This window comes from Phyllostomus hastatus, unplaced genomic scaffold (genome assembly GCF_019186645.2).
Source record: "Phyllostomus hastatus isolate PE091 unplaced genomic scaffold, TTU_PhHast_1.1 phas_scaffold_501, whole genome shotgun sequence".
Lineage (NCBI taxonomy): Eukaryota > Metazoa > Chordata > Mammalia > Chiroptera > Phyllostomidae > Phyllostomus > Phyllostomus hastatus.
The window spans coordinates 38,256,650-38,545,007 of record NW_025334033.1 but is presented as its reverse complement, the minus strand read 5'-3'; the positions used below and the strand labels follow the sequence as shown (position 1 = coordinate 38,545,007).

Genomic DNA, 288,358 nt, shown 5'->3' with positions numbered 1-288,358 from the left:
GGCCAGGTCGACAAAACCTGGCTGGAAATTGATTTGAGCTTTAACATATCTGGAGGGAAACTGTCCTTCAGGAGGGAAGGTTGGCCACGGGAGCAGGGAAAGGAGCGTTCTCGGAGGCCAGTGTTGGGAGTGCCATGCAAGCTCCATGTGGTGCAGCAATCTTCAGCCTTTCCCATCGCATGGTGCTCTTAAACTAATTACTAGAATTCTGCGGCACACCAAAAAATACAGTATATATTTTTGCTGATCTCACAAGAAATAGGTATAAATTGGATTCATTCATACCATATGGCTATTGTTGTGTTGGCTGTTGTCATTTTTTTTGTTTGATCATCGAAGGCAGTGGTTCCCAAACTGTTTGGCACCAGGAACTGGTTTCGTGGAAGACAATTTTTCCACAGATGGGGAGGGGGCGGTGGAGGGGGTAGGTAGGTTGGAGGGAAGGTTACAGGATGATTGGTGCAGGCAAGAACAGTGAGCTATCCACAGCCATGTCATTGTGTAGTGGTTACGAGTGTCAAGAATCAGATCGCCTGTTTGAAAGCAGCTCTTCAACTTTGAAGAAGATGGAGAATCTACACTTTGACTGTTTAATATGTTAGAACCATTTATTTACTTGTAAAGTAATGTTTTAAAAGGAAGAATGCCTTTACCTATGCTCCTAATTTGAAGTGGGTCTGCACTTGCTGAGTCCATTACAACAGCTGAGTGAAGCCTGAGTCTGTGAGCGAATCATCATGAGGACAAGGGAGACAGTTTCCACAACTGATATTCTGACAAACGTCTATGTATTTATTTTTAACAAGTGTTCATAATCTCAAGGTTATAAATCAGTCCTTGGCTTCATTGAAGGTATTTGTCTTTCACAACAAACTGATTAACAATTTAAAATGCACGCCATCAAGATGTAAAATAATTGCAGATTTATTTGACTTGAATGATAACTGGGATTTAAATATTGGCTAACTTCCCCTTTACCTATCAAGACAAAGGCTAATTGTTATTTCATTGCATTGCATTTGGAAAGGACTTGCATCTGAAGACCCCTGCTATTGAAGCTGATGACTTCTTGTCTCAACATAATTTTGGTCAAGGGTAATTTAAAATATTTGGGGCTATAATTTTTAACTCTACATCAACTACAAGCTGTGGGACTGTGGGTGTATGTTTCTTTCCCTCTGTTTGTGCTTCAGCTTCTTCATTTGTGGAAATGATGATCATGGTACCCACTGTAAAGAGTTGCAGTGAGGGTTAAATTAGATAATATATGTCAGACTTCGGATCAATATTTGGGTCACAGCTGCTGCTTTTAAACATGGCCAGAGTTTTCTAAGGCATAGTGGGTGAAAACATCAAGTTGTAGAAGTTTGTGTACTCAAAACAATTCTGAATGCTTTTCATGGGTACATGTACATACACGTAAACACCAAGAACAAGATCTGGAAGAATATTTTGCAAACTGATATTCCTGCTTACCTGTGGAGAGAGGAGGAAGAAATTGTATTAACTGGGGACACGGTCAAATGGGACTGTAGCTTTATCAGTAATGTTATTTTCATTTTGACATTTATTTGGTGATATTTGTGCAACCAAAAATCACTAAGACACCTATTTGTCTTCTCAGAGAAAGTCACCTAGTAAGTTGACTGAGGATGACAAAAATCATTAACATTTTGAAGTCAAAAATGAAAAGAGTAAAAGATTATTACTTATAAAATATTCTTACTAAAAAAACAGAAGTTTGTTCCTTTTTTTCTGGGTAATAATTCAGACTGCTGTGAACATTTAATTGTTTATTTTAATTGTTAATGAAAAATTATATTAAATATGATCTTAAATTTGTTTTCAGACTTCTGCCTCTTTTTCTGTTTAAAACTGTTTTTAATTTTTCATTAATAGTTTTGCAGAACTGATGAACCATTATTGTCCCTTTGTATTGCATTTATTCACGGGCGGGACCAATCTACATAAATCAACAGTGTCTTTTTAATAATTATTTAATAGTTTATGTCAATTTGTTAAATTATGAAAGGCACTTTTGGCCTGCTAGCTCCACTAATGAATTATGCATTAGTCAGTTTTCATTTTGTTGCTTAATATTTAAGACATATTGGGGAATTCTCAGTTGCTCTTCTTTTCTCTCCAGGCATGAGAACAAACTAGTGAAAATATATGTCTGAGAATCACAGTAATGATAAAACATTGATTAGGCAAATAGTTTGTGGGAGCTGCTGAAAGCTGAGAGGCTATACATAGATTATGGAATTTTAAAATAGTGGCTGCCAAGCTTTAGTTTGCATCAGAATTAGCAAGGACCTCCTTAAAATGCAGATTCCTCAATCCCATTTCCAGACAAAAGAGGTCAGGAGGTTCTGATGCAGGTGGATTGTGGGCTAACCATTGAGAATCGTTGCTGGGGCCCCTTTGGTGGTTATCTGCTGCTGCCAAATGCTGGCTGCTAGAGCTGCCTGGTCCAAAGTGTGTCCTTTTCCTTCTTCATCTGCCCAGAGATTAGGAAACCAAAGGAGACCATGCTAGGGAAATGCAATCGGGCTTTCTGCCTGGGAATGGAGAGCATTTGGAATGGGTAGTTCAAATATCTCCAGGTGAAGAATCTCTATGCCTTCTTGAAAAATGAAATAACGAATAGCTCAAGTAGGTCTCAAGATTGACTTTTTGTTTCCTTTCTCACATTCTCATGGTAAGCACTGGGTCCCCATTAGAACTTGCAGCCTTTTGTATACTCAATGAGATCATCATTTTCATCAAATGTGCCTGACCTGATCTTCAGGAGCTCAAGTTCATGTATTCTTTTGGGTTACAGCTAATTTATTTGATAATATATGATTACCTGTCCTAGGTAATAAATCTGCATGCTAGGTGTGATTGTAAGAATAATGATCACCCCCACCAACCCCTGCCACCAAGACCCTTGTCCTAATCTCTAGAACCTGTGAATATGTTATTTTATATGGCAAACTGAAATTAAGGTTGCAGAAGAAATTAATGTTGCTAATCAACCAACCTTAAAATAGAGAGATTACCGTGGATTATCCTTGTGGGCCCAATGTAATCACAAGAGTCCTTTAAAGTAGAGAGAGGCAGAAGAGATCACAGTGATGTAATACAAGGACTAACCTACCATTTTTTACTTTGAAGGTGGAGGAAGGGGGCTACTAGCCATGAAGTGTGGGAAGCTTCTAGAAGATAGAAGAAACAAGGAAATGGATTCTCTCCTAGAGTGCCCAGAAGGGAATGCAACCCTGCTGGCATCTTGATTTTGACCTAGAAAGACCCTTGTCAAACTCCTGACTCACAGGACTATAAGCTAAGATATTTGCATTGGTTTAAGCCACTCAGTTTGTGGTAAGTTGTTACAGCAGCAATAGAAAACTAATACACAAGGTGAGGCCCCTTGGAGTCATAGCACCCTACGCTAAAACAATGCTTTTTTTTCCATGGGAACATTAGTCATGGAAGGCAAGTCTGGGAGATACCTGGATGCACATAGAAGCCTGGTGATGGCCCTCAAATCCCAACACATGTGCTAAGAATGTCTATATAAAGACCCCTCTCCAAAGACAGTGACCCTGACCTGCTCCTTGGGCTGTTATTTTCCTCCCTGCGGTCAAGCTCTCCCTCATGCATTCCACCCTTCACTTTCATGGTTGACTATGATTCTGAACCCCCTAAGCCTTCCCCACCAGCAGCCTTGTACCTGCACCCAGTGCAATGTTTCTGCACCAACCTGAGGAATCCAGCATGGCCCCTTCCCTCCACAGGCACCAGAGAAGACTCCTTCCTTCCCCACTAAGAAAAATGGTAAGTTAGGTCCGGTGAGGTCAGACAGAGGGAGAATGTGAGAATCACCATTTTAGCTTTCTTGGTTCCCATAGTAAACTTCCAGGTTTCATGGTTTTGCTTGATTAGGCTTAGAAAAGTACGTTCCATATTTGTAGATGTATTGGTTCTAGTTTTTTTCTGCAAAAGCTTTGACATTTAAAACATTCTAGAATCTTGCTTTCTGGCAGGGAGATTCAAGTCACAATTAGGATATATCGTTCTCTGCCCTCCGCCCCACTCTGCTTTCTCCTCCTGCTCTGTTACTTCTGCAGAGAAGCTGGGCCCACTGGTGGAGATGGGAGGTTGGTGGCCTGTTACAAGTGGGTTACTCTTCACCCCTGAAGCCGTCACTCACCATCTAAGCTAGCTGCCTCTCTCTCCTTCCCAGGCTGCATCTCCTGAGACTGCTGAGATCAAAATCACATTTACCAAGAAGGTGATTTATCTCTCCCAAGTGAGGAGAACAGAATCTCCCCAAAGTCTGCCTGTTTCATAAATGCTCAAGTCCAATAGCCCCTGAACGGTGGTGATTCTGTCTATTAACTAGGAGCTAGATTGAAAAATCTGGGGGTTGGGTGTGTGGGCAGCCCCCCTCCCTCAAAGATGGGCCGTGGGTCACCTGTTTTGTTCCCAGCACCCAGGCGCTCGTGTGTCTGCTGTGAGCTCTTTGTGAACGCTGATTGCTGACAGGCTGACTCCCTCTGCAGAAGTCAGAAGCTCATTTAAGTTTTGAGACAGCTTGGGTTTTTCTGCCCTTTAGGAAACAGCACTGAGGGAACTGCTACTGAGCCTGTGTCCCTTCATTCCTTTTCTCCATGAGTCTCCAGCATCAGGGGAAGCTGTGAGGACAGCACTGCTAGGCTGTGGAGCTGAGTTGTCATAAGCAAAGAGCTTCAGACAGGAGGATGCACCCTGCCCTGAACCGGCCTCAAAGATCCACCTGTGCTTTACCTGTGCTGGCCAGTCTCACCCCAGACAATCGCTTCAGAGGCCAGCAAGCCACCTGTCGAGCACATGAGAAGAGCGGAGCCCCTGACCATCTGTAGGCTGGACTGGCTCCCTTGTCCAGCAGCCTCCATCCCATGGAGGGTCTGGAAGAATCCATGCGGCCCAAAGAAAACAAGGCTAGGAGTTTATCCTGTTGTAACCTGGGAAGAGGGCAGGGCTTCTATGAAAAATTGGTCAAGCAGGTGAGAAGCTCCAGATGAAGAAATGCCCTGGGTGCATCTCCCTCCCGCTCCCCTTTGGGGTGCTTGAATCTGGGTTACCCTGGCAGCCCACAGCACTGCGCAGCACCATGCTTTCTTTTCCCATTGTGCCCTGCTCAGACAAGAGAAAGACTGCCCTGTGCATTTCTGCCCCGACCGCCTCCAGCACACAGCCTGTTGCAGGGTTGGTGCATGACAAACGTTTAAGGAACAGAAGAACAAAGGGACCTGAGGCTCTGTGCAGGGTGCCACCAGAGGCTGCAGCAGCCTGGTGGAAGTAGGGAGAGTGTGTCCACAAGAGGTGGGAGAAGCTCTTTCTAAAATTTCTCCTAGGAGACAGACCAGAATATAAGTTTTCTTTTTACAAAGAGCATTGTAATTCCTGTTTCTTCATGTAGTCCATCGGGGTTGCTGCATGTAATTGGACACGTTTTGCTTGGCATGGTTCCAGCCAAGCAAACACGGATGCCCTGTACATATATAAGCATCCAGGTGTTGTATAGGATTAGATAGTTTTCAGCGGGTGGCAGGGATATCTGGAGGAAGGGACTCCTTTTCCTAATCTAGCCAGGAGCAGGGTTGAGAGTGGGTTCCCAGCCACTCCAGTCTGCCCAGAGCCTCTCACAGGGATTAACCTGGGCTGCGACCCCCTCCCCCAGAGCAGTCTGTCAGGGTCAAGACACAGCCTGTGGCAGTGATGCCCATGAGGTGCTTGTCCTTTCCCTGTCATCCCAACAGGCCACCCAGACCTCTAGTGTCTGGTAACCCTGGTCTCTTTAGCACTCGATGCTTTTAGCCTAGCAGTGTAAATATAATTTTCTTCTTTCTGGAGAATATTGAAATGCAAGGACAAACCCATGCATTCAAAGAATTTTTAAACTGCAAGTAAAAATGTAATTGTTTAGAGCATGGACTTTGGCTTAAGCAGACTTGACTTTGGACTCCAGCTGTACAACCTTGAGCAAGTCCTGCAATATCTTTTTAATGGATCGATCAGCCCAGTCATGCCTTCATTCAGCTTTCTCCTCAAAAGTACTTATTGAGCATGTGCCCCGTTTGAGGCACCGGGTCAGTCAGGTCTCTGCCCTCACGGAACTCACAAGTCTCTGGAGGAAGGCAGGTGCTACACAGATACCCTCCCTGATGATTCAGTTCCCTGCTGGTAAGTGCTGTGAAGGAAACCTACAGAAAGCGATGGGTTTTAACAGGAAAACTTGAACTCGTCTGGTGAGGCAAGGAGGGCTCAGACTTTGAAAAATGGAAAGGAATTAACCTGGCAAATATGGAGAAGCATTCCAGGTGGAGAGAGCAGCAGGAGCCAAGATCCTGGGGCGGGGAATTCTGTGAGAGGCCAGTGTGGCCGGACGTGAAGTAAAGGGCAGGAGGAGCATGTCCGGAGACCAGGCTGGGAGGCCGGAGGCCGAACACGCCTGGATTTATAGGCACAGTGAGAATCTTGCTCTCTAACCCAAGGGCATGGAAAGGCTTTAAGCAGGTAAGAAACATGATCAAATCTAATTTTAGTGTTTGAAGCCACGACTCTGTCTGACAGGAGGAGGCCGGACTGGAATGGAGACAAGAATCCACGGAGAGAGGGAAAGACTGCAGGAGTGTTAATTGTCCTGTGTTTTTACAGAACACCCAGTTAATTTCAGAATTCCCATCTCTCTCCTTTGGATCTGTTTACTCTATGACTCTGTTCTGTTCTCTGCAATGCATGCAGCCTGCCAGGAATTTTCTCTTTTCTCTTCTGGATGTCTTTGGTGCTCTACTGGGACTCTAGGCCCACTAGGAAGCCAATGAATTATTAAAAAGAAATAGTTTTCCAAGAGATGGTATTTGGTCTGGTCTTGATGCAGATTTTTGTGGGAAGTAAGGAAGCCAGACTGGTGCCCACAGCTCATGATGGGTCCCAGGACCCAGCCCACATGATAGCAGCCTAAAAGGTGAACGGGAGGCAGAGGCAGCTGACTCACCTGCCCAGTGCATCATCACCGGGCCCACTGCCAGCACCATGTCTGTATTCTGGCCTCAGCGACAGCTGCCAGGGAAGCCCCACTCTTCATACTTGCTCAGGATCAAGTGGAAAGGCCAGTAGTGTTTTCCCTGGGACCAAGTTCATTTACACATTTAAAGGCGAGTGACTAGAAGTGCTGAGGAGACACTGAGCTCACATCAGGAGCTGAGGGGTCACCGGGCCACCTCCTTGGTGGTCACCCTAATTTCCTCCCACTACTCTCTGTTCCCACTCCAATGACTTATTGATTTCTTATTCTCTGCCTACCGACTAGGAGAACTGCTCATGAAATTTAGAAAAGATTAATCTTCCAGTTCCCTCTAGGCATCAAGGTCACCCGAAATAAAGTTACATCCCCTGCCAGTATCATTGTCTTCTCTTACTTCCTGTTTAGGGTTGCTGGCCAGACTACCTGGGGCTATTGATTCTGTTTATTTTCATTGTTCCTCGTACTTGAGTCTTCTTTAGTGTCCCTGAATAGAGATCAGCAGAACAGTAGGGAAAAGGAGAAACTTGGGGAAATTAAGAAATGTTCAGGGTCCAGTGTTTTTCTGGAAGTGGGGGGGTGGGTCTCCTGAAAGGAGGAGGGAACCAAAGAGGACATTAGAAATGTCCTGCTGGATGTGAGGGCTGGATGAAGAGCCTTTGGTTGGGCAGCCTCAGTGTGAGCCCAGGGCTGCTGCTCCTGCTCAGGGCAGGGCGCTTACGGCAGAGGCCTTGGTCCTGGGCCAGGGGATTTGGCACAGACACTACTGCCACAACCACCAGCTTCCTCAGAAAGAAAAGAAGATCTAGTAAAAATCGCTAACACTTATATAACCCTTACCATGTGTCATATATTAACTTCCAGTTACTATATGTAGTCTCATGAAGTAATGTTGTCATTACTCACATTTCACAGATTGTCCCCAGAGCCCTGCCCACACTCTCCTGCCCCAGAGTAGCACCTGAAGCATCCCTGGTCAGGTCCTGCTTTCCCCAACCGCAGCCAGCAGGAGTCCCCCAGGCCCGCTTCCAAGATGGAGTCTGAGCCCAGCTCATTTCCCAGGCCTGGCCTGACCAGGGGTGTTCACGGCTTCAGTCTAAAAGCCTGGAACAGTCTTATTATATTGGTATTAGTAACAGCAGCCGTTGTAATGGGCACCTATGGAGCACTTTGTATGTGCCAATCCTCATCACAAATGTACAGGTAGGTGTTGTTATCCTCATTTCCAGATGAGGAAAATGAGGCTTAGAATTCATCCAAGGTCATGGCACACACAGGTGGTGGGAGCCTGACTCGGAAGCTGATGTGTTGAATGTTCATGTAGTGCTGCTGACAGCTTTCTCCTGCAAGGGTGGTCACCTCTGCGTGGTGCAGAGGGGTCTTGGGCAGTGGGGTCTCCTGAGTAAGGCCATACATTTTGGAGTCACACAGACCTGAGATTGAGCTCTGACTGTATCAGCAGTTGTGTGACTTGAGAGCATAACTTAGCCTCTTGGGACCTCAGTTTTCTCTTTTGAAACCTGAGTCTAATTCCACCTTTCTCACCCTCGGTTATTTTGAGATGAAAAGAGATAATACTGGACTAAATTTTAGGTATTCATATACCACCTTCATGATTTTTGTCATAAGTATTCTTATTTATATTTATAAAGATTTTCCATAAATTTGTTAATTTATGGGGATAAATGTAGTGATCAAATGTAGCCAAATATTCTTTTTGGCTGGTCAGCAAATTCTAAATTTTGAGAAAAGCCATAAGAAAGCCCTGGTGAGCCTGCAATTGGGGCAAAGCAACTTGGCTGGCTATCCTGGCACGTTGGCATAATGGCTGTGTCCGAAGCCTGGTCTGAGATCCAGCTCTGCCATTTATCAGCCATGGACACCTGGGCAATGCATTTCACTCACCTGAACCCAAGTCTTCTCAATCAGTAAAGGGCAGTGATGATAGCAGCTGCTTCTTAATCATTGTTTTGTATCACAACGGGAATTCATTTTCACTTGGGCGGCAGCTTCATTTGTTGCAGAAATAGTAGCTTTAGGGTTCTGGGCTCTGGGCTGTCTGATAATTCACGGATTCATGGTCTATTTGCAGATGCGTGGCTTTTAGCAAATGGCCACCTTACCAGGGTGACATGTCATGAGGGCCCGAGAAAGCACAATTCTGAAGAGCCAATAATTAATATAGGTGAGAAGATGGGCAGCCCTGAATCAGAGAGGGATGAGGAAAATGAGGCGGTGGTAGGGTGGGTGCTGGGGGTGCGGAGGAGTGGGAAAAGGGTATTCTTTTTTATTTAATTTTTAGTATTTAGTCACAGTTTGCATTCAACACTATTTTGTATTAGTTTCAGGTGTACAGCATCGTGGTTAGACAGTCACGTACTTTACACAGTGACTCCCCTCTGTATTTCAGGTACTCACCTCACATCATACACAGTTATTACACTATTATTGACTACATTCCCTGTGCTATACGTTATACCTGACACTATTTTTTAACTACCAATTAATGCTTCTTAATCGAAGGGTGAATATTCTTACTTAGGAAACAAGAATATATGAAAGATTGTTTTAGTTGGGAAGAGCTTGGTAGGACTATTCAGGAGGAAAGCTATGTTTTCATTGTGAGGGAAATCATTGGGTCAACTCAATTGTGGATGAAGGGCCACTTATGAGAAGTTTAGTTTGTGGTTATGGACTTTGGGAATATTTGTACATATGCTTTCTTGGTAGCAATAGAATGAACTGGATCAGTAGAAGTAGAAGAACCCGGTTTGGTCAGCCTGGTACTTGACGATGCAGGGATGACTCAGGAATAACAAGAACAGTGTTGACTTTTCTGCAGACACAGAGGGAGACAGAAACTGGTATGGATCTTGGAGGTCATTTGTGCAAACACAAAGACAGTATCTGAGCACATCCCGGAGGGGCCGAGGTGTGTTTAAAGGGAAACATGTGCAGGCCGAGTGCTGGCGACTTGGTGGGCATGGTGGCTGCCTGCCGTCTTCTCCTGTTGGCATGGTGCAGGAGGGCAGAAACAAGCGTTTGTGAACCTGTTCACTCTCCCATCCTGTTGACATGCACCCGGCAGCAAAGGAAGGCCCACAGGGAAAAAAGTAAGAAGTTGATACCAAGTGACTGTGTGAAAAGATTAACCTCTGGGGATGCTCAGCAAATATCTCTAATGTCCTTTGCCAAACATAGCACTCTCAGCAGTTTTTAGACTGAGAACTGGATTGGCAGTTACCCGGAGCAAGCAGTGCTAGGGAAGGAGTTCAGCTGGGTCCATGTGTGGTCCATACCGACATCAGGGCTGGGAGTCCACCTCGGGGATGCGCAGAGGCGGTAGGGAAGCATGGGGGGCAGAGGTGGTATTCAGGTGAGGACGTGCCCTGTGACAGCAAGGCGGTCTGCAGTAACCCAGGGCTGGGTGAGAGAGGGGAAAGTCGCTGGAATACACGCTGCACCTTGCCAGGAGAAAGTACCGTGTAGGGAAACGATTAACTATGGGAGAGAAATAAAGGAAATCCAGGAGCTAGAAAAATCACAGCTATCCCAGCAAACAAGCTATCACAGCCATCAAGCTTCTCTGCCTTTGGAAAGTGTGTAAACATGTGCAGGGGAGGGATGCACTTAATGAAAAGAGATTGAGGAATAGCAGGAAATTACAAATCACATCAGGAAGAGGATAAGAATCCCACTGTTCTTTGCCAGCACCTTCAGTAAACAGCAGCTGTATAGATGATAGATGGATAACTTGAAAAAGGAACTTAGTTCCAACCCCTGTGCCTTTAATATTGCCAATTCCATGCAAAAACTGTTGGGGGCTGCAGCTAGAACCCAGGTCATCGTAACTCTCTGTGCAAGACAAAAAAGAAGCAATATAGGCCAGATTGCTTCTGCAAAACTCTGAATTATTTCGGTGGCTTAATGGTGTTCGTAGGGGACAGGGATTAGAAGCATTGGTACAGAAGAGAGAGACCACAGTTCTGGCTTTTAATAAGCAGGACTCAGCCTTCACTGCGCTTTTTCTAAATATGTGACCTTGGGCCAATTCCTAAAACTCTTAAATCTCAGTTTCTGAATTTTTAAAATAGAAACAACAATATGTAACTGTCCCACCCATCTCATTGATAGGTGGGAATATCAAATTAGGTAAGGTATGCGAAATTGCTTAGCAGACTGAAAAAAAGTCCTTGTCTGCATTTTTTATTATGAGGGCAACAACCTTGGTTATCAAGAGCAAGTGAAAGCTGTGGCTTCCCAGAACAGTGACAGTTCTTGAGTATATTTCTCATTAAAATTCTCCTTCCAATAGCATATCTGGCTTTTGGAAACCAAGTTGTATTAGTTGGTTGATAAATTCATACTGAAATTCTGAAAATGCCACACCATTGAAACAAAAGACGAAAAGCTTATTGGATCTGGAAACAGTTTTAGCCTTACTAAATGCCGAATTCTACGCTCTTTCTCCCCCAGGGAACCAGACAAAGGGAATTCAGCTACAAGCCTCATTACAAAGGGATTACATTTGGAAGGCCCGGGGTGCATGGAGCAATGTGGGGGCCAGGTGCTGCCCGCCTTCCGGTGGAGGGGTCTCGGTCAGGAGCTCTCTCGTTTGCTGCAGCACCTCCTCTGGCGTAAAGGTGTCCAGGTTTGGGTGAGACAGACTGGGGGTTCCATTTCCTGTCGTTTCATTGGGACCACCCCGCTTTTCAGTCAGGCAGCTACGTGGTTGGTGGGACATGGCAGCAGTTCCTACGGAAAAGTAACAAACTGAAGAAGTGCTGTCCTCTGCAAGGGGCCCCCATGAGATCCCCAAACCCATTGGCAATCACTAACAGGTGTTCCAAGAGTTACCTACTTTCTCTCCAATTGTATTTGAACATTTGTGATTCTTTCTTTTAAACAAAAAGGGTATATTCTAGCTTCAGTGTGTGTGTGTGCACGTGCATGTCTGTGTGGGGATGTGCAGAGGGGTGCAGTGAGAAGTCGGGATACGGTGGAAGAAGAGAGGGCATGATTCACAATGGTCAGGAATCTCGACACAAGTCATGCAGGAGGGTTTCCATGTATGTATTTGCAGACATAGGTGAAGTATTATTAAATTGATTTCCCCATGCAAATCTTTGAACTCAAATCTCCACATTTTGGGTGATTGTATGGTGTATTACAATTGTATGGTAATTGTATTGGGGTGAAATTACATCTCAATGCAGCTGCTCATAATCCCTCCCCCGAAAAAAGAACTCGCTGGAGCCTGTTTTAACCCCATATTTGGCTTGGGGATGATGCTTACCCTTATTATAAAATATATAAAACAAAAAGTATTTTTAAGTTATAGTCAGGTTGGGCAATGAAGAAAGCAACAGGGCTGTCAAAGACACACTAGGACTTGAGAAACGGAATGAGTTAAAAGAGAAAGTCAGTCCAGAATCAGGGCCTGGAAATAGGATTCAATGTATTTCAGGAAACTTGACTGTTCCATGGTTTGAATGACTTAGCTGCCTTGTACTGCAACAGCATCATTTCTCCCTCACAATCGGTTATAGGCCTGCATTTAAGGGGCCTAACATTAAACTGGAACATTCTCAAAAGGAACATGAAAGCTTTGCAGTGAGGAAAATTTTGATAATGAGATGCTGACATCACCCAGTCTTGAGACCAGATATTTCAGTCAGTGGCATCTCTCTAGTGAGGATAGCAAAATGTGCAGTTTTCAGTTGGGAAAAAGAACAGCACAGATTCCTTACTAAGTTTCAAAGTACTGAGGCCCAGGAAAGCATTTTCCAGCTCACAGATGCCTTACAACTCCTCTACAGACTCGACACCCGGTGAGGTGCCAAGCTGGCAGCTTCCCTTGGGGGTGGACGCAGGGCTGGCAACTGCCCGCCACAAGATACTGTATACAGTACTGGAAATGCATTCACCTGTCCATTAATTCTACAGATATTTATTAGGTGTCTCCATAGCAGCCACTTTGCCAGACTCTATAAGGGACATAAATTTTTATGAGATATAATATCTGTTCTCAGGATATTTATAGGCCATGTAGTCTTGCTCCAGGTTCCTTTTTAATAGTCTTTAGCAGACATAAGTATTTTAAAGAAGTTGAGGTGAAAGTCACTAACATAAAATTAACCATTTTAAAGTGAACAATTCAGTGGCACTTTGTACATTCACAATAATGTGCAACCACTGCCTCTGTCAAGTTCCAAGGCATTTTTTTCAGTCCCAGATAAATCCTCATACCCATTAAGCAGTCACCGCCCATTCCCTGCCCCTCCCGTCCCAGCCCTAGGCAACCTCTAGTATGCTTTCTGTCTCTGCCTATTTACCTATTCTGAATAGTTCATATAAATAGAATCATATAATATGTGACCTTCTATGTCTGGCTTCTTTGACTTAGCATGATGTTTCAAAGGTTCAGCCATGTTGTAGCATGTATCAGAACTTCATTCATTTTTCATAGCTGAGCGATATTCCATTGCATGTACACAACACAGCTTTTTTTTTTTTTTTATCCATTCATTCATTGATGAACATTTGGGTGTTTCCACATTTGGCTACTGTGAACAGTGTTACTATGAACATTGGTGTACAAGAATTTGCTTGAGTACCTGTTTTCAACTTTTGGGCTATAAGCCAGGCGTGGCATTGCTGAATCATGTGGCAGTTCTATGTTGAACTTTTTGTGGAGCCGAGGAGCTGTTTTCCACAGTGCTGCATCATTTTGCATTCCCAGCAGCACTTACAAGGGTTCTAATTTCTTTACTTCACCACTGACACTTGTTATTCTTATTTTCCTCACTTTTGATTATAGCTGGCTGAGTGGGTATGAGGTAGTATCTCGTGGTTTGGGTTTGCATTTCACCAATGACTAATGATGGCCATCATCTTTTCACACGATGTTAAGTATTTTTACAATGTGGCCAAGATACCTGTAAGTAATGATGCCAGGCCATCCAAAAGACATTATCACCTTTGCCTTTGGGAGAGAGTGGAGTCTAAGATCATGGAACAGCTGACTAGCACATTTTGATTGGAGGAGAGGGGGAGTGGGGTGGAAGAGGCCTGGGGTGCTGCTGCAGTTTGGGGAAGGGGCATGATCCTGTAAGAGCATTTGGGAGAGGCGATACCTTGGCAACCAGGGGAGGGACTGAGGGCGTTGTGTACTGTGTTTGTGAGAGTGGAAGGATGGCAAAATCAGCCCAAAGAAGAAAGTGGTCAGGACCAGCCTCCCTATTCCCAGTTTCCCTAGGAGCGACTGCTCGGCTGATGAGTACATGGTTACACTGCTCAGGGAGAAGAGGCAGCACTACACACTGGCCACTGGGAAACTTCTTCCCCCGGAGCACGAGAGAAAGTGACCTTGACCTGAGAGAAGAGAGGAGGTGGTAGTGCCCTGGACATCTAGAGTTCTCCCCAGACTGTGAGGTGGTGCAAGCCTCGTCTATAAAACCACAGTTTGGGGGTGTGCAGAATGAACTAATTTTTTCTGTGTGGTGGCCTCCCTGGAGGGTCACATGGAGGAGACCAAGTCTTTTCAACTTCAATTTTCCTTCAGTTCCTCTTTGACAATGAGACTCACTAAACAGTTTCCAGCTTGTTTGTTTAATTGAATTTATTAGGGGCAATTGTTTAAAAAATTACACAGGTTTCAGATGTGAATTCTAAAATATATCATCTGTATATTGTGTTGTGCTCACCACCCAAAGTCAAGCCTCCTTCTATCACCATTTATCCCCTCTTTGCCCTCTTCTACCTGCCCCACCCCCTTTTTCCTTTGGTAATCTCCATGCTGTTGTCTGTCTCCATGAGATGTTTTTTTTTTTTCCAAGATTTTATTCATTTATTTTTAGAGAGAGGGGAAGGGAGGGAGAAAGAGAGAGAAAGAAACATCAATGTGTGGTTGCCTCTTACGTGGCCCCCATGGGGCACCTGGCCTGCAACCCAGGCATGTGCCCTGACTGGGAATTGAACTGGCAACCATTTGGTTCGCAGCCCTTGCTCAGTTTACTGAGCTACACCAGCCAAGGCAGGGTGCTTTTTTTTACTTAATCCCTTACCTTTTCACCCAGTCCCACAACCTCTCCCCACTCTGACAGCTGTTGGACTGTTCTATCTATGAGTCTGTTTCTATTTTATTAGTTTATTTTGTTCATTAGATTCCATACATGAGTGAGATCATATGATACTTGTCTTTCTCTGACTGGCTTATTTCACTTAGCATAACACTCTTCAGGTCCATCCATGCTGTTCCAAAATACAGGATTTCCTTCTTTTTTACAGTAGCATAGTAGTTCACTGTGCAAATGTACTACAGTTTTCTAAATTTAATCTTTATTGTATATTTTCGATGACCATTTAGTCCCCTTATACTCTCCCCCCACAATCACCACTCTGTTGTCCAGGTCCATGAGTCCCTTTTCCTCTTTGCTCAATCTTTCCACCCCTCCCCCCTCACTAGCTGTCATCCTGCTCTCCATCCATGAGTCCGTCCCCATCTTCCTTGCTAGTTCAGTTTCAGAATGAACTAATTTTTTTAAGGATTGTTTTTAAATGAAGAATTTTTGGCTCTAACTTTGAAATGTATAATGTTTTTTATATTTACCTGCCATCTCACACTTCGCCAACAACCCATTCTCATCAAGAGAATCGCTTTGGAGTCAATTTCCAGAAATAGTAGTTAAACTCCTCTAAGGGGTATTTCCATCTAATGGATGATAATTCTGAGCCTTTGCTTGGGAGGTTCGGACTTCGTCTGTACTCTATTCCTACCCTTGCTGCCTCTACATACAATGAGAGCTGTGCTGAGGACTGGCCTGTTGGTTCTCAACGACTCCCACAATTAGGCTGAACATCCTTGGTGGCTAGTTTCCATCTCTGTCATTTGCTGAAACTGCTCTCCCAAAACAGAATGATATTTTCTTAACTGCTGAATCCAGTGGCCTTTTATGGGTTCTTACTTGACCTATTTTACCTAGTTGTCATTTAACCATCACTTTCTATATAGCAATCGTGTGGCTAAAAATTTTATATATTTGTTGTGTGGTTGAAAATTTAACTTGCTGTATAACTTAGATGTTTAGAAAAAAATGTAATATCATTATTTTGTCCCTTAAAAGGTTGGCCTTCTTCTCAAGTCCACTGGGAAAAATTATTTAACTGTCCAGTCCAATTCCAAGTGGAGTCCAATCCTGTAAATTAAGTAGCTCCCATAGGTAACATTGAATATCTCTCTACTGGATTAAAATAAGCTTCTCAGAGATCCTCCCTCCCTTCTTCTGCTGCTTCTTTTCTAAAACATTGTTTAGGGACATGCAATGGGGGGCGTGACTTTCCATAACCCTAGGGCAACATGGAAGAACCAGGACATTTGGGGTGAAATCCTTTTCTCTTCCGGTCTCCAGGCCAATGCCCCTTGTCCAGCTGGGTGCCTCTTGCTCTGCTGGCAAAGATGGCTAATGTTGGTGGCTGATCTCTCTTGCCTTGGGCAGGTTGTGGTCCTGCCCCGTGGCTGACTTAGCCTCCCCTCCACTGAAGGACTCCTTTGATATCTAGCTGTGACCCTCATTTGGCCCCAGCTCAGGAGGTCTGCCTGGGGGTCCTTCACCACTGCCATGGAGGTTCTCTCTGAATAGCTTCCATGTCAGAATCCGAGCTGTTGTGGAAACCTACCAAGCTCCATTCTTTCCCTTGGCCACTCTGAAGTTGTCTCCTTTCTGTTCCTCGAACACCCAACACCTCATGCCCTTTGGAACCCTCTGCCCTCAGATCTCCTCATAACTGGCTTCTTCTGGTCATATGCCTCTCAGCTCAAATGGCTGAGAAAGTAATGGTGTTAAAGTCAATTCTTAACATCAAACATAGATTTAGAAACAAGTGGATTAAATCAGCAGAATGTGTGCTTGGAATAAGTGTTGGAACTATGAAAACATCTCTGCAAAGACTTATATATGAAGTTTCAATTATTTTCTTGCCTGGATCTCTGATGAATGCAACCCTCAATTTAAACCTTCTCATTTTTCTTTTTTAAAAATTCCATAACAAGTAGATACTCTTCAAGGAATGCTCAGCACATGACTGTCTTCAAAGGTCAGCCTTTGGGTAGTCGGAGCCACTTCATAGACAGGTGCAGGAGCTGGGAGTGCTGGGAGTTTATGTGCACATAGCCCTCCTCCGGCCAGCCCTATGCAGTGACTCACTGGGGCAGGAGTGTGAGTCCAGATGAACTTTCAGCCCCAATTTACACCAGAGCTCCTCTGGATCGAGGTGAGGCTGGGCTCTGCCTCAATCCACACCACTATGTGCCTTCTTATAAAGTCTCATCCTGTGTCCTTCACTCTCTTATTGGTTTCTCCAGGCAGTGTGTCCATAATAAATCACTTGCACATGAGTCCTCATCTCTGGACTCACTTCTGGGAAACTTAACCCAAGAAGTAGAGACTGCTTAGTTTGGTGAGCAGGAAAGAGTTTCCTGAGAAGATGCCATCTGAGCTGAGACCTGTCTGACCAGAAGAAGCCAGTTATGAGAAGAACCGGAGGGCAGAGGGTTCCAAAGGGCATGAGGTAAGAATGAGTGTTGGGTGTTCAAGGGACAGAAAGGAGACCAGGGCAACTTCAGAGTAGCCAAGGGAGAGAATGGGGGAAGAAGCAGCCCATCGGTAACCCTTCAGTGCGGGAGGCCAGCCTGCAGCTGATACAAGCTTTCTCATCTCCACTCGGCGGAGGCAGGAGTCAGGAGAAGTTTAATAGCCTCTCCTCCCCCAATACTCCAGCACAGCCTATGGAGAGAGGCCTATAAATGGGAAGTGCCCTCTGAAAGATTATTGACCCTAAAGAAAATTGAAGCCAGCTTGTGTTTTTCTGCCGCAATGCTTGAACAGCATCTTCACTGCATAAGTCACTTGTAATGACTGAATATCTCCAACACCATTGTCCATGTCCGTGGGTCATTCATCTTCATGCCAAAATTATATTTCTCGCTCCAGGTATATTCAATGAGGAATAATTGGTGCACTTTCTTCCTGATTCATGTTATGCTTTCTACTTAATAAAATTTTAAAAGGAAGATTTTAACAGAGCATTGATTATCTAGGCCTTAAGTCCCTTAAGATTTTTTCCCATTTGGTTCTATTTCGTTTTGTCAATATTTGTGTTAAGCAAGCTGCATTGATTTTAACGAGGAGATGCTATCCAGTGACCTTTCACAAATAAATGGCGATGTGCCAGAGCAAAAAGAATTCTGCCAAACCCTTCTTGGCTGACTTACCCACTCAGCCAACCAACTGGCATCAGCATTGTTCTTTTATTTTCAATAAGAGAAGTGGCAGCATACAAAGGGGAAAGGGATCCAACTGATTAAACAAGGAGACCAAGTAATTTGCTTTAGTCACCTCATAGCTTAGGGGCTCTGTGTTGCAAGTAATGTGTGACCCAGCAAATTGTAAGGTCTTTGGGTGAGATACCAAATGTACTGCACTGAACCCCAAAAGTAATGAGAGAGCTTTCTTTCATTAGCCTGAGATTAATACAAGTCGGAAAACAGTGGAAGGTCATTTTCCCCAAGCAGAGAGGATGAAATGGGTGTTGCATCCAAGGTACAGAGTTTCTCTTTAGTTTCCTTCCATGATCTTCCATTTGGTTGTTAGTTCTAAGTATTTTCTTATGTGCTGTCCCTAAGTGCAGCCAGAGAAACATCAAGCTGCATGTGTGTCTGGAGGGGAGAAGTGGGCAGGGAGAGGAAGGTGAGAGAGAGGTGAGGGCTGGTCATGGCAGCTGCCTGGTAGAGGACCTACCAGAAACCAAGGGGTGTTTTTCTCCCAGCAGCCTGGTTCAAACCCACCCATGTCTCCCTTCTCTAGATTTACTGGTGAACTTCTTTCTTCTCTTTTTTCTCCCTTCTTTTTCTCTCTTGCTCATGTAAGAGGTGAGAAAGAGGCCAAAAATGGGGTTGGGGTGGGAAGAAAGAGTTCTGAATCACACATTTCACGGTACTGGCTGCTGCTATTTCAATTCATATTTTTTGGTTGTCACTATATTTAAGGCACACAAATAAATTGATAAATAAAACCCTAGCAGCCATTTTGTATCTCAAGAATTCTAAACCTCTAGACCTATACACCTTTTATTATTATAAAATAAGATCATGCTAATTGTAAAAGTACCAAATAGAAATAAAGTTTAAAAACCCTCCTTATCACACCCACCATTAATCATCTTTTCCTGAAAGTAGTTGCAAAATTTCTTTCAGAAGTTTTCTATATACATATTCTCAAGCACACATATTTGAATTTTTTGTACAAGTGGGATTGCACTTTACACATAATAATTGCTTGGGTTTTTCACAATCATAGTTTTGACATCTTTCCATATCCATGTACACAAATCTGTAGACAAGACGTCCATATACTTCATCCAACAAAGACACTTGCTGAGAGACAGGGAGTGTGCTGTCACTAATTTAATGGGACAACACTTATGAACTGCAAATATTCTGGTGACTTAGAACACTTGGTCACACTATACATCATGGTTTAAAGCTGATCTCTCAGTTAGTTTGGAAAACTCAGTTTTTTTGGTTTTTTTGAGGGGATAAAGAGATAGGGAATCCATCAAAGAACATGAGCTAGAGATTCTCATCTTAAGAAACTGTGGAAAGCTTTGGTTAAACAACAAACACTCCCAAAGTCTACCAAGCTGACGTAACAATTTTGGTCTTTGAGTTACATGAGTGAGAATCTGGGGGAAGATGTTGTAAAGAGGACACAAGGCCCATGAAAGATGTGAAGGTTTTAACACTGTTAGCAAGACTACGCGATGGGCCAGAGAATGAACGAGAGCTCTTTTCAGGACACAGGTGACTGGCAAGAGTAAATGAGTGGATTTGGGGCCATTGCTCATCCTCTTCTTTTGTAACTTTAAGTCTACCCTGCAGATGACTTCTTGTATTTCACACAAAGAGTTTTGCATACATTGGCGGGGCTAGGGCAGGAGTTGGGAAGATTAATACTGGCTGTTTTACTCAAGCCTGAACGATTTCCTTAGGGCATTTTTGGTCCTCTATTGAGTTGTGCTCTCTGGTTCATTTAATGTGAAGACAGCGTGGGCTCGGGGCGTTTTCCTGGATAGAGAAGCAGCTGTGAGATAATTGGAGACCAGAGGTCCGAGGAGCAGCGGATGTGAGCAGTTGGAGCTCTCGGAGGCAGGACGGCTGATATAATGCTCACAGAGGAGGACGGGTGTCACCAGTTACTGTATGATGCAGCAGATTGTCCCCCCTGCCAGCTGTGTGGAAGGGACTAATTTCATTTTTACGTGACTTGTTATAATTTCTCATTTCTAATGGGATATTTTTCCAAATCCACATCACCAAGCCAGCTGGCTATCACATCTGCACATTCTTTTTATAGAATCTACCTAGGCTTGTGCCCTTCTTTTAGCTTGATCTTTGTCAGACAACAATTTGTCAACATCTACTAAAGATCCTCTTTTAACTCTTACACGGAAGGGATGCAATGAGCTGTTAACAAATTCAAAATTTGAGCATGATGACGTAAGAAGCAGGGATAAAAAGCATTGGAGAGTTATTTTTCTTGTCTCTAGGTCTCTAACTAGATACAGGAGTCAAGTGACTCCCCGTGAAACTGGACACCACCAATGAGCCACCCTGGAAGGAGCACTGGACTGGAAGCAAGGAGACCTGAGTTCTGATCCTGATTCCGACACCGATTCACCGGGTGATCCGGAACAACTCTCTGGGCTTCAGTTTCCTCCTTTGTGAAATGAGACAGGTGAAAACAGTTGATGTCTAGGGTTCCCTTCAGGTGTAACATTTTCTATGATTTTGATACTTTGTTTTCTTACAAAGCAAAAAAAATCACAAAAATTCTTCACATTTATTTTTTTCTCCATTTTTTCCCCTAATTACCACTACAGTTTCCCTGAAGGAGGTACCATTTTGGGTCCCTTACTCTTCTTTTCTTCATGGTTTTGATAAGCAGCATTAGATTGGAGGCATGAACAGATTAGGAGGTTGCCTTTTAAATGTCAGTTGAGAGCTACATCCAAGTGTTTCTCACATTGGCTTGCCTCTGAAAAATGAAATTCCATCCTCAGGACTTTGTTGCCTGCAGATAAGGCACCTGCACTCTATTAATATACATATGCCCTGGGAGAGGCGAGGCATTAAGCTTGTTTCAGCTTAATTAGAATACATTTATCTCGGTTTTCCAAATGAGCTGGCTACCTGACCACAGCACCTTGGAGGACGAGAAAGATAAGGCGAAACTTTTTATAGGGCAGAGGTGCGAGTGATACATAAAAAATCAGGGCAATGCCCGGCATTGCTATCTGGTGAGAGCCAGAATCACAGACAATGAGGAGCTAGGAAGGGGGCAGAGGTGGGGAGTGGTTAATGGATGCTAGAATGATGTGAGTCCTGGGCAGCAATGAACAAGGAAGCCAGCAGACCCCCAAGAACCCCCTGGAATAAATTTGCCTTACAATTCCCTTAGTGTCAGTCTGTCCATGTTCATTTGTATGAAACTCAGGCAGTTCCTCCTTGCTCAGTGAGCACTTGAGAGCAAGGAGGCAAGGAAGGCACTCACACTATATTAACTTGGGCCTCTACTCTTTCTCCTGGTTCCTCCTGAATCGCTTTGTTTTCACTTTGCCTGAATTTCAGATCTATAATTAGAGTTGAGAAGAAAATGTCTGCACAGGGAGTTTTGTTAACACCACTAATTTTTTTTTTTTGGAGGGGAAGTTTTTTTAGAGGTGAAGAATATGGTAAATCTTCCCCCATTCCTTTATAAAACACTGTTCTCTTAAGAATGTCAAAACAGTAGGTTCCTGCAGTATTTTTCTAAAAGAACTCATTTCTATGTGGGGGGCAAAAAATGCACCAAGACTCTCCATTGGTGTTGCTAGGGGCCACCCTGAAGCATCCGTGAGAATGCATGCTTCGCTTCCATGGATGGAGAGCGAAGGAAATTCACTTTCTTCATGCTGGCCGAAGGGAGATATCATTTATTTGATGTGTGTCTATGTTTCATGCTGTTCTGACATTTTATAACGTGGCTTTCTTCTGGTAAAGTAGTTTTTATAGTGTCTTTTCTCGCTTCAATAATTCATGTTTTTAATCTCACAAGCAACTCTGGATGTTCCAGTGATGGAGCAGTCCGGGAGGTTTGGTGAAAGCGGTATGTATATACACCAAATCTGTGTGTATCTTAAGGAACTGGCAACTGTGAGAGGATTTTGAACAGGTGGGGTGCAAAAATGAGGGACACCCCTCAACAGTCACCAATTTCAGAGTTAATATCTCCTGAATGCCAGTGGTTCTTTTCTTCTTGGTGCACTTGGCCCCACCCAACTCAGATGGCATGTTCAAAATGAAAAGTTTCTATTTGCACCCTGTTTTGCTTTGTTCACTCTTTTCTTGAATTCTTTCACCTTGTCTACTGGACAGAGAGACAAGGAACTAGGCCAGTTTGTTTGGCCAGTCAGTGGGGAGAACATAGCAGAGAGGCGGTGGAAGCTCGTCTTCCATACCTACAGCCCTTCGGTCCAGGCCCACTGCCCTGACCGTGGTGACACAATCTCTTCACCTCAGAACTACTTACATTTGGATCCTGTTTCCCCCATGGGTCTGAATATGTTGATTTATTTTCCCATCTATTTCCTTCCTTACTGTTCAGATCTGTTAATTTCTGCTGCTCCACCTTTCAGTTTCCTGAGCCTTTCCATTCTGCTGTGGAACCCCTCCACAGAGATTTTTAATTCAGTTATTTATTCAGTAACTGAAATAACAAAGGAGAATGGAGGAGACAGAGGAGAGACTCAGTGAACTGGAAGACAGAACAATAGAATTTTTCAGTCCTAAACTTACATTTGGTTCTTCTATTTCTTTGCTGCAGTTTTCCATTTATTCATTTGTTTCAAGAGTGTTCATAATTGTTTGTTGAAGCATTTTTATCATAGGCTGCTTCAGAATGTTTGTAAGATAATCCTAAAACCTCAATTGTCTTTGTGTTGGCATATGTTAATTGTTTTTTCATTCAGTAGGAGATCTTCCTCGTTCTTCACATGCCAAGCAATTTTCTATCAACGCTTTTAGATTATGTTATGAGACTCTGGATCTTAGTTAAACTTTCTGTTTTAACTGGGTTTATCTGACACCACCCCGGCATGGAAGGGAGGGCCTTGTTGCCTCATTCCCACCAAGTGGAGGAAGATGTGCAGGTTCCCCACTCAGCCTCAGCTGACACCTGAGGGAGGCGGTGTCTCATTGCTATTGGATGTAAGTTCCAGGTCGTCACCTGGTCTCTACTGACAATGAAGTGGGAGTGACCTTGATACCATCGGGCGAAAATCCTGGCTCCGCCCCAGAGGGGAGGAGAGGAGGTGCCTCCTCCTGCCTGGCGGAGGTAAAGTACAGGCTCCCGCGTGGTCTTCACTGACACAGTGCCGGTGGGTAGAGGCGGCTCACTACTGGCAAGGAAAAACTTCCTGGCTTCCTGCTCAGTCTTCCCTGACACCACCCTGGCGGGGGTGCTGGGGTGCTTCATCAGAGCCTGGCGAGGATGGAAATCAAGGCTCCCCACTTAGCTTTGCTGGTATGGGTGACGTGAGGCCACCGTTTTTCTATGGTGTTTGTTGGAGCAGACCAGTTATTATCTAAAAATTGTGTGTCTTTAATCATGAATTTAAATGTAAAACCTAAAATTTAGATAGCTTTTAGAAAAAAATGTAGGGGAACATATTGGGTATCTGGGGCTAGACAAAAAGTTGACACCAAAAGAAATCCATAATATGAAAAGTTGATAAATTGGACTCCATCAAATGAAAAACTTTGCTTCTGTGATTCTGTTAAGAGGATAAAAAGACGAGCTATAGACTGGAAGAAAATATTTGCAAAGAACATGTTCCCCAAGGGAATAAATAGTATTTAGACTACATGTTTAAAACCTCTCCAAATTCAACAGTAAAAAAAAAACAAACAAAAACCCCCAAACAATTCAATTAGATAATGGGCAATAGACACGAAGGGACATTTTCGTTGAACAGTATGAATTCCAACAACACCACACACTGGTGAAGCTTTGGGAAAACTGAATCACTCATCCGTAGGAATGTAAAATGGTACAACTACTCTGGAAAACAGTTTGGAAGTTTCTTAAAAACAAAACAAAACAACTCAACATGGAACAACTATCCAACCCAGCTGGGCACTTATCCCAGAGAACTGAAGAGTTATCTTCACACAAACACCTGTATGCAAATGGTGATACAGTTGTATTTATAATAAACAAGCACTGGAAACAAACCAGTCCCACAGTGGGTGAATGATTAAACAAACTGTATTATATCCATATCACAGAACACAACTCAGCCAAAAAGAAGAAGAAAAAAAGCAGCAAAGTATTGATACAACAACCTGGAAAATTCTCTAGAGAATTATGCTTAGTGATAACAGCTGATCCCAAAGTGCGCCTATGGTATGATTCCATTTGTATAACATTCCTGAGCTGACAAAATTACAGAGATGGGGAGCAGATGAGTGGCTTTCAAGAGTTAAGGGGGTCATGGAGGCGGGAAAAAGGGCTGTGGCTACAAAATGGCAGTAGTGAGAGATCTTTGCAGTCCTGGAATTGTTTTGTTTCTTGAATTAATTTCAATAGCTCAGTTGTGATATTGTATTATAGTTTTGCAAATGTTTTCCTTGAGGGGAAACTGGGTAAAAGATATAGGGACTCTCTTGGTTTTTCTTACAACTGCATGTGAATCTACAAGTGTTTCAAAATAAAATTTTAAATTAAAAAAATCTAATAAGTCAGATGACAAAGGAGGCAAAAGTTTTCCAGACAAAGGCTAACCAGTCAGGAGTTCTGGAGGTGAGACTGAGAGATGACGTGGTTGCAAACCTTGGGTCCTTCTGAACCACCAGGAGGAGCCTCGGTTGTGGACCAGGATTTGAGAAGTAATGAACTGTGAATATGAGAGTCATTTCAAAACTGCAGGCTTACACCTGGGGCAGGCATTATTGTAATCAAGTGTCGATAGCTAAATATCTACCACTCTTCCAGGGAGTTTGTGTAGTCCAACAGAAATAAGACAGCTACAGAATGGCAAAGCTTCGAGCCACAAAAAGGGCTCACTGAGCCAGACCATCAGATGTGGCGTGGTGTGGCGGGGTGCTGCTGGCAGGGTGCCGCTAGTGGGGTGCTGCTGGGAAGGTCCACTTCTGGGGCAGGGCAGGCTATACCGGCTGCACCTTTGAGGAAGGTTCAATCTGATGACTTTGGGGATGCTGCCTTCTTCTTAAGTCTGGTCACTTGGTGGTATTTCTTTTTATTCTCTCAGTTTGTGGTAAATTCAACGTTTTCTTCTCTACTCAGCAGGGAAAAAAGAGAGGCCAGAGGGCAGCTGTGGATCTCGGCAGGGCTTAAATAGTCCCTGCTGGAGGTGAGGGGGAATGAAGATGAACACATCTTGGGGGAACGGTGGTAATTTCAGATCAGGCTCACTCACCTTGTCCCACCCCCAAGGCATCACTGTGCCTTTTGCTATGTATCTCCATCCCCTCATTTATTGTTATATGCCTCCCCCCAAAGAAATGGTTAAAGATATCTTCTTAACAGAAGGAAATCACATTAGCCATTCAGTTTATTAGGGATTTCCTACCCCTCACTTTAGGTTGGCAAGACCCGTGTGCAACAGTGGCAGATGCACACCGCATAGATCTTCCCCCACGTAGACTTCTTTCCCAGCTTGCTTTCTAGCGTCAGGATGCTTTTTCATCACTTCCTTAATCATTGGAAAGAGGTTTCTCCCCTTCTTAAATGTACGTAAGTCTCTAGCAGTGGTGGCTGGAAGCAGGAAAGACTGTGAGTGTGCTTTTGTGATTGTGTAAGTGATGGCAAAAAAAGGTGCACATGGTGTCTGCTTGTAAATTTCCCTAGTGAAAGTTAGCCTCCAATTTCCTTTCTAAAGAAGAAATGGAAATATCCTAATAGTTGGCAGCCAGAGTATTGCAACAGTGGGCATTTAGAGGTCATTCGCTAAACTCTGGGACAGGTCCTGAGGATATAAAAGCAACTCAGGCCCTGCACCAGGGCTTTATGGTTTGTTAATAAAAGTGGTAAAAAGCAAACAAACAAGCAAATAAACAGACAAACCCGGGTGGGGAAGGGGAGTATCTGCTGTGGGACAGGCAGGGCATGATAGCATTAGAAGTGCTCTCATCCACTCTGCCACGTAGTGAAAACCATTCCAGCTTCGCACACATGACAATGGACCCTCAAAGAGATGAAAGAACTTGCCTGTGCTTGCTGAACTGGAAAGTTCTGATGCTCAGGTATGAACCAGATTTGCACATGCTATACTGTCTCTCAACAGAAAAGAGAGAAAAAAATCAGCACACAGGCAAGTGCTAACTAACTACTTGCCCAGGAAGCGGCAGGTGACAGAGGCTGTGAGGCACCTGAGGAGGGAGAGATGGCTGTGCCATGAGTGAGCACTGCACGGATACGAACGGTGAACTCTGTTTGACGGCTAAGCTGGAGGGTCTTTCTGGTGATGTCTTAATTGGATGTGAGAGCTGTAACAGCAAGCCAACTTAAGCACATCTATACACTTGGTAAAGTAGCACAAATTATTCTGTGGACAAATCCTCAATAAATGCTATCTACTATTTTATATTTTTATTTTTAAAATTATTTATTGTTGTTCTAGTACAGTTGTGTGCATTGATCCCCCACCACTCCCCCCCCCCCACCACAGCCATCCCTGCCTCCCTCCCCTGCTTCCACTCCCCAAGGATCAGCTCACCTGGTCCATGTGTCCTTTATAGTTGCTATCTACTATTTTTATTAAAAAGAAAAAAACGTATTCCTTCAAACTAGTCTCAGAGCTTTCTTAAGATTAGAATATTACTCTATTTATTCCAGGACACTCCTGCCTGTCTTCTTTCTTCCTTCCCATTTCCCAGGAGAATCTGTTCTTGTCCATTCTTTGTCTTTGAAGTTAACCAGCCCTCTGAAATGCAGAATACAGAGTGAATACTGAAACACCCAACAATAAGTCATTATTCAAGGGAACTCTTCCTTCACTGGCACTTCACATAGGCTAAGGAGAATGTATGGGAAAAACACAACAAACTGGCCTGAGACCTGTGTTAGAGGACAGAAATGATTAACACGAGAGTATTCGAACAACCCACCTCCCTCCAACTCTTCAGCAAGACTCCTCCAATTATGAGCTCAACTCCTCTCTTCTCCCCCAGCTAAGAGGGATGATCCTCTTGCCTATAGAGAAGCTAAGTCCATTGACAAAATGAAGACGTGGGGAGCAGGGGAGAGGAAAGGGGGAGAAAAAAGCATCCAAAGGGAGGCTTTGGAGTGAATGGGGGATGGGGGGAAGTGCAGTTGGGTGGGATTATGTACTTGGACCTCCTTCCAGATTTTAAGTAAGTTGAGTGTAGTGTTTGAGCATTGTTGTGGTTAATTTTAGATTGTTCGTGGATAGAATTTCTATATTTTCAGAACCACTTCCAAATGATGCACCAAGCTTGCTGTATTCTAAAACTTAGAGATCAGCAAGGATCAGCTCACCTGGTTCTGTGGGTGATTTGGAGGGAGGTGAGTGAGCAAAGTAAATCAACTCAAGAACAGCTAATGTGCAAGGATCACCTGCATGGAGATTATTAGGTTAAACTTTGGAAAGTGCCATATTTACTAGAAAAAAATGTTGAATGTTGTCAATTTCATATGACTGAATCTCATACATTCTCCTAATCTTAAATCTATTTCTAGAAAGCTTTAAAAGGGTTTTGAAACTAAATATATTGGGAGGAGTGGACTTGGGTACCAAAAGATATTTGGATTCTAGAGCTTTTCCTTATTAGATGTATGATCTTGGGAAGGTTAGCTCAACTCCCCTGAGTCCCAGTTTTCTTGTCTGAAAAATAGACATGACAAACCTGCATACCTTGTAGGGATGGAATGAGAGATTATGAAGCACATAGAGCTTTTAGCCACATTGTAGGCACTCAGATGCTGATTTTCCCACTGAACTCACCTCACTTGGGTCTTCAGCTTTTATTTGATTGAAAGGTTGGACAACATAGTTCATCTCCGTGGCTTTGCACTAACCCCAGAACTCAGAATCAGTTGCGTAAAAGGAACCTGGTAGCCTATCTAGCCCAATGCTGCATTTTACAAATGTGGAAATCAAAGCCTGGAGACATTTCCCTAGGTCACAAAGCTAGCCAGTCTCAAGATCCCTGCTGCCCAAGGCCAAGCCGCCAGGTCCAGAGGGTTGACTAAGTTGCTTGAGGTAGTTGGTTTGACCTGTGGTTTCACTGTCCTTCCATCCACCCAGGAGAAACTCAGCACAGGGAGGAGAGGGGACAAAGGGTCAGCTCTTCATTTAGGCTCTTTTTTTTAAAAAATTGAGATATAACTGACATATAGCATTCTATTAGTTTCAGGTATACAACATAATCATCTGACATTTGTATACATTGTGAAATGATAAAGGCTCTTGTGCAGACTGTGTGGCTCCCGGGAGACTCAGAGCTGCTCTGCCGGTCAGGCAGGAGTGGCCAATGGATTCCATCTCATGCTCAGTCATTAGTAGTTGCTTGGGGAGCTGTGCTGAGGATTCTGTGTCCATTTCCAGGTTCATCAAGACAGAGTTCTATGACTGAGTAATGATATCTTCCTTGGGCGTGGAAGGGGAAATAGTGGCATGAATTTCTGGTTCAATGAGATAAATAATCTCCTGAAATAAATGTAATAACTGAAGATATGAAAGAATATGAAGTATGCCATTGAAACAGTCCATGCTTAAAATATTAGAACATGTGAAAATGAAATCACCTTCAATTTTTTTTCTTTCAATGGGAGGGGAGGTTTATATCTGTAATATTATTGCTTACCATATTTTTCAGACCATAAGACGCGTCTAGGTTTTAGAGATGGAAAATAGGAAAAAATTTTTGAAGCAAAATATGTGGTAAAATATTTAATAACATAAATAACCCGATATTTCACCAGTGTAAATGTAAACAGAACTCAACAGTAGCATTAACAACCATTATTCCTTCCAAATTGGTGGTGGGGGTGTGTGTCTTATAGTCTAAAAATATGGTATATTGTTATAAAAAAGAGTTCTTTAATCTATATATTTGTTGTAAAAATGTTTCCAGAGCTTCAACTACTGTTTTGTTTTCCTCCCTCAAGTTTCTTGATACTGATGGGATCCTTCAAGGGCTGAAGCCATTGGAAGAGAAGGTGATCCATAGGGTCCCTAACCCTAATTATAACGCATTGCTCTATTCATTTTTATCAACCCATGCATAGTACAGTTGTTAACACATGACTTAAGAGCCAAGGCCGCTCCTCAGGGAGGGGAAATGGTGACCACATTAATTAGACAGAGTCTTCCAAAGGCTTCTTTCTGATCCCATGGGAAGTGATGGATCTAATTTTCATATATGTTCATTAGTGTTTTACATCTGATTCAGAGGACATAAAGTCAGAAGAATTCATAACCAAAGGCAAATGTAGAATGAACCTGTTGGCTAACATGGCTAAATAAATACATTAGCTCTTTGGAGACATGCATTTTATAAAGTAAGAAATATGAGTTTGTAATAAAAAGCTAAGAAAACAGCATTCAGGCATTATGCTTACATCACAGATCTCGCATGGCAGGCCGAACAGGCTGCCCACTTCCCAGGGTGTGAGCAAATGTGAGGAGTGGTAAGGCTTGTGAAGGCGACCTGAAAGTTGGTGGAGTGGTTTGTAGAGGCACAGAATGATCACTTGTCAAAGAATCACCATTTTCTCACTGGGCCTTATTTCCCACATGAAAGCCTTTGTCAAAATGATGCTGTGTTCTCAAAATGAATCTCTAATGCCTTCCTCTCTGCAGCCTTCCATATCCTCCAAGGGGTTGTGACATCTTCCCCCTGGAGTGCCCACTGGCCCTCACTGGACACCTGGCATCACACTCTGCCTACTATTGTAGGTGTTTGGGGATGCTCTCTGACCACCCTTCCCCACACACGGGTTCTACAGCTGCCAACTCTTTGATCCAATGGCCTTAGTGACCGGCCCACCTGGGGAATGGGAAGCTTGTCCCCCAGATTAACCTGCAGAAGGATCCACTTTTCTCCTGGCTGCTTCCTGACTACTCCTGCCTGCAGAACTCAATCATGATGGGACACCAGGGAAACAGAGCAGAACATTTGCTCTGAGACATGAGTTTGTTCACGATCACCCTGACATGTGTTCACTACTTGTTAAAACCTTTTCCCAACTACTTTTTCCTTGTACGTGTTGTGAGCTTGGAAACTTCCAAATGCTTTTTTCTTGTAGGCAGAGTATAGGGAGTAGATTCTCACCCCTTATTCTACGAGTTTCATTCTTTCCCTCTCCCTCTCCCTCTCTCTCTTAGGGTAAAACTACCTGCTATAATAAATAAATAAACCTCAAACATGTTAGTGGCTTGACAGAAGATAAATTTATTTCTCTATCATCTAACAGTCTGATGTGTGAAATCCTGCTCAGCACGGAGCTTTTCTACCTGTGGTTATCCAGACACCCAGGCTCCTTCTGTCGTGCAGACCTTCTGTCTTCTGCTTCCAGCTAATGGAAAAAAAAATCTGAAAATGGCCCCTCTCATTTCTGCTCACATTCCATTGCTGTGAACTAGTCCTATGGTCAAACCTGGGTATAAGGAGTACTGGGAAATAAGTCTATGGTTGGACAGTTACTTCCCAGCAACAAATTCATCCTATAGAAGAAGGAGCATAAATTTTGGGGGGGTAACTAGCAGTCTCTATCACACTGTACTATGTTAGTGTGAGTGAGAACCATGGTGTTAACATAGCTGTTTCCTGTCTAATTGTCTCAATCCAGCCCAACAAGCAGCATTTCCAAAGCTGTCCTTGAGTTGCGCTGGACCCCAGGACAGTTCAATATCCACCACAAGGCTGAAGCCACGCCTTTGGATGCTTTGGCAGAGCAGAGAATGGGCTGTTGCAGAAGGGTCAGCAGCAGGTTGTGGGTCAGGGTCCCAACCCACTGCCTGCAGTTCTGCTAGCCCTTCCCTCTTCTGTAACTTTACTCTAGATAATTATATGTTTGGCAATGGATATATGTATTTCTTACCCTGTTGGCGTTGTCAAAGTAAATATGTATTTTTAAAGACCATGCCTGGTTATGCTTGTTTCTCTTTCAGCACTTAAGACTGTTTAAGACTGTTTCTCCAGTTGTTCTAACACAGTGCCTTGCTCATACAGGTTGACTATGTGTTGAATGACTAGACAAACAAACATTAATGACTTAACAATGTCCAAAGGAAGTTGTATATCAGAGTCCTAAACATTTTACACACCAACTGACCCATGGCCCTCAAATAAGAAGAATAAAACTTAGTGTTTACATAAGATGGGGACCACCTACATAAGGGAGCTATCCCAGCCCATGTTCTCTGAATTCAATGCTCATGAAATAATGCTTTTGACGTGTCTTTTCTGGTCATTATTTGCTAAGAAGAAGATTTCCCACCCCTACCTGGCCACTGAATTGGACAGTAACTTAGGACAGTAAGTAAGTATATTGGTTTTGCAAATTAGGCTGGGGCAGTGTGAATCGCTCTGTGTGATTCTTAGTTGCTCTGCTTCTGAGCACCTTGGCCAGCCAGACCCCTGTCCCCCAGCTGACCACATCAGAGCCCAGTAAGCCCAGTAAATGGAGAGCCCATCTCACCATTTAAGGTGTAGGAGTGGAAACCATGGTTGTCAGCCTGGGTGCGAGTGGGCTGGGTGTGAGGGAGGGAAATACGGAGTGGTGGCATCCTAAGAGGGAGACAAACAAATATGAATTCGTGCTTGAATGTGTCTACCTGGAGTTCAGTTAACAAAATTTATGACCAGATAGAGAAATGGGTAGGCTAGAAGCAAAGAAAGTATTTGTAGAAGAAAACATTATGAAGAGCATTCCAATTATTCTGAAGATTGGCTTAAATGACAATTTTACCCTATTTACTGGCCCTCAGAACTTCATCAAGCAGAGATGCTTTTCATTTCTTTTAAGCCTTGAAGGCATCTGGAAGGTGATTTGCAGTGAAGTTGCTGGGTGAGGTTGATAGCACCTGCAGTGTAGTCTTTATGTGGGTTCAGGAAGGGGGTGGGGCCCCTCCTAGCTGTGCTTCTCTGTCTGCAGGGAAGCTTATAAAAGGGGCTAGATAGAGGGGGGCAGGGAAAGGAGAAGGTTGCCTGGTTGTAACTATACTAGAGATCTACCAGGGCAATTGAAAATATTTAATAGTAGATGCTAATCTATTGATTAGGACCACAGACTTATGCTACCAGACACACCTAAGTGTGAATAGCAGTATTGATTAGAAGTAGTTTCTAGGCAACTGTTGTCTTTGGTGACTTTCCATCCCCCTTCTATTTGTTTAAATCTCCTTCAACACTACAAACAGAAACAACACCATTATAATTTAATTTCTCTGCACTTAATTCTAAAACGTAAATACTCCTGAGAAGGGTCACAAATCAAAGCCAACACACCCTACACTGATCCTGGCTCAGCAGGTGCTTTTTCTTGATAGAAGACATTCCTGAAGAACTCTGGGAGTTGGGAAGTGGAGGACACATCAAGGAAACACTGTGGCCTCTGGACCAGAGCCATACAACAGCTGGGAAGGCTTTAGTGTATACCAGGAATCTGTGGCAACATGCACAGAATTACCTGGGTAAGTAGAACGCCCGGCTCATCTGGTACATTGCACCCTGCAATGTCATGACTCCTTCTGAAGGCATGGAATTCTCTCCGTAACATACTATATTTAGAACTACGTATTTAACAGTAACTTATTCACATTGTGAATAACCTGATAGTTCTTGAGTTGGCTTAATCTTTCATTAAGATTGAGCCAATCATAGAAGTTGAGGTAATCATGAATATCTAATGTAGAGATAATCATAAATATCTAATGTAATCATAAATATGAGATAATCATAATCATAAATATCTAAGATAGAAGTTGAGATAATCATAAATATCTAGTTGAGATGATCATAAATATCTAATGTAAAATTGGTACAATCTTTTGGGAAGGTAGTATCTATTAAAAATTTGAATGTATTCTTTGATCAAGCAATCTTACTTCTGGGATTTTTTTCTACAGAAATGTTCCCACAGTTATGCAAAGATATTGCATAGATTGTTTCTTTAAGCATGTTTATTTATAGTGGTGAATAATTAGAAACAATACAAATGTCCTTTTGTAGGGGATATGTTAAGTCATGCAAAAATCATAAAACAGAATACCAGGAACCTTAAGAAGAATGAGGTGTTTCTGTAGTTACTGGTGAAGAAGAGTGTCGAAGCTGTGTTGTTGAGTAACACAGGAAGTGCAACACAGTACACACAGGGCAGTTGTGTGTATTTCTCTGTAAGGCTGCACAGTCTTGGGAAGGGTCTGCAAGGACACACACCTGATTGAAAGTGGTCGTCATCTTTAGGAAATGGGGAATTTTACTCTCTGTTTTTATTATTTCTGTACTATTTGAGTTTTCCACAACATGTATTACTTTTGATATATGTGTGTATACATATATGTATACACATACTTAGACACACACAATTTAAAAAAAAAATCCCCAGGCAAGGTGTAGGCTTAGTTTCGGTCACAAGCCCTCCTAACCAGGGAACACTGTCTTTTGTGTGTGTCCAGTTCTAGTTCTGTGTCCTCTTTCCCACTTCCTGCCCTCCTGCTGTGTGGGTGCTCTGGGTACAAGGCGTCTTATAATTTGACACCTCTGCTTCAAACCCTTTTAAACGTGCTTTTGCTTCATCATGTGCTCATCCCTGTTCTTCAGTTTTCTTTGCATTTCTTCTCCCTCCTGTAGTTTCCCATTCTCTGTGTTCCGCTCTCCACTGTCTTTTTCACGTTGACTTTCTCTCTCTCTGAAGAGTCCATCTTCTAAAAGCCATCTTTCTCCGACTGCTCTTGTTTACCGCTAGTCACTGTGAACCGGGTAGAAAACTCTCCCTCACCTATGCAGTGGAAAGTCTGAGCCTGCCTGCTTTCAGCTGCTGGGATGCACACCACTAGCTAAGAACACTCTGAGGTTCACAAGTTTTTCAGCAATTTCATCACTTGCTAACTCTGCACTGGGCAATTGATACACTGTCACTGGCCTAATGTAATCTGCTCACTGCCAAGGGAATGGCAGGAGGACTGAAGTGATGAGCCTCTGAGATGACGCCCAGGGATTCTCACCTCCTGATATTTACACCCTTGTGTAACCTCCTCCTACAGTACATCAAGGTTGACCTGTGTGAGTAACAGAACACTGTGGAAGTCACAGTATAGGACTTCCGAAGATGGATTGTAAAAAGCATTGCAGCTTCTCCCTTGGCTTCCTGGATTGCTGGCTCTGGGGGAAGCCAGCCATCAAGCTGTGAGGACACGGCAGCAGCCTTATGGAGAGGCCCATGTGCAGGGAGACTGAGGCCTCTTACCAACAGCCAGCACCACCTTGGCAGCTCTTAGGGGGAGACCCCTTAAGAGCAGATCCTCCAACTCCAGTTAAGGGTGCAGATGGCTGAAGGCACAGCAGACATCTAAGCTTGCATGAGAGACTCAAGCCAGAACCATTCAGCCAAACCACTCCCAAATTCTCAACCCATATACAGGGTGTGGGCAAAAGTAGGTTTATAGTCATGGGTATGCAAACAGCTTATTCTTGTATTATTATTTATTATTATTTTATTAATTTCCCATACAAAGAACTGTAAACCTCCATTGGTCCACCCCTGCAAATGGAGTAATGAGATAATAAGTGATTCTTACTTTTATAAATTGCTAATGCAGGGTGATTTGTTTCACAACATCAGATGAATAATACAAGGACCATGTCCCAAGGACACAAAAGACACAAAAGTCATCCTTGGAAGTTTCTCCCTGTGGTCTTTCCATGTCTACTTTTTTGTAAAGTCAAGGCTGTAACAAGAAGTAATTAAGAACATAGGCTTTGGTGATAGACCAGGTTCATAATCCCAGCACCATCACTTCTGAGGTTTGTGACCTTGGAATAAGTTGTTTAAACTCTCTGAACCTCAGCTTTCCCATTTTTAAAATGGGGGAGAATGAGGGTATTCAGCTAGGAGAGCTGTGTGTTAAAGATGATATATGTAAGAATAAAAATCCCAGGTCCTGATAGGGAGAAAATGTTTTATAAATGCTATCTTTAGAAAAGGCAGAGATCCAACCACAAAGGCAATCCCCTCGCAATGTTTCTCCCACTAACTCTTTTCTCGACAGATACACATAAAGTTAACAATTTGAATTTGGTTCAACTTTGCTTTGCTACTAAATCCATTGTTCATTCATTGTCTTGCTACTGGATGAGTGAAAATATCCTAAGCACACAGCGGAATCCTGGAGACCCTGAGGCTGCTTTGTTAAAACCAAGGGAAATCTGAGAATGGTGTCTGCTTTCCTTTGTGGATATAGCAACACCATTCATACCTTAATTATGAAAATGAGCACTTTGTCCATAGAATTAGCATTTCTCTGGTTCAGAACATGGGAGGCACATTGTCTCTGTTGTTCCACCTAGCCCACAATCTCACATTAGTGGAACTTCATCACCAACAGATATGTCTTTCTCAGATGTTGTAGACTGATGGTAGAATGAATAATTCATAGCTTGTGCAGACCCCAAATCCAAGGATTAAATTTTCAATGAATTTATCAGTGTGATAGATTGATACAGACTCATATCAGAATATAAAACTACTAAGTATTTGTAGTGATTCTTTATTCAAAAGCTGAGTGATTCTTCTTCTTGAGCTAAACACTTGGGCTGTGACAGCAGCACTTCTTTTCTTTGCAAGAATATTTTTCAATCTCCCAACCAGTGAAGTAAGTTTTTTAAGAACAGAACTTACAAAGTTGATGTCAAATGGCAGAATCAAAGATGTATTGAAATGGATGACATGCTCAGGAAAATCTATTGCTTGGTCAAAGAAGGTCTGTGGAAATTAATTTTAAATAACCCAGCAGGATAAATCTCCAGCATTACTGATGAGCATTAATTTTATTCAGAGTAAATAATGTGAGAAGTTTCTATCTAATTACCTTTCTTGTCATGGATTTCCTGTTATTGCACTTTAGACTTGTGGCCGTAAACCTCTACTGGGAGCAGACTAATATTTACACTGGGCATTAACTAAATTATAATAGGTTTTCATGATGTGCAGACTGTTAATGTTTTGGGGTTTTTTTGAGACAAAATTAACCGTATAATAGACTTTGGCAGTCAAGCTTAGTCTTCCACACAGATCCACTTTATATCAATTGGGGTTCAGTTACAGAAATAGAACCCCTAGGACATATATATCTCCACAATTTGTATGTATATGATTCTCTAAATGGGGATTTCACAGGATATAACTGTGGGAGCTGTTTAAACAGTCTCTGTAAGGCTGTCATCTCATACCTGACATGGATCCTGAAGTCTGCAGGCAGCCAGGTGGGAAGGGAAGATGGATAGAAAGTGGGAGGTCAAGGATCAACTGGAATCCATGAGCATGAGCTAGACCCCTGGTCAATTCTCACTGCCTCCCACCTGGATGTCACAGGTGTCTGCAGAAGTTGGTCGTCTTCATCCTACAGCTCAACACATACCTGACCCAGAGGTAGGAGAAGATGCAGGAGGATCCAGGCAAGATGGAGTTACCCGAGAGGAACTTCCCAGCGTAAGTTATAGGCCTAGTCACTGCCTCACATTAACGATGTGAGGCAGCAGGCGAGCACCAACATGTGTGAGCTATAAAAATCTTGCCTCCTCCTTCTGAGCATAAAGAGTAAAAATGGCCACTGATCCATTTTCACTCTCTAAATCTTGCATGAAGTGTATTTTTTGGCCCTCCCAAACTGGAATCTTAGGTGGATGGGACTTCTGAGAGATGTAATGTGGTCTGGCTCAGTCACCGTATTACAAAGTCACCACATCCCTGGATTCTCAGCACCACCTGTTTCACGCCTGATCTCCCCTCCTGATTTCCGAGTGCTCTGGCCTCTACCAGCCAACACCTGCAGCTCTTCTTCTGGAGAGATGAGCGTGGGCTCCTGGAGTTGCTTTCCCTGGGAGTGCCTGGGAGTTTACTTCCATCCAGGGCAGGCCTCAACTCATGACTGACCAGTGTATCAGTCCTCAGTATACCTCAGTAACTGGGGTCTGTGCTGGTAATGTACATTTCTCAATAGTGAAATTCTCCGGTGGCATCTCATATGGCGCAGTGGCTAAAAATTTTTCCAGAAACTTAATTTTCCTACGGTAAGATCCCTGAAAATATACTCCTCTATGCCTCTCTGAGGTTGACGGCCTGGCCTGTACCTGATCTGATTACAACCCAGGTTATAGATCCCTCACCTTTTCTCACGACCCGGTTATGCAGATCTGGACTCACCGTAAGACTTACTTCTCATGTGTCCTTCCCAAGAACATCACCTCTGGCCTGCGCCTTTATATTCAGATCTTGGCCCCCCGCCCACCAGCAGGCCTTCTGGATCTGCTTGTCAGAGCCTCCCCCAGACTGATCCACCTTGCTGGTGCCAGAGCCTGGCTTCTGACAAAAAAAGGAGTTGGCAAAATAAAAATGATTCATGTGAACAAATATGGGAGCCAAGGGTTGAAGAATGCTAATAAAAACAGGAAAAAAAATATTTATTCAACAGTGCTCCAGATTTTGTTCCAGGTGAAGGACACATCGCAGTGAACTAACCAAAATCTCTGCCCTCACGGGGCTCACTTTCTCATGAGGAAGAGAAAGACGATAACAAAATCTAAATAAATATGTAACATTTGTGGTAGAAATAAGCAGTAAACAGATGAAGCACGGGAAGGAGATAAAAAAGAAAGAACAGTGAGATCGTGCTGCTCAGATGGTGGTTTGCAAAGTCCTCTCTGGTGGAGTCACATGTGGGCAGAGACCTGAAAGACAGGAAGGGGTGAGTTTCCACTCCTGGTGTCTGGGGAAAGAGCCATCCGTGCAGATGGAGCACAGACGTGCAGGCCCATCAGCTTGCGGGACGAGCAGGGCATTCTTGCAGCCAACATTAACGGATTAGGAGGCATCCTGCTGAGCACTTTACATATATTATCTCTTTGAATTCTAAAATAGTGATGTTGTGATTAACGTTGCTATGAATGTTTTTATACACATGAATTTTTCTTCATTTATTTTAATCATTTTTGTAGGACAAATTCCTAGGCGTAGAATTGGAAGTCAAAGACTGTGGACATTATTATAGCTCTTCATATTTTATTACCAAATTGTCTTCCCAAAAGACTGGACCCACAATGCACGTTGCCACCAAGAATGTCCAGAATAACAGAGAATGGCAGGTTTTCTTACAAATGTCCACACTCAAAGGACAGCTTGATGTTTCCTCAAAGTAGAAGGTAAAAGGAAGTTTTCTGGACGTTTTGTTGTTAGTAATAAAATCGTTAAGGCAAATTTGCTTCCAGGACACATTCAGCCAAAATCCACAGTATTAAACCTACCCTAGCTTCTCAGAGTAGTGAATTAGGATCACAAGGGGTTCAAGTTCAGGCTTTGTCTCTTATCCAGGTGGCTTTGGGCAAATTTCTTAACTATGCCAGATTCAGTTTGCTTATCTGTAAAATGATGATTTGTATTTGGTAAGGATATAATGAGAACAGAATGATACACTGAGTATGGAAGCGCTTTCTAACTCTGGAGCATTCTACATATATCCGTTAGCTAATATTATTTGCTAGGTACTCTGTCATCGTCTTACAAACAGACCGGAAGCAGAGTGTTTATTATTAAAATATTTTAGGGGATGTTTTTCTGGGAGGCTTCCTCTTCTGGTAAGGTAGCTCCAGTTTCTTGGAGCATCCCCACACCCAGCTCCACGCCCAGCCCCAGTCCCCATGTTATGTGGGAAGCTAACTTGGCTCTAGGCTCTTGAGGAGAACAGTGGCTCAGACCTAAACCTGTCAGTATATCACTCCACCCTCCGATCGCAGGGATTGGTTGAGGGATGACATAACAAGAAGCCCTCCTGGAATATTTGCTGTAGCACCTAGGACAGTGTCCTGCTCTTCTGGACCTGAGAATAGGTTGAGTATCTCACCACTGCAGAGGAAGAGCCTGCACAATGATGCAGCTGAAGCAGAAGAAAAGCGAGATAAAAGACATGAACAGAAAACCTTGACAGCATTGTCTGACACCCCTGCTTGCCTTGGGCTTGATGGTTAAACGGGCCAATACATGATTTTTGCTTAGTTCAGTTTAAGACAGATGTTCTGTAGAAGGCCAAAGATTTAAGAATTATACAACACCTATACATTAGTGTTGCACTCTTCATTTCCCAAAAAGTTCCACATATTGTATGCTCACCGTTGGCGGCTCCCAGCACCCTGGTAAAGTGTCATTATGCAGTTTTTAAAGAGAAATACCCAGAGCTGTGTATGTGCGGTCATGAGCCAATTCAACACTCAGAGGTAGACCTGGTGCTTCCTCCTTATGGGACTTGGTGCAATTACCACTTTCTTTGAACCTCAGATCTCTTGTCTGAAAAACTGGCCCATTAATGCTGGCCACAGAGAGTTTTCAGTGGATTAGAATGAGATGGGGAGTAGGAAGTGCTTACTGCAGTACCTGTGGTCATCTAGCAAAAAGTGCTGGTATCACAATTTCTGCAAAACCCGAGAGCTGGTGAATGTTAGTTACTGCTGTGACCCAAACCACACCATAGCCCACTGCTTCTCATACCTCACAGCACCCTCTCATTCCTTCACAGGCTGTGCACCCCTGGGTCACCACAAACTTCTCTGTGAGCTTGACTTTGGGGAGCTTTAGAATGGTAGAGAAGAGCTGTGGGGGCTTTTAGAAGCCAAATAGGAACAAAATTCACCCAGGAGGCATGGGCTGGTTTTTCTTCCATAGTCCTCTGACCTTTTCCCGGAGTGATCTTACACCATGAATTCTGGCTTGTGGAAATGTTGAAGAATATTCCTAGAAAACCTATTAAGAAAATTCATAACAAAGATGAACTGAAACAACAAGGCAACATAGGGAATTACATCAAATAACTGGATATTGATTTTCATATTGAATAAGTTGGCAAAGAGCAACAGGGTTCTTACCTAATCTGCTGACCTCATTTCTCTTTCCTTTAACATGATACACATGTTGAAATGCAAATTGAGTAGTGGAACAGCTGCCAGGTGTTTTAAGTGCCTGTTACCTCATCTGAAATGGATAAATAACTGCATCATCGGCCTGTGCAGTAGAAGAGACAAGAGATGTTTTCATCAGTTTCCTGTGTCTCTGTTTTCTTCTGATTTTGCTCAAGAAATTTATTAAGGTTTGTTTTTAATGATCTGATTGAAGCACATACCCAACTGGTTAACTCTGTTATTAACTTTTCATTTCTGAGGCAATAAAATTCTCTAACCCCATGTGTCTTAAGCTCAGAAGAAAAACCACTGTATGCCCTAAACCTGAGGCATGCAAAGAATAGTGTTTTGCTCGCTGCACTCAAGCATTTCTACATGGCGACCCAGCACATACACAGAAAATGCAGAAAAAGGCAACATTGTTATGATTCTGGTATGCTTGGTTTTGTTGTTGAGATAATTGCATTTTTACTCTGCCATCACTGATCTTGTTTTACTAGTTTTTGTTAAAGTGTGAAGAAAACCCAAGATTACACAGATGCTAATTGTGATTCAGTGTTTATAAAGTTTCCCTTTAAAAAATCAGTCTCCAGGGATGATTCTGGCAACGTTTTATGCACAGAGACCATTTGTGATTTTTCTGTCACTAGTTCCTTTGATATTAGGAGAAGGTATATTCCAAGTCATTTTAATCTCTTAACACTTCAGTAGTAATCTCTCAGGATCCATAGAGTCAATATTGGTTTTAATAATAGCATTATTACTTGGTGACTTTAAGTGAGACTCATTGGAACTGATTCCAAAACCCAAATATTCAGAAACTGATTGCCTATGCTCTGTTTACAGAAGACATCATTGGTGGGAGCTAAATTTAGAAGCAGGGCAGCGACGCTCAGGGTGGCTGCTTTCTCGAGATGATTGTGAATGGAAGACAAGTAACCACATTGTTTTTCATTTCAGAGATGTTTGTTTGTTTGTTTAAGCAAAGGCAAGGGGGATACACAAAATAACCAGCTATCAAAATACCATCCCCTTGCATGTAGTGGACAAGGTGTGTTTAACGAGCCCCAGGAGACCTGTTGGGAAGCAGAGACGGAACTGCTGGAGCACGTGTCACTGATCTGTGATCGCACATCAGGGCTGAGGGATGACCGATTGTCCTCCTGCCCTGTGCTTGGACCCGGGAGTGAAAGTGCAGTCTCTTTGCTCCCTCCTTGCAAGTGAAAAATTTATTATGAAGGATGGTTCGTGTACTTGCCCTACATCCTTCTGGGTTCTTCTTGTTTTATGACCCCAGTGTTTCACTGTAGATTTTCTCCGGTTCTAATGCTTTCTCTTTGTCATTTATCATGCTGACAGTTTAATGGAATTGCAGGCCTGGCAGATGGTGCTGGGATGTCCTTTCCCACACAATGCTAAGGAGCTTTAACCCTATCAGGGGGTCTCTTGACACCCTATTGCAAGAAATGGTGCTAACAATCCTGATATGACAAAGCAGCAACCAGGACAGTAAAAGCTCACATCTATCAATTTTGTATGGTTTTGTCTTCAGCGCTTCCGGTGAAGGTTATGAAGAGGGATTCATTAGTGTCCTGCCGGGGCCAGCACATACACAGCTGGGGTAGTGCACTTAGTTAATAAAACTTATGAGAGGAGATAACGTGGTTTTCTGAAATTACGTTAGGAAGCTATAGGTTATCCTCTAGAATATATATAAAAGAGCAAGGTCTAGCAAAGCCAAAAGAATATGAAAACAGTTACAACCTAATCAATTGAAGAAAAAGCTGCCACTTGTTAAGAATTTACTATATCCCAGAGAAGGATCAAAGCGAGATCCTATTTAATTTAATCAGCTCACCAACATTTTCAGGCAAGCATTGTTGTAACAAACCTTTGCTGAGCTTTACTATATGCCAGGCACTGTGCTAAACGCTTTACAGGCATTGGCTTTTCTCTTCTTCCCAGCGACTGTACCTCTTAAATATCTCTCCGTGAGCTCTTCACTCCTGCACACCTGTATTGGCCACCATCCTAGGCCAGACCACCAACAATATTTTAAAACTTTGAAAAACATAAAATAAAGAGTTTATGGGAAAGATCACAATACAGTAAGGAGCCCAGTTTTGGGGTGCACATACACATCCATCCCAGGGGACTGCCCTGATCAAGATAGGGTACATTTCTAGTGGTCTCCCTCCTGCCCCATCACAGTTACTCTCTCCCAAAGGAAACCCATATTCTGACCACTGTCACCATAAAATGAGTTTTCCTGTTCTTGCATTTTATATAAGCGGAGTCACACTGTATATATCTAGGGCCTGGCCTCTTTCATCTGACATCATGTCTATGAGATTCATTCATGTTATTGCACAGATCAGTAGTTTGTTCTTTACTATTCTGTAGTTTTCCCTCATATGAATATGCAATAATCACCTATCCATTCACAATTGTTTCTTGTCTTAATTACCTATTAGCTCTTTAATTGGTCTCCTGGCATCTCCACTTGCCTTCTATTCTTTTCTCCTCTCAATAGTCAGAATGATTTACTCTGCAATTTCTAAGGGACATATGCATACTGAATCTGGAAAGTGCTAGTACTCTGACCAATTTGGGTTATATTTGGGGGTAAAGAGAGTCTAATTTAACAATTTCAATTAAAAATTCATCATGCAACTAAGGCATGGCTTCTGCTCTTTAAGAGTACATAGGAAGACAATTGTATAAATTAATACATTTCATTCAGTGATTGGTTGTACAGTAGTGGTAGAATACCAGGTTCAGGGTGGTCACAAAGAGGATGAAACCCTTCTCAACTTCCCATCATTGGCTTTGAGTCCACACCCACTGAAAAACCTTCTGATAACTGATTGGCCTCGAAGATACCTGGATATCTGGATGCAGGTCTTAAATAGGAGGCAGAAGACATCAGTCAAGAATGTCATCATTAGAACAATACATGGGGAATCTGGGTTCACAGATAGGTTTGTTAGTTGGCATGTCATGTGCTTGGCCAGTGCTCCCCCACCCCACATCCTTGAGAAACTGGGCAATTCTGTGTATATGGACAGGAGTGAGTTTCTGTTCTGAAATGCTGGGAATCAGACCCCACAAATACATTACTAAATGTACTACCTGGCTTGGGTAACCAGGTAACCGACTTTTCTGACATCTGTAGTTCTCTAGCTTCCAACTGTGTTCAGTTGAGCATGCTGTACAAATTAGGCACACAATTCCTAATTTTCAGTTTGCCATGACGGTGAAGTATAATAAAAGGCATGTGTGTTTACATTAGAATGGGTGTTGAAGAGAAGACAAATGGCCAGTTCCTCGTTTACATAATAAAGTATTTTTCTTTAGTTGACAATGCCAGGTAAGTCTGTGTACCCTTGAAACTCTCAAGTAGCTCCTTATGTTTTTCAGGTCCTGTTAAGAAGATGAGGCTCAACTTCATGATTAGATTAAGTTTACCAAGTAGAACCATACCAAAATTGAAACGATTGGTTAGTTTTATTTATCATTCCTTTTGGAGAAGTGAAAAGTGATTTTTTTTGTCTTTTTTTAAGTATATTTCCCAATTTCTCCTCTTATATCCCCTCCCTGGCCTGCACTGCCTCCCCCCTCTCCAGCATCCCCCCAACTTAGTTCATGTCCATGGGTTGTGCATATAAGTTCTTTGAGTTCTGTTTCCTATACCATTTTTGACCTCTCCCTGTCTATTTTATGCCTACTGATTATGCTTCTTCTTCCCTGCACCTTTTTCCTCCTATTCTTCCTTTCCCCCTCCTCACTGAAATTTCTCCATGTGATGTCCATTTCTCTGATTCTGTTCCTGTTCTAGTTGATTGCTTAGTTTTTTTTCATCATTTGTCTTTTCTTTTAGGTTCACTTGTTGATAGTTGTGAGTTTGTTGTCATTTTACTGTTCATATTTTTTATCTCTTTTTCTTAGATACGTCCCTTTAACATTTCATACAATAAGGGCTTGGTGATGATGAACTCCTTTAACTTGACCTTATCTGGGAAGCATTTGATCTGCCCTTCCATTCTAAATGAAAGCTTTGCTGAATAGATTAATCTTGGATGTAGGTCCTTGCCTTTTATGACTTCAAATTCTTCTTTCCAGACCCTTTTTGCCTGCAAGGTTTCTTTTAAGAAATCAGCTGATAGCCTAATGGAAACTCCTTTGTAGTTAAATCTCTCCTTTCCTCTTGCTGCTTTTGGGATTCTCTCTTTATCTTTAATCTTGGGTAACTTAATGATGATGTGCCTCGGTGTGTTCCTCTTTGGGTCCAACTTCATTGGGACTCTTTGGGCTTCCTGGACTTCCTGGAAGTCTATCTCCCTCACCAGATTGGGGACGTTTTCCTTCATTATTTGTTCAAATATGTTTTCAATTTCTTACTGTTGTTCTTCTCCTTCTGGCACACCTATAATTCAGATATTGGAATGTTCCAGATTGTCCCAGAGACTCTTTAGCCTATCTTCATTTTTTTAATTCTTGTTTCTTCATTCTGTTCCAGTTGGATGTTTATTTCTTCCTTTTGTTCCAAAGCATTGATTTGAGTCCTGGTTTCCTCCCTGTCACTCTTGGTTCCCTGAATATTTTGCTTTATTTCATTTTGGATATCTTCCATTTTCTGACCAAGCTCAATCCATTCTGTGAGCATTTTGATTACCAGGGCTTTAAATTCTCCATCAGATAGGTTGGCTATATCCTCATTGCTTAGCTCTCTTTCTGAAGCTTTGCTCTGTTCTTTCATTTGGGCCATATTTCTTTGTCTTGGTGCACCTGTTAAGTTGTAAGGGGGCGGGGCCTTAGGTATTCACCAGGGCAGGGCAACCCTCCTTGCTGCTCTGAGGTGCTGCCTGTGCGGGAGTGGCCAGGGAGGGAACTGTGCAGCTGGCCTGCTCCTCTCTAGTGCACTTTCCAATGGACTCTCCTGTGAGACTGGGAGTTTCTCCCACCGCAGCAACCGCTGTCCTCCACAGTTCTGAGTTGGTTCTGAGTCTCAGTTTCCCCTTCAGCCAGCCCCACCCTCACAGTCCACCACCTCACCATGGGTTCTTATGGGTCTGGTTGTTCTATTTGACTGTTTCTTTAATTCGTTGGTTGTCAGAGCTCCATGCTATTTGATTTTCTGGCGCTTATGGTTTTTTTAATTGATTTTAGATGGGTTGTTATCCTCCTTTTGGTTGTGCAAAGGGTTTCTACACCTCCATCTTGGCTGGAACTCTGTGAATTTTTTATTTCCATGAATATAAATGGTTTTGCTCTGAATTTGGTAAAAATTTTGAAATAGATTTTAGAAGTTTGTTTATTGAAGTATTTATAGAAAAACACACAAATCATATACAGCCTGACAAATCATCTTAAGGAGAATATGCTAGTGCAAAGTTCAGCAATTGTACATATTTTACATGACTTTTTGTTACTGTTCTTGATCTGCTTTTTTTCCCACTTACTGTTACTTTGTATATCTGGTGACTAATAGTGTTGCGCGTGGGTCACCGGCCAGCAGTGACCACGGAACGCTGTGGATGGCTCGACAAAACACGCGAGAAAAAACAACACATGCACAGAGACAGACTAGTTTTTGTGGGGAAGTAGGGACAAAATGGCCACCCCCCCTAGTGGGGAGCGCGCTGATTTACCGTCCATACCTGCTTTTATTGGGCTCATTTTGCATAATAATTCAGGTAAAGTACAGTACTCATTAGGGGGAAGTAAGGAATCATAGAAAACAAAGAACTCTGCCGGTCTATTGAGTTGGGGGGTCAAAGAGCTGTAAGACTGAGGAACAAAATAACTTCCTCCTAAGACCCTTCTCATTCAACTGAGAGCATTCTAAACAAAGAAGGTTTCACAGTAATTTACATGTTCTTTCTTCGGCCTGATCACCCCAGGGAATCCGCACTTCTCAGTACCGAGCTGCACCACCCTGTCATTGTTTCAGGCTTAGGTGGAGCAAGAGAACTAAGGCAACTGGGAGACAAGGAGGTTTTTTCCCAGATGCTGAGAACTCAGACTATGTCAGAGCCGAGGAGCGAGGGTCCATCACCCCCTTTTGCTGCAGCCCCCCAAGTCCTTCTTTTGGGGGGCCTCCCAAAGTGATCGTGCCTGTCTTAGGTCGTTCCCCCGTGGGGAATCTTACCCGTCTTTGGCTAACCGACCAAGCTTTTTGGGGTTCAGTCATGAATAAAGCAGCAGAAGCAGCATTCCTGCCAGGAAGATAAGCTTTTATCTCCTTGCTGGCTTACAGTTCCAAGGGCGTTCCCTCAGCCTTAGCTAGGTGGGGGTTTCAGCTTCTGATACCAGTCAGGGCGGTTCCCAACATAATAGAGTCTAAGTATCTCTTTCAAAAGTTATCAAGTTTTATAATGATAGCTCATGGAGTTTTCATCTCTTGTTTGCTACTTGAATTTTTATCTTTTTGCTGTTTAAATAGTACTGTGAAGGGGCTGTTTGTACAATTGTCTTCTCTCTTCTGAGCTATTTTACTGCAACATGATATCACTTCTTCAAAAGTCAGGGATTGTTTTAAGGCTCTTTTTACTCAGTTTCAGGTTGCTTTCTCTAATGTCAATGTATAGTACCTTGAATAACACATACGTATACCTGCACACTAACATTAAACATTGGGTTTTACAACTTTAAATTTATCTGATCTTGTTTCATAGGAGTATAATTCTATAAGAGACCTAGGTCTATCTCCACCCATTATCTTCCTAAGAGGTGGCTAATAAAACTTTGGCAAATTAATGCCAGGATATTTAACTGTATTTAAAGTTGTAGGTGTATAATATAATTAGTGTTCAGTTAGCTGAACTTATAATTAAACCAAAATACTTTTAAATTTTCATGAAAAATATCCTTTCATAGAGCTTCTAAAGAGTGTCCATAAGCAGGTGACAGAAATCTAACCTGGGATTCCCAACTGATAAAAAAACATTTGAAGTTATGACAATGTTTTTTCTATATTCAGAAAAGTTTAATACTACCCTTTGGTTCTACGACTTTTGTAAAAAAATATCAGTTGTGAATATTACTTCTAACACTAAGGTGCTAATCCAAGTCGTTTTGTGTTGCAGATATAAAACAAAAACTGCAATTCATGCTTAATCCCTCACAAGAGGCAGAGTGTTGGGTATTGATATAATCATCTTTGAAACTTCAAATGAATTGTTCCTGTAACATCTGCCAGGCAGGTTTCTCTCCTGCCAAGTGGCTCTGGGAGCTGTGGGCAGGAGAGTGGAATTATTTTTGGCACGCCTTTTAGCTGCCTGTAATGTGTTAATGGATTTGGTCGATAGGCAGCACTACCCCTGCACGCTGGCCTCGGGGGCACAGCCAGAGTGCCATCTTGGGGTCCTCAGGGAGACACATGGAAAGGACGTGAGCATGCTCTTCACCCATGAGACGGAAGTAACATCTGACTAACGTGTCTAGACACAGTTCTTCACAAAGCCAAAGCCCAGACCCTGCCTCCCACACGGCAGGTGGGGTTGCCTTAGGCTCCTCCGGCCACTTTTCTGTCCTCCTCCCTCATTGATTAGCAGTGAAAAGATGAAGGAAAATGCACCTAGATAAGGACATAAAAAACACCCCTCAAACTGCCTTTATTTTAAAATTTTAAAATGTGAATAACAAATGAACACATGGATTTTTGGAAAAGGATCCTCATATTCATGTTTGTTTTTTTAAAACTCTTGGCATTATTTTCAAAACTCTGGGAATTCTTTGTTTTTATTATAATATGTATGAGAAACCATAAATTCATAGGCTTTTTCTATAATAATCTAAGCACAATAGATCTAGAAAAAGTCTTAAAGCATTCGGTCCAATTTACTGTGTTTGTATTATCATTTCTACTCTAACTTAGCCTCACTTGTGAGAAAATGTAACCTCCATGAGGGCGGATGATTTGCCTAGTTTACTGCAGTATTTAGACTTCGTAACAGCAGTGCCAGGCACATAGTAGATGCTTAATGAAATGTTGTTAAATGAGTGAATGAATATCTATTTTTAAAATAAAAGATACCATCTTAGTGGGGACATCTCAAGGGGAACTTCAGTTTTCCTGTTAGATTCACCAAGCTTTTTTACAAATCTTTTTTTCATGATTACAGAAGTCAGAGGGGGATGTGGTCTGTGGTTGTTTTTTGTTCTTTTGTTTTTTACTTTTTAAAAAGACTTTATTATTTTTAGAGAGAGGGCAAAGGAAGGAGATAGAGAGGGAGAGGAGCATCAATGTGTGGTTGCCTCTTGCATACCCTGAACTGGGGACCTGCCCTGCAACCCAGGCATGTGCCCTGACTGGGAATCAAACTGGTGATCCTTTGGTTTGCAGTCCAGCACTCAATCCACTGAGCCACACCAGCCAGGGCCAGTCTGTGGGCTTTTCCCTGCATCAGAGAGATGCACAACCTGTAAATACTGGGGAAATAGCGACCCGATACATTCCCCTGATTCCGACCAGGCCCCAACATCCCTTGCTCGCTTCATGATAAACAAATTTACCAGAGGAGATGTCCAGCCTTCCCTAGAGAAGTGTTTCAATTGACACTCTTTTCTCCTGTTTCTAACCTAGAACAATCCTGTTAAAACAGCTTGCTTGTTTTTGTTTGTTCCTTAGTGCAGGAGAAAAAAGTGTCTGTCAACATATTTTACGTTTGTATTTTTGACAAAACTCTTACCTTGTTCCTTAAATTTTTCTCCTCTAATGTCAATCAACAGTATTTAGAGTCTCTGTTACAATCCTAGTGCTCTGCCTTCCCGTGGTTTCACATCTTATTTACAAGACCTTTGATAACATTTTTCATTCTTTTCTAAATCTCCAATATGTTCAGAACTTGCTTAAAATATGAAGTCATAAAAGTCAGTAAACAATGTTGGGTGGGTTGGGAAAAGCAGCTTGTGCACAGGTTTTTCAGGGAGACCTAGACTCCCTTTTGTTCATATCCAGGAAAAGGGATATTGGCACATGAAGCCGCTATGCAGATGTGACGAGGAGAGGGGATTACAGCCATAGAGACAGGGTAAGAAACTTGTTTTCCAAAATGTCCCCAGTGGGATATAATTTTTCCCTCATAGAAAATAAAGAGCACCTGATACTCAAACTTTCAAAGTGCTAGATATTTTCTTGTTTTGTTTGGCTTTGCACTGGAGTTATGGCCACAATTACATTTGTAACAAACCGTCCCCAAACTCAGAAGCTTACAAACAACAGCCATTTGCTCTCATGCTCGTGGGCATGCAGGTTGGCTACAGTTGATCCAGCTGACCTAGACCGGTGTCAGCTGGCCACCAGGTGGTCACTCCAGGGTCAGGGGGCAGTGGTTCCTCTCAACTCCACATCCCCATTCTCCTTGGGCCGATGGCTACTCGAAACATGTTCTTGGGAAGAAGGACAGGGCTGCAAGAGGCAAGCATGTCGAAGGCTTTTGCTTGTATGTCATCTGCTAACATTCTTGTGATTAAAGCAAGTTGCACATCCAAGTCCAGTATCAATTGAGGCAGAGAAGGATACTGCACCCACAGTAAGAAAAGGAAGAAAGCCATCATTTGCTGAACAGGAATCTAAATGATCACCCAGACCACTCGATTGTAAATTTTATAAAGATGGGTCTTCTATTTTGCTTGCACTGTATCCCCAGGGCCCTGTATATGTAATGGTTCAATGAACATTTGTTGAATGAATGAATGAAGGAAGGAAGTAATGCAGATTTGGCAATAGCAGACTAAGCATAGTATTAATGTCAACAGAATAGCATATTCTCCTTAAAACAAAGCATGAATTGTAATAAAAGATATTTTAAAATGTATGACACAATTTGTATAAGGTACACACAAATATATTCCTGTGTTTGTATCTGTCCCACCATCAGCAGAATGTAAGAAGTACTCTTCTGGCCGGGAGGTACTTCCAACCTGGATAAGGGTGAGGGCCTCCTGCGACTGGCACTGACTGCTGAGCCTGCCTTGCCACGAGCTGTTCCGCCTGGAGCTGCCCTGCCTGACCAGCATACCTGCTGATCATGAATCACCCGCGGAGATCGCTGCAGGCCAGCTCCCCATTACTGTGACCCCAACCAGCTGGGGCGCGTGGTTTGAAGCTGTGTTGCAGGGAGTACTTTAGGTGTCTGTGCTGTCCACCTCAGTTAGAGTCAGCTAAGACAGCTCACGCTTCTGACATCCCTGCTGTTGTTGATCCTGACACCTGGCGCTGAAGGCTGAGCCCTGCCTGCTGCTGCCTCACCTGGCAATGCTGCTGAGCCTGCCTGGGTCAGGATGGCTGTAGTTTTCGGGAGCCTCGGATAAATTGCCCCAGGAAGCCAAATAGTTTATCTAGGCAGATTCAAGTCTGGCTCCTAAAGAAGAGGTTAAACCATCTGAAACTTGGTCTAACTTGAAACCTCATGACAACCCGCTCTCGCCAAAGCCAGGATTACTGGTGATTTCAAACATCTCAATAGAATGTAAATTTGGGGAAGGCAACTTGTCTTTCTTGGTTGACATTTTCCTCCCAGTGACTGGCACCAGGGCTGGATCATGACACACACAGGGTGGGGCAAAAGTAGGTTTACAGTTGTTCGTATGGAAAATAATACAGTAATTAATAATAATAAGAATAACTGTGTTGTGTGTACTCACAACTATAAGCCCACTTTTGCCCATCCTGTATTTAATTAGTATTCTGTGAATGTATGAACCAAAAGCACATCCATTCTCCAAATTACTGGTATTTAGCTTTACAATGTATTTTAAGTATGCTATCACATTAATGTTACTTTAAAATTAAATAAATTTTGATTCAAGAGTTCCAGGTTTAGAGCAGTAACTGGCATATAGTTAAGTACTACGTAGTATTTGATAAAGTAAAATCAGTTCAGAACAAGACTGAAATGACATTCTCATCTTTGTTTTTCCAATTTGGAATGAAGTACAAATAGTCTAACTTCTCTGTCCTGTCTCCCCGTTCTCCTGTAAAGGAGGTCAGATCACTAATATGACGGGAGTGATGGTGGCAACAATAATGTAATAATGACAGCTAGTGTTTATTGAGCATTTACTATGCACCAGGCACTGTGCTAAGTGTGCTGCATGCATCATTTTATTTAATTCCTCAAACAGATGTATGAGGTGCAGCATATTATTAATATCTTTTTGCAAAGGAACCCGTGGCTCTCTCAGGTAGAAAATGATGAAGCCAGTGTTTTGTATTTTAAAGTCTGAGTCTTTTAATGCTGTTTCCAACATGGAAGGGGGCTGTAGGTGGAGGTCATCTTCTCGGTCCTGTTGAAGATGTTGGTATCAGGTGCTGGCTGAAAGATGTGCATGGGTTTTATAAAGTGTCTCTGAAAATCCAGCTTTCCTGACTCAAAGGAAAGTAATTGAGATCTGTGGCTTTTTAACGTGTTTCTTAGTTTTTGGCCCCAACTCTAGAAGGAACCCAAATGTCCTCCCTCTAATATCCTCCTTGGCTCAGACTGTTGTAAGCAAGTATGAAAAGAGATGATAATGATGTCCACAGAGAAGTTAATTAAGCAGAATTGGTCTTCCACAACTAAGAATTCCATGGAGAACTTTCTAGAGCTTCACTGAAGTGCCAGAGGATACTGTGTCTCTTGGGTCAAGGAATCTGCACCATTAGCACCTCTGTGGGGCAGTAGAAGATGCTTGCCATGGTTCAGGGCAGGGAACTATCCTGAGCAGGTGCATGTATGTGTTGCTGTCAGCTGACACCAAGAAGCAGGCAACTATTGTACCCAAACTTTGCATAGTTCGCTGTGACTTTGCATTGCTCTTGGGAAGGTGATGGTTGAGGTTCCCTCCTGAGAATAATGCCCAGAAGAGGCTGAACACAGGCTGACAGCAGCTGTGCGAATCCTCGCCAGGCCTCTGACACTTTCCTGGATTCATTCTGCTGCTGAGGCTCTGGAAGCAGCAGAAGACAAAAAGGGGCGTGAGCTTACAGTTCTCTGAGCTTTCTGTAACTCCTCACTGAGATGATGGGACCCTCACCCTTCAACATGACACCTGTGAAAGCCACATTCATCACTCATGGAGTAGCTGCCTGTTCAGGGGGCAACAAGGGGCTCTGGTTCTCCGTTTTCAGCCTCAGCAGACAGCACGATTCCCAAGGTGATGTAAGAGTGCCCGTGTATCAGGTTCCATGGGACAGTTGAGGGAACACTGGGCTCCCTGTCGTACAGTTGACTGGGTGTGGCCATATCACATAAAGTGTGGGGAAAGCGTCCTGGGTACAGTGAGCCACAGTGTAGCCCAAGACTCTTGCCTTCCTCCCTGCAAGGGTCACCTTCTCTATTGTACTTCGTGAAAGGAGTTGGCAGTTCCACAGGGCGGCTACCTTGTCCTTAACCATCTACCCTAGTTTCTGATCAAAACCACAGGACTATGTGCTTCTCTCTGCATGAACATGTTTGGCAGTGCTGGCCCCACAGGGAAGTGATGATTTCCTTTGCTGCTTTACCCCTAAATCATCCACAGAACCCCCAGCAGAAGGCTGCTTGGCATGTAGATGTTTAGCGATGGTGATGGTTTTTGGACAACGGGGTCTTTGTCTGTCCCGTGGCACAGCTTGGGACATGGCAACACTGGACATGGAAAGGCAGGCAGCCACAGAGGAATACTTCTGTTCTCCAGCATCCTGACCATTTATCAAAGGGGATTTTTCTTTCTGGCTTCCCCACCTTGTTAGGGGTTCGCTTTCTTTTCTTCCCTTCACTTCCACATGAACCTGCCACACCCACTTCACTTTTCCTGTATTCTGCCTAGTAATGTCGCTCTCTTCTCCACCCCAAAATGGTTCCCGGCTTGCTTTTGTGTGATCAAAGTCTTAGTAAGGAGCTTTGCTAAGGACAAGGCCTTACATACAGGCCTCTACCCTTACCTGTATAAAGAACTAGCAGGAACTTGAAAATTACAGTTTTCCTCTTAATATGGGAAGGGCTCCAATTCTCTGGGAGGACTCCTTTACCAGTTTGGGTGTGCTGAGAACACGTATTAATTTCCACTTTCTTTTTTATGTCCTCCCTGCAACCTAAACAAAGCCTCTAGGAATAAAGTTGTATCCCCTACCTCTGAGTTACATTAGATTTTGACTTTCGAAGATTTCTACTGAAGCTTAGGGTAGAGATAAACCTTATTTAGGATGCTACTTGCTCTAACCAATTCTGGAAAGAAATTCTGCCAACAACGATATTAGCACACACGTGGAACAGCGCTTATTCTGTACCAGTCACTCTTCTAAGCATCTTCCAATCTTACTTATGTCACACAGCAATCCCATAAGTGATAACTTACAGTTTCTGTCTTACCTGTAATGCATCACCTGTGTTACAAAGCTGTGGTGTGGTTCAGCTAACTTGCCTATGGGGACACAGCTGATGATTAGTTGAGGTGGGCAGGCAGGGTCCAAACTCTCTGCTTTAACTTCTGCATGACATTGACTTTCATACACACAGAAAAGGGTTGTAAGGTGGGACCGAGGCAGGGGACTCTTCAGTTCTCTACTTCGATCACTGTCCCTATATATGTTATAGAAATGAAATACTTTCTGACAGGAAAGAAATGTTGCAAAATAATGAAAAACAGTGTGTACATCAAATGAGCTGTCTCTAGGAAACCTGTTGTCATGCACAATTGTATCTTTTGGAAAATCTTCAGCATTCCTACTGTTTATGATAGATATCCTTACCAAAGCACAGAGGGACAGGAGTTTTCCAACATGGAAGTTCATAGATTCTGTGTCTACCTGCTACTTGACTGATCATTAAATAATTGTTTTGATGAACCTATGAACCTGGAGAGTCAGTGTTGTAGCACAAAGTATTATTTGTTGTTTTATACTATTCAGAACAACAAGCATCTTCTTGTACAAAATTTCAAAACTCGAAGAACTGCATTCCTGATTTCCCAGAGTAAATGCCAGGTGCTTAGAGAGGTTCTCCTGTGTGCAAAGACACGGTGTATATAACACATGAGGATTTTTGAAAAGAAGTGGCTCCTTTTGTTCTGTATTTTTATAAAAGTTGTAACACTAAAATATTCCCTTTGGAGGGATGGTTTAGTGACACTAACTCCTGGGCAAAAGGAACCTAAACATAAAAGAGTTCCTAATCCATTTGGAGCATTACCTCCAAATTGCAAGCTCAGTGGAAATTTGGAAAGTATACCACCAGAGGGAGTGGGATTACATTTCAAAAAATTTAATCCCATCACTAAACATTCTGTATTGGTTGATTTAGTGCTCCAGTTAAAGGTGATTTCATACATGATGAAAAGCCAAAATCTGCTGAGATGCTCTGATTACCTTTGACTTTGCATAATTGGATTCCTGAAAATAAGAAGTGCTTAGGAGAATTATTGTCAGTGCTCTGATGTGAGAGGATTCAAGATTTGTCAATATTATCAAACTGTCAAGGAAGCGATATAGTGGTAGCTAAATTTAGAACACTAAGAAAAGCAGCTTGATGGTGAAAGGACCATGAACTATAATTGGGAAGTTATTTTTATCCTCTTCTATTATTAACACTATCACCTGACTTGTTAGATGGAGAAGCTTCCTTTCTTCTTATGTTTGTGATTTCAATGTTCAAAAGTAATTAGAGGTTGTAAATAACACAGATGATCAAGTACAATTCTTCCTAAAAAATTTAGAAAGAAATATTTGTTTAGAAAATAGATGATCCTAGAGAGACTGAAAGGAAAATAGCTGTTATGAAACCATATTAGTTCATTCAGTGAGGTCCAGGAAAGAAAATGGCCAAGTTAATATAAACCTAATCACCTTTGCCACCTCAACCCTGCTGTGTAGGGAGAAAAAAAATTAAAATACCAATGATGAGTCCCTACCCAGGACAATTAAATAAAAACTCCAGAGGATGGAGATTCAGTCAAAACAGAGAACCTATTAAAATTACATCTAAATTATTAAGTCTCCTTAAATCATGTGGTTGTGTGTGCCCCATGCATGAGTTAGTTTACTTTTTTCTCTTTTTCATTTCCAGACATCAATTCATCCTTCTTTACCTAAATTAGAAGGTCCTTTCCAACTCCAGAGGTTGAAAGCCTAACGTGATGATAGCACTTCATTTGCAGAGGTTAATTGCTGAAATGACAATGGCATTTTAAGATTATGTTCATTCTGGTGCCGCAACTGTTGATTGACCAGCCTGCTGAAGAGTGGCCACACACGTGGTTAGCGACAAAGTCAGGACAGACTCCAGGTCTTCTGACTTTTTCTGCTGTTGCATGATGAGATAAGGGTCTCAAACCAACACTACCTGGAAAAGTACAATGTCAAATACCTTGTAAAACTCCTTAGAATGTAAGATTTGGCAACATCCACTTTAAACTTCATCCTGTGCTAGTTATGATAATGTTTGAAGGTCATAAGAGGTTGGGGCCTCAATTGCCTGTATGTACTTGTTTAGGGGAGGATCATGGGTGGTTTAGTGAGGAAAATTTTGACCCTGCCTAGATGGAGGTGGCCAAGATGGTATATCCTTCAGTGTTGGCATGGCTGTGGCAATATTCATTAGACAATGTCAAAAATGTCTTTGGATTTATTACTTGTTAAAGAAGGTAAATGGATCTTTCTTCAAAGAGTAACATAGAATATTTGGCTCCAAGGACTTGTCTGTAATAGCCAATATCATTTAACTAATCAATTATGCAAATATTTACTAAACACTTACTCAGTGTCTGGCACTATGCTGTGTGTTGGGAATACAATGGTGAGCAGAAACAGAGCCAGGAGCTGCCTTTGAGGGGCTTACAATCTGCTGAGGGAGACAGGCAAATAAAGAGGGTTTTTCTGAAGAAGCAACTTCTAGCTTAAGATGTGAAGAACCAGGCCCAGATAAAGGCAGGGGGCAAAGGATTGAGAGATATAAGGAAGAGCACATTTAAAGACCCAGAGGTGAGAGAGGTCGTGGTTTTTTCCATCATCCCAGAGAAATTCATTTGAGATAGCTGGAACGAAGAGAACAGAGGGTTGCTGGAGATGTGGATGGAGGCCCGTTGTATTCAACAATTAGGGGGTGGAATTCACCACTGGTAAGAACACTGTAGAGCCATCTAAAGCAGAGCTTTGTTTTAGAGAAAGCAGACTGGCTGTGGTTTGAAAGATGGATTAGAGTAGGGCAAACCAGTTAGAAAGCTGTGTGTTCATCCAGGCTAAGAGGAGGGTTGCCTGACTCTGGGTAGTGGCATTGAAGAATTAGAGAACGAGACAAATTGGGAACTACTGTCTACAGGGTTTGGTGATGTTTACCATTTTCTCATTTGATTTAATAAATATTTACAAAGACTTCCATGAAGTATACTTAGACAGACAGCTGGTGAGACTCCAAACTTTGGTTTTAGATTGGCTGAAAATTATAAGGGGGTGCTGTACTTGAAGTGCATTATCAGTGTGATTCTACTCAACAGTGTTTTAACAATGTGCCATCAGGCCATATGTTTTTGTAGCTTCCTGTGCATTTTCTTCAGACTATTGTTTAGAACTTTACACGGGATCCTTTTTAGGAACATCCTGAAAAAACTTAATCTCAAGGTGCACACCAAATGAATTGAGCTTCTCCTGACTGTTTTGAGCTCTGAATGTGATCAGTATCATTAGTGACCACAAGTTTCTTTTTGCTTGGTGTCTGGGAAACCCCAAGTCAAATCATTGCTGCTTCTACAGAGTGTATTAGCCCTTGTGGCCTTTATTGACCTAATTTCTGGCTTCATTTTCTGGTTTCTATTTTTAATTTAACTTTCTTCCCACTTCTTTACTTGGTTATTATTATTATTATTATTTTAAATTATGCAATATAATGTATTTATAAACCACTTCATTTTCTTTTTGTAGTAAAGTTGAGTATAAATAATTACAATGATATGAAAAGAACTTCTTGGATCTTTGTGCTATACAGTTAAAAAATTAATATTAGGAATATACACTTAAAAGTTTAATTGTGAATTTGAAATTTAGATTCAAGTTGTTTACAATCTAAGCGTTTCTCTTCACTTATGAAGCAAAAGCATGCATTTCTTGATCCTCTTTCCTCTGCATTATGACTTGAGCATCAGCAACTTCTTCCTTTTGACTGAATCTGAATAGCAGTGTTTTCTCTATTTGTAAGGAGTAACTTATTTTCACCAGTACTTCAGTAATTTTTCACATGGGAGAATCTTTGAGTATTTGCAAAGATTCATTTAAAAATATAAATGTGGTTCTATGAGGTTTTTCAGAGTCACAGAAATAACTCCCTCTTACCTTTCCTTTAATAGTCAGGCTCTGCATTATATAGTAGAAATGTGGATTTAAAAGACTTTTTCATGTCCCAAAGAAACTAGAAACCTAGTATAGGGGAAGAGGGAAACAATGGCATCTTTGCTGTGTAGTGGGGTAAGTGCCCCCACGGGGAGTGAGCACAGTGAATGCCTCAAACTTTCAGGTCCCCACTTTTGTCCTGGCCATGAAAAGAGCCCTGCAGAGTCACACTCACTGCAGTTCCTTGTTCTGTGTCTCATTGTGCCAGTGTTATGCAGACCCAGCCTATAGTGGCGTCTGACTTCTTGCTCCCATTTTGAAGTCAGGAAGTTTGGAATTACATGTCATGCTGCAGCTTTTCTATTCAAACAAAATCTCATCATTACAGGTAACCTTTCAATGCCAGCTGGTGCTATAATGGTCACTTCCCCACTGACTTTGTTAACCTGTGATTGGAAGATTGCATTGCTGATCTGGATTCAAGGCATTCTATTAAAAGACACCTTCTGCAGAAAGGACATTCTCATCTAGTCTCTGATAAATCTGTTTTGCAACACTGCCATTGATTTACATTAGTGGATGTGGTAGCATCCAAATGTGGCAACAGTTTTTTTGCACCAATCCCATCAAGAGGAAGAATCTATTTCTCCACCCCACTGAATCTGGACTAGCTTGGGCCAAGAAAATATGGCAGAAGCAATATAGTACCAGTTCTGAGTCTGGGCCTCAAGAGGCCTTGCAAGTTTGACTCTCACTCTTAGGACTTGACTGCTGGCTTGAACAAGTGTGGGCCAGCCTGCGAGATGAGAAGATAGGTGGTCCAGTCATCCCTGTCTCTCCATGCATTGGATATATGAGAGAGATTATCTTAAACTATTCAGTACCCAGCTGATCTGTTTGCTGACCACAGATGCATAGGGAGCCCAGCCAAGATCAGCCAAGCCTAGACAGATCAGCAGAACCACAGAGCTGACCTGTAGGTCAGAAAAGTAATGAATGGTTGTTATTTTAAGCCACTAAGATTTGGGAGTGTTTGGCGTGCAGTAAAAGTTAGATAGTAGGGGAGCAATTTTGATGTTACTGCAGTATTCAGGTCCTAGTAGACTGCAGAGCAGAATAGAATGAAGGAAAGAGGGAGCTTAAAGAAAAAGGAAAAGCAGTAACATGCACTTGCCACCTTCTCTATGCCCAGCTGATGATTTTTTAAACCTAAATCAATAAAGAAACAAGTCAACAAGTCTCTGAGACATTACAGTAGAAGATTATACATAAATGAGGAGACTCAAACTTCCTAATTAATTACGATTCCCAAAAAACTTGTCAAAATAAGCTCATGTTATTTATGGCAGTGGATTTTAAACCCCAAAAGAAGAAAATATATATAATTCTCTTCATTTACTCATAGATACAGAGAATATACACCAATTTGTTTATTTATTTTTATCCCCACTACTCAAAAGATAAAGGGTAATGTTTCAACTCAACTGTATACCAAACTGGATAAGTAACCAGGTCCCCATTATACCAGAAATATAAATAACATAATCTCTAGAAAACAAACATCTATTTGAGGTTCAGTTTAATTTAAGAGAACCCTTGATAAGTCATCCTTTGTTTGCTGAGCGCAGGGTTCAGCTAGGGGAAGACAGAAGAGGAAGAAAAAAAGTTCATGATCTGATTGGGAAGGCGGAGGGAGGGACAAGGACATCAGGTAGATTTGATCTGATTGCAGTAAGGAGCAGTCAGGAAGCCATACAGGAGGAGGTGACACAGTACAGTGTCAGGGAAAGGATGATGTACAGAGAATGGGAAGGGCTGCCACCAACTCACTGAGGAAACTGAACCATTGACTTGGGCTCCCTAGTTTCAGTTTCCCAGTTTGCACTGGGCAAGTTGTTACCTTTTGTTCTACAGAAAAACCAACCTATCCTAAGTGAGTGTTTGTGCCTTAACCCTTCTTCAAAACACTGGTCCTAGCTCCTGATGAAAAGTTTTGTTTATTACAATGATTTTTTTAGCCTTTAACAAGCGTTGATTGTCTGATGTGTGCCAGGAACTCTGATAAGCACTGGTCACATGGTAGTGAACAAAATGCAGCCCCTGCCATTGAAGAGCTTAAGTATACAGTGTGGAAGAGATCGTGAAGTATGGAAAGGACTCTGACGGGATAAATAAACGGCCCCTCTAGGAAGGGGAGAGTCTCAGAGAAGGCATTCTGAGGAGAATTCCCTTTAGAAACAGCTAAAGGATGAGCTGTGGTAGGCAGATGAAGAAGCATTTGTTGGTTTGCAAACTGCCCCCTTTACGCAGAAGGCAAGAGGAAACTGCAGAAGGAGGGAAAGGACTCCAAATTGGTAGGTGACCGGTTTAACAAGTAAGGGAACTTTCTTACAAGGCTTGATTTGATTTAATTTGGGATGACCACAGAATGAGTTGATCTTTGTACCCACCTGCCAGAATCTTAAAATTTTATATGGAGGCTTTAACTGGATTCAGTCTTGTATATCATCCAGATGGTTGCAATGACACATTGCACTCTCGGGTCTGCATCCTTGAAAATGAATCCAGCTGTGGGAATGGTGGGCAGGCCCTGCATTCCAAAGACAGGGCAGAGGGTCCAGCATTAAAGTCAACTGGTGGTCACAGCCCCTGGACAACTTCCTCCCAAAGCCCTGTAACAACTAACTAAGCATGGGTGGTCTTATCACCTAGTTCCACTACATAGAATCAAGTGATACTAATGCCCAGATAACTGTGTACCTACAGTACTTTATTAGCTTAAGAATTTGAAGATTTAGGACCACTTTGAGATGTTACAAAATGTTTATGTATTCGTTGTCATGGAGTCCTGTTTCATTATTTATGAGAACATGGAGCGCCAGAAGAATTGGAGACCTTTAGTTAGACCTCATCACATTCACTGGAAAGGAGATAATTGTAATTATGGAAGTGATTAATGTGCAGGCAGGCAGCACTCTCCAGCACACTGCACATAAAAACTAGATTCACTGGAGAATAAAGCGCTAGAATAGGTTTCAGAGTTTGTTGCTGTTGTGTGTATGTGTGTGTTCATCTTAAGATTATAAAATCATACTTCAGGAAGTTTGGAAAATGAAATAATTCTCATAATCCTATGATCTAATAATCACTTTTTAAATTTTGAATATCTTAACAATGTTGTTCCAAACAATACAAAGGCACGTTATTGAGCCGACCATCCTTCGGCATTGAGACCAACATCTGACCAATTGCTCTGTCTTGTGGGGAGACTGCATAAGTGACAACTTTCCAGGGTAGTCTGTTCAGAATACAATGGAGAAGAGTTTACACCCCAGTTCCTTTCTCCCATTAGCATATTTGCCTGCATTGCCTCTGTCCTTTGCATGTTCAGGTTGCTCATGCTTGATCCAAGCAGATGTACTTTCACATCTCAGCATCAACTGGGAAGCCCTGGGGCAGGAGGCTGGAGGTGCATGGCATTGGCAGCAGGTAGGGCGCTACCAGACTGTGTCTGTGTAGAGCCAATGGGAGCCCACACAGAGCTGGTCACTGCAAAGGTGAAACTAGTGGAAGTGAACTGGAGCATAAAAGGTATTTGGTACAACATTTTACCTTCTTTCTTGAGAGATGTGCTCTTTCTGGTAAGTTAGAAGCCTCCTCTCCGTTATGTGGAGAGCCAAAAAAAAAAAAAAGAGAGAGACAAATATCCACTTCAATACTGATGATCTGCATTATCTCAAGGTATTTGAAGAGCGAGTTTTATTAAAAAGTATCAGTGACACTGAGAATAATGATGAAATAAAACCTTGGGAACATATTTCTTGCAAACGAATAGTTCTTGAAGCTAAAGGCAGAGTCATTCTTGAGATTGCTTTTGGCAATAGTTATTCAAAATGTAAATGTATTGAACGTATATTCTGGGCTCTCTGTCTCATCAATGAGTTTCAAATTTTCTGTTCTCTCTGTTTTTTTCATGCCACCTATAATGTTTCTTTCCAGCAATTTATTTTGTCTTCAGTGTTTGTTTGTTGATACGCTGCTTCAGGAACCTTGGGTACTTAAACATGCAGAGCACATCCTTGGAAAACAAAGGATAGAGAGAATAAGATTTGGAAATTAAATGTAGCATTTATGAAGAAAATTCAAACTCATTTTGATTTTAATTTTTTGGTAACTTCACTTTTCATGTGTCGAAGTCACCTTGGTTGTTGACGGCCATCCAGCCAGGGGAAAGAGGGAATTCTGAGCAGCAGGCATTAGCTCTGGCTGGGGCATGGGCATCGTCCCTTTTGTTCAGAAGTAGGACCAGTCTCATAGTTCTCATCATATAACCACAAGGGAGCAAGAAGTGTAGTCCTGTGGTCCGTGCACACTGGGGGAAAACATAAATATGTGTTTCACTCCTGCAGCAGGCTTGGCACTTTGAGCAGGTAAAGTTACAGAATCCTTGTATGATAATAATATGTAGCAGCATGGCATTTTTAGATGTTTTCATTACAGAAGGTCTTATTTGTAAAATGAATATGTAGCCAGTTTGACTGTACAACCACCAACATATCTATTCAAAAAGATCACAAAAATCGTGATTCTCTTTCTATTATTATAAATGTTACTCTGAGTCCTTGTCCCTTATAGAAATAGTGGAAAATTCGGTCTCAGTGTTACTGGGACTCCCTGCTTCAGGGTTATGCTGTCAGGGGAAATCTTTGGCTAAGCTCAAGCATCAGGGAGACCTGTGGCCTTCAGTCCTCTGCTCACTGCTGAGACATACACTCGTCAAGCCCCCATTCCATCCCTCTGGGACTGGCGGCTCTGCTGTTTTTGGGCCAAGCATGGAGGCACCAGCATCTCTGATGGGGTTGGGGAGCCTGAGGCTAATGGCTCAGTCTCCTCGGGGCACCACACTGTGATCCTCCCCAGGCCACACCACTTCCCTGGAACACTGTTATCAAGCAGGACCCAAGTCCTTCCCATGCCCACTCTCAGTTTGAAGCAAACTTTCTATATCCTTAGGTCTTCTCAAAGGACAGGAAGAACTGCTGACTGGAGCAGCTAGTTTCTTTACTCACAAAGCACTTAAATTCTGCAGCCCACCTGTTCTACTGGTCTGCCCATGTGATTCCAAGATCTGCTTCTTGTGATAGTTGCCATGGGGGAAAGGATTAAAGGAGACCTGTGAAAGTGATTGCCACAGAGAAATTCCTAGCACTGTGAATGAAGTGTTAAAGTGTGAATTCGCTTTAGTAATAAATAGTGGTCACAGCAGGATGGAGTGGGAGCAGAAAATTAGTATTTATTGTGTACCTACTAAGTGTCAGGCCTTAGTAAGATATTTTCACATTATCTCACTTAACCATCACAGTAACACCATTACGAAGTGAGTATAAGCCCATTTTACAGAGGAGAAAACTGAAGCTCAGAGGGTTCTATGTATGTGTAAAACAAAATAATAATGATAGCTACTGTTTATAATGTTTACTACATGCCCCCCAGGGCTATAAGCCCCCTAGGAATATAAACTCATTTAATCTTCACAATAGTTCTATGAGGTAGGTACAATGGCTATAATATTCTTATTTTACAGATGAGAAAACTGAATCATAGAAAGTTGAAGAGACTTATCCAAGTTCACACAACTAGAAAATGGTGAGATTTGACCCCAGGCAGACTGGCTGTAAAGTTTGTGATCTAAACCACTGTGCTATATGACTGAAGGAGTGGGAGGAGGAGAGGAAAAGACAGGCGGGGAGTTATAGAGGGAGGCAGGCAGGAGTGGAGAAAGAGAGAGAGAGAGATTGAGAGTCAGAGACAGAGAGAGATAGGGGAGATACACACACACACACACACACACACACACACACACAGAAAAGGGAGAGAGATTGAAGTCATACAAATTCTACAACTTGAGTGTACTTGTTGAAATTAAGACTTTCTCCAAAGAAGTTCAATGCATTTCCAGAGCTGGGCATCAGAGACAGTCCTCTGATGAAGCCTGACACCTGAGTTCAGCGAGGAGTGGACTCTGCCCTGACTTCTTACACACTGAGTGCTGGGCTGCCAACTCCTTTCACTCCCACCATGAGCTGAAAGTAAGTTAACAACACCTTCCATTGCCTAAGATTGCAATCACAAGGCAGTGTCAGCATTCCAGTGGGAAGCTGATTACTTGGTGGTTAAATGCTCAAAATGGCCTTCCTGAAAATGAAACATGAAGACCACTTTTTTTCTTTCACGATCCCAGTGCTTATCATCTGATTGGCTAGATGCCATATGCTTTTTTTATGAAATAGGATTTTTATTTTAAGAATCTTTTTTTAGACAATTACTTTATTGTTGTTCAATTATAGGTGTCTGCATTTTCCTAGATGCCATGTGCTTTTAAACACAAATTGTGCAAACTACATTGGGTCAACTTCTTGTTGGGTAAACAGCACTGATGATTGTACTGGGCAATACTGGCTCTTCGGTATTAAAACTGAAACATTCTTGGCTCTCCATGCAGCCAAGTTACTCTTAGCTCAAGGAGGAAGGTACACTCTATTAGTTTACCAGAGGGAAAAAATGATCACATTCTCTTTTTTCAGCATCTTTCATTGGTATCTCCGAATAGGTGGTCGAAAAGGTTAAGTGACTTGTTCCTGCTGTGAAAAAAGACTTAATCCGTAGTTTTTCTGACCACTGGCTGCCAATCAAAGTGAGGAAGACTAGATTGTGTGGAACTCGTTTCACTAACCCTTCAAACGTATAAAGGCTGATGTAGTACTTAATGATTTTATGACAGAACATATATCTTTGAATAGAATTTATACCCAGTGATCATATTTAGTTTTTAATATTATTACTTGGTATAGTTATTTTAGCATCAAACACAGAGACTGTGACTGTCACACAAAATATTTTACAAATGATTTGGCAGTTTTACAACACAAATAGCTAAGTTTTGTATACTCAGTTAGTATAAATATCCAATCTGACTAGAACAGATTATCAAAATAAATATGTTCTAGATATCAAAACTCCCTTGGAACTACCAGATGCCTAGTGCTTAATGTGTCAGAAACATTGCTGTAAAGTTGCTTGCAAACCAAATTTTTGTAAGTCAAGTTATAAGTTACTTGGAAAATTGATTTACTGTTTGATTTACTAGAGAATTGATTTACTATGCGAATCTGGCTACTATGAGAAACCATTTTATTAATTGAATAACTACCTTCAATTGTTATTTGTTTAATTATATCTCTCCTTATTTTTTTCAGACTAAATTTGATAGGCACATTGATAATTTACATTTTGTAAATTGAAATTTTTGTATTTGCATTTGTCAAACTGGTAGACTGAGCAGGCATTATCTTTTTATTTATTTGCTTTAAATGTTCAGTCCCTGACCGTGGCACAGAGTTGCTTTTTCCTTTGTTCTTTCTGAACTTTCCCTTCCTTCCACCCTTCCATCTTTCCCAGCCCGATGAGCAGATGTGGGAGGAAGTATATTTCTTTATGAACTTTCTCCCAGGCACAATGGTCTCAGGTTCACTCCACTCTCAAAATCCTGTGCTATGCTTTGTATCTGGATGAAAACCCTCAGCACATTAAAGATTTTATTTATTTATTTTTAGAGAGGGAAGGGAGAAAGAGAGAGAGAAACATCAATGTGCGGTTGCTGGGGGCCATGGCCTGCAACCCAGGCATGTGCCCTGACTGGGAATCAAACCTGCGATGCCTGGTTCACAGCCCATGCTCAATCCACTGAGCTACGTCAGCCAGGGCTACATTGTGAAGTTTAATCCTGCATTTTAATACACTCGAAAAAGTTTGCATATTTCTTCCTTCTGAAGTATTCACACACAATGTGGAGAATGCTTGAAGGCAGAAAGCTGTGATAGATGGATTGGAGGTTTCTGAGGGGCACTGGAGTCCACATGTTTTTGCTTTTCCCTGCCCCCACAAACTCTAGAAAACTTGAAATCCGGCAGGCATGTCTCACACTGGCTCTGGATGGAAGGGGGACACTGAAGAGCTGACACTCCACTCTGCACCCACACACACCCTTTAGTTCTGAGATGAAACTTTGAAGATTATTTAGGAGGCTGTGACTGCAAAGTACGAATACAGGAATCATCCCCACTGCTCTTCACTAGCGCGCGGCTCTGTCGCCAAAGCAGAGTCACACCAGGGGGAGGTGTTCACTCTCAACACACAGCCTCGAGGAAAGTCACTAGCCTGTAGCTAGAGCTTTCACCGGCCCAGGTAGTCACAGCAAGATGGGCTCCCCTCTGATGTTTTTGGCAATAAAGAAGACAATCATTTCTCCTCAGGGCATTAGGAATGGCCCACAGGCTGCGCACAGCTGCATCTCTCGAGCCTTTGATGTTTTCATTGGGGTGGGGGGCGGGATTGGAGGGCCCTGACCTGGCCTGTCAGACTCGATGGCTTGATCTCTTAAAGTCTTTGTGTCCATAATACCTGGATAATCACTCCATGTACCACCTGCCGGGGCTTCGTTTTCTTTTCATTTCTTAAAAAGAGTCTCCATCTTCTCGGCAAGTTTCAAGGACTGATTAACGACTGCAGACGCTTACCCATCAGATGAGCACAGGGGGTGTAGACGCCCAAAGTGTACCAAGTCCCGAGGGCGCCCCGAGGGGTCACCACCCCCACTGCCCCAGAGCTACAGTGTGCACGTTTCACATTAACAGCCCTGTCTCCCCCCACCCCCCACCCCATCCCTTCTCCCTGAGGCCCTACCACCATCTCACCTTCTCTCTCACGCCCCTTGGCCAACCATCCCTTTGGTCAGGTGGGTTGGGGGATGCCTACTCTCTGGGAAAGGGGCGCAAAAGGGTTAATGATGAGAGTCAGCGGCCAGGTGGAGAGCCCACACCCGGCCGGCTGTGGTGGGCGTTGGAGGTGAGGGGGCGCTGTTCGGGCAGCAGCACGCCGGGTGGCGGGCGGGAGAGCTGCCAGGCTGACGGAGAGGCCGGCCGAGTGGGGGCCGCTCTACCGCCGCTGCCGCCGCTGTGATGCGGAGCCCGTGCTGCGCTGGGCGGTGGTGTCAGAGCCCGGGTGCAGGAGCACGAGCTGCAGCATCAACACCGAAGGCGGCGGTGGTACCTGCACCAGCTCCCGGGCCCCCGGCTGCCCTCTCCGCCCAGCTGCGCCTGGGGCCGCCGTGGGGCGCTCTCTATGGATGTCAAGGCGGCCCCCAACGGGGTGGCCACCATCGAGGACCGGATCTTAAGAATCACAGGCTACTATGGCTATTACCCGGGTTACTCCAGCCAGAAAAGTAAGACACCGTGGGCTGCCCTGCTCGAGGCACCGGAGAGGGTTGGGATGCGGGAGGGAGCGCCAGCCGGACACCTGCAGCCTTGCCTGTGCTGCCAATGCCACTCTCTGGGCCGTGCGGCCACTGGTGAAAAGTATGTGTGCTGTCCTTGGTGCTGAACCATGGAAGAGAAATGGGGCCCCGTTGGTTCCTCCTAGGAGTTTGGAAGCAGTCGCAGCCTTCGGGGCAAAGGCGCAGAGGGGACCGGTGAGCGCTCTAGACGGCGCCAGCCCACTCACTCCTGGTTTATTTACGACCAGAGGGAGCTAAAATGGCTGTTTACTTAGTGGAAAGTCAACCCTTGGTTGCACTCCCCGAAAGCCCCTACTGGCTGCCAGGCTGCGGGCGGGGCGCTGGGGATGTAGGCTGGATGGGTTCGGTGGTGGGGCCAGCCAGGGCAGGCTGTCCAGACTTGGGTTCTGGCGCCCGCTGGGTCAGCCTGCTTTCTCTGGGCTGCGGAGATGTTGCCAGAGCGGGAATTACTCCCGTTAAAACGTCTTTGGAAGGTTCTCTATCATGGGCAGAGAGAGAACCTTCACAGGTCTCTGAGTCCTAAGTCCCCGGAGCTTGGAGCCAGAGACCCAGACACTCGACGGCGGGGAGGAGGGGTGGTGATGTAGACGTGACAGGCCACCAGCCCGCACTGCCTGCCGCAAGTCGCGGCTTGTTCCGAGTCCAGGTGGGCTGTTCTGTTCCGTACCATCTTTCTTCCGGCTAAGCAAGGTCCTGCGGCGCGGATGCTTTCACAGTTTCGGGGCAGTTTTGAGGGAAGAGCTATGAGGTGCGCTCCACCCTGGTCCCCTTCCTCGACACACAAACCCACTGGCTGTATTTACTGAGATTAGTTCTACCAAGCAACCCAAGTGGAGCTCGTTTTTCTTTCTCTATTGGGAGACTAAGCTGCGGCTTAATTCCCATGCAGGTGGGGTTTCACTTTTTCTATAGCAATCCATTTCTGTCCCAATGGATGGAGCTTAATTGTTGTTTTTGCTGTTGTTTTTAACCAGAAGGCTTGGAAGGTCCTAGAAGGTATTTTTTTCTGTGATATTTTGGGGTTCAACCAACATTACAGTTTCTCTGAAGCACACAAACCCTGACGCGTAACCAGAAAACACTTTATTTTTCATGTAACTTTCTTCCTCACTATGCTGCATCTCTATTGAATAATAATCCAATCCCTTTCTTCCATAGGTTGTCTTTACAGAGATATTTTCTAGTTTAATATTTCATGTGGCTTCAGGAAAGGCCTATGCGATTTGGATGGCTTCTGTCTGGCTGTTTTTAGCCTTAGAGGCTTACATTATTCATTTTCCATACAAAAGTAATTATATGGTGTTAGAATTTTCTGGAAAGAAAATAACATACTGTGGAATGCGGTTTAACGTATTTGTACTCTAGACTCAAAAACTCCTGTTTTTCCTGTTGGCAAAGGGTTTCATTTTTAACCCTAGAAACTTAAGCAAAGGCATTAGCATACCACGTGGAGATTCTGTAGATTTCACTTATGAATATTTTAATTAGGAACCATGCATTTTGGTTGCTTAGAGAATGTAGAAGCTGTCTGCGAAAGTCCAAGACTTGGAGTAGCATATTATTATAATTTTTATAACAGTGGAACTCTGGTTAATAAAGAGCAAACCAAAAAGAATACCCCAAAAGTGACATTCTAAATAAAGACATGTTCATGCTATCTTTTTGTGCTTGCTGAAATAGGAGCACGTTTTTCACTTGCCACACAGTAACATGACAAAAAGAGGGACAAACATTGTCTAAGACAGTAACTGAAGCTAAAAGGAATATAGATGCATTTGGCATAGTTATTTGTGACAGGCACTTACTGAACTTCAGGCAACAGAGTTCAAACAGTGAAGGCAGAGAAACTCACAAGGACAGAGAATTATGTGAGTAAATAACTTTCAGGGCTCTTGTGCTTGCAGAGGTAGAGAGCGATTGCCATTTTGCACAGTGAAAGACTAGGAGAAGAGGGAGCTGGAAGAGGGCCAGGCAGCCAGGCACCGTGAAATAATCCTGCCCTTAATTCAGGCTCCAGCTAGTAAACAAACACATTGAAACAAACCAGTGCAATATGGTCAATTGATTTAGCTGTTATCAGGAATGAACAACAGCTTGGGGGAAGTCTGTAGGGATATATTTATGAGAATGCTGTGGTGAGGAGTATATAATATGTAAAGACAAGGCGACTTTCCCATTTTCTGACTGCTCACTTATGAGGCCTCACAGATTGGATGATCTCTTGACATCTATGTTGTTTACTGTTTTAGAGGCAGGTGAGAACTCCCCTGAGAATGTGCATCAGTGTTCGGCCTTGTGTTAGTGCATCTGGCTGCCACCCTGCCAATGAGGAAAATGAGTACCTGTCTAGAACACAGTCTAATCGTCAGGCTGATATAAAATGCATATATATTTTAGTCTGATACATATATATGGTACAGAGATGATTAAAGCATTTGTCTAGCCTGGAGTTACTTATGTTCCTCTAGGAGAAATAGATCTAGTCATTCAACAGGTGTAACTGAGCACTTCCTGTGTGCCAGGAATACATCAGTGAACAAAATAGACAAAAGTATTTTCTTTTTTAGAGGTTGAGTTCTAGTGGGAGGAGACGGACAAATAATAAATAAATTCTATAGTATATTTCAAGGTAGTAGCTGCATAACAAATTACAACTGGGTAAAAAGGACTTAAAAATTCTGAGGGTGGCAGCAATTGTGAGCATTTTAAATAAGGTGGTAAGATAAAGCCTCACTAGGATGGTCACAATTGAACAAAGACCTGAAGCATGTGAGGGAGTTAGCTGTGTGGGCATTAGGAGGATGACATTTCAGGCAGAGAGAACAGCTAGCGCGAAGTTCCAGGGAAGAGCATACCTGGCATGCTAGGGACAGTGAGGAGCCTGCACAGGTGAAATGGGGTGAACAGTGGGAGGTGGTTGGAGATGAGGTCACTGTGGATACAGGGGCTCACATGAAGTAGGGTCTTATAGGCCATTGTAAGTCCTTTGGCATGCACTCTGAAATGGGGAGTCTTTGCAGGGTTTTGACAGAGGAGTGATGTGACTTGATTTACCTTTCAAAAGGATCAGTATAACTGATTTACTGGAGCTGGGGTGGACACAGAGAGACTAGTTAGTATGTTAGTAAGCAATTACCTTGGTGAAAGATGGTGGTGGTTTGAATCAGATAGTAGCAAGACACACAACCAGACACGGAATCAGAGTAGTAGCAGTAGGTGTGATGGAAGGCGGTCAGATTCTGGATGTATTTGAAATTAGAGCTGATAGGGTTTCCTGATGGAATGGATATGGTAGCTGCAAGAAAGAGAGGAATAAAAAGTGATCCCATCTTTTCTGATTGGACCAAGTTTGAATTGCCAGTGGCTAAAGTGTGGAAGTCTTCAAGGTAGAGAAGTCTGGGGAGTCAGGGGAGAAGAATAACATTTTGGAAAGGTTAAATGTAACTGGAGATGTTGGGTAAGCCTAGAGATGTCTGACTGGAGATATAAAGTAGGGGTTTTTCAGCATTTGGATGTTATCTAATGCCTAAGACCAATGAGATCTCCAAGGAATGAGTGTACATAGAGAAGAGGAGCAAGAACTAAACTGTGGGGTACTCAGACATTGAGAGATTGGGGAGAAGTGAGGGAACCATTAAAAGAGACCAAGAAGGAGCTGCCAGGGAGATAGGAGGAAAATCAGGGGCTCTGACACCCTGGAAGCCAATGAAGAGTTTCAGAGGGAAGGGATTCATTCGCTGTGTCCACTGCTGCTGGAAGGTCAAGTAAAATGAAGACTGATAACTGACCAGGAATTTGGCAATGGGGTGTCACTAGTAACCTTGAAAAGAGCAGGTAAAGCAGCATAAAATGAATTAGAATGTGTTTAGAGGAAATTGGAGGAAGGGATTGGATACGTGAGCATAGACAGCTCTTCAAGGATTTTTGTGCAAAGGGGAGCGCAAGAAATGGGCATAGTAGTATTACAAAAGTCTTTTTTTAAGATGGGAGAAATAACAGCATGTGTGCATGCACATGAGAATGATTCAGTAGAGAAAGAAAAGTTAGTGATGTTAGAGAGATAGAGTATCAAATTTAGTGCACAGGGAAGGGATATTGCTTTAATTTAGAGAAGAGCATAGATATAGGGCAAAGTGTGTGGGTGCAGTTCCTGGGAGATGGATAACTGAGATGGTGAGAGTCTGTTGAAGTTTTCACCTGGTTGCTTTAGTTTTCTTCAAATAGGAAGCAAGGTGATCCACTGAGAGTGAGGATTTGGTAGGAGGTGGTGGAAGGTGGAGGAGAAAAAAAGGTGTGAATAGTTAAATACAGAGAATGCATGAACTGGGGAGTAAGCTTATCTGGCTGCCTTAAAGAGCCCATTTAAGTTTCTGGTGACAAATTTAAAGTGAAACCAGCCACTTGATTGTTGTGTTCATTGACATAGTGAAAGCATGGAGCAAGTGAAAAGAAAGATTTAACAAGAGTTGCAGAATATCCAGTGGGTATAATAACATAATAGGGCAAAGAGACTTGTGGATGTGTGCAATGAAGATATTATTATAATGACTGGCCGTAGAACAAAAGCTGGTAAGTGGAGAGGAAATCAAGATGATTGGGGAGAATGAAAAGTGGTAGGATCAATGGACTGGAAATCTCCACACAATCAAAGGCTTGTGGAAAGTAGCTGAAAGAAAAGGGGTGGTGGACCAAAACATAACAGTGCTGTATACTGCAAGAAGTCATTTCCAAAACTCAAGTCAAAGGATAAATTCATTTTGTTTTATTGTATTCCATTATTGATATTTTTGGTGAGGCTTCTTTTTGTGTTTGTACAGGAGGCAGTATGTTAATGTGTAGTGAACTAAACCGTAGTGGTTTGGAAAATGATTCTCGTTTTAAACCTGTCAGCACCTGACCCTGAGACCTGGGACACCTCTCTGGAGACATCAGTTTCCTTGTTTGTAAAAAGAGAAGGTAGAAGTCACTCTCTTAGGAAAAAAAAACTATAGGTCAGCTTTAACAGCCTCCAAAACTTCTCCCCCTGTGCAGAACAGTCTCACTGAGTGTGTTGCCTCTGCCCACTCCACCTTCTATCTCAACAGGTTGCCACTTGCCTCTCTCTGTTCTGTGTGGGCCTTTTGTCTTTTCCACGCCCTATGAGTGACCAGGTTCTGCAGTTGTTTTCTGTTGGTGATTGCATAGTTACGGTAAAACATTTTCCCCTTGCCCTGGTCCTATCTCTGATCATCCTGTGCCCAAAAAGAACTCTACTATGTTCTAGCTTCTCTGACTCTCTGACTTCCACTGCTGCGATGACTTAGCACTTCCTGAGGTGCCAGCCCCAGCTATCTCTTCTCACTCTTTACTTCGCCTGCAGGAGCTTGTTCAACCCCATGGCTTTACCATCTTCCATGTGTCTGTATTTCTAGATCCACTTTTTCTGAACCCAGACACAAATTTCAGACTCCCTACTAGAAGTTCTACCTGCATGTCCTCCAGGTACGTCACACATAAAACTGAATTCATCATCCTGTCTGTAAATGTTATTGTTGTTATTGCTATTATTGTTATGGTTGTTATTGTTATTATTATTTAGCCCCTAATATCTGTATCTAACCAATTGCCCAGAAACCTGGAGTTATCCTCATACTCTGCCCTTTCCCCACACCCCGTTCTCAGTTAACTGTCCTATCTATCTTACCCCAGATAGGTGCTTCCCATCCGCATGGTGACCACCTTAGTTTTATCCACCACACCTTTTGCCCAGCCTCAAATCCTTTTAATCCAGTAAGCACACCTTAACAACATTTAATTCCCTAGAATGTAAATCTGCTCACCTCATTCCCCCCGATCAGTTGCCTGAAATAAATCTTCATTTTCTGTGGAATAAAGTCCAAATTCCTTAGCACGCCACCATCTGAGCCTATCTTACATTGTTCTATTTTAGTACACATTTCCCCACTAATTGCCAAAGCAATGCATGCTTAATGCAGAAAATCTGGAAGGCAGAGAAGCAAAAAGAGATTAAAACAAAATTACACATAATTTCACCACTCAGAGGTGATTCACGTTAACATTTTGGTTAATATTAGACACACGCAAGTGCTTTTTATTTCACCCTGAACATTTCCCTCATTGATGTATGTATTTGAAATAACTTAATGTATGCATAGTCTTCCATACATTTAAGCACCTTAATCGACTTGAGTTGTTGGATTTTTAGCCCATTTTTTCTTTTTACTTGCACATCCCACACAGCCTCCTCAAACCCTGGTCATAGTCGCATTAAGCAGCTCACTGTTTTCTTGCCATTATTGCCCCCGTGTTCTTCTGCTCATCAGCGCCTGTTTGCACTATGGCCCCGAATGGCTGCCTCTCCCGTTTCCTTCATCACACTCTGGAAAGCTCCTGTTTATCATTAAAGGCCGAATTTCAACACACCCCCTTTGGTAAAGCTTCCCGATTGCTTCAGGCTCTATTAATCCTCCCTCTGTGCTTCTGTAATACTGTGTTCTCACCTCTATGCCAGCACTGAGCCACTGTTTTGGGCTGTTTACACCAGGCTGTCTCACCTGCAGAGCTGGGGAGGGCAAGGACTTACCTCTATTTTTTTTCTCTTATGCAAAGAGACTAGTACTTCTGAGGGCTCAGTAAAGTTTATTGCGCTAGTGAACGAATGATTACTGTTGCCTTTGAAGAAATTAGAGATTTAATTATTTTCATGCAGAAAAAAAGGAGTATACAATGGTAGTGTTGGAGGGAAAGATAAAAAAATTGTTAGCTATGAATGAATCTAACTGATGTGCCTATTCAAAGAAATCGAATGGTGTTTTATGATCACTTTACAGTTGTGGTTGTAACTTCTGCATTTGTGTCTTTCCTATTTCTGTGCTTATTTCTGTGTTTTCCATACTTGAATGAGGGGAAAGGCAACTTTTAGAAATATGGAGTAGTATAAATTTACTAGAATAGTAAGAAATAAAATGTGCCCCCCCAAAATGGTCACTGTTGGTCTTTATGGTACCATATTAATATAACCCTTGCACACCCTAGCTGGAGTAAATTATTAAATTGTCTCTTACTGTTGAAATGAATACACCAAACATTTCTCTCAGTTCATACTGTGTTTGCATCGTGATACGGAGTTTTAAGCTTCTTTTTATGCGATAGGTAGTGTTTTGTAAACAGTTATCATCACCATTAGTACACAGCATTGAGGAGTTTTTGTAACAAAGTTTTAAACTGTGACATACCAGGGCTACGCTGATCCTGAATATCACTGCACATGCCGTCGATGTCGGATAATGTGGCAGTTTCTACAATGTTAATTTTGACGTGTGTTTTTCATTTAAGATGTAAATGTATATGTAAACTGAATAGCTGTGTTACAAAATTCTACTTCTACCACCCGCTGACAGGTGGGTTTAACATTAAGTTCCGATATACTTACTGTTGGAAGCCTTGTATAAGACCTGTGTGAGGCCATGAGGCCTAGTGCAAAGACCACAAGACCCTGACCTGCTACTCACTAACCTTTTAAATTTGCATAACCTGACCTCTCAGATCAACAATTTTGTTCCTGGAAAATGGGCATAATAAAAGTTGTTTCACAGGTCATCGGGAGGGTTATGTAAGATAATGTATATAGAATGTCTGGCACAGGGCCCAGTTAAATGTATGGAAGCCATTATAATTATGGAGGAGGCCAACAGAATCAATTTCATAATTTCGAAGAGCTTTGCTCACTTTTTTTTCATATCCAATTTGTTCTTTGAATTGTTACTGAAAACTGTGTTACAGCAATGTTAAAGGTAATTTGCAAATTATCTAAGTTCACAGTGGCTTTTATTTTTGGATGTTGCCTTCCACTCCTTACTCCTTTCTGGCTTGCCTGGTGCTGTAAGGGAAAGGACCAGTCCTACCTGGATTGCCCCTAGGGATAGTTTACAATGGGCCGGAGGCCATTTGTGATGAAGTGATTTCCACTGGGCGGATCCAAAGGAGAGGAGACAAATCTAGGGCCTAGGGATGACAGGTGGGTCTGTTTGTGTGGAGATGTAGATACCCAGATGTCAAAGCAGAGGGGAGCGCAGGGGGGAGAAAGTGGTGACATGGGGGGAGGGGGTAGAAGAGGGGAAGGGTAGGTAGCATGGGATGGGATAGATAGCGCTAGATAGGATTGGGAGGACAAATAGGTGGAAAGCAAGGGAAGGCTGAGGATTAATTTGGGGTTCTTCTGTTGGAAGTTCTATTGTTCCTTTTATATGTGGAGTCTTAAAGGGGAAGTTCTCTTGGCTATTAGCTGCAAACATAGCAGGGTATTTTATGCTCTACTTTAAAAAAATACATTATTATGTATCATAAACACATTTACATATTTCATCATAGTCTTAAGTATAATAGTTATAATTTTTTAAGTTATACAGTATTTAACTAACAGATACAGAGGCATGCACATAAAAAGGAAGATGATAGTGTGACCCTGACACAGCTGCTGTTATTTTGGTTAATTTCCTTCCAATCTTCCTAAATGCATTCAGGGCTTCACTTCTTGATTTATTGTCAAATGTGAGCTATAGTGTAGTCACAATTCTGATAGCCATACGATTTTGTACCCTACTTCTTTTCCACTTAATGTTTTAGGGTAAGCATTTTTTATGTTTTTGCATTTGTCTGCTATCAGAGGTTGGAATTAGATTCTCCTTTCAGAGATCTTGGCTTAAAAAATTTGGGCAAGCTGGTTCTCATGTATTTGAGACTCCATAAAATGGAGACACCTGGGGTGTTAGTGAGGGCTTGTTTAGTTTCTGGTTGTATGGCTGTACCTGAACTAGCAAAAATGGAAGCCACTGAAGGGATCCTGAGATCTCCCATTGATGTTAAGGGCAGGGATAAAGATAAAGCAGGCTGGGCTTGTGCAGGTCCTGGGGGGCTGTGGAGAAGATGGGAAGCCCTCTTTCTTTGCCTCTCATCTCTGTTTCTGGCATATGTTCTCCATTCTTTGTCTCTTGCTGCAGGCTGGCTTTCTCTATTTTCTTGTCCAAATGGTTGAAAATAGCCTCTGTCAGCAGTTCTAGTGCTTAAATGTTTTTTATTCAAGACAGCAGACAGATTGAGCAAGAGTCTCTTACTTCTAAATCCAGATTCCTGGGGAAAGGGACCTGGCCCACTTGGTGTCCAGTGCAACTCTTGATCCTGTTATTGACTGTGGTGGTTTGGAGCAGGGTCATGCTACCCAGTTATGCCTGTTGGAGGCTCTCCCCAGTAACCCTGCTGACTGTGGGGGAAGAGGAATTTTACAGAAGAAAGAAGCAATGAGCAGGACAGGATAGTCACCTTAATAGCTATTTGGTTCACAAAGTTTTGCATAAAAAGTTTTCATATCAAATTGTAGGCTTCATTCAAGATTGATCTTTTCTTCTGGTCCAGATAGTCCTTAGAGCATATCTAAGTAACATTCAGTGAAGGTATAGACAGTGCATTCCTATAAACAGAAAATCCATGTGTCTATTTAGAGTGTAAATCTCTAGGGAGTTCTGTTTAAAAATTTCCCAGCCAGTACTGTAGACCGCTTACTAAGTTTCATGGAAATGCTACTGGTTACATCAAGTTTGGAAGAAATATTTCTCTTTCTAGGGCAGATAAGGCAACACACCAGTTTCTTCAGACTATTAAAGATGACATTTAACATTGTATATTTTAAACAGGGATTAAAATTACACTATCCTGCACTCTGGGATTTTCTATGTTTTGTTCTGGGCTAACACCAGGATGGCACTAGTGAGGTGTCAATAATGGTTTTATGGTTCTGAAAACCAGACAACTAAGGCTTCTTTATCCTTTGAGAAAGCTAGGATTCCTAAGGATCCTTAGAGCCTGCAGATTTTTGCTGCTGACACCTTCCTAAGCCCCAGGTCATGTGATTTTGGTGTCCCTTGTTTTTGTTCATTGCCATGTGTAATCATAGGCATTGCAGAGGAATCATGCAGACCCGGTGAGCTAGGAGCCGTTTGCAGTGCCAGCTTCCCTGCTGGAGTTACACTGGCGGTTCTAAAGACTCCATTGCATATCGGCTTCCAGGGAGTTTTTAAATGAAATATATTAGAAGTTGAGAACTTTCCATTTTTCCTTTTGTTCTGAATCTCTGGAATGTCACCTCATGGAACTGGTCATGCTTTTCTCACAGATTCTTACCTCACCCTTTTCTCTTTCTTTTTTTTAATTTAATTTTTATTGTATTTTTAATTATTTTTACTTTTGTTATAATCTTCATTGTATTTTTTCCTATATACCATATACCAATACCCCCTCCCCTCAGCAATCACCACACTGTTCTCCATTTCCATGAGTCCTTTTTCCTTTTTGTTCAATCCTCCACTCCCTAACCCCCCCTCCCTACTAGCTGTCATCTGCTCTCCCATTTTCCTTGTTAGTTCAGTTCCATTAGATTCCACATATGAGTGAAATCATATGGTATTTGTCTTTCTCTGATTGGCTTATTTCTTCTTTCATTTTTATAAAAATTATAAGCACCTGAAGGGGGAGCTTCTTGTCTTGCCTTTTCTAGCCCTCAGCCACATAGCTGCCTTTGTGATCTTTTAAAAGCATTAATTGGATCATGCCATTACTCTTGGTTAAAGACCTTAGTGATTTCCTGTATCCCCTCAGCAAACTATGAAACCTTAAACCCAGCCTACAACTCCAATACGGTCAGGTTCTTCAGGGGCACCACTCTTCTATGCCCTCATTATGCTTTGGTTATACTGGCCTGTGCTCCAGGTACCCTCCTTTTCCTGGGCTGAGAAACAAGCTCCTCCCTCTCCCTGGTGTTACCTGGCTGGTGGCTAGCCATCTCTCACGTCTCATATTAAATGCCACTGCTTTAGAGAGACCTTTCCAGCTTTACACCTCTCTCATCTCATGCACTTTTTCTTGATAGCACTTAGTAAAAACTTCAGTTACAATTCATGTTGCTTTTTGTGACTGTCTAATGTCTTCCCTGCTCATGTACCCAGAAAACAGAACAATGCCTAAACACTCCATAAATATTTGTTGCACGATTAAGCCTTGTTAGAAATTGAGTAGACTTTTTACTTTTTAGTTTTTTATCCTCACCTGAGGGCATTTCTTTTAAAAGATTTTATTTATATATTTTTTGAGAGAGAGAAAGGGAGGGAGAAAGAGAGGCAAGCGAAACATCGGATGCACCCCAACTGAGGACTGAACCCACAACCCAGGCATGTGCCCTGACTGGGAACTGAACCAGCAACCTTTCCCTTTGTGGGACAACATCCACTCAACTGAGCCACACTGGTTAGGGCAACATTTTTTTTTAAATTGCTTTTAGAGAGAGAGGAAGGGAGAGAGAAAAACATCAGTGCAAGAGAGAAGCATTCATTGGTTGCCTCCTGTACATGACCATACAGGACATCCTACATGCCTGCACTGGGGATTGAACCCGCAATTTAGGTGTGTGCCCTGACTGGGAATGAACTGCAACCTTTCAGTTACAGGATGATGCTCCAGCAAACTGAGCCACGCCAGCTAGGGCAAGTAGACTTTTTTTAAATCCACATTTTATTTGGAATGTTTTTAGACTTACAAACAAGCTGCAAAGATAACTAAGATTTCCTGTATACCCCTCACCTGGTTTCCCTATTATTGTCCCTTTACATTACCAGTGTATATTTGTCAGAACTAAGGAATCAACATTGGCACATCACCATTTGTTAAAATCAAGGCTTTTTTTGGATTTTGCTTGTTTTTCCATTAAGGTTCTCTTTCTGTTCCAGGATCTAGTACAGGATTCTGCATTACACTTAGTTGTCATATCTCTTAAGTACACTTTTAATGCATTGAACTTGAAAAGATAATTTGAACTTTATAGGAAATTCCTGGCTAGTTTTTTAGGGCTTAAATCATATCATATTTGAAAATTTAACTGCTAGTTTTCAAGGTGACATTAAATTCATGTCTGAAATGACCTATGACCTAGCATGGTAATTAGGTAGTATCTTAGAGGACTATTCTATAGTATAGAACAATAGTTTTTAGCATTTCTGCTCATTATCATTTCAGGGGATACAGAACTTTTTGAAAATCTAAATAAAGCTATAAATTGCCCCTCCCTCCAAAAAATGCACATAAATACCAAGCATTTTTATGTAGTTAATTTTGTTACACTAGAAATGTATTACTTCACAGGAAAAGGCTATGGAAATAATAATTCCAACAAATTGTACTTGTTGATTTTATTTTATGAGAATAGATGCAAAATTTAACAGCAATGCCTAAAAGGTTGAAATAATTCAAATTTGTTAACTGAAATAAACATGAACTTTAGTTTTACTCAAAAGTGAATTTTAATAAGAAAGCTCTTGAAGTTTGTGTTGAATAAGAAGCTGAAATTTTGGAGTGGTTTTAGGCATAGGAATATGTAGTTCATCTTTGACATCCAGTTGACTTCAACTTGATTAAAATTTTAAAATTTTCTAAAAACTCTAACTTACAAGGCTATGAGGTAGCAGATAAAGTTAGTGACCCATAACTTATTTTGCAGGAAGAGGGTGAAATTGTATCAAGAAACACCAGAATTCTCATAGACTCTTCCAGTTGAATTAATGTCACATCATTTCATTTGTACTCAAGTCAATGAAGTCATCTTGTAGATGAGATCCACATCATCCATGCTGTCATTGTCAGCAGAGAAAGGATGATGAAGTCATGTTTCAATTTTAAGGTTGTTTAAGCAGAATTAACCTTCAAATATATCCTGCAGTGTATCCAGGTACCTCCAGATTATTTGTCTGCACAGACATTTTATGATGTGTTATCATTCTGGATCTTCATTTTCTTGAGAAGCTGTGTTTCAAAAAAAACAACAAAAAATAAACTTGTGATTTTCAGCTGTGTAAAAACAGTGACTTTGAAGTTTACAATGAAAAAAATGTATTGTTTTATTATCTATAAAGTAGGGAGAGTGAAGAATGAACTTCTCCTTACTGAACTATTCTAAGGATGTGCTTTTCCCCTCTCTGTTAAAAAAGAAAACAAAGTTCAGCTGAGTGAATTTGAAGATCTAATTGGCTTTATTAAGTGATTCATGATTCAGGCAACATCCCACCTACCAACTAGAAGGGCACTCCAAGGAGTTGTACAAAGTGGAAGATTTTTATAGTAGGAAGGGTAGGGCAAGGGAGCTATTAACAAAAGAAAATAAAGCATTATTTTTATACTAGGATATCTTTTGGAGGGAATAACAAGGGTTTTTATCATTTAGATTACCTCTTCTTTCTATGAGGGATGGAGAGGGCCCATGTGACAAATACTTCACTGGTGCTTGACCAGAAAATTCTATACTTACTGATTAAGATTACATTTCTGGGAAAGGCTGAAACTGAAATTACATCAGGCATAAATCTAATTTGGGGCCTTCTGGTCAAGATGGTGACATAGGCAGACATGGCTCACCTCTTCATACAACCACATAAAAACTGCAACTAAGAACAACCATCACTCAGAATCATCAGCAATCAAGTTGAATGGAAGTCTGACAACTACAGAATTAAAGAAACCACACCTATCCAGACTGGTAGGAAGGGCACAGACACAAAACAGGCTGGTGGTCCCTCACCCATGCGTAGTAGCTAAAAATTTGGGAGGGCTTTCTTGGAAGTGAGAATCCCAGCCCACACCAGGCCCCTCAGCCTAGGGTTCCAGTGCCAGGATGATAAGTCCCCACAATTTCTGGCAGCAAACACTAGTGGGGATTGAATCTGTGGAAGAAACTGCTAGATTTCCAAGCAGTTCCATTTAAAGAACCCACATGTGGACTCACCTACTCAGAACCACTCCCTCTGAGCTCTAGAAGCAAGGTAGCAGCTTGAAAGGCCCCAGTGGTATATAGGGAGAAACTGAAGTGTCTGGCATCAAGGTGAGCAGAGGCCATTGTCCCTACTCTAAACTGTATTCCAACAAAGAGCCAGCAGGTTGGTGCCATAGCTGAGACTCCATCAACCTGGCTAATACAGTTTGATTGGCTTTGGAGATACTCTGACCCACCCAATTTATGGGCCCACCCAAGCTATTTTTCTATATGAATGGCTTGTCATGGCTCATGTTTCACAACTTCTTAAATCCTATCAAACAAGAAACATTCGCCTCAGTAAGCCCCAGGCATAGCACTGACAGCAGTGAGCCTAGATTCACAGCTTGCCTTTACCTGGGAATCTCCAAGACTAGCACAAATAGCAGCCATCTCAGATTGCTTTATAGCTCAGGCAGGGTGGCCCCAGGCAAAACAGAAGTGGGGACTGAACTTGGTCTGCACCACCTAGGAAACCCCAGGGCCAGCACACCTAATGGACAACTACAGACCATGTTGGAGCACCACCACCCAGCCACTGAACAGCTGATCCTTCACAAAGGATGGAGGTTGGTGGTCAGTGGTCACAGCCAACATTTGTAGGTGACTGGCCTGGGCAAATCCCTTCCATTGATCTGCCAACAGCAACCAAGGCTCAACTACAAGAAAAGGGTGTACTCAGCCCACACAAAGGGCACACCTTGAGTACCCAGTTTGGGTGAAAGGGGAGGCTGTGCCACTGGACCCTACAGGACACCTACTACATTAGGACATACTACCAAGAAAGGGAATCTAGCAGCTCTATCTGATACATAGAAACAAATACAGGGAAGCTGCCAAAATGAGGAGACAAGAAACATGACCCAAATGAAAGAACAGATCAAAATTCAAAAAAAGAACTAAACAAAATGAAGATAAGCAATCTATCAGATGCAGAGTTCAAAACACTGATTATAAGAATGTTCAAGGAACTTAGTGAGGACCTCAACAGCATAAAAATGATCCAGTCAGAAACAAAAGATATGCTAATTGAAATAAAGAACAACTTACAGACAAACAACAGAAGAGTGGATGAAGCTAAGAACAAAATCAATGATATGGAACAAAAAAAAAAAAAAAGAAAAAACAACCAATTAGAATAGCAAGAAGAATAAAGAATCCAAAAACACACAGATAGTATAAGAAGCCTCTGGGACAACTTTAAGAAGTCCAGCATTTAGATCATATGGGTGCCAAAAGGAGAAGAGAAAGAACAAGAAATGGGAAATATAATTGAAAAAATAATGAAAGAAAACTTCCCTAATTCAGTAAAGGAAATAGACATGCAAGTTCAGGAAGCACAGAGAGTCCCAAACAAGATGGATATAAAGAGGCCCACTCCAAGACACACCATAATTAAAATGCCAAAGGTTAAAGATAAAGGGAGAATCTTAGAAGCAGCAAGAGAATAGAAGTTATTTCCCTACAGGGGAGTTCCCATAAGACTGTCAGCTGATTTCTTGAAAGAAATTTTGCAGGCTAGAAGGGACTGGCAAGAAATATTCAAAGTCATGAAAAGCAGGTACCTACAGCCAAGATTGCTCTGCCCAGCAAAGATATTATTTAGAATTGAAGGGCAGATAAAGAAGTTCCTAGACAAGAAAAAACTGAGAGTTCATCATCACCAAACCATGATATGAAATGTTTAAGGGACTTATTTAAGAAAAGGAAGATCAAATGTATGAACAATATAATGGCAAAAAATACAGATCTATCAACAATTGAATCTAAAAAACAAACTAAGCAGACAAGAAAAACAGAGACAGAATCATGGATACAAAGAGCATTTTGATGGTTGTCAGGTGGGTGGGGTGTGTAGGGGAAAGGGTGAAGAGATGATGTGATTAAGAAGTACAAATAGGTAGTTACAGAATAGCCATAGGGATGTGAAGTACAGTATAGGAAATGGAGTAGCCAAAGAACTTATACACATGACCTATGGACATGAACAATGGTTGGGAGAATTGCCTGAGGGAGTGGGGGTTGCTGGGTGGAGGTGGGGCAAAGGGGGAAAAATCAGGACAACTGTAATAGCATAAAATATAATTTGAAAAAAATCTAAGTTTGGTATCATGAGTGATGCCCTTTGGGCCTGTGATTTTTCTTTTTAACATCTCAAAGGAGATACAATTGTTTTCCCAAATGTCATTCACAGATTTCAAGTCTTGATTTCTGGAAAGATATTAACTTCCAGGTAGTCAAGGAGAACTCGCAGTCTACTCACTGGCTCCAGTGGAATTGACTTTTAAGGCAATAAAAAAAGGTATCTTGTGGGATCACTGCCAATATTTTCGGTGCTACTACATGCTGATGTACAACACAGTCAGTTACACTAAAGCAGCACAACCTACTTTTCCCTCTGGGTACAGTTTGTAAGACATTGCAAACTTTCATGCTTCCTTAAAAAAGAAAAAGAGAAAAGAAACCTCACGGGGTGGGAATTCTCTGTAAATGACACTCATACACAAATAACAGAAAACCAGGAGTTGGAAGCAGTGTGAGATATACAGTTATCTGCTGATAGAAAATAGCATAGTTGCTGAAATCTCCAGTGTTTGCACCAAAATTATGGCAAATGAGTAAGTTTGGGGAAATGACTTTACTTCATAAAGGCACTGATTCCATTTTTATTTCCTGCTGCAGACTATATCCTTTTCCAAGGCTGGTTTCTAAGTTCTCTCCAGGATGAATCTGGCTGCAAATAAAGAACACTCAGCTTGCCTCCACTTAGGCAATGAGGAAATTTGTTCTCTTTTGTAGCAGGCAGTTGAGAGGTGGGGTGAATGACTTAAATGGCTTGTGTTGTGACAAAGTACAAGATTCTAATTTTTCTTTCCTGTTTTTCATGTCTTTGTGTGCTGTACTTTGTATTTTCTTGACTTTGTTTTCAAACTCTTCTATTAAGCTTTTTATTTAAAATTTTATTTAAAGTTGTAGTAGTTCTCTTGTTTTCTTAATATTTCTTTTAAAATTATGACATCTTATTTTTGTGTTATGGATGGAATAGCTTCTTTTATTCCCTGAGGATATTACTAACATACTTTTTGAAGTTTTCTTTTTTTTGAATGGGCTGTTTCTTCTCAATTACTTTTAGAAATTTTAAAATTATTGTTAGCTAATATTCTTGGATGTTTCATGATTTTTGTTTATCTGCTTCTGTTCTAGAGTATAGGACTCCGAAACTATTGTGAAGTGGTGAGAATGGTTCAAGAGGCCAAGAACTATGTAGGCACAACCTACTTTCAAGTGACCCCACTTTCAAGTTAGCCTGCTATAGTTTCATGGATGCTAGCCGAAGACATGAGATACCCGGGTCAGATACAAAGAACTTTATTATTCACAGTTAAGCAAGTAACATGAGCCTCATGCTCACAGTTGACCCTCCTGTGCCTCAAGTTCCACAGGGACTTCCTCACTGTGTAATAGTTTTGAATCACAGCTGAGGAATCCTGAGCTTAGGGAATCCCAATGATTTATAATGGCCTACAAGAAAACAACCCAACTTTTGCTCCAGACATTAGCAGAAAAAAATGCCTCTGTTTTAGAGAGGAACATCTCTACCTTCCAAACTGTTTGCTGTATAGGCTCTTTAAAAGGTAGTCCAGAAAAAAGCTCTCAGATCAGGCATGAGATGTTTCAGAAATGGAAAAGGCAAATCATCTCCCGGCAAGGGTTTGTCAAACAGCTGTGCTGTTTCTTTGAGAATTTTCAATATCATTTTCTTAATATCTGGTCTATCTCCTGACTAGCTGCTAGCATCTGGGGAGCAAGCAGGAAAGAAGCCTGGGCATCTCAGGGAGCAATGTGTATAGATTCACTTAATTTGCCCATGATTTTGGTATGGACAAACGTTCAGCCACTCCCAGTATTCCTGTAGACTCTCATCTGGGTCTGTCCAGACAGTGAAGCTCTGGCCTTTGCCAGAGTGAAGGGAGGCATCGTCAAATGCTCTGCAGAGTGAGGGTGGATGTTAAGAAGCCCTTAGTCTTCCTAAACAGACTAAACCAAGGCTACTGATGTTAGCCTCACTGTCCTCCCTCTTAAAGTGGTGCTGGTAACTTTGTCAAATTCTGTGCCGTAATTGGGCTGATAACCATTTTCTCTACCCTGAGTTTAGCTTTCAGTTTCCTTAGACCTGACAACTGTTTACTACTTTCCAGCTTCTAAAATTTTCCTACTTCTCCTGATTCTTGTGGATTTATGCTTTTAAAAAATTAATTGTCATTTTAGTGGAATTTCCTGAATGAACAGAAAAACATGTGTGTATTCAACCTACCATCTTTACCAGGAAGGATCATTGTACTTTTTGTATTCTTTGAAATCTTCCAACATAAACTGTATCTACTATAAACCAAGACAAACATCTTATTCAGAGCGGCAGAGTACATTATCTTTATTTCGTCCCAGTGGGAAGCTACTGTAGATGTTGTAACATGGGGACAAATTATATCGTGCATTATCTATTTCTTGATCTGAATGCCAGTTCACAGATGCATTTAGTTTATGAAAATACCAAGCAGTGAACTTAAGGTGTGTGCACATTTCTGTAGGCATGTTATGCTGCAATAAAATTTTTACATTAAAAATTGCACATGATATGACTACATATCATAGCATTCAGTCAATCTGCCCTTGATTTTAACAAAGCATTGAATTGTAACTTAAAACTATTCTTCAAATTTCAAAGTGACATCAAATAAATAATTACTTTTGCATGTTCCCAGTTAACTAACCTCCAGGTGTATCCTCTACTCCCTTACCAATATGAGGAACGTGGTTCTCAAATATTTTGCTGCATATTAGAAACACTTGGGAGTTCTAAAAAACACCCCAAAGCCAAAGCTGCATTCCATTCTAATTAAAACAGATGCTCTAGGATTGAGACCCAGGCATCAGTACTTTTTAAAGCTCCCCAGGAACGTCCAATGAACAAGCCAAGACTGTGAACATGGATCTAGCCAGGCAATGCTTCTTAAACTATCTGTGGTGAAGGACCAACTATAAAATTGCTCTTTTAAAAATTTCCTCTCGTTATAGATCAAACTCTTGCAAAATCAATAAAAATGAACTGATAGAAAAAATAATCATGCCCCGAGATATCACAGCACTGTCAGCCTGCTTCCTCTTAATTTCTGTATTTATCTTGCCACCGACTGCTAACAGTTCATGGCCGGTACCAGTCTGCAGAGCACATTTTGAGCAGCAGACACTGGAATACTCTGTTTCCTAGCACAGCCTGAATATGTGTATGGTTCCTCTGCCAAAGGAGTCTCTCTGCAGACTGAGGATTTGGGCTGGGGCCGGCAGTGTGTGATCCCATCCATTTTCTACAGCCCCACTAACACAATGTTCCCACTCTGATGCATCTCTGAGCCCTAAAAGCATGGGGATAAAAACCATAGTTATAATGCATGGGTTTGCTCCAGATTTTCCAGGTATTGTTTCCCCCCAGCTATATTAATTCAGGAAAAACTCTTGACTACTAAAATCTTAGCATGCATGTTTGTAGTGGATCTAATCAGTATGTATAAGTGAATTTCTGAGAAAAATCCCAGGAACAAGAACAAAAAATCACTCTTAGAGATTTTGTACCTTAGGATAGAATGTAATGAAAACTTTCCTGTTACTTGGGCTGGAATCTCCAAAGGACAAAGGGAGTTTCACTCAGACGCCTGTTGGGGCTGCCTGTCGTGTTTGAGGGCTGAATGAGAAGAAGTGGGCTGCTGTAATGGGCTACCCCTAGGCGCTTGGCCCACTAGCCTGGCAACAGGGACATTTACCCGTGTGGAAGGAATCCTATTAGGTTTATGAAGCATGAAATGGAGATCGAGGGTTGGAATTGATGGGACCTTCATCCCAGGGAGGGGTGCAGAGTGACTCATATGGATTTTCTGATGAAGACTTTTTGTCCCCTTCCTTTGGGAGATTATTATGATGGTGTTGCAACTGAATTCTAGTTGAAGCACATTATCTTTTTTTAAAGAGACTTTTCTTAAAAAGACTTTTTTTAAGTCTTTTCTTCTCTCGGTACTGGCTCACCTGTTTCAGAGAAGATATGTGGTTAGTCTCCCCCCTCAGTCTCTTGTGTGGTATTTAGTAAAGCTGTCTTCAATGGCCTTCTTACTCCTCTTGACTCCTGTTACATTCTGATTATGTTCACTCAGAGTGTAGAAGTTCATAGCCACTCCCCTAGGCTGGGCTTTAGGTCCATCTCCCAGAAAGGAAACAGGGGGACATATTCTGTGACTTTGGACTTGAAGCCTTTCCCAACTCAGATTTAGTTATTTGATAAGGAAAGAAAAATTGAGACTGAGTGTCTAACATACTTGTTTATAGAGTTCTATATTCCTTAAAGTTTTACACTCCATGTAAAACCCATGCATGTGAAACCCCTAGCACACATAACATCTGGCACATGAAAGCTTATTAGGGAAGAAAGCCAGCCAGGAATGGGAATCTCAGGGCATGCTATATCTTAGGAAGGATTTAGTTATCCTGTGGCTTTAATTGGAAATTACACCCGAATATGTACTATGTACAGCCATGGCGGGAGTATAACAAACATAAGGCAGAAGTATGTGCAGAGTACTTTTTGAATATTGAGTAGAGATGAAATGTTTATGAGACTTAAACACTAGAGTCGGAACTTTACCATAGCACACATAGGATTCAGGCTGTGAATTCTGAATAATGCTGCCACCACATACATAGTGTTATAGTATGGCATATAGTATAGTATTTTCACACGCTATAAGGCAATAGCATATATGATTTCATGAAAACTCATAGCCTCTCTGTGAAGTGGGTATTATCACTATGTTAAAGACGAGCAAGTTGAGGCCCAGAAAGTTACCTTGCCCAAGGGCACAGTCACCACATGTCAGGGCTAGAGGGTGAGCCCAGGACTGCCTGCTTCCCAAACACACACCCTCCACTGAGAGAGTAACAAGGAGTCAAAACTGTCAAATTCAGATCCTCCCATGGTGCAGCTCCTCCATCTCCTCCGGAAGTTGTGGACGAAGATCACCTTTAACTTGTGATGAATGCACAGCTCTGAGCAAGGCTTAGCCTCAGGATCATGGCCAGGCCTTTCCCTCTCTTCCAAGTCTGAAGTTTACCTCGAGTAGACTCTGTGCCTGAAGCCTCTTTTTAGAAAGAAGAGATTGAACAAGATGGCCTTGAGAATTGGGCTAGGCATGTGTGTGTGTGTGTGTGCGCGCGCGTGCGCGCGTGTGTGTGATAGAGAGAGAGAGAGAGAGAGAGAGAGAGAGAGAGAGAATCTGGAATCCCACCTGGCTCAAGATTTTACCTGGGTAAATGAGGAGCTATCTTTCTGTGACACAGAGGAAGATTTGCTTCCAGAAGGGAGCATCTCCTGCATTCACAGGTTAAAAAGAAATAAGCCTAATAAAGAGATGTAGGGACAGGAATTTGTCTCTTCCTGCGGTGAAGTACAGAGGTCTGTAGTTATGAGTCTTTTGTGCCTGGCATGGTACCTGGTAACAGTGTTTGTGGACTTCAAAACATGCATCAGTCTTAGCTGCCAATGTTTGCTCTAGTATCTAATGATATTTCTCTAATTATAACTGAAATCAATGACATGTTGATGCTGGTGTTGCTGTTGTCCTTTTCAGAAGAGTTCAATATTGCCTCTATGGATCTTAGAGTCTCACCCTTCATTATTCACATTACTGAAGCGTCTACAAGACTTGATGCAGATCTCTATCAATGGCCTTGGAAATGTAAGTGTGGTTATAGTGATGCCTCATTCCAGCTTAGATTTGAGCAGCATTAGATCACCCTATAGATTTACCTGTAGGTAAACCATGCTTGCTTCCTGCATTTCTGGATGAATGTCTTAGGATAGACCACTCCAAGTTTCTCAACTGTGGCATTAATAAGGTCAGTGGGGGTTTAAAAATCAATCTTACTTATGCTTAACAGGTAACCATTGACCTTTTAAGATACATTAGTGCTACCTATTTCTATCTTTGGTAAAACTTGAACATAAAACCCCTGACTACTTGATGGAAGCCAAAACCAAATACTGAATTTAAGAGAAGCCACCGGTGGTTCTAACATCCTGCAGAGCTATTGAAATTGCTTTGGTGTTTTGAGTCTGCTGGAGGAATATCATAATTCTTTTGAGAATCTGACAAATAAAGACTGAAAGTTTAGTTTTTAATTTTTTATTATACAATTGAGAGAAATATTCTAAGTACATGGAGAGAAACCAAGCTTCAAACCCTTTCTACTCCAGCCTTTTTGATCTTTCTCTTGGTCGCTCAGTTTTGGGGAATTGAAGTTGGCTTAGGTGAGATGATTTTCCTTTGTTCCTCACCATACCCAGAAGCCAAAATCTCTCACCTTATTGAGCTGATATAGGGGAAGGTGAGATTTGACTCTGCCCTCAGGGTGGTTGGCCAAGTAGAAATAACAGACCTCCTTTCTTTGCACCAAGGACTAAAACTTTTTTACACAAACCCAAGTAGCATTGCCAGTGGATGTCCCATCCACTGGAGGGGTGACTGTGGAATGATAATACTCTGTCCAGGTGCTGGCAGGAAACACACACACACTCCTATTGGACAATTACAGGAGGGATGGGCAATGTGTAGGGACATCAGAAACGCTGGAAGCCGTATGGCTGGTAGAGTGGGCTGTGAGAGTACAAAGGGAGGGAGCAATTCCTGAAATATGGGGAAAAAAGAGAGATCCCTATGTGGAGAGGGCTGCCTGAGAGAACCTGTGTGGCATGGTGTGACCCTGTAACCTGTGGTGACCTTTAAGGAAGGGAGTTGGAGTGCAAATATCTTGATATCTTTCTCCTCCTTCCTCTCATCTCCTGCAGGTGGGTACTCACCATTGGTTGAACAACATGGAAGCCGAGAAACAAGGAGTCTCACAGTGGAGGGCACATGGCTCAGGCACTGGGCCACAGAACAGGGTAGAGAGGCAAATAGAGTGTCTCCAGCACTCCAGCAAGGAACATCTCCTTTTATCTTGCTCCTTTTAGGTTTAGCTGGCTAGATTCTGCTCTGTTTCAGAATGCCCTTCTAGAGGAGAAATGTAAAATTGCTCCATTTAACTGTTGTGAACCTAGATATGGAAGAAAGGTGAAAGAAACAAATGTTTTGTGATTTTTTTAAATGACAAGCCATCAGCCATGTTAGTTGCTTATTTTATTTTTAGCTTGGTCACCATATTTTTCTACCCTTTTTCACACCCTCAGAATAAACAATATATAGCCCAGCCTTTCTGTTATAGAGAGAGGGCGAGAAAAATACTACAGGATATAGAATTCCTTTTTGTGGAGAATTTGCTGTATCCAGAAAATAGATAATTATTACTGCCAACATCTGAGAGGAGCACAAAAATAACTTGATATTTCTAATATCTCTTTTATGTAATTTTTATGTGATTTTTAAATATCAAGATGCCTAACATTCAGTAGACAAAAATTTCTAGGTAATTATCTGATTTTTGGTTCTAATTTTCCATTCTTTTTGTTTTGGTAGAATCACATCCCAGAATTTCAAGATAATAGGAGCTTTCTTGTGAAATGTGGTTACCACTTTTAAGGCTCTTTTTGTCCCCTAGTCCTTGTAGTTTTATAATCCCCTCATAATCTCCACAGCTGGATTTAACCCTTTTACCCTCACCTGTAAATTTGCCTTTCACCACAGTCCCTGGCATTAGTTCTCTGTCTTTGGAAGACTGGGGACTGGATGGCACAGAGAAGCTGCAGGTCAGTGGCTCCTGAGTTCAGTGCCCTGTGACTATAATTCTGATCTTGGGCCCATTCCAAGTATGGAGTCTTACCTGTTTCCTTGTGAGCCAACCACTTCTGCACCCCGGTATGAGTGAGTGGGTTTGGGTCTCTAAGACCCCAATGCCTCAATCCCTATTTTGGTTTCCTGCCTCAACTTCTAGAGACTGATGCTTTGTCTAAAACCTTAACCCACGTCTTCTTGCGGATTAGAGATCTGCCAACAAACCCAGGCCCCTTTACCTGGTTCCCACGACCTATTGCCAGATCTTCCAGACTATAAGCTGCTCACTTTCTTGGATCACCTTCCACCATGTAGGGCTCAAACTCCCCTTGATTGCTTTCTCAGCCCTGCATTCTGATGGGCATCCAGGTATTACCTATACCTGTATGGCTAGTCATTCGTGTACTACTCTTAATTGATTGTGTGGTTTCTTATACACATTTTTTCAAAACCTAGTAATAAAATGCTAGATTGTAGAAGAGGTCCAATGGGACAAGGAACATTTCTCTCTCTTCTTTATTAAGGCACCCCCAGTGCCAGAAATAACACTTGATTTTTAAAAATTAAACAGATAAAGAACAAATGAAATAGTTGCTTAAATGAGAGAGTCTTGATCTAAGGACATATGTGTTTTTCTAACCATCTTTATGAGGTCCTTTAGCTACTCAGTGGCACTTGTGGCCCTCAAAGGACTGAAATAATCACAGGCCTAGAATGTTCAGGTAAGGAAGGAATGCAATACTTACTCTTGGAAACATTCATTCTTTCAGGGCATTTGGATGTGCTGTTGCAGCCTCAGGCCATCTTAAATCATGTGTATAAGATTTCTCGGTTGGGATTAATGATCAGGTGATCTGATGGTTAACCTCCAGCTCCTTGGGAGGAGTGAGGGTGCATGGGACTCAGACTTTGAGAGCCTAGATTCATGGCAATCACAGCATCCACTTTTTCAAAGCCTCATTTATGTGTTTCCTCACTATTGCTTATACTTTGTTTCCTCCTTTCAAAAAACCCTTATTTTCTGATAGCACAATCTTTACTTAATTGAATGCTAGGTAACAAAGCTTGTTGTTCATTCTGTTTTTAGCCTACTTGCTCTAGCCTGTGTGACAAATTTTATCCATTGGAGCTTGAGTAAATATACTGTTACTTTGGAGCATGTGAGTATTGATTTATTCTGTATGTGACTGAGGGCACAGTACTTGGGATTCGGATGGCACTTGACCAGATAGATATTCAGTGAACAAATGAATATCATTAGTTTTGGGAGAAAATGTAGAGAAGTGGCTAAAAAGAGCATTTATTTTGGATCAATGCACTCTTGGGCATGAGTTCCAGCTCTTTCATCTAGCTTTATGACTTTGGAAACAGGAATATTAAAAGTTCTTTCCTCTTTGGATTTTGTGAGAATTAAATTAGATAATATGTGTAAAAATATTTAGCATTGTGCCTAGGGGCAGAGTAGACACTAAAAGACATAGCTATTAATGTTTTCATCATTAGCATCATTATTAGATAATTTCTTTGGATTGTTTCTCAGAATGTCTTCCAAACAGGTTGGCTTGGAAAATTTCTGCTCATTCTTTAACTCTTGGCCCAAATAATGGAAATGAAAAGAAAGGAAGATTCTGAGAGATCTTGAAGGAAGAGTTGAAATCGGTTGGGACTGGTTGTGGCTTGATACCAACATAGGATGGAACCAAGGGTAACCTCAAGGTGTTAATGGTGGAATGATGGCAACTTTAACTGTCTAGGGAGGATGCAAGGCAAGGGAAAGGTGTTCCTGGATAGTCACTGGTAGATGAGGTTTTAGGCATGTTGTATTTGGCTGTCCTCCAGGACTCCGGAATGTTGATACAGCAGAAACCAGGCAGAGGCCATTTCTCTCCAGCCAACTTTTGGGTACTCAGTGGATAATTAATGGCAGAGATATTATAGAATTGTCGTGCTCCCCTCTCTCTTTCCTGTCAGTCATATTTTGAGTATTATTCTGCTGATAGGCAATGAGGCAGCACAAAAGAAGGGAGAGGGTGTGAAATGCAAATCAGTCATTTGTTGTTGTTTTTAAATATATTTAATTGATTATGCTATTACAGTTGTCCCATTTTCCCCCTGCACTCCCCTCTACTCTCCACACCCACTTCCACCCACATTTCCCACCTTTAGTTCATGTCCATATGCCATACTTATAAGTTCTTTGGCTTCTACATTTCCCATATTATTCTTGCCCTCCCCCTGTCTATTTTCTACCTACAATCTATGCTACTTATTCTCTGTACCTTTTCCCTCTTTCTCCCCCTCCCACTCCCTTGTTGCTAACCCTCCATGTGATCTCCCCTTCTGTGGTTCTGTTCCTGTTCTAGTTGTTTTTGCTTTTGTTTGAATTGTGGTTGTTAGTAATTGTGAGTTTGCTGTCATTTTACTGTACATGTTTTTTATCTTCTTTTTCTTAGATAAGTCTCTTTAACATTTCATATAATAAGGGCTAGGTGATGATGAACTCGTTTAACTTGACCTTATCTGAGAAGCACTTTATCTGCCCTTACATTCTAAATGAAAGCTTTGCTGGATAGAGCAATTTGGGATGTAGGTTCCTGCCTTTCATGACTTGGAATACTTCTTTCCAGCCCCTTCTTGCCTGTAAGGTCTCTTTTGAGAAATCAGCTGACAGGCTGATGGGAACTCCTTTGTAGATAACTGTCTCCTTTTCTCTTCCTGCTTTTAAGATTCTCTCCTCTTTACAATGTGCCTTGGTGTGTTCCTCCTTGGGTCCAACTTCTTTGGGACTCTCTGAGCTTCCTGGACTTCCTGGAAGTCTATTTCTTTTTCCAGATTGGGGAAGTTCTCTTTTATTATTTGTTCAAATAACTTTTCTACTTGTTGCTCTTCCTCTTCTCCTTCTGGTACCCCTATGATTCGGATGTTGGAACATTTAAAGATGTCCTGGAGGTTCCTAAGCCTCTCCTCATCTTCTTGAATTCTTGTTTCTTCATTCTTTTCTGATTGGGCGTTTCTTTCTTCCTTCTGGTCCACTCCATTTATTTGAGTCCTAGTTTCCTTCCCATCATTATTGGTTCCCTGTGCATTTTCCTGTATTTCACTTATTGTAGCGTTCATTTTTTCATCTAATTTGCAACTAAATTCAACCAGTTCTGTGAGCATCCTGATTACTAGTGTTTTGAACTGTGCATCTGATAGGTTGGCTATCTCTTCATCACTTAGTTGTATTTTTTCTGGAGCTTTGATCTGTTCTTTCATTTGGGCCATTTTTTTTATTGTCTTGATGCACCTATTACATATGAGGGGTGGAGCCTTAGGTGTTCACCAGGGCAGGGCAACCCAGTCTGTGTTGTGATGCTGTATGTGGGGCAGGGCTCTGAGAGGGAACAATGGTGCTTGCTCTGCTCTCTGCCAGATTTCAGTCCCTTCCGCTCCTTCCCCCAAGCAAATCGGGCCCTTCTGGTGCTGATTCCCATGTGGGTGGGGTTGTATACATCCTGGGACCCTGTGGGTCTCCCCAGTGAACTTTCCTGTGAGGCTGGGAGTTTCTCCTGGCATGTCAACCCCCACAGGTGTTTTCAATTGGTGGTTTGAGGCTTTATTTCCCCTCACTGGGACCCTGGGTTGCCTGGTCTGCCTTGCTCCCCAATTTCACCTAATTTATCTGTGCACGAATGTGGGACTGCCTAGTCAGCCAGCCACTTTGTATGCAGCGCCCCTCCACAATCTGCTACCTCACTGGGTCTGCCAGCTGCTGCCTTGCGTGCCTGGGGTCCACCAGCCATGGCTTTGCTGAGACCCCTTCCATCCAGACTCCGCCTCTCCTACTGGTCTGGACTAATGTGTCTACTTTAATTCCTTGGTTGTTGGACTTCCATACAGTTCAATTCTCTGTCAGTACTGGTTGTTTTTTGTTTCTAAATTGTTGTTGTCCTTATTTTGTTTGTGTGAGGAGGCACAGTGTGCCTACTTATGCCTCCACCTTGGCCGGAAGTCCATTTGTTGTTTTTTAGGGGTGCTGAGAAAGGCAGGAGGGATGGGAGAGTTAAAAACTATTGGTTTATGTAAACTTTTTCATATTACTGAATCATAATTATATTCTTCATCTATTATTTGATCTGACAAAAGATTGTTGAGTGATAACAGTAGTTAATGCAGCTTCACCATGGCTTGTGAATTGTGGGGGTTAACTGGAGACATCCTGCATGACCTATCTGGACTAGATGGCCTTTTAAATAACTTGGTCGTTAATGAGGAGCAACAATATGATTATAGCATCAGAGGGAGAATGAAGTGAGCCCTTACTCCAAGCATGGCTCACCCCATGGGGATAATGAATAACATCGGTTCTGTTTTCAAGTTTGTGCAGCAAAGAACAATATTTGTATTGGTCTGTTAACACTTCAACAAATCTGGCAAGCTGGACAAGAAGGATTTGATCTAATTTTAGTTGGAGTAAACATACTGTTGCCCTCCCATTGTATTTGGACTTTTCATGAATAGAATGACAGTTTAGTCACGCTACTGTCCAGCTCATCTTCTTGTCTCCCCTCCCTTCACTGGCAGCAGAAATCAGTGATGAGCTCCACTGAGGTGTTTTTGCAAATGTCATCCTTTTACACGGTAGGCCAGAGCATTTTTCTGTGTATTTAAAACTGAGGAATGCAGGATTACCACTTTGGGTCCCTTGTGAGCACAGGATTCGACACTATTTGCACTCTATAATTTATGACATTTTTATGGATCACCATTCAGGCTTGCACAAAGCGGAGAGAGTGAATCTGTAGAGGAAAAAAGAAAAAGGGAAAATGTGAATATGCCCATGTGCTGCAGCTACTCAGTGAGGTGAAGAATCTTGTAGTTTGTTTTGTTTGAAACAGACTTGACTTCTCTGGACCCATTTGTTCTCAATTTTTACCCACTCAATCCTTTTGGCGTTGACATTTTGTATTCTGAAAATTTAAGATGTCATGACTGGTGACTTGTTTTCTTGAAAAGTGTTTCTTAAAATGTCAGGTCGCTCTTGTCTTAGATGGATTTTGGAGTCTGCCTCTGATATTACTTTAACATAAAATTTTAATGATGTGTTTTATCTTGTTTTACTTAAATCAACACAGATTTTGTAAATGGATTCAAATTTATTTTAATATATTAAAAGAGAGGGAACAAGAAGAGTCTTAGAGTAAAATTAAACACTTTTTCAAAATGGCACTTTGCTTTGTATTTTTGTTTAATGTGCATTTTTATTATTTGGTGTGAAGCTAGTGCTCATAAAGGTGATATGTGAATATATGAAAAAACAATAAGAAATGCATCAGAGTTGTGCATGCAGTCTCCACAGTACATTTAAATACACTCAACAGCTGCCCTAAGGAGCAAATTTAACATTTATCCAAAATGGAAAGCCAGTGAGAGGTTAGCCGTGGGAATGACTGGAGTCTGTCTGTATTTGAATTTCCATTTAACATAGATCATCATTCCAATGGATCCCCTGTGGAGGTGTGGAGAGATTTATGCCTGTCCGTTGCGGGAGTATTTCTAATTTTTTGGTATGCATCAGAATCAACTCAGGGGAGCCTGTTCACAACACAGATCTCCCAGGATTTAAACCGCAGTGTTTCTTGGTTGTTCTGGGACAGAGCCCAGTCATCTGTGTTTTGATTCATCAGAATCACCTGGGGAGCTTTTACAACACACTGGTGCCTGGGCTCCATCCCAGAATGCTGACTCAGATGCTCTGGAGCTGCAAGGCTGGGAAATCTGTTTTGATGTTCACAAAAGAATGAATGAAAAAAACCTGACTTATCTAGCAGGGATGGTTCTTGACAAACCTCATTTAGGGATAGGGTTGAGGTACTCATGAGAGACCATGAAAGAAGATGAGAATTCTCTGTCTCAAATGAGATTGCCCTGAGATTGGATGGCGATGATGATGTTGATGATGATGGTAACCAAGTGGCTGTAAGCTTTATCTCAGTCTTGCTTTTATTAGCTCTAAGTAGAGGACTTTTATCCTTGTACTTCTTTATGCTTTTGTAATTTTTGTCTGCTTAATTAACATCACTCAATAGGTACTTGCTCTCTTGTTCTTAAAATACTTATCATTAACCAAATGAACAAATTCTCTAACAATTATGAGGACTTGGAAAGAATAAAAATACACTGGATCTGTGTTGGCTATGCTGATAAAAACCAGCACCTGCTATATTTTATGATATTTTCTGAAGGATAAATTTGCTATGAGATGTAAAATTATCGGTGTGTGCAATTTTATAGATTAATTTCAGTTTTAGTATGCCATTATGGTGGCCATAACAGCATGTTTATCACCATCAGAGATATGTGGAGAATTTGAGTATCTTTCCTTTGCTCCATTCATTTACACAACCAGCCCATATAAAAATTGGAGTTGGTAAAAGCATTGGGTTAGGAAGATCAGGACTTGAGTTCTAGTATTCTGTCTTTCTGTTTATTAGTTCTGTGACCTTGGACAAGCTACTTGAAGTTTCTGGCCTTATTTTCCTCATGTATAAAATGATAATAATATGTTTGCAAGCAGGGGACTTAGACCAGTTAAACTCCTAAAAACCATTCCAGCTACAAGTTCCTGTACTGAGTCTGCAGAGGCAAGAGGAGTGGCCAAGGCAAGGTCAAGTCCAGTGAGCTGGGAGGGGTGGGCTTCAGAGCTCAGGTATCCCTCCCAGTGTTGTCCTTCAAACCGTAGCTGCCTTTCCAATCTTGTTCCTGGTTGCCATGGTTTTCCATGTCTCTTGGTTTGTAGATTCATGGATTTACTAAATAATGTGTGATAAAGCCTCAGTGGGACTTTTGTCATTTGCGAGGGACTAAAGACAATTTCGCAGAACTGTTTGCTGGCTTGGATAGTTGCAGTGCTAACAACATGTACTTGTTAAGACATGGACATACATTTATGATTAGGAGGAGTCTTAATGAAACATTCATGACTATTTCCTCCATTTCTCTGGAAAAATAAATTCAATCGCAGTAGGGTTTTTCACTCAGTGGCTTATTAGAATACATCCCTCTGCCTGGGTAATTTAAAGGCATAGTTAATATTTCTTCTGGTTTTCAAAGACATTATTGGACCCACAAATATCCTCTGATCCCTTGAGAAGAAAAAACCTTTCAGATCTTTACTTTGTAAATTAGTAAAGTAAAGGGAAATGATTACATCGTCATATTGCCACTTGCTGCTTGAGAATTCCACAGAAAATAATGACACCAGTGGATTATTTAGCGTGGTGGTTTGTGAAGCACAGATTGCTGCCACCTTGCAGATCTGCTCGTCTCTTACTAGCTGTCTGTGGGATGGTTTCAGCTCGCCCCTCCAGACCCACTCCCCGCCCCCATCCTCTGTGACCTGAGAGGCAGACCTGTACGACTGTGTCTACCAGTGTCTCAGTCTGCTCCGGTTGCTATAACAAAACACTGCAGACATTTATTTCTCTGTTCAGGAGGCCACGACATCCAACATCGAGGTGCCAGCCATTTCTTTCTCTGGTGGGCAATCTTCCTGGCTTACAGACACTGCCTTCTTGTTGTGTCCTCACAGGGTGGAAAGAGAGGACTCTGGTTTCTTTCTGTTCTAATAAAGGCACTGATCTTATTGTGGGTGCTCCACCCTGGTGACCTCATCTAAACCTGAGTACCTCCCAAAGGTCTTATCCTTTAAGAGCATCATACTGCGGGTTAGGGTTTTAACATTTAGATTTGGGGGGACACAAACATACAGTGCATCATAACCAGGTTCCATTGCCCTGCCCTCTGGGTGAAACTGTGCTGGTTTAATGGAAGACTCTGGTAGGAAGGGCTGCAAGGGAATGAAGTCAAAGTGTCCCTCTTCTGGCTCCCCCCTGCTGGGCTGCATCTACTGTCAGGCATCCTTTCTCTCTTCAGTGATTGGTCCTGGTCCGTTCCCCTCCCCTTTAGGCCTAGGGGTGGCATAGCTCCTTCATGCTGGTCTGCTGTCCTCCTGCAAGTCTTGACTCTGCACCACTTTTTGTAAACACTCACTTATTAAATATTCAACTCCTTATTGTAGAGCTGTCTAGTTTGTGCTGGGACCCTGACTGACTGTCTGAGGAGATGATACAAAGGGTCACTTAAGAACCTGCTTGTAACATTAGTACTCTGTTCATTGTGCCTGGTGTTATTACAATATTTACATCTTGATTTACTCAGGGAAATGGCTACTGGAGTGATTTGGCTGAGAAGCCACAAACTTCCTGGATTCAAAAATACATCTTCCTTTATTTTCTTTTTTTAAAAACAACAGTCATTGCATGGTGGAGGGTATGACAAGATGAACATTTTGTATTTTCTAGTAGGATGATAAATTGCTATAAACTTGATAGAAATACATATGGCAGTTTATGGTAAAGGCCTTTGAAATATTTGACTTGCCAACCTAGTAATTTTACTTCTAGCAATCCACGAAAAGGAAGTAATTGGAATTGCAATGACATGTACACAAATCATCTATAATATTGTTAATTATAATAATTCATAATAATATAAGTAACAGTGTTCAGCATTGTGAAAATGGTTTAAGTTAAAGTACCTCTATATAGTATTACATGAAATTAAGTTTATAAAGAATATTATATAACATGATTTTAAACATAGATGAGCTCAATTTTTATATATATATGTATGTAAGTGTATGTATACACTTATACACACACACTTATGTACATATATATGTAAGGTACATAATTGTCTAGCCACTGTGCTGTGCACCTAAACTAATACAAAATACCCATATTTTGTCATGTATAATACACAGTTTTTGCCCAAATTTTTTAGGGAAAAATAAGGGTGCATATTATACATGGGTAGTACTAATTCTGTATCTATATAAATGTTTTTAATTTTTTTATTTATACTTATGCATTAAAAGTGTAACTCTAGAAAGCAATAACAATATCTACATGTAAAATACTACCCTGGGAATCCAATAATTGGGTTTGTTGAACTTAAGGTGAATTTGAAAGCAGTGAAAGCAGTTTGGCCAACGATTCAACAAGAATCGTACCCGCAGAGCAAGATAGATTCTTGTAACTTGTATCTGTTCTTCTGCTTTGTAATTATTTGTTACATACAGTTTCTTATGCCATACTATGTTAAAAAATAAATGCTAAAATTCCTTTATAACACAAAAAATAAGTATCTAAATATAAATAAATAAATAATTGAAATAAAACATTAAAATGAAAGATTTTTTTCCTGAAAGTTTGGGCCAGAAATGTGGGTACACATTATAAATGGCAAAATAAGATAATACCGAATGTAAACTGGTAGTGAAAAAAAGTTTTTTGTATATTTTATTGATTATGCTATTTCATTTGTCCCATTTTTCTCCCTTTTATCCTTCTCTGCCCTGCACCCCTGCTCCCTCCAGCATTCCCCCCTTAGTTCATGTCCATGGGTCGTATATATAAGTTCTTTGGCTTCTCCATTTCCTGTACTATTCTTAATCTTCCCCTGTCTATTATGTACCTACCAATTATGCTTCTTACTTCCTGTACCTTTTTCCCATTCTTCCCCCCAAACCTTCCCCATTGAAAACCCTCCATGTGATTTCCATTCCTGTGATTCTGTTCCTGTTCTAGTTGTTGCTTAGTTTGTTTTTGTTTTTATTTTTTAGGTTAAGTTATCGATAGTTGATATTGAGTTTGTTGTCATTTTACTGTTCATAGTTTCAATCTTCTTTTTCTTAGATAACTCCCTTTCATATTTCATATAATAAGGGCTTGGTGATGGTGAACTCCTTTAACTTGACCTTATCTGGGAAGTACTTTATCTGCCCTCCCATTCTAACTGATAGCTTTGCTGGATAGAGGGATCTAGGACGTAGGTCCTTGCATTTCATGACTTGGAATACTTCTTTCCAGCCCCTTTGCCTGTAAGGTTACTTTTGAGAAATCATCTGATAGTCTTATGGGAACTCCTTTGTAGGTAACTATTTACTTTTCTCTTGCTGCTTTTAGGATTTTTTCCTTATCTTTAATCTTAGGTAACATAATTATGATGTGTTTTGGTGTGTTCCTCCTTGGGTCCAACTTCTTTGGGACTCTTTAAGCTGCCTGGACTTCCTGGAAATCTATTTCCTTTGCCAAATTGGGGAAGTTTTCCTTCATTAATTTTTCAAATAATTTTTAAATTTCTTGTTCTTCCTTTTCTCCCTCTGGCACCATTACAAATCAGATGTTGGAATGTTTAACATTGCCCCGGAGGTTCCTAAGCCTCTCCTGCTTTTTTTTGAATTCTTTTTTCTTCATTCTGTTCTGGTTAAATATTTATTTTTTTCCTTTTGCTCCAAAACATTGATTTGAATCTCAGTTTCCTTCCCTTCACTGTTGGTTCCCTGAATATTTTTCTTAATTTCACTTTGCATAGCCTTCACTTTTTCCTTTATTTTGCATCCATACTCAGTCATTTCTGTGAGCATCCTGATTACCAGTGTTTTGAACTTCGCATCTGATAGGTTGGCTATCTCTTTATTACTTAGTTTTTTTCTGGAGTTTTAATCTTTTCTTTCATTTGGGCCATACTTCTTTCTCTTGGTGTACCTCTTCCATTGTAAGGAGTGGAGCTTTAGGTATGCACCAGGGATGGGCAACCCACATCGCTGTTGTGGTGCTGTATGTGGGGGAGGGGTCAGAGAGAGAACAATGCAGCTTGCTTGGCTCTCACCCCCCTTTCAGTCACTTCCTCCACTATCCACAATCGAATTATACCTTTCTGATGCTGATTCCCAGGTGGGTGGGTTTGTGTACATTCTAGGACCCCATGGGTCCCTCCAATGGACTCTCCCATGAGACTGGGAGTTTCTCCCACCATGGAAATACCCACAGGATTTTATAGCCAGAGGTTTGGAGGCTTTCTTTTCCCATGTTGGAACCCTGGGTTGCAAGGTCTGTCTTGCTCCCCAGTTGTTCTTCCCCATTTATCTATATGCAAATGCAGGACAACCCAGTCTGCCAGCTGCCACCTTGCTGTGCATCCTCTCTGCCCTGGCTGCCAGTCTCCACCCTTCCTACCAGTCCGTATGAATGTTTCTACTTTAACTCCATGGCTGTTAGACTTCCATACAGTTCAGTTTTGTTGCAGTTTTGGTTTCTGGTTGTTTTTGTGTTTAAGTTGGTTTTTCTTCTTTTGGTTGTATGAGGAAGGGGAGCATATCTATCTGTGCCTCCATCTTGGCTAGAAGTTGTGAAAAAAATTCTTTAGCAATTATTCATTGGGAGAGATTATGGATGACTTGGATTTTTCCTCTTGTTATTTTCTATATTCCATACATATATATTCCTTTACATCAAATATTACTTGTCTATATTTAAGCACAGGCATTGCTGTAAATGAAAAAAGTATTTCTTTTAATCTGATACCTTCAGAAAAACAAATAATATTTTTAGAGAGTGTAGCATAATCATGATGCTATGCAGGGGTGTCCAACCTTTTGCTGTCTCTGGGCCACACTGGAAGAAGAGTTGTCTTGGGCCACACGTTAAATACATTGCAACATGTAATCACAAAAAAATCCCATAATGTTTTAAGTAGATTTATGATTTTGTGTTAGGCTGCATTCATAGCCATCCTGGGCCACATGTGGCCCACAGGCTGAGGGTTGGACACCCCTGCTAGGGGAACCTTCTTTGGTAGCAAGTTGAAGGAGCTGAGAGACCAAGCCCAAGCCCTTAGGACCAAGAGAAAGCTCTAACCCTGCTGGTGTTGTATTTCACACCATGGCAATGTACATTTGGGGTGGCTACATTTTCTAACCTTCTTTCTCTCCTTGTCAGATCTGGTTGCATATTGTATTTGGCTAATTATTTTTTTCCTACTTACTTTTTTAAAGATTTTATTTATTTATTCTTAGAGAGAGGGGGAGGGAGGAAGAAATAGAGGGAGAAAAACATCAATGTGAGAGAGAAACATTGATCGGTTGCCTCTTGTATGTGCTCCATATGGGGACCAAACCTGCAACCCAGGCATGTGCCCTGACCAGGAATTGAACCGCTGACATTTTGCTGTGTAGGATGATGCCCAACCAACTGATCCACACCAGTCAGAGCCTTTACACTTATATTTAAAGAGGAAAATTTGGTTTGCTCTCATATCTACCTAATATGTTAATTTTATTTCTACTTCTTTTTAGGGAATACTTTTTCCTCATGACCCAATCTTTTTTTTCTTGCCAGGCATGGCTTTTAAAATATTCTTGCAGATCAGGTTATGGGAAATTGATTTTACTGCTTATATTCTCCCTCTTAATTATGCAAACCCTATCCAACCTCCTAGTTTTCTGTGCTCTGTAGATTTTCAGACATGGAGGTACTGAGCTGAATTTATAGGAGGCAGGGCCATCCTTATGGTTTAGTACATAGCTTGTGTGCCCATGGGCTTTCTGTTCAGATGATGGCATCTCAGGGAGAGGAAAGTAATGCACTATCCAATTTTAGCAGGCAATACTTTGGTAGATTAGTCCTTCAGGTGATTAGCTGTTACTTAGGAAAGCAGAGTGCAGCATCCAGAAGGAATGAGACATAGCTGACATTAAGTGGAAAAGGAGAGAGAAGGACAGAAGGCTTGGGTTACTCCCCCAAGCCTACATGAGGTTCCAACCCAGGAGGTGAAATCTGGGAAAGAAGCATTTGGAAGGGAGTGGTAAGATGTTGAAGACATGTCCTGATAATTCTGATACTGCCTAAGCACTGCCTGGTACCAGAAATCTTGACCTAAGAGCGACTAGAATTGGGTAATGCCTGGTTCAGTGAAAATGGCCCAAAATGGCAACAATCATCATAATAACTTCCATTTATCAAGCACTGTGCTGAGCATTTACTATGCACTATGTCTTTTAATCCTATCAACAATGCTGTGAAGTTGATTTTATTCTTCTTTTGTAGGTGAGGAAACTGAGGCTCAGAGAAATAAAGAAACTTTTGTAAGCCATATGTTTAGTCAGTGGCTGAGCTGAGTTTTGAGCCCAGAGCATGTCTTCTGCTGACTAGGGAATGGACATCACTAGTAGTGGGGTCCTGGGTTTGAGTTCCCACCGTGAAAGCACAGTGGGACCTTCTGTAAGCACTGAACACTCTAATTATCAGCTTCCTGTATTAGAATTCATAGCTTTCATATGATTTACACTGTCTTAGGTGCATTAGAGTTTGCAAAGTGCTTTCTAACAAATCTTTTAATTTTATCCTTACATTAATTCTGAGCAATATCAAACATAATACCTATGATGTAAGTTTGCTTTATTATTAGGCCTATAAAATTATTTTAATTTATTGGCTTCTTAACTGAGTTTCCAGTCACTTGACTCCTTGAGTATATTTTGAATTTTTTATCACGACACACTGTAAGTGTCCCTAGAGATATCTAGATATCTTTTAGGATTTCCATGTATAAAATGAAATTGGGTTGTAACCCTTATATTTGGGGCTTACTCATCCTTGGCCAGTAACAAGTACTTTTCTTGCCCAAAGCTAAGAAGGCCCAAACAAAAATCTTCTCTTTTTTTTTTTTTTTAAAGGAAGAGGTGACTTACTCCATTTTACAGATCATGAAACTGAGGTTTATAACGTTATGAAGTTGGAATAATGGGAAAATATATAAGGGAGAACTATTACTATGGAAACATTTTGAGGCAATATTTACTAGGTTTTACTTACATTGCTGTTTTTTTCCTAGGTAGAAGAGAAGGTATTTAAAATTTTGTTGAAAAGTAGAAAAGGACACGCCCTTTTCCTACTTTTCGAAACTAATACATCAGAAACACTGAACTAAGTTTGTCCTTGCTTGTAGATGCTCTCCTGCTTCCACCCCAATGGGCATTAATGACAAGATGATCTCTCCTGCTGTGTTCTTTCCACAGTCACTCTCCTGTTAAAACCCAGCCACGCTGCACTGCACAGGCTGAAGGTTCTCAACATTTTCCTTTTCTAAATTCACTTCATTCTTTGAAATACTAGAATTATTTGTTGTGTGCTGGGAGGGATTAAAAGACCCACACAAAACTACCCACCAGTCACGACCTCACATTGCCATGTAGCAAGTGGTCGTGTGGCCCTCACAAAGGCAGCCACTGGCAGTGCGGCATCCTCATCCTCTTGGCCATCTTTTGGCGCTGTGTTGAGGTTTGGGCACAGTGCTAGGGCCACACCTCCCTGCTTTAGAGGAAAAGTTCCCTTGGGTTCCCGAGTCACACCAATCTCCAGTGCTTGCCGACTTGGCCCGCCCCCCTTTATAGCTGCAAGCTGTAGACCTGCTTTATACTGCCTTGTGCAACTCTCTCAGCTTGGATTCTGTCACAAAGGGATGTTGCTTTCGATAGCTTTCCTCAGTGGTAGCACGACTATATTTTTCACGTTCATGAAATTGAGCAGGCGCTGCAAGCTGGCGACCACAGCACACCTGCTAAGAGTCACTTCCAGAGCGCAGGCCTCGACCCCTCCCCACCTGTAGGCACCCTCTGCTCCTGCCAGAGGGCTTTTGCTCAAGGTACTCCCTACCTGGTTATCTCCTCCTTCTGAGCTCCCAACTACGTTTCAAGATTTGGTTTAATCTTCCTGCCTGCCTGGAAGCTTTCCTAGTGACTGCTGCCGCCAGCAGTCTCCTGTTCTGACCTTCTGTGCCAGCTTTTCTTTGTACACCTTACTTGGTGCCTGCATGTCACAGCCTGTGTGTGTACCTTCCCGTGTCAACAAAATCACCATTGCCTTGAGGGCCAGGCCCATGGATTATATTTTCTGTCCATCATAGGACCTGCCATACTGCTTTTGGGCATAACAGGTACCCAGAAATCTAAGTCTAACAGCTACTTCAGATTGTATAGAGATTCTTTCCTATATGAGGCATTACCAGGACAGCTGTTTAAAAACAACCTATTGTGTAATACAGCCAAAAAGTGCAGGTGAGCTTGGGCTACGGGGAATTATTGCAATATAATATTGTTCTCTTTTCAAGATATTCTTGTGGAGCTCTGCTCAGCTTTGTTTCCTAAGATTAATTGCTGAATTCAACCCTGTGGCACATTGGGTGCTGCCCAGAGAACTTTTGCTGTTTTCTGGATGAACAGTCCTCCGACTCCTCCCTCCGTCCTCTGGATTACCGGCAACGGGTGGAAGGAGCTGGTTTGGGGCAACATTGTGACATGTGGATTCCTCGTGCATATTTAAGAATTTGGCAGAGAGCACAGGCTGCTTATATGAGATTTAAAAGAAAATAGCTTTTAAGGGTTTCGGGGGTATGTGTAGGAAGGATAGGTCAATATTGCCATAAAAGGATAATCTTTGTAAAATTAAATATGCCCATTGCCTGCATTTTCTAGCCACCCCCCCGCCCCCAATTTTCCTATCACATGAGAATTTGGCCCACTGTGTCTATTGGATTACCACATGTTACTACTATTGAGAATCTACTCTTTCTGTTGGTGTTCAAATTTCTTGCAAAACCAGCTGTCCTCGTAGCTTTTCTCATATGGTGGTGTCAGGCCTGGGTAGATTATAATGCACAGGGAGACTGAGAAATTTTTCCATTCTTTCCCAGACCAAGTAAATCACAATCTCTGGCTTTGGGTCTAGGGCATGGGTATTTTTTAAAAACACTCTCAAAGATTCAAATGTACATCTAAGTGTGAGAACCCTGGTCAAGCTCCCTGTGATCTCAGCTGGAGCTTGCTGGAAAGTGCCTGCTTGGTGGTGCACAGCTATATTGATTTTGCCTGACTCGGTGATTACTTCTGCATTTTCTTTTTTACAGAAATTATATGAGAAGAAACCTAGGAGAAGAGATAATTAGAGGGGTTTGGGATTTATCCTAGAGCTCCTCCTTGAGCAAAACAAATAGACACAGGCCATTAGTTGAAAGTCTAATAATGTCTTATGCTGAGGCTTATGCTTTGTAAAAATCGTCCATGCATTTGAAATAATAGCGTGCCCAAGTGCCTGTTAAACAAATTGTTTATTTGATTTGCTGTTTTCTCAAAAAATATAAGGAGTGGGGGGAGGGACGGTCTTAAAATTATACACAGTCCCACCCCAGTTCTCAAATGTCTCCCATTTCAAACAATTAGGTTCTCAAACAGCCTTCTGGAATGAATTAAGTCCCACTGTACAGAATCTAGAAAAAAAAAAGGCTGAAATCACTTACATGATTCATTAAGCCCTTCACCTATGAGAAGGATAAGTGAACTGAGGTTCAGATTAAAACAATTTTGTGAGGATTTGTCTCAAAAAAGGAGGGAAAGTTGCATTGTGATTCCACCTAAACTGCGTTGTGATTTTCACCCCCTCAGCTCAGACCTGAGGAGGAGACTTCCAGCAGACATCCAGAGAGCTAACAATGTGACCCTGTGGGTAGAGGGGCTTGGTAGACTGGAGTCTGTCACCCAATCCTCTGTCCCCTCTGAGATATCAAAGGAGCCAGCGAGATGGGATGGTAAGCAGCTGCCACCTCTGATAATCACACTGCCCGCCTCTCTCATGGAATGTAGAGCCTAGTGACCAAATGTGGAACCAATGGCCTGGACTAATTCCACTGTGATTCAGCCAGTGTGAGGAGACCATGCAATAAATGGCCGTGCAGTGATACACAGGTGGGGGCTGAGGTGGGGGGGCCTCGGGGGCAGCAGCTGAGGGTGTTGGGAGTGGGCAGCCAAATGAAAGGCATTGATAAGTCACCAGTGCCACAGTCAGAGGGACCCAGAAGGGAGTATCCAGAGGACCCCAAAAGATACATACAATAGAAAACGTCAGCTTTAAATGTCTGCCAACACCAGAAGGAATAGCACTCTCTTACTATACTACTTCTCAAGTAGGAGTTTTCCTCTCTCTTACTTCCTTCCCCTTGCAGCTTCCCTCCTGGGTGGGATGCAGGTCAGAAACAGACGTGGGTAAATGGGAGGGAAAGAACTGAATACAGAAGATATTAACCAGACCCCTTTCTGGTAAGGTGAGGGAGCAGGTGGCCGCTGGCCCAGATCAGGGAGGGGCATGTGGAAGAGAGAAGTCTCAATTTTGAAGGAGGATTGATCTGTTGATTACTGTATCCAACTTGACACTTTTAAATAATGAACTGGGATTGCAACTGTGATGTAAAATGACAGCAGATTTCTTTTCTTTTTTAAATCTAATAATGAAATCAAAGTAAAATTCAGGGTTAAGAGAAGGACCTGGACAGTTTTAAAGAGACAATGGGGAAAAGCAAGATTCTGTGATTAAAGCTCGGGAATCCTACTTAGTTATTGTGCCGGTTACAGCAAAGGGTTATCGAGGAGAAAACCCAGCAAGTTCCAGAGCAGACGCAGCCAGAAGATGGCTTGGGGTGACACAGCCTTTGATTGTTTCCATCAGTATCTGGAAGCACATTTCCTACAGAAGGACCAAGCTCTACAGGTAGCGACAGTTACCAAAGAGGGGTCATTTTAAGGGCTACACAGAGGAACAATTTTCAAATACCAGGAAGAGTTAAGCATTTGTTTAATGCATTATATTAGTCAGGGCAGACTAACTGTTCTCATAAACTATCTCAAAATCAAAGTGACAGTAAAAGGTTTCTCATCTCACCCTGTAGTCCAGTGTTGGCTTTAGTGGGGGTGGGTCCTCTGCTGCATAGTCACTCGGGGACTGTGAAGTCACACACCTTCTATTCTGGGGTTTTGGTTTTCTCTAGGTCTTTTTGTTGGCTTCCTCCAGCTACAGACGAAGAGAGGGCATTCAGGGTCACTGAAGGTGCCAGGAATGACTTCTACTCACATTCTGTTGGCCAGAGTCAGTCACGTGAACCCACCTCCCTTCAGGGGAGGCTGGGAAATGCATAGGAACTGTGTGACCAGGAGGCAAAGGAAAAATGGGGTGGGGAGGCTTAACAGGGTGTCTCTTCTTGCACCCTTTATGAAAAGGATAGCCCATCACATTCTTGACCTCACAGATACACAGTATTGGAGCTAAGAACTGTAATTCACTTCCTGCCAACCACATGACTCACTGAAGGCAGGCTCCTGAGGGGAAAGAGGAGGAGGGGTGGTGAGAATGACTCCTGACAAGGACACTGAAGGATGTGGTAGGGAAAAATGCCATCATGTAAACGCCGAGTGATTCCGGTCTATCCAACCTCCATCCTCTTCTGCCTAGGACACAGCAAAGGAGAAACAAAAACAAATTAAAACACTCTTTCCCTTCAGGACATTTCATTCTAATCGATTTGAAAATGAAGCCATTTAAAATGAAGCTTTAATTATTGAGTTATCATCAACAGTTATATTTTGCATGAGAAAAAATACAATTTTCTGGAGTGCATTTTCATAAATCAATTGGTTATTATTCTTCGTATGTCATTTTCATTTTAAAACTTAAAATATTATCCACTGATTGTTAGCAGTTATTTCTTGGGCAAGGAAATTACAATTTTCAGGTGTGAATTGTTGTTAATGAGTTGGTTGTTATTGCTTTGTATTTCATTTTTGTTTATATCATAATTATACTGTGAGACTATTGACTTTTTCCACTGCCTTTTTTGTTATGGTCTCTTTCTATATTTGGGGTGGGTCAGAGCTGACTTTAGAGCCAGGTCACCTGGGACAGATTCCAATCCATCCCTCACTGGCTGCCTGAGTTGGGGCAAATTTCTTAATTCCTCCATGCCTCAGTTTTTCACCTAAAAATGTCAGCAATATGAGTACCTGGCTCATAGGATTATTGTGAGAATTCTATGAGTTAATATTTATTGAGCACTTATAATGGTGCCTGGCATATACTGAGTGTTATGTTGGTTTTTGTGTTGATCTTTGACAAGATTATTTTCCTTCGGTACTTAATTTTCCTTTCACAGTGGTGATGTAGTTTCCTTCGAGCTTAATACTTTAAATTAAAATACAGTGATCCCTTTAAAAGAGAATCATTAATAAATAAGAGCACAAGTCGGAGACTGCTGTGGCCAGAACTGTGCTGTTGGCACTCGGATTATGCAGGTGCTAACCTACTGCGCCCTGTGGTGATGGGTGGCTTCCTCACGTCACCAGGCAGTGGATCTGGCTTGGAGCTGTAAATCAGTCAGCAAAGAATGAAAGCCTTTTTCTGAGAGTGAGTACGGTACTTTGCTACAGTACTGTTGAAACAAAACCAGCCTAAAACTGGTACTCAAAGAGGCTTGGTTTCTGAGCAAGTTGAGACATAAAAGCATAAAGACGGGGAATGAATATCACCTGTTTACTGCCAGAAGCCAGGAGGAAGGTGTTGGCCTTGGTCCGCTAGCCACGAGGGTTGCTAACGGTTAAACCCTGAGATAGGCAGCAGGTGGCACCCGCTGGGGCTGGATTCCCCCGGAGGAGGGGGCCTACCTGCCCCAGGGAGCCCTGGGCAGAAGCAGCAGAGAGAACCAGTGTCTGCCTGCACAGGTGCTCTTTCCACCAGGGTGTCACCAGGATGGTGTGAAAGTGGACCAAAACAAAATTGTAAATTTACTTAAAGCATTATGACTTTTTGTGTGATTACGTGTTTCAGTGTATTTAATGTGTGGCCCAAGGCAACACTTCTTCCAGTGCGGCCCAGAGACGCCCAACGGTTGGACACCCCTGCAGGGAGGAGTGAGCTGAGCAAGCGGGTCCTCTCCATTCCCTCAGTTGTGGGGGCAGGAAAGTGGTTTCCCTCTAATGAAGCTTCAGACCGTTGGAGCACTCACTGTTTGGCCTCCTCTGTAATCTAATGACTTAGGATGTCTGCCCCGCTCTTTCTAGTATTAACTTACTACACTCAACCTTGCTCACTGGAGTGTTCTCCACAAGTTTGTCATTTTTCCTTGGATCCTGGTGAGCTTCTGCTTCTCCACCCACAAACAACCAGCAGAAAGGACAATGTGTTTCCTCTTTATGAGGAAGGAAAAAAAGGTAGCGGAGCCATTACTTTAAAAAACAAATCAGTTCGTGGCTGATCTTAGTTGCTATCACATGTGTGTGAGTGGGGGGTGCTGGGTGTGTGTGCACAGATAGGAGGTAAGTTTGGCTGTTTTCTGGCCCTTGCAAATCTAAAAGAAATTATACATTCAGCCAACTCCCAAAATTGTTCCTGAGCCTTTCTAGAAATGCAGGTAAATCTTTGAAATGGGACATAGTAGTCTTTCACTGTTAATTTTACAAAGTGCCAATAATCAATCTTTCACACCTTTTAAGATATGCTTATGTTATTTATTATACAAGGCTATTAATTTTTAATGAATGTTCCTAGATTTTCAACTAGAAAAAGTGTGTGTACTTTTCTGAAGCTGGAAAACCATTACATAGAGTTATTTACTTACACTTTGTTCTTACTATCAGACAATGAAATAATGTCATATTTTTGCAAGCTGTTTAACCGTAGTTATAAGTAGCAATTCCCCATAAGACCAAGTGGAAAACAGTGTTACTTTTTCAAATGTTTACTTTGGAAATGAAAACACTAAATATTGCTGTATGCAAAATTACTTTTGCAACATGGGAATTTTGATTAAAAAATATTTTCTCTATGTAGCCCAGTGGTAACATATATTTTCAAGATTCTAATGACACAAGAAACATTCATAAATCAGTAAGTATCTAACATAATAATATTGTACTCTATGTGGACTTAGGAATATCACTTCCCATGTCTATTTTCTACTTGCCTGGAGAAATAGAGATCTTGACATTTTATTAAATAAAGTCTTTCAAGCTCTTTGGGATGAAGAGTATGCTGCCCTTTTATTCTTTTGAGATTATGATTTTTATAATTTGTTAAGAATAACTTTTGACTTAGGCCGGTCCATTATGTTGAAATAATTACAAATTTGGAGATATGACTGGCATGCCTTTGGGACACAGTATTTTCATGTCCTTTGTAATGTCAAAATGTCCTTGATCTTGCAGTGACAGGCTGGCATCTTCATTTTTAATGACCAGGCTGTGAGGCATTGTCAACCCTCTTGTGGAGATCGCCATTTCATTGTTCTGGTTAATATCAGGTTTTAAAAAATGCAGCTGTATTTTAGTTGTAGGACCAAACATTTATGTTGCTGGTAATGAACAAAACTTTTGAAGATCAAGATAGAAGTACATAAATTCTAGGAAATATGAATTTGCTTTCCCACTTTTTTGGTAAGACAATGGAAGAAGAGATAGAACCAAGTATACCAAAAAGAAAAACTACATTTTGAAAGAATAAAGTTGTAATTTAGGAAAAGTAATTTCAAAAAATATTTTATTTGAGCAGTGCATAGTCAATATGGAAAATATGGATAATGCAGAAAAATAGAAAGAAAAATTTTAATCACTGAGCTGCTCTACCACCCAAAGACAATGTGTTCACAATTCTATGAATGTTCCAAACCTTGTTTTCCACAGCTCTTTCTTTTTACATTGTTGCAAAATTACTATAACACTATCTGGTTGATTTTTTCATTTAATATAACAGCATAGGCAATTCAGAGATTATCACAATTTTTTCCCATTGGCTACATTATCTATTATCAAGCAGTAAAATAACAATTATTTCATTCTTATAAGTATGATTGATACTCCGATACTGAGTTTGGGGAGTTTATCCTCCTGCCTAGTTTATTCTCTAATCCTCTTTGCTTAATTTGTTAAACAAAACTAAGACATTGGTCTTTTACCAATGAAAGTCCTACTGTTGGCTGAGTAGGATTCCCAAGTTCAGTAGACAGAGCAGCATAAAAATCAGATGGCAACAATTGTAATTATATTATTTAATATTGGAACGAATATGTGCACATTTCTCTCTAAAGTTGATTTGTTCAGATTCTGTAGCAGCTGGATTCCAGGAGAAATGGAGACATTGTTTCCTAAGGTGTGTGCTCTGGCAAGGAAAACTAAAATACATGAAGTGGGACTATTTTAAACCCAGGAACAAAGGAAACAGTTGATAAATAAAAAAGGCAGCCCACTGAATGGGAGAACATACTCACAAACCATATATCAGTAAGGGGTTAACAAGAAAATATATAAAGAATTCATATGACTCAATAACAAATACAAAACAAAACCCAAACAACCAAATTAAACAATGGGCAGAGGACCTGAATAGACATTTTCCCAAAGAAGACATACAAATGGCCAACAGCTACATGAAAAGATGATCAACTTCACTTACCATCAGGGAAATACAAACTGTCATGTCAAAACTATAATGAGATATCACCACACGTCTGTAAGGATGGCTGCCATACAGGGTGCACACAAATATTGCCCCCTTTTATTACAAAATCTTTTATTACAAAATCATAAGCATGTAATTCTATAATATAACAATATCACACTCAAGCACGCTATATGACATTTTAGGTGAAATGTTCAAATAAAAACTATAAATTATTACTCTCATATTATTGCCCCGCCAACCACACTCAAGTAGGCGTCACTTCTGCCAGGCCCTGTGTGTAAGACAAGAGGCAGCAAAAGCTGGTGAGGATGTGGAGAAAGGGGAACTCATATACTGTTGGTGGGAATGTAAAGTGGTTCAGCCATTGTGGAAATCAGTACAGCAGTTTAAAAAAAAATAAAAATAGAACTCCTATATTAGCTCTATTTGACCCAGAAATCCTACTTCTAGGTATATATCTGAAGGAATTGAAATCAGTATCCAGAGATACCCACATCCCCATGTTTATGGCAGCATTACTCACAATAGCCAAGACATAGAAACAACTTATGTGTTTGTCAACAGATAAATGAATGATGCAACTATATACATACAACATATGGAATTATATACACATAATTCCATATTATAATACATAGAATATTCCATTGGAATATTATTCAGCCACGAGAAAGAAGGAAATCCTCGCACTGTGACAACCTGGATGGACCTTGAGGGCATTAAGGGAGACAAGTCAGAGAGGCAAAGACAAATGCTGTATGATCTCATGTAAATATGGAATTGAAGAAAGCTGGACCATACAAGCAGAGTAGAATGGTGATTAGCAAGATCTGGGGCTGAGGGCACTGAGGAGATGTTGATCACATGCTGCGAACTTGCAGCTGGTCGATAAACGTGTGCTGGAGAGCTGGTGCCCAGCACAGTGGTAGTGGTCAGCATACCGTATTATGAACTTCACAGTGGCTAAGAGGCTAGATCTTAATCGTGCTCATCATAGGAAGTAACGATAATTATGTGACATTGCAGGGGTGTTAGCTAACACTTTGATGGCAATCATGTTGCAGTATGTAAATGTATCAGACCAACATGATGTACACCTTAAACTTACACCATGGTATATGTCGAGTACATCTCAGTTTTAAAACATTAAAAAATAAAAGTCCATCTGCAAAGAAAAAAAAAGCTGAGTGTATGACAGCCCCATGGCTTACAGTGGTAAACACCTGCAGTGTCCCCAGGCTGAGAATGATGGGAAAAGACAGTCTATGGCAGCTTCTGAAAACCAATGTTCTAACTAAAGTTCCAGGAATGTTTAGATTTTAACCCCTTTCTCAATAAAGTTCTAATTCTGTTACCAAGTTAACCACTTATGACCATTAATTGTGTCATTTTAAATCGACTGTATAAGCTCCTGTTGTAATTTGTGTGCTGTTTTCAAATCAATGCCCCTGTCACAATGACGCGTTTGTAACTATGTTGACCACACTTCATTCTAGGTTGGGTGACGCCCACATGAATAGTTAGGTGTTTACCTTCTCAGGTTCTTTAGGTGCTTTCTTCATTCTTGATATACAATTTCCTGGCAGAGTTTATCAGTAGCTTTTCTTGTAATAAAGCTCTGCAGCAACCTCAAAATCTCAGTGGCTATGACAAAAATACTCATGGGTCTACGGGGTTCACCTGGACGCTCACCTGGACTCGGCTGGCCTTCTGGATGCACACCTGATTCAGGACTGCTGCATGCGTCTCCTCTGAGGTTCCAGTTGAGTAGGCAGTGACTACCTGCACTTTATTTTCTCTATGGCAACAGCAGAAGCTCAGGAGGACAACCCACAGACACAAACACATTTTAAATCTCTGCTTGCATCATGTTCATTAATGTCCCACTGATCAGAGTCACGTGGCCAAGTCACGAGGTTAAGGGGTGGAGCAGTGTGTTCCTCACACTATCAGAATATACCAAGGACATAAACCACTCCTGCAGGGGAATGACAAATGAGACCAATACTTGTATTCACCATACAGTATTTGCCATGTTATGTTTGGGGCTCAGATACTTTTTCTCACTTGCTTATAGTTTCATAAGGCAACTGGTCTTTTCTGCACACTTTAAAATGTATTTTCATCATTTGTTCTTCTTAAAAATAGCTTCCCATAAATGGTAATGGAAAAATACAATAAAAATTAAAACTAGCTTTACGTAAGTTTTATTGATGTAGAATACTTCACAGCTACTCCTCAGAGAATGACTTGGAACGTACCTCAGAGTTTTAGTTCTATCATCTTTCAGATAAGAAAATTGAAGTCTAAAGAGCTTCAGTGACTGGCAAAAGAACACAGCTCAGCTAGTCAGTAACAATGTATTGTAATGTGCAAGGTGGGGAGCAGGACATTCTAAAGTTCCTTTTCCCTTTGACCCCTATGTCCTATCTCATTCCATGCCAGTTCCCAACCACTTCCCAGGAGGAGTCCTGCAGCCAGCCTGCCCTGGAAATACTAAAACAGAATAATACACTACCTGGGGCAGGGGGGCCATGAATGAGTCCTACCCACAAGCAGTGAGTGTCTGTCCCCCTCCAGCACAGGCAACAGAGCCCAGGACTGCTGGGCTCTGGATAAGAGTCACAGATGTTCTGAATGTCAGGTTGACAACCCCTTACTGAAGGTGCTTTTAAAAACAGTTTCTTGAATCCTCTCTGGAAGATCATAGCAAGGTATTATGTGTGGAAATATAGGCATGGCTATAAAAGCCTTTCTGTGCAGGGAGGAGCCATGAAATCAGGAAGTTTGAGGGGATTAGGGCGTGTGTGTGAGTGCAAGTGAATGTGCTTCCATATTTTATCTGAACAGCAAGGGCACATTCACCTTGTCAGTGTTATAAAGTTATTAATAATATCCTTCAGGTCACCAACCCTCTGAGGTTCCGTGAGGATCAGTATTTCATCAACATCAGACAATATTTATGGAGCCATGTGTGCACGTGTGTGTGGGAGTCCCTCAGCTTGATGCTTAACTGCTTCATTGGTTTCCTCCCATCTGCCATGGCCAGGAGCCCGCTGAGTCTGCTTGTTTCATTCTGCACATGGTGCTTTAGGATGACACTATTTAGGTACATCTGCTAAGGGGTTAATATGCAAAATTCATAAAGAACTCATACAACTCAACACTGAAAAAGCAAACAGTCTAATTAAACATGGGCAGAGGAACTGAATAGATGCTTCTCTATATATCCAAAGAGGATATACAGATGGCCAATAGACATATGAAAAGATGCTCGATGTCACTAATTGTCAGAAAAATGCAAATTAAAACCATGATGGGTAATCACCGCACACCTGTCTGAATGGCTTTGATCCACAAATCCGCAAACAACAAGGCCTGGCAAGGCTGTGGAGAAAAGGGAACCCTCGTGCACTGTTGGTGAGAATGCAGACGGTGTGGCCACTGTGGACAGCAGTGTGGCGTTACCACAAATATTAAAAATGAAAGTGCCCTATGACTCAGTGATTTCACTTCTGGGGATTTACCCAAAGAAACCCAAAACACTAATTTGAAAGAATATATGCACCCCTATGTTTATTGCAGCATTATTTATAATAACCAAGATATGGAAATAACCCAGTAGACAAGTGGATGAAAAAGCAGTGATACATATATACAATGGAATATTTTCAGCCATTAAAGCAATGAAATCTTAACATTTGTAACAGCATAAATGGACCTAGTGGGTTATTATGCTCAGTATACTAAGTCAGACAAAGACACATAACACATGATTTCACTTATATATGGAATCTAAAGAACAAACTAAAAGAACAAACAAAATTGAAACAGACTCACAGGCAGAGAACAGACTAATGATTGCTGGGGAAAAGAGGGTTGGGGGACTGGGTGGAAAAGATGAAGGGATTAAGAAGTACAAATGGGTAGTTACACAGGGATGCAAAGTACAGGATAGGAATATAATCAATAATATTGTGATAACTACGTATGGTGCCAGGTGGTTACAGGAAATATCGGGGCAGGGGACGACACTCTATAAAGCACAGGTGGCAAACACAAGGCCCGCAGGCTGAATCCTGCCTTCCACCTTGCTTTATCCGGCCCAGCACCTTGTTTCTACCCGGCAACAGCGCTGAGCTCCTTGCCCCTAGTTAAGGAGTAGTTACATTTATACTGTCCTAAAATTATATTCAGCCCTTTGAAGGCAACTGCAAAGCTGATGTGGCCCCCTGTGAAAATGAGTTTGACACCCCTGCTAAAGTATATGACTGTCTAACCTCTATGCTGTGCATTTGAAACTAATATACCATCATGTTGAATATAAACTGTGATTGAAAAATAAAATTTTAAAAATAATAAAAAATAAAAGCAATTAAAAAAAGAATGACATTTTACCTCACAATTTTAAAATAGTAGTTTTGGCACTTGAAAAGTATGTATATTCCGCTGCTTTGGGGTGAAATGCTCTGAAGATATCAATTAAATCCATTGGATCTACTATGTCATTAAAGCTGCTGTCTCCTTATTGATTTTCTGTCCGGAAGATCGATCCATTGAAGTCAATGGGGTGTTAAAATCCCTGACTATGGCTGTATTCCTGTTGATCTCTTCCTTTATGTCCATCAAGATTTGCTTCACATATTTAGGCGCTCCTATGTTGGGTTCATAGATGTTTACTAGGGTTATATCCTCTTGTTGGATAGTTAGTTCCCTTTATCATTGCATAGTGTCCTTCTTTGTCTCTTACTATAGCCTTGGTTTTAAAGTATATTTTGTCAGATATAAGTACTGCTACCCCAGCTTTTTTTCCTTTCCATTTGCATGAAATATCTTTTTCCATTCCTTTACTTTTAGTCTCTGTGTATTTTTCAAAATGAGATGTGTTTCTTGGAGGCAGCATATATATAGATCTTGTTTTCATATTTATTCAACTACCCTGTCTTTTGGTTGGAGCATTTAAGCCATTTACATTTAAAGTGGTTATTGATAGATACGTTTTTAGTGCCATGTTATTGTTAGACTATTTTCTTTTCTTTTTCTCTTTTTCTTCTTCTTAAAGCACACCCTTTAACATTTGTTGTAGTACTGGTTTGGTATTAACAAACTCCTTTAGCTTTTTCTTATCTGGTAAGCTCCTTATTTCTTCTTTGATTTTATATGATAGCCTTGTTGGGCAAAGTAGCCTTGGTTGTAGGTCCTTGCTCTTCATCACCTTCAATATTTCACGCCACTTCCTTCTAGCCTGAAATGTTTCTGTTGAGAAATCAGATGACAGTCTAATTGGTACTCCCCTGTATGTAACTACCTGTTTTTCTCTTGCAGCTTTTAGGATTCTCTCCTTGTCTTTAAGCCTTGTCATTTGATTATGATGTGCCTTGATTTAGGCCTCTTTGGGTCCAATTTGTTTGGGACTCTCCAGGCTTCCTGGACTTGTGTATCTTTTTCCTTCACCAGATTAAGGAAGTTTTCAGTCATTATTTCTTCAAATAGATTCTCAATTCCTTGCTCACTATATTTCCTTTCTAGTATTCCCATTATACAGATGTTGTTACATTTCATGGTGTCCAAAATGTTTCTTAAGTTTTCCTCATTTTTTAAAATTATTTTTTCTTTTTGATGCTCTGCCTGGGTGCTTTTCCTACCTTGTCTTCCGAATCACTGATTCAATCTTCTGCTTCATCTAACCTAACTTACTGTGTACTCATTCCAGTGTATGATTTATTAACAATATTGTATCCTTTATTTCTGACTGGTCTTTTTTATGATTCCTATGTCTTTTTTTATGCTATTGAGCCTGGAGAAAAGAAATGTAACAGTAGAGTTGGAGATATTAAAGCTAGGAGAAAGGTCATTAGAAACATATGAGGTAAAATTATACTCTCTGAAAGAACCATCTGTGCTATAAAAGCAGTCACAGGCCATAAAATAACACTGGAATTGGTTGCGAGGCATGGAGGAGCCTCTGAGGCATCCACAGGGGAAAAAAGCCTGATCTGAAATTTAAAATTGGCCAGTGAAGTTTTGAGCATGTGAACTTTTGAGAATGCCTGTTTTTCACGTTAAGAATTTGGAAGTGAAGAAATCCTATTCTCTGCATGTGCAGGACAAAATAGAGTTTTTGGTATCAGTCCCACCCATGGTTTTAAATACATCAAGAAAGACAAAACAATCGAGTATCTTATACTGTGATTTATGGGATAATAAATTGCCCTGAAAGTTCCAAGCTTTCAGTGAATTATAGAACATACCAGAGTCCAAATTTATTTCTGGCCATGGAGAAAGAATCTAAAAGATTTCATTTGATCCTTGGCTAGTGTGGCTCAGTGGATTGAGTGCCAGCCTGTGAACCAGAATGTCACCGGTTCAATTCCCTGTCAGGGCACACGGCTGGGTTGCAAGCCAGGTCCCCAGCTGGAGGTGTGTGAGGGGCAGCCAATGTTTCTCTTGTACATCAATATTTCTCTCCCTCTTTCCCTCCTCCTCTCTCTAAAAACAAATAAATAAAATCTTAAAAAAAAAATATATATATATATATAAAATATTTCACTTGAGAGTCTTTGCAGAACACATTGTGCATAAATTCCTCTCATACAGGCTCTACCCCTGTACCAGCATGACCCCACTTCACAGCTCAGGGTGCCTGGAGAGTCCACAAGGAAGAGAGAGCCTGTGAAGGTGGAAAAAGAACCCAAGGGATTAAGCCTTGCCCTTGCCTTTTCCCTACCTCTCAGAATATTTGATTTTATGCTTTGTTTTTCTGGGAACCTTGACCACTGGTTGTGAGAAGGCCCTTGTCCCAATGGTAACAACTACATAGGAAACACAATACGTATTTCTGCTTCTTAATTGCAAAAGCTAAATAAGCAATACCCAAAATCCCACCCATATCCTTTAGCCTTCTAAGACATCAGAATACTATAGTATAGCATTCGCACATTTCCCCAAATCTGGGTTGTTGTTGTTTTTGTCTTGAGTAAGGCCATGTTTAGAACATAAGTGGTCTGGTGCACTGACAAGCATCGTTCCACCACATCACAAACGCTGCGAGTTGGCGAGAACCGCACTGCGCGGCGGTCTGACAGACCGATGTCCCGTCATTTAGCCTTTGCACTGCCACCACTTGTCAGAGGGGAAGAGCCACTTGACCCTCGTGTCCTTCCCTTTGAATTGCCCTCTGAAGTGCACTTCTGTGCGGCCGGTGAGAGGCATTTTCATCGGCTGCTCACCCAGCAGTGCTGGCTTCCCTTTCATTGCTTCAAATGGATCACCTGGGACCGGACTCGAGTGCTTATTGAACGTATCTCTGGGTTGGTATTTTTACAGTTTAATTTTTGTTTCTGTGGGTTTTTTTTTTTTTTTTTTTTGCTGTTGGACTTTCTCTTCTAAATTCAGAACTTGGGCCTTTGACAAAAAAGGCAGATGGTGTTTTTAAATGATTAATGCAAAGCATCAGTAAAATATTGAAAATAGGGCCGCTGTTTTCTTAAAAAAAAAAGCTTACCCTCAGGCTATGGGAAATTGTGGTCAAAATCCACTTGAAATACGTTGGTCTTATAAAGAAAGGGACAGAAAATTCATTTTTATTTCTTCCAGAGCTCTGTTATGTAATCCCTAAGCCCCGACTACACTGTATCAAGTGTCCTTTGTCCACCTCTCCATGCTTTTCACAGGGGCCTGTAGTCGGTGAGGACGTGGCCCTTCCAGCCCTGGCTTAGTTTTTCTGGTTGAATGCCTGCTTTGTGGTTCTGTGCAGCCTTGCTTCAGCCATGACATTTCTTACTAGATTCCACAAAATCACCTTCCACAATGAGAAAGGAAGGCTGCCATTCACTAAACATTAAAAGAAGTAGGTAGCAGGGTGGCTGTGTGATACTGAAATTACGGAATTATTTGATGAAGTTTGGGTGGGTTGCACCTGCACAGATTCAGAAGCCAGTCTTGCGTTTCTGTGGGGGAGCGTTGCACAGTCCGGCTGTAGCGTGCTGTGTCTCAGCTGGGGCTCCATCCTCTTGGAAGGGGCACCATTTGCTGCTGCACTGTGTGGAGTTTGAGTGGCCCTGGCGGCCTTGCTACATTCCACCCTACTGAACACCCTGTCTGCTTCATGATGGCTAGGAAAGTGCTTACCCGCATCGTCCACAGGGCCCTGGGCACCCAGACCTCTGCTCAGCATTTAAGACCTTTGCCGACTGTGAGTTCTCAAAGTTTTAGATAAACTATACTCAACTTCTGGTCAAACACATCTGCACCTACCCACATCCCACATTAATTTAATATTAACCGTATGAAAGGATTTTTACAAAGTTTCCTTTGGCAATTATTTGGCAACTCATTTAACTGATTATTGAGAATGGTTTCTTGGCAATCACACATATTTGAGAATTCTTGCAAAATGAGATAATCTGGCCAATTATTTCCAAATGGAATGACATTTTAATGAATATTTATTTTAACAATTACTGCTATTGATACAATGTTGCATTGTATAGACATTTAATTAAACATCTATTAGTATTGATTTAGCAGTTTTCTTCTGTCAGAGCCAATACATTTCCCCCCAGTTTTCAAACATTTTCATAGGCTCTTAAAATGCTTGTGTCTGTGGTTCCCAGCGCAGAATGGCTTCTGTGGGCAGCAGCCTCACAGTCCAGATCTGACCGACAGGACCCCGGAGAGGGGCGGTCTCTACCTCCCCTGTAAGGGGTGCTTCCTCAATCCCCACATCCTGCCTCCCAGTTAATCTTTTTCTAGGATAATGGACAGCATGACCATCAACTCCCTCCCAGGGCATCGGCACGCTTATCCGCATGTGTCTTGCTCTTTAGCCTTTCCAAGATGTCACCTTACAACAGTGCAGCATTCGTACATTTCCCCAAATCTGGATTTTTCTGCTTTGAGTAACGCCATGTTTAGAAAATAAGTGGCCTGTTCCGCCTCATCACCAAGTCCCCAAGATCAAACATGTCGTCTTTCATCGATGCCTAGAACGTGCCTAGAATAGTAGGCACTCGATACATACTTGTTTTATGTTCATGCATACTTAAATAATTTTGTAATGAAAGTAATGTAAAAGAGTGATGAGGATTTCCAATCATTTTTCCCTTTAAAAATGGTTTCAGGATGTCCAGGTAAGACAGCGGTGTAGGCAGACACGGCTCGCCTCTTCACACAACCACATCAAAATTACAACTAAATACGGCCCTGGCTGGTGTAGCTCAGTGGATTGAGTGCCTGCTGCCAACCAAAGTGTCGCGGGTTTGACTCCCAGTCAGGGCACATGCCTGAGTTGCAGGCCATGACCCCCAGCAACCGCGCATTGATGTTTCTCTCCCTCTCTCTCTATCTCCCTCCCTTCCCTCTCTAAAAATAAATAAATGAAATCGTTAAAAAAATTTTTTTAAATTAAAAAAAATTACAGCTAAATACGGAACAACTATCACTCATACCTGTCAGAAGTCAAGTTGAATGAAAGTCTGACAACTACAGAATTAAAGAAACCACATCCATCCAGACTGCTAGGAGGGGCACAGGCACGGAACAGGCTGGTCCCTTACCCATGTGTAGTGGATAAAAATTTGGGAGGCATAACTTTGGAGTGAGGAATCCCAACCACACCCCAGGCCCCCTAACCGAGGGTTCCAGTGCTAGCAATATAAGTCCCCACAACTTCTGGCTGCAAACACCAGTGGGGATTGAGTCAGTGGAAGAAACTTTTAGAGCCCCAAGCAGTCCTCTGAATGAACCCACACATGGACTCACCCACTAGCTCCAGCAGCAGGGTGGCAGCTTGAAAGGCCCCAGTGGTGTAACAGGGAGAAACCGAAGTATCTGGCATGAAGGCAAGCAGAGGCCATTGTCCCTGTTCTAAACCCTCCCCACAAAGAGCTGGCAGGTTGGTGCCATATCTGAGACTCCATCAACTTGGTTAACACTGTTTGACTCACCTTGGAGATCCACAGAGACTCCACCCGACCCAATTTACAGGCCCAACCAAGCTGCTTTTCTCTATGAATGACTGATCTTGGCTCATACTTCAGAAATTCCTAAATCCTATCACATAAACAACAGCTGGCCTCAGTGAGCCTCAGGCCTGGCATTAGCAGCAGCCAGCCTACATTCACAGCTTGGCTTCACCTGGGAATCTCCAAGTCCAGCACAAGTAGCAGCCATCTCAGATTGCTTTATAACTCAGACAGGGCGGTCCCAGGCAAAACACAGGTATAGGCTGACCTTGGCCTGCACTACCCAGGAAACCCCATGGGCAGCACACCCAGTGGACAGCTACAGACCATGTCGAAGCACCACCACCTTGCCCCCAACAACATAGGAACTCAGTAGCAGCCATGCTCGCCTTGGAAAGAAAGCAATTCCTGATGGGAGGAGAGCTTACATTAGGAAGGGCCTGGAAGACTTTTTATTAATTTCAAATACTTATGCTGAACATGATGGTTCTGTAAATGAGCTATGCACAAGTAGCCTGCCCATATCACATCCAAGAGGACTGATGTTTGAAACAGCTAGAACTTTAGTCTGTTTTTGCTTGGAAAAGAATGCTTGAGGTAAATCAACTTACAGTGAGATAAACCAAGATGGTTCTTGTTCTCAGAACCACACGGCAGGGAGACGGAGAGGGGGTGTGTGTGTATTAGGTGTCCACTGATGCATGTAAAACATCCCACAGCCTAGTGGCTCAAAATAACAATTCAAATCAAAGACCTGAGCTTTCATCTTTAAGAGGCTAGCAAAAAGGAGAAAATGAAATCGAAGGAAGCAGAAGGAAGGAAAATATAAAAGTCAGAGCAGAAATCAATGACATAGAAACCAGAGCAGCTGCTCAGAAAAGTTCCCTAACCGTTAAGGGAAGTGGATTAGCAGAGGGAGAAAGAGGAAGGCACCCACTACACTCATCATTTCTCAGTCTTGTTATCAGGTGTGGAACGGGTGTGAGTGCATGCTAGAAAGAGCAGAGTCTGGCCTGGCTTCCAGGTCTGGTTCCACCTCTAATGGCCCTGGGTCCTTGGACAAGTCACTTAGCATCTCTGGGTCCCCTGCAAAATATGGACAATGGTATTTTCCCTACATAGCTTGCAGGTTATTGCAAGATCAAATGAGACAATGCATGTGAAAGTAATTTACATAAAACTGCTGAAAACATGTGCAGTATGGGTTAGGTAGGAAGAAATTTGGCATTACTAGATAAATGGGAGCTTGTGGATTAATGTGTAGATTTTATTTTTGCAAGTCATCTTTGTGTTGTTGTTGTAATGGATAATTAAACTTTTAATGTAGCCCTTGATACAACATAAAATATAGTGGGGTTATGAGCCTACATGTGCAGAGGAAATGTAATTCCATTAATTTTGTTTGTAATCAATATGGCCTTCCCTCTAACTTGCAAAGGAGTGGGGAAGAAATAGTTGTGAACCCCACATAAAACTGATTGGGCTATCATTTAAAATAGGTCCTTTAGATTATGCTTGCCTTTGTTATTTCTTCCCCCTCTCTCTGACATGCTCTCTGGGTTGCGGTGGGAGGGGCTTATAGAACCTTGTTGTGACCAGCTCAGTGTGGAACTGGAGGGGTTGGGGGGGTGGTTGCTGCAGTTGGGTCCACTGGTGGCTTTGCAGCCAGGGGAGCTAAGCATCAAGGCCCCAAGCCTATCTATGCCATAGCACCAAGTTTAACCTTGCTGGGCCAGCCCCTTTTATAAGGGACAGGGTGAGTCTCCTGCCAGCTCTCTGATTAGCACTGGGAGTTCAAGCCCCTCTTACCCCTGGCTCCCCCACGCTGCTAACACTCCTCCCCTTGTCTGGGCTTCAGACCAGAGAAAGGGAGTTGAGGGGAAATTGAGACACTGCTGACCATTCTGCTTCCCTATGTCCCTTGTCTCCTGCCTTTTTCCTCCCAGGAATCTTCTGACCAGAAGAATATCTGCTTTCCTTTTTATCCATTTCTTCTTATCTTTTTTTTTTAATGACAGAGGCCCTGAGGCCTATGGTACGTGGGGCATGCTAATGCCAGCAGGATGGCTACATAATTTGCATAGCCCATTGCCAGGAGAAAAGGCAGGGCCCATTTCCAGAACTTTTACGAATTTCAGGACAGCAACAGCAGAACATTGAGCAGACAAGCATGGGGCTCTGTGCAGCTACACTGGTCCTAAGCCCGGGAAGCTGGCCCTGAGTGGGAGATGCAGGAATCTGGTTCACCTGGCTTCTCAGCCCAGCCTGGAGTCTCATTAATGAAGTCCTGAATGTGAACTCTCTGCCTCTTTTAGGTGATCAGCCGCACAGGAGGAAGGATGCAGTGGATTGAATCTAAGTTAGGAACAATTAAAATACACTGTTTTAATAGTTGCCAAGGATCTCATCTCTATGTAAAGGATGTTTAGGGGAACTTTTTCTATTTTCCCAGTCACTTCCCCTAGCCTGAGACAGAATTGAAATCTGTTGCACACGGTCCAGGTCCACAGAGCTGCCCATGAGCTGGCCTCGCGTGGGGACAGCTTCCTGCCGAGACCTCCCAGAGACGCCAGTTTCAGTGGAATGAGCACAGGCACTTCTTACCCCAGACAATGGAAGAAAAGGGATGAATGGAAGGAGTCTAAGCTGGGGGGAGGCCATGTTCATGGAAAATAAAAGCTATTTTCTCCCCGCACCCACCTAAGAGCAAGGGACAGCAGGAGAATCACCAGAGGATGGGCAGCCTAAATGTTGTAATTCCTTCCTGGTGCTGCCTGCAGGGTGGTGTCTGTGAGAGAATTCTTTGCTCGGAAGTTTAACATAGTTTCCCTGAAGTTTGAGGGCATGTGGGTACTTGCATTTGGCCTAGAGATGTCGGAAGGCCCAGGGGAGCAGCTGTGTCTATGGGGTTTGGAAAGGCCATGGCGTGAGGTACCTGGGAATACAACTGGAGCAAACCCTACCCCATATCCATCTCTTCAGCCCTCAGAGGATATAGAAGCTGCCTTTTAGGCGCCTATCATTTTCTGTAAGGCTCATGGAAGTTGATAGAGAGTTAAGAACCCCTGCGCTGCCCACAAGCTGCTGGGCCAGGTGTTGGGGAGACCCAACCAGGAGAAAGAGACCATGGTTGCTCCTGGGCAGGAGTCCTCAGCGATAGCTGGGCCTTGGGTGTGGCTGACACTGTCTCAACAAGATTGTACTTACCACCTTGCAAACACCTCCTGTTCCTCAGAGGCTGCCACTGTTCCTCAGAAAGAGTCCAGATCAGAAGGAGGCCCCAGGCACACAGCCCCACCCTGACCCTGAGGCTCTGTCTCAGAAACAAAATCTCTTTTCTCTCCCCTGCTGTCCTAGTGGTAAAACAAAGCCTCTCAGGGCCCCAACGTCTAAAGGGAGGAGCGAGGACAATGAATGTACAGGGCTCAGATAGAGAGAGCCCCAGGTTACAAGACTACCCCTTGCTATTGGGCTTTTACCTGCTTCTCGAGGTCATGTACCCCTGTTCTCCTGCGTCTGCTGTAGTTACAGGATCATATATATGTACTTTACTGAGTATCGGTGTTTCTTAAAATAGGAGATGGTTGTTTCAGATCCTGACAGGTATAGGCCACGTGGGGCTCCCTGCAGACTCAGGCTTTCCACCTCAGAGCCTAGCACCCACCAAGTCGGAGCTGCCTGCTGGACTCAGGTGTCTGTCTGCACCTTCCTCCAAAGGGCTGGAGCTGGAGCTAGAAGTGGTGGAAGGGGGGTGGCTAATAAGTTTGGAGACTTCTTTTCTGGGAAAGCAAATTTGAGTTCCACTTTCAGGCAAACTCTTAAGTCAGCAGATTGTCTTGAAAAAGGATTAGTTAGGTATTAGTCCAATAAAACCAAAACCATTAAAATGCAAGAAATTCTCTTAAGAACTCTCCACCTCCACCCCTCCCCAACAACTTATCTCTCTTTCAAGAGCTGCCTTTTAGGGATTGCACTGAGCACCTCGGCTCCATGGGAACAATGCTTGCGATTGGCGGACGGTGATGCACTGTCCGAGCAGCCTGGAGTAGGGGGCTCATCAGCAATCTTATTTCTCTAAATAGCTGGAAAAAGTAATGGATTGCCTAGTTTTGAAGAAAAAAAATGTGCACGCACACCAGCATATGAGACAATGTTTTTTAAGGGCTTAATTTTAGAATCTCAGTATTTGGATTCAATGTTCCATATCGACTTATTAAAAATTTCATGAAGGCCAAATTCTATACCTCAAAAAATGCCAATACCCACACAAGTGCTATATGATGTTTTCATTGTGAGCACAGAATTTTTAATAAATCCCCCATCATTTTCAAAAACTAACTTCCTTCTATTTTTATCCTGTTCATTGTAATGTAGTTCAGTCTTTTTTTCCCCCCTCTTTGTATTATAGCTTCATTCTCCATTCACCTGCAAGGAGCTAAATTAAATATTAACCAAAATAAAAACACAGGCTAGAAGCTCTGGGCATTCATAACTTTAAAGTGAAGTGGTTTGTTTTGTTGTTGCTTTTCTGAGATATTCAGCTCAAGCAAATCTCCGTTTAGACAGTGCAGGTAATGACTTTCAAAGAGCAGAGTGGGACCCTTATGACTGGTAGTCACGAAAGGAAAACCGTGCTCCACGTGAGCTCTGGTGCGAAGGCCATTGCTCTGCGTCATGAGAACGTACTTGCCTTATCACTGGGTATCTGCCCTTCTCTGCACCTCGGTTTTCTCGTCTGTAAAGTGGAGATATTTACTACTAACTACATGGAGATGTTAATAGTGTTGCATGTTATTTATTAATCTAAAGTGACCAAGAACATAGATTTGAAATAAAATGTTTGCCCTGCCTCTTAGCCATCATACCCAGAGAAAATACCCTTAGGCTTTGGTTCTTTCTTATGAAAAGCGGTGATAATTGTATGTACTTCATGTAGTTTTTGTGAGTTGAATGAAATAATTTACCTAATTCCTCTTGTGTCAGGTTTGACACATAACTTTTTAGTGTATTACAGCTGCTGTGATAGTGATGATGAGGACTGTGTAAGTCACGTATATTACGTAAAGGAAGGCTGAGGGGAGCCGAGCAGGTGAGAATAAGGCTTCAGATTCCCAGTCAGAAAGCTTCTGGGTCAGTAATGAAAGCCGGCTTACGGAGGGACCAGGGACAGCAGAACCTGCCCGCCCGTGGACGTCAGAGCCCCCTGTGCTGATGCCACTGTGCGTCGCAGGGGAGGGACCCGGAAGCGAGTTTTGTGCCCTGATTCCTCCTGTCTCGGGTGCTCCAAGCAAACATGCTAAACGCTGGCATTTCGTGAGAGAGCGTGTCGTGAACTGTAGTGGGTGCTATGGTCCCGGTGGTCTGGGTAGACCTTGGTGTGTCACTCAAGGAGACAGCTGTGGACTTTGTACGGCTGGGAAGCTTCTGAGAGGCTGGTCAGCTTATGCCTGCCTTGCACCACGGGAAAATGGGAGGCGAAGTACATCTGTTAGACCTTTAAGATTTTCATTTGCAAAACCCAGTGTTTTTCCAGAACCGGTTCTTCGTTTCCAAGCCATCGCAAACCAGTCCGTGGTCCTGCCGCATGCGACCAGCAGGCGGCTGGAGTCACACGAGGCTCATTACGCGCGCGTTTGGCATCCTGAACTGGCCGACATTCTCTGCAAGGACGCCAGTTCACTGGTCGCTTGCTTGGATGTCACAGCAATGTCAAGTTGCTGTGAAAGTTTCTAAATACTCCCAGTTTCTACGTTGCTTTTGTTGCAGTCTGAGAACAGGTATTTTACGTGGTGCTGCTCTGCGGTGTCATAATCCTATTTCCAAACAAAAACAATAACTATAGCAGCAAAATTTAATAAAGATAAAATTTCAGTCACAAAATAGGAAATTTAGAGAGTGTTCATATTAATCTAACTCCATTGCCCTCTGCTTCAGCTCTGAATCCTCTTGGCATAGTGGAAAGAGTATGGATATTGAAGTCAAATTTACCTGCATTTTAATCTCAGCTTGGCTGAGTACTAGCTGTGTACCTGGTGGACAAGTTATTTCTCTGAACCTTTGCTTCTTCACCTGTAAAATGTGGACCTTCAGACCCACCACATAAAATTAGGGTGAGGATCAAATACCTGGTGTTGGTAAAGTACCTAGCACAGTGCCCAGGAAGGAGCTAACAAAGAGGTATGTTTTGTATCACATATTTGGGAATGAACTTACAGTCTAAACTGCAATTTTAGTTGGCTCTAGATGGAGCCACATACATTATATAGTCATTGCATGTCTCCCCAAAATTCAAAATAGCTTTCTATGTGAACTTGGACTAGATTCATTATACTTAGATGCAACAATCCTGACTGGTCATGAATTTGAAAGTTCTATATCTCTTCTGGCCTAGTTTTAAGAAAAGTATGTATATACTATAGCCAGCGTACTGAAATATAACAAAGGTTCTCAAAACCAAATATAAATAAAAATTCCTTCAGCAGCTTGTTAAAGTGCAAATTCCTCGACCCAGCCCATAGCACCTCTGACTCAGCTGCTCTTGAGTGAGGCCCTGGAATTCATAAGCCAGCCCTGGCCCCTGCCCCCAAATGATGTTGATACAATTGGCTCCTGAATCATACCTTAAAGGGAAACCAACACTGTCGTTATAAAAGGTAGCAGGAGTGATTCTTATCATGGAAAAGTCCTGTATCTCCACTGTGGTGGTGGTCATACAAATCTACACTTGTGATAAAATTGTATAAAACTAATACACACACACATGATCTAGATTAACGTACTGTAGGAGCAACCTCAACATTCCAATGTATTTAGTCGTTTATATTCACTACTTTATATTCCTGGTTTTTCTAACCTGCCAGTAAAAAACCTCAGATAGTTTTTCTTTCAAACAAAACAAAACAAAACAAGTTAGCCAAGTGCCGGCTTGGTCAAACTGGCTTCATTAGATTTCTATATTTTCTTGGTCCGATAGAGAGTTCTACAACTTGAGCCTAAAAATATCATGCTTTCAATTTTCTCTGCGCAGGATTCCGTCACTGAGTTAAGTGGCTGGATCAAATGCACTGTTGAAGTTCACTGGGGAAGGCAAGTGCCCCTAAAAATGGATGGCTTTCTTCACAGAAACGCACTTTTTTTTTCTTGAAGCTTATACTAGATGCTGTTCGCTATCAATAATTTAATTATAACGAAGATTGTTCAGAGATTTGGGGTCTCGGTGGCATCTGTCATTTTCATGCAAATGCTTTGACTTGTGCATAATGAACTTGGGTATAATTATTCGAACGGTAGTCAGCATTGGATACTTACTGACATCAAAGAATCACTATACATGTTCTCCATGGCCTGAACGTGTTGTGGTTGGGTTTGAGAGGAGAGTTATAATCTTAAAAAAATGCATGCGAAAATATTTATGGATGAAGTGATATAATGAAGTGGAATTTGCTTCAAAATATTCCAGGGACAGAGGAAATAGATAGAGATATAGATGGAGCGAGATTGGCCATAGGCTGCTAATTGTTGAAACTGGGCGATGGGTACCTGAGGGTTCATAATACCATTTTCTTTACTTTTGTATCAATCTGAAGTATTTCACATGATAACATCAAAGAAAAAGGTAGTCAAAATCAGCTTTACTGCGGCCCCTAACACGAAGTCCAGCCTTTTGGAGTTCTTGTTGGAAACATGGATGAAGCCCAGAGTGACTTCGCATGCCATCCACGGCTGCAGGACACTCCTAGATGTCTCACTGCAGAGGCGTGCATGGACCTCAGCAGGTCCCTGGTCACATGGTGTCCAACACATCCTAGGGCAGTGGGCATTCACCCTCTAAAGTTCTTGGCTTTATATCTTTAGTCTTTTTATTTAAGTATGTCATAAAAGTAGGCTTTTTTTTCCTGAGATAACCTTCAAGAGAGCAAGACAAATATTTTAGGGGGCATTATTACTCACGTGTTTATTTCCTTTTTGTTTGTCTCATTCCCCAAAACTCTGAATCCTAATGGAATGAGTAATATCTTTTTTAAAAGTCTCCGTGTTTAGTAAAGTGGATTATCTCAAAAGCTTCCACACTTAGGATTTCTTCCAGACTCCTCCCTCTGTGTGGGCAGGAGAGGGCAGGAGGGCGGCCAGCTGCCCCTTACTGAGCTGCTGCAAAGCCCTTAGAATCAGGCTGGAACTTGGACATGGCTCATGAACTCCAAACTCTACCCTTCACGCCTTCATAATATCTTCCTAAATTGTTAAAGCACATTTTTCTTATTCTTGCATTTCTGGGTAAGATACAGTGTTTGCATAACATCGATTCCTTGAGTTATTTTGGAATGACACAAAGGTTTGGAAGACAAAAACAAGCTACCCCCTCCCCTCACAAAACCCCACAAAACTAGAATCTCTAAACCTTATCATTCTTCCAGCAAGCATTCCTTATGAATTTCCTGTGGATGGAGTTTAGGCAGCTTAAGGGTTTTAGCACATTTAGAGGCAAAATATGCATGCTATTGAAAAAAACAGAAAAACAACAATTAAATAACTTACCCACAATCTTAAAATATATGGCCTAAATTATGTCCATAAGTACTTGGAAAATGCAATGTATAACTAATAATCATAGTTTAAAAAAAATAAATCTCTTAAAAATAGAGTTTTGTGGCTTTTTATACATTATTACAAATAGGTATGAAAGTCTCACAGGAGTCAGGTTATCATCGCCTTGCATTTTAAGTGAAAAATAACAATAGCTACCATTTACTGAGAGCCCACTTTATGCTAAGTACCCCCCATCGATGACTTTTTCCTGTTACAGAGAACCTCTCTGGCAGGAATGATTACCTCTGACTTATAGATGAGGAAGCTCGGCCACACTGAGGAGATACTAAATGGTACAGACTCGATTCAAGCCCAGGATGGGGCTGAGACTCCACACCACTGCCCACTAAGTCTCACTCCTCAAGCATCCCTGCTGGTCCCGTCGACAACACAACTCACAGTGGGCAGTTTGGTCCAGAAAGGGAAGATCTTTGGATTCTGGTTTTTAGCCCAAAATTGCTAGAGATTACATGCCCTTCCCAGTCACAGCTAGGAACTGTGTGAATAAAAACAAATAATTCTCCAAACCAATGCTTCGTTGTTATCACTTCTACCACACAAAGAAACCTTCCACTAGATAAAGGCAGGGAGAGAGAAAGCAATTAGCACAGTTCTAAACTTTGATGTGCTGATTCCTGCTGGTCTCTAGGTCCTTAGGAGATGTTGGATGGAGCATCTCAAATGCAAAACCCTGGATGGTGGGGGAGTGTTGTGGAGATTTTATGACACCTAGAGGTCTAAGCGATTGTATGAACACCTGGAGGCACACTGAGAACCTTGTCCCAAAAGTGTCTGCTCCCTAGTCCAGTTCTCAGGAGCCAGAAGCCCCACCTCCTGGCAGGGTGCATAGGCCCCCGAGTGTCCCCAAGGCAGTCTTTACGTAAGAAGAGACACAGTGTCACGCATATAAAGCCTGGCCACCATCTGTGGACTGATTACAAAAGAAACTTTGATTGTGTTATTTTTGTAAGTTGCAAAGTGAGAGTAAAAGTTTTTTTGTGTTTAGTCTGGAGAAAAGCTGTCCAAGACACAGCTGAGAGTTCTCCTGAATTAGACCATTGCCAGGAGCTTTAAAACATTGACAATATAAACACTGATGAAACAAAGCCTGTCTATGTGTACTAATGAATTTGGCATGGTAAATCCAGTGGAGTTAGGCAGACTTCCAATAATTTTGGGAAATAAACAAAACAAGAGTTAATTTAGCTGAAAAGCAGGTTAATTAAATTTGCCCGTTCGTGTTTTTTTTTTTAACATCCTTGCATGTAATAATCTGCACTGGAACATAAGCAACCACAAGGATGCCAGAACAATATGTGGCAGGACGCAGCTAGGGAGGCAGAGTCGGGTCCTGGGGCCGACAGGAACCACACCCAGGAGGGAAGCTGGGGCAGAGGAACAAGTGGATGGAGGCCTAGATCCAGGCAGCCAGGGTCCTGGAGGTTCATGTGGATAGACAGGGGTAGGAGCCAGGAGACTTGGTGGGAGGAAAGCCCGCCATAGCAGCAGTAGTATTGCTGACTTCTCTTCCAAGAACAGAGGTCTTTTTGCTTTCTGTCCAGATTTACAGCCCCTGTGATGTTGACATGGATGTGGGCCATAGAAATAGGAGGTCAACAAAAATGTGTGGAGTAGTAAGTGAGTGCAGGTGAGCTGGTACCTCCCCTTCAGGAGTCAAGTAGACACTAACGTCTTCCAGGGTAGAGACAGACCCGAGTCTCTGGTCTGGGAAACTAACTTCCTAGGTTATTGAACCTTCACTTGCAGGCATAATTAGGGCACCTCTCAGAATTTTTTACATGGAAATGAGTTATAGATACATTTTCCTTGCTCAGTGTTTCAGTGGGTACAAATCTTTGCCCCAATAGACTTTCTTCCAGCCACCCCTAGTACTTGCAGAGCCTTTCCCACTTAGTGAGTATTGTAATCCAATAAGCCTTATCTCTATTTACTTTGGACTGGAAGATTCAATTAGTTGCATTTGGAAAAGATTAATTCAACCGCTCTGCCCTGGGAGGCAGGGAGTGCCAAGTTTCTGCTCCTCGGTGGTTTCGTTCCCATTGTTCTGCTCTATTCTGTGGGAGCTGTTAGCATTTCATCACTCTTTGAGGAAGCCCAGTGTAGCATGGCTTACAGTAATAAAGTGTGCGTTATGACACTCGAGGAGAGTTTAGAGAGAGGATAATATGTCAGAAACTGAGGGCTGAACGTAAGGATTGTAAAACCGGGTGGTCACACACTGCTGTTCACGCCACATGCATTTAACTCCTGACAGCTAAGTGGGTCGTTTTCCCTTTGCTGCAACCTTGCTATGAACCCCTTTCCAGTTATCTGTTCGCTGTTCTGGATGACGTTCATTCTTTAAGTGCCATAATTCACAGTCTAGGGTCTAGAGATAATGGCGGAGCTTATGTTCTTTCAAAGCAATAAAATGTCATCAGTTAACCCCAGAAAGGGAGGAAAAAAAAACAACTGAGGAAGCCAAGCAGGTGCAGAATAGGGAGTAGGTTGCAGGAACAGACATCTACAGTTATGATATATCATCCCAGGTGTTTCTAATTACTGACTATAACCAATTTGGAAGATCGACAGCCAGTTAATAGAAAAAACACCAAGCAAGCAACTGATACCTTGAAATAGCTTTCATACAATCTTTAAAGAAGGAAGTTATGAATCATTGACTAACGGAAAAAATATGTATACTGTTTTTTGGTATAATTTAGTATAATGCCTATGGAACCAAGTTTGGCTCTCAAAGCTCTGTAATAACTTCATGATTTTATTTTTTCCAAATAAAATATTTTCAAACTGAATATTTTCAAAATTTGGGGGGAAATCATATTCCGGTATTTTATTGTTTTATTTGATCAGAGACATCCAAAATGCTTTCTGCATAACCTGTGGGCAGAGACAGAAGAATCAGGTTCATAGTCAGATAAACAAGTGAATCAGCAAGACAGGTCAGAGCTCCTGGTTTCTGAGCACTGGTCCAGGCACGATCCACCTGCTTGTTGCAGTCCCTCTGCTCCTGGCCTCTGCTGGGGCGCGCCCGGTGTGGGAGAGCCTGCTGTGTGGTCATGGCAACATCCTGGGGGTGCCCCGATGGCCACTCCGCCATCACAGTCACATCCTATGGATCTCAAAGATTTTCCTGCCTGGACCCTCCAAGCATGGCAGTTGCTGGTACTGTGTGTGATTGAACTTTTTTTCCTACAATATTATTTTTATTTGAAAATATATATATTATTACTGTAAAAAATGAAATAAACTATTTTCTCCCTTACATTTCCACTTGGGGGTGAGGTTTTAATCTTTTGTGGATTATTAATACAGTCAGAGCACTGAGAGATGCTCTGTAACACTAAGCAAAAGCTTAGATGTTGACCCGTGAGAGATCCCAGCCAGAGGCTTTGTGCTGTGCTGGGGCTTCAGAGAGGCCAGCTTGGTGTGGAGAAAGGCCAGACCCTGGATTCGGTAGCATTGTTTAGAACCCTCTGTGGCTGATTGTTTTAAAAAGTGGCTTTAATATTTCCTCCTCAACGTTTTTGCAAAGTGACTTTGCTGCTTCTCCCCATAAGAGGTAGAGTCTATTTTTTTATCCTTGAACATGAGCTGGCCTTTTGACTTGCTTTAATCAATAGAATGCAATGGCAATAATGTTATATAACTTCCAAAGCCTGGAGAAGCCTGTACTTTCTGCTTAAGGCCACATAGGACAAGGGCACTGCCCTGAGACAGTTGTGAAGAAAAGCCAGCCTGGCCTCCTGCAGGTGAAATGGAGAACCGAGGTGTTCAGGCCAACAGCAGCAGCGACTGTTAGACACAAGCAAGGCCATCCTCAACCTCTGGCCCCACCAGCTCTCCAGCTGAATGTAGTTGTGTGAGTGAGCTCAGGTGAAGCAAGCAGAGGAACTGCCCAGCTGCCCTGCAGAATCATGAGACAAACAAACGAATTTAAAACATTGTCATTTTAGGCCAACAATTTTTGGACTGATGTGTTACGAAGTGGAGATTAACTGAAACACTCAGTAAATAATTTTAGACTTTAAAAATAGAATCTATTTTTCACTTTGATTGTTGCAGAACACCCACGAAAAGAGGGAAAGCGGAGCACAATATTCAAGAAAAAAATCTGCAATAGCCACCAAAGCCCTACACTCCCTAGATGAGAAATCATATCCAGGGAGATACTTCAATGCTCCAGCATGTTGTACTGTTTATGTCACAGATGTCAGTACTTGTCATATGGCAGGTACTCCTGGAAAAGAATATTTTTTTCAAAAGCAAACTGAAACAAAGCATTGGTTCCACATAGAATAATAATGATATCCCTTGTAATCGTTAGGAATTTTCCACATTGGGAATGAGTATTGGGAGGTAGAGAGAGCCAACCAAGTCTCAGAGAGATCGGGTTAAGAGAACAAGGTGGCATGGGAACTCACTTTACACTGAGGGTTCCCGGGCATTGAAACCACCCTGGAGTCACTAATTTAAAGTATTATACCCCTGGGGCTGGTTATTAAGCTAGTGACAGACTAGGTAGTTAGGGATTTATCTACTTTAGTATTTTTCCATTTCCTTTTCATTGCGTTCTCTTCCTTTCTATAAAAACTTCTCTTTTTCCAATTCTGTTATTATTTTCTCTATAGCATAAAAATGTGAGTGAAGAAAAACTGATTTAATTCTTATTGCTGTAAATCTCTGGAGTGATTTTTCCCCTGTGTTGTCCCAGCTTAATATTTTGATATGAAAGCACTATATTCTCCAATCCTTTCCCATGTGCATTGTCTAGGGGAAAGTCTAGCCATGGGAAAACTCTACTAATTTTGGTAAATGTTATCCCATAATAAGACAGTGGCTAAAAAGTTATATATGTATGTAACTTCATTTAGTAAAATATTTTATATCTGTGTTTGTTTTCTCTGTCATTGCGTGCAGCTTATTTTGGGACTAAAGGGAGATGAAAGAAAGAGGTGCTTATTTAGTATCTTCTGTGTGAGAGGCATTTTATTTATGTTACCTCATTGGATGCTAATAGCAACCCTGTGAGGGAGGGCCGAGACTCAGAGAAGGCACGACTACCAACCAGCACAGCCAGGATTTAAACTCGGATCTGTCTGTTTCCCCAGCACACTCTCTCCCCAGTGTTCCACAACACAGCCTACCTCGTTCTATTGTGCTCTGCTTTATGACACTCGGGAGATACCATGCTTGTCACAAGTCGAGGGTTTGTGTTAACCTGGTGGTGGGCATATCCATAGGTGCGATTTTTCAACCACATATTCACTTTTTGTCTCTTCATCACATTTTGGTAATTCTCACAATATTTCCAACTTTTCCATTGTTATTACATTTGTTACAGTGATTTGTGATCAGTGATCTTTGATGTAATTACAACTTGCTGAAGGCTCAGATGATAGCATTTTTCAGCAATAAGTATTTCTTAATTAAGGTATGTATTCGATATGTTGGTTTTTTAAAGACATTATGCTATTGCACACTTCATAGAGTACTGCCTAGTCTAAACATAACTTTTATATGCACTGGAAACAAAAACTTTCAGGTGACTCACTTTATCGAGGTATTTGCTTTATTGCAAAGCTTTGGAACCCAGCGCGCAGTATCTTCAAGGTCTGCCTGTGCGAAGTGTTTGCTGAACTCCAGCCTGTATCTCAGCCTCTCTAGGGGCGGAGTGCCCACTCCTTCATAAGGCAGATTTTCTGAACTTTAAATAATTCCTATTGTTTCTGGAAAGACTTTTCTTACACTCTGTGAGGATCTTGGGTACAGGGGTCTTCCCTGGGGTAGATATTGTTGATTAGATAATGATCTCTAAGTTCCCTCCAACCTGTTGTCTGATGCTTAAAATAGCTAGCTTGAAAGCTAGTTTAAAAATTTGGATGGTAATCATGGAATAGAGGGAAGCTAAACATTTCTTTTGGAAAATAAAGTGTCGTCTTCTGTAATACCCTGAGATTACTGTCTTTGTCCTACACTAATCAAGCCAAATCATGAATTGATAATCACTGAAGCTGGTTGAAAGGTACTTGGAAGTTTATTATGCTATCCTCTCCACTTTTATAGATACTTAAAATTTTCATAATTAAAAGGTTAAAAATATTTAAAATTTAGTGTCTGTATTATACTATGAAGCTCTCCCCCTTAGTGTTACTAATCATCAATGGAAAAGTGTTCTAGTGTTCTTAAACACGCATCAGTCTTGAGAATGTAAGATGCTTGTTTTTCCTACCAACACATACCTCTAAGTTCAGTCTCCGGACTTCTGTGCCTGCTGGACTGCCCCTCCCAAAGTTATCCTGAATGTTTCTAAATTAATTGGTTGATAGAAAATCTCTCTATGAGCCAACTTTAATAGTCATGGACAATTTTAAAAGAAGAAAATTGACACTTCTTTGTAGCAGAAATGTGTTTTTTTAAAAAAAAACATAGTCATATTTCTGCCTTGACTTCTGAATATAAAACTTTCATTTTCAAAGTACACACTTTCCAAATCAGTCGTCTGGGAAGCTGACATCGCCTGCACGGCCTAGGCCCTGGGGCTGGACCCAGGCCCACGCTGAACGGTAGCAAAGCCAGAGCGGCCGGGCCCTGGCGCTGGCAATCTCTGGCAATATGTTTTACAAATCTGCAGGCTGAATATTTTATCATATTTATGTGTTTATACATGAATCAGTGCCCTTCCCGTCACCTTTGGTTCTGAAGCTCACTTCATATTCTTTCCTTCAAAAACAACAGATGGCTTGTTTTCAAAATATAACATGAATTTTAAAATTGATTTTTAAATTTTTCATGCATTCTGTGAAAATGATTTGTGTTAGAAATACAGGTTGGCTTTTATTTGCATGCGTGAATGTTCTGATGTATGACAGTCTGGGGGACTCGCTTTTTGTAGATAGATTTTCCTTTCAACTAAGACAGAGAATTCCTTACTGCATTTGCATAACACAGTTTAGCTTCGTGTGGGTTTTCCTCCTCCCAACTTGTAAAACCCGTTCCTTTGACTGAAGCTCCTTAACTCTATTTGTAAGGCCATCTGCCTGGTTGCTGCAATTGGAAGGCTCAACTTCTGGTTCCCAAAGACTTGTTGGCTCAACATATCGATTTATAAATGTCAGGATGAGGAACATGACACACAGCAATATGCGTGAACACTTAATGTATCTTAATTACCCCTAACTAGAGTGTTTCACGTCTACAGTGTTTTGAAACTAAAAAGCTTTTCCTATTATATGAATGGGTTTATTTTTAATTCAGATAGAAATCATGACTTTACTAACCTTGTTTGTTAAACTTTAGGTTGTAAGGTCGGTCTGTCGAAGGGCTTATTTACCAGAGCAATGGGATCTGCAACCCAGGTCTGCCACCGCACATCACGCATCAGTCGTGGCCATGCTCGGGGTAAAGCCTAGATGGAGGTGATTTTTTATTTTGCCTGAGATAGATTTGTTTTCTTCCTCATTTTACCACTTTGTCTACCTGCTGTTATTTTCCAAAAACTAAAACTCAAAACAGGAAAAGTTAATATCATGAAACTATTAAACGCTAGATTTGAGTAAATATAGAGAAGGGTTTTAAAAAGTAAACATATAGACATAGATAATGCCTTTCACATTGATGTCACTGCAAGCTCTTATATTTTAATCTAATTCTGGTTTCAGCCTCAGACTTGTGCATGTTGGTTCTTTATAACTCATCTTAAATTTTATCTTGGAATTGAAACTTTCTCTTTTTCTTTTAAAAAGCTCGGAGGTCAATGATTTTTAACCCCAAGATAATACTGGCATGACATCAAAACTTCATCAGCTGTTTGTACCCAAATCTCAGCAGGTCAATAGTTTTTCTCTGCTTTTACTGTATATGGGAGTTCTCCTTGTATCTTGCAAAGATACAGGAAAATCTCTGAGTAGAAGGCAGTGCTCAAACATAAACCTAAAAAAAGAGAGGTGTTAAGTCTCAGGAGCAGGAACTGATCGTCTGTCAGTCTTGGCTGGGCTGCCTGCTGGGATCACTGGACCCCCCTGTGTCTGCCCCTGGTCGCTGCGGGGTGGGAGAAAACATCTCCGGAGCTGGCCTCACCTTCCACAGTGGACGGGCAGGTGCCTGGACTAGCCCTCCCACCAAAGTCTGTGCTGGTAGTAGAAAAATGATTCCACGAAGGAATCAGAGGACTTTAGGAAATAATGGCAGGTGCCCACGGCAGTCACGGAGTGTTGAGCAGGAACCCCCGATGTGCCATCTCCAGATGACGAAGGCACGACTTGGTCCCTCTTTCTTGAAGGAGAGGCTGTGTAACATGCGTCACTGACTCCTGTCCTGAGGATTCTGGTTTGCACCTGGGGTGTGCCGTGGGTCTTTGAACAGACCCAAAATTTGGGGTTGTCATCCTTCCCTTAGTAAAATGAAGAAGTATCAATGAATAATCTCGTCTGTCTTGTTAAGGTCTCTCCTATGAATTTAAAAAAGAGAATACCCCCTTCCCATGAAGCATCTCCCACTACTACTTCAATTTAAATATCGTACTTTCCACTGGGAACGCCACCCCTAGCTGTCACCGGTGTCCGCAACACAAGCAACATTCTGAAAAACTTTGTATCTTTTACCGTCCCATATGACATTTTGATTCCAAATTCCTTTGAAAGGGTGCTGGTGTCTTATTTGTATTTGTTGGCTAAACTCATAGTTGCATCTGCAGAGGTTTTTGACAGATTTATGAGATAAATTTAGGTGCCTACTACTGCAGAAGCATGTGGATCTAAATAATGAAACATGAAGAAATAAAATAATGCACACCCATATTGCTACCATTTTTCAGAGATGCCCCTAGCTCAGACGGTGACATTTTTGACTTTAAATTATTAACACAGGAGAGTTCCTCATAAGAACAAACCAAAATGAAAGTCACCTCCCATATTTCTATACAACTGGTGACCCCAGTTATCATCTTTCCATTATCTTGTTTGATATTTAAACTGAGGTTGACCCAAAGAAAAACCATGAAAACGCAGGTGACAGCTAATGAGATGAGCCTCGGGGGCTCTGGAACCGGAGACCACAATCCTAATGAGCACTTGAACAGACAGAAGTGCTTAAGTCGATACTGGATGGGAAGGCCATTTTTAGTCAAGACAGTTTGCCACGTGCCCAGGGATGTGTGTCTAGGCCTCCCAGCAACTGGGGCAGGGCTGGCACGCAGGGGATCCAGACAGGACCTGTTTCACTGGAATAGGTTTGGGAGGAAGCCTTCTTCAGCTCCCTTCACGATCTCCCCCTCTCCCTCCTGAGTGACTAGGGCCGAATTCTGTGGTCTTCCCTCCACCCCACCCCAAACCATGATTTAAAGGCAGAGGAACCCAGACATTTTCAAATTATTCTAAAAATGTCGAATTTGTTGAAATTCTTTTCATGGAAACATTTTGAGTTTTACCATCTTCGTATTTGGTTCTGATAATTTAATTTGATAATGTAATTTCATTTAACAGGTATTTTGACCATATTTGGCATGTTGCACATTTTCAGGAAATTCAAAATGACTTGTGGGTGGTTGCTGATTGAGGGCTGCCTGTACGCCACACAGACGGGAAGAGACAGTTGGTACAAGCTACAATCCTCTCCCCAAATGACTTAGAAAAATTGCTGTTCAAGATACATTATGTGGGAAGTGGGAGTGACTTATAGACACCAGTCTTTTTTTCTAGCAATTGTTAAGTAATAACATAAAATAACATAATTGACACATTAGCCCAAAAAGGGTAAAGCAGTGAACCACCTTTGTTTCATTATACCATCCCTTCAAGGTACAGGCTGGGATACAAGGAAAAAATGATACGTGAAGAATTGCCTGGTACCCTCAAACTCCCTGTTGAGGTTGATGCTTGGTGTCTGCTCCTTTTTTGACCTTCGCAGGATTCCCTCACCTGGAGACAGAGCCCAGGGCCTCTACCCTAACAGGAATTTGCTGCCTTCTTCAGACGCACAAAAGCCCCACGCAGTGGTGCTCACCATTCCTCTCTCTCGGGGACCTGCTTCTTCAGTAGCTCACACTACAGAGTCTTCTCATTCTCCCAGACCCCACAAACTACTGGCTTGCCCCTGAATGCTGTCTGATCATTGCTCTTCCTCCCTCTTTTAAAAGCATACTTTTAGAATACATTGTATCTCAGGCGCACAGCTGTCATCTCCAGCTCCTCCTGTTTTTCTCCTCTTCTGGCCAACCCCCTATCGTCTGAAACACTGGGACCTGATTTATAGTTTCCCTTCCCACCCCAACTTCTGTCATATCTTTGAACACTTATGGAACATCTACTAAGTGCCAGATGCTGATCTCAGTGGCTATGAAAATGACCCATCCAACCAATTGGCTTCATGTTTCCTGGGCTACCATAACTCCAAAAGCTGTCATCTCTGCACTGTCTCAGCCACCCACTCCCAGGACCACACACTTTCTCTTCTCGTTATTAGGAACCCCACCCTTCTTCAAACATAAGTCCTTCATTCCATTCTTTGGCCCTATCCATTTAACCTCAAATATACCCATTCACTTCCTATTATTCCTTCCAGGCCATCATTAGGGGACCATTAAATTTATTGCCCAAAAGGAGTCTTTTGCAGGTGAAAGTGGACATGACTTGGTCCTGGGCAAACAGGGATGCATGGTCACATGGGTCACCGCACACTGCTGAGTGATCTTTCTTTTCTGTTCAGCCTGTGGCAGCCATCAGAGCTGCTCTCTCACCAGCCCCCTTACTTCCTCTTACAGTTTTCTGTATAAGGTTCTACAAAACCCACATGTTCCTGTTTGCCTGATCCTCTCCTACATCTCTGCAGACTGGCTTCCCCACAGATCAAGTCCCCTAACTGAGCCCTCTGAGTCACTCTTCCACAGTTTTCCTGTCTTCAGTCATCGCCGTTTCCTAGTCCTCTCCAAAATGATTCCACACTTTCACTGCTCTTGGGAGACACGCCCCCACTCAATCCTTGACTCCCTTCTTCCAGCAAATGAGATAGAATCCTCTGCTACTGAGACAACTGAGATTCGTGGCTATAAACTCCCTCATCTTTCCATTCCTCGCATCTCACTACAGATTTACTCCCAGCATGCCTATTCTTGGTCCCTTAAGTCTCAGAAATGTGTGTCTGTTCTTCTGCTCTAACCTGTGGGATAGGTACTCCTCTCTTGAGCTGACACCAAACCCTGTGTGTGTCTCTATCACTGATCTCCCACGTGGTTTTATAATTACATGATTAGGTGTCCTGTCTCCCCTGAGCTGAGAAGCTGTTGAAGGAGAGGACTATATATTATTCACCTTGGTGGCCTCAGGGCCTAGCAAGGTCCTGTGTGTTTGCTGCATGAGTGAGTGCATGCAGGTAGACCATATCTTTTCTATTCTTTCTTGGTGGTCTTATTTGTAAAGAGCAAGAAAGACAAAACACTTCAGGGCAATGTATATCCATAGTTAATTAGACTAAACGGAGGCTGTGTGCTTTCACTTGTAGGCAAAGTCAGCAAACAAAATGGTTTCATTCTCTAAAGGGACATGATTCACAGAGTTTAAAGTTTAAAGTTTATTTTTGAGGCTTTCAGTAGGAAAACACATTTTAGCTGGTCTTGCTGAACGTCTTCAAAGACTGAATAATAAATTAAAACATAACTCAGGCCCTGCGATTTTTACTTTTTGTTGTGTTTTTGATGCAAAACTTTGTAAATTTCTGGCTTAATTTGTGGATGCATCATTTTTAGCTCTTTGACCTGAACAATTTTGGGGAACCCCCTTCTTTTGGGTGAGCTAAGCAATAATAAAGTTTTTAAAAATAGTGGTATACAAAAAGGTTCTTATGTTGCTTCTTAACTCTCAGTAGGCAATTCTCCTCTTAAGTGTTGTTTATTTCATAACTGTAGTGTCATGCATAAAGATGAGGCTACTGTCCTTCAGTGAGGTGTATGGTGTGAATTTTTTTCTCTCTGGTGATACATTTGTATCTATTTGTAGAAATATAGGGAACTATTTCTACATTTGTATCTATTTGTAAAAATCAAATTTGGTTTGATTGGGATTCAGACATTGTCTGTGGCCTGTGAGCAGAGAGAAGCCGACCCATTATGTGGGTGGGATGTGGGACTACGACAACAATTGAATGAATATTGGACAACACTTTACAACATACATATTTAAAGAATTTTCCTATGTTCTTATAACAAAATAATTGTTCATTAATTCACTTTTTTAAAAAGCAAATGCCACTTAACACCTTATCCATCCATTCATTCACTGAGCACATAAAGGGGTCAGATACTAAATCAGGTATTGCCAAAGGTAGAATAAATAAGAAAATCCCCAGCCTTTGTTGCATTCCACAAAGGAAGGCAGCCATGGAAACAGAATTATTGTATATAGTGAGATAAATGCAGAAATAGAGATATATAACCACTTTGGTGCTAACACAAAGGAGAATAACTTAATTTGGCAGGGGTGAGTCCTATGTTGAGAGGAAAAACTGTGATGGTGTAAAGGTATGAATGAGTATAGATCATATTCAGGAACCTAAAGTAATTTATCACGGCTGGTGCTGGGAAGGGTGCTGGGTGGGGAAGAGGAAAAAAGGCTGGGAAGGGAGGAGAGAGCCATGAGACAGATGACCTTGCACATGGAGCTAAGGGCATTGAACTTCATTCTGCAGGCAAAGGAGAGGCATTGAAGGTTTGTACAAGGAAGGAAACTACCAGATCTGTGTGTTGAGGAAGGTCATACAGACGCACTGCGGATGGCTTGAGTGGGGAAAATAATGTAAAGCAGGGACAAGAGTCGGGGGGGGGGGGGGTGGGTCTCTGTCTGTTGTCTGGGTTGTATATTGTAACGTTTCGATCAAAGCAGCAACTTTGAGGACACAGGAGAGTAACAAGATTAGAAACATGCTTAAGAGGAAGGACAAGCAGAATTCGGTGGCTTGGTTGAAACTGAGAAGAGAATGGGATGAAGGAAGGGAGAGAATTCAGGAAATTTGGGGGGGTTTCTGGCCCTCGTAGTCTATATGAAGATGTGCACATGCTATCCCTGAGAAGTGGACATGGTAGAAAATATAAAATCAAACCAGATCCAACAAAGTATTGAAAAATTTCTGGAGGCGGGGAACTGCTGCTCTAACCAACTGCAACCAACTAGCCACAGACACATCTATAAATTTTTTTTAAATCACCCCATAAAGGGGATTATAAATAACATCTCACTTGACAGGTATTTAGAAGCTCTTTTAAAATTATGAAATATAAATATGCAGTTGTTTTCTTGAGAGAAACTAACCAAGACACAGAAAGTCAAAGTAATCCCCTTCTACTGAAAAATGTATCTCTTTGGTAAAGCAGTGCAGAAATAAATGAAGCAGAGAAGGCAATTAAACGTGTGTAAATTTCCTCCCCTCCCTGCCCTGGAGTCTGGGGGAATGAAGAGAACAGGCGGGTACTGTTACAACTCTGTAATGAGACTTCACATGGAAAATATTGTGTCTAAGAAATCAACTTGTTGATACCAATACCTTAAAAAAAACTCTTGGCTAATAGTAGCTTATGTATTAGGTTTGAATCTTTTAAGTGTGCAGTTGTGCTTTTTACTCACAGTATCCTTCTGGGATCCCTGCTTACTCATGGGTGATACACCAGCACCAGACAAGAGTAAAAGTGATGTGAATCCCTCATTTGAAGGGACCTGCAGGATAAAGCTGTGCTCAGTGAAAACAATCTCACACTGTGTAGACTTGACTTTGCTCCCTGTTAACAGTGGTGATTTCGCTTCAAGAGAAATAGGCTCCAAGCCTTGAAATACAGTAGCAGAGAACACCAGCCTGAGCAGGAGGTGTAGTCCTCTCAGAAACTGCAATGAGCAGTGCTAGACTGTGGTTAATACTCCTTATTGTTCATAATGGGGCTTTTTGGGGGGGAAGGGGGGAAGAAGAGCTTCAGCCTATCTAATATGCAATAGTGTTGATGGCGATCCAAGATCTAGGATGGAGCTTCCACATGCTGTGCTGGGCACCTGTTTCTCTAAGTGATCTCCAGAGCAAAAAACCTGCATTCTTGTTTAAAATTAGCATCAAACCTAGCACATTTCTTGCCTGCTTTCCCTAGTATTATGATGAATAAGTGTGAACCAGTTTTTAAACTCTGACTGTTGGGAACCACCCTGACTGGTATCAGAGGCTGAAACCCCCGCCTAGGCTAAGGCTAAGGGAACGCCCTTGGAACCGTGAGCCAGCAAGGAGACAAAAGCTTATCTTCCTGGCAAGAATGCTGCTTCTGCTGCTTTATTCATAACTGAACCCCAAAAGCTTGGTCGGTTAGCCAAAGACGGGTAAGATTCCCCACGGGGGGAACGACCTAAGCCAGGCACGATCACTTTGGGAGGCCCCCCAAAAGAAGGACTTGGGGGGGCTGCAGCAAAAGGGGGTGATGGACCCTCGCTCCTCGGCTCTGACATAGCCTGAGTTCTCAGCGTCTGGAAGAAAATCTCCTTATCTTTTGGTTACCTAGTTCCCTTGCTCCACCTAAGCCTAAAACAATGACAGGGTGGTACAGCTCGGTACTGAGAAGTGCGGATTTCCCGGGGTGATCAGGCCTAAGAAAGAACATGTAAATTACTGTGAAACCTTCTTTGTTTAGAATGCTCTCAGTTGAATGAGAAGGGTCTTAGGAGGAAGTTAGTTTGTTCCTCAGTCTTACAGCTCTTTGACCCCCAACTCAATAGACCAGCAGAGTTCTTTGTTTTCTATAGTTCCTTACTTCCCCGAATGAGTACTGTACTTTACCTGAATTATTATGCAAAATGAGCCTAATAAAAGCAGGTATGGACGGTAAATCAGCGCGCTCCCCACTAGGGGGGTGGCCATTTCGTCCCTACTTCCCCCACAGAAACTAGTCTGTCTCTGTGCATGTTGTTATTTCTCGCGTGTTTATTGTCGAGCCATCCACAGCGTTCCGTGGTCACTGCTGGCCGGTGACCCACGCGCAACACTGACAGTCCAGCATTGACAATTTAATATGATTCAACCTGTAGCTTAGTTCCATAGCTCTTAACCACTTTTTCTTTATCTAACCTGATGTTCTCATGTCCCCAGCCATATCTTTTCCTGCATGCTCTACCTCAGGAATTAGCATTACCATCCATCTCACTACACAAGCCAGATAGATAAGCAGGAGTTATCACAACTCTACCTCCTCCTTCACTCTCCACATTACACCAATTTCCAAGTTTTATGGACCCGTTTTCTCAATACCTTTTGAGTATACTTCTCCCCATGATCATCACTCCTTTAGTTCAAACCAGGGTCATCTTTGGCCTGGACTGAGCCCACCAGCCTCCAAACCAGTCTCCCCACATCCATTTCCATCCTCCTTGATAGAGCTTTCCTGCTGCAGCCAGAGAGATCCTTTCAGGATCTGGTCATCTTTGTCTCCTTCTTAAAGCCCTTCAATAGCTTCCCATTGGCCTTAAAATAAAAAATCCACATTCTTAATTTGGCTATCAAGTCTTGAATTATCCACCCCACTTCTACAGACTCATCTTGTTCTCTTTCTGTCATAGCCACGCTGGCCTATTTCAGTTCCTTGAACACGTGATCTTCTTTCCCTTCCTCTTTGCACATTTTGCTCCGTCTTTCTCACCCCTGCTCATCTAGCCGATGCCAGTCTCTCAGGGCACAGTTTCCACTTTGCTTCCTTGACTGTGCAGGGTGAGTCAGATCCTCTGTCACAGGCTCAAATGGCATCTGAATCTCTTCTTTGTGACACTCACCATTCTTATGAACTTAGTCAAAATTGTCCTTACCATCACACGATAAACTCTCCGAAGGTAAAGACCATTTCCGTCTTATTTACTGCTGTATCCTCTATGCCTGGCCCAGGGCCTGCCACGTGACAGACTTCAACAAACATGTATTCGATGAAAAAAATTACACTCTCGTGAACACTTTCAGCTTTTGGAATAAGGCTGTTAGATTTTCCCTGTAAGATTGACATTGTCCTCTTGGCAATTCCATCCTTTTTTCTCTCACTATAAGGACTAGCATTTAAACTAGGACAGTGATAGTGTTGACAAAACTTGGATCTTTCCTAATTTTGTATAGGTATAGACATAATATCTACAACATGCACGCATAGTTATTACCGCTAGCTGGTGACAGTGGCAGTCACTGCAGAGCTGGTTCCTTGCTGTGCGGAGTCTGATACTGCAGCTGAGAACAATTGGTCAAACCTGCCTGGGACAGACTCATGGCAACCAGCACATCAAGGTTTAGAGACGATTTCTTTAGTTCATTTGAGAGAAAGGTGAGCTCACATGGAGCACCAGGTGTGCTGGCCACATTCTTGTGCCTTGAGCGCATTGCTCTTTGTGTTTGAGGTGGGAATGGGGGAGTGAGGTGGAAGAGATAGAGCATGAAAGAAATCAAAGGAAACTCTGCTGACCTCTGGTTGGGGTGAAAAAGCTGATTTCAAGGAAACATTTAGATAAGAAAATAAGTGTTTCAGTTAGTGTCCCAGTAGGAGACAGATGCCACAGTCAAAAGGATTTAACTAAAGTACCCTAGACTGTTTTCAGAGGTGTGGACAGCAGGGGACCAGCAAGGGATGGAGAAATATCCAGAGTCGAGCCACAGTGGGAGATTGTTGTAACCCCTTGGTCGGAGGAGAAAAAAGGAGGGAATGGCATTACCCACAAACCTGAGGAAGCTCCCGGTGGGGAGCTGTAGCTGCGGAAGACAAGGTGCCTCCATCCCCTGCTGGAGCTTCCCATGCCCAGGCCCAGTAAGGAGTCTAGAGTGAAGGAGCCCGCATGTCAGAGGTCCGCTTTCTGGGATACTGACTAGATACTGACTGGAGCAGGGAAAGGCGGGGAATGAATCTGGGGGTGGGTGGGGTCACACAGAGAGCCAGCACAGGTAATATAGGACTTAACAAGAGTTGGTTTTATGAGAATAATTGTAAATGCACTAAATTGGTGTTTCTCATTGTGCTAAATAAATGAATTAGGACTTAACCTATCTTCTAGTTCCTGGCCTCCTTGTGCAATTATTGAGTAAAAGAAGATCTTTTTGATTCCACATGTACTCCATACATACAGTGGAGTTGAATTTTAGTGTTTTTTCTTTTCTTTGTAAATTAGTTTTTTGGCACTAATGATTAACATTTATTAGTGCTATCCTAGTGCTAGGCACTGTCCTTGACCTATATTAATTTATTTAATTGTCAGAACAATTCTTTTATGTTTTAAAGTATATTTTATTGGTTATGATACTTGTTGTCCCATTTTTTTATCTCCTTTATTTCCCTCCACCCTGCAACTTCTGTCCCACCCACATTCCCCCATTTAGTTTATGTTCATGGGTCGTATATATAAGTTCTAGGTATAATATTGCCTAATTAGGAGGCAATACAGAAATGTACCTTATTCTTTATGTTTATTCTTTGTGTTGCTGAGATACTGCTGGTGACTTTCTATTGCTACTGCAGAGACCACTGCTGCCTGGCCCTCACTGGGATAAGGCAGTGGCCCAGGAGCACCTCTCGCTCCCACTCGGCCACGAGAAGCCCTGCTGGGCGATTTGTATGCAGGAGGACTTCTGCTGTGTGTTCAGAGGAAGGACACGACTACAGGGCAGGCGGTCTCTCTCTCTCTCTCTCTCTATCTATCTATCTATCTCTCTCTTTATGTCTCTCATGCACACAGCACTGAAGTAAATGAGACATTTTGGCTGACTTCTTATGTAAATGCATACAGGGCCACAGCAGTGAACTCTTTCTTTGCACAGAGGCCTAAGTTTACATGTAAAGAGAATATATTTAGCTAACGATCTAGTCATCACTTACCACCTTGGCCTTCTCATGCTTCTTTCTCCTTAATCCATTCTTCTTTGTCTCTTGCAATAAGAGCAACAGGAGCCAGTGGGGAGGAGACATCCCTTCCTGTCAGGATACATGAGAACAGTAGTCATAGCATCCTGGAGCGGGGAGGCCCGTCCAGCCCTGTGGGCCAGGGCACCTCCAGGTACTGTGTGCCAATTTTTGAGATTTTTTCCCCCCATTTTTCTGGGACAATAGTCCAACTTTCATCAGAATCACTGATCTTACCATTGACTTTTATTGTGTAAATGGAAGAAGCTAAAGCCATAGAAGTCAAGGTCCCTCACAAATGTTATCAGAACTTGGACTAGAACCAGGCCTTTCAACTCCTAGTTCAGTGGTTTCCATGCACCAGACTGCATTTCCCCATAGGAAACCATGGAGTGATGGTCAAGAGGCTAAGCTTGCTACCAGCGTCTTTGCAGTCTGGGAGGTTAGAACACTCATTCAAGGTCATGCGATGAAAATTTGGATCCCTACATGTCTTCTCATAAAAGAAGTTTTAACTCTCTAGTTCAAAGTCTTGTGTGCTGGAGAAAAGGTACGGACAAATATTTGGTATCAGGTTCTTATTGTTTGGGCCTCTGGTGGCAGCAGTGGAAAGTTCCAGCAGGAAATCCCTAGGATCTTTGGGAATCTGTGGTTCACTGCATCAGCACCCACTCCCTTTTACAAAGAACAAGACACAGGCCTGTACTTTTGAAGAAGAAATTGATCTCTTTGGGGCACTTGTTTTGTAACTGGCACAGTATGCCAATAAAGAATTTTGAAATGGTATGAACGTGGTTTGAAAAGGTGTCTTGATTGTTTCAGCTTCTTAGAGTGATCTCTTTTAGAACAAATGGCAAAGAATTTTCTAAGTAGTTTTGGAGGCCAATGCTAATAATGGAAAAAGGAACATGGCAGTAGCTTGCCTTTGCTGAGTTTAGCATCCCTGGGAAAAAGAGTTTATGCAGGTAGTTGTGCACAAATTCAACATGTAAGTAAATGGGAAAGAATTATCTGGTGTTGGATCAGTCCTGTCTGTAACAGCTCACCTCTCCCACTGCTCACTTGTAGCCCTTTGGTAATTGCCACCACCATTAGCCCTTGGGACAGAGTAGGTAGTGATAGGGACAAGGGAATCCTCACGTCTGTCTGGCCACTTGTGAGCAGCTTATCTGAGGACTGTGCACATCCCGCTTAATCCTGTCCTGTGCTATTTGCTGTTTCCTCTTGCAAACGTGTGGATCGTCATTTATTCAGGGTAAATAAAGGACAATGATTTAACTAATTTGCCATCTACTGTATTTACTAATAACAGATACTCAGACATCTACTATGTACCCATTACTATGCTCACATTTTCTCTGTTCTCATTATCTCTCTGTGAAGATGATGCTATTAGCCACACCTTACAGGCAAGGAAAATGGCACTCGGAGAGGGTTATATAGCTGGTACGTGGCAAAACCAAGGTTTGAGTTGGTCTACTTGACTCCCAAGTTCTAGTTTCTTTTTATTCCGCTGTCCATCTGCCTTATCAGAGCAGCTTTGTTTTATACCTGTGTGTGCAAAGTCAATATGAACTGCAGCTTGATCTAAAAAAATATGCCTGTATGTGCAGGTGTGTGTGCATTAAAAGAAGTAAAGACAATGTGTCTCAACAATCCACAAGAAAGGTAGAATCAGGACTCAGAAAATCATCCTTCTCACTGGTCGTGGCTGCCGTCCACTGCCTTCATTTTATTACTATAGATTATTGTTGTCTCGTCTGCATGGAGTCGAGTCTCATTTTATGGATGAAGACAGTGCCAGGCGTCCTCATCCATAAAATGAGACTAGACGGAACCAGCTCATGGGGCACTGCAGATAAAGTGAGTAATAACAGGAAAGCACCTTGAAAAGAGAACGTGTTCTGTGGGTGCTGTTCTTTGCTGGTCTAAAACTAATTAGTTTTCAAATCTGTCTTAGTCTCAAGATGTTTAAATTAGATGAGAAGTTGACACATTTTTTACTGTTTCTGTTCATGTGCACTCCTATGAAGGAGGCACGGAGCAAACATTTTGATAAACTATCATTACCAGCTTGTATTAATGAGATCTTTTATTCAACTAAATTGAAGATGTCAGAAAGTTACATGAATTTTTCATATGAAGACCTGTCATTTGGGAAGACATAAATAATTAAGACTGGTAGCAGGATATTATTTTAAAGAGAAGGAAGTAAAATGAATAAAATAGGCTCAGGTTGGATACGAGTTTTCTGCTTTCCTGATTTCCAAACAGACCACACTCTGATCAAGCCCACAGTTTTGATTCTCATAGTGAATAGGTCTCCTTCACATCCCTAGGATATTGAAAATATACTAAATTAATTATTCTGTACAAATGAACTTTAATTTTGTAGGAAAATCTCAGACTTTGGAGCCAAAGAAAAGCAAGCCTTAGAGTATAAATTACATTTCAGAAGATACGTAATTCTTTTTAAAGAGAGCTTTTTTAATGAAAAAACTTTCTGCACCCCATTTTCCTAGTTCTCTGGGTCTATATGTCCTTAAAGTAGATCAGCTTTTTCTATTAGCTGGTTTGTTTACTGCAAGAAAATGTCAATAGAGTTGCTTCAATTCTTTCCCCCAAGCAGGGCTGGTCTTTTGTCCTGCTATGGTTTTCTTCAGGTGAAGATGACTTCCCTGGACTGATCTTTCTTTTATAGGATTAAATTTAGCCTCTGGCAAATCTTGATTTGTGAGGATGGCTCAAGCTCTCTACCTGTAAGGCTTGGTTAAATATGTAAGACTGTCTGGCCTGGTTTCACCAGCCACACTTTTCCGGCAGAGATGATGAGATTCTTGGGTTTGGTCTTATTTACTTGAAGACCAGAGTTTTCTCAAACATTTGCTATTCACATTGGGAAATGGAGTTAAATGTGGAAAAATGTTAAGACAAAACTTTCAAGGCCATATTCCTCACCTCTAAATACTACTCTTTAGGATTTTAGTGTTAAAACAGAGAAGAAATTGTCCCCAAATGTTCCATTTTTGTTCTTGTGAATCAAGTGTAGTTTTTATCAAATCAAGAAGCTAAGTATTCATGGTTGTAAGCGCACACACACACACACACACACACACACACGTTACAGAACACAAGGGGCGAGGTGGGCAAAGGCAATATACTATTACTGGAAGGAACTCCCCAGGTTCATTATGTCGCTGCCTTATAGGAAAGACATCTCTCAATGCCAGAGATTCATGAAAAGGAAAGGAAATGTTTATTTAAGCTATACAAACTTAAAGTAATGACCTAATGTCTTCATCAAAGTCCCAAAGTCCCTTAAAACACCCACAAACACACACAGTCCTTTCTTCCCCACTTTGCCCAGTCTGGGGTACCATATCTCAGGAAACGAAATAGAAGTCTGTGGCTCAGGCAGCCCCCAGTTCTTCCCAGTAATCCGTGCTCGACTGGTAGGCCTCCCTCGGTTCCCGGCACCATCAGCTGTGTCACTGGGATCTCTGCTAAAGTCCGGTGGTGGTTCCCCCTTCTAAAGCTGCGGGGTCCCCACTCTGGCAAAGCTGAGTGGATTTCTTACATGTCCACAGCCTCGTGGCTCTCCTTTCTATTGCCACAGCTGAGTGGTCCTCTCTGCACAATGGCCACGGGAGTCCCTACTCTAGCAAAGCCATGTGGTTCTCTCCCCAGTGACTACCTGTCTGGGTTTAAATCCCCATGCCAATCTTTCTCTGCAGCCCCATTTCCAACTCCTCCCACAATTGGCTACACTTGCCAGCACTCTCATATCCTTCCAGCTTTACTGGGCTGCCATCATGAATCTGGGCAGGTGTGGCCCCATGTCATGAAGCCAATCTTCTCCAAGCTCCCATGCAGGCAGACCCTGTAACTCGGGGGACCTGCCCCCAGTTATGTCTTGGTGGGGAATTTACTTCTATTCCCCTGGCTCAGAGCACGGCCACAGCTATTTAACATATCTATGTAACCAGTTAAAGGTTATAGATATCACACCAGAGGTTAGCTGCAAAGCTGTTGCTATGCAAAACAGCTCTCAACGGTCCTGCTCTATGTGTCCCTTCCCCCAGTTCACACTTGTGGGGGGAGGGGGTGAGGACATCCTAATATTTCCTGAACACCTTGAGTTCTGGACCCCATTCCAAATCTCTGTTTGGGGCCCCCCTCTTGGCTGCACCCTGTAACACATACACACATGCAGACAGAGAGACAGAGAGGGTTAGAGAAAGAATACTTCCCATTTCATTATATATTGACATTTACATATATTATAGCATACATATTTATATACTATATATATTACATGTATACACACATATCATATGTAGAATTATAAAGAGAAATTTCTATTTCTAGGCACTCTACATGCTATTAAACATTTTCCTTTCATAAAATGTCTATGTTATCTACACCCACAGAAGGTGGATTTACATCTAACTTTAAAAAGCTGTAAATGCCTGAAAGGCAATTTTTCTTAATCAGTTCACTGATTTTCCAGATTTAACTTATACAGTTTAAAAACTTGTTCAGTGTAGCAGCACATTCTCCTTTGTACTTTTGGTTGGCGTCTGCTGTCATCCTTCTGGGACTCATTTATAAAAGAAACATTCGTGATCTGGGCCCTGGAGTGAGAGCCTTTCTTTGGGGAGCTCTTTGAAACTTACCCGAATGAGTTGTATTCCAACGCTATTATCTACTCAAACCTCAACAGGAATTATTTTAGAAGATTGTGGAAAATACTTCCTAAAATGACACATTTTCACACTTTGTTACATGATGATGGGTTTGTAAATAAGTTAAAGCAAATGAACAAACAAAAATAAACTTTCTTTGGGACCTGGGCAAAAGCATCAAAAATCTTTATAAATAGACCCATCCTTCACAATAACAATGGTACCTCTGTGAATTCATCCTAAGGAAGGAAATAACTGTGAATGTGCCCTACCTGTGATCTTTATCACAGTAACTTTGTACTGGTGAATGTTGAAAATATCCAAATGCCTGTTACTAAGGTATGAGCTAAGTAAACCATGGTTCATGCTTATGCTGGCACCATGAGAGGGAGAAGCAATAGTAGAAAACAGAAAGCACTTATATAATGTTAACAAAATGCCAGGGCTATGTAGGTTATTTGTATTAATTCAAATAATCCTCTTAAAAATCCCTATGAGGTCAGTGCCATTATTACCATCCCCATTTTACATGTGAAGAACTGAAGCACAGAGAATTTAAGGACCTCACTGAAGGTCACATAGCTGGTGAACTGTAAAACCTGGATTTGGACCCAGGCAGTGGTTAAGAGCTCCTGTCTTAACCACTAATTTGTGCTGCTTTACGTAAATAAAGTATCTATATGTCATGATTCTGCATTTGTAGATGTGTGTATGTCTATATATAATACACACATGTGTAAATATACATATGTGTATATTTATGTGTGTGTGTGTATATATATATATATATATATATATATATATATATATATATATATATAACTTTTAACTGACTCTGGGCAATGGATTTTTTAATGTTATTTTTGCTCATACGAAATTTTTAAATGTTCCATAATGATCATGTTCTGGGCCATTAAACAAACCTTAACAAATTTTTAAAAGAGATTTTATTTATTTATTTCTAGAAAGAGGGGAAGGGAGGGAGAAAGAGAGGGAGAGAAACATCAATGTGAGGGAGAAACATTGATGATGTCAGAGAGAAACATCGATTGGCTGCCTCTCATACATGCACCCCGACCAGGACTGAACCTGCAACGTAGGCATGTGTCCTGACCTGGAATTGAACTGGTGACCTTTTGTTTTGCAGGACAATGCCCAAGCAACTGAGCCACACTGGTCAGGGCACCTTAACAACTTTTTGTAAAATTGAAATCATGCTAAGCATGTTCTTTGAACATAAATATTAAAGTTGAAATTAATAACAGAAATACATCTTAAAAATCCCTAGATATTTGGAATTAAACATCATGCTTCTAAATGATCAATGGGTCAAAGAGAAAGTCACAAAGGAAATTAGAAATATTTTGAACTGAATGAAAATAAAAACACAACATATCAAAATTTGTAGGCTGCATTTATAATCATGCTAAGAGCAATTTATATCATTAAATACTTGTACTAGCAAATAATAAAAGTCTGAAATCAATTATCTAAGTTTTCACTAAAACTTCAAAAAATACAAGAAGCAAATTAAACCCAAGCAAGCATTAAAATGTAATAATAAAAATAAGAAATGAGATAGAAAACAGCAAAACAGTAGAAGAAATCAATGAAACCAAAAATTGGTTCTCTGGAAAGATCAATAAAACTGATAAACCTATAGCCAGACTGACCAAGAACATAGAAAGAAGACACAAATTATCAATATCAGTAATGGAAAAGGAGACATTGCTATAGACCCATGAGATGTTAAATAAATGATAAGGGAATATTATAAACAGGTTTATGCCCAGTGCAACGGAAAAATTCCTGGAAAGACACAAATTATCAAATCTCACAGAGAAAGAAATAGAAAATGTGAGTTGTCTTATATATAATAAAGAAATTAAATTTATAGTTAAAAACCTTCTAGGCCCAGATGGCTTCACAGGTGAAATCATCAATCATCTAAGGAATAAACTATACTAATCCTACGTAACCTATTCCAGAAAATAGAAGAGGAAGGAATCCTTCCCATTTCTTTCTACAAAGCCAGTAAATAAAAGATTTTGGTACCATTTGTTGTTTTTAATAAACATTAAAAGAACACTATAAACCAATATCATTAGTCATCAGGGAAATACAAATTAAAACAACAGTGAAGCACCACTATATGCCTATTAAAGTGGTTACAAAAACAACAACTGATGATACTAAGTGCTGAAGAGGATATGGAACAACTGGAATTCTCATATTGTTTATAGAAATACTAATGATGCAGTCACTTTTGAAAATAGCTTGTTAGCTACTCCATCTCTAAATTTATCCAACAGATATGAAAATTATGTTCACTCAAAAACTTGTATCTGAATGTTTACAGCAACTTTAGTCATAATTGCAAAAACCTGGAAACACCCTAATGTTTTCTAACTGGTAAATGGGAAAACAAACTGTGGTACATCTATAGTGGAATACTACTTAGTAATAACAATACATGAACTACTAACTTATGCAACAAAATAGACAGGTTTTAAATATATTATCCTAAGGGAAAGAAGTGAGATTCAAAAGGCTAAACACTATGCTATTTTATTTATATGACTTTTTGAAAAAAAGCAAAAATTGTAAGGACAGAAAGTAACTCAATGGTTTCTAAGAACCAAGGACCAGAGCAGGGGTTTACAACAAATGGGCATAGGAAATTTTGAGGGGTCATGAAATTGTTCTATATTTTCATTATGGCCAAAGGTATAGGTTTTTATACTGTAATCTTGTAATGAGACATTTTACTTAATTCTCACTAATTTTAATTGTTTGTAGATCCTTTGAGATAATTGTGGCACTCATAAATAAGGACATTTTGTTTCTTCCTTTCCAATTCTTATTTTTCTTATTTATTTTCCTTATTTTATTTCATTGGATAGGACCAACGGCATAATGCTAAAGAGTAAGAGTAATAGACTCTGTCCTTCATTTCTGACTTCAATGGGAATAGTTCTAAGGTTTCTCCATTAAGTTTATAATTGCTGTTAGTTTTTGACACATACCCTTATGAAATTAAAGATGTTCTTTTTTGTTCCTTGTTGATTAAGAATTTCTAAAAAATATATTACAAGTGAGATGTTAATTTTAGTGAATATTTTTTCTGTCTATTGAGATTATTGTTATTACATATAAATATATATTAAAGTCTTTAAATCAATTGTCTAGATTATATTTAAAACTTTTACATACATGTTTAAAAGTGATATTAGGAGACATAACAAGAAAAAGAACAAAGCAAACAACTACAGCAAATCATCAGATAACAAAGGAATATAGCAAAGAGGAAGAGAGGAACAAAACTGCAAAACAGATTAAAAAAACAAGGAACAAAGTGGCAAAGTGAGTTCTCACTGATCAATAATTACTTTAAATAGATATGGAATAAATCCCTCAATCAAAAGCTACAGAGTGGCTGAATGGATAAATAAATAAGATCCACTAATATGCTGTTTATTAAAGATTCACTTTAAATTTAAGGACAAACATAGGCTGAAAGCAAAGGGATGGAAAAAGATATTCCATGCAAGTAGCAACCAAGAGATACCATAGGTGGCTATACTTATACCAGACAAAATAGACTTTAAAATAAAAACTGTCTCTAGAGACAAAAAAAAGGTATTTGTAATAATAAGAGTCAATCCAATGGAAAGATAAAATTTTTATTTATTGATATGAGAGAGAGACAGGCAAAAAACCCATTGATTTGTTGTTCTACCTATGTATGCATTCATTGGTTGATTCTTATATGTTCCTTGGCCTGGTTTTGAACCTGCAACCTTGGCATATCAGGATGATGCTCTAGCCAACTGAACTACCCAGCCAGGGCCTCAATACTCCACTCTAAATAATGGGTAGACCACCCACACACACAAAAAATCAGTAAGGAAACAGCAGAACTGCTTAATCAGATAGACAAATGGACCTACTAAACATAAACAGAACTTTGAAGAATACACATTCTTCTCAGGTATATATGGAATAGTCCTAGGATAGACCACATATTAGGTCACAAAACAAATCTTAACAAAGTCAGGACAATCAAAATCACCCCAAGTATCTTTTCTGACAAAAATGGAATCAAACTAGAAATCAATAGCATAAAAAAATGGGAAAATTCACAGACATGTGGAAACTAAACAACACACTCATGAACAAACATTATATAAAAGAGGAAATAAGGAAATTTTAAAAAGTATCTTGAGACAAATAAAAATAAAGGCATAGCATGCAAAACTATGAAATTCATTAGGAGACTTAAGAGGGATGTTTACAGCAATAAATGCCTACATTAAAGAGAGAAGATATCTGAAATAAACCTCATTTACACCTTAAGGAATGAAAAAAAGAACAAAACTAAGCCCAAATTTAGCAGAAGGAAGGGAAGAGTAATGATTAGAGCAGAAATAATTTAGAGAATAGAAAAATAAGAAAAAATCAACAAAACTAAGACTTTTGCAAAAATAAAATCAACAAATCTTTCATTAAACTACCTATGAAAAAATAGAGAAGACTCTAATAAATAGAATAAGAAATGAAAGAGGAGAATGAATGAGTATCTTAAAATAAAACAAGTAACTATTCTATTATGAGTAGTTGTATGCCAAAAATTGGATAACCTAGAAGAAATGGACACATTCCTAGAAACATATAATCTACCAAAATGGAATCAAGAAGAAATAAAAAGTCTGAACAGACCAATAAAAATTAGGAGATTGAACCAGTAATCAAAAACTTGCCAGCAAAGAAAGGCCCAGGACCGGATGGCTTCATGGATGAATTCTACCATTTAAAGAAGAATTAATACCAATTCTTTTAACCTGCTACCATTATTTAGAATATTTCCAAATGAGAAAAAAACTAAATGCCTATTAACATTAGAATGGGTAGTTAACTGTGGTATGTTCATACAATGGAGTTCTGTGATGAAAATGAATACACCACAGCTTCACAACATGTTGGTATGAATCTCACAAACACTGCAGAAAATGAAAGAAGCAAGACATAAAGAACAGTGCATGATCATATTTATATAATGTTTGAAAGACAATGAGGCAAAACCAAACAATACAATTTAGGGATATATACTTAAGTAGCCAAACTATGAACAAAACCAGGGACGTGGTTCTATTTGGAGGGAGAAGACAGTGTTTGGGAAGATAGGAAGGGAGCTTCTCAGGTGCTCTCAGTGTTTTATTTCTTGACCTGGGAAATAAGGTCAAGAAATAAAATGTTTATTGGTTATAAACTATTGAATTTTACATCTTTATGTACTTTTCTAAATCTATATTATATTCTAGGAAAAAAATGTTGGGGGCCAATATTGTTGGAAAACACTCCCTTTACTTAAACTCCCAACTCATTTGGTACATTCAGCTCTTTGCAGAGAAGTATACATATTTTTAAATAGAGTCAAATAGAAAAAGAATGCATTGTGGCACTGCCTGTGTTTATTACTTCCCCTGAATGGTGTGCTTTTTGAGAATCAAAAGCAGCCTGTTGTATGCACAGGTGAGAATTCCCTAAAGTAGCCTACGGAGTAATGAAACAGAGTGCTTTGTTGTTTTGGCCATGTGTGGAGCACTCCAATAGGTAGTTACCAAAAGTCGTGTGATATAGCTGTGCAGATGATGGGTCTTTCTGGAAGCATCTATCTTAATGGTTTTGTCTACATTTCCAGTGACTTCCTGGGACACTGGCTCCACCTGGAGGTTCAGATTTGCACAAAATAACACGGAGAAATGAGGAACTGCAGCTTACTACTGCAGGGCAGGTACTCTGCCTTTTGGGTGATGAGTGAAGGTTTTACAGTTAGATTGTCTCCTCGTTGGTGTTCAGGCCTGAGCAAAAAGAAACTCTAATGCCTCTCACAAGACAGGGACAGAGAATCTCCTGAAATAGCATGTAGATGTAATTTTATACCTCAGAGCAGGGGAATTTGCCTGTCAGTGGTGAACCGAAATGGCTTCTCGACAAACAAACTGTATTTTTCAAACAATAAGTGAGAAGCTGTCTAAAAATCTTTTTTAAAAAGAAAAACCGACAAACAAACAGATACAGGCAATTAAAGTGTGAACATTTGTAAATAGTTCTACCATCCATATATAGCACAATTGATGACAATTTGATCTTGAGACTAAAGAGCTGCATGGCAGTTACTTAGTGAAAACTAAATGCATTACCACGTCTGAGCTGGGCCTCAGGAATCCTTCCGTGTTGGCACTGTCTCGTCCTGGGGCCTTTGGGGAGGGCGAAGAAGACCTAGTGGGCACGCTGCAGGGACTACCCAATGCAGCTTTTCTGGAAACTGATAAGGAAGTGGACAAAGTTTAAACTTCTGCTTGGCCATCGTGCTCTCATCTGAATCCAGTTTCTCATTCTTTCTTATTTCACCCCTTTTATTTTACTTTTCCCTCTATGAAAACTGTACACTTCATAGTTTCCTGGACATGCACCACAAAGTCCCAGTTCTGAACTTTGTTTACTTTAGAATACCCATTATTCCAACCACTTTCTTCTTTATTATATAACAATTATATTTTGCAGATTTATTGAGGTATAACTAAGATGTAATATTGTGTAAGTCTAATATGTACACATGATGATTTAATATACATATATATTGTGAAATGATTACCAGAGTAAGATTAGTTCACACATTCATTACCTCATGTAGTTACCTCTTGCGTGTGTGTGTGATGAGAACATTTAAGATAAACTCTCTTAGCAACTTTCAGTTATACAGCACAGTACTGTTAACTATAGTCACCATGCTGTACATCAGCTCTCCAGAGCTTATTCATCTTGCACAACTAACAGTTTGTACCCTGTGATCAATATCCACCCTCCCCTCCCCCGAACACACACACCCCCAACTCCTGGCAACCGTTCCACTCTGTGAAGTCAGGAGGCGCGATGCCTGCAGGTTTATTCTTGCTTAGGACTGCTTTAGCTGTTTGGATCTTTTGTGGTCTCATACAAATGTTAGGATTGTTTTTTCCATTTCTGTGAAAAATGATGTTGAAATTTTATAAGAATTGCATAGAATCTACAGATGGCTTTGGATAGTAGCATGGACATTTTAACAATATTATTTTTGATCCATGAGCACAAAATATCTTTCCATTAATTTGTGTCTTCTTTAATTTCCTCCATGTAGTTTTGTCTTGCAGTCTTTGGTGTATAGATCTTTTACCTCTTTAGTTAAATTTATTCCTAAGCATTTTATTGTTGATGCTAATGCAATGGGGTCGTTTCCTTTATTTCTTTCTCAGGTAGTTCATTATCAGTGGGTAGGAACCCAATTTATTGGTTTTGTATCCTGCAACTTCACTGAATTTGCTGATTAGTTCTAACAAATTTTTTAAATACAGTCTTTAGGTATTCTCTATATAAGATCATGCCACCTACAAAGAAAGACAATTTTTACTTCTCCTCTCGTATCCATCTGACCAACCCCTACCACATCCTTCAAACCCTCCCACGGGACCTCCTGAGGCCTGCCACTCCTGTTGCATTGGCTATGTCTTAGAAAGAGTGTCACATCTGACCTCATATTATACGAGTACTTTTTCCTCCCTTATTTTACTGAAACTCCTGAATGAAAGGAGCCTGTTCTCTAAATTTTTGACTATCCTCTAACAGAGTTCAGCTAAATGTCTTTAATATGGTGGGCACTAGATCTGCATTAGTTCGTATGGTGGGCACTAGATCTGTAGAATACAAACAAAGGTATTCTTAAGAACGTAACATTATGTGAATAAAAATCATTGTGCTACAAGGTAAACATAAATGGTCATTAGATCACATAAATGGCTGCAATTAATATTACTTTAGGCAGCCAAACAAGCTTCTATTTTTCTGTTGATTATTCATGCTCTAGTGCTATAATTAGCACCCAGTGCTTAATTTTCCTAAATAGCATGTCTATCCTTATATATGCCCTGATTCCAGTTCTGAATCCGATGCCATAACAGCTATAAAATCCTTTACCTCTGAACTCCCACCATTGGCTGGGGACTGCAGTTCCCTTTGACCTTCAACATACAAAAAGAAGTCAGGTATCGGTCCAGCACAGTTAGAGTATACAGTCTGCTAACTTCAGCATTTAGGCTTTCTGCCTTCAGTTAGGTATGCTGCTTAAGAGCTGGCATGGCAAACACTGAGTGTGAGATTTCACCTTTTCATTCCCTTTCTTTTTTCCTTCCTTCTTTTTTTGTACAAAATTTATTGGTGCTTGTTACAAGCCAGACACTCTGCTATGACCTCATTTACATCAATAAATAAGATATCATTGCTCTTCTGTGGCTCACAGGCTAGAGGGCAAGGAACACATGCAAATGAATAAAAAGCCCAAAATGTACTGAGTTGTCTCCACTTTCTTATCTCCTATTCTGTCCTCAGTCTAGTCTAGTTAGATTTTTGTCCTTATGTCACTGTAGGTATTGGGCTTTTTGTTTAATATCTGTCTCTTGCCACTAGAATATTAGTTACATGAGAACATGGACCTTACCTTTCTTATGTGCTACTGTTACCTAGTGTCCAGCACACAGTAGGTGCTCAGTAGTTATGGCACAATGAATAACCTACAGTGAGGATTTGTACAGTGTTTAGTCTGTTGACTGGGTCAATTAATTCATTCTAAGAGATGCTGGCTAGTCAGGGTGTAACACTTCATTTTAGGATTAAAAGCTGAGGTAGAGAAGAAGTTTAGGACCAGAGAGAGAGAAGAGAGAGGGAGCTAAAGGGCATTCTAGAAAGAGCAAGTAGGGTTGAAAGATGGAGAGGTGGGAGAGAATGTGGCTTATTTGAGAAGTAAATGGAACCATCCAGTGTGGGCAGGGATGAAGTGCTTAGAATACCAAGAAGCCTGAACTATATCTTTAAAGCACTGTAAATTCTTAAGCAAAGTCATAATGTACCTAATTTTAATTTTTAAAACATACCCCTGGGAATAGAAGGGAAAATGGCTTGGGGGGCAGAAGTGGGGAAGTGAGACCAGACACAGGGAGTGTGTTTTGTTGTTTTTGGTAACATCCTTATTCCTAAAAGCATGTGAGCATTTGAGGTGGCTTAGCACTCCTCCAGGGGACACTGCCATCCTCCAGGAGAGCAATGACGTGGATCTCATGGCAGTGGGCTAAAGAGTGGTGAGATGCACTCTGGAAAAAATTAGAGCTCATTGGGTACATAGGGGTGTGGATTGAGGATGAGAGAGAGAGAGAGAGAGAGAGAGAAGATTGTGGTGTGGAGGTTTCTAATTTGATTGGAGGGTGATGCTGTTAACTGATGTCAAGAATTTAGGAAGTGATAGGGAAATTAGTTTGTTTTGAAGAACGTTGAATTTGAAACATGGCATATTCAGATGAAGAAAAAGGAGACACATAAAAACAATAGTTTTCCACTAATTCAAAAGAATAATGCACCCCTATGTTCACCGCAGAATTATTTACAATAGCCAAGATATGGAAGCAGCCCAAGTGCCCATCAATAGATGAGTGGATAAAAAAGCTGTGGTACATATAGACATTGGACTATTTCTAGACCATAAAAAAAGTGAAATCTTACCATTTGCTGCAGCATGGATAGACCTAGAGGGTATTATGCCCATGAAATAAGCCAGAGAGAGAAAGACAAATACCATATGGTTTCACTTATATGTAAAATCTAAAGAGCAAAATAAATGAACAAACAAAATAGAAACAGACTCAATAGACACAGAGAAGAGACTGGTGGTTGCCAAAGGGAGGGGGTTAGAGGACTGCATGAAAAAGGTGAAGGGACTGAGAGGTACAAACTGGTAGTTACAAAATAGCCACAGGCATGTAAAGTACAGCATAGGGAATATAGTCAACGATATTGCAATGACTATGTGTAGTGCCAGGAGGGTGCCTGAAATACCAGGGGGACCACTTTGTATAGTATATGCTTGTCTAACTGCTATTCTGTATACCTGAAACCAATACAAAATAATATTGAAAGTAAACTAATTAAAAATCTCAAAAAACCCCAATACTTTTCTTAATGCTGTTTAATATCTTTACAAAGATATTTTTATAGCAGTTGATTAACAATATGTACACAGTAACTTAAACATCATGTGAGCTAACTTCCCCATGTATGTTTGCTTTCCCTGGTACTAAACACTGAATTGCCATGGCACTGTTTTATCCAGATTTTTCTTGTTATCTATTAGATTTGAAAATGAAAAAAAAATAAATTAGTTTACAGTGGTAAATAATGAAAAGCCCTTTGTCATAACCCACAATCCTGCTTTAACTTCCAAGGATTTGTCATCTGAATATCTCAACAAGATCAACAAATGAATATTACCCAGTAGGAAGAAGAATAGGAAAATAGGGCTGTGGTTAGATAGCAGACCATTGGTTACATGTAGATGGCATCTTGCCCACCTTGACCTCTAAGTATGGTTGCTCAGATTAAGAGGTGTTACCAACTTCATTGTACAGAAAACACACCTCGGAGATGCAATCATCACTATTTTCATCCTGGTCATCTTTAAGGGCTTTTTCAATAGCAACTATAAACACGGTTTTATTCTGCTATTATCCCTGTCTGAGTAAGCAATACAAAGAACCCATAATCTCATCAAAATAGCCCACTGTACCCTGTAATTTGTAAAGCTCTTTCATGGTGATGCCACAGTTAAAGATATCATCCATTCTGCGATATAAATTGTTTTTCCACAGTCTTAATATGATGCTCTTAGCTGCAATCAAACCTAATTGATTCTGAATTTTGCTTGCAAAGGCAACACTGGGTCCTGCATAGTAGTGAGGAGCAAAAATAAATCAACCCCTTTTTCCAGCTATTTCTCAATCTCTTTCTCTCAAAATTTCTGTCTCTTTTTTTTCTCTCTGTCTCTACTTCCCTCATTAATAATCCCTCCTTCATATTCCTGATATATTTTTGAAACACTGATGAAGAGACCCTCCCCCAGACCAGTTAACTCAGGATCTCTGTGAATGAGATCTATGAGAATTTTCTAAACATTCCTCAGGAGACTCCCTTGGAGTTGAGAACCACCCCTCTCTAGTGCCAAGTCTTTATGAATGGCTCCCCAGGCTTGCGGTGTGGCAATTCATTTTTCATCTCTACAATTGTAATCTAAATGCACAGTTACTGCAGCTTTCACATGTTGCTGAAATACTGTTTTTGGTCTCAAATTAGGGTTCTCTTGTTTAAGTTCTTCAGAAATAACATTTTAGTACACTGATGATTTTTTTTTTTTTTTTGTAAGCATGGATGGACTCTACCACTTATGGCTGATTAATTCCTGGTGCCTTAGTTAAGCCAGTAAAGGAGATAACTACGAGGTATTGAAAATCAGCACCTGCCTAAGTATGTCTCACAGGAAATTCTCCCCATCTGGCTGGAGAGGAAAGAGATACAGGAGATGGCAAGTGGGAGGCTAATTAGCTAATCCTGGGGAGAGAAGGTGTGAGCTCAGCTGACACAGAGACCCTGGAGGTGGAGCAAAGGCCACAGAGCCTGGAATTCAGAAAAGGCCATTGGGCCCTTAAAGATGAGAAAAGTGTTTAGAATGACAAAGATGTTTCATGTTTGGAATAGGACAAAGAACACCTTTGTTCAAAGAGTAACTATTTCATGAGACCTAATCATCGGTGGTGCCAAGTCTATCCATAACTGATACCTAAACAGAGCCACTTACAGCAGAAAGGTACTCAAACTGTAACTCATGTGCAATCGTTGGTACCACTGCTGCCATATGTGCTTATGAGCTTTCTTGTACCTTTTTGGTTTATGGTGTGGGTTTTTAACCAGTGAAACCCTGTATTAGTTTTCTAGGGCTGCCATGACAAAGGCTGTCTTAAGCAACAGAAATTTGTTTACCCACAGTTCTAAATGCTGGAAGTCCAAGATCAAGGTGTCAGCAGAGTTGGTTCCTTCTGAAGTCTCTCTCCTTGACTTGTAGATGACAGTGTTCTTCCTGTGTCTTCCCATTGCCCTCCCTCTGTGTCTGTCTATCCTAATCTCTTCTTATTAGAATACTAGTCCTATTGGATTAGGGTCCACCTTGATGATCTTGTTTTAACAGAATCACCCTTTTGAAGACCCTATCTCTAAGTACAGACACATCTTGGGATACTGGGGTTAGGACTTTAATATATAATTTTGGGGTGGGGGTCCATAGCAAACCTAGACAGAGCATAGTTCTTAAATGTCATTGATAAAGACTTTAGCAATCCTTTTTTATTATCTAGGGACCTACATTTTAACATTGATATGAGGTTATCAAAAGCCCTGAAAAATAAGGGAATGTCCTTGACTTGGGTCAGAGCAGAATGAATCTTGTGCCAAAATGAAGCTCTCCTTTTAACTTTGGGGGCCAAGATCAGCTTTGTCATATAACTTTGATTCTGGGTGAGCTTCTAACTGCATGCTTGCCTGCCTGCAGCCTGTGTCAAAAGCAATTTAGAAAAAACAGCTCTCGCAATGAACATTCACGGTTCCAAGGCAGGAAGAGTGCAGGAGAGTAGGGAGCTGTTAAAAAGCCAACCAGAGCCTTTTAATGACTTTTGGTAATCGGCCCAGCTGTACTAATTTGATATTTTGAACTGAAAACCCTAGGACACTGCCCTGAATGAGTGAGCTCACGCTGGAAATAGCATCCTTTAAAGTGTGCCTCCAGGGACAGCCTGCGTATTATAAATAGCTTTAGGAATTAGCTTCAAGATATGGGCCAGGTAAGTAAGAAGCTGACTCCTTGGTAACATTAAGACATTTCAAAAAATGCACTGACTGTTTTCATATCTTGATAGATTTTAAACTGCAATAATGACCCAGTGATATAAGAATTAATGCTTCCTCACAATACCTTATTTCTATCTGGAAACTATGGCTCAATATTACTTATTTAAAACTCAGGTATCTGGTAACCTCATCTAGCCTGAACACAGGCAAGAACTGAGAAATAACCAGAAACGGTCCCTGAACAGCAAACCTTGTTGTCACATGGAGTGAAGATAATACTGTTCGGTTCTTTGCTCAGACCCACTCTTGGTTTCCATGCATTCAATACTTCAAATGGCTGTGGTTGTCCAGTTCTCCAGTCCAAAGGCCAGGCACCTCAGACTTCAAGGACTTCTAATGGACAGGAAGGAGCAGTGAGAAGAGTCATCAGACTGATGTTAGGGAAGATTTCAGAAAAGTCTCTAACATAAATGAATAATTGAAAAAGCAGTGAATTGGGAGGGTGGGCGTTGTTTAATGTTTAAGGCAAAGAGCTGCCTCATGTCCAATGGCTTTCGAGTGTGTCACTGTATACCCTAGGACACCCATTGGAATTTGGACAATTTGACCTTGGATAATTAAGGAGAGTGTGATGTAATCAGTATACCCTGTTTAGAAGTCTAAAGTAGTATATAAGTGCTTTGGAAAGATTCAGTTCAAATGAAATAAAATGAAAGGAAAGGAGCTACGATGAACACTGAAAAAGGTAATACTTGGGCTACTTGAGGAAAGTCACTCATTTACCAGTGATGCCTGAAGCCAAAGACTTACTGTGAAAGTTCATTTCTAACCATAGGGCATTCTCTGCTCTCTTCTTCAAATTTCCTCAAAGTAACCAAAATAAATTCTGGTCTCATCTCTGGTGGTCAAGTCAAGTGCAGGTCCTAATCTTTTTCAAAGGCCATACCTGCCTGTTCTTGATTTCCCTTGTACTTTGACTTTCTCATCAGCTGGGCAGGGCAAACCCATCAATACACGCTACCAGAGACCCACTGGTGGGAAGCTGAAGGGACCAATGCAATGTCTTCATCTTGTTCAAAGTTAATAATAATACTATTTACCCTTACTTGCAATTAAGATATAACTCACCTCTTTCACAGCAGTTTGAAAATCTGGTTCTTATTGCATAGATAATGTACCCCGATTCATTTTTACTCATCCAAATTTCTGCAAGAAGTAATATCAAGTGGGAATTTTCTCATTGTTCTGATTTACAGTTCAGTCCTGAAGCTCAAAACAGAAGGTGCTGAGTATTCCATGAGCCACCACAAGTGAGGCTGGGCATCCCCAGTCCTACCCATTCTCCCCACCCCTCCTCTCCCTAATCAGCTAAGGAGCAATACAATCTGTCCACAAACTCTGGAGAGACCTCTGAGAGAGGGGACAGAGGGAATGTTCTCTTGAAGTGAGTCAAGTAAGGTGTGGAGTTCCAGGGGAAGAGTTCCCTCTTAGAGACCGAGGGTGCTTTCCAGAAGGGGGGCCTGGCACACGGTGTTTTACTCAACCTGCAGGCCTGTCCGGCATCCCTGCCAGGAGAGTGGCTGGGAAGGGCTCTTCAGGTGCTGCCTGGGGACAGGGGCTGAGTTGGAGTCAGGCAGGGGACGCAAGCACTGAGACTGCGTTGCATCTGCTCTGGAGAGGTCCACTGAACAGCCTGTGCCAGCAGAGATGTGGGGTGCAAGGGAGATGGTGCCTGTCACCCCTCACCCATTCGTTTTCTAAGTCTGTGAGAGGCATGAGAGGTGCTGTAGTAAAGTTTTGAGGGAATCAAAGATTATATGTGGATTTTTGACTGGATGGGGAGAGGGAGGGTCAGCACTCCTAGCCCCACGTTGTCCAAGGGTCAACTTTATCTATTTTATATATATATATATATATTTATATTTATATTTATATTTATATTTGGTTTGGTACTATCCATGGTTTCAGGCATGTACTGGCAAGTATTCCCCACAGACAAGAGGACAACTGCATTCTCTGTACATCTGTCTCCTTCCTGTAGCTGCCTTGCCATCAGCAGATCCTTGATCATCAGTGTCTCTCTAAGTTCAGTGCTGGGCAGCCCTGAGTCATCCTCATTCTCTTACTAGCTCACAGCCAATAATATTTCCATCAAGGTTTATCAAGTATTTTACTCTATGTAAGCATCATACTGCCATGAGAATTTTTTTCAATAAAAGCTAAACATCCAAATTTTTACGTGAAGTCTCCCAAATATTGTATGTTGGAACCCCACTAAAAAAATAAAACTACTATTTGGGCCGACCGAAACCTGCCTGTGGATGGTGCAGCACCCGGGAGCCGCCAGCTTGCCGTCTCTCTCTACGGCTCTGCCCGGTGGCCCAGGACGCTTCGTATTTCCTTGTCACAGAAAAGGAAGCAATACTAACCTGTCACTCCTAACAAGGGCCCGGCAGCCTGATTTTACCAGCAGACCAATTTGTGGCAATTGTCAAGTTCTGTTGTAGTTACTTGTGGCATTTTCCATTGCCGGAAACCCGTGGAACTACAGGGTTGATGTCTGTCCCGAATGTGTCACGGATAAACTGGAGAAATCAGGGCAGCTGTGTCAAGCTGTCAGGTATGTGTGACCGTGTCCTGGCCCTGGGGTCCCCACACTGTAATGACAGACACAGACACACTGAGTCAGAAACTTTGAGAGAGGGGCCAAGAGAACCATTTGAACAAGCTTCCCAGGGCATTCCGATGCTCACAGAAGTCTGAGACTCACTGCTCTAGGGTTTAGGGCCCTTAGCGTCCTGCCACACAAGGCACATTCGCCTCAGGCTCCACAGCCTTATATCCCTTCACACAGAGTAGCTACGAGCTAGATGTTCTGACTGAGGTCCTTCAGGAAGCTGGCCTCTGTTATCAGTAGCACTGGGCTTGATTTTGACTAATTTATTATTTATTGGCCTGAGATCATTGCATTGCTGAGACCATGTCCTAACCCTAATTCTAAACCTAGCCATAACCCTAAACCTAACCCTAACTCAAAACCTAACCCCAACCCCAACCCTAAACTTAACCCTATCGCTAACCTATCCCTAATTGTAACCCTAACCCTTATTTAAACGCAAACTCTAACCTCAAAGCTAACTTAACCCTAAATTTAACCCTATCTCGATCCTAATGATTAGCTGTGTGCCCCTAGCTCCTGATGGTGCCTTTGGAGGAGCCTGAAAGGGCAATGACATTTTGACATTGACTGGCAGACCACGGACAAGTCATTTCACTTCTGTAGACCTGGGTCTGTAAAAGTAAAAAGCCTGAACAGGCTGCTCCAATGTTCTGTAACTATTTACATGGTGGCAGGATTGATCTTCCCAGTTTAATTTTCCATGAAACTATTGCCTGTGGCCCCTTCAATGTGTAAGAAACAGAGTAATTCAAACTGGCAAGTGTTAGCCAAGCGGATGTATTGGTTTTCCATTGCTGCACAGAAACCAGTCTCACAATGTACAACGATTTACTGTTTCACACAGTTTCTCTGAGTTAGGAATCTGGGAACTGGGAATGGCTTAATTGGGAGGTTCTAGTTCAGGACTCTCATGAGCTTTCAGTCAAAATATTTGACGGCTTGATTGGGTGGGAGGACCTGCTTTCAAACATATGTTGGCAGGAGCTTGATTTTCTTACTACCTGGGCCTCTTCTCAAAGCTGCTCACAATAAGGTGTCTGGCTTCCCCCAGAGAGAATTATCTGATGAAGAGAATGAGCAACAAGGACGGTGATGTTCAACACCTCATTCCACCATTTCTGCTGTATTCTACTGGTCAACAGACCAACCCTAGTTCAGTTTGGGAGGGGACTATGTGAGAGTGTGAACACTAGGAGACGGTCCCCAATGTCCTGTCTCAGAGGCTGGTTTCCACAGCGGACCATGGGTCCGAAGTGGACCCTGTAGCTGTTGATGGATTGATTTACAAATTATGATTGGTACAGATGTCAGAACAGCTGTGAACTGTAAAGTTAGACCCGGCAGGAACTGGTCAAGAGTCAAGCTTTTTCCCTAATTGTGATGCCTTTGAATCTAGTCCAGATACTGGTTTCCGATGTTTTGTTTACACACCACTGCACCAGCATGGATCAGTGAGACGTGCACACTTACGCTGGCCTGACAGTGGTGGCCTGCAAATGTTCACCAGCCAAACAGACCTTGCAAATAGGGCTTCATTGCCCTTTTCTGGCCATGCCCATTCCCTCTAATTGAGGTCCATTGTTCTAGGATGCTCAAACATATTTATCCCTCACAAACAGATACACAAGCCAAACCAAAAAATCTCTTCTGAGCCATGTTAGTGTAGCTGAATGGAGCCCAGCTATGTCCTTATAAAAGGGGACATTTGGACACAGACATCCACACAGAGGGAACACTACGTGAAGATGAAGGTGGACATCAGAGTGATGCCTCTACAATTCAAAGAACGTCAATGATAACTAGCAAACCACCAGAAGCTGGGGAAGAAGCCCGAAACAGATTCTTCCTCACAGCCGTCAGAAGGAACCAGTTCTGTCAACACCTTGATCTCAGACTTCTGGCCTCCAGAACTGTGAAATAATACCTTTCTGTTGTTTAAGCCACCCGGTGTGGGGTACTTAGTTACAGCAGCCCTAATAAACTAATACCCCAAGCAAGCACGGCCCCAGCCCTGACAGTGTGTGGCTGCCCCCAGAGGGGCCACCACTCTGCACAGTGGCAGCCAACACCACCTGCCTCCTGACAATATTACTTCAGAGCAACATTTTCAGGATGCAGCCATAGTCTTGATTAGGAAGCAGATAAGGAAGCTAAAGAAATTTGTGTTTCCCACAATTGTAGTTTGTATCTAAGTAAATTTGTGGTAATGAAACGTGAATCAAAGTCCCAGAGCTGAACTGCTCTCACTACAAGTCTGGACACAGAGCCAACAGGTCAGTCCGTGGTCCCTGGTGGCCTCCGCTCATGCCGACCTGTGATTCTGTCCACGCTTAGCTCAGGTCCAGAGCAAGTGGTGCCAGGGCCCGCATTGCTCTCTGCCACTTGGTCCTTTAGCAGAGGGAAAAGCCTTGGCTTTGCTGGGTCCTCTCTCTCTATGTTTTTATTTATTGTTGTTCAGTTACAGTTGTCCTGCCTTTTTCCCCATTGCTCACCACTACCCCGTCCCCCAACACACCCACAGGAAACTCCCTCCACATTGTCTGTGCCTATGAGTCCTCTGGGTCCTCTCTTAGAAAGAGTTTCCCTTATGAATTTTCCCCCCAGTGAAACCTGACTATTCTTGTTGCAATGAAAACTCTTTCACACCATATTTTATTGGGCCTGCCAGGATATTGCAAACACTTCAAGGCAGGGATTCTACTTTTATCTCTTCTCTAAAGCTCCAGTACACTGAACATATAATTTATTTAATAGTAACCATAAAAGGCCTTTGAAAGTGATCCTTGTAAATGGCCTTGTGACTTCTGTGATATTGAACTTCCAAAGAAAAATGTACTTGAGGTCTTTGGATATATTGAAGGCCAATGCTTCTAATAGTCTAAAGGGGTTGTCTTCAATTTATGGAAGTTTCTCAATGGAGGGGGAAATGCCTGGAGAAAAAAGAGTCAAGTAGAATCTTCCATGAGGTAGCAACAGCACTAGATAAGAAAGGAAATTAGTGCTTAGTTGAACTGCTCCGGATTAGAATTGTTTGCAAGATGAACCATCAGCTATGGTTCAATTTCACAAATCATTTCCCCACTTCTCATGCTGATAATCATAGAACCACAACAGACAACAAATTTGAGTACATTTAGTGTAAATGGGGTTCTCAAACTCTCAAAATTAAATACTCAGATTAGTTAGCTCTATGGTAAACTGTGTAGGATATTTTGCCATTTGCTTTTAAGTAAGAAAACAAAAAAGATATATTTACTCATTTCACCAACTTATTTTGAAGGGTGCTTTCTTTTGTTTTACTGTTGGTTTTAGCTGTCTAGGATCATCCAGTCCAACATGCTCATCTTAATGATGAAGACGCTGAGGCCCAGAGAGATTAGGCTCTCCCGGTAGTCCAGGTTCCCAGCATCTCATTCTGTAGTCACCTCTGTTGACTTTGGTAAGATTGTCGGTGAAGCTGGGAGTGTTGTGTATCACCACCTTATTTTTTTAAAAATCTCTATTCTGTATAAATAATTAAGATGCAACAGGCACCCCTGATATACAGAGAAAGGCTTACATTGTGTAACTAATTATCTTTGCTTTCTCTCTAAGCCTAGTTAAAGCTTGTTTACAGTCCCTCTCTTGTTTTTATAAAACTGAGTTCATTTTTACTTTTGTGATAAGGCCTTCTAGCAAGAGAAAATAAATTTTTTAAAAGACCAGAAAGCCATTATATTGTTGTACAGAGTCAACTCCCATGAAACAGCTAATTCATAGGTCACATAAACTTCTATTTTTTATCATTTCATAAATTCCACAGTATATCAACTATCTGCCTTCAGTCAAGCCTATGTAAGTTCTGTTTTTATATTATCATCATTTGCAAAACTTTACCCGGTTCCTTTTGAGCCTGAAGTGGTTTTTGTAAGGGCAAAATATGAAAATATTTATCTTTTCTAGGTACTATTTTGAAAGAGATAGTCTATGTGAAACAAACTTATTGGAAATATGTTATCTAAAATGATATATCAGGACTCTGTGTGGTTATACTTGCTGTATAAAACTTATGTAATCTTAGTGATTTTATTTAACTTTTCTGGGTCAATTGTTCCATTTGTAAGATAAGGATAATACATAAGATAGGGATAATGCCTCACCAAAAAGGAAGCAAATAAAGTATCCTTTAAAACAGTATTTGGCACATATCAAAAGAATGTGTTCCTAAAATTCGTTGGTTGTGAAGGACTAGTAGGACCCAGACAAAATGAGAGCACTTACTCAGAGCCAGAGTTTAAGAGGCAGGAAACACTGAAATCTGCCTTGGTTCAAGCCCCACATGTCTGTAATGTTCTCTGGGCTTGAAGCTCTCTGACATTTCTTACCTGTTTCTAAGGTCTGAAGTCATTTTGTGTTTCTTCTTGCTTGGTACTTTTTGTGATTAGGCTTTCAGTGAGGAGAGATGAATTCCTCATCTTTCCCATATTTACTCAGTGGGACTCATGGAATTTGCGTAGTCAACACGTTGGGAACACTGTGAAGTCCAGATGTTGTAGACACATGATCCATCCGGCACATTTACAGTGCTTGTCAGAGGACAAGGAACTTTAACCTTCCCTCCCCTCTTGGGCCCCCTTTTCCGACTAGGGACTCAATGATTTAGTACAAGATGGGAGTTGTTATGGTCAAGTAAGGGATTGTACAGAGAGGAAAGGACAGATGATTTTTAATATAGAAGAGTGGGCTAGACATTGTCAGCTTTGAGGAAAAGTTTGTTATTTAAGCTAGACTAGAGATGATGCGTCATACAGCCATGATGCCAATAAGCTGGAAAGAGTTTCTTAAGGTTCTTCTGGATAGATCAGCTGTGCCTTCCCCTCACTAATGCAGAACATCTGGGAAGCCAAGTTTTCTAAGCCAGTAAGTTTGCTGGTAGAGAGAATAGTAGTTGTATGTACTGTTAGGTTCATGATGAGTAGACCTTGTAGACTAGGAGATTTAGGCCACTGTCATTGATTCATTAATTCGGGGCCAGTGCCTTGCCCTCTGCCACATCCCCGGATAAATCATCAGGCCTTTCACCAAGAAGGCAACAATGTTCCTAAAATTATTTTAATATGGAATTATGAGAGCCTCTGTATGAGATCATATCTTAAAGCTTTGTCTGACACTGATGATAGAAATAAACATGTCCTCCATTTGACTTGGGTTTTGGTAAACCAATGTCAAGTTTGATAGATTCAAGCTAACCTCAAGCAGAGGATACCGGATTAACATGGGGATGGGAGATGGGGATTTCTCGATTAATCTTCTGTCTTTTTAATGTATACACATGGATACAAAAGGATGAGAAAATGGTTTCATAAGAGAAAAATGAGAAGTAGGATAGCTTGTGTCACTGATGAGGCAGGATACACTTTGGGTGGGAAACGGGCAGTATGGTGGTGATTCAGGAACATTCTCCTTTTCTCCTGTCAGGTCAACATCTATAACCGACTTAATCCTCAATGTAGCTAATGAGGCTGTTTTTCAAGTTGTTTTCTAAGTGCTGGCAATAGCTATTAGGTCAAATGTCATCAGCTTCCCTTGCTTAGGGCCATTGAAATGGTCCTGACCCTTTCATTATCAAGTAACAGGTCCCTAACCCAGACTGGGTTAAGAAAAAACACAAATAAAACAAAAAGCAGAATTTATTGCCTTATGAAACTGGAAAATCCAGGGGTTGTATCAGTTCAGGTGAAGCCTGATACAAAAGCCAAAATTATGGTGATCCTGTCTCTCTCCATTTTTTTTTCATGGCAAAGATGACCCCAATAACTCTAGGCTCTCATTCTACCAACTTAAGCAATCTCAACAATTAAAGAGTATCTTTCTCACAGGGTCTGGCTAGAGTCCTGGGCCACCCCTCATGGGTTTACCTTAAGTCTTGCGTGGCTGAGTTATGGAACAGATTGATCGGTTAGTCATGGGTCATTTGTTCATCCTGGGTTTGCTATCAACACCAGTTAAGGTCAGGGGCATGCAGAGGGGTATCCAGCTTCACCTAAACCACATAGAGCTAGAGTAGAACAGCCATGGTTCCTCAAGAGGAGATCATGGGTGTTTATCATGAAGAAGCGGCATGGGGCAGGTGAGAATAACATGTATTCTCTCCAGCCACTGGCCTTTCCTTGCGGTAACCTTTCTCATACCAGAAAGGCCGACTCTTGCTTTAGTCCCATTTGACTCTGTAAAGCATCATACCAGCTGGCTCCAGGCCCTAGTCTACTGGGGAAGTGTTTGTGATAATGCTCGTATTAAATTCTATTAAAATAGTGATTTAGAATGTGTAAAATGGCATGGTATTAAACTAGTAATTTAGAATATGTAAAATGGTATGGTCTAATGGTGATAATTCCTTTCAGAGGTGACTTTAGCACCTCTGTCAATTAGCTTGGAAGAATGAGCCCACTTTTAGCACAGTAGTCCTGGCTGGAACCCCCTTTGGAAAGACCTTATTTTATACATTCTTACATTTGCATATTTTTCCATATAACATGCATAGGACTGCAGGCTTTTAAATAAATGATATATTTTTAATGACATTTATTTTTAGAGAGAAGGGAAGGGAGGGAGTAAGAGAGGGAGAGAAACATCAATGTGTGGTTGCCTCTCACATGGCCTTCACAACCCCCTGGGTTGTAGGGATCTGGCCCACAGCCCAGGTATGTGCCCTGAGTAGAAATTGAACTGGCGACCCTTTGGTTTGCAGCCTGCGCTCAATCTGCTGAGCTACACCAGCCAGGACTATAGATGATAATTTTTATTATACTATAACCCATCTCACCATTCTTTTAATATTATTTCTGTAAATGATGACTTGTTAACTAATATGTGACTGCAGATAAACAGCCTATGTGCTTAAGAATTCTAAGAACTACCTTCAAAAGAAGCAGACTCCAACTTTCAGACATTCCAGCTCTGAAAGATTGTTGATCTTCAACCAGTTTCTGGACAGACTCTGTTAATTTGCATGTAGTCCCCTCCATGGAGAACTCTCAATGCCCTCCTTTTGATTCCTGTGTTCTGGGTTTTTTTCTTCTTCCTCCCTTTTTGCAAAATCTCCTACCTGTGTCTAATTGTTAAGATGGTCTTTGCAATGAGAATCCATCATCTTCTCAAGTTGTCGGCTCTTGAATAAACCTGCTTTCCTTCCACCAGACCTTGTGTCTCAATTACTGGCTTTTGAGTGACAGGCAGCCAAACCTGGGTTCATTATCAATACAAGTTCAGGTCAGAATTTCTTCACTTTTTACTACCCATCTGTGACAGAAGAGCAGAAACTTATAGGCAGAGACAGCACATGAAGTTCAACATCTTTGCCACACACTTTGCTATGTTTTGTCTTCCATCGTTTCTGCTATCTGTCCCATGAGCTGAGAGCCTTTGAGAGAACAGGATGGGAAGTATGGCTTAAATGATTCTGTAACTCAAAGTAAACGTATATATCACATCTTTTTCTTTAGGGGGTGGTGGAATAAAATCAAGAAAAGGAAAAGTTGGATTTTGTTCCCTATGACATTATCAATAATTTCAGAAAACCTTTCACTTTATAGCCTATTGACCCCAGCCGAATATAATTATAGGACAGTAATGGGGTTGTTTGAGGATTTAATTCAGTAAAGACCTAATAAAATCAGTAGAACTTAAGAGCCTGTCTCTGGGGTTAAACTTCCTCAGTTTATATTCCAGCTTCATTGCCTGTATGAACTTGGGTTGGTAATTCAACTTACGTATGTAGTTTCCTTATCTATAAAGTGGAATTAACAACAGTGGTTAGTTTATAGAATTTCGATGACAATGAACAAGAGTGCATGTATATAAAGCAATTCAAAGAGTTACAAGAAATTGCCTTTCCCACGAAAGCTAGCTGGTTATAATGTCCCAACTCTTAGTTCCTGGGTTCCCCCTGCTCCCAGTCTGGACATGTCATCTTGGGCAGCATGCCCTCTAAGACCGCCAAGCCAGCTCCCTCGCTGGTCCTCAACACATATTGTTCTGCCCAGCGTTGGAAAAGGGGCTCCTTCCTCCCAGCGCTGTCCTTTACACTCACACAGGGACATCTCCAGCTGCAAAATTCCTCTTTGAACTTCCCTTGGGGAGACTCGCCTGCAGTGCTCATGAACCCTAAGCCCTGGTGGACACATGTCAAGTGCTGCAAGGGATCCCCTCGTTGCCCTTCAATCTACATGGGTGAGGGCGCCGCAGCACAGACCGTGGGCCACTCTCCCCAGAGCCGTGTCCTGTGTAGGTGAGCGTAGGCGATGTGCCCCCACTTCCGGATCTGGCGACACTTGGCAACTTTTGTAATGCTTTCTGCCTTGGTGGCCTCATCCAAGGCAGAAGAAGGAAGAGTTCAATTTCAGGATTCTACTTCAGCAGTTATTATTGTCCTCAGCACCCAGAATCCTTCAGAAAAACAAGCACTTCAGCTGGAGAGTCACTGGTTTCTGAGCGCTGCAACTGACCACCTACGCACAAGCAAGGCATGTGGCTTCCCTGAGCCTTGGTTTCCTCTCCTGTAAATCGGGCCTGATACCACTTGCTCTGTGTAAGGTCCAATGCCATAATGTATGAAAAACTCTTTATAAATGAAGAAGAGCTTTTATATATAATGAATTTAGAGATAAAACTTTTCTTAACTAGAAAAATAATTTGTAATTATCTGTTGTAATATCCCCCCTCCAAAAATACCCCAAATTATAATTTTTGTCTGGTTATGCTGTAGTCAGTAAATATCAGTCTGTATTTTTCATTTTGTTGGCAAATATAATTTTTGGAAAGTAAAACATTTAAAATCACTTTATCTAATGTAAAAATAATGAGGGCTCTGCTGTCCCAGATGGTTCATAAAGAGTTTCTAATAACTTATAGGACTGCAAGATTTTGCACATAAAAATACAGAACACCCAGTTAAATGTGAATCAGATAAACAATGAATAATTTTTAGTATAAGTCTATCCCACATATTGTATGATTTTGTCCACTAACCCCACTGGTAAGTATCAGTAGACTATCAGCAGAAATCATTACTTATTTTTATATTTCCACATCCAGCATAATGCCCGTCTCATAGCAAGTGCTTAATACAGTTCCAAAAAAATCATTAGAATATTTATTGGGACAACTGCTGGCCATGTGATCATTACTTTCAGCAAAATTTTTGAGCTTTGGTTTCCTTATTGGTTAAGCAAAGATAATAAATAGTAAGTGCCTCACAGGTTAATGTAACATGAAATGGGATATGTGAGCCACCTTTGAAATTGTTAAAGCAATCTACAAATGTGCTACAAATCTGCTACAAATAGCACAAGGAGTAGAGCTGCTGAGAATGGCATTTTCATGGTAGCCTCTGCAATAAAGAGAAAAGAGTATGTTTTCTTAATATTTCAGTAAGAACTACACGTTTAGGAAGTAAACCCAGAGTACAGAGAGCAGTTCCTCCCCGGCTGTTCTGGTTCCCTCTACCCCCACCCAGCTCTCCAGAGGAGGCCCACCCAGTGTCTGTTTAAGCTTGGATGGGTTTCTGCAGGGAATTAAGCCGTGCCTAACTCCTGGTTCCCCGATCCCCGCCTGCCTATGACCACCCCCTTCACAGCTCGGCTGTTTGATATGGTGATTGTGAAGCAGTCAGTAAGGTTTGCAGTGTAAGTTCTGGATAATTTTCTTGAAGCATCTGTTAAAACCATGAAAAGCCTACTTCAAAAGTCAGCAATAGAAGCTAGGTGTAAAAGCTGTTTCCTTCACCTGGGAGAGCCAGGAAGTTGTGAGTTAAGACTCAGTGCTCCCTTCTGTGCCAGCATTTTTTCGTGTCGTTGAATAGTGAGTGGTTTTAAGGTGCCATATGTGTTGGCGTAATTGCACACACTGACAGAAATTGTTTGGTGCAATTTCTCAAACTTATTTAAGTTTGTTCTCAGAAACCAAAACAGCCCATTAGCTTCCAAGAATACATTTGTAATTCCTGGGAAAGAATTACTCTGTGCATTTCAAATGGGGCATATTAAGCTTCCATTTTTTGGGTCTTTCTGAATTTCAGTTTCCTTTACTGGCTGCATTTCAACGTCATCTCTGAATGTGGGAGGTCTTGTGGCTCAGTCCTGTCTCCTCTTGCAGCTCCCTCTCTGTGTCAGCTGACCTCACCCAAGTTTGTAGTGATTTAAAAATCTTTCAGGTGACAGTACCCACAGTTCTTCAGGTTAGTGTTAACCTTCTGAGCAGGTTACCCCTGTGTGATCCAGCAGCCTTTCTGACACCCCCACGTGGATGTCTCTTAGACTTCTTAAACCTGCCCTGGCTGGTATAGCTCAGTGGATTGAGCGTGGGCTGTGAACGAAAGTGTCGCAGGTTTGATTCCCAGCCAGGGCACATGCCAGGGTTGCAGGCCATGGCCCCCAGCAACCGCACATTCATGTTTCTCTCTCTCTTTCTCCCTCCCTTCCCTCTCTAAAAATAAAGAAATAAATCTTTAAAAAAAATAAAATGGAATATGTAACTACATTTGAAAAAACAAAAACCTAACACACTTAGTCTCCCTCCTCCCGCCACATCCAGCCGGGTCCTCCCCTTTCACATACTGGTTCTCTCTTCATTGCTCAGTAATGTGCACCAGTTGCAAAAGCCAGAAACTCAGAGGTTATTTTAAGTCCTTCCCTCCCTCATCTCCTGCCTTCCACCCCTCTCTTGGCTTGCCTTGAATCATCTATCATCAAATCTTGTCAGATCTGTCTCCAAAATTGTCTTGGCTCTGGCTGCTTATTTTCATCTTCACACCACCGCTCCAGCCAAAGCCACTGCCGTCTTTCACCTGAGCCCGCCACTCCATCCTAGCCCACTCTGCACACACACACCTACTTTCAACTCCAATTACTTCCAATTTCTTCTTTAACATACTCTTAGTGTTATTATTTTTAAAAAGTGTTCTGTTTCTCTCCCATTCATCTTTTTTTTTTCATTTTCTATTTTTGGGAAATAACAGCTGGACTCTTGAAATCCCATTTGATGAACACGGAATTGGCGCTAACGAGACACCTGTGTCAAGGAAGGCAGTGGTAACGTTTGATGGGAACCAAACCGAATCACGCTGCAGGCACCAACCCTGAGCCTTGGGGCAATGCTTGAAAGCTTCCCTCAGGTTCCCCTTCAAAAATTACCTACAACTGGCCCTGGCTGGAGTAGCTCAGTGGATTGAGAGTGGGCTATGAACCAAAGTGTCTCAGGTTCGATTCCCAGTCAGGGTACATGTCTGGGTTGCAGGCCATGACCCCCAGCAACCGCACATTGATGTTTCTCTCTCTCTTTCTCCCTCCTTCCCTCTCTAAAAAATAAATAAATAAAAATTATCTACAACCTTTTCCTCCTTAAATGTAACTACTCTTCTTCAACTGCAAACTTTCAAGACAAACATAAAAGACTTTTTAGCCAGTGTTCCCTTGTCTGGTTTAATGACTGTGCTTCCCCGCTGCAGATGTACAATATGAGGCACTAAAGGGGATTTTAGTGCCAATCTGTGGTCAAACTACAATTTATAGCTGTTTACATGGGAAAATGTATATAAACTTGGGCAAAGCTCCCATTTATAAGTGAAATTCTGTCTATGATATATGCTTTGAGTTGGAGCAAAATTCAATCAGTAAATATTTTTTGAGAGCCTTTTAGGTGAAAGCCAGCACTCCAGGGGTTCTAATGTTCTGCAGATAAAATAACGACAGCAAGACATGCTATCTCACCTAATCCAACGAAGAAACTGAAGCCTGGAGAGAAAAGATCGCTTGCTGGAAAGCACAGCACTGCTGAGAGGCAGAGCTGACGTTTCATCCCCAGTTGTCTGATTCCAAGTCTGGGTTCTTTCAACTGGGCTGTGGTGCAGAAATCACGCTCTGAAAAGACCGTGGCAGAAGCCAAGCCGGACCTTAGAAAATCCTTGAAAGCTATGCTGTCAGCAGCTTTGGGGAAAAGATAAAATTTTTGTGCTAAATCTCAGAAAAAGTTTCCTCAGACTGTAACCATATCAGAAACGCCTCTTAGTGAATGCCGTCCCAAGTTACTGAGAGATCAAAAAGAATCATTGGAGTGACCGAGACTCCAGAGGACCAGGACTCTGGGGCTGTGATTGGGATGGTCCCTTGGCAAAAAGAGAAGAGGATACAGTGGTGCAAACTGCCATTTCTCAGGAAAGCGTATGACACACTCTGCTTTTGCCCCTCAAATAAGAGTTTATAAATAACAGGCCTCAGATGTGTCACTTTGATCTAAACCCTTAACGGAGCCAGACACACAATATATTTTCTAATTGTTGCGATTTGGCAGAAAGCCTGGGAAGCTTTCCATGCCTCTTCCATGCCTCTGCTGATCAGGCCAGCTCAGCATGTATCTTAATGGCCTCCATTCAGAAGGCAGAAACAGGGATGCAAAGACAATCCTGTCCTTGCTGCCCAGATCCTTAGAGTCAACACATCAGTGTTCATGAGACAGCTAAAAGTAACTGCCAGGCCCTGGCTGGTGTGGCTCAGTGGACTGAGTGCCAGCCTGCAAACTGGAAGGTCATCAGTTTGATTCCCAGTCAGAGCACAGGCCTGGGCTGCAGGCCAGGTCCCTGCTTAGGGGCATGCGAGGGGCAACCAACCGATGTTTCTCTCCCTCTCTGTCTTTCACTCTTCTGCTCTCTCTAAACATAAATAAATAAAATCTCTAAACGTAACTGCCAGTGCAGTTTCCATTACATGCTCACATTTCAAAGTTGCAAACATGAGGAAATTCTTGATGCATCTGGAGTTTATTGACTTGCTTGTTAATCAGCCAATTTCACGAGTATTTATTGAACAGTGAGTGTGTACCCAACATCCTTTCGTGGAGACATAAGAGATTCCAAACAAGTAGAAATTGGTTCTTCTTAATTAAAGCATTTCTAATGTCAATGCATTCATTTAGTTGTTAAATAGTTCTTAAACATGTGTGAGGATGATGAGACATATACACATGAGAGGTACTGAATACAGGAGAGCATAATTAGGCACTACACTTCACTTCTCCTGAAGGTCCAGGCAACTCAACAAATGTTCATGAAAACCTACAAGGGCCAGGACAGCCAGGGAGAAAAAGAAGTTAACCAGAAACTGCACTATAGTACGGTGTCATTAGGTGAGTACAGCATGCACAGCGGAGGGCAAATGGTCAAGGAATGCCCTTGAAGGTGGGCAACACTTGAACTGAGTCTTAAAATTAAATAGCAGTTCACAGAATGTAGGCCCAAGAGGTCCATGGGGAGAAAGGTCAGCGACATGGCTGGAGAAAAAGGCAAACTGACTTGCTTGTAACAGCCTCAGAAGTCACAGCTCCTTCCTTTCCAAATGCCCCACCAATTCAGGTGACCTCAGCTGCCTCGCACTTTGACCTCTCCTTCCTCTACTCAGTGATATCTCAGAGCCCTATGTGGACTCAGCTTTCTGCACCACAGGGAGGAAATTGTCCCCAAGCAGAAGTGGGAGCTCTTGGAGCTGACCTTGTGACCTTTCTTAGAAATTGCACTCTTGCACCCCCTGTTGGCCAATGCCTGAAAAACAGTCACCCCATGTGGTTTGTCCAGTTTTGTTTGCAGTGGGAAGGGGGACTAGTCCTGTACAAGTTATTTTATCACAGCTGGAGCTTTCCCATATCTTGAATAACTCTTCACTGGCCCCTGATGCTGTCTACCTTCCAATATCTCAAACGTCTGCCCCCATTCTTATTCCTTCCACTTCCCTCGCCTTCTCCCCACTGAAGCTGCTTTTGCAAGACACCTGTGACATCCTTATTTCCGTAGTATTTCTTCCACCTTCACTGTCTTTGACCTCATGGTGGTGGTGTGTGAAAAGGTTAGCCAGTGTCTCCTTTTTGAAACTCTTTTCTCTCGGATTCTCCCCTCTATGACTCTGCTTCTGCCTCTGACTCCTCCTGCTCTGTTTTACTTGCTGGTCTCAATTTCTCCACCTCCTGATAACAGGTATTCCCAGACTGTTCCCCAGGGTGCTCACCTGCTTCTATCTATTCATAGGTTTATATATTTAATTTCCTTTCTTGCCTTCCACTCTCTCATTTATGCTTATGATTGCAGCTTTGTGTGACCAATCCTGTCTTCACCCAAACTCTTGCCAGAATTGTCCAGTTGCCTCATAGATATTTTTATCTGTATATCCCACCTCAAAATTGATTTGGCTGCCGTCTCCTTTTTAACCTTATCTTATACTCTTCACTTCTTTGACTACTGTACTCCATTTACACTGACTAAAACATACCAAACTCTTTCCCACTTCAGGGGTTTTGCACATGCTGTTCTCACTTCCTGAGTCACCCTTCCTTCTGTTTTTGCAAGCCTACCTTCTCATCTTAAGGTCTCCATTTCCCCTTAGTCTCCTCAGAAAGACTTCTCTTAACTGCACAATCTACCTAAATGCCACCCTATTATTCCTTATCACCACTCCCACTTGCTTCTTTCACAGTACTTACAACTTGTAATTGTTTGTTGATGTATTTTTTTATCCATGCTGTATTCATATGTCTATGTGTTTATTTACTTGCTTTCCACTCTCTAGAATGAAGCCATTCTAGGCTTCAAAAGGACGATACCCTGTCTGCTTTATCAATTAAGCTCTGTTTGGCATCGAGCACAGTATCTGGGACACTGTAGATTCTCAATAAATACTTGTTGGCTGCATGAGTGAGCACATAACCAGACTCACTGTCCTTTTCTTCTCTGCAGAAAGATCCTTCACCCTAGCTTTCCTGTGCTAGGCATTGATGTTAGAGACATAAACATATAAAGTATAGTCTTTAATACTTCTGCAACATTTTGCTCATCTATTAATAAAAATAATAAAGTTTCTGAGACAAAATGCACACCGAGCTAAAAGAAACTAAGGGGTTAGATGCTCTGGAGTGGTGCTGGAGAAAAGAAACTGATTACAGAGTCCTCAAGACTGAAAACCATGATTGGTCTGGTAGCCCAAACTGCACACCATTACAGTGTAGCTTCATTGTTGTTGAGTCCAGATGGTGTGGTTGATCCCACAGACCACAGGCTGTTTTCCTGATGGTTTTGACTAGTTTCCCAAGAAGTGGTTGCCATAAAAATGTTCCTACTTCTTTGGTCTTACAATTGCTCACACATTCCAGGCTCAGGTTCTTGCAGATCTTCATTCCCATGAAAGCCAAGACTTGTCAGTATATTAGTGCTTTCCATGTTGGATTATAATTCACCTGTTTTCCAGTCTCTTTGCCCCAATATACTGTGAACCAAGGCAGAGAAACTGGGTCTTTGCCCTCTTTGTAGCTTCTATATCCCAGTTCAATGTCTGGCACACAGGAGACCCCTCAGTAAATGTGTAGGAATGAAAGAACAAGGTTCACCAAGTTTTCTCTAACCTAAACAAATAGTAACCAGGAAAATTACTCTCTGGGCTATAGGTGTGAGGCCAAGGTTAACCCAGAGTTTTTTCTTTGACATCACATAACTTTCATTTTCACATGGCAGCTCCTCTCTGCAATCCTGGGCCTGGGGGCAAGTGGCCATCAGTTATACAAAGAAAGAGCCAACGAGGACATAATGTGGGGAACTGGATGAGTAAAGATGGCTAAGGGAGATGGACCAATGAATGTTTAGAAGGTAATGCCAGCAGGACCGTTTGCCTTATTCCAGGCCCTGCATAGTACATATAAGTCATTTTTTTTAGATAGTGTGAACAAAGTATCTTCCATTCCATTAGCTAAAATTAGAATTCAAGAGTAGAGCATGCCCAACAAACTGCAAGCACTGCCTCTACAGGAGAATTTTTTAACATATTATGCTCAATTGTCAGTACTGGTGCATTAAGCATTCTATCACGTGCATAGCTGCTGTAATTTGCCTTACTTGGGTGAATACAGTACTCCCAGGGGATAATTTGCTCTTGTTTGTTTATGAAGGGAACAGAACTTTAATATATATTCCCCATCTTTGACCAAGAAATGATGTTTTTAGTGGGGATTTTGATTGAACATTTGCAACAGCCATGGGAGCAGGGAAGTGATTAACATGCTAAGTCAGGTCCCCTGAATTCTGGGTAGGAAGATTTCAAGAAGCTTAAAGAAAGTTTTACATCATCTCTTATTAAATTACAAAGCCATGCGTGATTTTCGTGAACTTTTGCGCGGTGAATAAAATACTATTTTCTAACAAAACTACTCTGAATTACCCGGCTCTGCTGTCTTTTCTCCCATCCATCCATCCATCCATCCATCCCCCCTGCAGATCCTCATTTAGCCCAGGATTTGTCAGTAAATTAGGGCTTTCCATGCTGGGGTTGAAACTCACTTGTTTTTGATGTTTTCAGAATCTAGGTTGAGAAAACTCTTCCTTCCCTCTTGCATTTGTGCTGTCTATAATTTTTGCATGTGCTTTCTCACCTCCTCCGCCTTTCTCAGTAAATGCTAATCCTTTTGCCCTTACTGTCCGACCAAAGCACTCCTTCCACAGTCATCAGTGACTGTCCTGTGACTAAAGCATACTGTGCCGTGATGTTCTCTCTCACTCTCTTTGACTTCTACAAAGTTACATCCTCCCCCAACCTTTTTGGCTGTTTTTTTATAGGTCCATATCCCTTTTATTATTGGTTTTCTTAAGTTTCAGCCCCAGTTACCTGCATTTCTGAGTCAGCATTCTCCCTCTGAATGATCTCATTCCCTACCATAACCAAGTACCACAAACTTGATGGCTTAAATAATGGAAATCTCTTATCTCAGTTTTGGAGGCCAGAAGTCCAAGATCAAGGTGTCAGCAGGGCTGTTTCCATCTGAAGCCTATGAAAAGGAATCTATTCCATGCCTCTTGCTTCTTACCTAGTTCCTGGTGATTTTCTGACAATCTTTGGCATTCTTTGGCTTGTAGAAATAACACCCTTATATCTACCTTCATATTCACATGGTGTTTTCACTGTGTGTGTGTCCAAATTTCCCCTTTTTATAAGGACACTGATCATATGGGATTGGGGTCCACCCTAAGGATCTTGCTTTAATTTGATTACCTCTGTAAAAATCTTATTTCCAAATAAGGTCACATTCTGACATTTAGCAGGTTAGGACTTCAATTTGTGAATTTGGGGGGACACGATGCAACCCATAACCTCTCCTATGGCTTTAGTGACTTGCCCAGATACTGGTGACTCTCAAATCTGTGTCTCCATCCAAACCTGTCTTTTCAACTCTAGACCGATGTGCCCAGTTGCCTGCTGCCCATCTGCCCTTGGATGACTTTTAAGCACCTTAAACTCAACATGTCACCCTCTCCCTGAGCTAGGTCCCCCTTCTAGCTCAATGAATGTCATTTTATGTGGATGAAAGTGGAACTTAGGCCCAGACAGTTGGGGTTAGGCCTGGACCTGAACATTGAAAGGAGAGGAGGATCTAGGTAAGTGAAGAAGAGGCTTGCTTGCTTGTATGACTGTGGAGCTGGTACTTAGCACAGTGGGTTTCAGTTCATCGACTGTGTCAGCCCATCCACCTTGTAGGTGAGGACGCCCATAACAATTGTGAAAATAACCTGATGCTGGTTGTTTAGCTTTTTTCATATCCCCCAAGGCAAAAACTTACAGAGCTTCATTTAGATTGTGGCTTAAGTCAGTAATCAGCTGCCTCTGCCAGCTCCTGATTTGAACTCCTCCCGAGTGACACACGTAAATGCTAACAGCATTAGCTGTACCCTGGCATACTTGAATGCCATTATTTCTTTCTGCTCATGAACAAGGCATACATACTTTGTGAACTGACCCATAGGGTTATGGCTTAAAAGCCGGTTCCCAAATGAGAAGGACATTTGCGACTATTGGCAGTGGCAAAGGGCTGAGCAGTCGGTTGGCTGGTCGATTAAAGGCTGGATTATCCATTCATTCAGCATTTAGCTCTCTTTACAGAAATTGCTGTGTAATTCGCTACTGCCCTATCTGGACCATAAGAAAATGAGGACAGTCAACATGCTTTCTTGCCTTCCTTGTACTTAGCTGAGGGCTAGACACAGAGTAGGCGTCGATAACTTGTTGATTAATCGGTTATCACATAATTAGGCCAATTGCCACAAGCCTTTTGGTTTATTCTGAATTGTTTTTTATTATAATGAATTATGAATCTGTCTTATAAATGCTTGGTTGAATCCATCAATCAAGATACTTACCAAGGCCATTTAAAAGGGAATGTATTCTAGGGGAGCCCTAATATAGAGGAATTTGTAAGTAAAGCGTTTCCACAGTCAGTAGGGAGTGTTTTTCACGATCTGCAGGGTAATAGTGGCATTGCAGGAGGGGGGTAGTGATGCCACAAGGTGCATATAGGCGTCTTAGTACCTTTTACATACACCTGTATGTGGGTCAATACCCTGGTTCAAATTTACAAGGAATCAAGATTTTGGTGGCAAAAGAGACAAAGTCTCAGCTAAAAGAAAGTCAGCGTGAAGACTTGATGAAAAGCAAACAGGATGATTCAAGGAAGCAAACTCAACCTATGGAAAACCAGGATTAAAGAAATTAGAAGCAGTTACTTTAACAAGAAATTATTTCTAAGCATAAATACTCCCACTCCTTCTAAAGTATGATTTATACTATTGCATTATTTGTATGTGTTTAGGAGTGGTGTAGATGGCGTTATAAAAACAAAATTGTTGTGTGGTCTTAAGGTCAGCACCTTAACCATGTAAGAGGAAGGGACATACGTCCAAAAGCATGACTTCCAGAGCTGCGTTTTCTATAGATTTACACCAGACCGGGACAGCGCTTTCAGTTTCATTTTCTTCATACAGCACAGCATTTTCTTATCTATTTTGCTTCAACTTACTGAACTGATCTTCTTGGAAAATGCTCTAAAGAGGTTTGCCAGATGGGATCTTATATTTCTTTGGGTTTTCCTGGGTTGAAGTGAATATTTCAGAACCATCAAAACAAGGCTTTTTACTATAGGGCCAATGAGCCTCCAGGTGCTGTTGGCATTAGGGTGACAGGGATGATGGGAGGAAAAGTGAGGTAGGTGCATCTTACAGATTCTCCCTCCCTGCCTTCACCTGGGCATCATCTTCCAGATGGAAAGTTACCAGCAGGTGTTCAACAAAGGTAACATGGCTAGCTATGCCCCCTTTAGAATATATGCCATTGGGTTCTTATAGGGAAGCTGGCAAGAATGCCAGAAAATCTCCTAAATGCTCTCAATGGGCCCTTCTTTGAGTGCAGGGACCATCCTCCACAGAGGTGGATGCAGTCCAAAAAGAAGTGGTGAGGTTGCCAGATGGGAGGGGAATTAGGGGGTGTGAATAAAAAAGGGTGAAGGGATGAAGAAGTATAAGTTCCAATTATATAAACAGTCACAGGGATATAAAGTACAGCATAGGGAATATAGTCAATAATATTGTAATAACTGAGTATGGTGCCAGATGGGCACTAGACTTATAGGGGTGATCACTTTGTAAGTTATATAAATGTCTAATGACTATGTTGTACACCTGAAACTAATATATTGTATGTCAACTGTAATTGGAGAAATTTAAGAAAAGAAGTGGTGAGTAAAGACATCAGAGAAAAAGGGGAAAGGACAGGTGAGGAGGGGTCCGTGAGGTTGGGTGCCTGTTAAAGCCCTGGAGAGTGGATATCAGACAGGGCTCTTGATTGCAAGCCTCACAAACCAGTTAACAACAGGGAGATTTACTGAGTAGATCTGGAAGGTGAGACTCACAAAGCCTTGGAAAATGTGCGGGATCTGAGAGGGCCACCATAGTTGAGCAGCTGGGACAGACAATCTGCCAGGATGCTATTATCACCATCACTACCTGATACCCTGCTGCTTGTGAAATAGCAACAATCTGTCTTCCTTGAGATTCAATGTTCTGGATAGGAGGGTCTGATTGGCTGAAACCCAGTCTTGCCTGCACCCTATTGCCAGGGGCAGGGAGAATCTTTGGCTTTTTTTTTTTAACTTTCCATTATGGGATATGGGACATTGTTTCCCAAAATGGGAAGGGAATGTGATGCTGGCCGTTAAAAATAGGACAGAGGATCAAGATATCCACATTAAAAACATTGAGAGAGTTGTTAATTGGGCTTAGAGATTTTTTAAAAAGTGTTCTTTTGCAACAAAACCCCCACTTTCTGTTATCTGGGAACTTATTTAAAATCAAGACTACCACCAAAAAATTTTAAGGCAATTTTGTGGTATTTCTGCTGATTCATCTATAGGATAAACTAAACAGATTCAAAATTCTTCCTTAGGCACTTTCTCTAAGTATACTTTAAGTTTACTTTAAAATCCATTTCAGATTTCTGTGAATGTTCGGCAGAAATCATCGAGCTTAACCCATAATTTAATTCTGCAGATGACGGAAGGTGTAACAGGCTCAGTAGTCAGAGACTGGGTGTGGTCAAGAGAAGAGTAGCTGGAATAGGAAAACGAGTTTAGATGTAATAAAACATTGGTGTGATGAGGGCCGCAGCTGATGGAGGGGGTTCATGCCCGGCAGCACTGAGGAAACAAAGCTTGGTACTGGGAGGAGCTCGAGGGCCAAAAATGATCTGAACAAACAAGTATTAAGGATGATGATTTATTTGGGAGAAGGAGCCAGAATAAATAAATCTTGACTCTGACCTGTTCTTTAGAATACAAATCCAGAACATATGTTAGATGAGTATAAGGGTTGCCCAAGCAACAATGTCTTCTTTTCTTCTTGAAGCAGGAGGACCATCTGATATGACAAATGAGAGACTTCCAACCCATCACTCCTAATATAGCTTACTCTCAATACCTATTAAAGTCTGAACACTGCTCACTAACTGAATTTTCAATGCCCAGGCATTCACCGGGGCATAGAAAAATCGATACGGTCTATTTATAATCCTTGACTGCATCCCAGGTTACATTCTGAATATTTTTTGTTAGGACTGGCTTTATATTAATCGAGTGGTACAAAACCATACAGCACGGGGCAGTGTCTTTATTAACAGGACTGAAGATGACTGTTTCATGGTCCAATCCCCGAACATGCCTCTGGGCCTGGCTCTGAAGTTTCAGATTTGCCTTTTCAGGCCAATGATTTAAATATCTCCAGTGGCTCAACTACTTTTAGGTCTTTCCACAAATGAACCATTGGGAAGTAGCTGGCAGCAGGCAATAGGCTTTGAGCTGCATTGCATAAGAAGGTACAGAGGCCAGGGCGTAACATGCCAGTGAAAATGAAGAAGCAAGAGAAACTGCTAGTTTAGCTTACAAATCCAGCACTTGCCAGCTACACAGGATTTATCAACTTTTAAGTAACTATGGCCAATATTTTATCTCAACTCCATTTCAACTTGCCATCCAACCTATTTTTGGACTTTTTCCTTTCTACGCACAATTGCCAAATGATCACACAACACAACCTGATGTTCACCTAAGAAAACAGGAAAAGGCACAACTCGTGTAAAAATAAATTATAAAAGATACTTGAAAGATAAGTAAAAAATGATTCAAAGTATCTGAGTGTTAGTCCCTTTTGAAGAGCATGAAAAAAATGAGGGTTCACTGAATTCCAGACAGCCTCTTTCATTGCATTTGAAATATTCAATTAGAAACATAGTCATAAAATGTATAGTAAACATTTTGGATATTTAAAATGATAACATTTTGTATTACGACAGTTTGATAATAAAAATATTAACATTGCATTAATCTAACCATAGTAATCAGTATGTAATTCTGTTGACTTTTGAGTAGCTGTACATTTTTTATTTCCTTAATTCCAAAATTGAATAATAAATTTTCATCAGCTTGACTCTGCTGATAGTACAGCTAACTCCATTTTTACATACCTCTACTTATTTTTTTCCCAAGATTGAGAACCAGAAAAAGAAGAAAAAGAAAAGAAAACAAGACACATCTTTGTCATAGATGGAGAGGCCTGGGCTGTGGAACTAACATTTGCATCGAAGTTACACTGCTGTTCTGCTAGTTTCTTGGTGGAGATGCTATTTTCTTGACATCACTGCTTCGAGAGGTTCTGCTGTGATTGCTTCAAGTGATTACTCACATAGTACATAACACAATGTATTCAAAGCCAAATTAAAACCAATATATTATTGCTCTTTCAAGATTTGGTCTTCCATCTGACAGTTTCTACCTCCTTCCTGCCATCACAGAAGCACCCCAACAAGACATAGTCTCCATAGCCCAGAGAAAACGATAGCCTCTGTTCTCCACCTTACATCAGCAACACTAAAGACATTCCTAACTACAGTGAAGAACAAACACAAATGCTCCAGAGAGCAGTTAGAGCAGTCTCCCACCTACCTCGGAGCTGTGACCATCAGTGTCTAAGTTGATTCTGATACTTCACTTCTGATCACCTCGGTTGCCCCTTAACAGGCATTTTTTGAGGCCATACTGTATATAGAACATTTTACCTGGTTCTTAGAGATAACTTTAAAAGTGTACAATATATAGATAACAAGAATTATGGATATATGTGTATACATGGGTTGATACATACACACTTATTTCCTAGCTCTGACAACTGAGAAGACCTACATTTAGGGGTATTCTGCTAACAATAATCACAGAGCCAGACCTTGGTTTCTAAATACTGTTCTCTAATGAAAGGAAATCAGGATCCTGGAAGAGATGATTGATTCTAGGAGTGGGGCAGAGAAAATAAAAGACAAGCCCAGAGTACTTGTAATGCCCGGAAGTAAGGAGGAGCTCCAAAAACAAAAGAATGGGAATGAGTCAAAGGAACTCAGAAGTCAGTCTCCCAGTGGTGAAAGATGAAATAATCTGAGCATAAGAATAAATAAACCAGATCTGATCATAATTCAAAGTATACAAAAACATACATTAGTCCATACTGATATAGATAAATGATTGAATAAATAAAGGGAGGATGAAAGACAAATCTTCTTTTCAGAAGAATTCCAAAAAATATATGCAGACACTCTTTCCAGAAGGTAAAGCTTAACACATCCCCACCCTGCACCCTGGAGTGTGGGCTGGACTCCGTGACTTGCTTTCAAAGAACAAAGTATGGCAAGGGGAGAAAGGCAGTGGAAATATTGGGCAAATACTGCTTTGACCAGGTGATCAAGGTTAACATCATCAGTAATAAGTCATATCAGTAGCATAAAAGGACAGATATCCTATGGTAAGGACACTTCACCTCTGTGATGTTCTTCCCCAGAACACATGGCCCCAATATAAACATGAGAAAAAAGCATCCGACAAACCCCAATCTGAGGGACAGCCTACAAAACACTTCGGCAGCACTTCTCAAAACTGTCAAGGTCATGTGAAACCAGGAAAGACTGAAACACTGTCAAGGACCATAGAGGGCTAAGGCAACATGAAGACTAAATGTAATGTATCCTGGATGGGATCCTAGAAGAGAAGGTCATTAGTGATACAACTAATGTAATGCAAATGAAGTTTGAAGCATTGTTAATAGTAATTGCCAATGTTAATATCTTGATTTGGATAAATGAACCAAGTGTGTGTAAAATATTAACACTAAAGGAAAATGGATGAAGAGCACACGGGAACTCTCTGAATTATCTTTTCAACTTTTCTGTAAATATAAAACTATTCCAAACCTAAAAGTTTATTTAACAAAAGAGATAGAGAAGGACACAGTCTCTGACATCAGGTGGCTTTTGCAGATGGAGAGGGAAAGCGTTCACACATGAGAAAGTGAAGTGTTGGGGCGGCTAGTGCCTGGCTGCTGCCAACTGAGCTCAGGCCGTACAAGGGCAAGGGAAGTACAGATGCATGAGATCCGATAGTGAAGACTGCATGAACCAATCAGAACTTGATCAAGGATTTAAGGATTTGGCTAGATTCGGAGTGTTCCAGATAAAGGAACAGCCCATCAAAAGCCTAAACGCTTCCAGCACTGAGAGTAAAGTGTCAGAACACGGCCAGAACCAGCTTCTTTGAAATGGGGTATTCGGGTTGGGGTAGGGGCTGGAAAAATGAGAACGTGGGGCCCCTTGGTCAAAAAGTGTTGGCGGGGAATGGCTTTTTCCTTTCTTATGCACTCTCTCTCTTTGTGTGTGTGTGTGCATGGGTGTGTCTGTCTCTGTGACTCCATATCATGGCCTTTTTCTTGCTGTTTAATGTTTGCTCCCTTGGACACAGGAATACTTACTGGGTGAGTTCGGGCTCCCACAGACACTGGTGGTCCCACCCTGAGACCCCAACACCCCACATTCCAGCACCGAGGACCCTGTAAGATTGCTAAGCAGGAACAAAGATGAAATCCCACCCAGGAGTTAGGGAGACAAGACCATGCATCAACTGAAGCACCAAGCCCCCTGTATGCTCTGTTATGTCATCAGAAGTCACTTACCAAAAAAATAAAACAGTTTAAAAGATAAAAGCATTGAGAATTTCCAGGTGGCTCCTACACAACACCTACCCTTGGGTATGTGTGGTGATGGTGGTGGTGGGGTCCTTCTAGCACAGCGCCCTATGTGACTGCACTGGTGGCAGGCCTAGAAGCCACCCTGGGTCAGGGATTCATGGAAGATTATTGGGATAGGAAGGGGCTTAGCCACTGGAGGATGCTGAGTTTTTGTCTATAACAGTAGATAGAGTCCAGAGGTCATTGAGGAGACACATGAAATTGGATTTTAGTGATCAATCTGATGAAAAATGCATTGTGGATTTGATTGGAGACACTGTTGGCAGCTTTACCATTAAGGAATTAAATGAGAAAGCAAACATAATGTAACAGTTTGCTTTCCTTGAGATTTGTCTCAATGAGAGACAAATTAGACAGTGTTAACAGTTCTAATTCAGAACAGATGTATCAACCCAAACACCGTATTCTAATGTTCATTTCTAGTTCGTGGATTTATCTAAAAAGACCCTTTATCTTAGGGACATAGACCTTGCCAACATAGCATTTTTTAAGGAGCCCCTATAAAATTAGAAATGAGCTCAATGAATATTCCATATGGACTGTGATTATGGCTGCCACATATTTTCCTGCCAAGGCGTTTAAGATCTGTTTCCAATATTTTCCTCCAGGAATACTCAACGTGGTGTGAAATCTTTCTTCCCAGGTACCTCCAGGTCATCCATCACTCGATGTAAATCAGGAGCCAACTGCCCCAGTTCACACAGTGGCATCAGTAGACAGTTATCCCCTCTGTCTGTCACTGAAGATTCCTCTGCTCCTATTCTTGAACTTCAGAGCCGAGGATCCTCTGGAGTCTGTGGACACAGAATCGAGAGGCAGAGCAGAGCAGGTAGGCTGGTGACCTCCTCTTAAACAGCGGTACATCCAGGTAACCTTCTAACCAGCCGTGAAAGATCTCACCATCATCAGAGAACACAGAAACATTATGTGCATGCTTAGGGCTGGGGGAGGGGAAGGTTTCTCACATGGGAGAAGGAAGAAGGGAAATGTACAAATGAAGAAGACAGCTCTTGACTTACGATGGTTTGACTTAGGATTTTTTTGCCTTTACAATAGTATGAAAGTGATAAGCGTTCAGTACAAAATGTATTTCAAATTTTGAATGTTGATCTTTTCTGAGATAGTGATATGCGGTATGACATACTCTTCCATGATGCTAGGCAGTGGCAGTGACCACAGCTCCCAGTCAGCCACACGATCACAAGGGTAAATAACCAATTCTCTGCAGTGTTGTATTAAGTGCCTTCTAGATTTACAGTATGTCCAACTTACAATGGGTTCATTTGGACGTAACCCCATCGTAAGCCAAGGAGCATGATTTGTACAGTCTGTTAGGGGTGTACAGTGTAGCAGAGAAACTGAACACAAAACCTATTATTGAAGGGCTTAACCAACACATGGTTAAACAATGACATCTAATGACGTTTACAGGGTAACTAGTTTTCTCACCTTTAAGGTGTCAAACGCCAGCATCTTTCATTTCAGCCCTGGGGGGTCAGTAATAGTGCAGTGTGCCTGTTCTGAAAGGAATAAAAACACCCATAAAATCACAGACTCTGCTCATGTCCTCCTCAGGACTGACTGTCAGTCCTTGGAGCACTTGTAATTTTTGCAACATTACACCTCCTTTGGGATGCTTTACTTGCCTCCCTAACCAGGATTTATCAATTAGTCAAGACCTTTAGCCTTTCCTCTCATCTGCCTGCCAACTCCTAGGTTACCTGGGTTACTGGAATTGCTAGATAAATCTTATGACTATATCCACGAGTTTCCCAACAAATTTATCATTTTTAATGCAGCTGTCTCCACTAGGCTGCTGCCTGATGTTGTTATTTTCTGATACTCTTTGCCATCCGCAAAGGATGTTCTCAGGCCCCAAGTCCATACTTACTTATTCTCATCACCTCACCACACTCTACCTTTCCCCAAAGAACAAAAGAGTTACATGCTAATAGATGCCTTCCTCTCTGCCTCAAAATGTTCTCTTGTTGCTTATTACCACCACTGCGAGACCACCTTTGACTTGTGTGCTTTGTACCATTCTGATGTTAACTCCTTCTCCTGTGTCCGGGAGCACCCCTCTCCAGCTCTCCCACTGGCATTTTCAGTCTCTCCTTCTCCATTTGTTCCCTCAGCTTGGCAAGCAACACATTAAAATGTCCTGCATCCTTAAAAACAGTAACAACAGCAAAAACAGCAAAATATCTCATGCAAAATAATGGAGTAGTAAAACAAAACAAAACAAAACAAAACCAGAACTTTGAGAAAACTGGCTTTAAAACAAAGAAGAGAAATGAGCATTCAGGGAACATAGGTGGGGATGGAGTAAACAAATGTTTAAAGGAGACCTGAAAGGCTCTTTCGAAGGTCCTACTGATTTGAGAAGAGGGGTTTTTTTTTTTCAATATGGGGAAAGATAATTTCCAAAAAGTGATAATATGTTTAAATGATATGAATCTCAAGACTAAAACTCCTTTAAAAAGTGAGGAAAATACCTTAAATTTTCAGAAACTTTTAACTGGCTTTAATAAATTGCAGTAATATTAGATCTGTCCAGAAACAGTCCAGCCATTGTTAACATAACAAGAATGGTTTGCGCACCATTGATATAACCTGGCAGCCAAGGAGAGTGGAGCAGATTGTGCATGCATGAACAATGATGACTTCATTGTACTAGTCAGTGGGGGTGGTAGACACCATTGAGTGAGCATGAGTACTGTGTGGCCATCACATTCAAAATGACTGAACAAGTAGAGCAATGAATATGCATCAAATTTTGCCTTAAGCTTGAACATTGCTTCATGAAAACTGTTCAGATAATTCAGAAGGCCACAGCTATGGGCAGCTGGTAATTGGCAGCTTTATCAGAACAACATGCCCACTCATTCATCACATCTCATGCAGCTTTTTGGCGAAACATCAAACCACCCAGGTGACTCCACCCCACTACAGCCCAGATTTGGTGTCCTGTGACTTCTGGCTTTTCCCAAAACTAAAATCACCTTTGAAAGGCAAGAGATTTCAGACCATTGATAAGATTCAGGAAAATATGATGGGGCAGCTGATGATGACTGGGAGAACTGTGTGAAGTCCCAAGGTGCCTCCTTTGAAGGGGACTGAGGCATCATTGTCCTATGAATGATGTTTCTTGTATCTTGTATCTTCTTCAATAGATGTCTCTTTCTCATATTACATGGTTGGATATCTTCTGGACAGACCTCATGTTCCTATTATCCTAGCTATCTGTAGGACAGAATACAGCAGTTAACTAAATGTGCTACTTAATAAAGACTTGCCCTATCATATACAGATAACAAATTTCAAAGACTCTACCATCAAAGATCACATGGGACGTAACTTACTCTTTCTGTAGTGTTCAGAAGGCACTTGGGGATATTCCAGGGCACCAAAGAAAAAAGATTAAAGAAGAAGAATCTGAAGAGAAGCTCACCAGGCTTTCATGAATATTGTGGAAATTAACCTCAGAATGAACTCCATGATACAGATATTATCACTGCTTGACAGATAATGAAACTAGGCTAGAATTAAACATATACTCAGGGCCATCCAATGGCAAGGCAGGATTTACATGCATGTTCTCAAATTCCAATTTTCTCTACTATTGATTTGTATGGCTTCAATTTACAGTTTATAAAAATGGATGGAGTTCCTGGTAAGTTGATCTTAATGAAACATATTTATAAAACTATAACTCTAAGCAGGACTATCTAAAAGATATGTTTAAAATAGAAAAAGAAAAAAAAAGAAAAATAAATGAGTTCTGGAGACAGTCTTTCTATGGTACCAAATGATGGTAAAATTAAAGAATTGGCAACAATGAAATCTAGCTAGCAGAAAGAGAATGGGCCAAAACTACTGGAGGATTTAAGTGACTGTTGATGTCAGTGGAAGTACTGTTTGTGCTGTGATGGTGGAATAGAAGCAATCTTCAAAGAAGGTGACAATAAAGGCAGGAATCAGCTCAAAGGGATACTTAGAATCTTGGTAGAATCATTCCTCTTTTATGATAAAGTCCCTGAGAATACTGTGATCTGAAGTACGATCTCTTAAGTGTCACTTCTCTTAATGCAAGACAATTGTTTATGCCAGGAAACAACTTTTCCTCCAAACCATTTCTAAAACTTCCAGTGTTTGAAAAGAGTGCTCAAACCTGAATCCCAGACAGAATCAATATTCAGAATAGAAAGCTTGAGCCCTGAGGTCACATTGACTTGTATTCAGCCTTAGATAACCTTAAACCATTTCTCGGTTGTTTCATCTATAAAAGGGAATGATAACACCTAATTATTTGGGTAAGTTTGTGTTCCATTCCCAGCCTCCTAATGCCAGAGTCTCTTAATCTACCTCTTACTCATAGTTTTTCCTCTCTACTCTCTGCATAAGCCACGTGATCACTGAACTTATCAAGAGCAGAACTGTTTTTCAAGAGCAGGCGTTGACTGCACATAGTTAAGGGAGCTGGCTTACTCATTCTTCTAGATGCATCTCAATGTCTCTGCAGCATGGAAGTTTCTCCTGATCATTGCCCACACCACTCTGTAACAAGTGCTTCTCCTATGCCTCCAGATGGCCTTGTATCTGCCATAGTTGGCCTTTACCACACTGTCTTAGATGTGTTTTCTGGCTTTCCACTAGACCATGAACTCAAGTCGTTCATCTTTAAACACCTGAGGCCCAACTAGCTAACTAGCTCCTGGTAGTCTCCACAGGATTTGGTTGAGTAAATGAATAAAAGAATACCAGTTTTCATCTGGAAGCCTAGGCCAGAGAATTTAGTACTGTGTGTAAGTCTTGGAACTCATAGAGTAATTGCTGTGTTCATCCTTACTTGGTTTATATTCCCCCAATGAAGAGTTTGCTTTTAAGGCTTGCTGTCCCCCCCCTAACCCCCACCCCAAATAATTATATCAGAAAGCCTATGCTGGGTGAGTCTTTATCCCAGTGGAGCAGTCACTCCTGGCTCATTAAGCTGCAGGAACATTTTCAGCAGGAGAACCAGCAGGTTCTAGAGTGGTAAAGTGAGAAACACATCTCCTACTACTTGCAATCTGTGGACTTTACCACAAGACACAAGACACAAAGACACACAAGAATCCTGCAGATAAATTCTGCCTCCCTCCCCCCAAGATTCTACCACCTAAGATCTCAGCACAGGGACCTCTTGCCCCATTTAACTTCCTGATATAAATTCATTGTGTTGAACTTGTTTTCCCTATCACAGGAGAAGGCCTTTTTGATTGTCACTTTCAGGGAGTTCTGACTATTTAGTGTGAAAAAGTATGCTACTAAATATTTTTAGTAAATGTAAAAATACAAAGTAGAACTCACTGTGCTCCCAGAACTACATTAAATAATAATTTGTCCTGAGGTAGGAAATGAGTTTGTGTAGTCAGGACTTTTTCTTTTCTTGGGACACATTGTTTTTCAATTTAATAGTCATCTTTGCTGCAGTTAAAAAAACTCAGTGGAATTTATATTAAACAAATACTTATTTCTCACTTACTTTTCATGTCAGTGGACACAAGGCTGCTTTGCCTAGGTTCTGCTTGTTCTCCCACATTGACTGCAAGAGCAGCAACTATTTGGGATTTACTATTCTGGTGAAAAAGGAAGCACAAAAGAGCTGGTGAGACCTTGTGATGCCTCTTAAAGCTCTTCTGGGAGGTGGCATACTTTCATCTGCTCACATTTGATTAGACAAAGCAGGTCATATGGACAAGACCAAAGTCTTTGGACCTTGAAATATGCAATGCTCTTACAAGGAAGTGAGCGGGGTGTGTTGGGGAACAGTGCAGCATCCACTAAGTTCATGAACATTGTCATGGCCTGGATGGAAGATGAGATTCATACTGTACCTTGCAGACTAGATATTCTGGAGAGAATGTGAGCCACAGTTATCAGTCTCTTCAAATGATGGTAGAAAAGAACACCACTGGTGATTCTGCTGCCTGCCTCTTTGATTGCTGTTTCATAACTCTATTCCCACACATTTGTATTCCTGTCCTGTTTTCAGGGGATGATGGAACACAGACTCATCCTGAGAACAGCAGCCAAGAAAACAGAATCAAGGCTCGCTGCCTGTCCTGCACGACCATGGTTCTGAAGGCTGTCTGGGGACTCTTGATCATCTTGTCAGTGTCATCGTCTTGGGTTGGAACCACACAGATTGTAAAAATTACTTATAAGAACTTCTACTGTCCATTTTTCATGACTTGGTTTTCAACAAACTGGAACATTATGTTTTTCCCAGTCTATTATTCTGGTCATCTGGCCACTGCTCAAGAAAAGCAATCACCAATGAAAAAATTCAGGTAGGTTTCACATTAAATGGCCAATAGGAGATGTTCTAAAATAACTTCATGCAAATGTGTGTATTTTCATCTCTTTGGAATATGAGTGGGGAGAGACAGGATCTAAGATCAGGAATGAACACTAGAATACAGAATATTTTCTCCCTAAAAAAAAAATCATTGAGGGCCTACAACAGGCCAAGCACTGTATTAGTGCTTTTGTGTATTTTACCTTATTTAATTGTCAGTGGTGGTAACCCTCACCTTTTACCGTGGTGTTATTATCCCTATTTTAGCATATTTAGCAAATATTTAGGAAGGTTAAATGAATTGTTCAATGTCACATACTTATAAATAATGGCCCCCAATTTCTATCCAGACCTATTTATCTCTGAAAGTCATGCTTTAAAAGAACACCCAGACTTCCAGTCAAGATGGAGGTGTAGGTAAATACACTTCGCCTCCTCCCACAACCACAGAAAGAATTACAACTACACCTCAAAACAAATAAAACTGTCAGAAAACCAAGCTGTATAGAAGTTCAACAACCAAGGATTTAAAGAAGCCACATTCATCCAGATGGGTGCCTTTTCTACAATAGACCATGCTACTAAGATAGGAAATCAAAGCAGCTGTACCTAATACCCAGAAACAAACACAGGGAGGCTTCCAAATTCAGGAGACAAAGAAATATGGCCCAAATGAAATAACAGAACAAAATCCCAGAAAAAGAACTAAATAGAAACAGAGATAACCAACCTATCAAATGCAGAGTTCAAAACACTGGTGATCAGGATGCTCAAAGTACTCATTCAGTATGGCAATAGTATAAAAAAGACCCAGGAAGAAATGAAGGCTACACTAAGTGAAATAAAGAAAAATCTACAGGGAAATATCAGTCGAGGAGATGAAGCCAGGATTCAAATCAATGATTTGGAACATAAGGAAGAAATACGCATTCAACCAAGAAAGCAAGAAGAAAAAAATAACCTCCCCAAATGAGCATAGTATAAAGTGCCTCCAGGACATCTCCAAATGAACCAACATCCAAATAATAGGGATGCCAGAAGGAGAAGAGGAAGAGCAAGAAATTGCATACTTATTTGAAAAAATAATGAAAGAAAACCTCCCTAATTTGGAGAAGGGAATAGATATACAAGTCCAGGAAGTACAGAGAATCCCAAAGAAGTTGGACCCAAAGAGGACCACAGCAAGACACATCATAATTAAAATACCAAAGGTTAAAAGTACAGAGAGAATCTTAAAATCAGCAAGAGAAAAGCAGAGAGTTACCTACAAAGGACTTCCAATAAGACTGTCAGCTAATTTCTCAAAAGAAACTTTGCAGGCTAGATGGGACTGGCAAGAAGTATTCGAAGTGATGAAAAGCAAAGACCTACAACCTAGATCACTCTATCCAGCAAAGCTATCATTTAGAATGGAAGGGCAGATCAAATGCTTCCCAGATAAGACAAAGCTAAAGAAGTTCATCATCACCAAGCCATTATCACAAGAAATGTTAAAGGGACTTATCTAAGAAAAAGAAGATCAAAACTATGAAATTAAAATGGCAACAAATTCACAACTATCAACAAGTCAATTAAAAAAAAAACAAACTAAGCAAACAACTAGAACAGGAACAGATTCACAGAAATTGAGATCACATAGAGGGTTATCAGCAAAGTGGGGGAGGGGAGAGAATGGGGGAAAAGGTGCAGGGATTAAGAAGCATAAATTGATAGGTATAAAATAGACAGAGAGATGTTTAGTATAGGAAATGGAGAAGTCAATGAACTTATATACATGATCCATCTACATGAACTAAGGGGCAGGGGTGAATTGCTAGAAGGAAGGAGTGTACCAGGTGGAAGGGAGCAAAGAGAGAAACATAGGGACAACTGTAATAACACAATCAATAGAATATACTTTTTAAAAAGAAAAAAATTCACATAACCTAAAAAATAAAATAATAAAATAAAATAAAATAAATAAATAAAATAAAATAAAATAAAATAAAACACCCTGTGTTTCTAGTCCAGGGGAAAAACTATATTAATAACATTAATTGTTAGAAAAACATTTGCTCAGTGTTCTGGACACTGTGGTGCCTAAGCAGATGGAATGACCTGATTCCCCGCAAAGGGAAGTTTGACCCTGGAATACTTTGAAAGATGCTGTTCTTTGCTTTCTATGAGCACATGGAGACTCATCTGTTGGTTTGCAAGCCATGAACTTGGTAGTATCAAGGTCCTAGTGGTTGCTCTGTGCTAAACCTGGCTTTTGCAGCCACACCTCGGAGAGCTCAGAAAGCTGGCGGGGCCAGTGTCATCCAGCACTGCACAGCACTCAAAGAAGGAAAAGCAGCTTTTCTAGATCTAAGTTCCTTTGCTAACAGACTGCTTCTCAGAAAGGAAAAGCCCAAAGCTAAGGAATAACTTCCAAGACAGTCACTCTGATCACCGAGAAAAAAACAGTAGTCAGGACCCCCATGGATGGCAGTGGGAGAGGGACAGTCCTCTACACTAGCTCATTGCTCCTTGGCCAAATGATGATTTGTCTTGCGGGAACCCAAATAACCTTTATGCCTTGTCCCTGTCCCAAATGAAAAAAACATGAATGACTATTATAATCGGTGCATTAAGACTGTTCTTAAAAACTTAACAAATGGTAAAGAGTTTATCTTCAACCTGTTTTCTATCACCAGTTTGGAAGTTCCTGGGAATGACAAAGTCACACTGTGAGCTCATTTTCCATGTGTGCCCATGAAAATTCAATTACAGTTAAAGGAAAAAAACAACTTAAAAATAAATACATTCTGGTTTGGGGGAAAGAAGAAGCCTTGTACCTGTTTGTGATCGTTAAAAATACTTTGTATTTGATGGCCATCAAAATAAACAGGATCTTGAGGCATAAGGTCTTTTTAAATAATGTCATTTAATAAATGATTGCAGAGGATGTGATTATCAGGCTAAAATTCTTGTTTGAAAATGCCTGCGTGTACCCACGGCGGGTGTGTGCTACTGGGATGCTCCTGTGGTTTAGACACACATGCCGATACAAAGAACAAAACTTCATTATGGGTTGTGGTGGTAACTCAGGACATCTCAGAGTAAGCCAAGCCGGTTTCATTGAAGATAACGCTTTTACTAGAGGCTGCTGCTGACAGAAATGTTCCGGCAACAGCTTCATCTTCACCACATCTCTCATGTCAGACTCTGAATTTAGCAAAACCTGTGATTTGACAAGACACATCCACCTGTTCGTGGAGGTAGAGTGAAGCTGATCATTTCTAAAACCAAATCAAAGAACTCTTATTGTCAAGCAGGAAGCATTGCCTTTGAAGGAAATATTCTCCAGGGCCTCCTCCATATGAGAGCTAAACACACTCAGAAAATTCTGAAATCTTCCATCTTTTTTTCCCTATAGACTCATTAACACCATTTGCCAAGAAGGCACTCCCCCAAGCTCTCAGGGCAGAAGCAAGGGAAAATAAAGTTCATGTGTAAAAATGGAAACAGAATTTGTCCCATAGCGCCAAACCTTTTGACTAGTTTCTTCTTTTCTCTCAAATGGTATTAAAGCATTTCTAGTGTTTTTCTTAACACTAGCAGCAAAAGAATTCTTAATAAAGTGTTAAATCTAGGTGGTAACAATTCTGCACTTAGAAGTAGTTTTTGATATTTGATCATTCCATTTATATACTACCAAGGGAATTCAATCACCTCAGGTAAATTTGAAATTTAAGAAGAAAAAATATATATACTATATTTTGAAGGGGCGTTTTCTTCAGGAAAAGAATATGTAGAAAGCATAAAACTAGAGTCAAAGACACATTTGTCTATGTCAGGCAGTGATAAAATATGGTTAAGGTGTCGCCTGACATCTAGAAAAGATTCAATAACCAGTAGCTGCTATAGCAATGGTGATAGTTATTAAATTACCAATGTCCCCCAACTTCTGAGCTTCATTCCAAGTTTTTCCGCCTGTCAGTGATGCTTGCTTAGAAATTGTGCCTCCCATCATCCCAAGAAGAGACCTGCAGTTATTTGTTTCTCCATTAAAATGTATTCTTTTTTTTTTTAATATTTGCATTTCTTATCACTGTAATGCTTAAATAGCATAAGGTTCTACACAGGTAAGCTGGTGTTCGAATGGAGAGCATTTTAAATTCCTGAAACAGCAGTGGCAAATGGAGAGAAGGTTGGCAGTGAGAGGAGAAGGGGAAGAGAGGGGAATGATAAGGTAGCCAGAAGGGGTGATGAGCCAGTGAAATAAAGTCTTTTCGAGGAGGGGTGGGGGGCCCTTCCTCCACAGCGCTTTGTGTGGGGGCTCTCCCTGTCTATATGCCTCCGCTGGCCCTCCGCATGGGGTCAGAACACTTGCTCGCATGCACACAAAGTCTTCTCTTGAGAGCACTCAACTAGTGTGATGGCAGGCTCTAGGAAGGGAGAACCATCCCTTGCTAGGGCCAATGATAAGAAAAGAAATTCTTTAATCAGAAATGGGTTTGTTGTGGTTCTCCATAAATGTATATTTAAAAGGTATTTAGCTCTGGCCAGTGTGGCTCAACTGGTTTGATTCTCAGTCAGTGCACATACCTAGGTTGCAGGTTCAATCCCCAGTCTGAGCACATATAGGAGGCAACCAAATAATATTTCTCACATCGATGTTCCTCTCTCTCTCTCTCTCTCTCCCCCCTCACTCTCTTTCTCTCTATCTTTCTCTCTCTCCTTTGTTCTCTAAAATCAATAAACATATTTTTAAAAATTAGGAGGCATTTAGTAGTTACAGATGTTAGGATTAACCTATAACTCTCAACTCTATCTCTTCCTGGCAGACTCTCACGGAGTGTGGTGGCTGCTGGGGGTGGGGGTACAAGGGGACTGAATGGTAATGGAAAAAACACAATAACAATGAAACTTAAAAAATAAAACACAGAATGCAGAACGTGTGCCCAAGATGTTCTGAGAGGAGAGCCGCTCGTTCCACGTGTGCCTCTGGTCCCGAATGTGCCGTGGTCACAGGGCTGGAGTGAGGCCCTCTGCTCCCCCGTGTGGGTGAGCACACGTAATTTCTGTTTCCTTTACAAAGGCTTTGCCTTTGGGTTATTTAGACCCTTCACTAAAGTTTTGTCTCTTTTAAGGCGAAGTTTACTTTTGGGAAACCACGTTTTCATTTTGTGAAAAATTCTCTGGTTGTCTCCGGTAGGAAAGTAAACCACGACATGTTTTCTACGTGTGCAAATTCCATTTTTAACCTTCCTGGAATCTCGGGCTTGCAATTCCCAGCACTCCCAGAAACATTTTCTGTGAGACTTGATATTGAAGGTCATGCCCGTGTGCTTAGAGCCTCATTCCTTTGTCACTCCCCTCTCCCTGAGGGCCTCCTGCTTCATGCATATGGGGAAAGCATTGCTAGCGATTTCTTTGGGTTACAATACTTTGAGGCACAATTATTTCTATTCAGAAAATGCTGGAAGAGAAACTAGTACTAGTACCATCTAGAACCATGTCAATGTATTTCATTAGAAATGTGCAAACATTAGTAACCTGTTGCTTTGAACAAGGTATTTATCTTATTCTTGAAAATTCAGTACCTGGCACATGATAGTTGCCTGATAAATGCTTGGATGTTCATGAACAACTAAGTGAAGAAAATCAAGCTGAATTCTCTCAGTGGCAAGTCTGTTTTTAGTCTAAGTCAAATAAGCAGCTTTTCTATCACTTCCATGATTGCCTATCTGGATCACTAGCTCGAACATTTTGATTAAAATGGTCCCTTAGGCTAAATAACCAATTTAGTCAGAAATCAAACACATCAACAATTTAACCGAGGTGACTATTTGTACACAATGAATCCAGATAATTTCTCCAAAATGACCAAATGCTTATATATAACAAAGTTATATCTTGAGTTTTGTTTTTATTTTTACTTTCTTTTTTTGTCCTGCCTTAAAATGCTAAAGAAAAAAAGAAATGAGTCAATAGGGCAGATATATTACAAGGAGGTAGAGTGTCTCAGGAAGAGCAGAATCCCGCCCTTATCTCTATGTGATATGTGAGGCTATGGGTTGTCCGTAGCCTGCTCGCCTAGTAGCAGCCATTCCCATCCTGCTGCACTCACCCAGGAAAGAATTTTCTCTCTCTTTTAATAGCTAATAATTCCAGCAACCACACATTTCTGTGTTTCTCTGAGCTTCTCCGAGAATGTTCAGCAGCAGCAGAATGGCTGCTCCCCCAGTAATCTTGAGAGCATATGGAGGTACGAGAGGCCTCACCCTGTCTGGAGAGATGTGGGCTCTTTTCCATGGAATCCTCTTTGTCCTGGAGGCGGCAGCACTGGGTTCAGTATGTTCCACAGATGACTGATGAGTCTTGAGTGTTTTCTGCTCTTGCCTGGACGTGGGTGTCAGGAGTTAGACAACACAAGATGTGTCACAAATGGTACCTGACTATTAACCTCTTTTTCTTTCCTAGGGAATGCAGTCGGATTTTTGGGGAAGATGGTCTGACGTTGAAGCTCTTTCTTAAAAGAACTGCTCCTTTTTCTATTCTATGGACTTTGACTAACTACCTGTATTTACTGGCTTTAAGGAAGCTGACAGCCACAGACGTCTCTGCTCTGTTCTGTTGTAACAAAGCCTTTGTCTTCTTGCTGTCATGGATCGTCCTGAAAGACAGGTTCATGGGAGTGAGGGTAATGGCACACTTGATTCACTGTGTGAGGCTGCCCTTAATCGTAGATCCCTGGCATCAGGGGAGCTGCCCTGTTTCACAGAGTTTCCATAAAACTTTCCTATAGATTCTGAGTACAAAGTGGCATTTGAAGGTAGATTAGGATGCCCACAACATTCAAATCATGAAAGGATAAAGGGATTTCCATTGGTCAGTCAGCTGACTTCAACAGGAGGCACTAAGCCAGGGAAAATAAGATTTTTTTTTTAGAATTAATGGTGTGATCGGCTCCTTCTGTCCTCAGGGAAGAAGGGTCTGAGAAAATTAGCCACAGGTTCTGCTTTTTTATTTTCAATCAACATATATTGAGACAATCCGCTCTTGTTCTGTCCCACCCAGACACGGACTTAATATTGGTGTAAGTAGGCAAGATAACCAAATAGTAATTAAATGCCCTGGTCATGTCACAATGCTGTTAAAAGGGTCTGTATATCCATGTGACTAATCTAGAAATGGAACCAAAAGCAACAATTTGTTCTGTGGGGTACAAATTAATTGAGCTGCATTACACTTTAACCAACCACTTCAGTTCTGGGTTTATTCCTTTCAGAAGTAACATGGATCTTTTAAAAATGTTTTTTGTATGTTTAGTCTATGTTAGGTTGAAAGTCATGCAAATTTAAAGAGTCAGATCTCATTTATGTAATCTGGCATGTCACCCTCATGATAATATTGAAGAAGCAGTTCTTTAGAAGGAGGTCTAAATGAGTAGCCTTTTCCCGGAAGATAAACATCGCATAATTATTGTTCTCAGAGAGAGATGTCCAAGATGGCCATCCAAATGTTGCTCTTGTTGCAATGATTCCAGCGCCCTCTCCCCACTAAATGCTAAAGTTAATGTCTGTATTTAAAAGTTTATGATAATCATAACCTTGAAAGCTTTTTTTAAAAAACAGCCAATTAGCAAATTCTAGTTGTGTGTTGGGAGATGCTGCTCAGAAATTCAGGACTGAAGATTGACATGAGCAAGAAGTAGAAAGCTATGGCAGAAGACCAGATGAGAAACTCCGACTCAGTCCATGACATCATTAGAATACAGCCACACTCTCCACTAGCTTGTCTTAGATTTGACACCGAAAGGGCTTAGCTTCGTGTTTTACATTGGTGCTGGCTGGTCACCATCAGATACCCTGATAAGTCCTTGAGAGCAACGACTTCCCTATGTTGCTCACTGCTCCATTCAGGATGAGCTACATGATTTGTGGGGTCCAGTGAAAAATGAAAGCACAGGGCCCCCATTAAAAAATTATTAATAGCTCTTTTGCGGTCAAAGCTGAGGCACCAGTGGTCAAAATGAAGTTCAATCCCTTTATGACTTCTGACCAGAGCAAGAACCATAGAAGGCATTTCAATGCACCTTCCCACATTCACAGGAAAATTCTGTCTTCTCCTCTTTCCAAAGAGCTGAGACAGAAGTACAATGTTCCATCTACGCCCATCCGAAAGAATGATGAAGTTCAGGTTGTGCAAGAATATTACAAGGGGCAGCAAATCAGTGAAGTAGCCCAGGTTTACAGGAAGAAATTCATCAGCTTCACTGAATGAGTGCAGTGGGAGAAAGCTAATGGCACAACTGTTCATGTGGGCATTCACCCCAGCAAGGCGGTCATCACTAGACTAAAGCTGGACAAAGACCGCAAAGAGATCCTTGAACATAAAGCCAAATCTCACCAAGTAGGAAAGGAAAGGGGCAAATGCAAGCAAGAAACAATTGAGAAGATGCAAGGATAATGTAATCTTATATACAGCTTTAATTAAAAACTTGAAATGAAAAAAAAATTATTAACAATGTCAAGATGGCAACATCAGAACATTAAACCAAGAATGGGGCCCTTCTAATCATGGGGCCCTAGGCATCTGCCCTGAATCCAGCTCTGCCCCCATCTCTATCAGAACAATTCAGGGGACAAAGTAGGGGCTTAGCAGATATTTGAGGGAATAGTAAGTGAACTCATGTTTATGAGGTCATACCTTTTCTATCTACCTCCACCATGGTTGATCCATGAGAGCTTGGGGGGCCTTGTTAGAAGAGGGGAAAACAGAGGAGATTTAAGGCTTTTCTGCCCTCTCAGTGGCATCTGATTACCAAAAGGAAATCATGCATTGACTGTTAGATTGACCAGTGAGAAAATCATCTGCATCGGAGTGAATGACTGCATCTAACTACAGAACCTAGTAATGTAAGAGGTCCTGTCAAAACATGTTTGGTGTTTTTTTGAGGTCTTTTAAGGGAAAAATCCTCAACTATATAATATATTTAAATCATAGGGTTAGGAAACCTGCCCAGAGGCTACAAACCATTGCCATGTTAAAACTAAGATCTGTAGTGGGTTGAATGGTGACCCCCAATACGTAACCATGTCCTAATGCCAAGACTGTGCAACTGTGACCTTATTTGGAAAAATGGTCTTTGCAGACATAATTAATTTAAGGATCTTGCAAAGAGGGGATCATTCTAGCTTATCTGGGTGGCCCCTAAATCCAACAACCAGGATCCTTAAAAGAGACACACACAGAAGAGACATGCAGAAGAGGAGGAGGCAATGAGACCACAAGGCAGAAATTAGAGTGATGTGGCGACAATCGCAGGAAAACTGGGGCAGCCACCAGTGCCTGGAAGGGGCGAGGGATGTATTCTCTCCTCGCCCTGCCATGGGGAGTGTGGCTCTGCCGGATTTCAATTTCTGGCCTCTAGAACTGTGAGAGAATACATTTCTGTTGTTTTTAGGCACAAAGTTTGTAGTGATTTGTTACAGTAGCCTCAGGAAATTACTATAGCAGCTGTAGGAAACATGTTGAGTAGCCAATAAGTAACTGTTATAAATATATATGTAAAGTAAGATATCTTAGATGACAAACGGTAAGCATGACTGTCAGGCATGCTGGTGGAAGTCAGATGCTCTTCTTTTTAACTGACGGGAAAGAATTCACTTCTCACTGCGGAACATTAGGAATGATTTCATGCCATGTTTCAGAAGAATGTTGAGGCGTAATTTTAACGATGCCAATAATCAGCCCATGTGGTACGAGGAGCACCAGAAGGTATTCAGCATTTTGCCTTCTGACAGTCAGCAATACTTGTCCTCCTGAGACGTATTGAGAACATGCATAATTAGGCGATCTGAGAAATTGAAGGAGGGCACACAGAATACTGACAACACAAATGCGGTTTTTATTGGCTCCACCCACGAGTAACCTACAGCACCGGCCTGTGAGTGCCGCCTCACGTGGACCTCTCTTTTAAGTAGTTAAAGTAGTCATCAGATTAAAATTAATATTTCTGACTGATTCTATGGCTGCAGTAGTTTAGAAACAAATCATTTTTGGATTATAGGTCTACTTGCTTAATCTCAAGAATGATCACATTTAAGAGGAAATATATGATTTCCCCTACTTCTATTTTTTATGTCAAAATAACACCATCAACAGAATGAAGGATGCCTTAGTTATAATATCAGTAAATATGGGTTGACTCAGGATACTGGTTGGTCATAATCATCAATGTTCACATAAAAAGTAATTTGGTGTTATAAATTACTTCTTGTTTGTTTCTTTGGACTACTGATTGATGTATAGATGACAAGGAAATCTGTTATACATTTAGTTTTCTTTTTTAAAAAATTATTTTAATCATTGTTCAAGCACAGTTTTCTGCCTTTTATTCCCATTCTAGCCCGCCCACCCATCCCGCTTCCCTCCCATTACCACCCTCCCCCTAGTTTTTGTCCATGTGTCCTTTAAATTTGTTCCTGTAAACCCTTCCCATTTTCCCCTGAATTTCCCTCTTCTTTCCCCTCTGGTCACTGTCAGCCTGTTCTCTATTTCAGTGTCTTTGACTATATTTTGCTTGTTTCTTTGTTTTGTTGTTTAGGTTCCTGTCAAAGGTGAGATCATATGGTATTTGTCTTTCACTGACTGGCTTGTTTCACTTAGCATAATGTTTTCCAGCTCCATCCACACTGTTGCAAAGGGTAGGAGCTCCTTCTTTCTTTCTGCTGTGTAGAATTCCATTGTGTAAATGTACCATAGATTTTTGATCCATTCATTTACTGATGGGCACCTAGGTTGCTTCCAGCACTTGGCTATTGTAAATTGTGCTGCTATGAACATTGGGGTGCATAGGTTCTTTTGGATTGGTGTTTCAGGGTTCTTAAGATATAATCCCAGCAGTGGAATTGCAGGGTCAAAAGGCAGATCCATTTTTAGTTTTCTGAGGAAATTCCATACTGTTTTCTATAGTACTTGTACCAGTCTGCAGTCCCACCAACAGTGCACTAGGGTCCCCTTTTCTCCACAACCTCTCCAACACTTGTTCTTTGTTACTTTGTTTATCATTGCCATTCTGACCAGTGTGAAGTGGTATCTCATTGTGGTTTTACATTTAGTTTTCTGTTATGAAATCATTTCAAACAATTTTCTGATAAACTTCAGTGTGTTAGCAAACTCTTTCATGAGTAGTTGCTTGCAGCTGATATATGATCATTCCATAGAGATTAGAAAAATTCTTTAAAAGATCAGTTTTTTAAATTGCAAAGATGTTGGTGGGAATCCAGTTCTTGCAGCTTTGAAAATGGGTGTTTTCCCATCTCCAATATTTTGTCTTGTGGTGCTAGAGTTTTAAAATTCATGAGAAGCAGAGAAACCCCCTTAATTTTTTTAAAAAAAGGCTTTCCTCAAAGAAAATGGGCCCCTGGCTGTTGTTGCTTTTGTTTGTTTGTTTTTTGGTTTTTGTTTTTTGTTTTACTACATCACCAGTATCTATTTCACTCCAGTGAAAAATAAATGTCAGACTGGGAAGTTAAAACTTTTTCTTTCAGATCTTGTCCTTCCCTTATTTTTTATATTACTAATTGATGATTTTTTTTCTTCATTTTTTAAACTTCCTTGAACACGTGAAGAAAACTGGTGGGTGGTGAATGGTTCAGCAGACCCCAGCCTTCTTAGCAGGTTTAGGAGATGAAATCATGCCTCTTTGGCTTGGCACCCACATTTTTTCTAGCTCTAATTGGGTCCCTATGCAGTTAACTTCCCAAACTGGGGCTCTTTTAGAGACTTTCCTACAGCCACCAAGGACCCACCAGAGAATGTCAGTTAAAGTGAATCTTTCATTGCTTGAACTACACTTCTCTGAATTAAAATCGGGCTCCAGAGCGCTCTACATCGGGACACTGGAGCTGAGCTGCTACTGATTTGTGCCAACGTTACACATTTAGATAGGATCCAAGGTGACCTCTGGTTTCCATCTTGCCTTTGGTTCACATTTATGCAGTTACTGTTCACTCAAGTGCTGTGCAGAATCCTCTGTCCAGAACCCTGATGGTTCCTGGAGGAGACAATACAGGATGGGCAGTAGAGCTCATCCCCTCAGCCCCCTCTTTGCAGGAGATTTATTAATACAGGAGAAGAAAGCTGAGTTGTAATGACTCCGGTTTCATGTCCACCAGGAATCCATAGCCCCTTCACTCAGGTGGAGCCAATAGGTCCACTCTGTCCACTCCCATACACTCTTCAGTCTTCCCTTCTGGCATTTCTTTTCCTCTTTTTCATCTTAGTCTCCCACTGGGACAATTTTCAGATGAATTTTATTTATATAAAAATAAATGTGTGTGTGTGTGTGTGTGTGTGTGTGTGTGTGTGTGTGTGTGTGGTAGGGAATCTTAGTTTGAGGGTCTGCACCCCTTGTGTTAGACCAGTTGAGAGAGCCACCCTTCACCGCTCACGCACACACAGTGTCTGGACAGCTATAGACTGCCCACCTCTTGCATTTCTCTCACTTCAAGTCTTGGCCAATTTCACTGGATCTGAGTAAAACAGATGGTTCTTCTTTATGAAACCTTAAAAGTAATGGGCAAACGTGTTTCAGGATTTCATATAGCCATGGTTCCTTGAAAACAGGCTGTATCTAAATATATTCAGAGAGAATAGGATAAGCAGGTCTCATTGGCTGAGCCACTAATGAGTATCCCACTTTCAGCTGCTGTCCCTTGTTCTTGAACTTGAGGACCGCCTGCTGGCAGTGTAGCTTCAAGGCCTTCCACTTCAGAGGCAGCTCTAGTCTTGAGACTCGAAGGTCCAGTGTGAGTCAGTAGAGTTCCTCCATGCTCCACTCAGCTTCAGAAAGAGAGTTGACCACAAGGCAAATTAAGTAATTTATTGGGGGTTACAAATAGAAAAAGAAGCAATTAAAAGTTCATTTCAATGCCCTGAACTCTATAAGAGCTGATATTGCTAAGCAAATAAATATTCTGGAAATCATTTGTCAAGGAGAAACACAGTAAATGTAATGAGACTGGAAATCTTTGTGGAGATCCAGAAAAAAGCCGAACCCTTGTGATTTTTGAGGGCTGAGCCCAAAGAGGAGGTTGTGGAGATATAAGAAAACTGTTAGCCAGAAACCACTTCTCTAGCCTTTATCTGTACAAATTAACTCTTTGAGAGGCGAAAGAAGCCTGGCTTCCATGCAGGGCCACAGGCGGTCTATAGACCAGTGAGATCACCTTTCTGGCCTTTGGGCTTCAGGAACAGGCTCGAACAGCCTCATGGTTCCTCCAACTGGCCCAGAAAGTTGATGTGGAGACTCTCAGAGGGGGCTGAGACTGAAGAGGAAGGTAGCTGTCTTGGGAGGTGATGTTGCCCAAGTGGCGTGCTGGGATCATGGGGTCACACCACGATGGGAAAGGACTGAGAGGGTCAGACAGTTAGCAGTGAGGTATCGTCAGTTCCGCGGCCACTGTGATTACTAACCCTCTCGTGCCAAACATTCTCAAGTGATGGCAGTGGTGGGCTTTCCATCTCATTTAGACACCTCTGGCTGGTGAAGGGGCTGGACCTGGAACAGGCTGTGAGGAGGGCCAAGTTTCTCTGAGGCCGAGCAGGTGGCACCAGGAGATGGTGAGTTTTCAGCACAGGATCCGTTCCTGTGCACACTGAAGTGCTCAGAAGCATTTTTGTGGTTTCGCCGTGCGGGCGTGCACATATGAGCACTCTGACTCAACAGTGAAGCCACTGCTCCTGCAGGCGCATTTCCAGTGTCCTGAGCCCAAGAAGAGTCATTTTGTGTTTTTCTGTTAAGAACAAACTGTTGATCCTTCCTTAGTGACTGGTGAATTCTGAAAATGCACATGACTCAGATCTGTGCTTGCCTTGTTTGTTCTCGGGAAATCTGAAGTGTATTCACTCTGTAATGAACTGACGGAGCCAAGCCGCGCCACCCCAGGACCATCCAAACGACCACTCCACAGGGGACTTCCACGCAACATTTTCCTAGATCAGCCAAGATCCCTTCCCTTAGTTCCAATGGTGTGGATAAGAAGCATACTGGAAAATTCTTAAAACCTGGCCACAGAGAACTTATTCTATGAGATAGCTGTGAAATTTAAATAAAAATGGAAAATAATTTAATTCATCTTTCTCCCCAGGAAACCTATATAAACCTGTAAATTATTAACCTATAAACTACTGTTTATACCATAGAGAAGAATTTTTGCTAACATCTCAAATATTCAGATTTTCATGCTTTTAGAACTTAACTAACAGTGTTGTCTGACCCCCTGAAGTGAAAAATGCTTCTCTCCATGAAGGCAATTGAAAGAGACACTGCTGTAATTGATATGCCAATTTACATCATCCAGACCAATATTTTCACAAGCACTTGAATATGAAATGTAATGGAGATTTAAAGAGGCCCATTATTATTCTAATATGGAATCGCTACAAAATTATGTAATCTTTGTCCATGTCTAATTCCTGTCTTGAGAAAACTTACAATAGTCATATTATGCATATACATTTTTACTAATGGGTGACTCAGGAAAAGAACAGTTTCCAACTAGGGTCAGATCCTGGGGATAATAGTTTTAAATATTCATCCCTTTCTAGACAATGATTTGGTTTTTTGCTTTTTTGTTTGTTTGTTTGTTTGTATGGGCTGTTTGTTTTCATAATTCCCTAGACCCAGAATTATATGGAAACTTATAATAATTTAAAACATGAAACAGCACATTATGTTAAAGATCATTAGGATTAACATTGTGTTCTTTTCACCCTGTTGTGTTTATTTGACCAAGAAAATACAATTGTCGCTTGGCCTCCCAAAAAACAACCCACAAATATTAATTCAAATTTATTATCCTTCAAGTTCAGTCTTATGAGGGAGATCTATGTGTGCACCTGAATACTTTAACCCATGGACATTATTTAAACACAAAGACGGATCAGAAAATGCGAAGGTCTTATGTTCCTTTCCGTTGTCTGAAATCAGACGGCCCAAAGAATTGCTGCAAATCCTGGCTGAACTATAAATCCACAAATCAAAGAAAATGATAGCCCTCCCAGAATTTCCAGGTCTAGATAACCCCCTCACCATGTTTATTTATGAATCTATTACTTCTTGTTTGGAAAATTTCCTTGACACCTCATGGTGTGTGTATTAAATTTTATTCCCTGCAGTCTGAGGCCCAGTCTAACTAGAACACATGCCTGGCAGCTCCGGAGAATATGATATTCACTCAGCAAGAGAAACGCCTCCCATCAAGCAGCCTCCCGGATCCCACTTTATGAAGGCAGTTTTTCACCGCTGACATGTCAGCGTCTGTTCTCAAGTTCTCCTGCTGTTTTCCATAAAAGACGTTTTAGTATGGAGCTGGATCTGAAACCAACTGTGCACTTGCTTTTGGTGGTTATTAACAAAAGAGTTGCTTTAGCAGCATCTAAATCACGTGTCATCATTATCATACACTGCATACAGTTACTTGTTAAAGATCTACATTTTGTTGTAATAAATAATTCACTAAAAATGTTCAGAGGGGCAAAAAAATCCATGTGAAAAAGCGATCTGTAGCTTTTGATGTAGCTTTTGTAGCTCAACAGAGGAATTGATTTACTTGGGAATACTCAGAACTGAAGCTTAACAAAATTAATTGCCACATATGTTTAAATTTCTCACAAAGTGGCATCCTGGTTTTAAAGTCAGTGAGGCAACTTTGAAATGTCTGAATTGCTCCAGGTGAAGACATTTACAGAAACAGATGCAAATCAGCATTTCACAAAGGGGTTGACTCTTGTTTTAAGCGCACCAAGTATCATATCAACTTACAGTAGACCAATATGATAGCAATGAAATGATGAACAGTGCACTTTTATGCGATTCATGTTACAGAACAATGAAATAACACTACCTTTCTGTGGCTTAATTTACATGAAAACAAAAGGAAGAACTGGCCTCCATTTGACATTCCAAGTGGCAGTGCAAGCTTGCTCCTTACAAACCATTGTGAGCTTACCCACTTTCTTTTTACCCCTTACCCTGAATTTTGCCTCTTAGCTGCATCAATATAAAGTCTCCCTAATCAAGTTCTGGTTGTGTGGAAGTCTTCACCAACATGCATTGATCCAAGGAGCTGATTAAAATGTGTGCTGTTTGAAGAAAAATAAAACAGTATAGATGAAAAGGCTTAGAACTGACTTCCTACTAACTGTAGTTCACCAATATGGGTATAAATCTCTACGAAGTTGAACTAAAAAGTTAAACTAGAATCATTAGTCCTTGATTTGAACGTGAGCAGCTCTTATATTCTCTGCCTGGATATCTCATGAGTATACTGATTCCTTGTTAATACAGACCCTTCTACAATTGAACAGCAGTGCACAGAGGTAATTGGGTTTGAGGAAGCATTTAGCAGCTTTCATGAAGTCTTCAATTGCTTGCTCAGGGATACGGAGTCATCAGGTTTTGGGTTTTTTTGTTTGTTTTCTTATTTCTTTGCATTCTATTCGACAGATAGTTGCCACAATAATGGCAATTACAGGCATTGTCATGATGGCTTATGCAGATAATTTCCATGCGGACTCGATCGTAGGAGTGGCATTTGCGGTGGGCTCAGCCTCTACATCCGCGTTATATAAGGTATGTTGTGCACTTGCTTACATAGTCAACTGTTGTTTGTAGCTTACACTTAAATAATAAAGGAGGGACAGAGAAAATCTTGGCCAGAAAAACTGAAGATGGCTGAATAAGTACCGTTTACTGAGTACTTGCTACACGCTGGACACCTGCCAGAAAATTGTGATTGCACCCTCATGAGACACAGGTGCTTATCCCTGACTTCAAAGAGGGGACTGAGGTGGAGGAAGCATTTAGCAACTTCCAGGAAGTATTCAATTGTTTGCTCTGAAATATGGAGGCATCAAATTTTTTTATATTTTTGCAATTGGTGTGATCATATTGTTTGAATGACAGAGGAGGACACTGAGGCTTTGAAACATTAAGTACCTTGCCAAAGGTCATACAACCAGGAAGTGATAGAGCCAAAACTAAAACTCGGACTAGCCAAGTCCAAGGCCCTTGCTCCGTGGCTCCACCCCTCCTGCCTCATCAGTCTGTTGTAGCAGAGGCCGAGAAAGACCTCTCCCCTCTATGTTTCTTTAATTGGACTACCTATGGTTATTATCTTAACTCCAATTGAGGTGTTAAAAATAATAAACAAGCTGTCATTTGAGAGGTTACCTTTTGCTACATATTAACTCTGTGCCACAGAAGTTCATGTTATTAGCAAAATGAAGAGTCTCTCTTCCCCTCTGAAGGATACTCCTGGCCTGCACTGTGTACTCACCGTTCTTTCTCTCCTGGAACTGCTGTCATCAATGAAAATTCTATTCAATCATTGCCCTTAACTTCAGAAGTGAGGACTAAGAGAGCAGATCTAAAAGGTTATGCCCCAAAGCTCCCCATTTCAGAGCCAACTTTCTGGATGTAGCTAAAGGACTATTGTACTTTCATCTCTCTTGGTGTTCGAATGAGAAAATTCTCTCTGAAAGGCAGAAAATGCCCTTTGCCTCTCTCCTGGATGCCTGTTCTGGTTATTTGCCAGCACTGCGGCTCAGAGGACACGGAGTCTGTTTCCATCCTGGCATTTCCTGGCCCACTGATTCTGTGTGACAAGCTTGACGAGTGTTCACTCAGTCGCCATTAGTGTCTAACCTGCCCCCAACTGAGACTCCACTGAGATGTCTGACGTGACCAGAGGCTAGCGTGTGATCAAGGTCTCTTGATTGAGTCTCTCAAAAGAACAAATAATAATAAGTCCGATGGAAATTAAAAGCAATATCTGGCATTGCTATGTGACCAGGGTGGCCATCTGATAGACAGGATTCTCCTGACCATGTTACAGGTGGATCCACTATGGGAGTGGTAGTATTTGCTGACATGCACAGAATCATATGAGCGCCACAGAGAAGATCTGCTTCATTCTCCATTGTTTGAGGACTCACGTAGGAAGTGAAGGGGTTAACAAAAGCAAGATATATGGACTAGACACCTGGCTCCTCCCCACTCTGACATGCGACACTAGGTTAACTGTTCACTCCTTCTTGCCATCTTTCTCTGTCCACAGATTTACAATCCAGAGAAAGAGAATTTTTAATCTGAAGAATAAACAGTGTTTGTGAAAATATTTTAAGCTCTGAGAGAAAAGTACTTATAAATCCAAGGCATCATTGTTATTTATCGCAACACATGACAAGCTCTCCCTGTCCAATATGGTTTTCAGTATCTGTCAAAACAAGAGTGAAATGAATCCCATGCTTGAAGGGAAGAATTGACAGCATCTCAATCTAGAAGATTTTTCTGGGTTTCCCTGCTTTTGTTTATGACTCGCCCTATACCACCACACGGGACACGGCACTCAGCACAGTGTGCAGCGTCCCTGTGGTTTCCACCACCATAAGGAATTTGTTTTATGGTACTTGCTGTTCCGCATGAAGGCTACACATTTTAGCTCCTTACCTCAACACCACATTGGATGTCACGGAGGTGGCAGGTAAGGAGATATAGAGGATAAACACCGGGTCAGTTAGCCCCCTGGGTAGGTGAATAGAGCTCACCCTTCTGACGCAGCAAGGTCTCCCACTGTGTGGCTTACGAGTTTCTCCCCATTCCAGGTTTTGTTTAAGATGTTTCTTGGAAGTGCCAACTTCGGTGAAGCAGCACACTTTGTCTCCACGGTGGGTTTCTTCAACTTAATCTTCATCTCCTTCGCCCCAGTCATCCTGTATTTCACCAAGGTGGAGCACTGGTCCTCCTTTGCGGCTCTGCCCTGGGGCTGTCTCTGCGGGATGGCAGGGCTGTGGCTGGGTAAGTGACCCCAGGTTTTGCCTTCCATTCCCTGTGTCACTTAAGTTTCCTTGGGTAGTTAAATTTTCATATCAGATTTTTTCCTTGAGTACCTCTATTCTCTATTTCCCAAACTTACCTAAGGTTGGTTCATGTTACTGAATTTGGAAGGTTCTTTGCAGGCTATTGCTTGATTGATCAGAGCTCTCCAACTGGTGTGCCTCCCAGGGGTTGAAGTGCGAGCTGGAGGTCCAGGCCACTCTGATCACCCTGGGGCTGCAAGCAGCCTCATCCATTCTCCGTGCTGTACTGTATGATGCTCTTGGGTTCCAGTTGTGCCATGGGGTGTCAGGCCGAGGGCGGGAGGGACACTCTCACTCAAGGAATGCAAAGTGGTTCAAAGTGGCTGGAGCACTGAGTGCAAGAGCAGTGGGGAGGAAGAGGAAGATGACATTCGGGAGGCAGCCAGTCATGAAGGACCTGAAAAGCCACATTGACGGGGTTGAATTTACTTATTTATTTTTAAATATTTTATTTGCTTATTTTTAGAGAGGGGAAGGGATGGGGGGGAGAGACATCAGTGTGTCGTTGCCTCTCGCATACCCCCTATTGGGGACCTGACCCACAACCCAGGCATGTGTCCTGACTGGGAATCAAACTGGTGACCCTTTAGCTTGACCCTTTGGTTCACAAGCTGGCACTCAATCCACTGAGCCACACCAGCTGGGTCAGAGTTAAATTTAAAATCCGCTTACTTTTTAATTGAATTTATTGGTTCACAAAGCCACACAGGTTTCAACTGTACAACTCAATAAAGCGCCATTTGCACGCTGCATCATGTGCCCATCACCCCAAGCAAAGTCTCTTTCTGTCCCCACTCTACCCCCACGCTGCTTCTGTGCCCTGCTCCACCTACCTCCAACACCCCTCTCCCTCTGGCTATCTCCACACAGTAGTCTGTGTCTGTGTGTCATACAAATGTTTTTTGGTTAATCTCTTCACTTCATCTCTGACAGCTGTGAGGCTGTTCCATGTATGCATGCCTATTTCTATTTTGTTTGTCAGTTTATTTTGTTCATTAGATTCCACATATAAGTGAGATCATATGAAATCCACTTACTAATCTCTCGGCAGGGAGGCAACAGGCTCAGATCTGCATTTTAAATGGCCCGCTCTAGCTGTGTACAGAGAATGAATGTGAGATAGCGGTCACTAAGCAAGGCAACAAAGCAACACTGGGCCTGATGGCTCAGCCAAGCAGGCTGTGCCTGGTCGATGACCAAGAAAAAGTCACCTGGACTCTTTCTAATATTTTTTCTCCCAGCTCCCTGTAACTCGGAGGCTGCCTGCCTCACCAGGGGCCTCCCACGTCCGGGCTGTGCCCCTGCTGTAACTTGACATGAGCGGCACCTGGAAACTAACAAGCCTACCCTTCTCCAGCCCAGCAAACACCCCACCCAGGGGCCAGTGTCTCTTTGCTCAGAATCAAATCCTCTTCATGCTGCTTCTCTCTCCTCACACCACCTAAGTCTGCCCCCTTTGCCAACTCCACATTTACCCACAAGACTTGACCTATAAGACATCTGCTAACCCTCACTTGACTTTCTTTATCAAGGTGACATAATCCAAAACACAATCTGAAGCAGCACAGCAATTCTTAGAAGAAAAAAGAGCTCTTATTTTCTTCCCTCATAGGCAGAGTCATCTTTTTACACTCTGGCCCAGGCCCTAAGGGGAGGTCTTAAGCAAGACAGGAAACACTTCAACTAATTGTTGATCCTTTGAATTCTACATGTGAAGACCAAAAATATGTGGTTGTGACCTGTCATAACCTCTGCTAAGTAGAAATTAGTAGTAATGTTTCCACAAGATCAAACATCCTAATGAAAAGTGTCTGGACAATTTCCTGACCCAAACCAATCTAACTGGGGACAATCATAGCCAACATTTCACTGGCTGTGGCCCCATCTGTGTACACATGATCTCCAGTTGTTGCAAAGTAGCCCTCCCCTAACATGCATCCCCAGACATATCTTATACATGCCTCTGAGCAAGCTTGCTAGGCTGGGTAGCGCCCATGCCGGCTAGACACTGGTTCCCCACCAACAGCATGGTCTCTACACCCCAGTGGGTGTAGTATCCCAGCATATCGAATTGATGATCCCACCTCTTTGCACTTGTTCCATACACCCTTTGTCAGCCAGCAGGCAGGAGGTCAGGCAGCCAGAGTGGCAGAGGAGAAACACAAGAAGCCCACTTCAGGTGAGATACACATACATCCGTATCCAAAATTAGAGAATTAACTGACCAAAGATGCCAACAGTTTAAGAGGCATGTTTAGCACAGACATCGATTATTTTATGTTAAAAAGGAAAGCACCCAGCATATCAATTTCCCTTTATCCTCCAATATCCTCAACATATTCCTTTATTTTACAGTCTTCAACATCCTGGTGAATGTCGGCGTGGTGCTGACGTACCCAATCCTAATCTCCATTGGGACCCTGCTCAGTGTTCCTGGAAATGCAGGTACTGGTATGATTTGACGTGTGCACAGTAAGTCTCCTGCTCACGCTGGTTTTGCACCCTGAGTTGTTTCTCTGAGCAATTGTGAATCATGTGCCTTGCCTGCCTGGGAAGATGTTTTTAAATATCATGAAGGTGGCATCAACAGAATAACTATGCAACAGATTTAAAATCTGTAGCTATAAACACTGTTTTTACTTGGTTGTGCTTTTAGAATTAAATACCGAGTGTATCATTTGGGTTTCATGTAATCTTCCTGACAACCTAATTTTGTGGTATTTTTAGAGGAAATCCTATGGAAACAAAAGGCATCCCAGCATAGGACTCTCAAGGAAAACGTCACTAAGGAAAGTGCAGGAGATTGTAGTTCAGGGTGTCGGCTCCCCATCAGACCAACCCTGTGGAGCTGCAGAAGCTTCTCCCAGGGGGCGCAGCAGATGGCTCTCTGGAATAGAGATAGGAAAAAAGCAATTTGACTCACTTCTGCAACAAGAAGAGAAGTTGTCTTCCCAGGATAATCTTCCTAATAAAACCTGTGGGTGGAACAAGTAAGGGAAGTGGGTTATCTGGATGACTGCGCAGTCCTCCTAACTTTAAAATGCCATGATTCCATTCCATCTTTCTTTGCCTCAGGACAATCAGAAGGTGTTTATTGAGCACTTACTATGGGATGAGGACTGTAGAAGATACAGGGAAAAATGATGTTGTTCCCTTAAGAAGCTTACACCTGCATTTGGAAAATGAGACCACCATACATTAAATTACTTAGAACCCTACAAAGTAATTTATTATTAAATGCCAAATTGTGTGACAGACTCCAAAGACTATAAGATATTCAGAGGAAAGGAATATTAGGGAGGAATGGCATTGTCAAGAAAGTGTATTCATTCATCCATGGATTCATTCATTCATTCATTCAACAAGTAGTTTCTGAGCACTCAGTATATGCCTGGAGCTGTGATAACCCTGGTGAGAGATCCTGGGCAAGGCACAGTCCCTGCTCTCAGGACTATGTGTTATCAAGAGAGAGACAAAAGAGAATTGCTTTGACAGAGGTATGTACTGAATGCTCTGATAGCTCACAGGAGGGGCAACCAAGAAGTCTCCCTGCAAGAAACCTAAATGGAGGGTTTAGCTGGATGAAGTGGGTATGAGGAGGGAAGGGCATTCTGTGAAAAAAGAACAGCATGTGTGTGACCAACAATTGCACTATTAGGTACATAGCCCCCAGATTGAAAACAGGGGTTCAAAAATATCATTGGACATGAATGTAAGTAGCAGCACTCTTCACAATGGCTGAGGCAGAAACACATAAATATCCATCAACATGTGAATGGATGAACAAATTTTGATGCATAAAATGGGATATTATTCTGCCACAGAAAGGGGGAAAGTACGAATACATGCTACAACCAAGATGAACTTCAAAGCCATCTTGCTAAGAAAGAAGCCAGACACAAAAGATCACATATAGCATGACTCCATTTACATGAAACGTCCAGAATAGGTAAATCTATAGAAACAAACAGTAGATTGGTGGTTGCCAGAGGGTAGGAGGTAGTGGTTGGTGGCTACTTAATGGGTGAGAAGTTTTATTTTAAAGTGATGGAGATGTTTTGGAAGCAGAGAGAGGTGATGATTACACAACGTGGTGAATATGCTAAAGGCCACTACGTTTAGTTTAAAATGGTTAATTTTATGTTATATCATTTTTACCTCAATTGAAAATTTTTAAAAGAATAGCATGTCCAATGACCTAAACATTAACCAGCTTAACTCTGAAGGGATGGAGAGGAAAAGTTCTAAGAAGTAATTAGATCAGATCACAGGGGCCTTAAGGGATAAGTATGACTCAGAGGTAAGGAATGAAAGGCAGAGAAAGGGAACACCACAGACACTGGTATAGAAAAAGGAAAGGTGAGCTTGAAAGAAAGAACAAGGAAGACCTTTGGAAATCTCTAGAAGTAGCTCTGACTTGGGACATTTGTTTTTAGAAAAGCTTAGAGATAGTCCTAGACAGTGACTGACCTGATATTTCTTACTTAGCTGTGGATCTCCTGAAGCAGGAGGTGATATTCAACGTCGTGCGTCTGGCTGCTACCATCATCATCTGCATTGGGTTTCTGCTGATGCTGTTGCCAGAGGAGTGGGATGAAATTACCCTGAAATTCATCAACAGCCTGAAGGAAAAGAAGAGTGAGGAGCATGTGGATGACCTCACAGATTCCAGTGTGCACCTGAGAAGTAGAAGCAGGGTCAATGGGGCAGTGTCTATACCACTGGCTTAAGGAGAAACACATTGTGAATGCACGTGTATGTATATTCTGTGAATATAATAAAATTTTCTCACTACCTGTATACTCACATGACATAATTAACTCTGAATTTGGATAAGTAATATGTGAAATAATGCCAACAATAAAAGTTTACATTTATATGCGTATCAAGGAACTGGTATAAATAATCATAATAAAATTTTTTATTAAAACATATTCACTCTTGTTCTATATCTTCTGGGGTTGCGGGGGGTGGAATTTCCTTCCCATTAATTCACAAAAATTCCTGAAAACATGAAATTCTGTTAAATTATGGGCTTGTCATTACCTTTTTCCCACCTAGAATCGAGACCTTTTCATTCAGAGAAAGTTGCCTGAGAGGAAAACACATGAAAAGGATACACACTTTTTATACATTTAAGTCCAGTAAGAGCCTTAAATTTGAAAACTAGAAAGTAATTAAACATATCAACAGAGCTCCTTCTTTCTTCTGTATGCAAGACCTACTCTAGAAACTAAGATGTGAAGATATAGAAGACCCATCTGTACTTCCAATGTGCTTAGAGTAGTACAGAGCATCAAAGAGGTTACAAATATCTCTAACAGGAGGTAGACATTTGAAAATGGCACAGTGGTGACAGAGAGGACATCTGTTACCAGCCACCTCTAAAGCCCTTCGCCACCAAGTTTGTTTGCAAGAGTCATTTATATTTGCTGTCACTTCTTCAACTCCCATTCACTCTTGAATCCACTACAATCCACCTTCTGCCCCCACCATTCTCCCAAAACGTCATTCACCAAGGTCACCAGTGACCTCTCTTTTGAAAAACCTATTGACACCATTCAACCCTTACCTGATTGTCCTCTCTGCAACACTTGCCATGATGACTACTCCTTTTTTACCTAAAATAGTCTCCTCTCCTAGATCCACTATTCTCCCTCACTGTCTGCTTCTCTGGGTCTCTTTTCCTAGGCTGATCTCATCACTATCAGTGTTCTGTCCTTGGCTTTCTTAGCATCTCATTCCACATTTTCCCATAGGGGTCTTATCTCTTCCCATGCGTCAGATGTCATCTAGATGGCGGTGGCTTCAAAATCTTACATCTCCAGCCCCAGTTGGTCCCTGAGCCTCAGATTAGACTGTCCAAATGCCTTCTGGAAGCTAAGTTGGCTACCTCATTGCTCACTTCAGGTTCAAGTGCAAAGTTGAATTTATCATCTTTCCTCCCCAGACATACTGCATTTTGCCATGTACACTGCATACTTTTGGTCCAAATTTTTTAGAGAAAAATAAGGATGCACATTATACATGGGTATAATGATTACATATCATGGGTACAGTAATCCTGTGTATAATGTGCACAAAATATGGGTGAGCATTATACATGGCGAAATACAGTATTCCTTCCTCTCCCTTGTTCCCTGTCTAGGTTAATGGTACCATCAATCACTAGCTACCCAAGCCAGAGATCAACCTTAACTTCTGCTGTCCTCGCCCTCCACATCTAAACCATAAGTCCTGTTGCTTCCCTTTCTGAATACTTTTTGATTCTATACACTTCCCTGCAATGTTACCTATTCTAGGCCCAATCATCTTTCCCTGATGAATGAAAGACACTCTTTACGTTGGTCTCTCCAACTCCCAGTCTTGCCTCTCTCCCTTTTGTGCTCTGTAGAGTGGCTTTTCTAATATAAATTTGATCGTTCAACTCCTCTGTGTAAAATACTTCAATGACATCTCATTGTCCTCAGGATAAGGCCCACACACCTCCACATGTCACTCAAAGTTCACTAAATGGCCCCTGCCCATGAGCCACCAGAGAATCACTATCTAACAGGACTTCCCCAGATGATGGAACTATTCCCTATCTGCACTGTCCGACACAGTAGCCACAAGTGGCTATCGAGCTCTCCAGGCACAGCTAGAGCAATTCAGGGTCTGCATTTCTAATTTTATTTACTTTGAATTAATTTGAAATTCAATTTATGTGGCTACTCGCTACCATATGGGACAATACAGCTCCAGGGCCTTATTCCACTACACCACTCTGTGTGGCCCCAGGAAACCCTATGCTTTGGTGACACTATACTTCTTGCAGTTCTTCAATCAAGACATGCTCTCCTGCTCTGGCTGGAGTGGCTCAGTGGATTGAGCACCAGTCTGTGAACCAAAGGGTTGCCGGTTCAATTCCCACTCAGGGCACATACCTGGGTTGTGGGGTCAGGTCCCCAGTTTGGAGCCTGTGAGAGGCAACCACACATTGATGTTTCTCTCTCTCTTTCTCCCTCCCTTCCCCTCTGTCTGAAAATAAATAAATAAATAAATAAATCTTTTTAAAAAAAGACATGCTCTCTTTCTTGTACTCTCTTTTCCTCTCTCATCACTTGAATAACCCTTACCTAGGCTTCATGACAAGATTTTAGTCTTATTTTCCCAGGAAGCCTTTTCTTGTCCCCCATGCTGAATGACGTGGCTTCTTTAGAAGCCTCTGTTTCCAGCAGTATGGCATTGACCACCCACCACTGTAATTGTCAGTCTGCTTCTCTGCATTCCCAGTAGACCATGAGCTCCTTGAAGGCAGGACTATGGGGCATTGGTCACTGTGTTCCCAGCACAGTGCCTGGAACTTACAGACATTTAAAGAATGAGTGAATGGGTGATTTCACACAAATTCTATCATATCAGTCTTAGCTGAGGGTAGGAAGGCTCACAGATGAGATTAGTTAAAGACCAAAAGGGTTAGCCGTGCCATAGCCTTTGCTGTGCTTCCACAAAATGCCAATTCACTAAATTGGTAAAAGGCATTTCCTTCCCTAACAGGCTGGTTAGAACAGCTAGCAATTGAAGATAATCTGCACTTCCTGGGAAATTTAGTGCAAGAAGCCAAGCCTTTATCACATTGGTTTTATTATGGTTTTTTTTTTTTTTTAAATTCAAATGTCCCTAAAAGTGTAAGTGAGACAATCACAGGGCAAGTACAGGGGACTCAGGATACCACACCTGCTGGCTGGGCATTGTGGTAAATTAAAACTTTAACATGTTTTCATTGCTCTGTCATTTTTTTGGAAAGACAATGCTAGTCCCCTGGCATAGACAGATAACATGACATTAACTAAAATAATCACCATGACTTGCTTTAAGATTCACTAAATAAATGAAATATATTATTAATAAATATGAGTTAATTCATAATTTAAGTCAAGTTGGTTTTGACTACTTAAATGTCATATGGGTACAAACATTGCTCTTGCTTTGTTTCTAAATTACCACTAAATAGCAGTAATCACTGACTAACCCACTCCCGCATCTTGCCGTTACTTAGTACGACATTTAAAATTGTATTTTGACATGTTTAAGAAATGAATTGTTTTGTTCTGTTTAACGATCCATTTTGAAAAATGGAGTCAGGTACCCTGGAAAGCACTAATTCACCTTATGACTGATCACTGTAATTAGCTCAGTCTATATTAAGAAAACACTTCCATTACGGTATTCCTTCACTTATTCATTCAAAAATAATAGTAAGTTCCACTTCTGGCTCTGAAGTAGGATATTATGTCAGATGATCACCAGCTGGCCTTTGCCTGTCTCTAGAGCAGCACTGTCTGCTAGAACAGTCGTCATCACAGACACGTCCTCTGTCTGCGCTGTGAGCAAGGGGTTACAAAATGTATAGGAAATGGTCCCTGCTTCTAGCAACTTTAGCCTTAATAGACAAGTTGTTACCACAATAATTAAAACCACAACAACTCAGAAATTTGTTTAAATCACTTTGGGAGTGTGAGATACTCCCTTTGATTCTGGTAAAGTAGTCATAAATAAAGATAATAATACTTTTCCTTGCTACTTCTCGCTGTCGTGGCGAGAATCAGATGGGGTCATGTATTCCAGTCACCAAACGAATACGGCCGTGCCTCCCAGGTGCTCATGTGCACCTTCAGTGAGTCAAGTTCGGTTGGGTTGGGAGGATACTGACACAGTCCCCACCCTCCTGGGTGGAAGTGCCTTGTTGAGGTTGCTATTGTCTTGCCTGTTCATCCAAACCTGGTTCCTCCCTGAAGCCCAAGAGTCAATGGCTCCAGGGTAAGCCGCAAGGTTCAGGGAGGAGAGCCCCTGGGTCCCAACCCGATTGCACTTCTGAAAAGTGTGACTTTGGCTGACTGCTAACCTCTCTGTGCCCCTCGACTTCATCATCAGTAAAATGAGGATATTAATACCTATCATTTGAGGCTGTTGGTATATTAAATAAAATCACATGTAGAAGAGCTCAACACATTGCCAGACAATCTAGAATTATTAACTACTGTCAGGGTTTCCTCTGTTCATCTTCCTCCAAGTCCTTATCAAGAGCACTTAGCCACCGCACTATGCTCAACAGTCACAGGACCTGGTGCAGAGCAGAGAATTTTACACAAAATAAGCTGGAGAGACAAAAGAAGCCTGGCACGAGAAACAACTGGACACAGCAAAACAGGCTACGCCGTCCCCATTTACCCAGTTCCCCTCAGCACACCGCGCCAGGGCATGCTGGCCCAGCCAGTGGAACTAATTGCCTGTCAAAAAACAGACTGGTGACTTGGGCTCTGAAATTAAAATCACTTCAGCCACGTTCTGATTGCTTCGCAAACAAATTATAGGCCAATCAATTTTGCTCACCCAGGCTTTGCACGCCTGTTAATTTTGTGCAGGTGCTTTGTCAGGATGCACCAGAGGACAACCCATTTGGAGAAGGACAATGCAAGTGATAGAAGAGTGAACTGTATAACCGGCCAAGTGTTGGAATGTTTCTGATATTTAAGTACAAATCCTCTTTCTTAATCATACGCTCTTGACACAAGTACAAAGAACACCTAGTACAGGAGATCCTGGTGGACCTGGCAGGCTAGAACAGAAATCTCTATTAATTCTAATCCTTTTTCTTTCTTTTTCTCTCCCCACACCCACCACCCATAGCAGCTGAAGGTGAAGTAAGAACAGAAGAGTGCAGGAGCTAATGGTGTGGGGGTGCTAACACCAAGAAACCAGGGACAGAATTAGCAGTGCCTTGTCTTTCAAGGCTCTGATAAGCCATGCGCCCCCACATGTATGTCACAAAGCAGAGGTTACTGTGTCATTATTGGCTTTGTCATTGGAGACAGGAACACCAGATCGTTTGGGAGCTGTGGACACCTTAAGAGCAAGAATTCTAATCTGAGCTCCAGGAATGGGCTTCAGCGGTTCTTCTGAAAACCCCTGACAGAGTTTTCAAAATAGTGTGAATTTAGGTGCTTTATTCCAGAGGGATTAATTCAGAGAATTCAGAGGCCCTAAAACCATATTGTTCGATATGTTAGTCACTAGTCACCTGAAGCTGTTGAAATATAGCTTCATTGAGCACTACATTGAGATGTGCTGTGTCAAATGCACCAGATTTGAAGATTTAGTATGAAGAAGAGAATGTAGGCTATTTCATTAATAGCTTTATAGTCATTACATATTGAAATGGAAATATTTTAGATATGTTGGTTTAAATAAAAATAGTATCAAATTCATTTAACCTGTTTCTTTTTACTCTTAATGTAGCTACTAGAAATTTTAAAACTTTCAAATTTGCATCTGTGGCTCACATTATAGATTGCCCAGCAATCTGGTTTTAATAAGCCCTGCTTGAAATTAGCACATGATCACATGATGCAAGTGATTCCCATGCATGCTCAAGTCTAAGAGCCACTAATGATCGCTGGGCTATAAACGGAAAATGACTCATTGAAATCATAAATTGAACTGTCATATGGATGGAAACTCATTAGTAAGACCAGTGCAATCTTTCTCTAAGAGGCAAATCTTTGCCTGGGAAGCTGAGCACTCATGAAAAGGTTGCTTAGTGAGCCTGAAATCAGAGCAAGGAGAGTCAGATATGTGATTCAAACTCTTCCCTTCTGTTTGTGATTTGCATTTCAACTCTCCCCACCCCCACCCACCTTGTGAAGATGAGCTCACCCTTGCTGTACTATTGCAGGTGGTAAAGAGAGGAATCTAGAGAACCAACTGGTAAAATTGCTTCTATCCCAAGTCCACTTGCAGAATGTGTTCTACTAAATCCCAAATTGAAACTCCCTTCAGTTAATGATATTAACAAGTAGACATCATAGATGTGCCAACCCTTGATTTATAGACACTGGTTATGACCAAAATAGTCAATACAGGTACACATACACCCAGAAGTATCCAGCAGACAGACCTCTTTATGAGCTTATTTTTTGGGCTATGCAAGTTCCTTCTTAATGTCTTTTCCCTTAAGGCATAGCTAACAAGTCTAGAGTTAATCCTTCCCTGATTATTTCCCTTACACATGGATTTTCTTCTTATAATATAATTAGGGGTTCCGTTTATCTGCGTAATTCTAAGTGGTGCACTGACATTCAGTCTTTGCCAAGACCTCTGCTCTACCTCCATCCATGTCCTTGGCTAAGCCCACTCTGAAAGTCCCAACAACGCTGTAGATACTGGTTATGTGATTTATCCAACACATTCACCAAAATTTCTATCTTGTTTTATTTTTTATTCATATTAACTCATCTTAATGATAAATGTGTCCAGTTTTCACCTTCTTTATACAACCTTCTATAAAATCCAACTTTGACTTGTAATATTTAAGCATTACTTATATTTTTATTTTTACCAATCCTATTTCTGTCAGCTAACATCAGTTTAATTCCCTCCTTTCACACACGTTTCCCTTTTCCTTCATTACCCCCTACACACGATCCTGTATCCCTCCCCCGTGCTGAACAGACACTGCAGTGTTTTCTGCTTTGAGTTGATCACCTGCTTCTGATTAATAGCTTTCTTTTTCTCTTGGAAATGTTAACATCATCTATTATATTTGAGCTGGACTCTAAAGCTCTTCCTAACTTTGGCCTTGAAAAAGTACTATGTTCAAGATACCATTGCTATACCAAGTCTTAAAAATAATGTTAACTTCTAGTTCTCAATTCTCAGCTTTCCAAGAAACTCTCTGGCACATCTGTGTCTCTTCTGTGTCCCTATCTCCTCTCTCTGCACCTACAATAATATAAAAGCCCATATTGAGTTCTGGCCAAGATGGAGGTGTAGGCAGGAACCCTTTACTTCCTCACACAATCAAAAGGAGGATAACAACCAAGCTAAAATCAATAAACAACCAGAAGTGCCAGAAAATCAAACTGAATGGAACTCCAACAACCATGGAATTAAAGAAACAGAACAACCAAACTGGTAAGGCAGTGGATGGAGAGAAATCTAGATGAGGCAGTGGACTGTGGGGGCAGGGCTGGCTGTGGCCCAGTGGCAGGCTGGGAGGGTGGTGCTGATTAAGGGGAAACTGAGAGTCAGAGCTGACTGTGGACTACAGCGGTTGCTGCAGTGGGAGAAACTCCCAGTCTGACGCAGGAGTCCATTGGAAAGTGTGCTACAGACAAGCAGGTGAGTCGCACTATTCCCTCCCCGGCCCCTCCCCCACTGGCAGCAAGGCAGTGCAGCAAGAAGGTTTGCCCTGCCCAGGTGAATTCCTCTGGCCCCGCCCCCTTAAAACTTATCAGGGGCCCCGAACAAAAGAAATAGGGCCCAAACGAAAGAACAGAGCCAAGCCTCAAAAAGAGAGCTAAGTGATGAGGAGAGAGCCAACCTACCTGATGGAGAATTTAAAGCCCTGGTAATCAAAATGCTCACAGAACTGATTGAACTTGGTTGAAAAATGAAAGAACAAATAAAAGATACCCAAAATGAAATAAAGCAAAATATTCAGGGAACCAACAGTGCCAAGGAAACCAGGACTCAAAACAATGATTTGGAACAAAAGGAAGAAATAAACATCCACCTGGAACAGAATGAAGAAACTAGAACTCAAAAAACTGAAGAGACTCTTACAAACCTCTGGTACAACCTGAAACATTCCAATATCTGAATTATAGAGGTGCCAGAAGGAGAAGAACAACAGCAAGAAATTGAAAACTTATTTGAACAAATAATGAAGGAAAACTTCCCCAATCTGGCGAAGGAAATAGACTTTCAGGAAGTCCAGGAAGCTCAGAGAGTCCCAAAGAAGTTGGACCCAAAGAGGAACACACCAAGGCACATCATCATTAAGTTACTCAAGATTAAAGACAAACAGAGAATCTTAAAAGAAGCAAGAGGAAAGGAGACAGTTACCTACAAAGGAGTGCTCATAAGAGTGTCAGCTGATTTCTCAAAAGAAACCTTGCAGGCAAGAAGGGGCTGGAAAAAAGTATTCCAAGTCATGAAAAGCAAGGACCTACATCCAAGATTATTCTATCCAGCAAAGCTATCCTTTAGAATGGAAGGGCATATCAAGTGCTTCTCAGATAAGGTCAAGTTAAAGGAGTTCATCATCACCAAGCCATTATTATATTAAATGTTAAAGAGATTTATCTAAGACAAAGAAGATAAAAAATATGAACAGTAAAATCACAAAAACTCACAACTATCAACAAATGAACCTAAAAGAAAAGACAAACAATGAAAAAAACTAAGCAAACAACTAGAACAGGCACAGAATCAGAAATGGAGATCACATGGAGGGTTTTCAGTGGAGAGGGGGAAGGGAGGAATGGGGGGAAAAGGTACAGGGAAGAAGAAGCATAATCAGTAGGCATTAAATAGATGGGGAGAAGTAAAAGATGGTATAGGAAACAGAGGACTCAAAGAACTTATATGTACAACACGGGACATGAACTAAGTGGGGAGGGAAGCTGAAGGGTTGGGGAGTGCAAGATGGAGGAGGGATAAAGGGGGAAAATTGAGACAATGGTAATAGAATAATCAATACAATATACTTAAAAATAATACAAAAGTCCATGTTCATAATGTTGATCCTCCGGTTCTAAAGTCATGCAGTTCCTGATGTGTGTACTGCATCTTCTCCAGGGAGGTAGACGGAAATCATTAACTTCACACTTGTTAAAAAGGTACTTGTTAAAAATATTGGAGCATGAAAGTGAGGGGCCCTGAACTTCAGCTTCATTAATGTCCCAGCAAATCTACCTTTATATCTCAGAAAAAATAACAACATTGTAACAATGGCCCGCCCGAGATTACACATTAGCTTGTGATAGATTGCTGGCCTAAACCAGGCTGACTCCTGGTTCACTATTTTTGTTGTCTTTTTAATTTGTTTGTTTTCACTAGAGTTAACTTTCTATCTCATCCTGGCCAAGGGCATTAGTTTTTTCACAAAAGTCATAGCATTTCTTTTCTCTTCTCAAATTAGTGAATCATAGTTGCCATTGAATTTCAAGGCCAGTGCCTATACAAACTGGCCAATTGATAAGCAGGAACTTTTGGCTGTTTCCCCTCTAACCAATGTTCTTCTGCTGTTTTTGTTCTTATTTGGATAAAAAAGAGAAATGAGAATTCTGCTATTACAGATAAACCAGGAAAGTTTTGTGCCCAGCAAAGCACCATGTAAATAAAGCACTATTTCCTTAAAACAGCATACCACTAATACAATTAAAATACAGAAAAGTTGAAAATTAAGCTAGAGACCAGAGCATCATTTTAAACTACCCATTTGCTCAGTAGTGATTTTTAAAATCTTGCGGTTCATGAAATGAATTTTTTTCTTCAGTGTGAATGCCTTGACTCAGGGAATATGCCAATTTCATTTCACCTCAACTATCTTGTAGCCAAGGTGCACAGTTAACTGAGGGGTCAATTGATCAGATAATAGCTGACTGGCCAAAAAGTGACTCTGAGGTTTGGCAGATGGAAAATGAACTGTTCCATTCTTTCCTCTGTGTGTTAAGTGCCACACGAATTATTCATCACGCTGCTGGGAGGTGCAGTGAGTTAATAAATCATAAGAATGGCTCAATGTTAGTTGCTCACATCCATTAAATCTGACTTGCTGTGGTTGATGGTGGGGCCAGAGAGAATCGAGAGGACTTGATGTCAGAAGCAGTGTGATTAAATCAGAATCTTCTAGATCCATGGCTGTTTTTCTCTGACACATGCCATATCTTTTTCAACTGTAACCCTGCTACTATGCTCTTGATTGTAAAAGCCAGGGTAGTTAAAACCTAAAATAAATGGTCTTACTTTCAGTTGGTGAAGCACACACATGCAGTCCTAGAGACAGCCACTCTCTGCTTCTGATCCAGTGAAAAATCCTTAACCATGTCAAGGCCATGTCAATGTCACGTGTGTAGGCTGTTCAGTGTGTCTCCTAGTGCTCTCTCCTTGGTACTGGATCTTGGTCCAGTCTCTTGAGTAGAACCTCCCATCAGAAGATTCCCCTCCATTCCTTCTTCCTCAAAAACCCTATCTCTCCCATTACTCCCAGGGTCCTTTTCACCCCCCAACTTTTTTCCCTCATCAAGGTCCTGCCTGTCCTGTGTCTTACCTTCACCGTGAGTTATAAGTCATGTTGTGTCTCTGTCTAGTGTCCCTGAGTGGATAGAATGGGTACAGTTCGATTCACATCTGCATCATAGTGAAGGAGAGGAGAGAAGCTCTCAGATAAATGATCTGAAAGACAACTAGCACTTTTCAGTTACAGTGATTAAACCCCAGCTACCTCATCTTCCGCAGTATCTCTCTAGAATATCTATGTTCCATCTAGCATTACAGTATATCCTAAGGGTTCGCCTATCTCCATGGCCTTTGTAAGTGACAGCCTCAAACTGGGCATAAACAGAGGAAATAAAAATCTCTCTCTCCTCTTACTCCCTTTCCCTTTCCCCTCTATCTACCTCCCTACACTCATTTTCCTTCTCTCTCTCTCTCTCTCTCTCTCTCTCTCTCTCTCTCTCTCTCTCTCTCTCTCTCTCTCTCTCTCCTCTCTCTCTCACTCTCTCTCTCTCATCTCAGTCCCATTTTATGGCTTTCCAACTTAATATTGCTACTACCATAGTCACATACTCTCTATATCCATTCCTATACATATTCTCCAGATTTCTCTCTATATAAATGGGGAAAAAAACCCTGCAGTTCTTTAGGTGTGTATTGTACCTCCTCATGGGAGTTAATAATTAACTTCACACTTGTTAAATATGTACTAAAACATTGGAGCATGTAAGTGAGGGGCCCTATCACTAGCATCATAGAAAATCCACCTATGGATCTCAGGGTTGTGGGGAACCAACAAGATTGTGACTGCAGCTGCCTCTTTGAAGAGGGGCATGGGATTTGGAATCAACTTTTCTTGTATATGGGGGAAAGCAGAAATAAGGGCAACCACTACAACAATATGAAAAGTATACATGACTTCCAAGCCAGGAGAGAGAGAACGAAGAAAACTCAATTGATTCGATCTGTTTAGGTAGAAAAGGAGAGTGAATCAGCATGGATCATTCTCTGAGTCATGCACTTGCTCACTCAGTAGAGTTTTACCAATTATCAGGTAGATGCCAGACACCTCGTCCCTGTTCACATTCAGAGCGGGATATGCAGGAAATGCCTGTTTCCCCAATCCAGGGAAACTTAGAAATAATTATCTCCTAGTTTATAAGTTTCTCAGTCTATTCTGTAATTTATTAAGTGAACACCATTTTGAAGAGTTGATCAATTCTGTAAGGACATAAGCTATCCTGGCTTTCTCCTTCTCAAAACTCTCATTCATTCCAAGATTTGGCTCTGTGAAATAAACACGGGCCACAGGGGTCCCCATGCAACAGCTGCCATGAGGCAATATATTTCTTCAGCCCAAGAATTTCTGATGGCTCTCTTCTTCTTCTTTCAGTAGGAAGCTTTAAACTCCAAAATGCAAACAATGAGAAACTGACACAGAAGCAGAAAATATTTGACTGAAGTCCTTTTTTCCACTTCCTAAACCAATAAAACATGAAAAAATTATAGAATTTTGAACCTGAGAAGAATACAGGAGATTGTCTTTTCTAACTTCATTTTAGATGTGACAAAAGTGAGGTTCAGCGAGGCTGGCAGATCACAGAGCCAGTTAGCGGAGGCCAGCCTGCTCCCCAGTCTCCAACTATTGATCTGTGGAAAAAGCAAAGACAACTCACTTAAAGAACACTCCCCAAAAATATCCACTCAGGCTTTCAGCTATTTATTGAGCACCTACTGTTTTCTGCTCATTGTTCTAGATGCTAAGCAAATGAGTAACCTGACCCCTGTTCGTTAGGAGTCCACAATGCAAGATGAAAGATATATTCTGCGGTGTTCACACAAAGTAACACTGCTCATTTGAATTTCACATTTGCTTTTATTATTTGCTTTAAGATAACAAGTGAAGCAGTTCATGGGGATCTGTAAACAACTTCACTGGCTCAGGGTTTCCCAAGGACACCACATGAAAGCAGCTCTGTACTTAGGAAGAGTCCAGATGATCCCACGGAATCCCAGGAAAATGCTGGCCTCACCTGAGGGACAGCGAATACTCTTCCTTCCCCATGCTCAAGGCCAACCCCATATGCTACACTGGAAAGTGTGCTGGAAGGGAACCAAGAGACCTAGGCTATAGGCCTTTTTTTAACACCCAAAATATTGATTTTCCCATCTACAAACATGGGTTTTGAAAAGTTGAAAAAAGATAATAATGAGAAAGCAGAGGTTGGGTGTGTTGTTGTTGTTGTTGTTGTTGTTGTTTTAGAGAAATCAATCACCTCCCGGCTCTGGGTCTTGTTTTCCTTGCCAGTAAACTGGGTGTGTTAGACTAGACCGAGGATGCAGACATAAATGCCCTCTGGACCTGGCAGAAAGTAGAAACAACAGAAAAAGGGACACCTTTGCTATAAAGCAATAGTTTGTTGGGGTCCATGGCACAGGAGGCAGTGCAAGCCCATGAGAACACACACACCCTGTGACTGAGGAATCAAACTGAGATCCCCCGAAGACAGTTTCAAGTGATCCATAAAAGGTACAGCCTTGAATTTAAGCAACACATGAGTTTAAGTTGCTGGTGAAGAGGATACTCCACCAGATAACTTCCTCCCCAGGAAAACCAAGTACAGTAGTCCCGCCCTTATCCTTGGAGGTACGTTCGAAGATCCCCAGTGGACACTTGTAACACCAGATAGTACTAAAGCCTCTGCCAGAGGCTTCAGCTCTGCCAGAATGTGACAGCAGCTTCCTCATAACAGATGCAGCCCCTCCAGCAATTTTTATTTTATTTATTTGTATGTTTTGTTTTAACTTTGAAAGTACAGGTACTGCAGACTTACAGAACACATCAGTCCTGAATCTGAGTGACCATCCCTGACTTGCAGTAAATGGCTTGATGTCACTTGTATAAGGGGGTCCCTTGCTAAAGTCTTCTTATGGGCTCAGTGCTCTCTGGTGCAACACGTTGCCATCAACCCAAACGCATTTTCTGTTCATGTCTTCCACCCATTGTTTAGTGACTTTTCTGTCTTAAGGAACTACTTATCACTCACTGTGGCTGTAACATCTGCAGTTTGAGGTGCAACAGCAACACTAGCATGCATTTCTTCTTCCCTTCTCACAGATAGAGGATCCCTTCTTACTGTAGATCTTTAGCATCCTCAGCATATGATTTTTCCCCTTATTAAGTTGAGAACTTTCATCCTTTCACTTAAAGGAAGCACTCTACATGTTCTCTTCGGCATATCCAAATTTTCATCATCACCACTCTTGCACTTTGGGGTTGTTACTAAGTAAAATAAAGGTTACTTGAACTCAAGCACTGTGACACCACAACAGCTGACCTGATAACCATGGTGGCTGCTAAGTGACGACCAAGTGGGTAGTGTGCATAGTGTGGGCACACTGGACAAAGGGGTGATTCATATCCTGGGCAGGGAAAAGCAGGACAGCACACAATTTCACCCTGTTACTCAGAAGGGCTTGTAATTTGAAACTTATGAATTGTTTATTTCTGTAATTTTCCAGTGTTTTCAGACTGTGGTTCACTGGGGGTAATGGAAGCCATGGAAAGAGAAACCGCAGATGGGGGAGACTACTGTAACTGGAGTACAAGGGTGTGAAGAGCCAATAAGACTGGGGTTGGGGGAGAGGTAGGGAAATGGTGCAGGGAGGAGCAGAGAGTAAGGGAGCAGAAGGATATTGGGGCTGATGGTGATGGCTTGAAGCAGACAACAGGTAGCAGTTAATCCATCTACCAATGCACCCCAGAAGCCTGTGGTTTTCCCTGGAATTGAATGTACTCTAAACGATCCTGTGTCTTCTGGCCTTGGGCTATTTTCTTGCATCACCAGTTCTTCCATAGTTTCCTTTGCAGATTGTTTCTAAATATGGCATGCTGTGTGCTCTTCTGCAAAGGGGCTTTGCCACTATTCCATTAAGAGATGGAGGGGCCAATTTGCCCTCCTCTTGAATTCAGGGTGGCTCTGACTTGCTTTGACCAATAGCACATGGGAGAGGCGATGCTGTATAAATTCCACACTGAGCCCTTGAGAAGCCTTGCAACTTGCAGTTTACCCTCTTCAAAGCCTTGAGCTGCCAAGAAAAGAAGTCAGGGCTGTTTTGCTGGAGACACAAGTTGAGCAGAGTGGAGATCTTCAACCAACAGCCAGAACCTAGGCCCCAATATGTGAGGGAGGTCATCATGGACATTCTAACTCCAACTAAGACCAAATGCAACCACCTGACTGATCCCAGAGGAAGCAGAATTGTCCAGTTGAGCCCAACAACCCAGGGAGTTATGACAAATACTAAATCTTTATTGTTTTAAGCCACTACTCTTAGATCACAAAGCACTAGGTAACTGGAAACAGAGACACAAAGTTATAGCCATTCAGACACCACTAGGACTCTTAGGCCAATTCTTTGACTTTATAAAAGTTAATTCATAGTGAGACATCCAAAACTAGAGCTTGTTTTTTAGAAAGACTGTCTTTAGTGGCACCTGCATGGTTTTCCCCAGTATGACTGAGTTCACTTGAGAACTTGGAAGCTGTAAAACAGTACAAATGTCACATTTGAGCCCCCTGTTTAATAGAACCGAAGGCCAGAAAGGTTGAGAAGCTGGCTCAAGGTCACACAGCCATTGAATAGTCAAGCTGGGACTTGAATTCAAAGTTCATGAATTTTAATCTTCCTCTCTTTCCAATAAAATATGCTGCTTCCTACCATTTCACAAAAAGATTTCCATCACATCAGAATTATAAACAAATTCCCAGGCAATATAATACTCTCAGAAAAAAATGGTTGGCAAATACTTTGCAGTCCATTAGGCAAAATGTAGTGTGCTATGATATAGAGAACACAGGTTTTGGGGGTCAGAATATCTGGGTCAAAGCCCGAAGCTTCCACATATTCCCTGTGTAACCTTTCTAAGCCCATTTCTGTATTTGTGAAGCGCTCCCAGGGCTGTAAACATGAACATGCTTTACAACTGCTAAAAGCACTCTACAAATTTAATAGCAACTATTAATAGGAAAGCATCCTGTTCTTATGACTTGACACTGTTCCCTTAGACTCTCAGGAGAATTTCCTGAGAGTTGACTTTGGAGTTGAAGTTTGCCTCCACTGTAAAAATAGACTGGATATTACTGAAAAGAAAGCTTAAGCCTGGCTGCCTCGCCTAGGAACCTTCTCCTAGACTCCGAGAGCAGGTGGTATCACTGCTGAGGACTGGTGGAGCTGGGAGAGGTAGACATTCAATGAGGCCCAAGCCAGCTCCACGCACGCTTCATCCCATTTCATGTTGGTGTGCACATGAGGCAGTGTGGCCCCTAATTACCCTGAGTAACAGGGTTGGACAAGATCCAAAGCATGATTCCAGGCTTCGGGGCATAGTTCCCAAGGATTCAGAACACATGCTGCCTCTAGACCCTGCAAGCACACCTTGCAGAACACTTATCACTCCCTTGGACCCCTGGATATAAGGAAGTGTGCTTCCTAAGACCCATGTTGAGAAGCCATGACCAAGCTTGCCCTTGTCCCAGGCACTGGGAAACATCACTATCTTTAGGAAGCAGTGTTTGATCTGCACCTTGATAATCACCTTTTCTTCCCAAGGCAAAATAATAGCCCAGTCTTGTTTGGGGTGGGGGATGAGATCTAACTTTTCCAAAGGGAAATATGTGACCTCCACTTGGGAGCCATCACCTTGACCCAGCTCAGCCTGTTTTGGTCAGCCATTCCTATTTGGATTTCCCAACCGTGCACATTCTCTGAGCCCCAGAGACCTTACACTTTAAAAAAATTTTTTTTGTAAAACAAGATGTGGCTTCACTTCACATACCCCATGGAAAACATAAATTTGCAAATCCGGATCCAAAGCAGTGACTGTGCTATCAATTCTGTGTGCAAGTGAAGGGTGTCTGGTGGCAGAAGGAGGAGATATGCCAGGAATCTATGATGCTGACTACTTAGCTTCAGGATGCATCACAGTGAAGAATCAAAGAGAGAAGCCCCAGGGAGCACCCAGAGTGGCTTCCACGGCTGCGTGGGAGGGAACGCTCAATTTTCTTGAAAGAAGAGGGAGAAAGGACTAGTTTAATAAAAAGGTGGGACTGACTTTGGGGAGCAGTGAAGGACAAGGTATGCAAGGCGTGGTTGGGCCAGACTGTGGGAGGCCATCAAGGCCAGATACAGAAATCCCCGTTTGGGGGGATTTGGGTCCCAGGCTTGTCGGTCTCCCTTTCAATAGACCCTTTCCTTCATTTTCCAACCCACTCAAACCATTGAACTGCTTAGTGTATAGTCTTCTCTTGTTAGAGTACAAGCTCCAAAAAGCACGGATTTTTGCCTATTTTGTTCAAGAATGTTTCTCCAGCTCCTAGACCAGTAGATGCTTAAGAAATATTTGTTGAAAGAATGAACAGATTCAATAACATGTAGCCGGCTGAGAGGGGAAAAGAAGACAATGATCCTTTTAGCTCACTGATAGAGTCTTTAACTTTACTGTGGGAAAAACTGAAGAGTGACAGAATTCAATTTCCTCTAGTGGTTAGATTTGGAATGAAGAATGTTTTTGGATGATAGATATAACTTGCTGTAAAATGTGGAAAGGCTCTTGTCTTAGGAGGCACTATAACTTCCAGATCTTCACTTCTGTATCTCTTCCCATAACAATGTAAGTTCTAATTCCTACAATCAATCTCTTCCCCTATCATTCTTGTATGGACTCTGTTCTCCTGCCAAGATTTCAATCAAACCTTGATTAAAAAGTTGTTGATACTATAAGTGGTCCCAGTAGAACAGAAGGATGAAGATGGGAATCTGGAATTGGTTCTCTGATTGGCTAGTTTTAAAGGTGCTATTGGCAATGTTTCCACTGGTAAAAGGTACACAGACAGACAGTTCATTGCATAGAGTGACCAAAAAGTTACGTAAAATACTGTTTGTATCACCTGGAGCCAAATTTCTACTGAAGGTAAAGGCTGTGGATGATCAAGTAGTTGCTCCTGTAGAAGATTTTAGTGTAAATGTAGTACAGGGACTATGGAGTTGGTTGGTTGCTTGCTTCTAAGTGAGCTGGAGAGATTGGAAAAAGAAATGATGAACTTAGAGCTTTGCATTTCCAGCTAAATATCTGTATAAGTTATCAGAAAGCTTCTATGACTTCTCTGAAAGGAACTGTAGCCACGAGGTTGGATTTTTGAAAGCCTAAAGCCTAATTCTGCAAATGGGGTGTTTTCCTACAAGACAGAGTGAATTCAATAAACCAGAGGCAAATATACAGTTGAATATTTGCTTCTCATAGGTTGAATGCTCATGCCTGAGAAGCAAGGGGTAGAAGTGGGAATAGCTCTTCTCATTATGAGCCTTAATAACCCACCTCAAGAGTTTGGGTTCTTTATGTTGATAATGCAGCCTTAAGTTTAACGGTTCTGTAAGGCATCCCGCCCAAGAGAGAAGTGATTCTACCAATAAACATAGTCTGTGCTCCACTGCATTGGAAGCTGGGATTTTCCTCTAGTCAATTTGGATTCTTCATGCCAATGAGCCAACACTCAGCTCTGAGAGCCCGATTTTTATTTACTATGTCAGTTGGTCTTCCTTACCATCTGGTTTCCCGTTGAGTTTGGCCAATGGGAAGCACTGGCAGAAGATTCAAAGGATGGGAGGAGAGAGGACTGAAGTGTTTATTTACCAGTCTCCCTCCCTGCTAGGTTGTGGGTTGACAGTGCCTGCATTCCTCTACCAAAGACTATAGTTCCCATCAGGTGGACCTCTCATATAGCTCTAAGTCTCTCTTACTTCTAGAAACTGAATCTTTCTTTTGACTTCTCCAAGCCTAGGCCTAGGAATGGCTTCCTGCTGCTGTTAGACACTGAGTGCTGAATCCTACCCACTCCTGGGTAAACAGTCTCTTTGGTCACCTTCTTTGAATACATGGGCCTTCCTGCCAGCTCCCCGAGTAAAACAAGAAAGCTGTGATCTGCACCTCATTCGGGTCATCTTATTGAATGTTCTCATTGTCTCTCATAATTGTTGATTGCCTTGAACTTTCTAAGAACATAGTCATATCACCTATGAATAATTCACTTTGACCAGTAAAAGAAAATATTTTTAAAGTAACAAAATGGGCAAAGATTTCTCAGGTTACAGAAAGCAAAAACTATAAAGAAATTTGAAAGCTTTGAATTCACTGGAGTTTAAACACTGTTGCTTTACAAAAGATATTCTTTAGAAAATTGAAAGGCAAACCCATTCTGAGAGAAAATATTGCAAAGCATATATCTAATGAAATACTTTTATCCAGAATACATAAAGAGCATTTAGAACTCAAGAACAAGAAGAACAAAAAAAAATTTTAATGGGCAAAGATAGAGATTTTAAGTGGGCAAAAAATTTGAACAAATTATTTCATCAAAGAAGATAGATGGATATAAAGTAAGCAAGTGGAAATCCACATTAAAATTACACCCACTAGAGTGGCTAAAATTTACATGGCTGAAAATACCAAATGTTGTCAAGGATGTGGAATAGCTGAAACTCTCACATGTTGTTGCTGGGAATGTAAAATGGTACACCACTTTGAAAAATGAGTTTCTTAAGAAGTTAAATACACATTCAACATGTGACTCAGCAACTCTACTTTCACACATTTACCCAAGAGAAATGAAACTTTTCTTGTGTGTCTATATGAGGACTTATGCACAAATGTTCTTAGCAGCTCTAGTCATAACAGCCAACAATTGGAAACAACCCAAACAATCCCATCAACAGGTGAATGGATAAATAAATTGTGTCATATTCATACAATGGAATATGGCTTAACATCAAAAAGAAATAAATTGCACATACATGAAATAAACATACAGCAATGCAAATGAATCTTGAAATCTTTATGCTATATAGAAGATGGACACAAAAGAATATGTATCATATGCTTCCATTTACATGAAACTCTAGAAAGAACAAATCTAAACTATAAGGGCAAAGGCAGATCCACAGTTGCCTGAGGCTAAGGGTATGGGAAATGGAGAAAAGAGGGGCTAGGTTGGAGCGCACACTCTGCACGTTGATTGAGGTGGTAGTTACAAAGATGTATACATGTATCTGAACTTGTTGAAATGTACACTTAAAATGTGTTTTATTGTTTGTAAGCTCCTCTTTGTTAATAAAGTTGATCAGGAAGAAAAAGAAGCAGAATAAATTGTTGCAATGTGAGCATGCTCAGACACTCTTCTCTACAAATCATCTGGGGATGGTAATCACAGTTGTTCAGCAGCAGCCTCTGGAACTGTATTAAAGCCAGTAAACACACTCCCAGATGCAGGAACATCAGTCATGATGAAGAGATCATATTTCAACTCTCGTTTGGGAGATCTGATATATTCCCTGACCTTAAATCGGCCACCACCACTGGCAATGGAATACTGCACTCTGCAGATAAAGACCTGGAGACTGATCTGTATCTTACTCTGTCATACAGTTTAACAGCAATAATTTTTCTCCTGTTATCAGACAGAATTCAAGACTATAGGAAAACTATGCAGGATAAAGATTACAAATGAGGATGTGTACCCAGATTTAAAGGTGGCTAGTTACCTCCAAGACAAGTAATTTCAAGGAGACGATCTTCAGATTCCAATAAAAACAGCTGTAAGTCAAGCTCTGTCTCTAACTGAGTGTCACCAGCAGATACAAGAAAAACCTTAGCGGTTGTCAAGGTAAATCAATTGCGAAATCTCCCTCATTTCTTCCTACTTTCTCATTGCTGCACCCAGCAAGCAAGCAACATCCTGAGCCAACAATTTGTCTTTGACTAAATGAGCTTTATTTTTTAGTTATTATCATTTTATCTTTTCATAGGTGGGGTGATGAAGCAAAATCTCTGCTAAACAGACCAAAACGTTTGTCACTAGGCCAGGAGTTAGATACACCAACAACCTAGACAACATATCGAGGCTTTTTAAAAAATTACATGGGATCTGGCCTGGGGCCAAGTAAATGATACCAGATTGGCACAGACTGAGGCCATGAGGTGGATGCATTTAAGAGAAGAGTGTTGGCAGAGAGGCTGATTAAATGCATAGTATAGATGTATTTCCCTGGAATTCAAACAGCTGAAAATTCAAACAACAGAATTTTTTGCTGTATTATTCAAGACTATCTGATGTCCATACTGAAAAGGCAAAGGTATTTCAAGAGTGTGAAGTGGTATCTACATCAAAGAAAAGCTTAGATTTAGTATAATTCAACATTAAGTATGTTTACTATACTCCAGTTCTTTGAAGAAAGTGTTTATGACAATAACTCTCAATAAACCAGGATATTCAATTTATTAATCTAGGAGATCCTTATAAACTGAGACTATATAACTTTTATTTCATCCCAATACCTAGCATGGTGCTAAGTACAAAATGTGCATTCAATAACATTGAATTCAAATAAAAACATGCAACATGGTTCATTTTTTAAAGGAAAAACCCACATATATGTTCATATATTCATACGAACATGAAAAAGTATGACAAGACTCACACCAAACTGTAATCAAGAACTATCTCATGGATTTGAAGCAATGGGGGGAATTTAACATTTCCTTCAATACATAGAACAATGGTCAAAATCATAGGCTCAGGAGTCAGACGAGGTTCAAATCCCAACCCTACCACTTCTCATGTGGGTCACTGGGCAAGTTCTTAACCTGTGTCCTTCATTCTCCCCTCTGTGAATGAGATCATAATAGTTCCAACCTCACAGGATTAAGATGAAGTTTGAGATAAGCCATGAAATGTGCTTCAGGGTGCTCAACACACAATAAGCCCTTGATTAATGTTTGCTGATGTTGGTATTTTTTTTTGATACCCTATGGTGATTAAGCAGTACTTTTGAAATTAAGACAAACTATTTTATGCCAAAAAATTTTAAAGCAACCAAGTTATAATACAAGAAGAAGGAGAAGGTGGGGGAAAGGACAAGAAAAAAAAGCAGGGAGAATGGAGAAGAGAAAAATCGATAGCTGTCAATTTCATCCTGAAGAAATCTCTCCTTGAGCCTTCCGACTAGCTGCAAGGCAGACTAGCTGCTGCATGCTTGTTACACAGTGGTCAGCAAGGATTTTCCTTTCAACGTCATCTTTGGGATGTTTTTTGTCCATCACTTACATTGAATCACATTTTCCTGGATCCCAGGTTTTACCTCACTTCATTTACTCTTTTGTTTTGGTAGGTCATATCCACCATTATCTTCCAAAGAAAGGATGCACATCAGGTAAATTCTTTGAGATATGGCGTGCCTGAGAGGTCCTTATTAAACTTTCGTACTGAAATGTGCTTCTTATTAAGCAAGTTTCAGTGTCCTTGAACATTGTCTTTTAGCTTCTGACAATTCTGTAGAGAAGTTTAGTACCTTTCTGAACCTTGCTTTAAAACTTGAGTTTTCTGTCTGGAAGATTTTAGGCTTTTCTCTTTGTCCCATGTCCTCTAAAACAGGGGCCTCAAACCTGGGGCGGTGGACCTGGACTGGTCCGTGGCCTGTTAGGAACTGGGCAGTGAGCGAAGCTCGCCTGCGGTCTGCCTCCTGATCACCCCCCACCCTCCATTCCCCTTTGTGGAAAAAATCTGTCCCTGCTGCTAAAAAGGTTGGGAACTGCTGCTCCAAAAGTTCACAATGGCTGGACTTAGTACTTTCATCCATTGTGCTTGGTACTCAATACACCTGAAACGTTCTAGGAGATTTCCTCCTCTCTCTCTCTCCCCCTCTCTCTCCCTCTCTCCCCCTCTTTGTCCCCCTCTCTCTCTCCTCCCTCCTCACCCTGTATTGTTTGTTCTCCATTTTTATCTCCCTATCTTTTCCCCTTTATATTTTGCAGAAACTTCAACCTAATTTTCCAAAATTTCTATGGAGTTAAAAATTTTTTCTCTATGATGTTTTTAATTTCTAAGCACTCTGTTTTGCTCTCTGAATGTCCTTTTTTTAAAGAAAAAAATATAGCATCTGCAGTCTTGTTTCATGGATGGTAAATATTCTCCTCAACCTTTGTGAATAAAAAGTTGTTGATTTTTTTCTCCTGTTTTCTCCTCCCTGTATTGTCTCTGTTTCTGCCAATTTGTCTTGTTTGTTTCTTTGTTTTAGTCTCTATCTTTCATATTAGAGGTCTTCCCCACATGTCTGGCAAGACTTCTCTGTCCATATTTCAAAGTGGGGCACTAAAAAGTTGATTGGAGTGCTTGTTGATTATGGAGAAGAAGGAAAAATGGCAAAAAGAAACAACTGCTATCTCTGCAGAAGAAGTCAGGAACCAAATGGAGAACTTTCTAAGCAGAGGCCACATAGTCCCTAGGTTAAACCCATTTCAAGGGGGTGTTCCAAGTTCTTCTGTTCTACTGGAATTGGGGTAAGTCAAGTATTGCTTAACACAAGGGGATCATAAATCACCATGACTATGTGGAGAGATTTCACTCAGTTTTATAGTTACAATGTAATTGATTTTTCTATCTTCTGCTATGGCACCTCAACACGGGTGTTCAAACACAGGACATAGTAGCTCCAGGCCAATAGGCTGGTAGATCCAGCTCAGTAGCAGCTGGAGATCATGTCCATTTAAAGGCTATAAAATGCAATGGAGAACATTTTCCCCGTTCTAAGTGGAGAGGCCTCCACCATGCCAAGACAGATGTCCTCGTTAGCAGCCTGACGAAAGGGCCAGACATGAAAGTAAAGCCTGCAACTGAGTGGTCAGGACAGATGCAGCGCCAACCAGCTGTGACAAGGAAAGTTGTTCAACTTTCTGGGCAGGGGGCATGCCACAGTCCTCATGGCACATTTCCACCAATGCACATTTTGGCATTTGCCAAGCGGCTATTGCATCCACGATCTTCTCCTAATGGAGGGACTCAAAATGCTTCACTTGAATCTTTACAATATATATGATGATGAAGACAATTACATACTAACAGCTACAGGATGTGGAATGATCATTGCTTTTCTTCTTTGTGCTTATAATAAAACTCATTAGAAACTTAATGAGAATGTAAGGATTTTTTTTCTTTATGCTATTCTGAAGGTCTGGCACTAATTAGAAATCCAGAGTTCTTTCCCCAGAGTCCAGGCAGAAGAAAGGGAAAATCCAGTAAGATATCCATTCTTCCAATGAACCCTTACAAGGGTCTGTGATGTGAAAGCTTCTGTGTTAACTGCGTAGAGCAGAGTGGTGAAGGATGATATAAAGAGGAAGGTAGAAGAATATGGTTACCACTCTTCAGAAGTTTATGATTTACTGTGTAATGACATAGATAGACCTAGGATTCTAGACTAGTCAGAGCACTTGAATTCATACCCTAGGCAGCAGTGTCCAAACTGTAGCCCACGGGCCACGTGCAGCCCAGGATGGCTATATATGCAGCCCAACACAACATCATAAATTTACTTAAAGCTTTTTTTTTTGCTCATCAGTTTTTGTTAGTGTTTGTGTATTTAATGTGTGGCCCAAGACAACTTGTTTCTCTTCCAGTGTGGCCCAGAGATGCCAAAATTTTGGACACCCCTGCTAGTGAATACATGCTGTGTGACCCTGGGTAACACTCTCTTCAAGCTCCATTTCCCCATTGGTAAAATGGGGACTATGATAGGACTGCCGTGATAGTATTGTTGTAGGAATTAAATGAAATAATATAGTTAAATTTTGTAGCATGTCTCATACATAGCTGAAGCTCATAATCTGTTCATTGTTATTATTATTGTAAATAACCAAAAGCAGATGAGTATCACATGAATTATTGTGTCCATAAAGATAAAATTCAGTGCTTTGAATAGGAATATGCTTTGAAGGGGTTTGGGCCCCTGTGAGATTAGAAGTTTCACAAAACATTTGGCAAGACCCCTGACTGGTGTGGCTCAGTTGGTTGGGCATTGTCCCACAAATCAAAATGTTGCCAGTTCAATTCCTGACCAGGGCACATGCCTGGCTGCAGGTTTGGTTCCCGGTTGTGGCACATATAAGAGGCAACCAGTATTTTTCTCTTTCGTCAGTGTTTCTCTCCCTCTGTGTCTCCTCACTGTCCCCTCTCTCTAAAAATAAATAAATAAATAAAAATTTTAACAAATTTTTAGCAAGAATGAGGAGACTTTTGGTCAAGATGGAGGCATAAGTGAACACACTTTGCCTCCTCGTACAACAACAGAAAATATTACAACTAGTCCTCAAAACAAATATTACCCAGAACCATCAGAAAATCAAACTGTATGGAAGTCTGACAACCAAGGATTTAAAGAAGCCACATTCATACAGACTGGTAGGAGGGGCTGATATCCAGAGATGGGCAGAGAGGGGTGGAGACACACTGTGTCATAGAGAGGTGGTGGAACAGGCAGTCCCACATTCACCTGTGGTGGGTAAAAATCATGAGGGGTATCTCAGGAGTGAGGGATCCCAGTCCCAGGCCAGACCACAGAGTTCAGGGTTTCAGTGCCAGGAAGATAAATCCCCATAACTTCTGGCTGTGAAAACCAGGGTGGGGTGGGGTGGGGAGATTGAGGCAGCAGAAGAAACTGCCAGATTTTCAGGAGATTCCTTATAAAGGGCCCACATGGACTTAGAACTTACACAGACTTACGCCCTCCGGGAATCAGCACCAGGGTAACAGCTGAAAGGGCACCAGTGGCATACAGGGAGAAAGTGGAATGACTGGAAACAGGGCTAATGTCAGGCAAACCTCCAGAACCCAGGCAACTGCGTTGTCACCTCTCTGAACCCTCTTCCCACACAGAACCACAAAGCAGTGAAGCGGGTTGCCCCATTCTGACAATTTTCTAGGGCTCTGCCCCATACAATTTATAGGTGCCCTTTCTACAGTAGGTCACACTATTAAGACAGGGAGTCAAAACAACTCTACCTAACACACAGAAACAAACACACAGAGGCTGCCAGATTGAGGAGACAAACAAATATGGCCCAAATGAAAGAACAGAACAAAACCCCAGAAAAAGAGCTAAACAAAATGTTGATAACCAACCTATCAGATACAGAGTTCAAAACACTGGTTATTAGGATGCTGAAAGAACTCACAGAGTATGGCAACAGCATAAAAAAGACCCAGGCAGAAATGAAGGTTACATTAAGTGAAATAAAGAAAAAATCTACAGAGAACCAGCAGTGGAGGAGATTAAGCCAAGATTCAAGTCAATGATTTGGTTCATAAGGAAGAAATAAGCATTCAACCAGAAAAGCAAGAAGAAAAAAGAATCCAAAAAAATAAGGATAGGCTAAGGAGCCTCTTGGACATCTTCAAATGCACCAACATCCCAATCATAGGGGTGCCAGAAGGAGAAAAGGAAGAGCAAGAAGTTGAAAACTTATTTGAAAAAATAATGAAAGAAAACTTCCCTAATTTCATGAAGGGAATAGACATAGAAGTCCAGGAAGCACAGAGAGTCCCAAACAAGTTGGACCCAGAGAGGACCACACCAAGACACGTCATAATTAAAATACCAAAGGTTAAAGATGAAGAGAGAATCTTAAAAGCAGCAAGAGAAAAGCAGAGAGTTACCTGTAAAGGACTTCCCATAAGACTGTCAGCTGATTTCTCAAAAGAAACTCTGCAGGCAAGAAGGGACTGGCAAGAAGTATTTAAAGTGAGAAAAAGGAAGGACCCACAACCTAGATTACTCTATCCAGCAAAACTATCATTTAGCATGAAAGGGCAGATAAAGTGTTTCCCAGACAAGGTAAAGCTAAAGGTGGTCATCATCACCAAGCTATTATTACATGAAATGTTAAAGGGACTTACTTAATAAAAAGAAGAAGATCAAAACTATGAACACTAAAATGGCAACAAATTCACAACTATCAACAACTGAATCTAAAAAACAAACTAGGTAAATAAACAAAACAGGAACAGAATCATAGATGTGGAGAGTTATCAGCTGAGAGGGGGAAGGGGAGAATAGGAGAAAAGGTGCAGGGATTAAGAAGCATAAATGGTAGGTACAAAACAGACAGAGGGAAGTTAAGAACAGTATGGGAAATGGAAAAGCCAAAGAACTTACATGCATGACCCATGGACATGAACTAAGGGAGGGATTGCTAGAGGGAACAAGGGTACCAGGCAGAGACTGGCAAAGGGGGGAAAATTGGGACAACTATAATAGCATAATCAATAAAATAAATTTTAAAACTTTTTTGACAAGAACGAAAGCTATAAGATCTCCCAAAATAAGGGTTTCTCTTCACTGGACCTGAAGTCCAGTCATCTCTCTAGACTGCGGCATGTTCTCACCCCACTGTGTCATTGAGCTGGCCACTTCTTGGCTCTGGACCTAACTTGGAGGCCTTGCTTCCTAGGGCTCTGCCCCTCCAAATACAGAGCAGACTTCCTGGACCTTAAACCTCTAAACTTCAACTTCCAAAAGTCTGGGCGACTACTTTTCTCTTTTAGGGTATGTCCATGGGTCCATTGCTAACCCGGCAAGATTCGGGGGCTGGGGAAAGGATATTAGGAGTCCCTTCTGGGTGGGCTAGCCCAGCATTCACATGCTGCGAGCCACTGTACTTGTGCTTTAGGGCAAACCACAATTATTATTGGTTGTATCTCACTTTTTCAGAGTGGAAGGGCCCATGAACTTTTTCTCTGGATCCAGACGTCAAGGAAATGTAGTGATAATGCCGCAAAAATGACCGGCACAGCCAGAGGAGCCTGCCTCTGGGCCCCCAAAAAAGCAGCTGTAGCAATTCAGCCCTGGGCTTTCCCTGTAGAGTTCCAGCCCCAGGGAACATCTGGATGGTGTAGGGTAGCTCACCAGGCCAGGGAGAATATTAATGAGAACGGAGTGCGTAGGAATATCATCAGATCACTTGGTGACTCGGGGTCTATTCTGGGCCTCATCCAGATCTGATTATGTAATAGGACCATTTGACATAATTGGAAATGGAAACTGACAGTGTCTTTCCTCATCCAGGGCCTGAGGAGGCTGGCATGAGAGACAAAGCAGGGTCCAGCTTCGTCTGGAATGAATCTGGGCAAGTGCAGGAAAGGAGGGGACATCCTTGCACCTGGCTGGCCCTGGCAGGAAGGCAGGAGCCTTGCCATTGTCCTTAGTTCTGTGCCAGTTCTGTCCCAACCTCCTCAGTGGCCAACCTCTGCAGCCCTCAGGGCCTGACTGTTCTCTCCACATGGAGACGAAAAAGATAAGGTCTTAAAACCTCTACCATGGCTGGGTCTAGGGAAACACAAAAGAGGCACATCCTGCCTCTTTTTCGTTTATTTTAAAACAAAGTCTGAGGCAGTCTGAAGTCTGATACTAGTCTGTTAGTTCATGTTTGGCACCTTGGTGGAAGTCAGATTTGGCATGGTCCCATCTAACTTGAAACTTTGGGGTGAGATATTTCTATTATATTATGGTTAAGAGTACAGGCATTAAAAGCATCACCCCATGGATGATTACTCACTGCTTTTAAGGGGAAAAAGCAGCTTTACAATGTGGCAGGGTGAGGGTCCTACCGTCATCTCCTAAACCCAGTTTCAGCATACAGCCTCCCCACGGATGCAATGTGGCGTATACAGGACCAACTAGGATCAGGGTCTTTGAATGATTCAACCTCTATCAAACAAGCCTCCAGATCTAACTCCCACTTTACAGAAAGCCCAAGGGCTGGAGGAACAAGTTCAATGACACCAAGAGGGAACCATCAGGTCCACAGGTCAACTGATTCCACAGTCTCTTCAACAACCTAGTGACAGGTAAAAGGTGGGAGGATTGCTTTAGATAAAAATGTTTGACATTTTAGACACTTAACAACTGAAAACAAAACAAGACAAGAGGCTGGGAGCCAGACAGGGGGTGGGGAGGGGCTTACATCCTGTCTTTACCGCTTGTGGGCATGGGAACAAGTTACTGAACTTCTCTGAGCCTTATTTCCTTCCCTGCAAAATGAAAGTAACACATTCTACTTTTCTACTTTCCAGGCAGGTTGTGAGGATGACTGAGAAGATGCATGAAAGCCTTTCTTTAGCACAGTACCTGAGCATGCTGGGTACTCAAAACTGGCAACTATTGGTGTCATACCAGAGATCTGTTTATGAACTGACCTGTTCCTATAGAACGCCCTGCAGCTTGGTGCTATCATGGCCTCTCTGCTTACCACATATCGACTTCTTTACGTAATGATGCCTAACCCACCCTATTGGAAATGTCATCTCCCAAACCTAAATGTGCTATATAGTCTGTCTTCCTGAGCCAAGGCTGGAACTGTCACCAAAGGCCTGCCTGTGTGGGACCATGTAAGAGCATCTTAGTAGACATTGTTGGTTCCCTGCCCAGTCTCCTGGGCCTTTACTATTTCAGACCAGATGGCCAGCACTTGTCACTGTGTCCTGGACTTCTCTCACTGCTACAGCTCATTCTGACTCAAGAGTGTGCCCAGCTGGAAGTGCCAGGAAATTCAAACACACACACACACACACACACACACACACACACACACACACACAGAAACCCCTTCTCCTCAGCATTTCTCAACCAGTGTCAGACAGGACGGGGTATGGATGTCTTAGCTCCCTCGTCCCTCTGGTGGGATATCTCTGAGATGTGTTTCCCAGAAATCTACAGCAGAAATATATTCTACTCATGGTGAAACAAACTAGACAGCACCCTCTTTATTAGCTTTTTTTTTCTCTTTCCTGAATGACTTCCCCACCTGCCCCCTGAGTTTTCTAGGATCGCCCCCCAAATACACCACTTGCACTGGGAGTGTTGTCCGTGGGCAGCCAGGACACCATGCCTGTGAGGTTGGAGTTTACTCTAAGGGCAGCAGGAAGCCTTTGGAATGTTCACTAAGCTGCAGCTATCGGTGTCATTCTAGAATCGATAGCTCTGTCCCACTCTGTGCCTATGAGCCAAAGTAGTAAGTGTTGTGTCTCAGTCACATCAGATACTCCCCATGTAGTGACCATCAAGGTGGGCTGCCTCCAGCTTCCCTTGGACAGCAGCCTCCCCACCCTGCTCCCCAACTCCTCATCCTGCTTCCTACCAGGAGCAACAGGCAAGGAAGCTGGAGGTAGGCCCAGAGTCCCTGGTTACATAGTGCCCACACATTGCAGCCACCATGGCTGCAAACAATCACCTAGAAATTCACTACTGCTTTCTGCTTGGAGGTGTCTGAAGTCTAGGAGTAAAATCCAAGAGAGGGCATCATGCCGCTTATAGCAGGAAACTCGAGAGGGGATGAAAATCGGAGGGAGTACCTGGTTGCCTGTGAGCCCAGCACCAGGGAACCTACCTTCCACAGGATAAGTGAGCAAGCCCTAGGAGAGACCAGGGGAAAGCTGCACAACTCTAACAAAGAGAGTCCTTTGCCCCCTGCCTTGTTTCAATGGCAGTGCCCATGAGCATGCTGACAAGACCCAGAGCAAGCCATGAGCATAAGATTAGGCAGCTGCTAGCAAACCGTTGGAAAAACTTTGGGCACTATTCTTAGAACAACTGCAGAAAGAATTTGGGTTCCAGTGGTATTATGATGGAAGACCTTCGGGAAAATCATTCCAGTACCAGCTGAGACCCCTACACTTCTGGGCCACATTTTCCTCTTCTTATGAGAAGCAGATGAAATAGACTGGGCCTATTGTTTTATTATTCTTTTGTTCTAAAGCAAGATATTCCTAGATTTGTGTCCTTTATTAAGCTACAAGTTGGGAGCAAGGAAGCTAATTTAATATTAGCAAAATCCTGTGACTCTATCCCTTGGTTCAGCAATCTTGTTGATCTGTTTTCTGTTTATATTAGGAAAGAAAAGAGGAGGAAGGGAGGAAGGAAGGAAGGAAGGAAGGAAGGAAGGAAGGAAGGAAGGAAGGAAGGGAGGGAGGGAGGAAGGAAGGGAGAAAGGAAGGAAAAGGGAAGAGATAAGAAAAGTAGAAAGTTGCCCCTACAGAGTCCCAAAAGAGATCACAGAGTTAAAATTGGATGTCATCACAAACACCTCATTTCTGCCCGGGGGGGAAGCAATAAACAGGGTCAGAGTGGCCACCTGACGGCGCTGGCCGGAGCTCAGCCACAGGTAACAGGAAGCCTCTCTACTCATGGCACTGCCAAGTGACCTGGGCCAGATCAGGGCTCCTGGCCACCTGGACAAATGAAGGCAGTGCGCCAGAGCAGTGAGGGTGGTATCTCTGTGAGCCTTGGAGTCACATTTGATGGGAAATAAAAGGAATAAAAGAGGGAATGAAGGGAAAGGGAAATCTTTGGGGAAGGTCTCTTTATTTGGTATCCTCTAAATTTCATCTCAAAGCAATTTTCTAAAAATCAAAGTTTTTCAAAACCAAAATCCTGATTTGAGCAGTCCCCAGAGTGGATGCAACTTATACCCACTGAGAACTGGGGTTTCTGAGCTCAGCACTAGCGGGGGCCAGACGGGCACTTGGTTCAGTGACAGCAACCGAAGCTTCACTTGGGCCACCTTGGACCACCCTGAACTTTGGGACATGGAGTTCACTGTACTCCTCTCCACCCTGTTTTTATGCTATCTTAAAATTTTAAAGTTCACATGTTCGCCTCTGGGTCCAAAATTAAATTTCTATTAAGAAAAAAAAAGAGAGACTCAAAATTTGGTTTCAGTGGGTATCAGTAAGAGTAGGCCTTTTGCATTGGGAAAAAGTGCACATTATTTGATTTAGGCCTATGTGCTGAATGACTATTTAGACCACACAGGTAGCATATATTAAAGATTAAATTTCAGTGTAAATTCTTGAGACAAACATCTATGGACAACAGTTAAAATGTAACCTTGCAGGAAGGACAGAAAGAAGAAAGGACAGAAGGAAGGACCTGTCAGACAGAGGCCAGAGCAGTGAGAATGGGGTTACATCTGATGGGGAATAAACAGAATCAAAGAGGAAACGAAGTCAAAGGGAAACCTTAGGTCATTATAGCCAAAGGTTGATGTACTCCCAATAAGAAATAAAATACAGAAAAACTCTTTGGCCTAAATTAAACCCATCAGTAATGCATTTTAAGAAACTCGTGCTCTGACTGCCCTCAGAGTAGCAGGTATGTGATAGTTTGGTTTTAGCATTTAATTCAATAATGTACTTGCAGACTGCTTTTAAAGGGTAAAGAGATAATTCAACTGATCTCATTGAACAGTTTATACAAGACACTTCAATTCACTATTCTTCATTTGTTTTGCTTCAGCAATTCCAAAGCAAGCTCTAGCGGCACTGTCCCCCTCCCACCCATTGCATGGACAAAGATAGAGGAAAATAATCACTGGGAGGAAAATAAGGTTTGGTCATACATCTACTCTGCTTAGCTGGCATCCAAACACATAATTCCCATTGCTGAACAGCCTCCAGTGATGGCTTATCCATTTCAGGTCAATTGCAGAAAAGGCTATAACATTTTTAGGAGCATTATTTAAGAATCCTGTAAAGACAGGATTTAAACCCCACTTTCTGGATGGTCAGTGCATAGTAATTAACCCATGTGTGAAATTAAATCCAACCCTAAGGAATATTCTTACACACATTGTTTTCAATTCTCTCTGAACCCTTTTCAAGAAAACCATATGCTTGAAGGACCAGAAGGCAATTTAACCAACCTCACTCCAGAGCACCACCTTCCTATCCTCAGGAAAATTACCTGGACATTCATCACCTGCCTCCTATAAAACATCTGAATGTACATATCCATGGCCCATTAAAAAAACATTTCTCTATTATTAGTTTGTTTACATTTTAAAATTTAGTATTCATAAACATACACAGCCATTGAGCATATGTGTGGCTCTACATTGCCTGTGGCTGTTTAGACCCTACTGCCACTGCTACTGCTACTGCAGTCACCGTCATTACCTGTTTGATTCACACAGCGCTGGGTGAGCCACCGGCATAAAAATCTACCTTTCTTCCCTCAGGTTCCTTACCTCCAAGAGGTACCTTATCCAGAGAGGGCGGATGAGGCTGCGAAGTCCAAAAAAACACTAAAGCGATAGCTAATCAAATCACAAGCCTATGAACAAAGACAAGTAATGTTTCCACACCGGAGACAGGGCGGGGTGGCGGAGGTGCTTTCGTTTTGCTGGCACCTCATCACCCTCTGATACCAAACCTACACTTAAAGCCCTCCATCATCCAAAGGTAAAGTTTCTCCTGTCAGAGAGCAGAAAAATCCACACATCTGTGACCATGCATTGAGTTTACTATAGACTTTAAACCCATTAAAGAAGCTTCTTTATCAGTTTTGCCCAAGTGAGGAGTGAACCAAGAACAAAGGTGGAGATTTCTGGTTGAGAGAGCAGCTTTGTAGCTTGGCCCCTCCCCTTTGGATGGGAAGGCTAAAGTGAAGGGTTAGGAGGGGAGATGAAAGGTGCTAGGCTCACTCCACGTGTACAAGGAAGGTGTTCTCTGCACAAGGCAAGAAAGCTCTGAGCACTCAGAGCTTATGCAAGGACATTCCTTGGGAACTCCACAGTCAGGTTGCCTGTGCTGCTGCTGCAAATTGGTGGCTTTTGTCCCTTAATCTGTGGAATAGTTTACACGGCTATCAGTTCCCACCCCTTCCCCCACCAACTTCTCTTCATCTGTGTCCTGTGTCTTCATGAAGTTTTCTCTGAGCACGACCCTCAACTTTAGAAAACCCAAATGAATCCCTTCTAAAACTGCCTTATTTTAAGAAACTCATAAACTGATATTTTAGTTCATATTCATGAACTCTGACAATTACAAGTAACATCAGATTTTATCATCTTTTACACACAATAATGCATATTCATAACCATTTTGAACTGGGAACGGATCATTATGAAATATCACAGGTAATCTGAGTAGTCAAGATTATGTTGAGTGAGAGCTTTTTAATGTTTTCAACTGTTGTGGTTAAGAAATTATATCTTATATATAGCTCTGTAGGTGACATCAAGTTTTCCTTTCCCTCTTTTAGCCAACTTGGAATTATTTTTTTATCGTTATTTTGATAAAAATTTTTTCAACGCGTGAGCACTTTTTAAATGCTAGTCCGTAAGTGCTGTTGTTAAATAGACCCAACTAATTTACCCTTTCTTCACTGGTCTTTTCGATACTTAGGTGTAAACTCTTTTGTACAGAATATGTCTAACTTAATGGCTCTGACCAGTGGGTAACAGGGACTATCCCATCACATGTAGACATGCAGCAATAGCCCCTCAGGAGGACAATGATGGCCAAAGTTTACTCTGAGCTTATTGTATGTCACGTATTATTCTAAGAGCTATAAATGGAATCAATTTGTTGCCTTACATTGGTGTTAACCCCATTATACAGATGAGGAAATTGAAGAACAGAATAGTTAAGTCTTTGCAAGTTACAAAGTGTGGCAGTGGCTAATAATAAAAAGGGGAATGAACATAATGTGAATCTCCATTTTAAAAATAATTTCCTCTACAACTAACTGACTTCCTCTGCACAGGCTGATACTCTCCCCACATACATTCTCTCAAAATTAGACAACAGTAAAGCAAAAAATGAAAGCTGACTTCTTCTCACTGGTGGAGACCCACGAAGTCCACAGTTTCCCGTATCACTCCTCGTTCACCTGTTGGTTTGCAATGCTTTCCCTTGACCTTAGAAACACATAAACTGATTGTACCCAAAAATATATCTGACTAAATATTGTTCAAATGCTGTTAATATATGATTCTTTCTTATAAGTCTCTTTGCCACAGATAACAATGTTGTAAATGGAAAAGGGAGTTAAATGAGAAAGAAGTAAACTCTAACATCTTTTCAGATGAACTCTATTGGTTATCAAGATTTTCCAAACCCATGTTAGCCTCTTAGCAAACAAACTTTCAGAAATGAAAAAAAAAAGTTATTTGAACTTCCATTTCAGGGATGTGATGAAAACATGTCATCTATGGCCATGAACACTTAGAACTTGAAAGTGAGTTATGTTTCTAAGTATAAAAAATAAAATCATGATCACCCATAATTCCATCATTCAAAACCCCCCACTCAATATTTTAGCACATTTTTTCAAGTGCTTCCCCCTGCCCCTGCCCTATTTTTAAAAACATAGTAAACAGGCTATTTTTTAAAACTCAAGGTTTACTCAAACCATTTATTCAAGAAGTTTGTCCTCTCGTCCTTAGGAAAAATTCCTGTTATCTCCCTATGCTCCTGTAATGTATTTATCTCCTTCAAAAGCAATTCAGGCCATTGACAGAAAAAACAAATTATTTTAACTGGTCTGCTGTTTTCTTACCTGTTTGAAGATAAATTTTTCAATTAAAATGAAAGATTAACAAAACCCTAAATGGTTAGCATGCAACCCCGCATGCCCAATGGTGATTTAACTATTCTTAATGGGTAGTTTTGCTATAGATGGAGTTTCAAGGTACGTGCAATGAAAGGGTCAAATTTAAGACTTCTCTAAACCTCTGCTCTCCGTCACCCTTAATGGCCTTCCTGGTGTTAGAAATTTGTTTAATGATCAATAGAGGTTCCTATTCCTACCACTGAGTCTTCCAGAGAGCAGCATAACCAAGTCAATGTTTAACTGGATTCTCTCAGTCTGACATGGCAAAGTGGGAGTTGAAGGGAAGTCTCCATGGAAACCAGCCTCCCAGGAAGTGGCCAGAGGGGCTAGTGTGTGGTGAAGCAGACCCACAAAGATGTCAGGAAGGAAACAACTGCTTTGTGAAGCAGGGGTGGGTAAACTTTTGAAATACTTTGATTAAAACAACCTACACTGAAGGCCCCACACCACTTCCTTCTTGGTCTTTCATGTAAAATGGGCCTGAGCCCCTCGAAGGCTCACCCCAGAGTGACCAAAGTAGCCCCTTTGCAAAACAAAGAGGAAGAAACGCCTTCGACTGCACCTGTGGACTTAGCATTCCATCAGAACCTGGACGAGAAGAGTGCAGATTCCTTGGCGAGACGGCAGGACCGGAACCCAGCTTTGGATGGGCCGCTGCCACCGCTGCGAGAGACCTGGTATGGGAGGTACTCTGCAGGTAAACCTAAAACCCAGCGTGAGATTTGTGTATTTGTGTCAAGAGAGCTATGGATAGATTTACCTGTCTTGCCCTGTAATCTCAGAAAATCCCTAAAGTATTGAAATACAAGGGAATACCTTTCGATGGGAGATTGAAGGTTTGTCAGCTGTAAATATCCTGGGTGCATTATGTGAGTATGTAAACTGCATAAAGGGCTTCTCAGCATTTCATGTGAGAAGAAAGAAATCATTTTGTTTCGGCTTAGTTTATGCTGCTTTCAAGGTTTATATATAGCTTTGCCAGACAATTAAAATTATTTAGATAAAGGTGTGATACATTGTAATGATCACATGTTTCAGTTAGAGTCTAAATTTAGATCGTTCTCTCCAGTACTGGGTGATGCATCAGGCTTTGTTGTTGTGAAAGCCACACTGTAGGAGTTCATTCTAAGTGCACTTGGAAAGCGCCCCAAACAGAATTGATTTATCGCAGTGCAGATGAGTGGGTGAGTCACCCGCTCTCCAGCCCCACATTTTTCATAGTTATTTGAAGAACTATGAGAATTTTTTCCAGTTATGATAGAAAGCTCTGAGCCTGAAGTGGCTGTAAATTATCCTGGGATATTTTACATGTAAAGTGCTTATGACAACCAAAATGGTAATTAAACAGACATTCTAACTTGGGAAGAGTAGTATGCAGACACAATGTAAATGTACCTACAGATGTATGTAATTTTCTCTTTTCTTCACATTCTGGATCAATGACACAAATAAGCTCCCATCATTGGTCAGCTTGGCCAGAAGCCTTCTATTCTATTTCAGTAACTAGGAAATCTCACCTAGAATGGCTACTTTCTGTAACTGACAACTTTTGACTGGTTCTATAACCTGTGTTTTTATGTTCTTCAACTTTCTAAGGACATGAGTGGGAATTTTCCTCTTAATTTTACTGAAGAATTCTTTTTTTTTCTTTTTTAATGTAAACCCTTTATCCAGAGTGTTATGATTTTGGTAACTGAATGGTAAAAGCTGATTCTAATGGATTTGAGTCCCAACTGGGAAATGTTCTTAGCTTTGAAGCGAAAATCACATTAAAAATAATTTTGACCACAATTTTCAGGGGCCAATATTCTAAACCCATCTCCACCAAATAGCAAATGGTATGACTTTGGGCAATTTACGTCCTCAGTTTCCTTCAACTATAAACCAGGGGTGAAAATAACTACCTGACATTGCCTGTGTCATTTCAGGAGAATCAAATAATGGGGTGATATCACTAAAATCATAGTACACAGTTACAGAGTACTCAGGCTACTGGAAAAAATTCTGTTAAAACTATTTAGATTTTTAAATCCCACATGTTTTTCATTGCCATTGCTGTCATTTCTGTTTTGCTCACTATGCTGGCATCTCTCAAAAGAAAAGAAGGACATAGCAAAGTTCTTAAGGTGATCATTCAAATGTCTTAAGGAGAGAAACACATCGTTACCTTGGAATTTTTCCATTGCAAATGCAAAGTGGAACTGTAGGATAGTCTACACAAGAATCTAGAAATCAGAATGCTTCCAGCTTGTTGAGAGGCAAGAACTCACTGTATTGGAAGTGCAATTGACTAAGAACTTCATTCATGCACTGCTTGGTCATGGTAGTAGTCCCAGGGCCCAGGATAATCAAGCTGAAAAATCAAATTCATAATGGATCTCTTGAGCCTCTCTGTTTCCTAACACGGCTTAGCCTTGCATTATTTTATCAGGAGAGAATATTGACATGTTGTATTATAGTGGCAACTTGTGAGAATGGCTTTCCCCGGTTAGGGAGACTATTTAACTAGGAACATACCACACTCAGCATTGCATACTCCTATGACACACTCATGCTCCATTTCTTTTTTTAAGTATCAATTGAATTAATTTTATTTTATACAGATTATTTATTATTTTATATATGCACACTTAACAAAGACGTAAGATGGTTATTTGTTATGCACCTTAAGAAACAGCACAGTACAAAGTATCACTGAAACATTTTATATGCTCATCCCTAATCTCAGCCCCCTGCAGCTAAGAGTAACAATTTTTCAAAATAATCTATTTATCACCCCCTTGTTCATTATTTTAATTTTTTATTTTAATTGTTGTTCAAGTACAGTTTTCTGTCTTTTACTCCCATCTCAGCCCACCCCCCCATCCCTCCCCACTTCCTTCCCATTTCCACCCCCTCTAGTTTTTGTCCATGTGTCCTTTATACTTGTTCCTGTAAACCCTTCCCCTTTTCCCCTGAAATTCCCTCCCCTTTACCCTCTGGTCATTGTCAGCCTGTTCTCTCTTTCAGTATCTTTGGTTATATTTTGCTTGTTTGTTTGTTGATTAGGTTCCTGTTAAAGGTGAGATCATATGGTATTTGTCTTTCACCGCCTGGCTTATTTCACGCTCATGCTCCATTTCTTTATCACTTCTCTGTCTATCCTTTCTATCTATCTATCTATTCCATCTAGAAAGGGATTATTTTCATTTCTTAATGCTGTATTTTCCCAATTTACTGTATTATGTTGGGGCAATTTCATAACATTAAAATAAACCAATAAGTTTCTATTTTATATGCCAAATTCAAAAACTTTGAAAAACAAAAACTTTGTCATCAATACATTTTTCATTGTGCAGCTCTTCCTCTAAATATCAGTCTGGGGAGAAAGTGAGGAAAGGAGAGATTCAATCCTGCATCTGGGCTAATATTTTGTCATTGGCATTCACATAGGGCTCCCACTTGATACGTTTCATCTCCATGTTCCACCCATAGGTTACAGACATTTAACAAAGAAGGTGCAAAATTGTGCTAACAAAGTCTAAAAGTCATGACCAGCCTGCTTTAATAGTAAATTGTTTCTAATGGTCTTTTTTTTTTTTTGCTTCTCCCCCAATCCTTCAAGTGCCCAGGGCCCTGTATTTTGACATCCCACTGGAACGGACAGAAACAAGTATTATTAAAAGGCATCCACCCCGAAGACTTCAAGTAAGATGAATTTAAAGGGCTTCATAAGGAATTTAATGGTAACATCCCTTTTTAATTATAATCATAGAAGATGGGCACTGACAAGGACCAAGCAAATGAGAGTGAGAATAATGTTAAAGAGAATGTTGCCAATGCAAAAACCATCTTTCTTTTTTTTAATCTGTGAATTTTTAAAAAGATTTTATTTATTATTTTTAGAGAGGGGAAAGGACAGAGAGAGAAACATCAATGTGTTGCTGCCTCTTGCAGGCTCCCCTACCGGGGACCTGGACTGCAGCCCGGGCATGTGCCCTGATTGGGAATCAAACCAGTGACCCTTTGGTTCACTGGCCAGCACTCAATCCACTGAGCCTCACCAGCCAGGGCGAGACCATCTTTCTTTAAGTTTCCTTGTGTAATGATTTCACTTTTAAGGCAGCCAACAAAAGAAGGAAGTATACTATAGTAAAAAAGACATAGCCATGATGTGATTCAAAGGATCTGAATCTTGCACTGATTAGTTGGATGACTATGGGGAAATCACTTGTAATAAACAATAGCAACAGCTACTACTTTTTAATTACCGCCTATTACAGGTCAGATACACTCCAGTCAACTTGATCTATGTCATTCCCTTAATCCTTATACCCCTCTGTGAGAAAGGATGTATTATCTTGGCTTTCTCCATGTGGTTCAGAGAGTAAACAAGGACAACAGAGGCCAGATATTGGCCAGTTCTCCAAAGCCCGTGCTCTTAACTGGGCAAAGATGTTCTCTACGGCCCTCTGTCCCTAACCTTTCCTTGTTCTATGTGTTCACTGGTTGTTGAAATTGAGGACATTAGATTGCAAGGCAGCAGAGCAAGAATTTTAAATGCACTCACCTTAATAAATATTTAATGCATTTTCTCTAGAGAACTGCAAATTCTAAGAAGTCTTATCCTAGAAGGGGAAAGAAATATGAGTGGGTCCTTGAAAATAAGCATCAGCTAAAAGGAAGGCTGGGGCCTCTCTTATGAGCAGGATCTGTCACTGACATTTCAAAAACTGGAGCCAAATCCCACCTGCTACGTAGTTCACCCAGATGACTAGACCAATCCTGGGTGTATCTGAGTCCATAGTGAGGCATTATTTTTGTTTCAGTTGGTTTTTACTTTACCTGTTTTCTCTAGAAGCTCACAATTATTATTATTGCTGTAACTATATCCTTTAATCACAAAAAGCACCTTTTCCCAAAATATCAGAAACCTCAAAATATTGTTTAATGAAAATAAAGTGATTTTAATTTTTTGAGCATATCTCTATCTAAATTGAACAATTTAAAAACTTATGTTTTATTCCTAAATCAAATATATCCTTTCAAAGGAGTATGTTTAACATATGTTACTGTGGAGACTGTAAGTTGAATATCTCACATAGAAGATATTACTATAACCAGTGAAAAGTAAATGTGTAGCAGTTTATAGTACACAAAGTACTTTTTATATCTACCAACCCTAAATAAGTTAAAAGAGTCCATCAAGCTCAAAGAGAACTCTGGTGTTTCACAGACTACACCCCCACAACTTAACCAACCACCTTAAAAAAGAAGAATCAAGACAAACAAATTATTTGAGTGCAAAGAATATGTTTTATTCAGTCTTATATATTTATTCACTAACACCCTAATATGCACCCCACAAAATTTTGTGACTGAATGAACAGAGGTATGAATTACAACATCAAAGCACACTCCATACTACAGACCTATAGCATCACTGTGTTGGGAGTCCAATTGACTAGCCAAAACAACCAATGTGATGAATTACAAGGATAGAGGAGTGTTTTGTTGAATCCAAGAGCTGGGAGGCCCCTGAACTTGAGGGAAGGGCTGTGCCCTGGAACTTGAAAGGCAGAACTCTCTATGTGTCTCCCCTAAGCTTTTCTCTATGCATTTGCTTTACTCTCTCCCTGCAAATCAACTTTTCTGCCCCTCAAGACCAATAGTGAAATATGACTATTAATTTGCATCTTAGAGTTCCAGTCAAACAGAATGGCCTGGCTCTGTTGGCTTCAATTCCAAATTCCTGGGAGAAGAAATCTTATTGGCTCAGCTATGCTCATGATTCTGGTTTTGGTCCAATGAGCTGTGACCAGAGAATGTGCTCATGCAGTAGAAATGTGGGCAGAAAAGCCTTCCACATTAGATTCTGAAAGCAGCTTCCCGAGAAGAGGGAAATCACCGGGAACTTGGCAGATATCTGAAGGATATCAACTATAATTATCTTTGCAAATGAGGCTCAGCACATTTTCCATTGCAAACGGGTTTTTTGAGAGAATAATAAATGCTGGGTTCCCATGACATGCTAATGAATAGCCTAATCTCTGCCAGAGAAAAATGTTAAAGTATTTTAAATTATTAAACTGAGTCTAATTGCACTTTAAATAACTTGAGTTGTGTGTTTGGCACTCTGTACTTGCTGAACATCTACTCCTCAAGTAAACAGCAGGTCATGAACCAGGGTTCTCTCCAACTTGGAGCTGCTAAAATCTGAGCCTCCTCCAGGGAACTCTGATGTAAATGTGCCTGTCCCAGTCGAAGAGTTGACCATCACTATCCCTTCTGGCCTCATTCACCTTCTTAATCAGCCATCTCAGGTCCAGCCTAAGGTAGAGATGTTCCCCACAACACACGGTGTTTCCTCAGGTGATCTCAGATGACTCCCTCATCTCCAAATATTTGCTCAAATCTACCTTCCCTGGAAAGGCTTATCCTGACAACCCACTGACAACGGCAACCCTCACCCCAGCACTCCCGATTGCCCTGACTGTTCACTGTCTTTTTCCCCCAGAACACTTTTCATCAAACACAGCAAGCAATGTACTTATCACTATTTCCATTGTGTATTTTCTTCAGTTCCTCCCTGCCCTCTCCCCATCCCCAGTGCTAGAATATAATCTTCACAGAAGCAGGGATCTCTGTCTGTTGTCTTCACTAATGAATGCAAGTGTCTACCACAGTACGTGGCACATCACAGGTGATCGATAAGCGTGTGTTGAATGCATGCTGAATGAGTGAATGGAGAGGAGGGGAAGGCGAGCATAAAGACTGCTGATGAGAGATAAAGAAGGCAGTTCTGCCCTGGTGGTTTCATTGTGTTGTTTTTGGTATTAGACAGTTTGTCACAAACTTATTCCCTTTACCTTTTCTAGCCCTTTGCCCATTTTCTATTGTCTTTTTCTTTGTGATTTGTAAGAGTTCTTTACATATCTTAAACCTGGTCTTTTGTTGGTAATATGTGTTGCAAATCTCTTCACCCATGGTTTCCTTTCTCGTTTGGCACGTGTGTGTGATGTGTGTGTGTGCACACAGATTTCCCGTTTTAATGTCAGATTTCTCAGTCTTAATCTTTATGTTGTGTGTTTCTTGTATGCTGACTAATTTTTATCTTCTCCAAGTTCATAAGAATATTCTTTATTTCTAAAATTTGTAATATTTACCTTTCCACATTTAGGTCTTAATCGATCTGAAATTCATTTGTGTGCAGGTGTGAAGTTGGAATCTAATTTTACTTTCTGTCCATTTGACTAATCCCTTGTCCCTGTACTCTTTAGGGAGTCGGCCATTCTTTGACCATTGATTTGAAACGTTATTTCTGTCATATATCCAATTTCCAGGGCTTCATGAGTCTGTTCCTGGACTCGGTCTTCAGTTGCATTGGTCTGCTTGGTGTCTCCGCAGGAATTCTACACTGTCTTAACTGTGTAACTTTAAACTGAGTAATATCCAATATGGAAAGTCTCCTCACTTTATTCTTCTTCAGAATTGCCTTTGCTATTCATAGTCCTTTGCTCTTCCATGTAAAGTTTGGAACTTCTTGGCAAGCACCATGAAAAACTTGCAGTCTTCTGTCAGTCTTCTGACTGGAATGCCTCAGTGGGTGAACTTGAGGAAGATTAACCAAATTTACAATACTGAGTCTTCTAAATCATGAACATGGCATAAATCCCCATTTATTCATATTGCCTTTGAGATCTTTCAATAGTATTTCATCATTTTTCCACAGGGATCTTGTGTAATTTTTTTATGTTTATTTATCAGGACCTTTATCAATCAGGGTCCAGCCAGAGAGACAGAACAAACAGATGGAGATACATACCTGTGGAGGATACTGGCCAGCAGTATCCATCCCTGCTGCGGATGCTCGTCGAAACACGAGAAAAACATACACAGGGACAACCGAGTCCTGTGGGGAAATAGGGATGAAACGGCCACTCTCTCTAGTGGGGAGCGCCCCATTTTCCACCCAAGCAGGCTTTTATTAAGAATACAGACACAGGTTGTGGATTACAGTCTGGCAGGGAAGATCAAAAGGGATAGGTAATTTTCAAAGGGTCTGACAGAACTCCCGCTGGGATTCTGGGCTGAGAGTTTGTGTTATATCACTTAAAAGGACTACAGGACCTAAAAGGCTAGTCCTGTTTCCTGCCCATGCCTTCATATTCTAATTCAATAGCATCCTCCAGCAAACAGATCTCACAGGATCTTGCATATTCTATGTCCCAGGCCTGATTACCCCGGGGGTCCACCGACACTGGTCTGGACTGCACCACCCCTGTTATTTCCGCAGGCCTGAGTCAGGCAGAGGAGGCAAAAGCAGCCAGGAGACTTGGATTTCTCACAACTAAGAACAAGGACTCAGGCTTTGACAAAGCCAAGGGGACAGGGGTCAATGTCCATCACCCCTTCATTTCCACAGCCCCAAGTATCCTCCCTGAGGCCTCTTCGTGATCATGCCTGTCTTAGGCGATTCCCCTCGTGGGAAATCTTACCTGTCACTGGCTAACTTATCAAGCATAGGAGGCCAGGCACAGAACAGGCAGCATTCATGCCAGGGAAATAAGTTTTGTCTCCTTAGTGGCTCCTGGTTCGGAGGTCTCTCACTTAGCCTAAGTCACGGGGGGTTACAGCTTCCTGAGATTCCTGAGACCAGGCAGGGTGGGCCCCAACACATACTAAGAGACTTATTGCAAGAAGTAAGCTCCCATGACTGTGAAGGCTGGCAAAGCATGTCTGAAACCCACAGGGCAGACCATCAGGAAGAGCAGCTGGGACAGCAGGGCCTGGGCTGAAGCCGCTCCACAAGTAGCATTTCCCCTTCTCCATGGGACCCTCAGCTTTGCTCTGCAGACCCTTCAACCAACTGAATCAGGCTCACCCAGACTGTTTAAAATAATCTTCCTTACTTAAATTCAATGGAGTATGGACTTTAACCACATTTACCAAAGAATTTCACAGCAACCCCTAGATGATTATTGAAATAACTGGAGACTGTGGCCTACCCATGTTGACACTTACAAATGGACATTGATATATTCTGTAGGGTTTTCCCCTCCTGTTATAAATGAGTTATAAATTATTATTATTGGTGAATAAGAAAACTAATGATATTTGTACATTGAATTTTCAACTTTATTGAAATACCTTAGAAATTCTATTTGTCTACAGATTCTTCTTGACTTTCTATGTAGACAATATCTTTTATAAATAAGAATATTTTTTTCTTTCTTCCCTCATTCCTTGGACTGGCTTTCTTGACTTTTGCCTGGAATAGAATGTCCCTTGCAATGTTGAACTGAAGCAGTGATAATGGGCATCTTTGTCGCATCCGTGACATCAATGGCACCGGTCCTAAAACAAACTATAGTTGTGATAGGATTTGGATAGATGCTGGTCAGAGACTTAAAAGAGAACACTCAAATTAGCATAATTCAAGGCAGTTTTCTTTACAACTAACTTTACGCAGGTTTGGATTAGGGAAATCACAGAAGATATTGCAATGCCTGCCAATGGCAGCTGAGGAGTAACTATCTCTGGGCAAAAGGACTAGGAAAGGGACAGGCTTCTGGAACTGGGGCTGAGAGAGGCAGGTGGAGGAAGCTGCTTTGGGAGGGGCACAAACAACCAGCATGACCAGCCAGGGAGGGAGCCAGAGGAAGAAGTATCCTGATCCCATTCTCTTTCTTCTCTCAGATCTCCTAACAGGGCTCCTGAGTGGCTGAACCCAGTGGAAAGGCAGAAGGTGGGAGAAACTGCTTAGCCCTCACAGGCAGAGAAAAGAGTAGGGAAATGTGGCAAATGGATTTGGAGAAACAAGTAGAAGATAACTGGCAGAACGCCACTTACTGAATCGTTGTTTTCTTTATTCCTAGTGTGCTCGGAGTTTTTTTCAGGGCTGAGTATTAAATTTTATTGATTTTTTTACTCCATCTATTAAATAATCTATTAAAATATGCTTAGGTTTTTTGTATCAATTTTCATTAGTAAAGCTGCTCTATAATTTCCTTATTTTTAAAAATTTTACTTATTTTTAGAGAGAGGAAAAGGGAAGGAGAAAGAGAGGGAGAGAAACATTGCTCAGCCGCCTCATGCACATCCCCAACTGGTGTCCTGGCTCCCAACCCAGGTATGTGCCCTGACTGGGAATCGAACCAGCAACCTTTTGATTCTCAGGCCAGCACTCAATCCACTGAGCCACACCAGCCAGGGCTAACTTCCCTATACTTCTTTTTCCAGTTTTGCTCTCAGAGTTACACTAGTTTTAGAAAATTTGAGCCCTGACCGCTGGGGCCCAGTGGGTTGGGCATCATCCGGCAAACTGAAAGGTGTTTGGTTCATTCTTGGTCAGGGCTCATGCTTGGGTTGCAGGTCAGGTCCCAAGTTGGGGGCTTGTGAGAGGCAACCAATCCATGTTTCTTCCCTCTCTTTCTCCCTCCCTTCCCCTCTCTTTAAAAGTAAATAAAATCTTTAAAATTAGTTGATTACCTTTTCCTCTTTTCTATTCTCTGAAATATTTGATAAACATAGTTTTTTGTTCCAGAAAAGTTTAGTAAAACAGGCCAGTGAAACCATCTTTGGCCACCTGAACCTTTGGGGGACTGAGAAATTTGTTATAGTTCTTAGTTGATTTAGGTATCTGATTTCTTCCTGATTTAATCTTGCTAACATATTTTTCCCCAAAATTATCCATTTATCTAAACTTTCAAATGTATCCTTATAAAGCCTCAGCTTATTCATATTCAACTTTTCAACAATGCGTACCAAACAAATCTGCCAGCTTACATGTTGATGAAGCTCTTTTTAAACAGAGAAAAGGTAAAGAGCAACTCAACCCCTGAGCTGAAACTGTGAACCTGGCTCTAGATTACCTTCTTGTATGGAGAATTTTTACCTACCATTTAACTGATGGAAATAACTCACAGCCATCAGGACCCCTGAATGTTTTGTAGATCGGCTTCCCCTGAGTTTTCTCGTCCTTGGATATATATATCTTACATTTAAAGCTTGACCATGTCTTTTGGGGGTTTATGTTTTGTTTTTCATTGCTATACATTTGGAGGAAACAATGTTACTAAAATTTGAATTCACTGCAATGCAATTCACTGCAATTGACCAGAAATTCCTCCTTGGAATTATGATTTCTTGCTCCAAGACTGCTCTGGACATCTTTACCTTTTCTCCCAGAACCTTGGAGGACACCACTTTACGTCAGATGCCAAACGCATTTTAGACTTTCTTCAAGGTGCTCCTGCCCACCCCTGTCATCCTACTAGTAAATAGAAGACTCTGTCTCAGGCTGGTGTTTGTCACCAGGTTCAGTGACCTCGGCTCGATGTAATCTCCTTTCTTCAGTCTCCTCTGTGACACTTCAGCTGGTCATCCCGACAATTTGTTTCATTCGAGAAGTCAAATAATACAGAAATCTTTAGACAAATAATTGTTATATTTAAGCTGTGAAATGAAAACAGCTTTCATCCCACCAATTCCTTCCATTGTATTCTTTCTGGAGGTGATGAAATGAGGCATCTTGTTTTCCAGGCAAGGAGAAGGAACATAACATGAAGCCAGAATTCCAAGGCAATTTCACTTGATTATTTGTTTAGAGAGGCCGATTTTCCAACAATTTTATCTGCAGTACTTCTCAGGCCAAGTCCAAGGGCCTTAACCTAGAGATCCTATTTGCAGTGTTAGCTGCTGCCACCTAGTGTCCTTCGTGGAGAAATAGTGTGGGCCTTCAGGTTCTTTTCAACGGTCAGGAAGAAATGGTCTGGATAGAGGACTTCAAGACACCTACTACTTAACCCTTACCAGAACTGAGGATCAAATAAAATGAGGCTGAAAATAGAAAAATATATATTAATTCTTTCCCAGGAAAACCTGGCTCAAAGAACTTATGGATAGGTTATGTTTTAAATAGTTGAAAATATTGAAATAGCTGGCTTCTTCAGACTTGGTTTTTCACTATGCTCCACAAACAAATCCACTATGGTCTATTTGGATGTAGCTCCTTCGTTCACTTCAGACAATATGGAGGCCAGCAGACCCCACTCTAGGAAATCATCAGAATGCCCTGGAGAGTTTTGAAAAATGTATATTCCAAAGAAACAATTGATAAGCTGGACTTTATTAAAATTAAGAACTTATGTCCTGTGAAAGACAATGTCAAGAGAATGAGAATATAAGAGAAGACATACTGGCAACTAAGCATATGAAAAGATATTCAACACCATATGTCATTGGAAAATTGCAAATTAGAACAACAGTGAAATGCTACTGCGTACATATTCCAGTGGCCAAAGTCCAAGACACTGACACCACCAAATGCTGATGAGCATGTGGAAGATCAGGAACTCATCCATTGCTAGTGGCATGCAAAATGGTACAGCCACGTGGGAAGATTTTTTGCAGAACTAATCATACTCTTAGCATATCATCTAGCAATCACACTCCTTGACATTTACCCAAATGAACTGCAATCTCATAATCACACAAAAATCTACACGTGGATGTTTATAGCAGCTTTACTCATAATGGCCAAAACTTGGAAGCAACCAAGATGTCCTTCAGGAGGTGAAAGGAGAAATAAATTGTGATATATCCAGACAATGAAATATTATTGAGCATTAAAAGGAAATGAGCTCTCGAGCATGAAAAGGCATGGTGAAAACTAAGTGAAGGAAACCAGTCTGAAAAGACTACGTACTATTTGATTCCAGCCCTGTGACATTCTGGAAAATGTAAAACTATAGAGGCAGTGATAGAAATATTAGTGGTTGCCAGCGGTAAGGAGGGAAAGAGGGATGAATAAACAGGCAGAGCACAGAGGATTTGGGGGGTGATGTAACTACTCTATTTGACACTACAGTGGTAAATACATGTCATTATACATTTGTCCAAACCCATCAGAATGTGCAACCCCGAGAGTGGACCTTAATGTAAACTAAAGACTTAGGATGTTGATGATGATGATGATGATGATGATGAGTCAGTGCCAGTTTATCAAGTGTAATAAATGTACACTCTGGTAAGGGATGCTGATAATGGGTTTAGATGCAGAAGGTATATGAGAGCTCTACACTTTCTGCTTACTTTTTCTGTGAACCTAAATATGCTTTAAAAATAAAGTGTATTAATTAAATATACATACATGTATATATACTATATATATGAGTATTTTTTTGCCAGGACATAGACCAGACCTATTGAATCTCAATCACCAATGAATGGCACAGGATTTTTTTAATTCCAAGAGTTTCTAATGATAAAACCAGATGTAGGAAAAAGTAAAGAAAAAAGCATGAAATTTGGAACTGGACAGACCTGAGCTTCAATCCTGAGTTGCCACTTACCAGCTATGCACCTTCGGACACATTATTAACCTCTCTGACGTGGGGACTCATCATAATCATTCACGGGGTTCCCATGATAATTGAATAAGGTGACATACTGTGACCCAAGCATGATGGACAGCAGTGGCCACACAGGCATATGGGCCTAATCACCAGAAAGAACTGAATCATGAACCAAGGCAGGGGACGGTATAAATACTTCCTTGTTCTTTCCTCAACCCCAAATTTGTCCTCAGTTACTACTGATTCCCCATTCCATATATGCCTGGATATTCCTTTACCCTTCTCCTTCCTTTTCTACTCCATTCCCCTCAGGACCAGTGGCTTCTTCCTGTGTAGCAGGTCCCATTTGCTCTGTACGTTAATGTTCTGCAGAGAAGAGAGCCAGACAAACCTCTCTAACTAGTATTGATCACTTCTCGTTACTCCTTGATAAGCCATTATGATAAAAAACAAACAAACAAAAACACTTCCTCACGTCAGGCTGCTCTAGCAGGAAGAAATGCTGGCTGCCCTCCTGAGAAAGGTTCAGGCCAGGCCGAGGGTCCAGGAAACAATTCCATAGGGTAGTAGCAGGGACCATGTCATGCTCCCCACTGTGAGTGCTGGGTGCTCAGCACCCATTTCCCGTGGTCTCTCCCTCTCTCTTTTCACCCTTGAAAGCCACACTGGCTTCCAGGACTACCCCTTGATAACACAGCAAATCAGACTGGACTGCAGTGAAAAGGATTTTAAAATGCGTGTATTAGCATTTGCCTCTAGTGTTGGACTAAGGGATTTGTGCTCACACGTTTGCTGCAGCAGCGTGGTGTCCTGGTTTCCTCCTGCTTCCTGAGCCATCACTTCGCAGTCTCCTTGGCCATTGTGTCCCTGTTCAACAGCCCCTCAGTGTTGGGCTTTTGGGTCTGCTCTTCTCACTCCTGACCTCGTCCACGACTATGGTTTCAGTTTTTCTCTACCCAGGAACAATCCCCACACACGCATCTTCCGCACAGACCCGTCCTCCAAGCACCGTGCCTGTCTCTCTGAGCGCCTACTCAACATCCACAGGGCTCATCTCAAAGGCTTCTCAAACACAACCCGCTCTGAACTGAATTGGTTCCTTCCCGCTATGTTCCACTTTAACCTGGTCCTCCTCTAGAGTTCCCCATGTCGGGGACAGGTAACACTATCTGTCCCTTATACTTGAATATCATCCGGACGCTTCACTCCCCCTTACCAACCGTCATGAATCCTGCTTGGTCGGTGTTAAATGTTCGTGGAGCCCACCTGCATCCTTCCACGAATCCCAACCCATCATCTTTGTCCTCCTGACTGCTCTCAGTAGTTTAGTTTAGTTTCCACACTGCAGCCACAATGATCGTCTGCTGAAAGCAAATGTAATCATGTCACTACTTTGCTACTGTGCCAATGGCTGCCCGTGGTCTTAAGAAAACTAACAAACTAACATCTGATACTCACCCCTCCATCAGGCTGGGCATGACCTGGCCCCGGCCTCCGACTCCAGCCTCATCAGAGCTGCTCTTCCTCTCCAGCTGCAGCCAACTGACTTCCTGCAGTCCCTTCAACAGCTCGCACACTCTCTTACCTCGGGGCTGTTCTCTCTTCCTGGGACACCTCAGTCCCCTTAAAACTCCCAACCTGCTAACTTCTGCTAAAAGATGGCTTCTTCAGGAAACCTCTGTGGATGGTCTCCTCACCCCTCTCTCCATTGTATTCATTTTCTAGGGCTACATTCATAAAGTATAGCAAATCGTGTGGCTTCAAATGACAGAAATGCATTGTCTCGCAGTTCTGGAAGCTAGAAGTCTGATACCAAGGTGTTGGCAGGGATGGTTTCTTCTGAGAGCTATGAGGAAGAACCTGCCCCATGCCTTCTCTTAGGTCCTGGTGACTTGCTGGCAGTCTTTGGCTTTCCTTGTCTTGTGAAGCATCACCCCCATGTCTGCCTTCATCTTCACATAGTGTTCTCCCTGCGTGTGTGTCTGTCCAAATTCCTCTTCTTACAAGGACACCAACATATTGAATTAAGGGCCCACCCTACTCCAGTATGACCTCATCTTAACTAATTGTACGTGCAAGGACCCTATTCCCCAAGAAGGTCACATTCTGAGCTCCTGGGGGTTATAACTTCAACATATAAACTTGGGAGAAGGAACACAGTTCAACTCACAATACCCTCCCACTCCTAAGATGGAGTCCTCCAGGTATGTATTGCCATAGCCCTGCCCTGGAGGTTTTTTCTTTAACGCACTCATTAGTTTGTAATTCTTAATCACATAATCACACGAGCAAAAGTGTGTTTGCTCCCCGCATGGATTGTGAGCTCCATGGGGAACCGTGCCCGTTTCTGTGGACCACTGTATCCCCAGGCCTGGCATGTGGTGGTTGTGCGATAAGCGCTCACTGAGAGGAGAAATAAAGTCCATGACCCTCCAGGTCCTTGACTGTATGTCAGTGTGACGAGAGCAGCCCTTATGCCCCGAGCCTACTCAATCACCGCCCAGGGCTCTAGCTGCCAGAGCCAGAAGTCATCTGAGGCAAGGAGGGCTGGAGGCAGATCCACCGGTTCACCCACTGCTGCCCAGGCTTAGTGACCCCTAGAAACTCCGGTGTCGCCTCCCCCATAAAAACCAAGCCCTTGCTAGGAAAAGTCACATCTCAAATTTGTGAGCGCACTGCACTTTCATTTCACATGAGCTTCATAAGCACTGCTGGTTATTACTGAGGAGGCTCAGGGAGCTTCTCTGGACGCCTTAAAAATAGGACAGAAGAGCTCAGCTGGGTGGTTAAGAGATGAATAAAATAAAGTAACTTCTTGGTGCCTCTTTCATCTCTAAAACTCTAAAATCCTCATTGTTTGATTACTTCGGATGTGGTCCCTCAATGCAGATAGAAAAGGATTCTTAGTCTTTTAACTCTCCCACCAATATTTAGATCAATAAGTCACTGACAATAGTGCCCTAGAACAATAAAGAACCCAGAGAAGCTGAAAAGCCTTTTGCACAGATGTGATTATAATCCTGTTGAAATCGCCTTCTTGGTGTGCTCTCAGGAGTAGGAGCTGCTTTTGCAAAGTGTTAAGATAGTTTAATGCCTGGCTTTTATGTTTCATCATCTCACGGCACGAGGAATGCTGAATGCTCTAAATGTTGGACTTCTAGAAGCTTGAACCCATTGACCTGCCACAAGTAATTACTTCCGAAAGGATCCTGAACCAGCAAGAAGCCAGGACAACTCACAAAGCCAAGGTGAACTACAGTGGTGAGCTGGGGGGTGGGCTGCCCCTTTCATGTACTCCCTGCACAGAAGACTTCACAGCAAATCAAACCAATGTGTCATTCAGGCTTAGAACTTTCCAAAGCTATCCATCTTCTCCTGGGCCTGCTTCCAGCTGGGACCTGCTCCTGCCTCTCAGGGGAACCTGGGGTCCTTTCCTATTCCCCGGTGAGACAGAGAGATGTAGATGAGACAGAGGAATTTCTCTTGGAAATTGGTGATTCTAGAAGTGTTCAAATTTGTGGAAAAGTCCAGCATAATTCCTTTCATTTCTTCCTCTCAGGCTAAATCTTTCTTTCTGTTCTCAGTTTTCAGGATAAATCATATCTATGAGTTGTTCCTGACCCGTTTTCCACAAACACACCAAAAAGTAATCCTGGAAAGGGCCTCCTGTAGAGCTCTCCCCTTTTATAAATGTGTCACCTCTGCCGAGGAAACCCCCCTCATGTGGGAATGTGCAATGGGAGGTGGGAGCAGATTTACAACACTTTCCACTCTTGATTCATGCTGGAGCCCGTGAGACACTGCAGTGCGCTGGCTCCTGTGGTGGAAGATGTCCAGGTACTTTGGATCCTTCAGGCTGTGTCTGTGATGCTGGCAGCACCTGGGGAGGGGGGCCCTTGCTGAGGCTCACAGCAGCGAACACAGTCACTGTCCCCAGAGAAACATGAACCGTCACCGAACACATTTGGTGGTGAGTGTACTCACCCCCGGTTGCCCTGTAGAGCTGTCTGTCTTCACGGTCTCACTGGCGCTTATGACTCACCAGGGGAAGAGAACCAAAGTCACAAATAATCAACCTCAAGTCCTTCCTACACTGCAATACAATCAGGGCTTAGATTGGTACATGGGGGAACACTCTACGAAAATAGGTTCCACTTAACCATTCAGTGGCTCCCCTCTAAGTTCACAGCCAGACAGTCAGTCAGTAGTAGAAGAGACAGGGAGAGAGAGGGGCAGGCCTCACTGAACCAGAGCACATTTCTGGGAGGCGAGGAATAGGCATTTGTTCCCAGGGGAAGTGATATCCCGTCAAAATGAGATGTGAAAAGGTATGTCCATTCGAGGTCTGTAAGACTCTACAGGAACCTTAAAAACCACAATACGCACACCGCACACGTCCACTTCATTCACTGACGGCCACACCACGGACTGATGGGGGGCTGCAGTGGCCCGCCAGTGATGTCGCCGGAGATCTCTGTGAATTACAAGTGAAGGTTGATCTTGTTGTATCCCAAAAAGGACTTCAAGTTGTCGATGGTAGAATCAGTAACTAATTACCTCATACTAACGAATGTGTCATTTTTTGTAGCAGGGATTGGAAAAAAAGATGCAAATTCCAATGTATACTTCTGGGAAAAGACAATATTTACATAAGATGCAAATGCTGGAAATGAACCGTAAAAGACAAGAGGTAAATATGTGAAGAGAGTGGAAGAACGTCACGTTCACCAAGGCCACTCCGCGTGATTACCGCCGCCCTGCACGTGAATATAATGAAGCATTCACCTCCAGGCTTCACTTAGCATCTTAAATTCAGTCCCTGGGTCCAAAGACTCGACTGCTGGAGTCAGGAAGAGCCAGCAAGGTCCCTTCCGCTACCGACTGAGTCTTCCCTCTGCTTTCAGTCCTCACAAGGACGTATCTGCGCCTCCAGTCTCTCTTCCTTGACTAGGACATCCTGGCTAGAGCAGGAAAATGGGGGTAGATCATTTTTCTTGGTTTAGTAAAAGGAAAGGGGGTGAGTTCACCTTCACTTTGATACCCAGGCCTCTCTGCAACTTGTGCCACAGAATTCTCCAACAAGAAGGACCCTTGTAACAGCCCCCCTTACAGTAATGGCCTCTCTAACTCATTTTCCAAGTTTCTCACTCGAGTGATTAAGCCGAAAGCCACTGTCTGCTGCAATTCCCAGTATACCCACTAGCCGACAGAGAAATGCTCCTACAGAAGTCCTCCCCTTTCTGAGGCTGAGGGAATACTCTGCCTTCTCCTAACAAACCCGTGCAGAAAGCAAGTCTCTGCGCCTTCTACCAGGAGACAGAGAACCGTGTTCTGAGCAAGGGAGCACAGGGGTCTATGGGTAAGGACCCAACTTGCAAAGTGGCTGAAAGTAGCTGGGGGTGGAGGTGGGAGGAAGAACTTTAACCATTTGTAACTGATCATTTGCAGACCCAAGTGGAGTTGGAGAAAAGTCTGCACAGGGAGGCAAGGATTCATAAGGAGAGACCGAGGGAACATAAAGCCAAGAAAACCCTTCACAGCATCCCAAGAAATGAGGACGGTGACTTTTTAACCTTGTTGCCCGATGAAACCTTCAACCCAAGTGCAGGTGAGTCATGTAAATTGTTTCAGTAAAATAACATACTCATTCAGTGTTTACAACAGCATCAAACATACTTCTAGGGGGCTGGAGGGAACAGTCAGTGAATAGCCTTGAGTCCCTGCTGATATTTTACCTCCCAGGATATAGTGGGCACATTGTGCAGTTTAAGCACTGCAATGAGATGTTTCTTTCTTTTTAGAGGTTTACTATACTTTACATGCATTATTGGCAACCCTTCCTCCATCCGTAGGGGAAAAAAAGGCAAAAGAGCCTCATCTTGTGGTGAGAAAGAATGAAGCATGTGGAGAAAACACTAAACGGCTAGTTAGTATCAGCCAGCCTGGGGCCCTGTGCAGACACTGTCGCCCCGGCCCACTGTCCCCCTCCAGCACACTGGGAACGTCCGGAACGGACCCCAAGCCTGCTCCTGCTGCACCCACTGTCTCAGTGAGGCCTCCACGCCCTGCGTCACTCAGGCCAGAGACCTGGGGCATCTCCAGCCCTTCTGTTCCCTCCCCTTGCGGTTGGTCAGTCACACAGTCCTGTTGATGTCACCTAGCGCTGAAACCTGCCCTCTTTCTCCCATTCCCCATGTCATCCTTAGGTCACAGTGTCACACCAGGGCTTTGGCTACACCCTCACGACTGTGCTCCTCACTCAGGTTCTCACCGTTTCACGTCAGCCCTTCCACTTCAGTGGTTCTCGGCGTGGTCCCCAGACCACTGGCACCAGCGTCACCTGGGAACTTGTTAGGGCCCTGGCCAGAGTGAGCGGATCAGAAACTGTGGGGTTGGGGCCCAGCAACCTGGGTTTAACACCTCCACCCCAGTGATTCTGATGCTCCTGAAGTTTAAGAACAACTGGTTTACTTGGTAACCAAAGTACTGTCCACAGACCAGCAGAGTCTTCATCACCTGGGAGTTTATTAGAAATGTGGGATTTCGGGCTCCACCCCCAGACCTACTGAATTGGGTCCTGCATTTTATAAACATTCCAAAGTGATTCCCACGCACAATAAAGTTCCAAAAGTAATGCACCCATGGTGGAGTGGTCTTACAAAATACACATCTGACCAACTCACTGTCTTGCTAAAAAAAAAAAAAAATCCTTTAATGAGCCTCCATCACCCTGAAGACAAAGTCTCAACTCCCTTCCCCGCTTCATCTCCTGCCACTGTCACACCCAGCCCCCGCACCTGATCTGTGGACCAAACCCCCACCTCAGCCGGACTGACCACCAAGAGCTCTAAGGAAATGCTGGCCACGCATCTGGAGATCTTGGGCTTCTAAGAAGCAAAACAGACAGTGAAAGAGATATTGTTCCTGCTCAGAGAGGCAAGATGCTTAATCAATAAGTTCATTAAACAAGAAAAGGCTGAATAATTGAAAATCTATGGGAGGCATCTATTTAACCTATAACTCCCAAGTCCCAGAATGAAATATGCTGTGTAGTCATATAGAGAAACAACTTTTACAATAAAAAAAAATTAGTGGCAAAACAATCGAGACAAGTGCCTCAGCAATAGTTAGACACTTACACTCATCGCTTGGGGTCAGGCCAAGAAAACCAACATGGGTATAGTCTTTGGAAGATGTCTCAGATTTGGGGGACACGAGAGAGACTATGACACCGGGCAAAGGGGGTTTCCTCTGCTCCCCTCATGCTTTTTAGAGCTGTTTCATTTTGCTCTGGCAAAGGTTTATTGAGTGCTTACTACAAGCCAGGCACTGTGGTCTGCCCTTAAATGCATTATTGCATTTAATCCTCACACAACCTATAAGGTAGGAGTTACTATTAGCCCCCATGTGACAGAGCCAAGATTCAAGGCCAGGTCCCTCTGCCTCTCAAGCATGCTCTTCCACCCACCCCCTTGCACAGCCTCATAAGACTCCAGGGGCTTGGAGCTCCGTCCAGGACCACCTCAGGAAAGTCTGCAAATATAGAGGTTGTGACTCCTCAACCTTATCTTTCAAGAGCTGCCTTCTGCAAAGCCTAGAGATTTCACCACTGCAGTAGGCATCTGCTGGAGCAATGATTCCTTTTTATTTATTCCCAAAGAGAGTTTTTTATTTCTTTCCCTGTATTCTAAAAGCAGTTCACTTTGCTTTCACCTAAAAGTGGGGTGTAGCCAAGATCATAGACTTACATGAGCATTCTGCTAGTCGGATTCTGCTCATTAAGATTCCTCTGTACCCATCTCCTCTTACTGAATGCTATTTTTGCCTATTCTTGTACCCTCTTCTGGAAGATAGGGTGAGAGTTCAGGTCTCTTGTGAAATACAAAACCAAAAATCAGTCTTTGTTTTTTGATGCCTCTTTAAAATGAAATTACCCATGCTTTGCATATATTTATATAATAAATTTTATATATGTATATATAAAACAATATATAACTTATACAAAGTGAACATCACTTCTTTGGGCTCACAGTTCTCTGAGTGCTGGCATGTTTATGAGGCTCCTGCCCTTTCCAGGAGCCGTGATTCAAATATAGTGGGTAGGAAAAGCCATGGACTTGGAGCCAGAGTCTTTCACTGGAGCCCCAACAGTGTATTTACTAAATGTAAGCTCCACGGAAGCAGGGACCTTCTCTTGTTCCTAAAACAGTGCCTGGTACACAGTATCCTCTCCATAAATATTAGCTATATATATGTCTACATGGGTTTATTCTCTATATAGACAGATTATATATAAACTCTAGTTATCTAACCTCTCGCAAACCTCAGTTTCCACATCTGTAAAATGGGAATATAAAGCATGTCACCATGTAGGTTTTATGTAAAAATTAATCTAAATATGTGTAAAAGCACATATGAAATTTGTCATTAAATGCATGGGAATATAGACAAAACTGAAGACAGATGGAACTGATATGTAACAGTGAAAACAACTAGATGCTTCACGGGAAGTGTCACCCTAAATACATTACTTTAATGGTACCTTCGCAATTCTGGCCTTATCTGGACACCTGTACTACTATTTACTCAGTATTTTTTTAAGCTGTCTCCTAAGGACAAGATCAACTTCCCAAGGTAACCACAATACAATTATCACACTTAAAAGTTTTAACTTTGAAACACACTATTTTCTAATATATGGCCCATATATAAATATCCCTGGTTGTCCTCATAATGCCCTTTATAGCTATTTTTTGTTTCCCCATTTGTGCGTTCTTTGTAAGACCCAGGATCCAGTCCAGAATCATACATTGCATTTATTTTTCTTGTCTCTGTCTTTTTTAATTCAAGAATAATCCCCTATCCTTTTCTTCTTTCTTCTTTTCTCCTTCCTGCCCTGTCCTTAGGAGATTTGTGGTGATGTATGTGAAGGAGGGAAGTGACTCTGCATTTAATTCTCAAGTGTTTCTACTGAAAAGTAGCAATATGTATATGTGTGTTTATATACACACACTGTAATATATATCACTATATACCATTATTGTGAAAAAATACTGTTGGTGGGTTGAAGTACACAGGTATGTATTACACTAATCTTGTGACTTCCAGAAAATTTAAATTCTTAACAAAATAAAAAGAAAAACATCTTTAATACATTCCCAGTTGGAATCCTTTATATGTATGTATATATTTTAATGGCAAACAGATTATTCTGTGTTCATAAAAACATCGGCACTTAAAACAAATACAATATTGTCCAGGAAAAATAAATTAAACAAACTTTTAACTCTTTGTAGGAAATCTACAGAATGCGGAATTTTTAGAGCATCAAGCAGGGAGTGATGACTGTCCCCGGAAATTCAGTAAAACAGAGACGCAGCCCCGAGAACAAGATGCCCAGGCACAGCTTCTCTGGGACAGTTCCAGCTCCGACTCAGAGGAGCTGGGGACTGTCAGGAAGAAACCACAAGCCCTGGTGAGGACCAGGACAGAGAGAATTGCAGTTTTTGATGAGTTTTTTGATTGAGAATAAGAATGCTCTTCACTAATCAAGATACTCAGTGCACTGAATGCTTACTATCCTGTAACAACTCTTCAAATTAGTAAATGAATTATTCTGAGGAAACCAATTCACTTTCTTTTTATTTGGAGCCTTATCATTAAGACATGTGACATATTTTGTTGATTGTGCTGCATAGCTAACTGCCTCAAAACTTAGGGGCTTAAACACCAGCCATGTATTGTTTCACTTTTCTGTGTGTTGCGGGGCTCGGCTGGGTGGTTCTTCTGCCGTCTCTTTTGAATCTTTCATGTAGTTGAAGTCAGCCGGCAGCTAGGGCTTGACCAGGACACTCAGACGGCTGGACCTCATTCCCTCTCCATACAGTCTCACAGGCCTCTGCACGTGGTGTCCCCAAGTGGTCTCTCCAGCAGGGCAGTGAGTTAGGAGCCCAGGGCTCCAAAAGAAGATGTTCCAAGAGGAGGAAGCAGAAGCGGGTAGTCATGGAATGGGCTCGGTATCACTCCTACCACATTCTGTTGGTTGGACTCATTGGTCAGATCACAGTCAATGAAAAAGGGTGTGAATTCCAAAGCAGGGTCCATTGGGGTCTATCTTTGACACTTGCCCCCACACCATAGTTTTTTAAAGATTTTATTTATTTATTTTTAGAGAAAGAGGAAGGGAGGGATGAAGAGAGGGAGAGAAACATCAATGTGTGGTTGCCTCTTGTGTGCCCCCTACTGGGGACCTGGCTCACAACCCAGGCATGTGCCCTGACCGGGAGTCAAACCACCGACCCTTTGGCTCACAGGCCCGTGCTCAATCCACTGAGCTACACCAGCCAGGGCCCCCCACACCATATTTTTAAGAAGCAAATTAGATCTTATAAATCAAAGAATGAAAGAGTAGATTTGATATGAGTTTTTAAAGAAAAGTCATAGTAATGCTACATTAGAGACTAAACTCAAGTCACTTTTTGTGACTTAGCAATTTTATAATCTCATAATAGAGTGGCTATAGGAAAGAGGTGGAATAATGTCTAGTATGATGCAGGTCTTAGAACTCTTTAAAACTAAAAGGACTTTAAAAATGTTCAGTCCAAAAATTATTTCATTTATAAAAGTTAGATTTTTTAATTTCTGGTTGGTGTGGCTTAGTGGATTGAATAGCAGCCTGAAAACTGAAAGGTCGCCAGTTGGATTCCTAGCCAGGGCATGTGCCTGGGTTGCAGGCCAGGTCCCCAGTTGGGGTGGGGGGTGACAGACAGCCACATACTGATGTTTCTCTCCTTTTCTCTCTCCCTCCCTTCCCTCTCTCTAAAAATGAATGAATAAAATCTTTTTTAAAAATTAGATTTTTTAAGATAATTTTAAGAGCTTCTTTTGTGTAAAATTAGGGTTTACTTTTAGCATACCTTAAAAATAATTTTATGCCATCCAGAAAATTCTAAGATATTAGTAAAAGTTTAAAACAAAGCAAAACAAAAACACTCTTTTAAGCCTTACTTAGAAAACTGCCCCCCCCCAAAAAATACAGAAGGAAACACCCCCTGAATTTGACCTTCCGTGCGTTCAGATCAGTCACTAAGAACATAAAAGGGCCGCTGTGTCAGGAGAAAAACATACACATTTCCTCCAAGGGTGAAAGGTCATTAGATCATCCCTGGGTATAGCTACTCCCAGTTCTTTGCAAGAAGTATTCTTCCTCTTTCTGTGGTAGGTGAAGGCATGTTTCCTACAAAGATATACATAATGGTTTGACCAGTCACCCTTCTTGAAAAAGTAAAATCCTTGCGAAAAGAAAAGAGTCCAACCAATTCCTAATGAATATTATGGCTTATCTGAAAGGCTTAAAACAAAGTGGGGTGGTCAAGTCCCACGGCCGGAGATAGCAGAGCTTAAGCATATTTTCCTCCCACTGGTCTGTGACCTGAAATTGGACAACGCCTCCTTCTAGAAGCTCACTGGCCTGTGAGCTATGTGAGGGCATGGATCATGTCTCCTCCCTGTGGTATCCCTGCATCCTAGAGCAGTATCGGGTGTGGGGTTTGTTATTAAGTGTTTGTTGACTTCATTAATTTATGTGTTAACTAGTTAATTAGAGAGGCACTTGCTTCCCTCCAGCTGTGCAGTTGTTCACTCTCATTTCCATCATTCCCCAAGGGTCTGAAATCTACAAGGTTGATTATACAGCAAAGAAAGGACATTTTCCCCAAAAGCTCTTGGAATAGAAACATCTAAATGGAGGGCATGAATTAGACATTGCCTTGGGACACAGGAGCTAGACCCGCACGCACGCCAATGAGAATGCCACAGCTCAAAAGATTCCTCGAAACCCTACCAGAGTGTGTTAGCTGCAAAGGAAAATCAATCATGATAGTGAAAACTGTAAAATTCAGCCTGGAGGCAAAGTTGTCAATTTTCTTCAACTGAATATCTCCCTACCCTTGGAAAGAAAACAGGCTTGTCGATGGCCAGATGCATGCTTTTTCCTGTGAAAACAGTATTTTCCTTCTTGTTCTGTGTTTTTCATAAGAAAGATAAATTCTTTTTTGGCATACTTTTGGAAACGTGACTTTCTCAATTGTTTTTTTTTTTCAGGCACAGAACCATTTCTTCCTCATCTACCTATTTTGATGATAATTCTGAGTCACTTTACCTGGGTTTAACGAAAGATGACTCTTGCAGGAGTCCTCTGTGAGAGAGTTTTATAAACAAATGGTTACTGTTTTCTGCTTGCATAAAACCTTTAAAAGCAGAAAACAAAACACCAGCTCTTCAGGCCGCTCCTTTTCTCACCAGGAAAACACACAGATCATCAAATCATAATTAATATCAACTATTTCCTGCATCACATGAACAACAAAAGCCCATTTCCACATATCACTGTAAAACCTCACTTATTTAGAATACTGCAGGGAGGGCCAGGGAGGAAGTGCATTAAGGACTAGATTAGGGAGGGTCAGACCATTAAAAATCTGAACTACATCTCATTTTTTAAAAAATACTATTTTTTTCCAGACAGAATAAACAAAACCTGTTTGAAAATAAAGTCAAGGTTTGTTTTTAAGTGTATACTTCACAATATGTCTGCAACTCATTCATTCATTCATTTAAGTATGCATGCAAAGGATACAGTTTGAATATCTACAACACACGGAAAATACAGTTATCAACAAGACAAAGTCCCTGCACCCATGGGATACAGTCCAGTGGGGAGACATGAGCAGAGAGTTGAATACATGATACAATTTCAGATAATACGAGCATAATGAAGAAATATAGAGCAGGTAAGAGGACAGACACAGACGGAGTGGACTGTTTCAGGAAGGATGTGCAGGGAGGCACTCTCTGAGGGAGGGACTTCACTGAAGGGAGGCTGTGAGCCACAGGAAGAGCAGTGGAAAACGTTTTCCGTACACTGGAAGAGCATGTACAAAGGCCCTGAGGTGAGGGGAGCTCGTAATATTCAAGGGCTAATGGGAAGGCAAAGTGAGTAAATGGAAAACTGATGGGGAGGACACATGTCAGAAAAGTCATCAGGACCCAGATGGTGAGGAACCCAGAGGACCACAATATGAAGGCAGGTTTTCAGCGTAACAGAATTTCAGAGACAGTAGGAGCCCCTGTCTCCTCCTGTCAGTCCTACTGCAGGCCAACATCTCCAATGCGATCATGAACAGCGGCAAACGGACCCGCTAAAGTTGCGTGGCCACAGCCGACTGACCTGGACCTGACTCTTGACCTAACTGAGCCAGTCGGAGAAGACCTCAGTCTCTGCTGGTGGCAGGAACCTCAGTGAGAAAGGACATTCAGGAGTGACGGGCAGTAGTCTTCTGCCTGTGGGCCAGAGACGCCAGAACACTGACCTGCAGTAGAGAGAGAATTAGAGACCAGGGACCCAGGGAGGCCCCCAGTATATCTGCTCCTCGTTTACTGCCCACCACCCTTGCAAGGCCGCCCTGCCCTTTCTATTCTGAGACTATTTCCTTATAATAACTACCTTCTTCTTGGACCAGCTCCAGCTGATTTCTGTTTCTTAAAACCAAAGAATCTCAATAACTAACTATCTTAAACACCACCGCCCGCTTACCTAATGGTGTAACACTGAAGGCTGTGGTGCACAGGAACTGGCAAGAGTTCCAGCTTCCAAGAGGAATTATGAGGCACACTCCCCGAACCCATGCTCAGTGATGCCACGTCAGCCACAGTGGGGGTATTTACACCATGAAAACTGGCAGACAAACCAGGGCTCATTTTCAGAGAGCTGGATGTTAAACACTTACCAGCACACCAGTCAGGAGGTACAGACCAACAGTCTGTAGAGCCACAGTTCACATCCCAGCTCTCTGCTTCCTGTTCTAGGTAAGTTACTGAACCTCTCTGGCCACAGTCTCCTCGCTGAGAATTGGAGATAATGACCTTACAGTGTTGTGACGGTGAAATAAGATTATTCAGGTGAAGCGCTGAGAACAGTGCCTGACACACGATAACTGCTAATACATGTTCGTTAACCAGCAGTAGTATCCCCGTTGAAATTAGAAATAAAGTAAGATTTTTTTGTGATTCTAGAAGTCTGATTTGTTCAATGAGACATGAACAAAAGCCAGAAGTACCTAACTATGGAACTGTGAAAACGAATTCACCATGATTCACAGATGATGTGATGAGAGGACCAGAGCACCCAACAAATCAACTGAAAAACTTTTTAAATTAAAAATGGAATTAAATAGGTATCTGGATAAAAGAGATACATTTTAAAAATCAACAGCCTTTGCAAACCACTTCTCAAACTGTGTGCAGTGAGGATAAATACACCAGTGCACAAAGGCAAATGTGCAAGTGTAAGTTGTGGGCTCACCATAGTGTTACTTGAAGGTAGATTGTGATATGCTTAAGTGATGTACTATAGACCCAATAGCAACCACACACACACACACACAAAGAGGAATAGTTAATAAGCCAAAGGGAAGATAAAATTAAATCACAAAAATTACTCAATGCAAAAAAAATCAGAAAAAGGGGAAAATGGCAGACAAAAGAGAAGAAAAGATAGATCCAAATACCAAGCTTGCAAATTTAACTCACAAAGATGGTCAGACCGAATAAACTAGCAAGAACCAAATCTGCTATCTACAAGAAACAAACTTTAACTATAATGACACAAAAAGGTTCAAAGGAAAAAGATGAACAAGGCATACAATGCCAACACTAATTGAAAGCAAGTGGGAGTGTCCACACTACTGTTCAACAAGACAGACCTCAGAGAACGTAAGAGGCGTCATTACTGAGGGGAGTGACAAACAGGAAGGGACTGAGAAGTACAGATTACTAGTTATGAAACAGTCCCGGGGATGTAAAGAACAGCACAGGGAATACAGTCGGTAATATTGTGAGAACTATGTACAGTGCCAGGCGGGTACTTGAAATATAGGAGGTCCACTTTGTAAAGTATATGACTCTCTAACCACTACATTGTATATCTGAAACTAATAAAAAATAATATTAAATGTAAAATGTAATTGAAAAATAAAATATTTTTAAAAAGAAAGACATCTGAGAGTGAAAAAGTGATTTGACAGAGATCCTGCAAGCGATCCCATTGCTTGGAATGCGGTCTGCCCACTGCGGGCCTGGTTCAGCCTAAGGCTGTAGAAGCTTGCCACCTGCTGACCTTTTGCTGAAGTACCTTCTCTCCTCAGAACACTGCTAACAACCATGATTCGATGTCAGCAACAGACATGGAATGCACACAACTATTTCCCAGTACAATGTAAAGGATTTAAATTTTTTTATTTTAAAAATTCTAGAATGAAGAGAATGCAAAACTCGAAGATCCCACACAAAGATTAAACAGTGTGTAGGGTTCATGTTTATTTGAAGGCTCTCTGCTGACCATTCTCATTACAGGTCCTGCTTGGGCGGGGGGGGTTGTTTGTTTGTTTGTTTGTTTTTGTTTTTAGTAATCACAAGACACAGGGTTCAGTGAAGGTATTTTTTCTGACACCTCGGCTCACTCTGGCATTTCTTTGCCTGCCTGCTTTCCTCCCTGGGGTCTGAGTCACTGCCAGCCATTCCTTATGACCCTTTCCTGGAAAACAGGTCAGCGGATCTGGCCCTGACCTTCTCTCTTGTTCTGAGCTGGCTTCAGGTTTTTTTCCATGTCTCTTTGCAAAGTTTCTGTTATCTAGCTTCTGGCTTCTTTCCTGACTTAGTATTTCAGAGGTGGCCCCAAAAATAGGCTATAAAGGGAATACCAAGTCTTTAGAATAGTATCTAATTACTAATAGGCTGGGAGCTCCCGGAGGCAGACACACCAAGCCATCTGCAGTTATTATGTGGTGATCCCTTGCAGACCAGGCTGCGAACATCTCAGGCCGAGATGCATCGCCCACCACATGCTGAGGGCAGAGCCTGTTCCACTGCTTATTCTCCCTTCCCCGTTCACGTTTCTCCTGATCCCTATTTCCCTGCAGCATGGGTCAGGCCACCCTGCAACTCTTTCCTCCACTCTGCAGGCTGGGATCTTCCCTGTAAATATTGAAAAATAAAATTCTGTCCATTTGTCTAAGGGTGAAGGGAAGCTGGCCCGGAGGATTTCTGAAACCCCTTATAGTCACCTAATTCTATGGTGATTGGTCAATCCACGGCAGAGTTGACTTAACACGCCCTGGCACAGATATAAATGAGCTGTAAGGAACCAGGACTGCCTGGAGAAATGACTGATTCCAGTAAACAGTATGAATGTACAAGATAATTGTGGGCCACTTTGTTATTCAAGAAAGCGATAAAAGTATCAAATACTATTGCGATCATCTTTAAAGTTTACAGTAGCCATCTGAAGGGGTTCCAACTAATCAAAGATGGGACAATTTGAGCATAAAAAATGAATAACTTCAATGGATTGAAATATGAAATATGTAAAAGCCCATTAGTTCATAATAACACTCAAAAGATGAATATGCTGATTACTTGGGAGATTTCTACCACACCAACTCATTTTTCTTAAAATTCTTAAATAACTAATGGGAAAGAACTAGCAATTAATCCTGTCTTTCCTGTATAAATTAGATTTTAGCATAATCAAATATTGATTTAAAAAGTATTTATAGAAAGAGTCCTACTAATAAATGCAAACAGAATGGTAGCATTAGAGTGACACCACTTTGCAACTTCTAATGGAATAATGGCTCTAAG

General features: G+C 41.7%; 2 protein-coding genes, 1 long non-coding RNA gene and 1 pseudogene across 4 annotated transcripts; 3 read left to right on the top strand and 1 right to left on the bottom strand.

Annotated features, from left to right (window-relative positions):
* The first annotated feature begins 66,681 nt into the window (after nucleotides 1–66,681).
* On the top strand, nucleotides 66,682–223,878 carry SLC35F4 (solute carrier family 35 member F4). The gene is made up of 8 exons (XM_045823079.1): nucleotides 66,682–66,868; nucleotides 194,412–194,597; nucleotides 199,803–200,100; nucleotides 206,556–206,775; nucleotides 216,592–216,717; nucleotides 218,751–218,943; nucleotides 221,361–221,450; nucleotides 223,494–223,878. Exons 1-8 carry the CDS (start codon nucleotides 66,766–66,768, stop codon nucleotides 223,733–223,735), a joined length of 1,458 nt encoding a protein of 485 aa, XP_045679035.1. The 5' UTR covers nucleotides 66,682–66,765; the 3' UTR covers nucleotides 223,736–223,878.
* Nucleotides 94,963–108,310, bottom strand: LOC123808433. The gene is made up of 2 exons (XR_006783785.1): nucleotides 108,193–108,310; nucleotides 94,963–95,379 (listed from the first exon to the last, which is right to left on the bottom strand). It is a non-coding gene; the product is annotated as an uncharacterized LOC123808433 (long non-coding RNA).
* Nucleotides 208,107–208,544, top strand: LOC123808432 (annotated as a pseudogene).
* Nucleotides 223,879–258,591: 34,713 nt separating the features above from the next.
* CCDC198 (coiled-coil domain containing 198) lies at nucleotides 258,592–281,289 on the top strand. 2 transcript variants are annotated; one of them, XM_045823030.1, is made up of 6 exons: nucleotides 258,592–259,020; nucleotides 261,928–262,010; nucleotides 274,822–274,908; nucleotides 276,252–276,350; nucleotides 277,109–277,268; nucleotides 280,957–281,289. In XM_045823030.1, the coding sequence occupies exons 1-6, from the start codon at nucleotides 258,798–258,800 to the stop codon at nucleotides 281,184–281,186; spliced, it is 882 nt and encodes a 293-aa protein (XP_045678986.1). In that variant the 5' UTR covers nucleotides 258,592–258,797; the 3' UTR covers nucleotides 281,187–281,289. The 2 variants fall into 2 exon arrangements, with proteins under 2 accessions (XP_045678986.1, XP_045678985.1); XM_045823029.1 differs by having other exon boundaries at nucleotides 276,249–276,350.
* Nucleotides 281,290–288,358: the final 7,069 nt, after the last annotated feature.

What these genes read in the sequence shown, in the direction of transcription:
- SLC35F4 (XM_045823079.1), top strand. Translation starts at nt 66,766, where the DNA reads ATGGATGTCAAGGCGGCCCCCAACGGGGTGGCCACCATCGAGGACCGG. An exon ending in GGGTTACTCCAGCCAGAAAA is followed by an intron (nt 66,869 to 194,411) that starts GTAAGACACCGT and finishes CTTTCTTCCCAG; the next exon opens with GTACCTCCAGGTCATCCATC. An exon ending in TCACCAATGAAAAAATTCAG is followed by an intron (nt 200,101 to 206,555) that starts GTAGGTTTCACA and finishes TTTCTTTCCTAG; the next exon opens with GGAATGCAGTCGGATTTTTG.
- CCDC198 (XM_045823029.1), top strand. Translation starts at nt 258,798, where the DNA reads ATGGGCCTGAGCCCCTCGAAGGCTCACCCCAGAGTGACCAAAGTAGCC. An exon ending in TGAACCGTAAAAGACAAGAG is followed by an intron (nt 276,351 to 277,108) that starts GTAAATATGTGA and finishes GATCATTTGCAG; the next exon opens with ACCCAAGTGGAGTTGGAGAA. An exon ending in AACCTTCAACCCAAGTGCAG is followed by an intron (nt 277,269 to 280,956) that starts GTGAGTCATGTA and finishes AACTCTTTGTAG; the next exon opens with GAAATCTACAGAATGCGGAA.